Here is a 223634-nt window from a genome sequence, read left to right as displayed (position 1 = left end):
GAAACTAAGAGATTTTAGAATTTATTGGTGAGAAGAGTATAGACAGAGTCAATTCTTTACCCCAATACAAGGAGGGATGTAGGAAGATCCAGAGTTAAATTTAAGTAGAGAACTTGGAGCGGGTGGAAGGGTGAAGTGCAAAGTGTGTGGGTACTTGATCGCCCTACTGGCCCTTAGGGAAGGAACGGGCCAGGCAGGTGCATGGGACTCTGCCACTTGATGTAATAGTGCCACAAGCATTGACATAAACAGAATGCGTTGGCAGTTTTATCTAATATTCCTTTCTGGGGAGCTAATATCTTTAAGGTGGGAGTGGGAAAGAATTTTACACCAGCTGGGAATGGCAGTACAGGATATAACCAGCCAAAGTGATCATTAAAAGCACCTGGCCAAACTGATCATGTCTAGACCCAAATACAGAGAGTAAAGAAATGGACAACAAACACATCCACCACGGCGGCAAATTCAGGTGGCCCCAAAGAGTAAAGAGGAATAAGGGAAAGGGGCATGTTGATAGATGTGGTCGGTACCACTGTGAGTCTCACTGAAATGAGACAGCCACTCAGGGTCCATGTCGGTGAACAGGGATATTCAGAGTAGGACAGCTGGGAGCAAGGGGGAAGTTGAAGGCAAGTAGCAACAATACACAAGCTGGGAAACAAAACTAAGGAACAGGCGGCCAACCAAGTAGCAGAAGCAGGGCCTGGTGTGCATGCTGAGGTCTTAGGTGCTTTGCTGCTGGGTGCCAGAGACCTGTTCATCCAGTTCCTTAAAGCAAACCCTTACACAGGAGGTTCTTAGCCTTTCTGGTCACTGTCTCCTTTGAGATTATGTTCAAAGCTCATGTCCTTTTCCCTGGAAAATATGTACTAGTATAGGACAAACAAAATTTTGTATAGATTTCTTGGAGTTTGTAGACCCCGTGGAGCTTCAGATGGGGATAGAAGGGATTACTCTATTTGGTTCTCTTACCTTTTTTTGGCTTTCATTCTTTAAAATAAGGCAGTTAAAAAACTCGAAGAGGTTTTGAATGTTTTTAAAGAAACAAAGCATAGAATTTTGTTCTCCGGGTTCTTTTGTTCTGGGACTCCTTACTCTTTCTTTCTCTTTCTTCCTTCCTTCCTTCCTTCCTTCCTTCCTTCCTTCCTTCCTTCCTTCCTTCCTTCCTTCCTTTCTTTCTTTCTTTCTTTCTTTCTTTCTTTCTTCCCTCCCTCCCTCCCTCCCTCCCTCCCTTCCTTCCTTCCTTTCTTCCTATACTGATTGAGGAACATTTAGGATCGTTCATGCCTTAGAGCAGTGATGGCGAACCTATGACACGTGTGTCAGAGGTGACACACGAACTCATTTTTTTGGTTGATTTTTCTTTGTTAAATGGCATTTAAATATATAAAATAAATATCAAAAATATAAGTCTTTGTTTTACTATGGTTGCAAATATCAAAAAATTTCTGTATGTGACACGGCACCAGAGTTAAGTTAGGGTTTTTCAAAATGCTGACACGCCGAGCTCAAAAGGTTCGCCATCACTGCCTTAGAGCATAAATGAGGTTTTATTACGCTTAAACTAGGATGAAATGATTGAAGGTGCCATACCAAGAAGCAAATCCCTAGGGGAGATATTAACTTAGCATTTTCAGTTCAAATGAGAATATGAATTTCATTTACTGAAGAAAATATTTGTGATATAGTTAAGAAAATATTTCAAATTAGTAATGTTTTAAAGTAATAATCATTTTCCTTGAATCTTTTCCCTGGCTCTCCAAAGATGGTGTATGAGCCAGTTGATCTCCAGAGGCCATAGGTCAGGTTTGTACTGTTGACATAGAGAATATCAACAGATATTTATTTATTCTCCACATTTTGCAAATCACATTACCTGACTATAGCAAAAATGTTTGTATTCATAATAAGCATTAAGTAAATGTTAATTATAATATTTAATAAAAAGAGATTGTTTCAAGTGGTAGGGATCTGTATTAGTTGCTTGAGCTGTCATAACAAAACACAAAGACTGTGGCTTAAACAATAGAAATTTACTTTCTCATAGTTCTGAAAGTGAGAAGGTCCAGATCAAGCTCCAGCAGTTCCAGTTTCTGGTGAGGACGCCCTTCCTGGCTTTTAAATGGCCACTTCTCATAGTGTCTTCACATGGCAGAGAGAGTTCTGATCTCTCTCTTTTTATAAAGACACTAATCCCATGATCAGTGTCCCATCCTCATGACTTTATCTAAACCTAATTCCCTCCAAATGGTCCCATTTCTAAATACTATCATATTGGGAATTAGGGCTTCAAAGTGAATTTTGGTGGACAAAATTCAGTCCATATCAGTATTGTTTTTATAATTGAATATAGTTTTTGTGTTGGGAAGTCTTGTAAAAGATGTACTAAGGTCATTTCTCTGCTTCTATAGTTCAAAGCCCTCAAACGTTTTAGAACTGAAGGTTTGCATGTTGTTAAATATTCATGTCAATATATATGTAAAATATTCTGTGACTTCATGTAAGCCAAACCTTGTATCATATGACCATTCTAAAACTCAGCTGATTGAAGATAAAGTTTCAATGCAGGTTTTAATCTTGGACAACGACAGGTAATTTGGCTAGACAACATTAAGTAATGTTAACCCTCATTCTTTAAACTCTTTCTGAAAACTGTCTTGAAAGAAATAGCATTATGAAAATTTCCACCTTTATTTAGAGATCTGCTGTCCAATAGAAATATAATCCAAGCCATATATGGAATTCAAAGTTTTCTATTAGCCTCATTAAAAAAAAGAGTAATTATAATCAGGTTAAATTCATTTTAATAATATATCTTACTTAATCAGTATATTTAAAATATTATTTTGAAATGTCATCAATATAAAATATTAATGAGATATTTTACATTCTTTTTCTGTTATGAAGGTTTGAAAATGGTGTGTATTTTATACTTAGAGAATACATCAATTCAGATTAGTCATATTTTTTTTTTAACCCTTACCCAAGGATATTTTTTCCATTGATTTCAGAGAGAGTGGGACATAGAGAGGGAGGGAAGGAGGGAGGGAGGGAAAGAGGGAGAGGGAGAGAGAGAGAGAGAGAGAGAGAGAGAGAGAGAGAGAGAGAGACATCTATTAGTTGCCTCCCTTGTGCACCCTGACTGGGGCAGGGGTGCATGGGCACCCCATGTATGTGCCCTGACCAGGAATTGAACCTGAGATCTTCTGGTACACAAGATGATGCTCTAACCCACTGAGCCACACCGGCTGGGCCAGATTAGCCATATTTCAAGTGCCAAATAGCCACACATGACTAATGCTACCATATTAGACAGCTAAGATTTAGAAGAATTCTATGATTTGATCCATAGATATTTGAACCGGATTATTGTTTAATTGTTTTGTCAATAACTCTTGAAATGGAAGAGATAAGCTGTATGGTATTATTGGACATGAGGCTGTTTATAAATCTTTGGAGTCTGTGGAGATGAGAATCCTGTTACTGAGTAGATTCTAGTATCCTTCTGGGAGATTTAATAATTATAAATATTAACATTTCAATTTTATGACAGTAGTCCATCATAAGGGTCATGGAAAGATTAGATATCCCTACTTTAGTCCCAATTTATTAATTTGTTTTTGACCTAACTCAAGTTTCCACTTTCACTTGCTTTATGGGTTTTAGTGGTTGTAATTTTTTAAAAAGGGAGCAGCATTTATGAGATTACATAAGTAAAAATGAGATCTTGGAATGCTTCAAAATAATATTACCTTATATTTATGTGGGGCTATTCTTAAAGGAACATGAGAATATTTAAACATTACTGAATACATTTAATATGAGGTTGGTAGATACTAATATTCCAATTTTGCAAATAAGAAAATCAGTTTTCATAAGATGATTTTTAAACAAAACTTGAACGGCAAACTGGTTTTCTCACTATCTTAAATGTGATGCATTAATCTTAATACATTTCTGTTCTTTCTTTAACATAAATTTTTAATGTTCTTTTTTATTAAGATCTAACATATATTGTAAAGAACATAAATCTTAAGTGTACAGCACAATTTCTTTTGCTTATGTGCACATCCATGTACCCCCTTTACTCCCTAAGAAAGGGAACATTTCTAGGCCACCAGCAGCTCCCCTGTGGTTCCTCCCAGTAGATAATCCCAAGGAAACCACAGTTCTAATGCCTACCACCATAGTTTGATTTTGCCTGTTCTTGAACTTCATATAAATGGAATTATACAGTGTGTACTATTTTGTGTCAGCTTTCTTTTGTTCAACGTTATGTCTGTGAGAGTCATTCGTGTTGTTGGGTACAGTAGTAGTTCATTCTTTTTCATTGCTATACTTTTATTATAGAAATATACCACAAGCTTTCATCCATTTTGTTGATGGATATCTTTGTGCATTTTAGTTCATTTCTTTTGGTGGACATAAACATACTTAATCTTGTGTATATATTCATGAGTGGAATTTCTGAATTATAGCATATACATATGCTTAGCTTTAGTAGATACTGTCAAATAGTTTTCTTAAGTACTTACGGCAATGTACACTCCCACCAGCAGTGTATGAAAGTTCTAGCTATTCCATATTTTCACCTACACAGGGGTGTAGTGGTAGATCACTGTCTCATCTGGGATTTTAATGTGATGCCCCGATTCAAAAGTGATGGTGAGCACATTTAAATATGCTTATTGATTATTGGGCATCCTCATTGTAATGGGCCTGTTCAAGTCTTTTGCCCATTTAAAAATTTTTACATTGTTGGTCTTTTTTTTTTTTTTTATTAATTTGAAGGAGTTCTCTCTATATTCTGGGTTCTGGATATTAGTCCTTTGTAGGATATTTGTATTGCAGATATCTTCTTCCAATATGTAACTTGTATTTTCATTCTCAATGTTCTTAAACTTCTGAATTTTTATGAAGCTGGGCTTATAGATAATTTTTTGTTCAATAAATTATTTTCTATCTGCATATTTCTTTTTATTTTATTTTTGTTAGCTCTCACCCAAGGATATTTTTTCCATTGATTTTTAGAGAGAGTGGAAGGGATGGAGGGAGGAAGAGGGAGAAAGATAGACGGAAGAGAAGAGCGAGAAGAGAGAGAGAGAGAGAGAGAGAGAGAGAGAGAGAGAGAGAGAGAGGAGAGAGAGAGAGAGGCATCGATGTGAGAGAGACACATCAATTGGTTGCCTCCTGCACGCACCTCAACCAGGGCTGGGGATTGAATCTGAAACCCAGGTATGTACCCTTGACTGGGACTGAACCCGATACTTCAGTGTGTGGGCTGACACTCTAACCACTTAGCCACACCGGCCAGGGCTATCTGCATATTTTAATTTTTTTTTTTAATTTTTAGAGAGAGAAGGGAGGAATGGAGGGAGAGAGAAACAAACTATTGATCTTTGGTTCCACTTATTTATGCATTCCTTGGTTGATTCTTGTATGTGCCCTGACTGGGGATGAACCCGAAAACTTGATGTATCCGGATGACACTTGAACTAACTGAGCTACCTGACCAGGGCCTGCATACTTTTTTTTTTTTTATTAAATCTTTATTGTTCAGATTATTACAGTTATTCCTCTTTTTTCCCCCCATAGCTCCCCTCCACCCGGTTCCCACCCCACCCTCTGCCCTCATCCCGCCACTGTCCTCATCCAAAGGTGTACGATTTTTGTCCAGTCTCTTCCCGCACCCCCCATACCTCTTTCCCCCTGAAAATAGTCAGTCCATTCCCTTTCTATGCCCCTGGTTCTATTATATTCACCAGTTTATTCTGTTCATCAGATTATTTATTCACTTGATTTTTAGATTCACTTGTTGATAGATGTGTATTTGTTGTTTATAATTTTTATCTTTACCTTTTTCTTTTCTTCCTCTTCTAAAAGGATACCTTTCAGCATTTCATATAATACTGGTTTGGTGGTGATGAACTCCTTTAGCTTTTTCTTATCTGTGAAGCTCTTTATCTGACCTTCAATTCTGAATGATAGCTTTGCTGGATAAAGTAATCTTGGTTGTAGGTTCTTGGTATTCATCACTTTGAATATTTCTTGCCACTCCCTTCTGGCCTGCATAGTTTCTGTTGAGAAATCAGCTGACAGTTGTATGGGTACTCCCTTGTAGGTAACTAACTGTTTTTCTCTTTCTGCTTTTCAGATTCTCTCTTTGTCTTTTGCTCTTGGCATTTTAATTATGTGTCTTGGTGTGGTCCTCTTTGGATTCCTTTTGTTTGGGGTTCTCTGCGCTTCCTGGACTTGTAAGTCTATTTCTTTCACCAGGTAGGGGAAGTTTTCTGTCATTATTTCTTCAAATAGGTTTTCAATATCTTGCTCTCTCTCTTCTTCTGGCACCCCAATAATTCGGATGTTCAGAGCAGTCGGGAGCTTGAGACTCCCTCCCGATTGAAAAAGACAACCATGTCCTCAGTTGCCAGCCCCTTTCTGTGTGCGCTCGAGCCTCTGTACCTCTGCACCTCTGCTCTTTACTTCCGCACCTCCTCTGAGTCTCAGTGTGCTTTTCTCTTTCCTTCTAGTTGTAGAATTTCCACTCAGCCAGCCTTCCTGTGGTTCTGAATGATGTCAGTTTTGTCTTTTAGTTGTATTTTTGAAGTAGTTATGCGAGGCAGCAATTTCCGGTGTTTACCTATGCCACCATCTTCTGCATACTTTTTTTTTTTAACTTGAATTTGTCAGTGTAATAGTATCCTAAGGCTTCCATAACAAATTACCACAAACTTGGTGGTTCAAAACAATATAAATTTATTCTCTCACAGTTCTAGAAGTCAGAGGCCACTGTCACTGGGCTAAAGTCAAGGTGGTAGCAGAACTGTGCTATCTCCAGAGGCTCTAGAGAAGAATTTGTTCCTTGCCTCTTTCTGTGTGCCTTGCTTCATTTAGCTTCTGGAGGCTGCAATCATTCCTTGGCTTGTGGCCACATCACTCCAGTCTCTGCCTCTTTCTTCACAATACCCCTCCTCTATGCGTGTGAAGTCTCCCTCTGCCTCTCTTATAAGAACTCTTACAATGTCATTTAGGGCCCACTTGATTATCCAGAATAATCTCCCCATCTCAAGATCCTTAATTTAATCACATCTACAATGACCCTTTTCCATATAAGGTCATATCACAGGCTCTAAGGATTAGGATGTGGGTGTTTTGGAGATCCATGTTTAAGTCTCCTAGTCATATTGCCTCCAAAGTGACTAAATCTCAAGGCAAGATAGTTATATTATAGACAAATCCTGGCTGGGAGTTTAGAAAGAGTGAAACTACTCAGTCAAAATTTTAATATCTGTGGGTGTCAGCTTCTTTATCTGTAAAAATAATAGCATGCCTTATCAATTCTACAAAGCTCTTTTGGTGAAATCCTGCATGTAAAAGTGATTTGAAATACTAAAATTTAGTAGTATTACTCCATGCCATACTTGAGAAGATGAAATTGAGTATCTTACCTAACTATCAAAATTCACATTTTTGCCAATAAATGAAATTCCTAGGTAGGTGAGTACTTCCTGTGCCATTAGAGGCATCCAGGGCATAGGGGAAGTTAGCCTGGATTTTATCCCAAATATTTAAGACAGTGTAGCATCGTAGTTTGGAGTGTGTCCTCTAGTATCAGACTTCCCAGGTTTGAAGTCCAGCATGATTGCTTCCTACTGGCACAATCTTGGGCAATTCAGGGACAGCTATAAGTGTTACCCTCCCAGAACTATATCCAGGGACGATTAATATAAAGAATTGTTAACTAGTAGAAAGGGGTAAAAGTGCTAAAAGGGGTAAAGGTGTCTAAGGGGTACAGAGGCATAGTATAGCGCCTCTACCTCTTGGCTGAGGGAGAAGGGACAATAAAGGAGCTAAGGACGAGGGGAGGGTCCACCCCCTATCCCATGGCTGGGATTCAGTCCTTTTCAGAGGAGCTGTGGCTACTAGAAGGACATGTAGCCTGCTGGTAGCAAAAGACTTTCAAGAAATGGGGCCAGAGTTGGTCTGCAGAAGCAGTAATCAGTGTGGCCAAAGGTGTAGCTGGGACTCCCCCAAGCTGGCCTCTGGGCTCCCGCGTTGTATAAAGACCTTGGAGGGTCAGAACCTGTAACGGAGGGTCTTCCTGGGGATGCAGCCTTGCAGTGTCCCTCTGGTGCTCTCTGACATAGCCTAACATCCCGCCTGCTCCCGAATACAAAGGGCAAAGAGGGGTGGGTTTGGAGCTGAGAGACAATACATTGCTAACAGTTATTTATTCACTATGCCTTGTGTTTTTTATCTGAAAACGAGGGATCATAATGTACCTCTCACATGGAATGATTATAAAAAGTAAGTGAGTGAATGAATGCATGTAAGTGCCTAGGTGGGTGGCTAGCACAGTCGACTTTTCCAATTGTCTCTTACTTGTTGCCCCACACCAGGCCCATGTCACAAGCTGGTATCGATAAGAAATCGGGTCATTGCCTCTGCCCTGATAGAGCTTCATCTTTAGCACTTTTAATTAGATGGTCAGATTTGAGATGCTCCATGGGTTATATTTTAAGGGTTAATACTATCTCAAAACCTACCTTTAGTAATGCAAAGACTTCTAATAATATAACAATTTGGAGGGGGGAGGTCTAGCTCTTTTTAGCAGAGAAGTGTTTATGTTATCTTTCTGTTTGAGTCTTTAAATAGAGAAGTCAGTGCCAAGTAAGTTAATTCTTTCAGTGTGTATTAATTGCCTGCTATGAGTCAGTGTTCTAGGCCCCTGAGATACTGAAGTGGACAAGACAAAACATTTCTGTCCTCGTGGAACTTGGATTCTAGGCAGGGAGCTGGAGGAGATAGACAATCAGCAAAATGAATATGAAAATATGGTATAAATGATCCATTTATGGAGAAAAATAAAACTGAGAATGAGGATAAACTTGATCCTTTTTCTTGTCTCACTACTTTAAAAAAAGGATTGTGTGTGTGTGTGTGTGTGTGTGTATTTTGGTTCCAGTTCCGTGTGTATTCCTGTGGAAATCAGAAACCCAGGATCCCAGGAGAGCCTGTGATGGGAATGTTTCCCTTTCCACATAGAGATTTTGGTTAAATTTGAGTTAGGTTCTCCTGTTTTAAATCTCCCCTTTACAGTATAAACATGTTCGCTTCCTCAGTCAGTTCAGGTTTATTGTTCCACGCTGCACGTATTGCTTGAGGGGGGATAAAGTTCTTTCCCAGTGAGCAGTAGCCTAATACTCTTTTAAGTGCCAGATGGTTGTGATTATGTCTGAGGAGTTGTTAAAGCCAGTCTTCTTCACCTGTTTGTCTAGGTAACTGTCAGCATCTTAAGTCTGAGGCAGGCCTCCGTGTTAAATTCTCTTTTAAATGTGTTTCCTCTTTTAAATATTCATGGCACTGGCTGATCTCCAACCTATGAAATAAAAGTAGAAGTTTTCAACTAATCTCTTCCATTTAATTCCCCCATTCCACAAACTTTAGAAACAGGCCTGAAAATCACAGGAACCACAATTTTAAAAAGTGTTAGTTTGATATGACTGAAATTAATCCTTTAATTTATTCACCACAAAATGTCTTTGTACATCTCTGCTTTCTGTAATTTATACCGTATCCTGTCTACTCAAGTTAATGTGTGAAGCATGGTTAAATTATGCCTAAGAAGGAATATGAACACTATCTACAATATAGTGACAGGAAAAGAGATTAACCAGAAGTAATGGGACAAAATTTAAATAAGGCAAGTTGAAACAGAAGTTTCAGAAAAACTGTCAGGTATCTAAGATGTGTCTAGCTGGAAGAAGCTCTTCAGAAAAGACTATAAAACATTTAGAGGAAGTTTACTGGAAAAGGATTAGACAAAGTTATGGAAAATATTTCTATAGGGAACACATTCTAGTACATTTGGACTAAAATGTGGACTACATAATCTAAGTTTGTGTGGGTCTCATAGCTTCTGTTGTCAATCTTAGGTTTATCATGTCAAAGAAGGTTTGGGATAAAGATCAGATGATCTATAGAAAAGAGACAGATTTTTGTCAAAATGATTTCATTGGTGCTCTGGCCAAGTGGCTCGGTTGGAGCGTCTTCCCGTATACCAAAGGTTGCAGTGTGATTCCTAGGTTTTGGGGTAGATCCCTGGTTGAGGTGGGAAGCAACCAATCAATGTTTCTCACATAAATGTTTCTCTTTCTTCTTACTTCTGTCTCTAAAATCATTAAAAACATATTCTCGGGTGAGTATTTTTATAAAAAGTGATTTCATTTGTTCTTTTTGCTGTGTAACATGCTGACAGGACTTTCATTCATTTTATCATGGCTAATTTAATGCTGGTGAAAGGGGCCAAATCAATAACTTGAAGACTGCAGTCTGCTCTACACTGTCCTGACGTGTACTTCAGTCTCATTCTAAAGGATTCTGGGCGGGAACTGTAAAGGCAGGGTAGTCTCTATGTCATTCAGTTTTCTTTGATTTTTGAGTTTAATAGTGCAATATTAATTAGTGTTCTTAAATATTAGTATTTAATTTGAAAATTGAATTCATTAATTAACTGAAACTCCCACCTATGTGCAGAGGACTTGCTTCTGGGTTTAGGCCCTGTGGGAAATATAGATCTCTGAGATACTGCTCCTGCCTTCAGGGACTGTATAGTTTAGTTAGTTGCTAAAATGAGAAAGAGCTGTTGTCTTCATATGGGTCATCGCTTCTAAATAGTAAATGTAAAGTGAGAAATGGAATTCAGATGGGTATGTGGGTGTTGGGGAGAGGGTGTGTGCAGGAGGAGATTGCCAGGTTGGGTGAGTATAAGTTTATTTCCATCTATGATGTTCAGTGGATTTGATTTTAGTCTTGAATGAAGTTTCCAGAAAACAGAACCAATAGGAGAGATGTAAATATAGATATGGACATAGGAAAAGACATAGATATAGATAAAGAGATTCATTTGAGGAATTTTCTCACAGAGGCTGAGAAGTCCCACAACCTATATCTGCAAGCTGGAGTCCCAGGAGAGCTGCTAGTATAATCCAATCTGAGTCAAAAGGCCTGAGGACCAAGGAAGAGGATGGTGTTGGTCCTAGTCCAAGGGCAGAAGACTGATGTTCCAGCTCAAGCAGGCAGGTAAGAAGCAAAGGCAGTGAATTTCTCCTTCCCCTGCCCTTTTGTTCTATTCTGGCCCACAGCGGGTTGGATGATGCCAACCGACATTGGGGAGGGCCATCTACCAAGTCTACTAATCCAACTGCTAATTTCATCTGGAAACAGCATCTGAAATAACATTTAATCTGGGTGTCCCATGGCCAGTCAAGTAGATATATAACATTTTTAAAAATATATATGTTTTTATTGATTTTAGAGAGAGATAGAAACATCAATGAGAGAGAAACATGGATTGGCTGCCTCCTACATGCCCCCTATTGGGGATCAAGCCCACAACCCGGGCATGTGCCCTGACCTGTAATCGAACCAGCCACCTCTTGGTGCTTGGGTCAGCACTCAACCACTGAGCCACACCAGCCGGGCTAGACACATAACATTTAACCATCACAACCATGATGTCACATTTTAGCAAAATAGCATTCCTTTCAAACATAGAATTCAAAGTGGGAAACAATGTTTGGACTTGTTCACAGGAGGTATAAGCAGGACAGTCTTACCTGTGGCTGCCTGGGGCTTCACTCCAAAGCCTGTCCCATCCCATTCCTCTGATGTACTCTAAGTGCCTCTCTCTGTTTCCCTGCTCTGTTCTCAGAGCTCTGCTTTCATTCAGGTGGAATCTCATCATTGACCCAGCCTCCTGCCCCCCTACACCCTCGGAATTCCCAAACCCCTGGGGCAACAGGGAATAGCTGTGAGCACAGCTATTTGCAGATGACATTATACTGTACATAGAAAACCCTAAAGACTCCATCAAAAAATTATTAGACTTAATAAATGAATTCGGCAATGTAGCAGGATACAAAATTAACGCCAAGAAATCAATGGCTTTTTTATACACCAATAGTGAACTTACAGAAAGAGAGATTTAAAAAACAATCCCATTTACCATCGCACCAAAAAAATTAAGATACCTAGGAATAAACTTAACTAAGGAGGTAAAAGACCTGTACTCAGAAAACTACAGGACACTGAAAAAAAAGATAGAGGAAGACATAAGCAGATGGAAGAACATACTGTGTTCATGGTTTGGTAGAATCAACATCATTAAAATGTCCATGCTACCCAAAGCAATTTATAAGTTCAATGCAATTCCAATTAAAATACCAATGGCATATTTCACAGACCCAGAACAAACTCTCCAAAAATTCATCTGGAATAAAAAAAGACCCCAAATATCCACAGCAATCCTGAGAAAGAAGAACAAAGTTGGAGGGATCACAATACCAATATCAAGCTGTATTACAAAGCCACTGTTCTCAAAACTGCCTGGTAAGGGCACAAGAACAGACATATAGACCAGTGGGATAGAATAGAGAATCCAGAAATCGACCCAAACCATTTATGTACTTTTAACAGTTTTTACTAATATAACTGTTTTATAGTTATATAACAAATAGAATGTAAATATATTCCACATTGTCTTTTAGAATAATGATTTAATCTTATGAAGTTACACGATACTGCAGTTGTTTCCATTTCTGAAGAATTTGGGTGGAATTCCTATTTTTCTTTTTTTCTTTTTTATGAGAATGATCAGGATTGAAGTTTTCCAGGTAGTGTAGTTCCATTTTATTGTGGGATCTTTGATCTATGTTTTTCTTCAATTTGGCAATGCAGACATCTTTCTGAGTTTTAAATATTCCTATAAACACTTTGCTTTAAAATTCCCAACTCTCCGGGAACTGAGAACATATTTGAGCCCATCTATACAGGGTGTGCTGACAAGTAAATTTCCATGTGGCTACAGAACCATAGACTCTTCAAGGACAAGCTGACTTGGTCTCTGTCTATAGTAAACCAATAGAACACTTTAGCTACTTAAGCATCTTAATGCTCCAGACTGCTTCTGTCTCATCCTGCTGATTTAGAGACCGCTTTTTTGGTGTTTTCGTGTTTTAGGTAAATGGTTCGTGGGTAACTCAGTACATACCTAAGAATTCCCATTTTCAAGCCTACGGTTGATAGTCCTCTCACTGATGGTCATAAATTAGGGTTGCCAGATCTAGGGGAAAAATCAAACAGAAACACCCAGTTAAAGATAGGAAAGTTAATGAAATTTTTATATAGCTCATCAACTGAAGATAATTATAAAAATAAGTCATTCTAAGTGAGTTTTGAGCAGTCATGAGTAGAATGAAACTATAGTCTTTCAAAATATAACTATTTACTTATTCATTCAACATTAATTCAATAGGCTGGCCTTGAAGGCTCACCCAATCTTGGACATTGGCTCTGAGAATATCATATGAAAAGACTTAGTTCTCAAAGTATTCAAAGAACTTCTAATTCTGTTGAATAATTGATACATGGATGCACAAGTAGAGTAAACATATCTTATCTAAAACCTTTGATGGGTTTTTGCATTTTTTGCAAAGTTAACATGATGAAATTTTAGGTTTTTATGTCAGCAGAACCCAATACCTTTTGCCTTAAGACAACAAAACAATAATTTTTCTAATAAATGTGCATTTTGGGTAGAGCTTGCTTGCACCAGCTTATCTTTGCTCCATTCAGAAGCAATTGGGGCTCCTGAATGCTGAGCACAGGCATCACCTGAGGGCATCACTTACCTGCACATCGGGCAGTTGATGCTGGCTGGTGATTGATGCTGGCTGGTGATTGATGCTGGCTGATGTTTGAGACCTCAGCGGGGATGTGGGCCAGGACACCTGCACGTGGCCTCACCAGGTGGCCAAGCTTCCTCAGAACATGGGGACTGGGTTCCCAGGGCAAGCATTTTGAGAAAGAAAGGAAAACAGTCTTACCACCTTTTATGACTTTGCCTTGCAAGTCATAAAAAGTCATAAAAAAAAAAGCTGGCTTTGTTCATCTGGGCAGTTATAAAATCACTCCCAGTTTCAAGGAGATAGAGACCTCACTTGATGAGTAGTGAAAGTTCTAGAATTTGTGGAATGAGAAATATTGCAGTAGCCATTTTTGGAATGGGCCACAGGTGCATATGCTACATTTACCTGCATAATACCACATATGGGTCTGAGGCTTCACTCTGTAATGAAATCCATTAATATTTTTGCGACAAAATAAATGAACATTCATACAAAGTAGAATAATTCAAATTACAAATCTAAGTGGTTCAATTCCGTTTTTGCCATCAAATGAGTTACCAAAAATATTTTAGTTTTCATAGACGTTTCTGGAATTCAAACTCCAGTAAGTAATTTTTGATATGTAATGTAATTTGTGCTGATGGAGGCTTTAGGTACCTGATATGTATCTGGAGAGATAGTAGAAGGACTAGGGGAGTAAGAAATCTTTACCGAAGAGGTAGCTGAAAAGGGATTAGTGAGAATGGACATTCTAAACCAAAGAAACAGTGTGTGCCAAGGAGTGTGGTATATGGAGAAAAGCAAGAGTTTCTGAATATCTGGAATCTACACTGATAAAAGAGAAACATGGTAATTGGCGTACCACCGCTACCCTTCCCATTGGCTAATCAGGGCAATATGCAAATTAACTGTCAGCCAAGATTGCGGCCGGCAGCCAAGCAGCTTGAAACTAACATGAGGCTTGCTTGCTTCAGTGACGGAGGACTCCAATGTTCCCCCCCAGCCGCTGCAGGCCTCTGAGCCTGCAGTTTCAAACATTGTAACAAATGTAGAAGCTAAACAAAACCCCAGAAACCAGCTTTCAGCCAGCTGGGATCTCAGAGCTGGAGTTGATACAGAGTTTTGAGAACCGAAACAAACCAGATACCTGCTTTCAGGAGCAGAGGCCTCAGAGCTGGAGCCAGAGCTAAAGCTGGCCCAGAATAAAAAAAAAGAAAAGAAAAAAAGGAGCAGTTGGGAGCTTCAGTCCCAGCCTGAAAACATCCCTCAGCCCCTCACCCAGACTGGCCAGGCACCCCAGTGGGGACCCCCACCCTGATCCAGGACACCCTTCAGCGCAAACCAGCCGGCCCCCACCCGTGCACCAGGCCTCTATTCTATATAGTAAAAGGGTAATATGCCTCCCAGCACCGGGATCAGCGGAGCTGAGAGGCCTCCCGGCACCGGGATCAGTGTGACGGGGGCAGCGCCCAAACCCCCTGATCACCCTGCGGCTCTGTGTGTGACAGGGGGTGGGGCCACAACCTCCCTATCCGCCCTGCTCTGTTCGTGACAGGGGAAGGCGCCCCAACCCCCTGATGGGCCCTGCTCTGTGGGTGATAGAGGGCGGCGCCACCCCCCTCCCCCCACGGGCCCTGCTCTGTGTGTGATGGGGTAGAGCCATAACCTCCCCATCGGCCCTTCCCTGAGTGTGACAGTGGCGGCGCCCCAACCCCCTGATCTGCCCTGCTCTGTGGGTGATGGAGGGCGGCGTCCCAACCCCCTGATCCGCCCTGCTCTGTGTGTGACAGGGGGTGGTGTGCAACTCCCCTATCGGGCCTACTCTGTGAGTGACAGGGGGGAGCTCCCCAACCCCCTGATAGGCCCTGCTCTGTGCGTGACAGGGGGCAGTGCCCCAACCCCCTGATAGGCCCTGCTCTGTGTGTGACAGGGGGGAGCTCCCCAACCCCCTGATCAACCCTGCTCTGTGCGTGACAGGGGGTGGCGCCCCAACCTCCCCATCAACTCTGCCTTGAGTGTGACAGGGGGCGGTGCCCCAACCCCCCAATCTGCCCTACCCTGATTGTGACTGAGGGTGGCATCGCAACCTCCCAATCCGCCCTGCTCTGTGCATGACAGGGGGCGGCGCCCCAACTCCCCAATCGGCCCTGCTCTGAGCCCAACCAGGGGCTGCACCTAGGGATTGGACCTGCCCTCTGCCACCCGGGAGCAGGACTAAGCCAGCAGGTCGTTATCTCCCAAGGGGTCCCAGACTGCGAGAGGGCACAGGCCGGGCTGAGGGACCCCCCTCTCCCCCAAGTGCACAAATTTTTGTGCACCGGGCCGCTAGTATATACATAAGAGAGTGTCAGGGGCCAGATCACGAAGAGCCTTGGGTACCATATTATGGAATTTGGATTGGGTCTTGTAGAGACCATTGAGTCCAAGTACGTATTTTAAGCAGAAGAGGATGCAATCATATTTGCCCTTTTGGAGTGATTATTTTGATGACAGATAGTAGATCAAGGGGAAGAAGATGGGCTTCACTTAGGAACTCTTCAGGAGACAGCTAGAATTGTGATTGCCTGAAATAAGAGTGAAGAAGAACTGTTGCATTTAGCTGCCATTTCTTTCTGTACTGTAGGTCAGAGTAAATCAAGAAAAGCATGCTGTGGGGATGGGACTGAGTTGTCAGATTGTCTCTTTTCTAATTTAATTTTTTATTTGAGTAGTGCATATATCTTGACAATGTAAAATAGCAAAAGGCGAATAAACACCACATTTCATTATCCCCACTCTTACTTCTTAAAGGCTCCTACTTTCACTCCTTTAAATGGCTTCTTCTGAGCTTAACCTCCATGATCTAAATAATATGCTGTACTTGAAAAAAACTATTGAAAATGACTTAAGTAATAGCACTTATTCTCACATAATAAGTCCAGATTGGACAGGCTTCAGACTGTGTTTGCCTCCATCTCAGTGGGCTCCTCTCATGATCACAAGATTCATGATTTGGTTCCAAGAGTCACATGGAAGGAAAATCCAGTGGAAGAAGAAGAGAGACTGTTCCTGTGAGTCTTTGTTTTATTTAGTTTATCAGCAAATAAATCTTCAGAGGCTCTCCAGCTGCTTCCCCTCCTGTGCCCTTGGCTAATTTGGGTCACATGCCCTGTGCTAGATTATCAGTGTTGAGTTGGCATCACCACTACCCCTTCTAAGGTCTCCTTTGCTTTGAAGAGGAAAAGCTAGGAGCTTTTGCCAGAATTCCCTTTGTCGTGTGGTTTCAGGCTAGAGTGTGTTGATGAGAGACACCCTTGAGCCAGTCTGCTGGAGAGATCATTATTCTCTTGTTAATTGGAGCCAGAATCATGAGTGGATGTGACACTCCTAGGAACTTCAAGGTGAGTTTTGATAACAGCTTGCTTCAGCACTTCCAGTTGAGAAGGTCAGTGGTGATTTTTCTGACCATTGCTCCCTTAGGCCTTTTCTCTGGATAAGCCACCAATTTCTTATTTAAAAATCCTGTATATCCTGACTCTAAAGAGTAGTTTCTGGTTCCCTGACTGATGACCCTTCCTAAACATATCACTGATGCAAGGGAAATGAGTTACAGCACTGACATAGATTAATCAGGATTTATTCCCAGAGGTATGTGGGAGGAGGATGGACATTTGAACAAAATCCTTGTTCTACCACTACCAACACCACCAACAGCAAAAATGGATGGAGACAGGAGCGTGATTTCAGAATGGAGCAAAATAGTAACACTGGGAAATCTGGCTTCTGGTAATGGTGGTAGAACTTAGTAGGACTAACCTTCCCATAGAAAATAATGGTAAAGTATATATAAAAATATTGCAGATCGACTCTTTGAACACATTGAACAGAGATGGAAAGCAGGCAGAAATCGGAGAGGAGTCTACACTTAAAAGATTGGAAATACACTATGGTAATTTTTTAGTTTGCAGTGTTTGCTCGGAGATGCTCACCAACCCACTAGGTGGCTCAGGATGAAGTTTCAGCTTCACTGGATGGTGGGATCAAGAATACAGAGGTCAGAACTAGAAGAGCAAGTGGGAAGCAAGTAGGGACCCTAGAAGGAAGGGAGCTATGGAGGTGGTGAGTCTCCAAATATGCATAGAAACGCTGCGCAGATTCTGGTCTAACCATTGAAGATGCATCATGTGGGAGACCACAAAGTGCCCAGTGGAAAAGTGGCAACTAGAAACTGAAAGAATTGAGCAGGGATTTCAGTTATAGCTCATGGAGAGACAAGCTCTAGGTGGAGATGGGGGAAAAATACAAAAAGATATATAGATATCATTTAAACACAACCCATTTACTTTATATTTTTAAATATATAGCCCCAGTTAATATGCCTGTTTAATAATTTTCCTGTTTAATGCAAAGAATGTTTAAAAAGGAAGAATGTTTTTGCATGACTCTAAGTGGATTACTGTAAAATAATATTTGTTTTAGCGTTGCTTAAAAATCTATTCCTCCTCAACAAAATATTAGCAAATCAAATCCAATAATGTATAAAAAATATATAACACAACCAAATAAGATTTATTGAAGCTATGCAAGGCTGGTTCAACATTTGAAATCAATGAATGTAATCCATCACCTCAGTAGGCTAAAGAAGAAAAGTCATATGATCCTATGAATAGATGCAGAAAAAATATTTTTAGAAAATGTAGCACTCATTTATGATAAAATCTCTCAACAAAGTAGGAATAGAGGGGAATTACCTTAACTTGATAAAGAATAGAGTAATTCCCTCCACTTATTTGTGGTTTCTTTCCACAATTATCCTTTTCTTGGTTTCAGTTACCTGTGTTCAACCATGGCATGACAGTATTAAATGGAAAATTCCAGAAATAAATAATTGGTAAGTTTTCAATTGGGTGCTATTCTGAGTGTGTGATGAAATCTTCACTCTCCCGCTCCATCCCACCCAGGGCATGAATCATCACTTTGTCCAGCATCTCCATCTCTACCAGTGGTTCTCAACTTTCCTAATGTCACGACCCTTTAATACAGTTCCTCATGTTGTGGTGACCCCCCAACCATAAAATTATTTTTGTTGCTACTTCATAACTGCAATTTTGCTACTGTTATGAATTGTAATGTAAATATTTGATATGCAGAATGTATTTTCATTGTTACAAATTGAACATAATTAAAGCATAGTGATTAATCACAAAAACAATATGTAATTATATGTGTTTTCCGATGGTCTTAGACGACCCCTGTGAAAGGGTTATTCGACCCCCAAAGGGGTCGCGACCCACAGGTTGAGAACCGCTGACCTATACTAACAATAGACTAGGGCCGTCACAACCGGACAGACGACTAGACCCTGCCTTGATCAGGGGCATGGCCGGCCTTCAAACTGCGGTGGCCCCTACCCCTAGGAGGCCTCCTGGCCAAGGACGCCCGAGTCTGTTCTGGACCTAGGGCCGGGTTCTCCCTGCAAGCGACTCGGAAGCCGCCAGTGTCTAACTGCCAGTCTCTGGGAGGTGGGAGTGCATCCACTGTCCACCAAAAGTAGGACCATCGAACCGCTCACAGTCTCAGTGCAGGCACAGGTCCGTGGCTGACTGGGTGTCCCTTCAGTCCACAGACCAAAACAAAACAGCAGGAACACCCTGCCCACCTTGGTGGGTACAGTTGCAGTCCATGTGGGCCTGGGCAGTGTAGAAAGCTGTCTCCTGGGTCCTGTGCTGGCACCACTGCCTCGCTCACCCTCAAGCCCCCCTGAGTCCTGACAGTGAAGTGTGTAGGGCATCCTGCAGGAGTTGTGCCGTTCTGGGTGCTGTTGACCAAAGACACCCTTTGGGATGAATTCAGAGCCACATCTCACTTCCCCGAGACTGGAAGAACCATGTAAAAGGAATTTGACAAAAGCTTTCCACATCTGTTTATTCTTTTGAATCCATAACATGACCTTAAAAAAAGCAATCGGGCCACCTAAGAGAGAAAGCACTTTCTGGCCAGAGCATGCAGGATTCTTTTGCCCAACAGGTTAAAGGAAGCAGAGAGCTGGCACAGTGGAAATGGCCCTGGTGCCCTATCAGGATACCACGGGAATGGGGTCGCAGAAATTCCACAAGCCTCTTGCCACCTTCTCCTTTGCAAACCACACCATCCAGATCTGCCAGGACTGGAGGCAACTGGGAGTCGCAGCCGTGGTTTGGGACGCGGTAAGCAAATCCTGGGGGGGCTCTGAAAGCATCTGCAATTGATTATAAGACTGGTCTTTATTTAAAAAGAAATAAAAGAACAGCTTTGTTGAGATATAATTCATATACTGTACATGTCACCTAAAGTGTACAATGAACTGGCTTTTTAAAAGTAAATTCAGAGTGGTTACAACCATTACCATGCTCAATTTTTAAATATCTTAACGACCCCATCCTCTCCAAAAAAAAAACTTCTAACCACTAGAATCACTTTCCTGATCATCTTCCCCAAAATAAGTTGCATTTTAAGGGTGGGAAAGGAAAGTTGAGGGAAGTTAAAATACTGCACAAAGGATATTGTAAAATAACAAAGCCCAAAGTGAAGATCATGTGTTTTCTTTTTTTTTTTTTATTGATTTCAGAGAGGAAGGGAAAGGGAGAGAGAGATAGAAACATCAATGATAAGAATCACTGATCAGCTGCCTCCTGCAGGCCCCCTACTGGGGATCGAGCCGCAACCCAGGCATGTGTCCCCGACCAGAATCGAACCTGGGACCCTTCAGTCCACAGGCCGATGCTCTCTCCATTAAGCCAAACCGGCCAGGGCCATGTGTTTTAAGTTCTGTGTGGTTGTAATGGTCCCCAAATCTATACTAATAAAAGGGTAATATGCTAATTAGATTAGAGTGGATGTCTTCTGGACGTCCTTCCAGACAGCCGCAGCCACTGCGAAAGGCTGAGGCTCAGGCCGGCAGTGGCAGCAGCAGCGGGGTAATGGGGGCGGTGCCTTCCCCTGATCCGCCAGGTCACCTCCTGCAGAGGGAGGCCAGACTGGGGTTGAGGCACAACAGGGGAGGCTATCAGGCCAGCAGGAGAGGGCAGTTGGGGACGATCAGGCCTGCAGGGGAGGGCAAGGTAGGGGCAATCAGGCTGGCAGGGGGGCAAGGTAGGAGTGATTGGGCTGGCATGGGGCAATGTAGGGGCAATCAGGCTGGTAGGCAGAAGGGTTAGGGGTGATCAGGCAGGCAGGCAGAGGGGTTAGGGGCAATCAGGCAGGTAGGGAGGTGAGTGGTTAGGAGCCAGTGGTCCCAGATTGTGAGAGGGATGTCTGACTGCCGGCAGTTGAACATCCCCTGAGGGGTCCCAGATTGGAGAGGGTGCAGGCTGGGCTGAGGGACACCCCCACCCCCCCATGCATGAATTTTGTGCACCGGGCCTCTAGTCTATAATAATAAAAGCATAATATGCTAATTAGACCAGACATCCTTCCAGATGACCTTCTGGATGAAGCCAGGGTGCGAGGGCCTCTAGTCCTATATATACTATCCAACTGTCAGTCACTTAGTAGCTGTCTCAGTTACTAGATTGTCTGTTGCAGTATTGCAGTGCTTGTTTTTAAGTGACCTTTATTTTACCTAATAATGGCCCCAATAACTTTTATTACAGTGTACTAAATTTATTACAGTGTACAGTGACCCGGTGCATGAAATTCATGCACATTAAAAGGAAATTAATTAGAGGAAATATTTTAGTATTGCTATTTTCCCTTTCTCTATAATAGAAGTGTCAGAGATTAAAGAAAATTAGTAAAATGTATATAAAAATCTTCCTCCTGTCAGAGTCTGGGGCATGCTACAGGACCCAGAGTCAAGTCCCTGTCCACCCACGTGTGCCTGGAAATCACGCAAGACTCAGAGGCCCCACCTCCATTGGGCTAGATCCAGACCTGGCCGGCCCCACCCTTGTCAAGCCCCGCCAGGTGTGGGGGGGGCGCGGCCTCAGGTCGCCTGGCCTGGGGCGGGGGTGCGGCCTGAGGTTCCCCGGCTGGCACTAGGGTGGGGGGTGTGCCCTGAGGTCCCCTGTCAAGCCCCACCAGGCAGGGGGTGCGTCCTGAGGTCCCCTGTCAAGCCCCGTTGGGCAGGGGGCATGGCTTCAGGTCCCCCAGCCTGGCGCTGAGGCGGGGGGGGGGGGGGGAGTGCAGCCTGAGGTCCCTTGTCAAGCCCTGCCGGGCTGGGGACATGACCTGAGGGCCCCCATCAATCTCTGCTGGACAGGGGACACAGCTTGAGGTCCCCCGGCCCAGCGCTGGGGCGGGGGGCATGGCTTGAGGTCCTCTGGCCTGGCACTGGGGTGGGGGGCACGGCCTGAGATCCCCTGTCAAGCCCCACCAGGCAGGGACACAGCCTCAGGTCCCCTGCCCCGGCCCAGCACCACGCAGCTTCAGGTCCCTGCTGATTGCTCGTTAAGGCTCATTACCGAATCCCTGCCTCCATTGTGGGCGCAGCCATCTTGTTAAAGCTTGATGGTCAATTTGCATATTCTCTCTTTATTAGATAGGATGTTATAATTCTACTTTATTATTAGTCTCTCTTTATTAGATAGGATGTTATAATTCTACTTTATTATTAGTTATTGTTCATCTTTTACTATACCTAATTTATAAATTAAACTTTATCTTAGATATGTATGTATTGGAAAGAACATAGTATATAGAGGGTTTGGTACTATACATGGATTCAGGTATCCACTGAGAGTCTTGAACATATCCTCCATGGGTAAGGGGGGAATCTACAAAAAATCTACAGCTAACGTCATACTTAATGGTGAGAAACTAGATTTTTTCCCATTTGATTGAGAATAAGGCAAAGATGTCCACTCTCACCATTCCTATCCAAGATCATCTAAAAGTCCTAGCTAATGCAATAAGAAAAAGGAAAAATGGGAATGTAGGTCAAGGAAGAAGAAATAAAACTGTCTTTGCTTGCAGATGACATGATCACCTATGTGGAAAATCCCAAGGAATTAACAACAAAAAAACGAACTGATAAATGATTATAGCAAGGTTGCACAATACAGGTTAATATACAAAAATCAGTTGCTTTCTTATATAACAATAACAAACAGTGAAATTTGAAATTAAAAACACAGTACCATTTACATTCACACACAAAAAAATGAAATACTTAGATATAAGTGTAAGAAAATATGTATAAGATTTATACAAGGAAAATGACAAACTCTGATGAAAGAGATCAAAGATCTAAATCGGGGGTGGGGAATGTCTAGTCTAGCCCTTGAGCCATATAGGGACCGAAAAATCATTTGGTCTGGCCCTGCCAATGCATTAGGGGTAAATTAATTAAATGTTTGACAAAATATAGGAGGGTAATTTTTAAAAAATATGTTTTTATTGATTTTTAGAGAGAGGGGGAAGGGAGAGGTACAGAGAGAGATAGAAGCATCCATGGGAAAGAAACCATCGATCGGCTGCCTCCTGCACACCCCCTACTGGGGATTGAGCCCACAACCTGGGCATGTGCCCTGGTTGGTAATTGAACTGCTAACCTCTTGGGTCATGGGTTGATGCTCAACCACTGAGCCACACTGGTCAGGCCTAATTTTTAAGTTGATAATTTTGTATGGCCTGGCCCGTGAATGATGTTATAAATATCCAAATGGCCCTTGGCAGAAAAAGGTTTCCCACCCCTGATATAAATAAATGAACAGAGATTCCATGCATATGGGTAAGAAGACTCAATATTGTTAAGATGTTAGTTTTTCTCAACTTGATCTATAGACTCACTGCAATCCCAATCCTATATGATAAAAGCACAGCAACCGAATGGCAGAAGTACCAGAACGACTGGTTGAACAGTCACTATGATGCGCACTGACCACCAGGGGCCAGACACTCATCATAGGAGCTGCCCCCTGATGGTCAGTATGCTACCACAGTGGGAGTGCCGCTTGGCTCATGGGATGAGTGGCTGCTCCCACTGCGAACCCCAGGCCGATGGGCAGGAACCTGGGCTGCGGTCGTTGCCTCCTCACCAAGGGCTCCTCCTCCTTGCTCCTTTCTGCCTCCTCCAGATGCCCATAGGCCACGCAGCACCGCCACTGGGCTCGCAGAGCTGACCCGGAGGCTGGGAGGCAGGTTCATGGCTGCCACGAGACTGAGGCCTACTCTGCCACCTCTCAGTGCTACTGTCCCTGAGCCCAGCCCCAACCGGGTCCCCTGGAGAGGCAAGTGCTCTGGCTCCACAGAAGATGCCGGACCAGGGAATAGCCGCTCAGAGGGCGGGTCTACAGCCAGTTGGCTGACCAGGATGAGCGGCGCTTCCACTTCAGGCCAATCCCCCTGGCTGGCCAGCCAACCTACAGCAGCCCCTCCCCCAGGCCAACTGGCCAACCTCCCATGGTCCCTCCCTCCGCTGGTCAACCTCCCAGGTCTCTCCCCCCAGGCAGTCGGGCCTCCTAATCGGCCCAGATTGCCAGCCAAGCCAAGGGACCCTACCCATGCACAAATTCATGCACTGGGCCTCTAGTCCAAGAATAAAAAGCCAAGAAATAGATCCACACAAATATAGTTAAACTAGAGGCCCAGTGCATGAAATTTGTGCATGGGGGGTGTCCCTCAGCCCAGCCTGCACCCTCTCTACAATCTGGGTCCCCTTGGGGGATGTTTGACTGCCAGATATCTCTCTCACACTCTGGGACTTCTGGCTCCTAACTGCTCACCTGCCTGCCTGCCTGATTGCCCCTAATCACTCCCTTGCCTACCTGATTGATGCCTAACTGCTCCCCTGCTGGCCTGATCGTCCCCAGCTGCCCTCCCTGCAGGCCCGGTAACCCCCAAGTGCCCTCTCCTGCAGGCCTGGTCATCCACAACTGCCTTCCCCTGCCAGCCCGGTCGCACCCAACTGCCCTCCCCTGCTGGCTTGTTCGCCCCCAACTGCCCTGCCCTGCTGGGCTGGTTGCTCCCAACTGCTCTCCCCTGCAGGCCTGATCACCCACAACTGCCCTTCCCTGCTGGCCATCTTGTGGTGGCCATCTTGTGATAATGTCACACATGATGCCACCTAGGCTTTTATTATATGAGATGATCTTTGATAAAGAAACAAAGGCAACGAGTCTTTTCAACAAATGGTGCTGGAACTGTACATCCACATGCAAAAATATGAATCTATATAACTTTCATACCTTTTACAAAAAGTAACTCAAAATAATCATGAGCTTAAATGTACAAAATGACAAAACTCCTAGAAGATTAGGAGAAAACCAAAGTGACTTTGGTGTTTCTGATGACTTTTCAGATAAAACACCAAAAAAATGATCTGTGAAAGAAAAATCTGATAAGTAGGACTTCATTAAAATTAAAAGACTTCTTTTCTTCAAAGGACACCATTCAAAGAATGAATAAAGCTACAAATTGGGAGAAAATCTTTGCAAAATACATATTTGATAAAGGACTGGTATGCAAAATATCTAAAGAACTCTTAAAACTCAACATTAAGAAAACAAACAACTCTTTTGTATTTTAATGGGCAAAAGATCTGAACAGACCCCTCACCAGAGAAGATATAAAAATGGCAAATAATTATGAAAAAAGGTGCTCAAGCCATGGCTGGTTTGGCTTAGTTGGTTGGACTGTTGTCCCATGCACCAAAAGTGGCAGGTTGGATTCCTGGTCAGGGCACATACCCAGATTATGAGTTTCATTCCCAGTTGGGGCACATGCCAGAGGCAGCTGATCAATGTTTCTCATACCAATCTCTCCCTCTCCCTCTCACTCTCCCTCTCCCTCTCCCTCTCCCTCTCCCTCTCCTTCTCCCTCTCCCTCTCCCCCTCCCCTCACCCTCCCCTCTCCCTCCCCCTGCCCTTCCCCCTCCCCCTCCCCATCCCCCTCTCCCTCCCCCTGCCTTTCCCCCTCCCCCTCCCCCTCTCCCTCCCCCTCTCCCTCTCCCTCTCCCTTTCTCTTAAAAATTAAAAAAAAAAAAAAGAAAAGGTGCTTGGTATCATGTATCTAAGGAATTGCAAATTAAAACAAGATAGCAGTGCACACCTATTAGAATGGCTAAAATTCAAAACACTGACAATACCAGATGCTAGTGAGGATGCGGAGCAACAGGTACTCTTTCATTGTTGGTGGGAATACCAAAGAATACAAGTACTTTGGAAGACAGTTTGACAGTTCTCCACCCCCAACCTCAAAGTAAAAACTCTTACCTTAAGATCCAGCTGCCGGAAGCCGGTCCATCCTTGCTGCTTGACACAGTTGCTGCAGGAAAGAAACATCTGCACAGCATATGTTTCAAGGGACCTGGCGTATATAGCATACTGTTCTTAATATGTTTGCTCCCCTTAGCGCTGTGTGTTTTAACCAAGGTCACCTCTCCGAGAAAGGTTGTTTCCCCAGGTAGGAATTTTTCCCTGAAGTCAGGGAGGGGATGAAACTCCTTAACTAAGTGCCAGGCAGGTAGTTAATCACTACAAACAATCATGCTTAAGCTACATAATCTTTACTCCCTGGAATGGAGATAAGAAACGCCCTAACCTTTATAATAGAAATTGACAGGATTAAAATCAACTGGGATAAATACGGATGTAACAAGACAATAAACAGCAGAACCTCTCTGGAGATCCAGACCAGAACTTGGCTGGAGATTCTGGCTAGGCTGCTGATCAACTGAACGCTGTCTCCATGTCATTCCTTCTTCGCCGACTCCGTCCACACCTTTGGGGACCCCTGGACCTGATGGGGCTGGACCCCAGCATCTGGCGCCCGAACAGGGACCCCTAGGTAAGCGCCCCGCACTCGGGACGGATAGGACTCCACCATAGGAAGAGGGTGGATAGTCTTCGCCAACTCCGTCCACACCTTTGGGAACTCCTGAAACAGGATTCCCCTAGGTAAGCCCCCCCATCCCCCCATTGAGAACCCCCACATTCGGGATGGATAGGACTCCACCAGGGTACTTCAGACCCCCCTATAGAGGATAAGTAGGGTAAGAAGGTGGATAGTACAGAACTTAGATTGAGAAGATGTGCCATACTGAGTCCAAAGAAAGAAGACTTTGTATTGATTCTTAGATTGAGAAGATGTGCCATACTGAGTCCAAAGAAAGAAGACTCTGTATTGATCTTTAGATTAAGAAGATGTGCCTTACTGAGTCCAAAGAAAGAAGACTCTGTATTGATTCTTAGATTAAGAAGATGTGCCATACTGAGTCTAAAGAAATAAGACTCTGTATTGATCTTTTAACACATATGCTTGCTAGCAGAGGAATTAAGGTTACTCCTAGTCAGACAGAACGTTTTATACAAGAAGTATGTCCATGCTTTTCTGAGGAAGGAAAGGTAAATGTAAAGGCATGGGAGGAGGTAGGCCCAAGGAGCCTTATCCTTAACCCCACTGCAGCCTTTCCACCCCGGGAAAGTGCAGGATTGGCAAGCTCTCCCTGGGGTGATAGATCAGGCCTCAGGTAATAGCGGAAAGCGCCAATCCTACTCTTAAAATGGATACAAGAGAGCATTTGGGGTTTTTCTTTTTAATGCCTGTTTTTAAAAAATAAAAAAGGGAGAATTTGCCGGGACCCGGTCCATGCTTGCTGTTTCAAGGGACCTGGCATATATGGCATACTGTTCTTAATATGTTTGCTCACCTTCTTGGCACTATGTGTTTTAACCAAGGTCTCTGAGAAAGGTTGTTTCCCCAGGTAGGGATTTTCCCCTGATGTTAGGGAGGTAATAAAACCTCTTAACTAAGTGCCAGGTGGGTAACTACGAACAATCATGCTTAAGCTACATAATCTTTACTCCCTGGAATGGAGATAAGAAACGCCCTAACCTTTGTAATAGAAATTGACAGGATTAAAATCAACTGGGATAAATACGGATGTAACAAGACAATAAACAGCAGAACCTCTCTGGAGATCCAGACCAGAACTTGGCTGGAGATCCTGGCTAGGCTGCTGATCAACTGAACGCTGTCTCCATGTCATTCCTTCTTCGCCGACTCCGTCTACGCCTTTGGGAACCCCTGGACCTGCTGGGGTTGGACCCTGGCATCCAGCGATTAAACTCCTTGATATTTAGCCAAATGAGTTAAAAATGTTCACAGAAACCTGCACATGAATGTTTATAGATTTACTCATAATTACCAAAATTTGGAAGCAACCACGATGTTCTTCAGTAGCTGAACAGATAAACAGGCTGGGGTACATTCATACAATGAACATTGAGCAATGAAAAGAAATGAGCTATGAAGCTATGATAAGACATGGGAGAAGCTAAACTGCATATTGCTAAGTGAAAGAAGCCAACTAGGAAAAAGCTATATACTGTATGATTCCACCTATGACATTCTGGGAAAGGCAAAACTATGGGGACAATAACAAGATCAGTAATTTCCAGATGTCAGGGGGAGGGAGGGTGGGATGAAGAGGTAGAGTACAAGGGATCCCTAGGGCAGTAAAACTATACGGTAGGGTACTGTAATGGTACACACATGTTATTCATTTGTCAAATTGGCACATAGAATGTACTAGTACAACACAAAGAGTGAACCTGAAGGTAACTTTGGACTTTACTTCATCATAATGTGTCAGTAGTGGCTGATCAATTATAACAGATGTACCATACTCACGCAAGATGTTAATAATAGGGGAAACTCAGTGCAGGGAATGAAGAGAGGTGTATGGGAATTCTGTATTTTGCTCATTTTACTATATACCTAAAACTGCTCTAGAAATATTCTATTAATTGAAAAAATAAATAAATAATTATTTAAGAAAAAACACAGCTATTAATACATGTTTTTTATCTTGAGAGAAGCTGCAGCGTTCTTGAGTGTCATGAATGGTAGAGAATAGCTCTCCCAAATGTAGACCCTTGTGGAGGTGGACTCCTTCAGGTTAACTAATATGCAGAGGGAAAAACTTCGGTTCCAGGTTTCATTTCTCTAACTGTGGCACTTTTTTTTTTGATGATGGTTTATTATATCTTTTCTTTTTCATTTAGTCGGAAGGGAAATGCCACCTCTCATTTGAGCGCATGTATGAAAAAATCCTGGTTGAGAAGCAGTGCTCTGAGCGTAAACTTGAAAGAAGGGGAAGGTCTGGGCGAGCAGAGATTGGGACTCAGGAAGCAGGAGCGGCCACGGCGCACCGGGGGGCGGTGTTGGGCTGGAGAGCGGAGAGCTGGCTTGGCTCAGTGAGTGAAGGTTTGTATTCAGGACCATGAGAAATAAGTCCTTAAGTCCTTAGATATAACAATGAGAAATTTGGGGTTGGTCGCAATCTGGGAAGAATTGGTAGGAAACACATTTGTCTTTATCATTCTCCCAGGCTCAGTAGTTCAATGACCTTGATTTGTTTCACTGTGATGCTTAACACATTTCATACTGCTCAGGAGTTTTCTCGTGTTTCGCACGCCAGCTGTTAAGGACGGCTCATGAGTGTTCTCGTTTTTCACGCCCATGGAAAAAGGAGCGAATCTAGATACTTATGTAAATTTTGTTTGGCCCCTCTTCATAGAGGAAAATGTTTTACGCAGTACCATACGTTAAAAAAGTACTAGGAACTTTAATTGTTTGTTTTTGTAAATAAAAATGTTATAATTACTGAAAAACAACACCTAAAGTGCATTATGATGATTTAAATAATGTGCAGTTTGCCCAAAAACGTGCGGTCCCTGGCGTATGTCTTAGAGATTTCTATGCGGTACGCAATGTGTTAATTTTATGTGGCACATAAAATTATCTATATATATAAAAGGCTAATATGCTAAATGTCTGACCATCCAACTGGTCACTTTGATATGCACTGACCACCAGGGGGCAGATGCTCAATGCAGGAGCTGCCATGACGCGCACTGGCATTGTGGACCTGACAGCCACAAAGCAACACTCGGCTTCCCCCAAGTGGGACACAGGCCCCGCCACCACCCTGGAGTGACAGCCCACCAAATCACAGCCAACACTGCTGAGACCCTATGGTGCAAAATGCGGCTCACAGCCGAGTCCAGCCCAGAAGCGGTGGCTGTGGGCGCTGGGTAATGACGTCATATAGCAACACCCGGCTTCCTCTCCCTAGCGACTAGCCTCCTTGGAGTTTATTCAGCCCAGGAATACAACTTGCTTTATAGCCAAGTGCAAACATTTCACACTTTAACCAAATATCTGTGAAGCATTTTCCTGTGCCTCATCTCATTTGATCCTCACAGAAGTCCTGGAAAATGGAGATTTAGAAAGTTTAGAAACTTGACCTGACTGAAAACAAGTAAGAAATGGTGGACCTTGAAAATGACTTTAGGTTTTCTCACTGAAGAATGTAGTCAAACACTGCTGCAGTTAAATATTTTATCCTTTGTTCTCCCTGTGTGATCTACAATAATAATCTGCTTCATGTTGATATTTACTGCTGTGTTGCTGACAATTATCTGAAAGAGAAGTTGGGGTGCTTCACTGGGCTGGAAAAAGTTGAGCTACATCAGAAAGCAGGTCTAATTAAGCAAGTTTATTCTATATATATAAAAGGCTAAGTTGACTCATGTATGTGCGATACATATAAAGCTCTCACTGGCGCCAATCGCACACATGTGTTTCAATCTGTCATTGTTGATCGTGAATTTGGTTGACACTTCTATTATAGAGAAAGGGTGAATAGTGATATTAAAATATTTCTTCTAATTAATGTCCTTTCAATGTGCATGAATTCATACACTGGGTCACTGTAACTTTATAAAATTTAACAGATATATAATAACAATAATAATACTATAATATGTAATAAGCATAAATATAAATAACATAATTATTGTAAAATGTAACTTGTATGGTACCCAGTTGTTTGGTCAAAAACTCATCTTGATGTTACTTTTTTAATGTTACTAACATTTAGTTATTTATTTTAAATTTATCTTTATTGTTGAAAGTATTACAGAAGTCCTCTTTTGTTTCCCATTCACCGCCTCCACCATGTCCCAGCCCCCGCAGGCCTTATCACACTATTATCTGTGTCAATAGGTTATACATATATGCATGTAAATACTTTGGTTAATCCCTCCCCACCCAACACCCACCCCCACCATCCCTCTGATATTTGTCAGTCTGTTCCATGCTTCTGTGTCTTCTGGATCTATTTTGTTTGTCACTTTATTTTGTCCATTAGAATCCACATCTGAGTGAGATCATGTGATACTTGTCTTTCTCTGACTGGCTTATTTTACTGAGCATAATACTCTCCAGAGCCCTCCATGCTGTCTCAAAGGGTAAGAGATCCTTATTTTTTATAGCTGCATAATATCCATGGTATAAATGTACCACAACTTTTTTATCCACACATATACTGATGGGCACTTAGGCTGTTTCCATATCTTAGCTATTGTAAATTGTGCTGCTATGAACATAGGGGTGCATATATTCTTTCTGATCGGTGTTTTAGGATATATTCCTGGAAATGGGATCACTGGGTCAAATGGCAGTTCCATTTTTAATTTTTGAGGAAACTCCACACTGTTTTTCATAGTGGCTGCACCAGTCTGAATTCCCACCAGCAGTATATTAGGGTTCCTTTTTCTCCACATCCTAACCAGCCCTTGACATTTGTTGATATGTTGATGATAGCCATTGTGACAGGTGTGAGGTGATACCTCATTGTTGTTTTAATTTGCATCTCTCTGATGATTAGTGACTTTGAGCATTTTTTCATGTCTCCTGGCCATGAGGTATATCCACCTTGGAGAGTTCCTATTTAGGTTCTTTGTCTATTTTTAAATTGAATTGTTTGTCTTCCTTTTGTTAAGTTGTATGAGTTCCTTAATATAGTTTGGAAATTAACTCCTTATCATATGTATCATGGGCAAATATGTTCTCCCATAGGGTGGGCACGCTTTTCGTTTTGTTAATGGTTTCGTTTGCTGTGCAGGAGCTTTTTATTTTTATGTAGTCCCATTTGTTTGTTTTCTCCTTAGTTTCCCTTGCTCTAGGACAGTGGTTCTCAACCTTCCTAATGCCGCGACCCTTTAATACAGTTCCTCATGTTGTGGTGACCCTCAATTTCATTGTTACAAATTGAACATAATTAAAGCATAGTGATTAATCACAAAACAATATGTAATTATATATGTGATTTCCGATGGAGGCAACCCCTGTGAAAGGGTCATTCAACCCCGAAAGGGGTCGTGACCCACAGGTTGAGAACCGCTGCTCTAGGAGATGTATTGGCAAACATATTGTTTTGGGAAATGACTGAGATTTTGCCGTCTATGGTTTCTTCTAAGATTTTTTATGTTTTCACCACTTACATTTAAGTCTTTTATACATTTTGAGTTTATTCATGTGTATGCTGTAAGTTGGTGGTCTAGTTTCTTTTTTTTTTTTCATGTACCTGTCCAATTTTCCCAACACCACTGAAGAGACTATCTCTACTCCATTGTATGCTCTTGCCTCTTTTGTCAAATATTAATTGAGCACAATGGCTTGGGTCAATTTCTGAATTCTTTGTTCTGTTCCATTGATCTATATGCCTGTTCTTGTGCCAGTACCAGGCTGTTTTGATTACAGTGGCTTAGCAGTATAAATTAATATCTGCTTTGTGATCCCTCCAACTTTGTTCTTCTTTCACAAGATAGCTACTGCTATTTAGGGTCTTTTGGTTTCATATAAAATTATGGAGTATTTGTTCTGGATCTTTGAAATGATTTTGGTATTTTAATAGAGATTGCATTCAATCTGTAGATTGCATTGGGTAGTATGGACATTTTTATGATGTTAATTCTACCAATCCATGAACAGAGTATATTCTTCCAATTATTTATATCTTCCTCTATCTCTTTTTTCATTGTCCTGTAGTTTTCTGAGTACAGGTCTTTTACCTCCTTATTTAAGTTTATTCCTAAGTATCTAAATTTTCTTGTTGCAATGATAAATGGGATTGTTCGTTTAGTTTTTCTTTCTGAGAATTCATTATTGGTGTATAAAAATGTCCATGATTTCTGGCTGTTAATTTTGTATCCTACTACATTGCTGAATTCATTTATTAAATCTACTAGTTTTTTGTAGAATCTTAAGGTTTTCTGTGTACAATATCATGTCATCTGCAAATAATGACAGTTTTACTTCCTCCTTTCTAATTTGGATGCCTTTTATTTCTTCTTGTTTGATCACTGTGGCTAGGAATTCTAATACTATCCTATCTAATAAAAGAGAAACATGGTAATTGGCGTACGACTGCTACCCTTCCCATTGGCTAATCAGCGAGATAGACAAATTAACTGCCAGCCAAGATGGCGGCCGGCAGCCAAGCAGCTTGAAGCTAACATGAGGCTTGCTTGCTTCAGTGACGGAGGACTCCAACGTTCCCGTCTGCCTGGCTGGCCACTGAGCCTGCAGTTTCAAACATTGTAACAAATATAGATGCTAAACAAAACTCCAGAAACCAGCTTTCAGCCGGCTGGGATCTCAGAGCTGGAGTTGATACAGAGTTTCGATTATAGAACTGAAACAAACCAGATACCTGCTTTCAGGAGCAGAGGCCTCAGAGCTGGAGCCTCAGAGCTAAAGTTGGCCCAGAATAAAAAAAAAAAAAAGAAAAAAGAAGCAGTTGGGAGCTTCAGTCCCAGCCTGAAAACAGCCCTCAGCCCCTCACCCAGACTGGCCAGGCACCCCAGTGGGGACCCCAACCCTGATCCAGGACACCCTTCAGGGCAAACCAGCCAGCCCCCATCCATGCACCAGGCCTCTATTCTATATAGTTAAAGGGTAATATGCCTCCCAGCACTGGGATCAGTGGAGCTGAGAGGCCTCCTGGCACCGGGATCAGTGTGACAGGAGGCAGCGCCCAAACCCCCCGATCCCCCTGCGGCTCTGTGTGTGACAGGGTGCGGCACCCCAACCCCCTCACCCCACAGGCCCTGCTCTCTGTGAGACGGGGTAGAGCCATAACCTCCCCATCGGCCCTGCCCTGAGTGTGAGAGTGGCGGCGCCCCAACCCCCTGATCGGCCCTGCTGTGTGCATGACAGGGGGGAGCTCCCCAAACCCCTGATGGGCCCTGCTCTGTGCGTGACAGGGGGGAGCTCCCCAACCCCCTGATGGGCCCTGCTCTGTGTGTGACAGGGGACAGAGCCCCAACCCCCTGATTGGCCCTGCTCTGTGCATGACAGGGGGTGGCACCACAACCTCCCCATCGACCCTGCCTTGAGTGTGACAGGGGGCAGTGCCCCAACCCCCCAATCGGCCCTACCCTGAGCGTGACTGAGAGTGGCATCGCAACCTCCCAATCCACCCTGCTCTGTGCATGACAGGGGGCGGCACCCCAACTCCCCAATCGGCCCTGCTCTGAGCCCGACCAGGGGCTGCACCTAGGGATTGGGCCTGCCCTCTGCCACCCGGGAGCAGACCTAAGCCAGCAGGTCGTTATCTCCCAAGGGGTCTCAGACTGCGAGAGGGCACAGGCTGGGCTGAGGGGACCCCCCCCCCCCAGTGCACAAATTTTTGTTCACCGGGCCTCTAATGTCAAATAAGAGTGGTGAAAGTGGACATCACTATCTTGCTCCTGTTCATAGGGGAAATGCTTTCAGTTTTTGCCCATTCAGTATGATGTTGGCTGTAGGTTTGTCATATAGCACCTTTATTATGTTGAGATATGATCCCTCTATTCCCACTTTGCCTAGAGTGTTTATGAAAATAGTGTTGGATTTTGTCGAAAGCTTTTTCTGCATCTATTGATATGATCATGTGATTTTTGTCTTTCAGTTTGTTTATGTGATGTATCACATTTATTGATTTGTGAATATTGTACCAGCCTTGCATCCCTGGAAAAAATCCCACTTGGTCATGATGTATGATTTTTTTAATATATTGCGGGAACTGATTTGCTAAAATTTTGTTGAGGATTTTAGCATCTATATTCATCAGGGATATTAACCTGTAGTGTCTTTGTAGTGTCTTTATTTGGTTTTGGGATTAGGAGAATGCTGGCCTTGTAAAAAAGAGCTTGCAAGTGTTCCTTCCTCTTGGACTTTTTTGGGAATAGTTTGAGGGAGATAGGTATTAGTTCTTTGAATGTTTGTTAAAACTCCTCTGTGGAGCCATCCAGATCAGGGCTTTTGTTAGCTGGGAGTTTTTTGATTACTGCTTCAATTTCATCAGTTGTTATTGGCCTATTCGGGTTTTCTGATTCTTCCTGATTTAGTTTGGAAGATTGTATTTTTCTGAGAATTTGTTCATTTCATCCAGGTTGTCCAGCTTGTTGGCAGATAGTCATTCATAGTATTTTTTTAAGATCCTTTGTATTTCTGTGGTGTCAGTTGTTACTTTGCTTCTTTTGTTCCTGATTTTGTTCTTTCTTTGTTTCTTTTATTTTTAAATTCTTTATTGTATAAAGTATTACATATGTCTCCTTTTTCTCCCATTGACCTCTCCCTGGCCACACCCACCCCCCAGCACATGCCCTTACTCCCCTACTGTCTGTATGCATTAGTTAGGCTTATATGCATGCATACAAGTCCTTTGGTTGATCTCTTACCTCCCTGCCCCCTGCCTTCCCTTTGAGGTTTGATGGTCTGTTCAATGCTTCTCGTCTCTGGATCTATTTTTGTTCATCAGTTTATGTTATTGATTATATTCTATATATGAGTTAGATCATGTGATATTTATCTTTCTCTGACCGGCTTATTTTGCTTAGCATAATGCTCTCCATGTCCTTCTATGCTGTTGCGAATGGTAAGATTTCTTTTTTTTTTTACAGCAGCGTAGTATTCCATTGTGTAGATGTACCACAGTTTTCTAATCCACTCATCTGCTGATGGACACTTGGGCTGTTTCCAAATCTTAGCTATTGTAAATTGTGCTGCTATGAACATAAAGATGCATATATCCTTTCTGATTGGTGTTTCTGATTTCTTGGGATATATTCCTAGAAGTGGGATTACTGGGTCAAATGGGAGTTCTATTTTTTAAAACATGTGTTTCTTCTTCTTCTCCTTCTTCTTCTTCTTCTTCTTCTTATTTTTACAATATACAAAATAAATATATTACCAGATTGTAGATACAAAATAATTAGCCATTTACATGCAATAAACATTAATATTTCAAAAAAATGATTTTAAATATAATAACATTACATGCAATAAACATTAATATTTCAAGAAAAAAAGAATTAAATATAATATTACCAAAACTGTACTAACATAGTATAATATTACAAAAGTTGTAGGAAATATTAAAAATCTGCAAATAACAGGATTACTTCTATTATATTCTAATTTTTTCCCCTCTGGCTCTATTTTGTTCATCAGTTTATCATGTTCATTATACTCCACAAATGAGTGAGATCATGTGATATTTATCTTTCTCCATCTGGCTTATTTCGCTTAGCATAATGCTCTCCAGGTGCTGTTACAAATGGTAAAAGTTCCTTCTTTTTTACAGCAGCATAGTATTCCATTGTGTAAATGTACCACCATTTTTTAATCCACTCATCTGCTGATGGTCACTTGGGCTGTTTCCAAATCTTAGCTATTGTAAATTGTGCTGCTATGAACATAGGGGTGCATATATCCTTTCTGATTTGTGTTTCTGATTTCTTGGGATAAATTCCTGGAAGTGGGATTACTGGATCAAATGGGAGTTCCATTTTTAATTTTTTGAGGAAACTCCATACTGTTTTCCACAGTCTGCATTCCCACCAGCAGTGCCCGAGGGTTCCTTTTTCTCTGCATCTTTGCCAGCACTTGTCATTTGTTGATTTGTTGATGATAGCCATTCTGACAGGTGTGAGATGGTTCTTCATTGTTGTTTTGATTTGCATCTCTTGGATGATTAGTGACTTTGAACTTCTTTAGCTTTTTCTTGTTTGTTAAGCTCTTTATATGACCCTCAATTCTAAATTAGAGCTTTGCTGGGTAGAGTAATCTGAGTTGTAGGTCCTTGGTATTCATTACTTTGAATATTTCTTGCCGCTCCCTTCTGGTCTGCATAGTTTCTGTTGAGAAATCAGCTGACAGTCATATGGGCTCTCCCTTGGAATTAAGTAACTGCTCTTCTCTTGCTGCTTTTAAGATTCTCTCTTTGTCATTAGCCCCTGGCATTTTAATTATGATATGTCTTGGTGTAGTCCTCTTTGGGTTCCTCTTGTTTTGGAATGCTCTGTGCTTCCTGGACTTGTAAGTCTATTTCTTTTACCAGATAGGGAAAGTTTTCTGTCGTTATTTCTTCAAATAAGTTTTCAATATCTTGTTTTCTCTTTTCTTCTGGCCCCTCCATATGAATGTTGGTATGCTTGAAGTTGTCCCAGAGGCTCCTTACACTGTCGTCATATTTTTGCATTATTTTTTCTTTTTGCTGTTCTAATTGGGTGTTTTTTGCTTGCTCATATTTCAAATCATTGATTTGATTCTCAGAATCCTCTACTATACTGTTGAATTCCTGTATATTATTCTTTATTTCATACACAGTTAGTGTATGCTTAATTTCTGACTTGTGTTTTTTTTCTTTTCTTTTTTTGCATTCTCACTAAGATCCTTGAAAGTCTCAGTAAGTCCCTTGGAGGTCTCAAGAAGAGTCTTGAGTAACTTTATAACTGTGGTTTTGAACTCTATATCTAGTAGTTTGCTTTCTCCCATTTCTTTCATTTGTGACATGTTTCTGTCTCTGCATTTTGTCTCCTTCCCTGTGTTTGTTTCTATGTATTGGGTAGAGCGTCTTTGTATCCTTGAGTTGGTGGAGTGGCCTTGTGTAGTAGGTGTCCTATAGGGGCCCAGTAGTGTAGCCTCCCCAGTCACCTGTGCTGGGCACTCTGGGTGCACCTTTTTGTGGGCTGTGTGCAGAGTCTTGTTGTAGTTGAGCTTTGATTGCTGTTTGGTGTCATTTGGAGGAATTGACCTCCAGGCCAATTGGCTGTGAGGACCAGTGCTGTGCAGGAGACACCCTTATGGAGTAGGACTTGCTTCAGTAGGGCTTTGGTGCTCACTGAGTCTGCCCCTTGAGTGTGTCACTTATGGAGCGTAGAGTTGTAATCTGGTATGATCTGACACTGACCACTGGGTGCACTGGCTCTTAGGTCCCCAGGGAGATGCAAAGTCAACCACTGCCTGGGGCTACTTGGCAGGAGCTACAAAGAGATCTTCATATTCTTCCTATTTGTATTGGGTTTGGAAGTGCCCAGATGAGGCCCAGTTGTGAAGCAAGGTAGGCTGGTACTAGTGCTGGGTCTTGGGTCTTTTATTGATAGGTTTGTGGCACCCTGACCCAGCTGCTGCTTGTTTGAGATATTTTAGCAAAGTCTGAGGCCTGAGCAAGGACATGCCGTTCATATGCAAAAGCCACTGCACACAGGTTGGGCAAGGCTGCAAATTGGATGGTGTGGGGTCTCAGCGAATCACCAGGGCAGAGCAAACAGAAATGGCTGCAGGTCAGCCCTGAGACCAGGAGATCCCAGCACAAGAACACCTCCATCTGGGAGAAAGCCACCCCAAGTTCTTGCCCTGATGGCAGACAATCCAGGTCCTCCCCATATGTGTTTGGGTCCCCCAGAGCTGCAGCCTAGCACTGGGCCCTGGAGCTCAGAGGAAGTGAGTCTGAATAAGTTCACATGCAGGCTCCTTAAGAGGAACACCTGGGTCTCCAGCATCCTCTGTGTCACTGAGCTCCAATCTCCGCTGGTTTTTACAGCTTATAGTTATGGGGACTTCTCTTCTCAGCTCTGGGAGCCTGGCTTGGGTATCTGGTGTGGAGCTCGGATCCCTTGCTCCTCACAGGGGGCCTCTGCAGAGATAATCTCCCTCCCAATTAAAAAAAAAAAAACACCACACATGGGGGTCAGACCAGCCTGTTCCACACCTCTGCCCCTCTTACTGGTATCAATTTGCTTTTTTCTTTGCTTCTGTAGTAGTAGGACTTCCATTCAGCCAGCTTTCAGGTTGTTCTGGATGATGGTTGTTATGTATTTTAGTTGTAATTTTGATGTGGTTGTGGGAGGTGGCGAGTACAGGCATTTACCTACACCACCATCTTGGTCACTTCCACTCTTCTTACCAGACTCTATGGGGTCTGCACTTTACATCCTTGGTTATAAGGTTTCTCTCCAAGTAGTCCAATGTTTCTAACATATAAATCAGTAACTCTGTATAAAGCAGATTACCCTTCATAATGTGCCTTAAGAGAAAATGACAGAGGTTCCCTAAAAAGGAAGGAATTCTACGTCCAGGCTGCCTTGGGAGTCAGGACTGCAATATGAACTCTTTCCTGGGTCCAATGTGCTGGCCTATGCTGCAGATTTTTTCAGCTCCCACAATTGCTTGTACTAATTCCAATTCCCTAAAATCTCAATCAATCTCTCTCTCTCTCTCTCTCTCTCTCTCTCTCTCTCTCTCTCTCCCTCCCTCCCTCCCTCTCTCATATATATATATATATATATATATATATATATATATATATATATATATATCATATATTTCTAGGTATATATTTCTAGATACATATGTATATATTCTGTTGGTTTTGTTTCTCTGGAGAACCCTCATTCTTTGGCTAATACAATGGCCAATAATTCACTACTTATTCTGAATCCTTCTTGCTCCCTCTTTCCCGTTAACCTAAATCAGCTTTCAGCTAATTCTCAATTTGTGGAGAAACAGGTAATTTACATTAAGGTATTGTTTTTTTGAAATTGATAGAGCATTATATATGTTTTTTACAGTATAGTGCCTTCATACCAAAAGAAATGAGTGCTAAAAAGCTGGTGGACTATACCATACAAGCATTTGATTATACATACATACGTACATATATATGTGTGTGTTTTAATTATTTTGTCTTTGTTGAAGGATCTTCCTGGTTGTCTGTCTCTATTACCTACAGATAGTGGGTACCTACATCATCAGGCTGTCTTCACAGTCTTTGAGTAAAAGATTTTCTCAGTCTGTGGGTAATAGATTAAGAGGCCTTGTCCATGAATTCCAGATGTACTGCTCTCAACCGGACATCTACGGTGTTGATTCCCTCAAAATCTGATTGCTTACAAACCTGCCTGCTGCATATGGGCACAGCCTTCCCTATTGTTCCCCACGAAGGCCTAGTTTATACAACTGGGCTTCTGCCTTGGTTCCATCTAGCAATGTGATATTTCTGGAGCCATGCCACAAACCTAGACCTATTCATCTGGGCTTTGATTCCCTGTCTAGTTTTTGCTGTGCCCCAGGGTGTCTGACACTGCTCACTCTACTCTATGTCTAGGTCATCCTGGATAAATTTCTCTTGGACTCTAATTTTTGGTTCTACTTGGCTGTGTTTGTTACCGTTACTCAGGGACCATCAATGCTGTGCCCTCGACTTACCACATGAGACCTTCTCAGTGGATCCAACTTGAAATGGCCCAAGTTTTTCTTGTCCAGTGGACACTGTAGCATGTATCTTGGGGCCCAATATTTTTCAGTTGGTGTATCCTAAATCTAGTCTCACTAGTTCCAGTTTATTTTCTGATATCCACTGCTTAGCCTTTGGGGGCCTGATCTGTTTTACATTTTGGTCTATATGGTTATAAGAATACTCAAATCATACTACTTGGAAGATAGGCTGATAAGTATATTTTAAGTATGAAAGTGACATGATGAAAGTAGAATTTTAGGATGAGTAATGTCTTAGTGTTATACAGGATAAAAGCAGGGGAAACTGGCCAGGATGTTAATCCATTAATTGAGGTGTGTGGTGCTTAAGATCTGGCCTAGAGAGGTAGTGAACATAAAAGTAATGAATCTAACATATTTTATGCAAATAAAATCTTATTTGCATGAATATGTTCAAATTTATAATAGTAAAAAGTTTTAACAACCTAAATATCCAACAGCAAGGGAATGATTTAAATAAATGTTGGTTATAGCCCACTTAATGAAAGATTATGTAACTAACTGAACAAACTTATGAAGACTTAATTAAAAGGGGAAAGTGCATGTATAATATTAAGAAAAAAAGCAGGATATAAAATAATATGCACACACTTATTATAAAGTCTATAGATATGCACATAAAATATATACATAAATTGTATCAAATGGTAACAGTGACTGTGTGATGGAGTTGGAATTGTGTGATTTTATGTTTTCCAAATATCTATAATATGATTATATTGGTTTTAAAGATTATGTAATTCTTACTTCCTATTTAGACTAATTCCTTCTCTTATTTAAATGATTATTTTGATAAATTAATTGGTATTCTAATGTATCCTAGATCCTGGAATAAGCCTTGAGTGAATATAAATGTAGCCATTTCCAGCAAGTCATTATTTAACCACCAATAGCAGGTTTCATCCTGATGAAAAAATAAAAATAAACAATAATAGCAATCAAAACATCTATTTCTAAGCACCCCAAGGAAGACCTACTTACTGAAAGTCTTCACATTGGGCTTAGTATATTGATTTCTAGCGTAACTGGGCTTCAGTGCCCTTCTAGGCCACCAGGTGCCCATAATTTATACAAGTCACTTTCCCTTCCCTTTTGGCCATGATGGGAATTAATATAGAAATCAAAAGCCCTAACCATTGTCCTTCAGCTGTGCTTCTTTGTACCTACCTTGACACAGTACTAACATACTCGATGAGATCATAGACTTTGAAATAAGGCATACCCAGGTTCAAATTCTGTGTCTCCCACTCATAGTTGTGTGACTGTGGGCAAGTTACTTAATCATGCCATGTTTCTGTTCGCTCAGGGGTGATGTTATTTACCTTGTGGAATTGGAGAGTGGTCCTGACAAGGCCAAGGAAGAGCTATTGATAGAGTTGTCATTCAGCCCCATCAAGTTACTGCTAAGGGCGAAGGGCTCTGGCCCCTGAGTAGGTCCTGTGCCCCACATTTGAGGGAGGTTAGGGCAGGGTTGTGCCCAATGTCTTGTGACTCAGTGGGCTCTGAAATATTGTCTACAGGAATGATCCTCCTGGGATAGTTTGAAAGTCACCATCATCCAGTGCCCAGATATTCTTATGCAGCTACAGAAGTTATTATTTATTTATTTAATGTTTTTATTGGCTTTAGAGAGAGAGCAAAGGAGAGAGATAGAGATATTTTATCGATGAAAGAGGAACATCAACATCAATCAGCTGCCTCCTGCATGCCCCCTGCTTGGGATCAAGCCTACAACCTGGGAATTGAACCTGTTACCTCTTGGTGCATGGGTCAGTGCTCAACCACTGAGTCACACTGGCTGAGCTACAGAATTTATTGAGAACAACAATATTCAGAGGAGGCTAAGAATGTGGCACTCTTTGTCCACCTTAATGAGAGCAAAGATGAACAGATAAGTGAATAGTCTAGAAATAACCCCTGAGTTTGTTTATAATACCTCTCTGAACTCAACCCCCCCGAATACTCCCTTTTGTGGCATTTATGGCTTTACCACCACGTCTTCCTGGTATCGTCCAGAACCTCTGTGAACCCAGCAGCTGGTCAAATTTATGTAGGAATTCTGGCTGTTCAGAAACACCTACAGCACAACCTCTAGTACCACAAGGGACATGGCAGTACCAGGCCATCATCATTAAGTACCAAATCACAAGGGGAATGATTCAGATGGGAGATCTCCTGGTTCTCCTTTTACCATTTTTCCCGTCGGTCTTTGCCAGAGAATCTAGGGCCCTCAGTAATTACAAAGTTTATAGCTCTGATTGCCGTCCATATTTAGTTCCCTCTGTACATGTTGTACCTCAAATATCAGCACCTGCCCTCTTTTACTCACTCTACAGACTCTCCCAGCAATCTTATATGAGGTCCCAAAGAAATAGGTAGTGAGGTTGATGTAGCACAACCTCCAAGACAAGTTCCAACTCCGATCCAATGGGAGGGGCACACACTGAAAGATCCTCAAAGCGTATTCGCATGTACCTCAAAGAGCAATCTCCTTCCATGAAGAAAACCCAGATGGACGACTCTGGATCTATCCTGTCTGATAGGAGGGATCTATTTGAGGACACTAACTTGATCCTATGTCTTTAAACTGGCCAATTCCCCCAGCCATCAGTCCAATGCTCAAAGTAAATGGATGGCTGCTCTGATACATTGTGTATAGCCTGGAGTACCAAATGTTTATTTCATGATTGCACTCTGCTACGTGAAATAGTTTGGCTCTCTTCGGCTCTTGATTCCCTGCCCCTGCCTCCTACTGTACTCTTCTCTTGGGGCATGGACTTCCGATTTCTCTTCACAACATCTTGCATTTACCCCTAGTATTATCTCTGCTTCCACCTCTCTGAGTTGACACTTCTGCCTGGTTCATACCAGCCCCCACAACACCTGACATTACCTACTAATGGCAGGTATTTCTCCCCCAGCCCTGTTAATAGGAACCACATATAAGAAACTTACATATCAGAAAAAAAAGAAACTAACATACCAGCCTATTATCTACTGTAATGACTACAGCTTCATAGAAACTTTCACTTCTTTGTCCCACAAAGTCCCAATCTGGTAACACTCTGGAGAAAGGTCTCTAGGGAGCAGTCAGAATGCATTTAAGTATGAACACTTAAGACTGACAGGGTGCAGTAAAAAAAGAGGTGTGGCGTGCCATTAAAACTAGGCAGCTATAAATGCGTATTTATCTCATTGTCTTGCTGATGGACTTTGATCTCTGAGCTGTGCTACCTCTGTTTCTTCTCTACTTGTCCCTCACTGTAACCTGTCTGTATATTGGCTGGATCCTTGAACTTGCTGGCTATATTCTTGGCTTACCGCTTCCACTTGGCATTTTAACAATGGCTCATATTCTCTTCCCCCGCCTATCCCCCATCCTGCTTACTCAATGGGGAATGATCAGGTCCTTCTCCCCCAACTGCCACCATTTGCTCTGTTTCAAGGTCTAGCTTTCTTTGAACACTTCACCAAAACTGACCAGAAACAATGCTCCGGAATGCCCCTCCCATTTAACAGCTGATTCCTTTGAACAGGGCTAATACCCCAATGGGGAAGTTAGAAGAAGGTGGTTAATTCATAGGGGAAAGAAATGAGGCAAAGAGATAGTAGGATGAACCATGGAGGGAGAGGAAGGATTGTCAAGCTGCTCCAGTAATATTTGGGGATTAAACACTTGAAAGAATGAGGATGATTGGTAAATGGAAATCTATGAGAACAAAAATAAAGTGTGTGGAGGTGAGAATTGAATATAGGAAAAGATTATTGGTGTAATAGAGGGGAGGTGCATGATGGGAATGAAGGCTAGAAAGATGGATGCAGAGCCATTCCAAGGTGAAATTATAAGGTGGGCAACTAAAAAATCAGTTAACGAAGTACTGGCATTAAAGGGCACTTTCATATTTCTTGCCTCTAAGAAAGGTATATTCTGAAAGATGGCTTAAATATGTACAAAAATAGCTACACAATAAGACAGTCTATTGGTCACAACAACATTATAAATAAAGTGTTATGGGGACTTAAAAAAAAAAAAAGGATGCCATGATAGTCAACACTTAGTGCTATACCTTGTATGGACTATGTATGTACTTGACAAAGTCCTTTTGGGAGAGATGACATTGAAAAGTGTATTGTAATACATGTGTGATATTCACACTGTAGAACTGGTGTTTAATTTTCTACTAGTGATTCCCAATTGGTGGATGCACATTAGAATCATCTGGGAAGCTTTTAGAATGACTAATGTCCAGACTCCACATTGAGAGATTCTGGTACAGTTGGTCTGGAATAACCTGGGCATTAGTATTTTCCTAAAGCTCTCAGATAATTCTAGAGAGCAGCCAAGTTTGAGAAACCTCTGGTGTGTATGTAAGTTTTCACTTTCGAATGGTTAAGGGGCTTAGAATTCAAGGGGAGAAATGCAAACTTGGGAAGTAGGATGTACAGCTTCTAGGTGTAACATTGGGGCACTAACACATCTTGGATAATTTCCTCTAATCAAGACCATAAAAAATGGCATATACTCCTAGCCAGTTTGGCTCAGTGGATTGAGCGTTGGCCACGGACTGAAGGGTCCGGGGTTCCATTCTGGCCAAGGGCACATACCCGTGTTGTGGGCTCCATCCCCACTGTGGGGTGTGCAGAGGGCAGCCAATTAGTGATTCTCTCTCATCATTAATGTTTCAATCTCTCCCTCTCCCTTCCTCTCTGAAATAAAAAAAGGCATAAAAATCTCTACCAGTTGAGTATTATCTTTGTGTTCAATCATCATTAGAGCAATGCAAATTAAAACCACAATGAGATATCACCTCACATCTGTAAGAATGACTATCATTAATAAATCAATAAACAAATGATGTGGAAGATGTGAAGAAAGGGACCCCCTCATGCACTGTTGGTGGAATTGCAAATTGGTGAGGCTACTATGGAAAACAGTATGGAGGGTCCTCAAAAAAGTTAAAAATAGAGCTACCACATGACCCAGTAGTTCTACTTCTGGGTATATATCTGAAGAAATCCAAAACACTAATTTGAAAAGATACACACACCACTATGTTTGTTGCAGCATTATTTACAGAAGCCAAGATATGGAAGCAGCCCAAGTGCCCATCTATAGATGAATGGATTAAAAATGGTGGTACATATATACAATGGAATGTTACTTGGCTATAAAAAGAATGAAATCTCACCATTTGTGACAACATGGATGGACCTAGTGGGTATTATGCTAAGTGAAATTAGACAAAGACAAATACCATATGATTTCACTTATACAGTGGGGCCTTGACTTACGAGTGTCCCGACTAACAAGTTTTTCAAGATACGAGCCATCTCTCGGCCGATTTTTTGCTTTGAGTTGCGAGCTAAAATTCGGGTTATGAGCCAGCTTCAGATACCCCACCGCTAGTTGGCGCAGTGAACGTCACAGTGAACGCCACAACATCAGCCCAGCATCACGTGTCTCACTTGTTCACTTTAAGATTTGACATACGAGTAATTTGAGTTACGAGCTAAGTCACAGAACGAATTAAACTCGTAAGTCAAGGCCCCACTGTATGTAAAATCTATGCCCTTGACCGGAATCGAATCTGGGACCCTTCAGTTTGCAGGCCAACATTGTATCCACTGTGCCAGACCGGTTAGGGCTGAAGTCTAAAGAACAAAATAAATGAACAAACAAAACAGAAACAGACTCATAGGTAGTACGGATGGAGGGTGGGGTTAGGGAGATGAGTGAGAAAGGTGGCGTGATTAAGAAGTATAAATTGTTAGTTACAAAATAGTTGTGAGATGTAAAGTACAGCATAGGGAATATAATCAATAATATTATAACTATATATGGTGCCAAGTGGGTACTAGACTTATCTGGGGGATCACTTCCCAAATTTTATAAATGTTTAACCACTATGTTGTACACCTGAAACTATTTGTTGGTATGCTAACATCTGGTATCTTCTATGATGAATCTATAGTATTGGTTTTAATATAAAGAGTAAAAACTCTGGCCCTGTTGTCAACTAATTGTTTAACTGGAAGGATGGTGGAGCAGAAATAAAATATATTGAGGATGGTAAGACTTAAAGAACAGTGATGAAATACAATAAACCATTCAGCTCCTAGCATCGTAGCTGCTAAATAAATGTTTTTTTGAAAGAATGAATGGATGGATGGATGAATTTAAAAATATTTATGGAAATGACCATAATGATACATAAATTACTAAATACTTACCATATGTCAGGCACTATTACTTTTAGTTCTTTTTACATGTTATCTTTTAAAAAAATATTTTTATTCATTTCAGGTAGGATGAGAGAGGAAGAGAGAGAAACATCAATGTTGAGAGAGAATCATTGATTGGCTGCCTCCTGCATTCCCCACACTGGGGATGGAGCCCACAACCCGGGCATGTGCCCTTGATCAGAATTGAACCCAGGACCCTTCAGTCCTCAGGCCAATGCTCTATCCTTTGATCCAAACCAGCTAGGGCCATGTTATCTCTTTTTAATCAACACACTCATCTTATTAGGTAGGTGTTATGATCCCCCATTTCACAGATGAAGAACTAAAATCCAGAAATATTAAGTAATTATAGTATTGTGGCCCTGCTCTCTAGTTCAACAGGAGCACGTGGCAAGTTCCTTAGTTATCTAATTTCATAGTGTAACTTGTCAACCATACTCCTTGAGCAAACCAGGCCTAAGCTAGTCTGTCCATTTATGGTACCACCTGCTGGAGATGGGACTGCTTTGTTAATCTTTCCCTACTACTATCTTTTCCAGCATTTTTATGAATGACTCCTCATTCCAAAGTCTGTGGTACAAAGTCCAGAGTACTTCCTCAGCCTTAACTAAGGACAGGAATAGGTGTGGGCAAGGCTATTAGTTTATAATGTTAACTTGGACACTCTAGCCCAGGTATGGGTTCTGGTCCTCTTGGATTCTGCCTTGGCTCTCATCTCTGCTCCTTCATCCACAGCAAAATCTCATGGCTCCTGTGTCTAGTCATTCTGCAGTTTATTGCCTCTGTGGGAATTCAGAGTAAGAATTCTACCATTAATTCTAAGATGCAATGTTTTAAAAAATTTACTGCTAAGAAAAATAAATACACCCAATGATAATTGCATGGTGCCATCAACTGAAAGATGCATCCCTATTTCAGAGAAGTTTAAGTGAAAAGAAAGCATCTTAAAATGATGAAATATAGCATGTGAGTGTGTTTTGATAGATTTTTCTAACAGTTGGGGCTCTTCATAGCCAGCTTTTCTCATGATCATCGCTATTGCCCACTTGCAATGTCTTGTCCCTCCTTTCAGGTGCTATGAACTGTAGTAGCTGCTGTCACAAATGGTACCCTCCTCCAAAAGCGGGTGGAGTGTGTATTTTGGGTGTGGTGGTTAGCACAGGGAAGTGGGTGGTAGCGGGTGCTAAGGGTAGATGCGGTCAGAGGAGTATGGAACATACCATTTTTTTTTTTTTTACTACTCCATGATATAGAAATGTTTCCACCCCCCACCCCAAAAAGTTCGTTCCTGCTCCTTTGTAGTCATTTTCTAGCCCAAGCCCCAGCTTCTGGCAACAACTAATCTGCTCTCTGTTGCCCTAGTTTTAACTTAAAGAATCCGTATCAATGGAATTATGCAGTGTGTGGTATTTTGTGTCTAGAATAATTCACCTGCATACTGTTTTGAGACATTTTCATGCTGTTGCATGTCTTAGCTGTTGATTCCTTCTTATTGCAGAATAGCATTCCTTTGAATGTATCATACCACCGTTTGCTTATCCATTCATTAGCTCATATACATTTGCGTTATTTCCTTAACCCAGTGGGGCACCATTGAGTCTTTCACTACTAAATATGATTTTAACTATAGGGTCGTGTTGTTTTTTTTTGTTATTTAAATATATTTTATTGATTTTTTACAGAGAGGAAGGGAGAGGGATAGAAAGTTAGAAACATCGATGAGAGAGAAACATCGATCAGCTGCCTCCTGCACACCCACTACTGGGGATGTGCCTGCAACCAAGGTACATGTCTTTGACCGGAATCGAACCTGGGACCCTTCAGTCTGCAGGCCTACGCTCTATCCACTGAGCCAAACCGGTTAGGGTCGTTTTATTTTTTTGAAAATACTTTTTCTGAGTTTGTTGTCTTTTGCTGTGGGTGTTGGATTTTGTCAAATGCTTTTTAGTATGGTCCCATGCTTATCTTCTTTAGCCTATTAATATGGTGGATTATATTGATTGATTTGGAGGTATTGAACCACCCTTGCATACCACTTTATTATGACATGTAATTCTTTTTATACATTGTTGGTTGCAATTTGCTAGTACTTTGTAAGAAATGTTGTGTCTAGGTTCATGATAGATATTAGTGTGTAATTTTTCTTTGCAGCCTGACTGGTTTGGGGCAATGCTGGCCTCATAAAACAAGTTGGGAAGTATTCTCTCACCTTCCATTTTATGGAAGATACTGTCCAGAATTTGTTTCAATGCTTCTTTAAATATTTGGTAACTTCTCCAGTCAGTTTATCAGGGCCTGGAGATTTCGGTTTTTATTTCACCGAGTTTTATACCCTGTGTTTTCATTTCCACTCAGTTCAAAACACTTTCTAAATTCCCTTGTAATTTTTTCTTTGACTCTGTGAGTTATTTACAATTGTGTTTTTTAATTTCCAGCATTTGGGAATTTTTGTGATGATTTCTATTTCCATTTGTTTGTTATCAGAGAACATTCACTGTATGCTTCTAATACTTTTAGATTTATTCAGATTTGTTTGATGTCCCAGATCTGTTTTAGTGCATGTTCCAAATGGATTTTAAAAGAGCATGTATGCATTCTGAAGTTTAGGATGGAGTGATTCATAAATTTACATTAGGTCATATTAGTTGATTGTGTTCAAGCTTACTATTACTTTACTGATTTTCTGTCTATTTAATCCAACAATTACAGATGGTGATGTGTGGAAATCAGTACTTTAAAAATGTCACTCCTTTGTCTTCTGGATTGCATTATTTGTAATAGAAAGTCTGTAGTTACTTTTCTTGTTGGTCATTACATAATAACTTGGGGGGGGCAGTTTTTAATGTATTCCTTTATCATTGCTTCTCAGAAATTTGATTATGATGTGCCTTGGTGTAGTTTTCTGCTGGGTTCATGAGCTCCTTGGATCTGTGTGTTTTCTTGTTTCCATCAAATTTGGAAAAATTTTGGCCATTATTTCTTGAAATATCTGCCCCTCCCCTAAAGACCTTATCGATGCTCTAATTAAAGATATATTAGTTTTCTTGGTACTGCCTCACTGGTCACTGATGCTCTCTTCTTTTTTAAAAAAATGTTTTCTTTTTATTTCATCTTTAGATCATAAGGACTGTGATGTCTTCAAGGTCACTGACATTTTTTTCTATGTCTAATCTGCTCTGTTAATGTCATCAGTATATTTTAAATTTCAGATATTGTATTTTTTATCTCAAGAAATTCCACTTGGGCCCTGACTGGTTTGGCTCAGTGGATAGAGCGTTGGCCTGCAGACTGAGAGGTCCCAGGTTCAATTCCAGTCAAGGGCATGTACCTTGGTTGCAGGCACATCCCCAGTGGGGGTGTGTGCAGGAGGCAGCTGATCGATGTTTCTAACTCTCTACCCTCTCCCTTCCTCTCTGTAAAAAATCAATAAAATATATTTTTTTAAAAAATGAAGCATGTGGACCTCTACACGACTCAAGACTCATGTTTCATTCAGTCCACGTTCGTTTCTATCGGTAGTGATGGAAACTACAGGTGCGCTTCCGGAGGGCGCCGCCAGGGGGCGCTCATCTACGGCGGCTCCGTCAACAACTGGCGCCGGGGCGCTCTCTTCCCTCCTGTCGCTCACCTCAGCTTCCGCCGGAAGCGGCCTCTGCTGGGCTCGCAGTTTTTGGTGGATTTTCCGTGCCGGGCCTGGGGAAACTTGGCCAAGGAACTGGAGAGGGAAATTCGAGCTTAAACCCGGGCTACGATGTGGACCTTCTGAAGGCGGAGACCCTCCGGAAGCAGCAGGGGGAGGACCGGGACCTGTTGGTGGGGGCGCGGTGTGTGGGGGGCGGCGGAGCGGGACCCGAGTCAGGAGGTCGAGGGGGTTGCGGGCGGCGTGGGGTTTAGAGAGCCGCCCCCCCCCCCTTTTTCCTGGAGCGGCCCCTCGGTTCTCCCCAGACGCCTTACGCGGGAGGAGGCGGGAGGCGGGAGTCGCAGGGACACTCCAGGTGTTGGCAGCACCCCCGCTGCCCCTGTTCACGCGCAGGTTCCAGCCCCCTGCCGCTGTTCTGGGAGTTCTGCCCGTCCCTCTGGCCGTTCACTCGGGCTTTGTGCCCATCGGAAACGTAAAGGAAGGGCTTTTAAAAATCAATTAGTTTTTAAAAACCTCGATTCCTTCCTACTGATAAACCTGTTTTTTGTATTACGCTCCCCCCCCCCCCCCCCCACACACACACACGCAGCTGTTGGTCCGCTCTTAAAGGACGGCTGAAACCGCGGAGAAAGAGGAAAAAAGAATTACGTGATTCGGGAACTTTCTTAAGTTGATCTCCATTGCTTTATTCCGTAACAGTAACTTACAATCATTGAGGATTCCAAAGGGCTTTTGTGTTTAGCGATATTTTTACTGTATTAGAAGTTAAAACTGACCACCTTTAAAAGTATTTATGCATTCATTGGTTATTTGGAAGTATTGGTTCAACTGAGTTATGCAGATAGTGAAAATGTTGATGTGTTTCATTATGTTTAGTGAGGCAGGTGCCTGGCTTTTGCTCCGAAGTTCAGAAACCAGTGATACCCACAACCCCTTTACTTAACTCCAGGGCTTAGGTTTCACAATCACCCCCACGTTTACCTAAAGAAACAGAGCCTTTAAAGCAGCGGTTCTCAACCCGTGGGTCGCGACCCCTTTGGCGTCGAACGACCCTTTCACAGGGGTCGCCTAAGACCATCGGAAAACATATATAATTACATATTGTTTTTGTGATTAATCACTGCTTTAATTATGTTCAATTTGTAACAATGAAATGGGGGTCACCACAACATGAGGACCTGTATTAAAGGGTCGGGCATTAGGAAGGTTGAGAACCACTGCTTAAAGCATGTTTCCATTTCAAGATTGGGGAGGGGAGCAAATAATTTTGTTTTCAGTTCCTTGTTGTATTATGAAAAAAATCCTTGAAATCAACAGCAATACAACTTCCATTCCTCAAGAGTGCTCACTCTGGAATGGGATTTTATTCTGGGTTTGCCTAGAAACAGAAAAACTGCCTGCCTTCGTAATGCTAACACCTAGTCTCTAGTAAGCTTATCTGAGTCGTCTGCTGGATTGCAGACTCAGAGAGACAAATCTCATCTGAGCCTGAGCTAGCTAAGTCAGGCAGTCAAATCCAGTTCACCTGTGGTTTGCTGAATCAGTGATTTTTGCTCTATATCTGTCACCATGGAAGTATGTCTCTTAAAGTGTCAGTATGTTTGGTAGTAAAAAAAAAAAAAAGCCTTTGTTTCTAAAAGTTATGGAATGTGTTTGCCAATCTAGGGAATGCTAATTACTCACGTTTAGCTTTTCTCCCTACATGTCCTTCCAGAATTTGGCAGTGCTTAATGAGTAAGTCATGGTAATACATTTCTTTGCATAAATCCAGTAAGACCAGTTCCAAACTATGTGGTCTCACTGACCAAGACTTTGACTGGAATGACCTGTCTAAGAGAGACAAGCCTGGATTCTGGATGTCACCAGAATGCCTTACAGAACTGAGACTGACTCTCAAACTGATCGAAGCCAATCAAAAGCCACTGGCAGAAATGGCCTGACACCTTGCTTGGTCACATTGTTCATGGCAGTCTTTCCAGGGAAGGACTGAAGGTTGCTTTCCTGAAATACAACAATAAATGAACCTCAGAACGCCTTTGGGGACCTCAAGGATGTAATGACTTGATAGGTGTTCCGGACACAGCCTAACGGCAAATGGGCCTTGGCTTCTCTGCCGTGAGGGGCTGACTGCTGACTAAAAGTCAACCTAAAGATTCCTTATGAATAAGTAAGATTCTAGCTAAACAAATTTGATCAATTGCTACTCTTGTAGTGTTTATGCAAACAAGTCAAACTAAAACTGGACTTAATACAGTCTCCTTAAACATGAGGGAGAAAAGTTGTGTTTCAGTGAAAACTGCAATGCCCAGTTGTGGGTGTTGGACTCGGGTGCAGTTATCTGTCTTCAGAGTTTTGTGTTTAAGTCTGTGTCTGTGTGTGCCATACGGCATCTGATGATATCACCAGAGTTGTTCTAACTGCAGTCAGATTGTCGCTGCTTTCATTCCAGCAAAGCCTTGCATATGAAAATCCTCACAACTGGTTTATGATTTGCTGTGTACATTAACCTTTCTTGCTTCTGTTATCATAGAATATGTGCCTATGTCCATATTTACCTGATTGCTTGCTCACAAAATATAGACCTCACTTTAGAAACCATCTGCATCACCGTCCTCTGAAATGAGACTCAGCGATCTGGACTTACGGCTAAGTCAGTGAAAGATGAATGGTCTATTGGCTTCACTTGAAACTGCTTTCCCTTTTCTGTCCAAACAGGTCAGACAGAGAAGGCCCACAGTTTCTCATGGGGGAAACCTTCAAATATTTCCTTAGCTTAATTTAGATTAACTATGGAGGACAAAAAGACTTCAGACAGTTACAACACACCTAGCTCCAGGGAAGCCACTCCTCTAACCTAATCGGGGAAACTAATTAATCTTTCCCTTTATCCAATGGGTTTTGCCTCTCACTATACCTTTAGTTGTTATAAGTTTCCTCACTGTTCAATTGTGCTTTTTAACCTTGTCAAATTGGTCATTTCCAGACTACAACAAGGGCGCCAGCTTGTCCAAAGAGTCATCCTGGGCATCACCCATGTCACCTCCCAGGGGACACCAGACTCACCTGGACTTTGCAGAATTCCTCTTCTCTGCATTGCACTCCTTTCCTTTTTGCTTCCCCTTTCCTCTGGCAGACAGGGAGAGCCTCTGAACCTTGGGACAGGTAGGTTTATACTCCTTGGTGGCAGGAAGCAGTTACAAGAAGACAGACCCGTCTGTTTCTCCTTTATAAGATTACAGGAGGTGTTTTTCCCCCCTCGGGGGGAATGATACCATTGTAATAACCTGGTTATTAATTAACTGGAAAGGAACAAAGGGAAGGCCAAATATTATAGACCCAGTAAAGAAGCAATAAAAATAGTCTGAGAAAGACACCTGAAAGCCAGCCAGATTGGAAACACCTAGGCCTAGGTGCTCCCAGGTTTTCATCCACTCCTTCCCAGTTTTCCAGAGATGATCATGTCAGGACTTTTCCTTTAGATCAAAAGATGCACACATACCAACTAACCAAGATTCCTAAATCTAATCACAATCCCCAAGGCCAGAAGCACACTAGACAGGAAAAATGAAAGGGACAATTCTGATGCTGCTGTTACTTAAACTTGTATTGAACGCCCCTCTCATCCCATTTTAGGTCCCTAAGGGAATGAAGATGCATGTAAAGTCTGAGCCTGATGGTGTTCTTTCCAAATTGTGTCTTAAATTTCTGAAATTGTGACTTTTGAGACTTGGGAAGGTGAAGCTAGGACAAAGGAATACTGTGGCTCATTTTACATGCCTGCCTCCTTGTTTATTCATGAGCAGAGCTAGACTAAGAAACCTTTTCATGAAAATGGAAAGCTTGTCTGCAGTAGCATAATGCTTAATGTTGACCTTCTATCCTCTCCGGCCAGGAAGGTAAGGGACGGTTTAGGTAGGGTAAGAAAAGACCTTGGGAAACTTGGGATGAACAGGAGTTTCCTAAGTTCATAAGGTTATCTCTGACAGGCTGTTCACAGAGTCTGTGTGCTAGGTTAGTGCATCTATGTCACCAGCATTCGAGTCTGTCTGCTTCTGTCATCAGTTTCCTCTTTCAACTAATTCCCTTCTATAACCTGTAGAATTTGTAAGCCCAGTTTTCCTTGCTTATGCCTATGAAGAATTGGCCAAAATAACTGAGTTTTTGAATACTATCTTTCATCTGTCTCTAGTTGGAGGTGTGTGTGTGTGTGTGGTTTTTAATAGAGCAATAACAAATGCCTTAAAATTATTTAATGTCTTTATATCTACTTTTAGAGTAAATCCTTTATAAAAGAGCATGAATAGTTTCTCACATAGTCAAGCCACTAATTTTTAAAGTATTACATAAATTTGAAAATATTACCTAGAGGTACTTTACATTGAATAAATCTAGAGTATACTTAGTTCAAATATTTAGAAAGACCTTTATTTAACTATTATTCATAATTACTCTGCTGTGAATTTGAATATATAAATGTAAATTTGCTTAGTTAGTAAGTGGTTGATAGCTGTCCACTCTCTGCAAAAGTGTATCTGAATATCCAGGAGAATAATACCTGAAAAAGAAAATTTTTATTAGATACTGGTGAAAAGATTTAGCCCAGTAGGCACAAAAGATTCAAGAAAAGGTTGTTTTTATCTGAAATAATTCTATGAATCAAACCTCTGAATAATTATGCTCCAGTAATGCTTGTGCACAAGGTTAGAGCCTATCAAGAAAAGAGCATTGCCCTGGCCATGTGGCTCAGTTCGTTGGAGTGGCATCCCATACACCAAAAGGTTTCAGGCTCGATTCCCTGTCAGGGCACATACCTAGGTTGCAGACTTGATCCCCTGTGAGGTCCATATGGGAGCAACCGATTGATATTTCTCTCTCCCCCTTCTTTCCTCTGTTCCTTTTTCTAAACATATCCTCAGGTGAGGATTAAAAAGAAAGAACACCAACTCGACTGTGCTAAATAAAAACGACATTTAAGGGCTATCAGTGCAGTGGCAAAGAATGGATATTTTCAAAGTAAGTTACTTGGACCCAGTGATAGTATTTTATTAAAGCAACTTGTTTTATTATGTCAAGTGACTGATGTTGCTTTAATGATCATAACTAATAGATTTTTTTTCATAAGTTAGACAACATAATCTATCATTACTAATCAACTTCTGCATTCAGATTGTCTCAGGGATTATTCTCAATGCATGTTTTAATCAGGTCTGGTCACATAAAAAAATTTTGGGGAGTATAATTAATATTATAGAACTACTTCATAAGTGTTTTAGAACTATTCCATCCTACATACCTAGGAAGTTAATTGATTTCATTTGTTCTTGGGCATCTATAAATTTATAAATAGAACATTTTATAAAAGATTTAGTATAAAGGTATTTTTTTTAAAATATATTTTATTGATTTTTTACAGAGAGGAAGGGAGAGAGATAGAGAGTTAGAAATATTGATGAGAGAGAAACATCGATCAGCTGCCTCCTGCACATCTCCCACTGGGGATATGCCCGCAACCCAGGTACATGCCCTTGACCGGAATTGAACCTGGGACCTTTCAGTCCGCAGGCCGACGCTCTATCCACTGAGCCAAACCGGTTTTGGCAAGATTTAGTATAAAGGTATTAAATACATTTATTTATATATTATAGGATGATTCATATACCATGGAAAGAACTTACATGCATATAAAATATGTCAAATAAAATTTGGCAGACATTCTAGAATATAATAAATGAATAAAAAACTAAATTGTAATTTAAAACTTTCTAAAACACTTGAAATAAATACTCAGGTGTTTTCTCCAGATAAAACCTAAAGTTCGAGACTTGCTTTGTCTTTTGTTATCTTTATCCTTGGATGCTTGACTTAAAAATTCATAATTGAGAGTATATTAATTTCTTCCATAATTTGTCAAGTTATAGGACAAAACAGAGCTGTATTTTCTCAATAGTGTGTTCTTATAGGTAGCCATAGTTAAACAGATACATACAGACAAATGTAAAAAGCTACCTTAAAGAATGCTTTTTCTCTAAAGGCCTACTGTAGAAAAGTCCTTCAACAAGTGGATCTCTTCAAAGTATTCACAACTGCTTTCTCTGAGTTAGCCACAAATTTTAAAGTAGGCCTCACCTTCCTAGACCTTATAAATATGTCAGACACAAAGGTATTTAATTTTTTTAAAATTTTACTGATCTTTTTACAGAAAGGAAGGGAGAGGGATAGAGAGCTAGAAACATCGATGAAAGAGAAACATCAATAAGCTGCCTCCTGTACACCACCCACTGGGGATGTGCCTACAACCAAGGTACATGCCCTTGACTGGAATTGAACCTGGGACCCTTCAGTCCGCCGGCCGACCCTCTCTCCCAGGGGTCCTCAAACTTTTTAAATGGGGCCAGTTCACTGTCCCTCAGACCGTTGGAGGGCTGGACTATAGTTTAAAAAAAAACTATGAACAAATTCCTATGCACACTGCACATATCTTATTTTGAAGTGAAAAAACAAAATGGGAACAAATACAATATTTGTATTTGCATGTGTCCCACGGGCCGTAGTTTGAGGACCCCTGCTCTATCCACTGAGCCAAACCGGTCAGGGCAAGAAAGGTATTTTTTAATGTCAATAGCAAGAAGTAGATTACAAATAAAAACCCAAATTTTAAAAATTGTGCTACTATATGGTAGGTACTAACCATATATTCCTTATAAAAGAATTGAACCTCCAAAAACCAGGAAATTACTTTTTTTTTCTGCCCATCAACCACTGTTATTCCAATTTATCTCTCTGGCTTTTTAAAAAAAAATAGTTGTTCAAACTTAAAAAAAAAATAGATATCTTTATTGATTTCAGAGAGGAAGGGAGAGGGAGAGAGAGAAACATCAATGATGAGAGAATCACTGATTGGCTGCCTTCTGCACATCCCCAAGTGGAGTTTGAGCCCACCTCCTGGGCATGTGCCCTTGGCCAGAATCAAACCTGGGACCCTTCAGTCCACAGGCTGACGCTCTATCCACTGAGCAAAACCGGCTAGGGCTCTCTATGGCGTTAAGAATATAATTGAATTAACCTTACCATAGATCCATGTTGGATTTGGGTTATTATACAGTTCTCATATCAGAAATGTTTCAAGTGGAAGACATATGCATGCCTCTCTCCCCAAATTAGAAGATTCTAAAAGCATCTTCCCCTTCCTAGTTTAGGCAGAGGTTAAGAAGACAAAAGAGTTCCAAAAATATCTCTGGCTGTGGCGTGGACAAGGACTAGAACTTAAATCTTCTAACCTCTAGTCCTGGGTGCCTTCTCTCTCATCATACCAACTACCTTCATTAGAAATTTTTAAAGATTACTAAAATTGGAAGGCAATATGAAGTAGATATTTAGGCTAAAAAGAGCAGAGAGAATGTGATCATTGGTAATTTGTCTTATAAAGAATTAGTTCTAAAAGAGACATTAAGTGATTCTTAAAAATATGATTGTAAAAATAAAACCATTTAAAGGTTATATTGGTCTCTTCATAAACAATGTTTCAAAGATTTCAATAAAATGCCATTTTATAGATCCTAATGCTTTAAAATATCAGAAATTTGAACAAGTCAGCTAACCAAAATTCTTCATGATGATTAGCCAATCTAGATATATAAAAGCCTAATATGCAAATTGTCCCCACAGGAGTTTGACCGGGAGACTGATCACTCACTATGATGTGTGCTGACCACCAGGGGGCAGTGCGGAATGAAGGAAGGCCCCGGCCAGCAGCCGGCAGCCAGGGAAGGGAGGCCCCAGCTGGCAGCCGGAAGGCCCCGATTGGCCCTGAATGAGGGCCAGGCCTAGGGACCCTACCTGTGCACAAATTTCATGCACCAGGCCTCTAGTTTTAAAAATAAAATCCCAGATCATAGAATGTTAGAAGTGAAAAATTTACAATGGTATTTTGACAAAATACCAAATTAGGTTCTAACATGACAGAGTTTTTCTTTCCCTTCGTGCTCTGTAAAATAATCTTAGAAAAGTATAGAAAGACAAGAAAGTTCTTTACCATTGGTTAATTCTAATAGGCCATTCCATTAGGGGGCCCTTTAGTTTTCATTTTTTCTATAATTTTGTTTATGTTAGAAAATTGTATTGAAAGTTATTTTAAACTTACATAAAATAATATTCTTCCTAAAGGGATGTGCAAATGTGTAAAAATAAACTATTTTTTCCCTTGAAAAAAGATTTTTATATTTTCTCCATTTAGTAGTTTTACACATATTGTATATCCTATATAATAAAAGCCTAATATGCTAAGTGTCTGGTTGACTGGTTGGCTGTTCAACCAATCAAAGCATAATATGCTAATGGTTTGCTAAGGCTGCTCAACTGCTCACTATGATATGCACTGACCATCAGGGGGTAGACACTCCGACTGGTAGGTTTGCTGCTGGAGTCCAGTCGATAGGGACTGAATGAAATGGGCTGGACATGCCCTGGAGCCCTCCTGTGGTCTCTCCCTGCCTGGCCAACCTCCCATGTCCCTTCCCGGCCCCGATTGTGCACCGGTGGGGTCCCTCAGACTGGCCTGTGTCCTCTTGCAATCCGGGACCCCTTGGGGGATGTCGGAGAGCCAGTTTCAGCCCGATCCCATAGGCCAGGCCTTGGGACCCCACTGGTGCACGAATTCATGCACCGGGTCTCTAGTGTTATATAAACTTTTTTGGCATATCAGAAATTTTTGGTACATTATATGTAATAGCTATACATTTTATGATATTCCTTTGGTATATTTTATATGTACTAATATTTTCAAAGCTAACTTATTAGAACTCTTTTGGTCAAGGAGTTCTCATAAACCTCCAAAAGTGCATAAACTTATCTCTTGGGAAAGAATTTATCTGTAGAACATATGTGAACAGAAAACAGACTTTAATTTTAAAATTATTTTTGTGTTTTTAGAATCAATGTTACCATATATATTAAGAATCACCAATATTAAATAGGAAGAATCATTTATGTTACTAGAGGCCCGGTGCATCAATTCGTGCACAGGTGGAGGGCCGATCGGGGGTGGGTCTGGCTGGGGTGAGGGGCCGAGGGTGGTTGGCCAGCTTGCCCCGCCCTCTGGTTGAACTTCCAGTTGAACTTCTAGTCAAATTCCCAGTTGAGGGGACAATTTGCATATTAGCCTTTTTTATCTAGGATAACAAGTTTTAAAATTGGAATTTATATTCTCTAATATTAGAGAAAGTAAGAAATAAGTGTAGGATTAGAAAAATATGGCCTTTAATTCTGAATGTGTTGTGGGCATTTTTTCCACATAATTATTTTGGGGTTAGTGATATGGTTCTCTTTTAGGCTTACAAGGTCTGGGGCTTAGGTTTAATCATCTTCAAATCAACCTCATTAAAAAAATTAATTTTAAAAGTAGCTTCCTCCTATGTTACTATAAAGCACCTGCATATCATAGACAACATTATTTATTCAGGTTTTTTTTTTTAAATATGGATTGCAACTTTCTTTTTGACACTCAACATATCTCTTTTTCTATTTGTAATATTCCCATTAATAGAAGCGTGAGCTTAATAATATATGCAGGGAACTATGAAAATCAGAATCCATAGGCCCTTTTCTAAATCAGGTTCACATTAAAGTTTAATTTAATTTGAACTCTGTATTTGGGTATTCTTTAGTGAAGCATGTCTTAAATTAGTACATAAATGTCTTAAATGACATTCTAGTTTAATTTGGAAATGTGTGTCAATCAGAACATTACTTAATTTGTGGGGGAAAAGTGATCAAGAGCAGGGGTGAAGGTATACACTGGTCTCGTAGTATTTTGACAGAGTGGATATAAAATATAGGTTTGAAAACAAAAACCACATTCTAGTTTTGAACTTCTCAAAGTCAATTTCTTCCCACCTTACTATTTCCTCTGGGTAGCAGTTGTTAATGCTGTTGATGTATTCTTGTAGAAGAGACCCAGGTTCTGCTTTTATCTCTTGAACCTTTTTAAGTCCACCACTTGTTACAAACAGTCGGCGAGCTTTGCTGTCATGTGGCAGCACCTTGAAAAGTGAAGCACATTAAGATGTCAGATTTGCTTTTCCAAGTTGAAGTGTTACTGTTGAAAAGCAATAATATATACGAGAAAATGTAAGAGAGAATGTGTGTCTACCATACCTGTAATATAATGAGCCTAAATTTGCTGATGATTACAAGTAAAATTCAGTCTTTTTAGAAATCTATGAACTTCTTATGCTGTGCATATGGAATAAAGGCTGTGAATACGAGCAAAGGCAATGGAGATCCACTCGTGTAAATAAAACATAAAGTGTTGTTTCTCCTTTGCTGAGACCCATTTAACATTTTCCCACCGCCTACAAAATTAAAGGTACACTTAACAAGGTGCAGAAAGCCTTCTGTGACCCAGCGACTAAATACTTCTCCAACTTCCTTTCCCACCAATCTCTATCCCAAATTTTGTTTAATAACCTCAAGGGGTACATGACAGGCCATTTCTTGCCTTTGCTCATGCTGTTCCCTCACCTAGAATGCCCTTCCATCTTCCATGCACCTCCCCACACTTCTTGGCTAACTCTTGCTTATCGTTTAAGATTCAGCTCAGGTGTTACCTCCTTTAAGAAACTTCCTGTGAGACATCCCTACTCTCTTATCCCAGGATGTTAAGTACTTTTCTTCTCTCATGGCATTGTGTTAAGCCCCATGCACTTGCCACAAAATATTTTAATTATCAGTCTATATGTCTGCACACACAAATGTCATGAAGGCAGAAATTGTACATTTATTCATTTATTTCTCTAATGCCTGGTGCCTAATAGATGCTCAATTAATGTTCAACAAAGGAAGGAACATACTAAGGAGTAGGCAGGAAAAGGAAATTGAGATGTTAAAGAGGTAGAAGAATCAGGAAAGGTAAGGAATCAACCCAAGAGAAGATTTTAAGAAGCAACCAATAAGAACTAAAGAAAGTCACTGGATTTGAGAGCGGATGTTGGTGTGTTGAGAGGAAAGAGCCAGTGCAGGTGAAGGAATTGATCGTGCATGACAACAGCTGACCAGACAAGGAAGGTCCTGGAAAGGGGGCCCTCAATGTGGGGATTCTCGCTACTATTCCCTCTGACAGAAACACCGTTTCTATCCCCACCATTCGTACTCTTTCTTCAAAACCAGTTTTTTTTTTCACTTGCACTTCCTCCACTAAAGCCCCCCAGGAATACCCCAGACTACATTCACTTAGTCCTTCTTTTTAGAAGAGTGTATTATGAAGGTTCACATACTGAAGTACTTTCTAATTGTTTCTTCTGGTCTCCCCAGCTAGATTACAAAGTTCTTTGAAGACAAACATTGTCTTATTTTTTTTTTGTTTATCTCTCAAAGCTTTACAGGGTCAGTGTAGGCATTTAACAAATACTTAAAACTACAAAAGGATCAGGCTAATAGAATGTTAATACACATCACCTGGGCCAGGGTCCTCAAACTTTTTAAACGGGACCAGTTCACTGTCCCTCAGACCGTTGGAGGGCCGGACTATAGTTTAAAAAAAAAACTAGTCGGCTGCTAAGCAACAGGCAGTGGCAGCAAAAACACCCGGCGGGCCGGATAAATGTTTTCAGCGGGCCGCATGTGGCCCGCGGGCCGTATTTTAAGGACCCCTCACCTGGACAGTAAAAGATTACACTAGTATATATTTTTAAAAAGGGGAATGGCCCACAGATATATCAGTTTTAAATATTCTTTTGGTCTGGAGAGTTTTCATGCCGCCTCTGTCTGTCCCCAGCCACAGTAAGCTACTGTCTTTTTACCTTCTGCCTTTCCCATCTTTATCTAATGCTCTGGTGCCCTTAGATTAAGAAAACACAAAATTCTGCCTGAAGCAAATATTCCCGTAGGCATATTTATAGGAGTACATAATATGAGATATTGTCTTTATTTTATCTTGGCTGTCGAACCTTTTGCAAATTTCACTGATTTATTTTTACTTACTTTAGTGACTGACTTTTCTTAAATCAAGGCTCCTGAGCACAATTTAACCAGTTCTTGGTAGCTTAGGGCATTGGTTCTCAACCTTGGCTGCACATTAGAATCACCTGGGAATCTTTTTAAAATCCTGATTTCTGGGCCTCATCCTCCAGAAATTCTTTTTCTTTGTTACTAATGTTGTGGCCCCACCCCATAACAAAGAAACAGAGTTTCCAGAGGATGAGGCCCAGAAATCAGGATTTTAAAAAGATTCCCAGATGATTCTAATGTGCAGCCAAGGTTGAGAACCACTGGCTTAGGGTCACCATCCTGGCCATTAGTGGCTGTGGCAATGCGGTCATTCTCTCTCAGCCTTTGCTATCAGTCCTGCTGGCTGCTGCCCACTGCTAACAACTTGACCTTCCTACTTTACTACTTTTAATCTGTAATAATCTAAGAAATATAACAGCTGCATTTGTTAAAATTGTTCATAAAATAATTCAATTAACTTTAAATGACTGAGAGCGTCCCTGGTAATTGCATGACCTTTAGGAAGAATATTTCCGTGCCTCAGAGACCGTTCTTTTCTTTATAAGATCTTTGCAGTGTTCCCAGATGAGTGAGCCTAACAGACACCAGGGGAATTACTAAAAGCTACTTACCAATATAAATTATATTATGAGCGTTTTATGTGTTGACATACTATTTATTCCCAAGAACACTAAAAAAGATGGTTAAGAGACTGTGAGAAAGAAAGAAGTGTAGATTATGTATGTGTGAATTTTATTAATCTATGTTACCACCCCTGTCGATACAATCAGTGAAAGTAGGAGAACCCTGCCACCATCTTATAGAAAACATTGATCCACCAGAAAAAACAAGTTAATTCATCTTCATTTTCTTCCCCTACTTGCAGGCTAAGGGCACTTCTTACCTTACTGAACTGTCCAACCACATGCTTTAGAATATTGGGAGGAGCATCATAGAGAAATGGCTCCAGGGCTGGTAAATAGGTGCATTTTTGTAAGATACTCTTTATGGCCTTTTTACACTATTAAAACACAAAGCAAAATACATATCAAAGTAAGCAATCGATTAAAGCTTGACCAAATTTCATTTCTCATATTCTGGAATTTGAAAAAAATAAAATCAATTTCCTGGTCTAAGCTGCAGTTGTTTCATTTTAAAAAAATAGTTGTCAGAAAAGCTCCTACTATCTTTCATTGGTTTTATTATAGAACTAGAGGCCTGGTGCACGAATTCCAGCACAGGTGGGTCCCTCGGCCTGGCCGGTGATTGGGGCCGATTGGGTCGGTCTCGGTCTCACCCAATTTCAATCGGGCCAATCAGGGCCTGGAGGTTGGCCAGCCAGGGGGGAGGGACCAGGGGAGGTCGACTGCAGGAGGTTGGCTGTGGGAGCACAATGACCACCAGGGGGCAGCTCCTGTGTTGAGCATCTGCCCCCTGGTGATCAGTGTGCATCATAGTGACCGGTTGACTGGTCGTTCGGTCGACCGGTTGTAAGGGTTGCTTAGACTTTTATATATATATAGATAGATAGATACCCTGCCAGTTGTCTTTGTGCCAAATTTTAAAATGTATAGTGTGTTATTGAGCTCTTAAAATATCTTATGAGGAAACTGAATTAGATATCATAAAGCTAAGGACTAAAAATAAGTATTATATTTTATTAAGTATAAAAATTTGTATATGTGAAACTGAGATAACTAATGTCCTATTCCTTCTAATCAACAAATATGAGAAAATACTTAGTTTACTGTCGAGTGCCATTATCAGGCATTCTGTGTTCACCAAACGGCTTCATGGCTTATAGATGTGGAGTCAGAAATATCCTACTGTGTGCAATATTCAGTGAGCACTTGCAGATATGCTACTGCAGGTAACGGGTAGAAATTGCCCCACTCACAGAGGCACAACAGAATCTACTCAACTAGAGAGGAACACTCGACACTAGGGAGTGTCTCAGCCACAGTGAAAGAATAGGTACCTGCAGGCACCTTTCCCACCCTCCCCCAGCATCTGTATTTCATGGTGACACCACGTGGTGCTGCCCCCCTGCCAAAAGTGTAGCTGAAGAAGAGCTCTGATGGACTGTAGCACATCCCTGCAGCCAGCTCCAAGGCCATGGCTGGTTGTGATTCTGTTGCCTTGTATGAAAGCTGCCCCCTTCACTTTGGAAGGCTTCACAATTGGGTTTATCTACAGATATTTTCCACTGGAAATCCACATCTGCTTGTATGTTTGTGGTTTGTGCTTCAGTACCTCCTTCCTCTGATCAACCGATCACCTGTTCTCTCTCTGAGACCTTAGCTGACTTGGTCTTCTGGAATCTTGTTATTCAACAGTTAGCAATGCTCTTGAATGTCAAAGAGCATTATGATGTTCACATCATGAATTTTATAGTTGATACATGTAGTCTACAAAAACTTTAATCACATTTGTGCTCTCAAATAAAGAAACTCTTGAACTTATGGTTTCCCAGAGACCCAGGCTAAGCAGTCTTGTAATCTCTTATCTCTTGATATTTGTTCTCAAATATTGTTTTATAAGCTAGATTTAAAAACAACAACAAATTAAGTAATGCAGCACAATTTTTTTCCACATGTAGTATAACAAATTGGAATTAAACTCTCAATTCTTAACATACCTTTGTGAAGAACCATCTTAGGATCATGGTGATTTAGCAGGTCAGTATATTTACCTTAACTGGTGACAAGGGTACTAACAGTATAGCAGAGATCACATTTGCCACACCATGCAGACAGCCTCATTCTAATTCCAACAGGACCAGATTGGTGATACACTGTCGGGTTATTAATCAAGAACCCTGGAGGATTACAACTTCTAATGACACTAGAAATTCACCGAGCTTTACTATCCTTTGTCAAGAAATATACCAGATTTATGTTTATACATACTTCTAGATAGGAATGTATGTCATGATTAATAATCAGCTGCATTGTCCAGCATGAAAGGAATATTGGTATATTAAGATTTTGTTTATTTGTCAATTTCTGGATTTAAGATTTTTAACAGCTTTATTGGACAAAATGTGGTATATCTATACAATAGAATATCATTTTGCAATAAAAAGGAACAAATATCGATATATGCTATCCAGGAATGAGACTTGAAACTTATGCTAAGTTAAAGAAGCCAGGCACAAAAGGCCACATATATTGTATGATTCCATTTAAATTAAATGTCCAGAAGAGACAAATACACAAAGACAGGAAGTAAATTAATGGTTGCCTGAGACTAGGTAGGGAAGATATGGAATGATGGCTAATGGCGGAATAAAAATGTCCTAAAATTAGACTGAGGTGTTGCGTAATTCTGTGAATATACTAAAAGCCAATGAATTATACACTTTCAGTGGGTAAACTATATGTATATAAATTATATGTCAGTAAAGCTGCTAAAAATTAAAGGGAAGAACCATCATGATAAGAACATAAATCAAATAACTAAATTAGAAATAGTTTTATAACTAAGGTGATAGAATTAACTTATTCAAATGCCAAAACTTAACATTTCAATAGGATGCCTCTAAATCAAAACGAATGAAAATGCAATTGCCTGAATATTTAAAAAATACATATGGGTAGCTTATTAAAAAGATGTATTTTTTTTCAGTTTTTAATCAGGTATTTGAAGTAACATGTACAGGCAGATAGTAAGGCTATGTGAAAATATGCAAGAGATGCCAAGGGGTTGCTCATTAGTTCTCTTGGATCAGAACCAATTAGAGAATGCTTACAGAAGTTGACATGCCTTTGGGACAAAATAAACTTAAACATGGCCTTATATAATTTGAAAGCTGCCACAGAGTAACGAATGAGAAATACCATTGGACAGTTTCTGAAGCTCTTGGTTGCCTTTTCCCTACTGAGATAATGTCAAATCAAACAGACTTGATCTCTCACCCAACAACTTACAGAATCCAAGAGGCCTTGGGGAAGAAAAAGAAAAGGATGATCAAGTGTCTATATCACTGGTTCTCAACCTTCCTAATGCCGCGACCCTTTAATACAGTTCCTTATGTTGTGGTGACCCCCAACCATAAAATTATTTTCGTTGCTACTTCATAACTGTAATTTTGCTACTGTTATGAATCGTAATGTAAATATCTGATATGCAAGATGTATTTGCATTGTTACAAATTGGACATAATTAAAGCATAGTGATTAATCACAAAAACAATATGTAATTATATATGTGTTTTCCGATGGTCTTAGGCGACCCCTGTGAAAGGGTTGTTCGACCCCCCAAAGGGGGGTCGACCCACAGGTTGAGAACCGCTGCTCTACATTAAGATATTTGGATGGACTAAAACAAGCATGTCAAACTTGCAGCCCACAGGTCGCATGTGACCCACAACGAATATTTTTGCAGCCCAGCCAATATAACAGTATGTAGGAAATGTTTTAATAAAAATTTCATAACTTAATTTTTACAATATCCTGTTATACATAATTATTAATAACAAACTACAATGTTCACTAATGACTGATTACTATAATCGTGTTGCATTCATTTCCCTTATGCACCTTATGCGCAGGCGCACCATTTCTCTCCACTAATACTAGCAGAGAATATTTTAGCAGCCGATTGCCACGTCGTTAGTCTTGGACTGACTTGTTTGGTGTGCGCAACAGGAAATATTTCACTTTCAGAGAACAAGAAAAATAGGTTTATTTGCATTACTTATTAACTTGTCCAGTTATTCAGAGTCTGGTAAGTCAATGTTCAAGAAAAAATATTAATTTTTTTTAAAATGTTCATAAATATTATTTTATGTTAATGATTACTCACTTAGCCCTTTGTATGCAGCGTGTCTCTATCGAAATAAACCTACGTGTCTATGAAAATTGAAGCCTTTTTTTTTGCGGCCCACTTAACTTAAACCTTGTTTATTTTGCCCATGTTAGCCTTTGAGTGTGACATGCTTGACTTAAAGCCTTGGAAGATTGCTAATAGTACAGTGATTGATAGAATTTAATTTAATACCTAGTGTATTTTCTGAAAGTAAATATTGTATCAAATGTAGGCAGGAGGACCCTTAACTTCTGTTAGTATTAAACCTAAATATTTTACTAAAGCCACCTTTGTTAAAATAAAACACAATAAAAATTATATTTTACTCCAGTAATATTTATACATCATAGTATCATTATTATTTATTTAAAGCCAAGTTATATAAACTTGGTAGTATATAAAGAATGCAGGGTGGGCAAAAGTAGATTTACAGTTGTGAGTATGTGAAAGTTTATTCTTGTATTATTAATTATAATAATAAGCTACTATATTTATTTGTATTATAATTGTAAACCTACTTTTGTCCACTATTTGTTAATTTGTTGTTTTAATTAAAAATTAAATATAATTTAACAGTTCTTAGTTTTATTTTGAATTATTATCTTTTCTGTGCACTTCTTTAAATCCAGCTCAATTCTAAAAGTTGTTTTCAAAAACTAACTTTTTCCAAATGAGGTAGTATTTTCTTTCTTTGAAATTCTATAACTATTAACCCAACCTACTTTATAGTCATGTTTTGTGAATCATTTTAGTAGCTAGTAATATTTTTTCAGAAAGCTTGATTTTTTAAAATATATATTTTAAAATGTTTAATTTAGCGAATACTGTAAACATTTTTCTTTTAAGGAACAAATTTAAAACATATAATTAATAAAAACAGGCAGACTTGGAGTTAGGAGAAGTGGATCATGGCTTCAGGAACACCCCTTGCTCAGTTACATTTGAAACCTTAAATTCTTTTGGAATCAAATTTTAAAATAATACATATTTTTATATTGATTTATATTGATATTTTTATATTGATTTCAGAGAGGAAGGAAAAGGGAAAGAGAAACATCAATAATGAGAGAATCATTGATCAGCTGCCTCCTGCACGCCCCCTAATGGGGATTGAGCTGCAACTGAGGCATGTGCCCTGACGGAAATCAAACCATGACCTTCTGGTTCATAGATCGACCCTCAATCATTGAGCCAGACCAGCTGGCTGGACTCAACTTTTAATGTAAGATGGACTTACTCTGCAGCCAATTCTATCTCCAAGATTCTATTATTCTTCAATGCCTATTCTATAAGAAAAGAGCAAGAGGAATGTAGAAGACCACAACTTGACATTCACAACTTTGCACCTGCAGAGATCTTTCTTTAAAACATATCACTGATGTTTAGAGACAAGGGTTACCCATTTTCAGAGAAGACTCTCCTCACTTCTTCTGCTTGACTCACAAAAGCAATATTGTCCATAATGAAAATTAAGATATTTTAAATTACATATTGAGTCAAAATCTAGCAAATCTTCATGAAACAGTAAGAATTAAGCACTTGCTTTTACTTGAAGATCCTCAGAGCTTTCTGCCGACATGTACAAAGAAAGCAGCACTGGCAGAATGTTTGTGACTGCGACGGCCCGTGCATGCTCCGGAGTGTGTCTCCCGATCTGTGCCAAGGCCCAGGCAGTGGCAGCCTTAATGTGATCCTCCGGTTCTTCTGACAGGCAGGCTGACAACTGGGGCACGCCCTGCAGCATTGATCAAAAGAGCAAGTGTTATGAATCCAGAGCAGGATTAAATAGTCTCCCGTGACGCTCAAACATTAGAAGAAATCATTGGGCCTTGATCTTTCCCCCTAGATAGTTCAATAAATGAGCACAGCACAGGGGCTGTCATTTTTCAAGTCAATAAAATGACTAGAACAAATTTACCTTAATTATCTGTTCCAATCCAACTAAACTATCTCTGCTACATTTACTCACCAAATACAGAGGTATTTAACCAAACAATAGATGCCACAGATTAGTGTATAGGCAAAGTCAGATTCCACTGTGACAAATTTGAATGCTTAGATTTTAAAATCTTTTATTTTACTTTGCTAAAAAACTTATTTTAGAATCCTTTAAAATGGCCTTTTCACTAAGTATAGAGATCTGACAACAAAATAACTACTATAGATTTGAAATCCAATGAATAATATGAGCCAGAATTCTACTTAAGTAACTTTTAGATTAAATCTGCTTACTAAGACCTTTCCTGAACTAGTAAATAAATGTCCATTAAATTTGGTCAGCTTTTTTTTTTATATTTTATTGATTTTTTTACAGAGAGGAAGGGACAGGGATAGAGAGTTAGAAACATCGATGAGAGAGAAACATCGACCAGCTGCCTCCTGCACACTCCCCACTGGGGATGCGCCCGCAACCAAGGCACATGCCCTTGACCAGAATTGAACCTGGGACCCTTCAGTCCGCAGGCCGACGCTCCATCCACTGAGCCAAACCGGCCAGGGCAATTTGGTCAGCTTTTATTTTATTTTGAATATGTTTTTAAATTTATTTTAGAGAGGGAGGAAGGGAGAGGAGAGGAGAAGAGATAGGAGAGGAGATGGGAGGGGAGGGGAGAGGAGAGGAGAAGAGAGGGGGGAGAGAGAGAGAGAGAGAGAGAGAGAGAGAGAGAGAGAGAGAGAGAGAGAGAAACTTCCATGTGACAGAGGAATCATAGACTGGCTGCCTCCTGCATGCCGTGCTGGGGATTAAGCCCTCAGCCCAGGCATGTGCCCTGAGCAGGAATTGACTGGTGACCTTGTGGTGTACGGGATGATGCTCAACCAGGGCTTGGTCAACTTTTAAGTGATAGTTTTGCCCATTTTAACATGACTGAATGTCAAAGTAGAAATTATTACTCTTGTTACACAAATAGTGCGTGCTTGCATTTTGCATTTCAGGCTTCAGTTTTATCTAAATAATCAAAACAGAATTAACTAAAAGGCCTCAAATTCATCTGTTTCTATAGCTAAGGAAGAATCAAAATGCCAAATCAAATTACAATTCCAGATTCTGTATAGGAATAACTTTCTAACTAATTTGAGACTATACTGGCAATAATTATCACCTTAAATTTAGTACCACTAAAGTCAATGTCACAGTATCATGCTACCATAGCAAAATCCAGATGATCATGTACACTTTTCCCCTCTGTGCCTTTAAATTTGATTATTAAGACCAATTTCCTCAAGAGACCTGCCATATTTCTTCATTGGCTTCTCTTTTTCCAGCTAAAAATGCCTATCTGCCAGTACAATAGGTCAGACCTGTCTTCAGAATGAGGCAACCTTCTAGAACGCCCAGGCTCTGGGACATATCAAGACTGAAGCAGCAGGAGGAAAGGAGGTCAGCCTCCTCCGCCCCAGCCTCAGTTGTTATGGATGGCTAACGAGATAAGAAGCATGAATGTGCTTTGACAGTTATGAAGCATTATTTACATGTGAAGCGCTGCTATTAGTCCTTAGAGTCCTATGCAGGAAGAAGAACGACACATAGCTGTGCGGTTTCTCTCAATGGATACCTTCAACTAACTGAGCGACAGCGAGGTGGGAGAGGCCCGCAGCAGCCCTGGACCAAAGGGGCGGGGGAGTCAGGGCGCCTCCTGGTTGGTTTGGGGAGGAAATACAGGAAACAAAAGCAATTGCTGCTGCTTTCCTCATTCTGAGAATATTTAAGCTTTCTGTGATTCACAAAAGAACCAAGAATCAGAAATCCCAGCGATACCCCGCAGTGACCCTTCAGAAAGCAGCGCTCCTGTTCTCGTCACTGTCATAGTTTTTGGTAATAGAAGAACAAGAGGAAAAGCGTAGGGTAAAAAGTGAGTTAAGCAAAAAGTTATCAAGGAATAGGTTGAAAATAAAGATCTGAGGCTCCCTTTTATTCTGAGGATTTGCAAGGGATAAAAAAAATATCCACACTTCTGTTTAACATACAGCAGTAGGTTTTCTATGCTGATAAGAAACCCGCACCCTAGAGTGTTGCTGGAGACACTGTAAGCACACAGTCTCTGAAGCGTTTCTCAGGAGATCAATAATTATTAATTTAATCAATATTTCTGGACACTTATTATGTTCCAGGGCTACACTGTATGGTGTGTTAATACCAACTTGTAAATTGAAATGAGGCCAAATTCGTAGCGCAAAGACACAAAACATCACTATCTGATATGTGCTCTGAATTGCCTACATCTAAAAAGAGAAATTAGTTCATGAAAGCTGAAGGAAAATGGATAAAAAGGGATGTCCTAGCCATTGTCATCTGCCCAAATGGAAGATAAGGGGAGCATGACCACTGGGCATGTAATTTATAACAATAGCCTTTAGTCAAAGTATGCTTCACATGTTTGTAAATATATAGTCAATCCTTCAGGATACAAATACACTGAATATGTCAATAAAGGTAACACTAATACTCAAGGCATTGATATTTTGTAGATATTAAATACTGAATAAAACTTTAAACTGCCAAAAAGTAAACCTTACTTCAAGCACTGCTTTTGGAAACTTACTGATGAACCCTGAATAATTCTCCAGGTTTCTTTCTCTCTGGTCAGTTACATTTTATAATCGGTGGGAGAGTATTACTATGGTCTGTCTTAGAATATCTCACTGCAATAACTAGAAGAAAACCAAGCAAGAACAAACCTTGCTAATGATCACCGCCATCGCCAGGTTCTCAGAATGAGCCGCCACGTAACCAAGCATCATGATGCCAGGCAGCCGTATGTTTCCTTTGCAAGACCCAATGCAGTCAATCACGGCCGCGACTCCTCCCGCGTTCACTATCAGCTGCGAGAGCTGGGGGAAAGGAAGGTGACTGTAAAGCGTAAGATGATCTTTAAACATTACTATTGTCAAACATTTTTACTTAGGACCTGAAAACACCTGGTAAAATTTGAAATATGATTTAATGAAATTACTATACTTATTAAAAGCATACAAATAAAATAATCCATTTTTTTGGTCAATCCTCACCCAAGGATATTTTTCCATTGATTTTTTTTCTTTTAATCTTTATTGTTGAAAATATTACATAGGTCTTTTTCCCCCCATTAACCTCTTCCAGCCCACCTCTTACCTCCCCCCCCCTCCCCGCCCCCAAGCCCTCACCACCCGATTTTCTGTGTCTATGGGTTATGCATATATGCATACACGTTCATTGGCTGATCTCTTCCACTCACCCTCCCCTGACTTTCCTTTGAGGTTCAACAGTCTGTTCATGCTTCTATGACTCTGGGTCTATTTTTGATCATCAGTTTATTTGGTTCATTAGAGTCCACATATGAGTGAGATCATGTGATACTTATCTTTCTCTGTTTGGCTTATTTCGCTTAGCATAATACTCTCCAGGTCCATCCATGCTGTTGCAAATGGTGAGAATTCTTTCTTTTTTATTGCTGAGTAGTATTCCATTGTGTAAACGTACCATAGTGTTTTTATCCACTCATTTGCTGATGGGCACTTAGGCAGTTACCAAGTCTTAACTATTATAAATTGTGCTGCTATGAACATAGGGGTGCATATATTCTTTCTGATGAGTGTTTCAGGTTTCTTAGGATATATTCCTAGAAGTGAGATGACTGAGTCAAATGGGAGTTCCATTTCTAATTTCTTGAGGAAACTCCATACTGTCTTCCACAGTGGCGGCACCAGTCTGCATTCCCACCAGAAGTGCACGAGGGTTTCCTTTTCTCCACAACCTCTCCAACACTTGTCGTTGGTTGATTTGTTGATGATAGCCAGTCTGACAGGTGAGAGATGTTACCTCATTGTTGTTTTGATTTGCATCTCTCGGGATGATTAGTGACTTTGAGCATTTTTTCATGTGTTTCTTAGCTTTCTGTAAGTCCACTTATTTCATGTAGTCCCATTTATTTTCTCCTTAATTTCCATTATCCTAGGAGATGTATCGGTAAACATATTGCTATGAGAGATGTCTGAGATTTTGGTGCCTATAGTTTCTTTTAGGACTTTTATGGTTTCATGTCTTACATTTAAGTCTTTTATCCATTTTGAGTTTATTCTTGTGTATAGTGTAAGCTGGTGGTCTAGTTTCATTTTTTTTTTTTGCATGTGTCTGTCCAATTTTCCCAACACCATTTATTGAAGAGACTGTCTCTGCTTCAATGTATACTCTTATCTCCTTTGTTAAATATTAATTGAGCATAGTGGCTTGGGTCAATTTCTGGGTTCTCTGTTCTGTTCCATTGATCTATAATTAATCCAATTTTGAATGTACAAATATAGTCACTCTGTGGAGTTTATGCTGTGCTTCAATTTTCATGCACCGATGGCACAACTTTCATACCTATTCTAATGGATGTCAAAATTTCTCACCCAGACACTAATAAGTCTAGGGCTAGTTCCTAACTTGCTAACTACTGAAAGCCCCAATCGCAATTAGTGAGTATGAAGCAGATTACTCATTGAATGCTGATTGACAATTTCAGACTTGAAATATCTTAGCCTAATTATCCCCCTTTGCAAACAGTGGTTACTAGCTGATTATTACACTTCAATTATAAAAATTTTCAAGCAAGTGAAAATGTTAGGTGAAATAAAGAATGAGGACTTTCAATTTTAGTGAAAGGACAGGACAGCCACCCACAGCAAAGAATTATCTAGTGCAAACTGCACGTGCTCACAATGAGCAGCCCTGCCCTGACCAAACCACGTGGCGCAGCACCTGGGTTTTGTTTTGTTTTGTTTTTTTACCTCGGGTGTATGCTTTGCAATCTCTCGAATTAAAGTAGAAGCATTTTTCTTCACATACTCATCTTTGTCCTTCAGGCAGGTAAGTACAACTGGAAAAATCTCTGCTTCAACCACCATTTCAGCCAGATCCACAGAATGTTTTGCAATCTGACTGAGAGCTGAAAGGACCTGACGCTATTGAGCAAAAACCAAAATGAAACAAAGCATTACATAGAGTCCACTGCAGAGATCAGATATAATTTAAGCAGCTTAATACAAATTCCTTTATAAAAAGAAAAAACAACTACATATGTAACACAACATAAGATTTCTGAGTCTTGAGACATTCACATCCTAGTCTTAAATCTAAATATTCAATTTCTTGAATTCCCTAATTTCCACATTAAATGTCATAGTTTTCTGTGGTCTATTTAAATCTCTATCACAGATGATCAAGAATATGACCTCTGGATAAATACTATTTCTTAATTATGTAATACTTAAACTGTAATACAGTACAAAAAAAATCAGGCAGCCCTGACCGGTTTGGCTCAGTGGATAGAGTGCCGGCCTGCAGACTGAAAAGTCCCAGGTTCGATTCCGGTCAAGGGCATGCACCTTAGTTGCGGGCACATCCCCAGTGGGCGGTGTGCAGGAGGCAGCTGGTCGATGTTTCTCTCTCATCGATGTTTCACACTCTCTCCCTCTCTCTTCCTCCCTGTAAAAAAATCAATAAAATATGTTAAAAAAAATCAGGCAAAATGAACATCTTATGTTTGGCATGATGCCATCAATATTTCAAAGAACTTTCTATTTCTTAGTTTACATTAACAATTTTAAAATATTAAAGCTATAACTAACTATTAGCATATAAAAGTATAATTGGAGACTATTAACTGAAAATCAGATTTAGAAACCTATAAAAAAGATAAACATAAGTATATGACAATTTTCACAATAAACAAATACAGTGGTGAGCTAGAAAACCTTTAGGTGCCTTCCCACTCTGAGATTCAATGATTTTGTGATTCCTTATTTTAGTGATTAATGTTAATACTGATGCTACTTCTACTTTTTAGCACTGCACAGATTTTCCCCAGTCATGTCTTTATTATGTAATCCTTACAGCATATTTTTCACATGTGAAAAGACCAAACACATAACATAGTCATATCTGTTTTCAATGATAATTTACAAATTATTTTTGAAAATACATGAATCTGTACACATTTTCCATTTTCTTAGATTAACAGAAGCCTGTTTTTTAACTTATTTTTAACTACCTTCAATTTAGCATCCGGGTTCAGAATCATCTGAGCTAAGTGAGCAATAGCTCCTGCATCCACTACTGTCTGTGCCAGCTCTGGCGAATGCTTCGAAATATCACTGAGGTCCGAAGCAGCAATCCTTTTCAAAGCAATTTCTGGCTCCTGGATACAAAGCACTAACAGAGGAACTGCTCCCGCATCCACCACAGCTTGTGACAGTTCTGTGGGCCCAAGAAAAGGAAGTGAGTATGGGTGACTGACCCTTGTGCAAGCCATTCTTCTCCCTGACAGACACAGCAAAGAAAAAAAAGGGGAGGTAGTTCACTGTCTAGACATCTGTATTTGTTTCATAAACCATGTGGACCAATCTGGAGCTGAAAAGAATACAGGTCAATAGCTGGCCCTCCATTTACATGAACACATTTGAGGTAGATTAGGCTAAAATGGCTTGTTGTTTTTTTTGTTTGTTTGGTTTTTTTTGTTTGTTTGTTTTTAAGAGAGTAAGCAGATGCCAGCTGTTGAAGCTCTGAGAATTCTGCACTGCTAGTCGGCAAGCATCTTATGCATGGTTTACAATAACAGAGAAAAATAAAAGTACCAAAAATTTACCAACCACACTAATTAGGCAGTATTTTGTACTATTTACATGAGTAAAGATTAACATGAATCTTGTGCTAATAATGTCGATTTTTAAAATCTCCTCATCTTACAGTATTTTAAAAAGATTTTTTAAAGCCCTGGCCAGTGTGAGTATCTACCCATGCACTGGAAGGTCACCGGTTCAATTCCAGTCAGGGCACATGCCCAGGTTTCAGGTTGGGTCCTCAGTTGGATCATGTTTCTCTTTCTCCCTTTCCCTTCCGCTCTCTCTAAAAAAATCCCAAGATTAAAAAACAAACAAACTTTATACAAAATAAAAAGGTGCATTTTTATTGTACATATAAAAATACTTTCAAAACATAGTCTACAACTAAACAGCATACTCTAATATATATAAATGTTAATATTTAGATAAGGAATAAGTTTACCATAACCATTTTACCTCTCAGAAATAAACATTTTTTGAATATACACGTTGATTTATTTGTGTGTCCAAGAATAACAGCTATAAAAATAACACTTTTTTTTAATCCTCACTGGAGGATATGTTTCTATTGATTTTAGAGAGAGAAACATCGATCGGTTGCCTTCTGTAGGTGCCCTAACCGGGGATGGAATTCGAACCGTAGGTATGCTCTCTGACTAGGAATCGAACCCCAACCTTTTGGTGTAGGAGGTGACACTCCAACCAACTGAGCCACCCTATCTACAATTTTGCATTCTGCTTTAAAAACACTTAAGTGGAAAATGCATGTTTTATCATTCAAAGTTCACTGGCATTCACACTTCGCTCCAGCCGCGTTTTAGGTAAGCCCCTGCCTCAAGGAGCTCAGGCAGTGGAGGCGGCCAAATGGGAAAGGGCCACTGGTGCCCTGGTGGAACTCTCTACGAGGACACGCAAAGGAAAGAGGAACAGACAAGGGAGACAGAAACGAGACAGCGGATGGTTAGTAAGTTTACACGGTATTTTCATAGAAGTGGTCCCTGGCCAGCAGTTGCTGGTGTTACTCCTTTTGAGTAGTTCCTTGAAGCTGCACGTGGGCTTCCACTGTCCACTTTCATTCCTGAGGATGAAGCCAGTCCAACATTTTTAATAACTGAATATTATTCCACTGAGTAAATATGCCATAAATTTACTTAACAATTCCCCTCCTCTAGGACATTTGTGTTTGTTGTTGTTGTCGTTTTGGCCATTATAAAGTACAGTACAGTGAACCTCTTAGTGCCTTAAGATTATGTATTAGTTATTACTGCTACGTAACAGATGACCCAAACTCAGCAGCTTAAAATGACATCATTTATTATCTCATTTCCTGCGGGTCAGGATTCCAGGAGCAGCCTTGCTGGATGGCCTTAGCTTAGTTTCTCATTAAGTTGCCATCATACTATCAGTTGGGGTTGCAGTCATTTGAAGGCACAACTTGGGGAGGATCTGCTCCCAAGCTCACTACTGTAGTTGTTGGGAAGCTCAGTTTCTTGCTGGCCACATGGCTTTCCATAGGCTGCCTGAGTAACCTCATGTCATACTAGCTGACTTCCCCTAGAGCAGTGGTCGGCACACTCATTAGTCAACAGAGCCAAATATCAACAGTACAATAACTGAAATTTCTTTTGAGAGCCAAATTTTTTAAACTTAAACTATATAGGTAGGCACATTGTTATTAACTTAATTAGGGTACTCCTAAGTCTTAGGAAGAGCCATACTCAAGGGGCCAAAGAGCCGCATGTGGCTCGCGAGCTGCAGTTTGCTGACCACGGCCCTACAGCAAGTGATGAGGGAGAGAGAGATCCCATGACAGAAGACTTGATCTTCTATAGCTGGTCACTCATTCTCATAAGTGACATCCATCACTTGTGTTGTATTCTTGTGGACACACAGACCATCCTGGTACAATGTGGGAGGGGACTATACCAGGGTGTGAAATCCGGGACCTAGGATCTTTGAGGGGAATCTTGGAGGCTGGCTACTATGTGGCATACATACATACACATGTAGCTCTACATATATTCATATATAACTCCACATATATAACCACCATATTGTCCTTTAACAAATAACTATAAAGCATAGGCACAGTAATTCTTTTTTTTATTTATTTTTTTATTCTTTTTAATTTTTTTTTCTTTTAATTAAATCTTTATTGTTCAGATTATTACATTTGTTCCTCTTTTTTTCCCCCCATAACTCTCCTCCTCCCAGTTCCCGCCCCACCCTCCGCCCTCACTCCTCACCCACTGCCCTCATCCATAGGTGCACGATTTTTGTCCAGTCTCTTCCCGAATCTCCCACACCCCTTTCCCCCCCAAGAATAGTCAGTCCATCCCCTTTCTATGTCCCTGATTCTATTATAATCAACAGTTCATTCTGTTCATCAGATTATTTATTCACTTGATTCTTAGATTCACTTGTTGATAGATGCATATTTGTTGTTCATAATTTGTATCTTTACCTTTTTCTTCCTCTTCCTCTTCCTCTTCTTAAAGGATACCTTTCAGCATTTTATATAATCCTGGTTTGGTGGTGATGAACTCCTTTAGCTTTTCCTTATCTGTGAAGCACTTTATCTGACCTTCAATTCTGAATGATAGCTTTGCTGGATAAAGTAATCTTGGTTGTAGGTTCTTGGTATTCATCACTTTGAATATTTCTTGCCACTCCCTTCTGGCCTGCAAAGTTTCTGTTGAGAAATCAGCTGACAGTCGTATGGGTATTCCCTTGTAGGTAACTGAGTTTCTTTCTCTTGCTGTTTTTAAGATTCTCTCTTTATCTTTTGCTCTTGGCATTTTAATTATGATGTGTCTTGGTGTGGTCCTCTTTGGATTCCTTTTGTTTGGGGTTCTCCGCGCTTCTTGGACCTGTAAGTCCATTTCTTTCACCAGGTGGGGGAAGTTTTCTGTCATTATTTCTTCAAATAGGTTTTCAATATCTTGCTCTCTCTCATCTTCTGGCACCCCTATAATTCTGATGTTGGTACGCTTGAAGCTGTCCCAGAGGCTCCTTACGCTATCCTCGCATTTTTGGATTCTTTTTTCATTTTGCTTTTCCGGTTGGGTGTTTTTTGCTTTAGGCACAGTAATTCTAAGTCAGTACTCTCCAACAGGAAAGTGAGCTACATATATAATTGAAAAATTTCTAGTGTCCATATTTAAAAAGTAAAAAGGAAGGTGAAATTAATTTTAATAACATACATTATTTAACATAATATATGCAAAATATTGTAATTTTAACATGCAATTAATATTTAAAAATTTTAATGAGATTTCACATTCCTTTTTCACACCAGGTCTTGGAAATTCAGTGTGTATTGTGTACTTACAGCACATCTCAATTAATCTACATTTTCATTGGAATACTCTAATCTCTACTTAGATTTCAAAAAATTTACAGTTGAAAAAGTAGGTTCACATACCCAAGTTGTTCCAATCATGCTTAAAAGTTTTCCAATAATTGATAATCAATTTTAAATTTTTATAAAAATAAAATTAAGCCGAAACCGGTTTGGCTCAGTGGATAGAGCGTCGGCCTGTGGACTGAAAGGTCCGAGGTTCGATTCCGGTCAAGGGCATGTACCTTGGTTGTGGGCACATCCCCAGTAGGAGATGTGCAGGAGGCGGCTGATCGATGTTTCTAACTCTCTATCTCTCTCCCTTCCTCTCTGTAAAAAAATCAATAAAATATATTAAAAAAATAAATAAAAAAAATTAAATTAAAAATTTAGTTTCTCAGGTACACTAATCACAATTCAAGTAACATGTGACTAATGGCTACCATATTGTTAAATTGTGGTGGAGAATCAAAGGAGATATAGGGAAATATCCTATGACACAAATGTTTAAATAGCTAATGTTTATTCAAGGCCAGAGGTCCTATCCTCTTTTTAAAAAATTTTATTTTAGAGAGAGAGAGAGAAACATTGATTTGCTAGATAGGTAGATATTAATAAAGGAAAAGAGTAAAGGGAATCAGACATTAAGAAGCATAATAGCAGGCTGGTGTGGCTCAGTTGGTTGGGTACATTCCCGTGTACCAAAAGATTGCTGGTTCGGTTCCTGCACATGCCCAGGTTGCAGGCTGCATCCTGGGTAGGGGGCCTGCAGAAGGCAGAGGATCACTCTCACATCGACGTTTATCTTTCCACCTCTCTCTCCCTTCCCCTCTTTCTAAAAAATAAAATCAATAAAAATATATTTTTTATAAAAAGCCTGATAAACTGGGAAACTGCACTCAATATTGGACTTGCTTTACTAGGAAGCTACAGCTTCACACACTCCCCAGGGGGAGGGATAGAAGAATAAAGAGGACATTCCTCTGCTGTGCGATGCATAGTAGCAACCAAGATGACAACCATAGAGGCCTGTCAGTGTAGCCTGGGAGAAGGATGGATTGGATAAAGCCCCCCACCCCCGCCCCCCTCCACCCCCTGGAGATCTGGAAAATGGATTGGTTAGGGGGAGGAACCAGCAGAAGCCCATGGATGATAGGGAAATTGGTTAGTTTGAAAGGGCACCTAGTCCTTCCCAAGCACGAGATACTATAAATCAAGCTTGACAAAGAGGCTCTCTCTCTCTCAGTAATGTGTGCGTGCCCAGTTCATTTGCCCATTCTGTCTCCCAGCAGCCCTGTGGGTCTAGCAGCTGTAAGGCCAGCAGCCACATGGACTCCAAGTGTGGGCCTGGGCACAGCCAGCCAGATTGCAGCCAGGACAGACTAAACTACCCAGATGGGGACGGGCTGAACAGACTAAGTTTTAATATGGCACCAAAGTGTCTGGACCAGGGGTGGGCAAACTTTTTGACTCGAGGGCCACAATGGGTTCTTAAACTGGACCGGAGGGCCGGAACAAAAGCATGGATGGAGTGTTTGTGTGAACTAATATAAATTCAAAGTAAACATCATTACATAAAAGGGTACGGTCTTTTTTTTTTCAGTTTTATTCATTTCAAACGGGCCGGATCCGGCCCGCGGGCTGTAGTTTGCCCATGGCTGGTCTGGACACTGGCCCTGTTTCTGGGCCTAATGAAGACAAGTTGCACTTCTTTCACCACAGGATGGACAAAGAAGAGACATTGGAAACTGGGGCAGCCTTCTATTTCTACCCAAATAAATCTTACAACTAGAGCACATCTTCCTATATGTGGGTCTCTGGAATGCTGACCTTGCAGCTCCATGAAAGAAACTCAATTTCACCTGCAAAGGTTCCACTTATTTATACATTCGTTGGTTGATTCTTGTATGTGCCCTGATTGAGGGTGAACCCACTACCTTAGTGTATTGGGATGATGCTCTAACCAACTTGCGCTAGGGTGAGGGACTGCGACATGGAAGGGTTATGGAATGTGGGAGGGGGAGGGACTGCGGCCTGGAAAAGGTTACCGATTGTGTCAGGGTCAGGAACCGTGGCAGAGAAAAATTGCTAAATTGTCTTAGAAAAACAATGTGTTATGATTAAATCCAGCCAGGTGTGACTTTGTTTACCTCCCCTTCGTGCTTATGAACTTTCTGTGACCTTCTAAGGAACAGCTAATGAAATGCTTTGTATTTTTTAACACTGTTTTGCTATAAAGGATCATACTGCACCCTTAGTCTCTGCCCCATGCTACAAGGCTTCCCAGAGGGGGAAGGTACGGGCTGTGGTCAGCTGGCCAGCTTAATAAAGGCTCTTAAATTTAAATTCTGAGTCGGTGGTCTATCTCACTGAGCTAACCCATAACACAACTGAGTACCCATCCAGGGCCTTGAGCAAAATGCTTTGAAGCAACTAACTTATACAACATTTTTTTTTTTTTTATTGCAAGCTGGTTCATTCATCTAAGATCAGATAAGAGAAAAGTAAGCCCCCAAATTAACTGTGCAAATTAATCAGAAAACAGTAATTATACAGCAACTATGTTCCCATAGACCATTAGTTTTAAAAATTTTGGTAAGAGAACATGAACATGACTTATGTCAAAGTACAATTCTTATGCTAAATGTTATGCCCAGATTTCAAGATCCCCAATAGACCACACCAGGGAGCCAGCCGTGTCCTATGCAAAAGCAAAGACTCTTTATTCGAACTAGTTCAGCTCCCCAACCACACTCACTGACGCAATGGCAAGCCAAGTGGCAGAGAGAGAGAACTCTGTGTGGAGAGAGGTTTTATAGGGGGGTTGGAATAAGGGGAGGAGAAAGGACTGTGGGCCCTGCCGATTGGCCAGGCCCAAGTCGGTGTCTTGTTACACAGGATGTGGTCATATCTATGGCGACTTCCCTTGATTGTCATTGGTTAGTTTAAAGAAGTCCTGAGTGTGGCTAGCAGAGGCTTGGGCTTCTGGGAAGAAGCCTTGCCGAGCACATGGCCAAGGTAAGATGGAGGGCGTAGCCCTTACCCTGGAGCAGGATGGAGGGCGTAGTCCTCACCCTTTCACTAATGAAGTCCTAAGTTTTTTTTTCTCTTTTTTTTCCATTTTTAAAAAAATATATATTTTATTGATCTTTTACAGAGAGGAAGGGAGAGGGATAGTTAGAAACATCGATGAGAGAGAAACATAGATCAGCTGCCTCCTGTACACTCCCCACTGGGGATGTGCCTACAATCAAGGTACATGCCCTTGACCAGAATCAAACCTGGGACCCTTGAGTCTGCAGGCCCATGTTCTATCCACTGAGCCAAACCGGTCAGGGCAAGTCCTAAGTTTTTAATAGCTAAAGTCTCATGTAGATGTTTGTGAAATGCTTAATTGAAGTGTGGTAAGCAGTTAGACAGACATGAGCAGAGCAAGGATGATGAGCCAGGTACAGGTCACTAAGGTAGAAAGCCCCAGATGCTTAGTAATGGACAATTGTAGGGTGGGACCTTGTCCCAGGGTGACCTTTCCTCACCAGCATATCACTGGTCACATGGTTTGGACCTCCTGACCTGTCATATCGTTGGTCATTCAGTCTAGACCCCTTGACCTTTCCTCCCTAGAGATAACATCGAGGCCTCAGTTGTATTTTAGCTCCAGGCCCAGAAAAGCAGCAAAACCAGACAAGTAATGCTGACCTCAGGACCAGCTGCATTGATTAGTGACCCCCTGCCCTTGAGCTGACCAATCAGTAGAGACTAGATCAGTGGTTCCCAACGTGGGGTACATGCCCCACAGCAGGGCAATTTGATTTTTAAGGGGGGGGGGTGCAATTTGAGAATGAGTTATTCACAGTGATTTTTTTTTGCATTTTTAAAATATATTTTATTGATTTTTTACAGAGAGGAAGGGAGAGGGATAGAGAGTTAGAAACATTGATGAGAGAGAAACATCGATCAGCTGCCTCCTGCACACTCCCTACTGGGGATGTGCCCGCAACCAAGGTACATGCCCTTGACCGGAATTGAACCTGGGACTTCTGAGTCTGCAGGTCAATGCTCTATCCACTGAGCCAAACCGGTTAGGGCAATTTTTTGCATTTTTTATGGTCCTAGGGTCCTCATATACAGAATATAAATTTACATGTTGTGACATATCCATGCATTTCAGTTCTCTATTATTATGTCTTGAAACTTTGCTATTTTTTATATCACTTCATGTTATTATTATTTTTAAACAATTTCTTAGTGATTTCTTCCTCAGTACTTCAACTGTCCTTTCATTCTTTATTTTTCTCTTTCATGGATGCCATGTTCTTTGGAAGCTTGTTTAGACCAAGTTAATGGCCTTTTAGGCTTCCTCCACGTGAATAGGAGTTCACTTTTTGAATAATAAGAATTATATGTCACAGGGAGGGCATCAGGATTTTAGAGATGCTTAGGTGGGGCATGGCCAAAAAAGGTTGGGGACCACTGGCCTAGATTCTGAAAGAGCACACCTGGAAAGCTGATGAATATTCTATTGAGATCTTCCCCTGGAACTCTCCCTAAAATCTCCACCCTTAATATCCTTAGGACAGAGAACCCAGCAAGCTCTCCCAGGAGCACACCAGCGCTTTTCCCCTCCTCTTTCCCCTCCCACCCTAATCCAAGCACATCACATTTACCTTCCTCACTGCCAAGCTTAAAGGGCCCTTGTTTTCTTGGCCCATTTCTTCTACAAATTACTTCTTCCACCTCTGTGATTTTCTAAATCAGTGTTCCCTTATCATTGGAGTCTTGGCTCTGAATTCTTTCCTAGCCAGAACTCAAGTACCGAGGCTGCTGAGCCCAGGTCCAGTCTGACCCCACCAGTCCAAAACCTGGTGCCGGTCCTGCTGCTGCCGCTAAGAGAAGTGCTTTCAAGTTTCAGTAAGTACACTATGCCTAATGTACTTCTAGAAATTCAAATGTAAATAAATGCAAAATGTAAATAAAAGTGTGTTTTCCCTTAGTGTCTAAAAGAGGTTAGGAGGGTTTAAACACTAGAGGTTGAAAACTAAACCAAGTTTGAGAAACAATTTTGTTCAAGCTTAAAAAATATGTTATGATGTACTGTTCAAACCTGACTGATGAAGCCACTAGGATAGCAACATCCTTCTCTTTATTCGGCCAGCACACACATTTGATGGCATTTCTCTTACAGGTATTTGCACTGGACAGGAAACCAAGCCTCAGACTAAAAGAATAAGTGCCATCAGATAGAGGAAGTATTGTGTGGGGTAGAGGGCTAAGTGTCTCAAATATTTTTGGTGATTACAATCATGATGGTGATAGAGAAATTGTTTGCTAGCCTCATATATAGGTGTCAGTGACTTAGGGATCTGAGATTACAGAATTGAAACAATTCTATTGTTTCATATTCTGAATTCTTAAAAAAGAAGTAAAAAAAACCCCTCCCTTTGTAATACTTTAAGCAATTAAAAAAATAAATAAATAAATTAAAAAACAAAACAAAACCTTAAGGAGATTTTATTAAGCAAGAGTTCATAATTTTAAAAATCACAATAAATAAAAATGCAGGAGAATTTACAACATATATTTTACTAGCATACAAACTAACCCTAAAAATGACTAACAAATTAGGTAACAAGTGAGTGAAATTATAATTAAAATGTAATTTTGTTTAGTACATTTGGCTTCTATGTCCAAAGAACATAGAAGGGACTGTAGGTGAAAGGGGGCCACATACTAAACCGGACAAGCTCTGGGTAAGCCTGCATGGCAGCCTTACAAACTCAGAGACCTAAAGTAACCACACAGATGGTCTGAAATTAAAACTTTCTCACTAAAAGTAAGTCAGGGCTGCCCTAGCTGGTTTGGCTAATTGGATAGAGCATCAGCCTGTGGACTGAAGAGTCCCAGGTTTGATTCCAGTCAAGGGCACATGCCTGGGTTGCCCCGGTGGGGGGTGTGCAGGAGGCAGCCAACCAATGATTCTCTTTCATCATTGATGTTTCTTTTTTTTTTCATCATTGATGTTTCTATCTCTCCCCCTCTCCCTTCCTCTATGAAATCAATAAAAATACATATTTTTTTGAAAAGTAAGTCATGGCTGATAGTCATGTCCTAGGCTGGTACCTTCCCTGTCAAAGATTAATCTCTACCTTAATTGGGCTTGTTTGTTGTCTTTGTGCATCAAAATAACATACCTTTGGAATGTCAGGGTAATTTCATGTTTTTCTGGACCCCTCACTGCATCAAAGCAGACACCACAAAACCCCTCATTGTTATTAACTGTTAACTATCCTATACCGACAAATGCAAAAGAAGTATGTCTATTCGTTTTACTTTTTATACAATCCCAGATATTCCCACCCCTTTGCTTACTCCCACCTCCCCAATCTATCACCAATGGAATTCATTTAACCTCCTTATGTTTTCTCTTTTGATTGTATGTAAAAACAAGGTAGAAAACTACCATTCTCTGGATCATTGTCTCAATCCATTGAGATTTTGCTTCCCAGCAATTATTGTCAGTTTGGCTCAAATAAACTCATACAAATTCTCTGAAAGTTTAACCATTTGTTACATTGACAAGACTTTTATTCTCACTTTATCTTTTTACAACAACATCTAGTATTTGTGGAAATACTAGGGTCAAAATAGTATATATTACATAAACATCATTTGATTCTATGCTTATGTGTTTCTCAACCCCTCCAAGATATTAAAAGAATAAAATGGGCCCAGCCGATGTAGCTCAGTGGTTGAGCATCACCCCAGGAACCAAGGGGTCACAGTTCTATTCCCCAGAGGGCACATGCCCGCATTGCTGGCTCGATCCCCAGTAGGGGGCGTGCAGGAGGCAGCTGATGGATGATGTTTCTCTCTCATGGATGTTTCTATCCCTCCATTTCCCTCCCTTCCTCTCTCTCTAAAGATCAATAAAAACTTACTTTTTTAAAAAGAGAAACTTAAAAAAAAGAGAACAAAATGATACAGAAATAAACATTATATACAGGTATCAGTAAAGACAGTTGTCTGTGGGGCTTATTTATTTATTTATTTATTTATTTTAATCCTCACCCAAGAACATTTTTTCCATTGATTTTTAGAAAAAGTGGAAGGTGGCAAGGTGGTGGTGGTGGCGGGGGGGGTGGGGGGGGGTGGGCGTGGAGAGACAGAGAAACATTAATGTGAGAGAGACACATCAATTGGTTGCCTCCTGTACCCACCCTGTCTGGGGCTGGGGATCGAACCTGCAATCCAGGTATGTGTTCTTGACTGGGAATCACTGGTCAGGGCTTTTAAAATAATTTTTAATTACCAACCTCTTATTGCCTTTTTCCATCCATCCTTACTTATTCAGATATTTGTTAGTAACATGGATTTTTAAAAAGTTAATTACTGCCCTAGCCAGTTTTGTTCAGTGGGTAGAGCGTCCACCTATGGACTGAAGGGTCTCTGGTTCGATTCCAGTCATGGGCATGTATCTTGGTTGCAGGCTTGATCCCTGGCCCTGGGTGGGGCGTGTGTGGGAGGCAACCAATCGATATGTCTTCTCACATTGATGTTTCTCTCTCTTTGTCTCTCCCTCTTCCTTCTACTCTCTAAAAACCAATGGACAAATATCCTTGGGTGAGGATTCACAAAAACCCAGAATAAAAACTTAAGCCTGTTCCACACATTTTAGGATATTGGTATATATATATATATATATATATATATATATATATATATATATACACACACACACACACACACACATACACACACACACACACATATATATGTATATATATTGGCATTAGAAGAATATTTGCAAAAATTCTGAATTTTAAAATTGTTTTCTCCTCTAATCCTTTCATCATTCTATATAGGGGAGAAAAGAATCAGGCTGGCCAGCTCTGCCTGATTCTTTCCTTACATTGTTTCTTTAATGAATAGGATACACTCTACTAATGGTTCCATGGTGTCCACACCAGCCGTTTCCTGGAAGCACTGCTCATCGGTGGTCGCTGCAGTCTCCTCTCCTAACTGCTGCTGAGCTGAAATGGAACCTCCTCGCTTGACTTAGGTCCTAAGGACAAAGCTCAGGTCTATGGGAGAAAGAATAGTCACACATGTGGAAACCAGCCATCGGGGATTAAAACAGAGGTATCTGGCAAGACTTTCAAATAAAAGAAGGAGGTTAAAACGAAGAATGATGTGCTCTCATACACTTTCCTTTCTCACCATAAAAATGAAAAATATCTGAAAGGGTTTGTGTAACTGCCAAGCAGTTCCACCATAAATGCTGTCTGACCAGAATAAATCCTTTAACCTCTCTACTTCAGTTTCCTCATCTATAACATGACAATTACATTGATAACTGAAATGTTTTAGAATGCCTAATCTAATGTATTCCTGTTCACCAGGCTTGAGAACCGCCAAAATTTACAAGGGATTGAGTTTACAAGAAACAGCTAAAGCTCCCAAAACAAACACTTAAAACTTATTTTTGACCCCAAATGTGGAAGATCATTCATACCAGAAACACTACTATGGCTCCTCCTTCCTCACACTTCCAGCCAGGCTATTGCCCTCAGCTAGCCAAGTACACTACTTGCTGCCACACTCTTAACACAAGTCCACTGGAAGCACTCCTCCCTCCTCCACAGCGCTGCTGTGCTGCACACAATAACCAGACCGGCAGAGGCTGCCAGGTGGGCGCCAGGCAGGAGGCCAGGGGCCTTTCTGGCCCCTCCCAGTGGAAGCACTATGGCTCCCCAGACCCACGCTTTCTTCTGCCTCACCCCTCTCACTCCCAGCACAGCCAGGGTCGTCGCCTTACTACTTGTATCTCCAAAGCAAGACTAATCTTTAGAAATAGTGAGAGATTTGACATTGATTACAATAATTCTGCAGTGAGGAAAAGTGTGGCAAAAAGAGACAACCAATATGAGAAGAATTCCATCTCAGGAATTCTTAAACTGTCTAATCAAACATTTCACCACTAATACTAAGAAGAAAACACATAATGAATGTCCTCCCATTAATTTCAATATATTCCATTTTTAGGAAATTATCAAGAAAGAAATCAGGGAGGAGAACCAAGATGGCGGCATAAGGTATAAACTTGTACATGCTGCCCCCACAACAACATTAAAACTACAATTATAAGACAAAGCAGCTATCATCCATTACCACAGGAAAGCTGGCTGAGTGGAAGTTCTGCAACTAGAAGAAAAGAAAAAAGCGCATTGAGACTGGGTAGGAGGTGCAGAGGCACCAAGAACAGAGGTACCAAGGCGTGCGGGAGGCAGCTGCACCTGGGTGCGCAGTTTTTTTTTTTTTCCAATCAGAAGGGGATACAAGCTCTGGAATGCACTGAACTCATTTACAGTGAAACTCTGGAGTCCCAGACTCCTACGGGGAGAAACTGGACTGTCTTGTAGCGGGTCAGAAAGCGAGGGTGGCTTTCTTGCAGAGCTGCTCGCAGGGATCATTGTTGCTGTGGGGATGCGGGACTTGGGGATGCAGGGGACTCGGGACGCAGAGAAGTGGAGTTGCAGAGACACGCGGAATCGCGGAGAGGCTGACGACAGCCATTGCTGTTTGCTCCGCCCCAGTGATTCTCTGAGACCCCCCCCCCCTCAATTTACATCCCCACCCAAGCTGTGTGCAGCAGCACAAAGGAATCACTTGTGCTTTTGCAGCCTTACCTAACAAACTGCAGCTGGGTCAGAGAGCTCCAAAACTTCCAAACCCCAAACAAAGAGGAGAAATTTGCTGATTTCTCTGTAGCTCCTGCTGGGTGGACTCACACAGTGGTTGACTTGGAGATCCAGGAGCCAGGGTACCCCTGGTCAGATACCAGATTTCAACTCCTCACATCCATAAGGGACACACTCAAGAATCAGACTCAGTGCGCACCAAAGCCCCACTGAAGCAAGTCCTGCCCCATAAGGGTGTCTCCAGCACAGCAGTTCTTCTTATAGACACAGTGGGTCCTCGCAGTCAGCAAAAAATGCGAAGACAAAGAAACATGTCACAAATGAAAGAAATGGAGGAAAGCAAACTAATGGAGGACAGAGTTCAAAACCACAGTTATAAGGCTACTCAAGAATCTTCTATGAACCTCCGAGGAACTTAGTGAGACCTTCAAGGATCTTAATGAGAATGCCAAAAAAATGGAAAAGGACCAGTCAGAAATTAAACATACACTGACTGAAATTAAAAATAAAATACAGAGATCCAACAGCTGACTAGAGGATCCCAAGAATCAAGTCAAAGATTTGAAATATGAAGAAGCAAAAAACACCCAACCGGAAAAGCAAAACAAAAAAAGAATCCAAATATATGAAGATAGTGTAAAGAGCCTCTGGGACAGCTTCAGATGTACCAACATCCGAATTATCGGGGTGCCAGAAGAAGAGCGAGAGCAAGATACTGAAAGCCTATTAGAAGAAATCATGACAGAAAACTTCCCCTACCTGATGAAAGAAATAGACTTACAAGTCCAGGAAGTGAAGAGAACCCCAAATAAGAGGAATCCAAAGAGGACCACACCAAGACACATCATAATTAAAATGCCAATGGCTAAAGACAAAGAGAGAATCTTAAAAGCAGCAAGAGAAAAACAGTTAGTTACCTACAAGGGTGTACCCATACGACTGTCAGCTGATTTCTCAACAGAAACCATGCAGGCCAGAAGGGAATGGCAAGAAATATTCAAAGTGATGAATAGCAAGAACCTACAACCAAGATTACTCTACCCAACAAAGCTAACATGTAGAATTGAAGGTCAGATAAAGAGCTTCACAGACAAGAAAAAGCTAAAGGAGTTCATTACCACCAAACCAGGATTATATTAAATGCTGAAGGATATTCTTTAAGAAGAGGAAGAAGAAGAAAAAGGTAAAGATAAAAATTATGAACAACAAAGTGACAACAAATAAATATCTATCAACAAGTGAACCTAAAAATTAAGTCAGAATAAACTGGTGAATATAATAGAAGCAGGGGCATAGAAAGGGAGTGGACTGACAATTCTTGGGGGGCAGAAGGTGTGGGGGGTGCGGGAAGAGACTGGACAAAAATCTTACAGCTATGGATGAGGACAGTGGGGGGGTAAGGACAGAGGGTGGGGTGGGAACCAGGTGGAGGGGAGCTATGGGGGGAAAAAAAGAGGAACATCTGTAATAATCTGAACAATAAAGATTTATTAATTTAAAAAAAGAAAGAAATCAGGTTATTTGGAGGTAAATCCTTTGTTTTCACTGATATTCAGGATGTGAATGGTGACTCCTTTTATTGCTATCTAGATAACAATTTTCTTTCTTTTATTTCAGAAAAAATGATCTTAAATATAATAATGTAACATGCAATAAACATTACTATATCAAAAAAACAATTTTAAACATAATGTTATATGCAATAAACACCAATTATTCAAGAAAAGTGATCTTACATATAATAATATTACATGCAATAAACCTTAATATTTCAAGAAAAAAAGAATTTTAAGTATAATAATATTACAAAAACTATACTAACATAGTATGACATCCACAAAACTTGTAGGACATATTAAAAATCTGCAAATAACAGTATTACTTCTATTATATTTTAAAATTGTTTTCCCTCTGGACCTGTTTTTGTTCATTAGTTTATGTTGTTCATTAGTTTATGTTCGTTATATTCCACAAATGAGTGAAATGATGTGATATTTATGTTTCTCTAACTGGCTTGTTTCACTTAACATGATGCTCTCCAGGTCCATCCATGCTGTTGCAAATGGTAAGAGTTCCTTGTTTTTTACAGCTGCGTAGTATTCGAATGTGCAGATGTACCAGTTTTTTAATCCACTCATTTACTGATGGGCATTATGGCTATTTCCAAATCTTAAATATTGTAAATTGTGCTGCTATGAACATAGGGATGCATATATCCTTTCTGATTTCTTGGGATAAATTCCTAGAAGTGGGATCACTGGGTCAAATGGGAGTTCCATTTTTAGTTTATTGAGAAACTCCATACTGTTTTCCACAGTGGCTGCATCAGTCTGCAGTCCCACCAGCAGTGCAAGAGGATTCCTTTTTCTCTGCATCCTCTCCAGCACTTGTCATTTGTTGATTTGTTGATGATAGCCATTCTGACAGGTGTGAGATGGTACCTCATTGTCGTTTTGATTTGCATTTCTTGGATGATTAGTGACTGAACATGTTTTCATATATCTCTCAACCTTCTTTATGTCCTTTTTCAAAAAGTGTCTATTTAGATCCTTTTCCCATTTTTTGGTTGGATTGTTTATCTTCCTTTTGTTAAGTTGTATGAGTTCCCTGTAAATTTTGGAGATTAAACACTTATAGGAGATAACATTGGCAAATATGTTCTCCCATGCAGTGGGCTTTCTTGTTGTTTTGTTGATGGTTTCTTTTGCTGTGCAGAAGCTTTTTATTTTGATGTCCCATTTGTTTTATTTTCTCCTTAGTTCCCATTGCCCTAAGAGCTGTACTAGTGAAGATATTGCTATGACATATGTCTGCTATTTTGCTGCCTATGGATTCTTCTAAGATTTTTATGATTTCCCATCTTACGTTTAAGTCCTTTATCCATTTTGAGTTTATTTTTGTGTATGATGTACGTTGGTGATCTAGTTTGATTTTTCTGCATGTATCTGTCCAATTTTCCAGCACCATTTATTGAAAAGACCATCTTGACTTTATTGTATGCGCTTGCCTCCTTTGTCAAATATTAATTGAGCATAATGACTTGGGTCGATTTCTGGGTTCTCTGTTCTGTTCCATTGGTCTATATGTCTGTTCTTGTGCCAATACCAGGCAGTTTTGAGAACAGTGGCTTTGTAATATAGTGTTGACCCCAAATGTGATCCTCCAACTTTGCTCTTCTTTCTCAGAATTGCTGTCACTATTCGGGGTCTTTTGTTTTTCATTCCAGATGAATTTTTGGAGAGTTTGTTCTAGGTCTGTGAAATATTCTGTTGGTATCTTAATGGGGATTGCATTGAATCTATAGATTGCTTTAGGTAGTATTGACATTTTAATGATGTTGATTCTACCAATTCATGAACATGGTGTGCTCTACCATTTATTTATGTCTTCCTCTATCTCTTTTTTCAATGTCGTGCAGTTTTCCAAGTGTAGGTCTTTTACCTCCTTAGTTAACTTTATTCCTAGGTATCTTAATTTTTTTGGTGCAATGGTAAGTGGGATTGTTTTTTTCATTTCTCATTCTGTGAGTTCATTATTGGTGTATAGAAATGCCATAGATTTCTTGGCGTTAATTTTGTATCCTGCTACATTGCTGAATTCATTTATTAGGTCTAATAATTTTTTGGTGGAGTCTTTAGGGTTTCCTATGTACAATATCATGTCATCTGTGAATACTGACAATTTTACTTCTTCTTTTCCAATTTGGATGCCTTTTATTTCTTGTCTGATCGCCATGGCTAGCACTTCCAGTACTATGTTTAACAGGAGTGGTGAAAGTAAGCATCCTTGTTTTGTTCCTGTTCTTAGGGGAAATGGTTTTAGTTTTTGCTCATTGAGTATGATGTTGGCTATAGGTTTGTCATATATGGCCTTGATCATGTTGAGATATGCTCCCTCTATTCCAACTTTGCTGAGAGTTTTAGTAATCAGAAACAAGTGTTGGATTTTGTCAAATGCTTTTTCTGCATCTATTGATATGATCATACAATTTTTGCCTCTCAATTTGTTTATGTGATGAATCATGTTTATTGATTTGTGAACATTGTACCAGCCTTGCATCCCTGGAACAAATCCCACTTGATCATGGTGTATGATCTTTTTAATATATTGCTGGATGCTATTTGCTAATATTTTGTTGAAGATTTTAGCATCTATGTTCATCAGGGATATTGGCCTATAATTCTCTTTCTTTGTAGTTTCTTTATCTGGTTTTGGACTTAGGATAATGGTGGCCTCATAAAAAGAGTTTGGAAGCATTCCTTCCTCTTGAATTTTCTGAAATAATTTGAGGAGTATACGTGTTAGTTCTTTGAATGTTTGGTAAAAATCCCCTGTGAAGCTGTCCTGACCTGGGCTTTTGTTTGGTGGGAGTTCTTTGACCTATTCAGGTTTTTTTTATTCATCCTGATTCAGTTTTGGGAGATTTTCTAGTTTTCCTAGAAATTTGTCTATTTCATCCACATTGTCCAGCTTGTTGGCATATCGTTGTTCATAGTATTTTTTTTTTTTACAATCCTTTGTATTTCTGTGGTGTCCATGGTTACTTCTCCACTTTTGTTTCTGATTTTATTTATTTGTGTCCTCTCTTTGTTTCATGATGAATCTGGCTAATGGCTTATCAATTTTCATTATCCTTTCAAAGAACCAGCTCTTGGTTTTATTGATTTTTTGTATTTTTTTTTGTAGTTTCTATGTTATTTCTGCTCTAATCTTTATTATTTCCTTCCTTCTACTTACTCTGGGATTTTCTTGTTGTTCTTTTTCTAGTTCTTTAAGTTGTAGGGTTAAATAGTTTATTGTTTATTTCTCCTGTTTTTTGAGGTATGCCTGTAGTGCTATGAACTTCCCTCTCAGGACTGCTTTTGCTGTGTCCCAGAGATTTTGAGTTGTTGTGTGTTCATTTTCATTTGTTTCCAGGAAGTTTTTGATTTCTTTCTTGATTTTGTTGGTAACCCATTCATTGTCTAATAGCATGTTAGTACTATTTAGCCTCCATGTGTTTGAATGTTTTTGGGTGTTTTTACTGTAGTTGATTTCTAATTTCATTCCACTGTGATCTGAGAAGATGCTTGATATGATTTCATTCTTCTTGAACTTGTAGATACTTGTTTTGTGTCCTAACATGTGGTCTATCTTTGTGAATGAACCATGTGCACTTGAGAAGAATGTATATTCTGCTGCGTTGGGGTAAAATGTTCTATAAATGTCTATTAAATCCATATGATTCAGTGTGTCCTCTAGAGTCTCTGTTTCCTTGTTAAGTTTTTGTCTGGAAGATCTATCCAGTGAAGTCAGAGGGATGCTAAAGTCCTCTACTATGACTGTATTGTTGTCAATCTCTCCATTAAAGTCCTATAGAAGTTTTTTTTATATATTTAGGTGCACCTATATTGGCTGCATATGTGTTTACGAGGGTCATATCCTCTTGTTGGATCGATCCCTTTAGTAGTATGTAGTGACCTTTTGTGTCTCTTGTGATGGCTTTCATTTTAAAATGTATTTTGTCAGATATGAGTATTTTTGTTTTCCATTTGCATGGAAATTTTTTTCCATCCCTTCACTTTCATCCTGTGTGTGTCTTTTGTTTTGAGGTGAGTCTCTTGTAGATAGCATATAGTTGGGTCATGTTTTTGTATCCATTCAGCTACCCTATGCCTTTTGATTGGAGCATTTAATCCATTTACATTTAGGATTATTACTGAGAGGTACTTATTTATAGCCATTTTAATCCTATATGGCTAGGCTTCTCTCTCTGTTTCTTCTCAGCAGTCCTTTACAGCAATCCCTTTAGCATTTCTTGTAATGCTGGCTTGGTGGTGATGAATTCATTTAGTTTTTTTTTGTTTGTTTGTTTGTTTGTTTGTTTTTGTCTGGGAAGCTCTTTATTTGACTGTCTATTTTGAATGATAGCCTTGCTGGCAATAGTACCCTTGTTTTCAGATCCTTGGTTTCCATTATCTTGAATACGTCATGCCATTCTCTTCTGGTGTGTAGAATTTCTGATGAGAAATCAGGTGTCAGCCTTATGGGAACTCCTTTGTAGATAACAGTTTTCTTTTCTCTTGCTGCCTGTAAGATTCTCTCTTTGTTTTTAATTTTTGGCATTTTAATTATGATGTGTCTGGGTGGGGGTCTCTTTGGGTTCTTCTTGCTTGGGGTTCTCTGTACCTCCTGAACTTGTGTGACTTTTTCCTTTACCAGGTTAGGGACGTTTTCTACCCTTATTTCTTCAAACACCTTCTCTATGCCTTTCTCCCATTCTGCCTCTTCTGGCACACCTGGTATTCTAATATAGTTACATTTCACATTGTCCCATAGTTCCCTTAAGCTTTCCTCCTGTTTTTTAATTGTTTTTTCTTTTTGGTTCTCTGATTGAGTGATATTTTCAACTCTGTCTTCCAATTCACTGATTTGATCTTCAGCTTCCCCTAATCTGCTGTGTATTTCTTCTAATGTGTTCTTTATTTGTGTTATGTCATTCTTTATCTCTGACTGTTCTTTTTTCATAGTTACTATATCTTTTTTTCATATTGTTGAGCATTTTTACCATCAGTACTCTGAACTGTGTTTCAGATAAATTTCTTATCTCCACTTCATTTATCTCTTCTTCTGGAGAACTCTCTAGTTCTTTCATTTTGGGGTTGTTTCTTTGTTTCCTCATTTTGGTTGTCTATTTGTGTTTGTGACTATGTATTAGGTAGATCTTCTTCACCTCTCAATCTCTAGTGCAGGACAGTGTTAAAGGCTGTTTCTGACTTATTGCATCAGACAAAAACTCAAAGCCCCCAGAGACCACCTCTGCCTACAGACTACAGTGGGGCCTTGACTTACGAGTGTCCTGACTAACAAGTTTTTCGAGATATGAGCCGTCTCTCGGCTGATTTTTTGCTTTGAGTTGCAAGCTAAAATTCGGGTTATGAGCCAGCTTCAGATACCCCACTGCTAGTTGGCGCAGCAAACATCACAGTGAACGCCACAACATCAGCCCAGCATCACGTGTCTTACTTGTTCACTTTAATGATTTGACATGTGAGTAATTTGAGTTATGAACTCCATCATGGAATGAATTAAACTCGTAAGTTAAGGCCCCACTATAATAGGATTCTGACTTGAACTGCCCCTAGGCAATCATCCTCAGGTGTATGGAGAGTTTTTTCAAAAGGGTGGGCACAGTTGCTTCTGCCTGGAGGCTAATTGTTACTTTTATCCTCAGAGAAAGATGTTTTCTCATAGGGTGTGTTGATTGTCTTTTCCCCAGGCAAGGGGAAAGATGTCCTCTGCTGTGTGAGGGAATGACTCAGCCCAGGAAACTTGGGGTGTCTGCCTTCTGAGGTCTATTCCCTGAGTCCCCAGTCCTGGGTTCTGCTCTCATAGCTCCAGTCCACTTTACCCTCTCTCTGTCAGAGCACAAGGTGGGTGGCTCCACAAGGAGTTTTTGTGCGTTGGCCCTCAAGAGGGTGCCTGAACTTTCAACTGCCACTTCCTGGCAGACAGCACCCCACTGCTTTTCACTGCTAGATGTTATGTGGGTATCCTCCTCAGATTTGGTGCTGTCTGCTGAGGAGCCCAGTTTGGGGATTAGATCCCAGAGTTCTCAGTGGCACCCTCTCACAGCTGAGATATCTCTTCCAGGACTTCAGTTGCTGTCTGTGAGTGCCTGGCCAGCCATTTCTTGCCTCCGCCCCTCCTACCAGTCTCTATGTGGTCTCTGCCTTCAGTCCTTGGGTATCCGGGTTCTCTCCTGTGAGTTTTCCATTGATTATTCAGGAAGCCTTTCCATGTTTCAGTTGTAATTCCAGCTTGTTCCTGGGAGCATGTCCATGCAGCATCCTCCTACTCTGCCACCATTTTAAATCTTGATAACAATTCCCTTTCCTTAGTCCATGCAGCCATCTCCTCTGGGAGCTTCTGGGTCCCAGGCCTCTGAGCACCATTACAGGGGGATTCCATGTGGGAGCCGGTGATAGCAAAAACAATTGGAATGGAATCCCTAAACAGACCCTATATTATAAGTTATTTCTTTATTATCATTTAGCCTCAAACTCAACAAAAGGGAGGTCTGGAAAGGTTACCTATGGGCACCTGCCTGAGAATGTTTCTACAAGCTGTCCCTCCAAACTCTTTGGCACCACCCTTTGAAATACTCGTGTTACAATCTGTTTGCCGTTAAGTCCTCTGGCTTAAAAAAATTACTAAATATATTTGTGTAGTTTCCCCATGATAACCAGCTTCTGATTTAAAATACTCCCTTAGTTTCCCCAATCAACATGTGTTAAGCAATAGTCCTAAGGTGAACCTGTTTGGGAAACCAAAATCCACATATGAAGGAAATAATTTTAATATACTAATTCTGAACCATTCTAAGCAAGATAATAGTTTTCTTTCTCAATTTACTTTTATATCACTTTATTTCTTTTTGTCTCCAATAGTGTCACCACTTTAAGAACCACATTAAACATAGCCATGGGAGAACTTCCTACTGCTTCTGTTTTGAGTTTCTTCTTCAATACTCTTTCACGAAGTACTCAGGGAAGCTGTATGGCACAGTGGTTAAGATGGGCTTGGAGTCAGACAGATTTAAACTCAAATTCCAGTTGCGCCTTTAACATAATTTCAGGCATCCTCTCTAAGCTCCACTTTCTTCCTCTAACAAGGTGAGTAATACCTACCCTAAAGGTAGCACAGTAAAAATGAGATAATGTATTTGATGTATACTATACAGAGCCAGGCACATGGTAATTACTCAGTAAATGGTAGCTATTATTTGATACATGTATACATATTAAAATCTGGAAAATGAAGAAAAATATCCTTAATTCTATCATTTTAGTAATGCAAACATGTATCTCTTTGTAATTATGTCCACATAAAAACTTATTTTTATACTAGAGGCCTAGGGCACAAAATTCATGCACGGGTAGGGTTCCTAGCAGCTGCTGGCTGCCGGTTGCTGGCTGGGGCCTTCCTTTGTTCTGCGCCTCCCCCTGGTGGTCAGTGCACGTCATAGTGAGTGATCGAACTCCTGAGGGGACACTTTGCATATTAGGCTTTTATATATAGAGAAATTATTATAACTGTAATATACAATTTTGTCTTTTTTTTAAACATTATAATCACCTTTTCATGTTACCATGTAGGATTCACAATTGCCTTTTTAATTTGTTGAATGAGAGTCCATTATGTAAACTACCATAATTTAACCTCTAAATTCCTGCCAAATAATTTAGGTTTTTTGATATTATGAATAATGCTCCAATAACATTTGCACGAATATAGTTTTTCATTCTGTGAAATTCTTTCCTTAGGATGAATTCCCAAAGCAGGCTTTTTTGAGTAACCATAAACTCTTTTGTGACTTAGATTAGTTTCACCAAACAACTTTCCACATGTTGACACAATCTGTAGGGCATACACATTATCAAGTCCTCTCTAACCTTCAATATTAATACTAATATCTTTCATTTATGAAGCATTGACCATGTATTTTCATCCTCACAACAAATCTTGAAAAACTCTGAAGTAGTTACTCTCTTTTAGCACATGAGGAAATAAAGGTTCAGAAAGTTAAAAGCCATATCCAATGTCACATAGCAACTAAGTGAGAGACCTTGGACTCAAACTCAGGTCCTGTCTAATGCCACAGTGCCCTTAATCACTTGCCTATAGTTCTGCTTTCCTCTTTCCCCGCCAAGTAATAACAGGTGGGAAAAGACATTTGCACCAATGTTTTAATATGCAGTTCTTGATAACTAGCAAAGTGATCATTTTTACATGTTACTTAAACTGCATATTCTTGTGTTATTTGTTTATGTTATTTAGCAACTTCTATAAAGTGGTGGGAACAATTTGGTCCCTGTATATTTTTTACTGTTTAGGTGTGTCAGCACAGCCTTCACACGAGAAGTCTAGGCACTGAGCTGTCAGTTTATAAGAGAAGGCGATCCTTCTCTTTCTCCTCCTTCCTGCCCAGTGTGGGCTGAATACAATCATGTTCTAGAAAGTTAAGTCCATATCTTTTCAACATTACTCACTCATATGATATGGCCCTCACTGATTTGGAATACCCTGGGTTAGGAGGAAGAGTGAAGACTCAACGTACCCTGAGGGGTGACAACCTAAAATAATTCTTAACTGAACCAATTTATCAAGGTCTTTGAGATTGAATATCTCATTTGTCCCATTTCCCACCCCATCCCCTTTCTGTTTCTGCCTACAAATTTCTCTTCTGCTAACTAAGATAAGACTGGAATGTATTGATTTTTTGTGTGTGAATTTGTAATCCCAATAACTTGGGCATCATTCAAAGCTTATCTCCCATAATGTATAGAAGTATCATTAAAACCTCACTTGTGCTTTACTAAGCAAAACCAGACTTACCTAGTAAATATATACTTAAATAGCCCCACTTTAAAATATGCCCCATTACCTGCATTATGTCTTGCAATATATCCAAGAGCCCAGGCTGCAGATTCTTTGACTCCAGGGTCAAAATCTTCCAAGCATATCACCAGTGTATCCAGTGCTCCACAATCAACGATGGCCTGAGCTAGCTGAGGAGAGTGCTTAGCAACTGCTCGCAACACAAAGGCAGCTGCTTTCTTGTAGAAACGCTACAAGGATGAAATAGATAAAGCGCAAAGTGAATTGAGCACTTACATAATGAAAGTTTAAAAAGACCAAAACCAACGTAATAATAACATTAATATAATAAAGATCAAAAGCTCTTAAATACTGAAGAAAAACATCCTGCAGAATCATTTTAATTTTTTGATGTTCCCTGTTGCTTTCGTTCAGTATCTAAACAAAAACAATGTAAGTCATATTACATTTAAAATGTTTTATTCTAAAACATAATTTTATAAAATATTTTCTTTCCTGCAAATTTTATTTCCTACAAATTCATAAAATACTGAGATTTTAATGTATCTGCATTACACTGAAGGTATTTGTTTGACGTATGAGAACTCTTGGGTTGTTAGCATGTAAAAGTAAACTGTCAACTGGCAAATTCATTTCCTTTGCTTGCCCTGAGTCTCTAAGGCTGGTAGGCCTTTCATAACCTCAAATCATGTTTCTGGTATCCTAAATTTAAAGGCAAAACATTCATGATACATTTTAACACTTTTTCTGGCAGCCCTGGCCAGTATGGCTTAGTTGGTTGGGTGTTTGTTGTCAGGTGCACCGAAAGGTTGCTGTTTGATTCCCAGTCGGTTGTGAGCTTGGTCCCCAGTAAGGGGTGTACACGAGGCAGCCAATCAATGTTTCACTGTCACATTGATGTTTCTCTCACGCTCTCCGTTCCCCCTCTCTAAAATATTTCCTGGAAAATAATCTAGTCAAACCATGGGATATGTTATTTATCCCTTTTTTAGAAATGCTTTTTAAAAAAGATAAATACAAATGACAATATTATGTGAATGCTTCATATTTACAATATTTTCTACATATAAACTTTATAAGGTTAAGAAATAAAAGTGAAACTTGATTTTCTTTATATAGCTAAGAAAATTAAATGCTTAGGAAGTATTTAGCTGTAACACTCACTGTGGTTTTATGGTTCACATAATGACGCAGCAATGGTCTCCTAGCTCTTCCTTTGAACAAAACCAAGTTAACCCCATATTTTAGATTCTGTTTCTGTTTCTTTACAGTGACTACTAAAAAGTGACTGGGTGTCATAGCACCTGTTTTGAAAGCATTCCAGTTACTTAGTCTAAAATATTAAGATGCAAAAAATTTATAAGAGAGAAAATATACCAAGTATATTTTTAATATTATAGCTCAAAGCCTGGTATATATTGATGATATAAGCCATTTGCTAGCCCTGGCCAGTGTGCTAAGTGGTTAGAGCTCTGGAGCAGGGGAGAGTAGCAGGCTCAGCTCTGGTCAGGGGCACGTACCTGGGTTGTAGGTTCAATCTCCGGTCCTGATCTGAGTACGTGTGGGAGCAACCAATTGATGTCTCTTTCTCACATTGATGTCTCTCCCTCCTTCCTCTCTCTCTCTCCACTCCTCCCTCCCTTCCACTGAGAATCAATGGAAAAAATATTCTCGGGTGAGGATTAACAAAACAAAACAAAAAAAGAAATATGCTACTTAGTAATGATGCTTTAATTTCATGTTTTTCTTAAGTTTCTTAAATGTAACATAAGTATTTGTTGTAAAGTCTAATTTTATGTCAGTAACCAAATAGTTACTAATTTATTTTAAAAATTAGACTAGAGTTTTAAAGTAGCTTTCTACAGATTGTTTTATAATTGTGTAAAAATAATGGTGATACATTACCTTAAGCTATTTTAACTTTTTATGTTGTGGAATTTTCAAATTCATAGACAGTTCCTTGGGTTTTAATAGTCACTACTAACTACGGAGCCTTAAAAGGCCTGACGTGCTTCATACTTGGTAAAAAAGCTTTATCAAACCTTCCATTAAATACATTCTTCTTCTTTTTGGATGCTTATCTCCCATCGCTTTAAAGCAATTTCCGACAGTTGCCATTAACAAATTTCACCTGTATATAAAGATTTCTATAAACAACTTTTCGTTTGCCTAAGGCTTTATATACCTAAGACTGAACCTATAATTTTAACACTCCCACACACAGAAATACTGTTTGATGTACGATTCCATTAAGTTTTAAAAACTATTTCTCTTTATATTAACAATAATGGAAAAAAAACCTCAAGTAGAATGCTCTAACGATATTATGTTCAGTTCAAATAATTGAAGGTAATGTGCATTAACATCTTATTAATTCTAATGCCTACAAGCTTGCAAATGTACCCAAAATATCAAAATTTTAAAGTAAAAAACCTAACTTATTTTTTTTAAATTCTTACATTCTGTTCTGCCAATGAATAAACAAGCTGTGGGAGAATGTCGCCCTTGACAACTGCTTCCGCTAGGTCGTCATTATAATTAGCCAGTCTCCCGAGAGCCAGCGCAGCAGTCTGCTGAATTGTTGGGACCACGTCCAGAAGAAGAGGCCTCAGCAAAGACATTACACCTGCGTGAAATGATGAAAGAACACAAATCAGCAAAACTTAAATTAAAAAGCAAACATACAATTTGCAATTTCGTCTTTGCAAATATGAAAACTAAAAGGGGAAAATCAGCAAAAACAATTAGCCACTAAAAACTAATGGGATATTTAAAAGCATATAATTGGCCAAGACACAGAATATAACCTTTAATTATCAAAGAAGCAGCATAGTGTGGAAATAAGAATGACTGTGGGCTAGAGAGGATTTTAAATACCCGATTGGTAAATACCAGCTGTGACCTGACCTGACAGGCTGTCATGAGGAAGGAAAAGAAAGGTTGTGAAGCACATAGTACAGGCTGATTCGCCACCCGCCTTACACCCCTTCCCCTCATCTTTACAAATCCTATCTTTCAGGGCTCAGTTCAGATTATTTCCTCTCAATGAAGTCTTTCATTTGTGTGGTGTCTTTCCCCAACCCCCCACTCAGGTTCCAAATGAACTTAGAGTTTATTACAGAAATTTTATCAGGGTCTACCTCAGGGCCAGGGGAGCAGGAGGGCCATTAGGCTAGGACCTCACATTCATGAATCATATTTCTGACATTATCTCCAAAAAATAAAATCCTTAATATAAGAAAGTATATCGTATTATCAGGCCTCACAATATTCATTTTAGGATTGAATACAGAGAAGGCGTATCATCCTCACAACAATAATAAAAGTAGCTTATAGTTATGGAGCACTTGTATGCATGCATTGTTCTAAAGAGTTGTTTTCCATATTAATTCACTGACCTCTCATAACAAACCTAGGATGTAGGCCTTATTACTATGTCTACTTTACAGATGAGGACATCTAGCCTGAGAAAGGTTTAAAAAACTGTCACACAACTAATAAGTGGTGGAACAAGGTTAGAAATTCTGACATTTCTTTGTTTATAATTGCTAAACAAATAATATGTGTTAAAATTGACGAGGTAGGGGAAGGGAGACAAATAATAATTGCATTTTGGTCATTTCATTGGATATACAACTCTTTATATTAACTTTGCCTTACTAGAAAATATGTAAAATAGTCAACGGCTATTTGTGCTTTATGATGGTGTGTTAGCCTACAGTTATGAGAAAGGCAAAGATGGTGCTCAAACTGGAACAAAGCACCCCTTGACTTTCTAAACTTTATGTAATTTACAGCAGGTTATTCAACTGATGTTATTGCATCTTTTCCATAAAAACATATTCCAGTGATCTATAAAAGCATATGTTACCAGTATTCTTTAAAAATATTTTTATTGATTTCAGAGAGGAAGGCAGAGGGAGAGAGACAGAAATATCAATGATAAGAGAGGATCATAGATTAGTTGCCTCCTGCACGCCCCACTGGGGATTGAGCCTGCAACCCGGAATAGGACCATGACCTCCTGGTTCATAGGTCGATGCTCAAACACTGAGATACACCTGCTGGGGCACCAACATTCTTTTTTAATGTTACATCCAGAAACATTTGAAATAGAATTAAAGGAAAACATTTTACTGGTACAATAACATTTAGGATTAGATTAAAGTAAGATAAATAGTATTACCAAATAACATAAAGAGAGAGTAATGATGCTTATTTCAGAGACATTTGATGATGTGACCTGTGGCTTTTCATAGTCTCCCACTTCATTTAGTGATCATTTAATGCCTAAGTTGCTTGGTTAGACCATCTTATCCAAGGTCACAGTTGCAAGTTTAAAACCTGCACAGGCTGGTTAACTTTGCAGGCACAAAGCACTCCTGCTCATGCCTACGTCATAGCTCCTGTTAAACAATTCAACATGCCTATGCTCACAAGTGTTGCTTATATTATTATCTATACTTTTTTCTTAGAGATAATTTCTGAAATATCTCTCAACAAAAATCTTAAAGCACAGAATAAGGTATTAGAATTATTACCAAGTGTTAATATGGGTTCTTCCTAGAAAGTTGGGTTTAAAACAATTTGTCAATCTCTTCTTTGTATTTTGCTCTATTCCTTCATTTTTTCCTTAATTGTGGTAAAATACACATAACATAAAAATCACCACTTAAGCCAATTTTAGTGTACAATTCAGTGGTACTCAGTACATTTCCAATGACGTGTAATCATCACCACCATCTAGAAGCTGGTAAACTGTTTTCTACAGAAGCTGCACCGTTTTACATTCCCACCAGCAAAGTGCAAAGGTTCGGATTTCTCCACATCCTCACCACCACTTATGTTCCCTGTTGTTTTAACTTAATAGGCATCCAGTAGGTGTGAAGTGGTATGTCGCTGTGGTTTTGACTTACATTTCCCTAGCACTAATGATGGTGAATGTCTTTTCAGGTGCTTGTTTACATCACCTTTGTTGAAATGTCTCTTAAGTCGTTTGCCCACTTTGTTGAATATAACTTGACATTGTTGATAATAAATATGTACCATTTAAAAAACAAAAGCTAAATTTGTTAACATATATTTAAAGTTTCATACTAAATAGATTAATAAGGCAGAAAATACAAAGTATAAGTATTCTTAGACTTTGTTATAATTATAGGTTTGTCCTAAAAATACAGATACTGATGCAAGAGACAGGGGTAGAGGTGGAGGTGGGAGGGGAGGAAGTATGAGGGAAGGGGAGGAGAGGAGAGAGGAAAAGAAGTAAATATGACATACAAATAAATTTTTCCTTACCTGCTTGTCCATTAGGAATCCATAGTAATTGATCCTTGGTGAGCGAATGCATGAAAATTTAGAGTCCATCAATTACAGCAGTCTGAATAGTTGCTATAATATCTGATATACAAGGTCTCTAGGGAGCAGCTAATGACCTCATTGGGAGTCTACACTGAAGGAACCAGCATGATCTATCTAATACTAATATTAAAAATAATTCATATATTATACTCTAATATTTATAATAAAACAATTTAGTATACTCTATATTAAACTGATAAAACAGTGTGAAACTATTTTTGAAATTTAACTTATAGGATACATCTTTACAATCCTCCCCCTCCCCCAACTTTATAGCTTTGAGCTCCTTTTCTATTTTTCTTGTTCTAGTGTCATGCTGGAGACATTGCTGCTAATACCTACATTGCAATCCAGTTATGCCCCAAACAGAAACAACCTTGCTGATCCTGCCCACAATCATTCACTCAAAAAACAGATCAGGGTTTACCAAGTGGCAAGGAATAGAACTACACACGAGGTAAGGCAGCTTCTACTCTCAAGAGGCTAATAATCAAGTTGAGATTATAAAATAGCATCAAAATAATCACAGCTCTTTCCTTTAATTCCCTTCAGTGCAACACAGGCCTAATCACTTTGATTGTGCATGCCTACTACATATATAAATTAGGAAGGAAATGTCAAACATTTCCAAAGACAAAAAAATTACCCATTCATTCTCATATTACATGTAATTTATATACATATTACCTCAATCTTCTGTTTATAAAGATATTTAACATCTCTACTTTGTTTATTTAAAAACAAGTGTCTATAAACGGCCTTCAGGCCATTTAAGTTATAGTAAAGATTTCTAGTTGCTTCTTATCTTTTTGTTTTTCAGTTTTATTTATTTTTATTGTGGTAAAATATACATAACAAAATTTATTATTTTAACCATTTTTAGACGTACAATTCAGTGGCATTAAGTAGAGTCACTATGTTGCGTAACCATCACCCACTATCATTTCCAGAATTTTCTCATCAATGCTAACAGATACTCTATACAAATTAAACACCAACTCCCCATTTCTCCATACCCCCAGTCCCTGGTAATCTCTATTCTATTTTCCATCTCTTTGAATTTTTCTACTGTAGATATCTCATATAAATGGAATCATACACTATTTGTCCTTTTGTTTCCTGGCTTATATCATACTTAGCATGCTTTCAAGGTTCATCTATTGTAGCATGTATCAGAATCTCATTACCTTTGTAAGATGAATAATATTCTATTTTATGTATAAACAACATATTGTTTGTCCACTCATCTGTTGATGGACGTTTAAGATGTTTCCACCTTTAGGTTATTGTAAATAATGCTTCTATGAGCATTGGTGTACACGTATCCATCTGAGTCCCAGGTTTCAATTCCTTTAGTGTACCCGTACACCTTAAAGTGGAATTTTGGGCCCTGGCAGTGTGGCTCAGTTGGTTGGGCATCATCTCCTACATTGAAAGGTTGTCCGTTTGATTCCTTTTTTTTTTCAATTAAATCTTTATTGTTCAGATTATTACATTAGTTACTCTTTTTTCCCACCATAACTCCCCTCCACCCAGTTCCCACCCCACCCTCCGCCCTCACTCCCCACCCACTGTCCTCATCCATAGGTGCATGATTATTGTCCAATCTCTTCCCGCATCTCCCACACCCCTTTCCCCCACCCAAGAATAGTCAGTCCATTCCCTTTCTATGTCCCTGATTCTATTACAATCACCAGTTCATACTGTTCATCAGATTATTTATTCACTTGATTTTTAGATTCACTTGTTGATAGATGTGTATTTGTTGTTCATAATTTGTATCTTTACCTTTTTCTTCTTCTTCCTCTTCTTAAAGGATACCTTTCAGCATTTCATATAATCCTGGTTTGGTGGTGATGAACTCCTTTAGCTTTTTGTTATCTGTGAAGCTCTTTATCTGGCCTTCACTTCTGAATGATAGCTTTGCTGGATAAAGTAGTCTTGGTTGTAGGTTCTTGGCATTCATCACTTTGAATATTTCTTGCCACTCCCTTCTGGCCTGCAAAGTTTCTGTTGAGAAATTAGCTGACAGTCGTATGGGTACTCCCTTGTAGGTAACTGAGTTTCTTTCTCTTGCTGGGAGAAATCAGCTGACAGTCGTATGGGTACTCCCTTGTAGGTAACTGAGTTTCTTTCTCTTGCTGCTTTTAGGATTCTCTCTTTGCATTTTGCTCTTGGCATTTTAATTATGATGTTTCTTGGTGTGGTCCTCTTTGGATTCCTTTTGTTTGGGATTATCTGCGCTTCCTGGACTTGTAAGTCTATTTCTTTCACCAGGTAGGGGAAGTTTTCTGTCATTATTTCTTCAAATAGGTTTTCAATATCTTGCTCTCTCTCATCTTCTGGCACCCCTATAATTCGGATGTTGGTATGCTTGAAGCTGTCCCAGATGCTCCTTACACTATCTTCGTATTTTTGGATTCTTTTTTCATTTTGCTTTTCTGGTTGGGTGTTTTTTGCTTCTTCGTATTTCAAATCTTTGACTTGATTCTTGCGACCCTCTGGTCTGCTGTTGGGAGTCTGTATAATATTCTTTATTTCAGTCAGTGTATGCTTAATTTCTAGTTGGTTCTTTATCACAACATTGAGGGTCTCATTAGATTTCTTGAGGATCTCACTACATTTATCGGCGGTCTCACCAGTCTTCTTGAAGATCTCACTACATTTATCGGTGGTCTCACCAGTCTTTTCGAGGGCCTTATTAAATTTATCGGCGGCTTCTAGATAGTTCTTTAAAGACCTTAAAAGTGTGGTTTTGAACTCTATATCCAACAGTTTGCTTTCCTCCAATTCTGTTGTTTGTATTCTGTTTCTTTGTCTCAGCATTTTTTATGCTTCGCTGTGTTGATAGAGTGCCTTTCTGTGCTAAGTGTCCCAGTTACCTGAGGTAGACACTCTTGGTGCACCCCCTTGTGGGCTTTGTGCACAGTCTTGTTGTAGTTAAGCCTTGATTGTTGTAGTTATCACTGTGAGGAATTGACCTCCAGGCCAATTGGCTGTGAGAATCAGCTGTGTCTGCAGTGGGAGAACTTCTGTGCTGGAGACACCCCTCTGGGGCTAGACTTGCTTTGATGGGGCTTTGGTGCTCACTGAGTCTGCCCCCTGAGTATGTCTTTTATGGTTCCACGGAGCTGAAAACTGGATGGTCCCACTCTGACCTCTGGGCTTCCTGGCTCCTGGATCTCTAGGGAGGTGCTAATCTAGTCTTTGTCTGAGGCTATCCAGCAGGCGGGTCCCACGGGATCAACAGGGCGGGATTAGCAATTATGGCTGCTCTCAGTCTTGCCCTCAGAGGCTCTGCTTCTCAGTGTCCCAGTAATCGCTGCAAGCCCCATGGAGAGAAGGCTGCCCTAGGGTTTGAGTGATGCCAGACAGTCCTGCTTCTCCCATATGAGTCTGGGTCCCTAGAGACTCGCCCGGAACTGGAGCTCAGAGCCTGAGACTCCCTCCTGATTGAAAACGACAACCGCGCCCTCAGCCGCCAGCCTGCTCCGCATGCACTCCGCACCTTAGTATTTTACTTCTGTACTGCGCCGCCTCTGAGTCTTGGTATGTTTTTCTCTTTCCTCCTAGTTGTAGAACTTCCACTCAGCCAGGCTTTCTGTGGTTCTGGATGATGTCCGTTCCGTCTTTTAGTTGTATTTTTGAAGTGGTTGTTCGAGGCAGCAAACTCCGGTGTTTACCTATGCCACCGTCTTGGTTTCTCCTCGTTTGATTCTTGATCAGGGCACATGCCTGGCTTGTGGGCTCCATCCCTTGTCAGGGCATGTACAGAAGGCAACAGATCAATGTTTCTCTCACATCAATGTTTCTCTCTCTCTCTTTCTCTCTCTCTCCCTCTTTTTCTCTCCCTTCCTTTCTCTAAGCATGCCCTTGGGTGAGGATTAAAAAAAAAAAAGCTGTGGTACATAATACACAATGGAATACTACTCAGCCATAAAAAAGAATGACATCTGACCTTTTGTGACAGCATTAATAGACCTAGAAGGTATTGTGCTAAGTGAAATAAATCAGCTAGAGAAAGACAAATACCATATGATTTCTCTTATATATGGAATCTAAAGAACAAAATAAACAAACAAAATAGAAATAGAGAAGAGAGTGTCAGTTGACAGAAGAAAGGGAGGTTGGGGTGGATGGGTGAAAAAGGTGAAGGAATTAAGAAATACAAATTGGTAGTTATAGAATAGTCACAGAGATGTAAATTAGGGAAGATAGTCAATAATATTGTAATAACTATTTACAGAGTTGGGTAGGTACTTGAAATATCGGGGGAACCAATCTGTAAAGTACATGATTTTCTAATCACTATGCTGTACATCTGAAACTAATCTATAAAAATAAAAGCATAATATGCTAATTAGATTGGACAGCCGAACGACCTTCTGGATGTCCTTCTGAATGATCTTCTAGACAATCTTCTGGACGAAGCTGGGGCTGCAAGGGCCAAGACAAGCCGCTGCGGCTGGGAGGACTTAGCCCCTTGCACGAATTTCGTGCATCAGGCCTCTAGTATAGAATAATGTTGAATGTAAATTGTAATTAAAATAAAAGAAATACCTATTCAGAATAGACAAGGTATTGAAACACAATTGTCTTTAACCTCAAAGAACTTGTAAAGGGGCTTTGAGAGATAAACAAATGCAACACATTATGATATATGCAACGAAATAAGTAGAGTGTGCTCTGCAAACATGGTAGAGCATCTAGCCCAGGCTTTGAAGAACACAGGAAAGGCAATCGAGGAGCAGTGCCATCTAAGTTGAGATCTGAAGGCTTTTTGGGGCAGATTGCCTACTAAAGAATTGGAAGAATTAGTGAGGTAAATGGATTGGAGAGTATTCCAACCAGAAGGAACTATATAAATGAAGCTCAAAACCAAAAACAGTTTGATATACTGACAAAACTGAGAGTGCAGTATGACCACATTACAAGAGAGGAGAGAGAATGTTGGAGAAAGAAGGCTAATTAACAGAAACCAAAATCCTGAAGGGTCCAATAAACTATTTTAAGTATTTTGAATTGTATCTGAACATTAGTGTGTCAGTGCAGTGATAGGATCAAACTTGTACTTTGTCAAGAAGGATTGCTCTGATTAGACTGGGAAGAAAGGGGGAAAATAGACAAGATTGGGGGCAGGAGACCACTGAGGAAGCTGTAGGGACCTATACCGAATGTGCAGATAGCCTGGAGAACAGCAATGGCAAAGGGGAAAGAGAAAAGTGAATGGCTTAAGGAGGTATTTAGGATAGAAACTGATTAGTGTGAAGAAGATGGAGGAATTGGTGATACTGCCAGGTTTCTGGCTTGGACAGGATGCAGGATTGTGGTAGACTGTTGAAGACGCCATGAGAAATTCAGACCAGTCTGAAATGTCAAGTGGGAGGGTGATGGGGTAAGAGATAAAGCTGGAGAGCTTGGTTGGGCCAGATCAAATTTGGCTATAGGTCAAATTAAGATTTTGTTACATTAGCCTTTTTAAAAAATATGTTTTTATTGATTTTTAGAGAGAGAGGAAGGGAGAAGTATAGAAAGATAAAACTTTGACTGCCTCCTGCATGCCCCATACTGGGGATTGAGCCAGCAGCATGGGCATGTGCCCTGACTGGGAATCAAACTGGTGACCTCTTGGTTCCTGGGTCAATGCTCAACCATAGAGCCACACCAGCTGGGCTTGTGATGTTACTCTAAGTGAAATGGGAAGCCATGGAGAGCTTTATTGTTTACACTACTTACTTTCAGTGAAATAAATAAAAATGAAGACTGAATAATTCCCAGGTCCACCATGAATGGCTGTGTACTGCACAAATCCAGACGATGCCACTCACATTGATCATGATATAAATGGTATACCCAAAGTCATGCAAAGCACAGCAGCCATCCTGATGTAGCATCTTATGTGGTTCTCTAGTTTTATGTGAGTAAATGTCTCATACCCATAGTAAAATAATAAGCATCTCTAGAGCCAAGCTTGTTTTATACTTTTCTGTTTCTCAAACTACCTAGCATAGTTCTGAATATACAACTAGCTCCTATTGAAAAACTTGTAGTCTTGGCTCTAAAAACCACCACTCACTTTGATTTTACTACTGTAAGCACTACCTGTTCTATCACAGAGTAACTCCAACTACACTTGTCAACTTTAACAGATTTAAAATCTTTATTTCTATAACGAGATATTGCATTTATATGATTATAATTTTACTGAAGCAAGTGTCATGACACTAATGAATTTTACAATGCATTTTCCTTCACTGGTCATTTTTTACTTGAAAAGACTTAAGTGTCCTCCCTTGTATTTTTTAGAGTAAGAATTTTTAGGACCTGGTTTGGTTTCTCCCAGCCTCTATGATTATATACCTCTGGCCACTATTCCTGTATTTGATTAAAAATCATAAATTTTGGTATCACATGTCTGTTTTGTTTTCTGTGAAATACTTTTACACTGTCATAGCTATCAAGTCAATTATGATTTTAGATGTTATATCCCTTATAACAGAAAGTCTTATAATTTATTTAAAGGGTCAGAATGAATCACAGAACACATGTATAGTTTGTAAAATTATGACAAAAATAATCTATTTTCTCCTTTTACAATTATTCTCCTTGTAGTTGATACTATAGTTAGCATCTTCTCAATTTTGTTTGGTGATTCACTGTAACTCAGTTGTTTGTGAGAGAAGGGCTACCACACCTGATACATCATTTTCGAGTGGCGAGAGGTGACAGGAAGATGAAACTGAGACCACTGACTCTCTGAACAAGCTAGCAACTCTCCTAAGAGGCAAGGAAGCACAGCATGCATTCACTTACTTATTTAACATATACTTATGTAGCATTTACCCTTTAGTAATGAAACTGGCCTATAGCCAGGTTTAGAATGCATACCAAAGAGTATAATCTGCTGAAGTGATATTATTCTACCATTGACATCACTGTGGCTGTCTTCCACGCTTACTGTATTAAACTGATGCAACTGTCTGACTCTAGACTAGGTCACAGCCATCACCATCTGTATATGTGGAATTTGAACTGAGTGGGCATGTAGAGTATACAAGTATGGCAGGTTCAATTTACATGTACTTTAGATTAAATGATTGGAACTTGCATGTTTATACTTACATAAAGAAATCTAAAAATGAACTTTGACTTTATTTTCAAATGAGCATGTAAGTTCTACACATCTAAACCTTTAATGAGCATGTAAGTTCTATACATCTAAGCTAACATCACTTTCCTGGGCTCCAGAGCCCTATATACCCAAATTGCTCACCATGGTCACTGGCACATAGATATCCCAGACTCACCACAACCTCAATGCTGTTATAGTGAAATCACCATTTCCTCCGCCTTCTGTATCCTCTTTCTCCTCAACGAATGGCGCTAACCTAAGCAGCCAGAAGCCTTGGAGTCATCTTCAACTCCTCTCTCTTCTTACCTGCCCCTGCTCCCTTCTGCTAAGTCACAAGTCCTGCATATCTCTTATCCAGCCAGACTGGTACAGCAAAAATGGATACCTGGTCTCCCTGATCCCGTTTCAATCCCCTCCATCTGTTCTCCACACGACTGTGAAAATCATCTTTCTAAAACACAAAATAGATCCCAATGTTCCTCTAATTAAAACTCTTCAATGGCTTCCTATCAATTTCAGGATTAAATCCAAACTTCAGATGAGGTCCTTCATAATTAGGCCTGCTTTCCTCTCTAGCCACTGACTTTTCTCTCCCTTGCCCTATTACCCCAAGATGCTCCAGTCATACCTGAGCATTTGCCTTTTCCATCAAGTACACACTACGTTTTCTCTTGCCTCTACCTTACACATAATTTCCCTCTACCTGAATGCAGTTTCCCCTCCCCTTCTTTGTCTAGTTAACTCCTGGGAATCCCTCCTAGAAGTTTCCTATAGAGAGCCCCTTCACTCCCAATGCTTGGTTAGAGTGCCCTCCATAAGTGCTTTGTCTGTCTGTCGCTAGACACTTATGAGATGGTTGTTTTATTTCTCTTTATGTATCTCTCCACTAACAAATAAGATCCTTAATGGCTTTCTGTTTCTACATGATCAGCACCCAAGCATTCATCTAGCACCTAGATGCTCAATAAATGTTTATTGAATGATGAATGACCAAACTGTGAAAATTAATATGTAGAGAATAAATAGCGTATGTTCTAAAAGGTCTGTCTGCTCCAAGAGGTTTCATGAGTAACAATTGAAGAGGACAATTTTGGAAGGCAGTCAGTTCAAAAATGTGTCTTCAGATGAAATAATTTTTATTGTATTCATACTGCGCCTATTCTAAATTCTTTTTAGATAGTTTACTCTAAAATACATGTATACAAAGATAATTATTAAGAGCCATGTGGTGCAGACAGGGACCAATTCTATTAGAAACATAGGTTAGAGGTAATTACTGCAATTGAGTTCTGAACATAGCACTGAGTTTAATGCTAGCAAAAGTAAAAGGGAACTACTTTGTGAAATAAAAGAAAGTAGGAACAATTTTTCCCCCAGAAATTTCATACCAATACGACAAAGTTTCAGGTTCAATCTCGGGTCATGACACATACAAGAATCAACCATGAATAGTGGAACAGCAAAATCAATGTTTCTTTCACTCTCTCTCTCTCAAATCAATTAAAGATTTTAAAAAGAAAAAGACTTGTTGAATAAAAAGTATGTATCTTTTAAAAATATATATTGTTATTGATTTCAGAGAGGAAGGGAGAGGGAGAGAGAGAGAGAAAAACATCAGTGATGAGAGAGAATCACTGATAGGCTACCTCCTGCGCGTCCCACACTGGGGATCGAGCCTGTAACCCAGGTATGTGATCTACCCAGGAATCAAACCGTGACACCCTGGTTCATAGGTCATTGCTCAACCACTGAGCCATCAATCAACCAATAAATATAAAGTGCCTCCTCCTTCACTGTGTTCCACTTCATTTGTCCTCAGAAAGCCCTGGAGAGAAGGCAGTCAGGGTTCACACATGCATAAAGAGACTTCATAAACAAACATTAAAATTTTGAATGTTTTCATATATGCTCCTTTAATTTAGAAGGAATAAAATCTCAATGAGAAAAAAACTCTAGGTTATAGACACATTGTACATAGTTCGTCCTAGAAACAAGTTTGAAATAAAATTATTTTTGTCCAAATACTGTGAAGAATGTATCTTGCAAAACTTTATTTGCTTTGGTAATTACTTTTGACATATTTAATAAGGCAAATTCTCTCATGAGCACATCCAAAACACAATGAAAAAGAGCAGAGATTTAAAATAAAACTCAACCAATGAATGCATAAATAAGTGGAACAACAAATCAATGTTTCTCTCTCTCCCTCTTTTTCTAAATTTAAAATATAACTAAAAATTAAATGTCATATCTAAGTCACTTATACTTTGGTGATCATTTAGCCTGTTTGGATTGATTACATCCCCTAATATATTCTACATTGTACATTTTTGGGAAGAGAAAGCCTGCCACTATTATACTAAACCATGATATTGTGTATTTTCACCTTAAAATTCCTTTCACAGTGAATGAATTAAAAAATTCTTCACAAGGGAACTACTGACTTATCATGATATGCATATGGAAATGGTTTTCACATAATTTTGAATACATGATACGTATTTATTTAAATAGATTATTATAAAAGTGAGAAAACAAAACCCTCCGAAGTACGCAAAAATTATGTCCAAGTCAGGAATAAAATGCAGTCATGTCTTAGGCTACCAATATGAATTCACATGACTGAAAAAAAAACTTGATCAGAATATATAATTGATGCACACATATACTGGCTCATTAAAGAGCATTTTTATTTTATTATTATTTTTAAAAAATATATTTTTATTTATTTCAGAGAGGAAGGGAGAGGGAGAGAGATAGAAACACTAATAATGAGAGAGAATCATTGATTGGCTGCCTCCTGTCTGCTCCCTACTGGGGATTGAGCCTGCAACCTAGGCATGTATGCTGACTGGGAATTAAACTGTGAACTCCTGGTTCATAGGTTGATGCTCAACCACTGAGCCACCGTGGCTGGGCTCAGAAGCATTTTTAAATCCAGGTGATTTTTTAAAAAATAATAAACTGTTTGGCCCTGGCTGATGTTGCTCAGTAAATAGAGTGTTGGCCCACCCACCAAAGGGTTGCAGGTTGGATCCCCCATCCCGGTCTGGGTGCCTGTGGAATGTGTCTCTTTCACATCAATGTTTCTCTCTCTCTCTTTGTCTATCTTTCTTCCTTCCACTGTCTCTAAAAATCAATGGAAAAATATCCTTGGATGAGGACTAACAAAGCAAACAATAAAAGAATAAACAATTTGAATGTTTAACTTAATTGACTATTAAGAAAAATTTTCTTAACAAAGCTTACAGGTTATTTTTTAAATTAAAAGAATACATATACCGGAATAATCATTTTGTGTCTCAATTAAAAATAACTAAAAAAGAGCTTACATTGAATCTAGATAACATGAAATATGTTAAAATAAATTTCTCAGGAAAAGAAAAATCTTAGGATTCCATCAAGATATTATTAAAGTGCAGATAACTTTAAGACATTATGTTCCTTTTGTATTCCATTCCTTCATAAGTGAAAATAGGTGGCTGTTTAAAATATCAAATAGCCCTGGCTGGGTAGCTCAGTTGGTTAGTGTTGTTTCCATAGGCAAGGTTGCAGGTTCCATCCTTGGTCAGGGCACATACAGGAATCAACCAATGAATGCATAAATAAGTGGAACAACAAATCAATGTTTCTCTCTCTCCCTCTTTTTCTAAATTTAAAATATAACTAAAAATTAAGTGTCATATCTAAGTCACTTATACTTTGGTGATCATTTAGCCTGTTTGGATTGATTACATCCCCTAATATATTCTACATTGTACATTTTTGGGAAGAGAAAGCCTGCCACTATTATACTAAACCATGATATTGTGTATTTTAACTATTACATATACTTCCATATTTTTGTGTCAAATTTTAATGTAATGTCAATCATCTTCCCTGTTTTAAAAACATTTTAGTTTAGCGGTATATTGTCCAAAAATTAAATATTTGTAAATAGTAAGTGTCCATTTACAAAGGGCATTGAGTAGGACTGAGAAAGGAAAAAAACACCTAAAATATAAGTGCATTTTAAAAATGTATTATGCTCTAATAAACTTTACTTAGTCAGTATATATGAAACATTGTATGTCTAGCATTGTTCTGAGTACTTTGAGGAGTATACATGCATGCATAAAAGCGCACACACACACATGCAGAAGAAAGTAAATTAATCCACATGAAACAACTGTAGAACAAAAGATTATCAATGTTGAAATAATGAAATTTAAAAAGTGGAAAAAAGTTTAGTGCAAGTTGCCCAGGGGTTAGGGACAAGAGGGAGGTGGGTGTGGTTATAAAAGGGCAGCACAGGGAGGCATCCTTGGGTGATGAAAGAGGTTTGTATCTTGACTATTGTGATGGATACACATAGGATAAAACTGCATAGCACACACACAAACTCACTCAAATCAGTCCAAGTCAAACTGGGAGAACCTGAATTAAATCAATGAATTACCCATGTCAACTCCTGGTTGTGATATCATCCCACAGTTTTCAGGTATACAGGATCTTGTACTATTTCTTACAACTACATGTGAATCTACAATTATCTACACTAATAAAAGACAAAGATGCTAATTGACCATACTTTAGCTATGCCCAAGCCATGCCCACCAGCCAATCAGAGTGACTATATGCAAATTAACCCAACCAAGATAGTGGCTGGCGGCCACAGAGCTGGAGCAAGCAGGAGGCTTGGTTGCCCCAGCGATGGAGGAAGCCAAGCTTCCCGCCTGCTCTGGCCGGCTGTGGCCTCCGCCAAAGGCAATAAAGTTTCATTTATAGAAGCTAAATAAATCCCAGATACCAGCTTCCAGCCAGCCTCCACACACTCATGGGGTGACGGTCCCTGCTGGGGGCTTGGCCAGCCTGCAAACAGCCATCAGCCACTCACCCGGGCTGGCCCGGCACCCCAGCGGGGACCCCTACCCTGAAGGGGTTGTGGCCAGTCTGAAAACGGCCCTCAGCCCCTCACCCAAGCTGGCCACACCCTCATGGGGTAAGGGTCCCTGCTGGGGGGCTTGGACAGTCTGCAAGCAGCCATCAGCCTCTCACCCAGGCTGGCCAGGCACCCCAGCGGGGACCCCCACCCTGAAGGGGTTGTAGCCAGTCTGAAAACGGCCCTCAGCCCCTCACCCAGGCTGGCCAGGCACCCCAGTGGGACCCCTACCCTGTTCCGGGACACCCTTCAGGGCAAACCAGCTGGCCCCCACCCATGCACCAGGCCTGTATCTTATATAAAATAAAAGGGTAATATAATAAAAGGGTTATTTGCAAATTGACCCTAACAGCAGAGCAACTGGAAATCACTGGTCACTATGACACACACTGACCACCAGGGGGCAGATGCTCAATGCAGGAGCTTCCCCCTGGTGGTCAGTGTGCTCCCACAGGGGGAGCTCTGCTCAGTCACAAGCCAGGCTGATGGCTGCCAGTACAGCGGTGGTGGTGGGAGCCTCTCCTGCCTCCTCAGCAGCACTAAGGATGTCCAACTGCAGCTTAGGCCTGCTCCCCGCTGGCAAGTGGACATCTCCTGAGGACTCCCAAGCTGCCAGAGGGATGTCTGACTGCCAGCTTAGGCCCAATCCCCCGGGGAGCAGGCCTAAGCCAGCAGGTGGTCATCCCCTGAGGGGTCCCAGACTGCGAGAGGGCACAGGCAGGCTGAGGGACCCTCCAGAGTGCACAAATTTTTGTGCACCAGCCCTCTAGTCTATACTAATAAAAGGGTAATGTGCTAATTAGACCAGGAGACTTTCTGGGAGACCGTCTGGACGTCCTTCAGGACAAAGCCATGGTGGCGGGGCCAAGGCAGAGGCAGTTTGGGAGATCAAGCCAGGAGGGGGGGGGCAGTTGGGGGTGATCAGGCTGGTTGGGGGGACCAGGTGGGGGTGAGCTGGCCGGTGCGGGGTGAAGTTGGGGGCAATAAGCCTGGCGGGGGGGTGCAGTTGGGGGTGATCAGGCTGGCAGGGGTGCAGTTGGGGGTGAGCAGGCCAGAAGGGGGGAGCAGTTAGGGACTAGGGACGATCAGGCAGGCAAGCAGGTGAGTCCCAGATTGTGAGAGGGATCCTAGATTGGAGAGGGTGCAGGACAGGCTGAGGGGCACCCCTCCCCCCTGCAATGCACGAATTTCATGTACTGGGGCACTAGTCCCTAAATAAAAAGTTTTAAAGACTGTTATAAAATGCACTTTCTCCATTTTTAATACACCTCCTGACCCTAAATAAAAACATAGAGGGAATAAACACCAAAATCCCTCCCAAGGACACTACAGGGTACCATCTAGGTGCTGTAGTAATTCTCCTAAAAAATAACCCAGAGTAAATATTATGTCTAAACATTCTTATCCTTAATTTCAATGTTCTTAATTTTCTTTTAATTCCATGTTAATTTAAGTGAGTTTTAAAGATCATATCCTATAAATTGAAGGCTTCTCATGACACAGTAGTGATAAGATGCTATCTTACTTTGAGTTCAGATGGTGGTGGCATCATGCTTAATGAGAGAAGGGAAGGGAAGGGAGAGGAAAGCCACCATTATCTCCTTGTTACTAGATAAGAAGCAAATCACACACACACACTCTTCCCCTCGATAGTCTGCATGAGTTGGGCTGAGGGGTGGAATGAGAATATTATAAGGGTTTCTCAAAACTAGATCTTTACTGACTTTGAATCTCCTGGAAAATACTCAAGCATATCAAGCTCTCTCACTAATGCAAAATGAGAACTAATGGAATTCCTTTGATGTGGCATTCACACCCTGATAGTAAAACGGGCCTGACTAGGGCAGATGCCCATTCACATAAAATGACTTCCAGGCAGGTAGTTCCTTTGGCTTTGACTTTCCAGCTGACACTTGCCTGGTGGCAGTACAGATGGAACTAGGACCCCTCTCACACCAAACTGTAAGATTCCCCAGCTCAGCCTCACCCCCAAAGGCCCCCAAAGAGACTGAATGCTTCTACCACCTTCGCAGTGAACTGGAGGAATTTCTGCAGCCCCCATCCTTTTGCCCAAAACTCAGCGCAGGGGGTAGGGGTGGGATAGGAGGCAGGGGGAAGGAGAGGGTGGGGGCGGGGAACACGGCTAGGAGAGCGCAGTGACACAGGCAGTGACTGGCCTGGGATACGCGTGATGGGCGAAGCAGGGCTGAGGACCAGGGCAGACTAATGACTGAAGGCCCAGGGCACCAGGTGACACAGCCCCAGGGGTGCGGGCAAAGCGGGTTCAGGTGAGGGCTCACCCGCGTTCTGCAGGGTCTCGATGTTCTGGGGTCTGGTCGCCAGCTCTGCCACCATCTGCACGAACTGGGTCCGGGCTTTCTGGTACTGCTCGAACACTGCGGGGAGAGACATGGTGGAGCGAGCTGCTCAGTCATGCCCTGGCTCCCGCCAACTGCTGTGGAGACAGCCGCCCCAGCCCCTACCTTGCAGCACCTGCCTCTGACTCATGGTGCCTGAAGCTCTCCGCTGGCCACAGCTCGGGGCGACCTGGCTCCTCTGCCCGGGGCCTGCGAGTCCCAGGAGCGGACAGCGGACGGGGGACTGGGATAGCGCCTCTTCGGCCTGGGGATGGAGGCCAGTCCTCTCTGTGTACCCCGGTCTCCCGAGCAACCGATCAGAACAGCTTCAACTGTCAGGCCCTGGATTGACGTCACGGGGGCGGGGCCCCGCGCCCCCAAGAATGGCCAGTCCCGGGAGAGCTTCACCTGCAGGGGCTCCCAGACGCACCAAATGCGCGCACCCGCTGCAGGAGTCTGCACCATGGAGTGTCACTATGCTGCTGGTAGGGCGTCCGGGCCTGGAGTGTGCCCTCCCCCTGCGGCTGTTCTCCTTGCCCGCCCTGGAGGCCAGGAGCGGCGCTGCACCCCAGCCTTCTCTCTGCGCAGCAGCGGGTGGGAGGCGTGCCCGCGTCTCTCAGTCGCATCAGGTGCAGCTCCCGCAGGTGGATGTGGCCCTGGCACTTCGCCAGCGAAGCCACCCAGGGCCAGCGCGGGCGACACAGGGGCGGGTGCACTGGTGCCGCCCACCCCGCTTGCTGCTGCCGCGCTCCGCTGCCCCGCGCCCCGCCTCTGCGAAGCCCCCCGCCGGCGCTTGCTGTCGGAAAGGCCGAGTGGAGTGGTGTCTGGAGCTGGCCTTCGACCGCCCGCTCCATGTGCAGCTGCGTGTGCCCATCTGCGTCCTCTCCACAGGCTCAGGCCAGTGGTGCCGAAGCTGAGCGCCGCCTGGCCCCGCACCGCGTCCGGGCGCGCTGGTGCCTGCGCCTGCCCAGGGCTCCCCAGCGAAGGCGCGGGGCGGCCAGGGGGCGAGCGTCAGTACGAGAGCCCACGGCAGCGCAGGGCGGGGCGCTTGGAGCGCGTGGACAAGCTCCGGCCGAGGTGCCTGCGCCATCTGCGGGGGTCGCGGGGCAGGCGGGTGGAGCGTGGACGTGCTGGGGGCTTAAGTGCTAGCGCCAAAGGCTAGGGGCGGAGGCCCGGGGAGCGCCCGGCGGACGGGAGCGCGCTCCTGCAGTCCCCAGCGGGATAACTGGGGGGATGGCAGCCGCAGGAGGGGCGTGGACAAGCTCCCCGAGGAGGTGCAGGCGCCAACAGTGCGAGGAGGGCTCGGAATGGGCGGGGTTCCATTGACAGGCTGGGGCCACAGGTGCTAGTCTTGGCGCCAAGACTAGGGTGATTGGGGTGGCCAGGGAGCGCACAGCATGCAGTGGGCGCGCGGGTTTCCTCCAGAGGGCGCCAAAGGGGGGACTAGGGTGGTGGTGGTGGTGGTGGTGGGGGGGGCTGTGGGAAGGGAGCCAGCAGAATGGCACTGGCTGAGCTGGAGTTGGGTCCCCAGGCTGACTAGGGCGGTTGATTTCCCTTTGGGGAGAAGACAGTCACTCTGTGTGCTTGATTGGTTGAGAACCTCTGACACACCAAAAATTCATTGGAATTGATTAGAATTTAAATGACTGGGGTTAGAAATGAGGCTTTAAACATGCACTAGAGGCCAGGTGCACAAATTTGTGCACTAGTGGGGTCCCTCAGCGTGGCCTGCGGGATTGGCTGAAACCAGCTCTCTGACATTCCACAGGGGTCCCGGATTGCGATGAAGGCACAGGCCAGTCTGAGGGACCCCACCTGTGCATGATGGGGACAAGGGAGGGAGGAGGGAGGTTGGTCAGCTGGGGAGGGACCTGCCCATCTTGCTCAGTTCCGATCTGCCATACCCAAGCAGCAAGCTAACCTACCAATTGGAGTGTCTGCCCCCTAGTGGTCAGTGCACATAATAGCCAGGGGTTGAGCAGCCTTAGCATATCATTAGCATATTATGCTTTGATTGGTTGAATGTGGACTGGACACTTAGCATATTAGGCTTTATTATATAGTATTTTATTTTGGGTGCTCTATACAGTTCATAAGAATAGGCTTCATCTTCAAGGCATGTCCATGTCTTCCAAGACCCTCCAGGAGCTTAAGCAGGGAGATAGTGGACGTCCCTCTCATATGAGCAGCCATTAGTACAGCATCCCTCTCATATGAATAGTCATTAATACAACACATCTGGAAACTACAGCTGGTTTTTCCTTGTTACTGAAATTGACTTCTATAGCTTTCTATTGTCCTCTTCCCCTGGAGGTTTCCTTTTTATTTTCTTCTGTTGTTCATGAAGGCTAGCCAAGGTTTTGTGCAACTCAAAGTCTCAGATTCTAAAGTTGGGGACATCCTAGGACATTGTGCTCAAAAAATGGGAGGGATAAGCAGACACATTTTCTTGTTGGCATTAAAATTCCCTGACAGGACACATGATGCAGTGTTCAGATAATGTTTTATTGAGTTGTACGCTTGAAATGTGTATGGTTAGGCAAAGCAATGTCACCCCAGTAAATTAAAAAACTCTCTGGAAGGACACCAAGGGAAATAGAAACACAGCCTGACTGTGAAATCAAAGCTTCATTTAAAAAACAAATAAGCTCAGTTGGCTGGGATTATTACTCCCTTATTCAAAGCAGCTTTGGGCCCTGCTGGTGTGGTTCAGTGGTTGAGTGTGAACTTGAGTTGCACATGGTTGAGTGTTGAATTCACCAGCAGGACACATGTCCAGGTTGTGGGCTCCATCCCCAGTAGGGGGCATGCAGGAGGCAGCCAATCAATAATTCTCTCTCATTATTGATGTTTCTATCTCTCTCTGTCCTTCTCCCTTCCTCTCTGAAATCAATATAAACATATATAAATATATATATAAATATGCATATATATTTATATTTTAAAGCAATTTGGGACTATACTAAACAAACACAAAATTGGAGGAGGGTTATTAACTGTGAACGTGTCTGTGCTGTGCAGGAAATTTTCCACTTGGTCACTTCATAAAGAAAAACATAGAGAAAGATGAAAGGATATATATATATATTTCTCAGTGTTGATATAATGCGTAAGAATTAATGGAGGAACTTATTAAAATTGCAAATTCCTGCATTCCTTCAAGCCTAGAGATTCTGCTTCAGCAGTTCCTGTATGAAATATTCCAGGTGCTTCTAACATGGGTGGTCCCAGGAGGAAATTCTGACAATCACCAATGATTGTGTCTGAGCTACCCAAGTGAAGACAAGATGTAGTCCGGGGACTTCAGTCCTCTCTTGCCAACTAATTAACAAAAAGGACCCTCACACACATTTCTTGTTATTGCCTGCAGTGCCTCCCCTCTATTAAAAGCAGCTTTGGGCCGGCTGGTGTGGCTCAGTGGTTGAGTGTGAACTAGGAGGTCACTGTGTTACCAGGGGCCTGCATAGTCGCAGGCTCTAAGAAAAACGAAAGTAACTATTGTCGTTAGTGCTGTGTAGCGTTATATAGGGTTAGCTCTAAACTATAACTGAACCGTTAGATTATTCTTTTTGAAATTAATCAGCTTTCTGTTCTCTCTGCCCATTTAAAATCATTTGGAGAATAAAAAGTTTACACATTCCCTCTAATACCAGAATGTATGAGGTTTGGAAAGTTCAGGAAGACAACTGAATTTATTCACTAGTCTTTTGAATATTGGGGCCTCCTCTTTCACTGGTTCATTCACATTCTTCCCCTGCCCCCCGCCCCCCAGCCCCCGTCCCCTAGCCCTCCACCTTAGTCAGACCTCAACCCACCAGGGCAATCCTACCATCCCCCAGGGCAGCCAGGTGAGACTCTCAGCCACTCCAGGCACCCACATGGCTTAGGCCACTGTGGAGTTTGCCTGTCTTGTCCTGTAAATAAACCTAGGTCACCCAAGGGAAAGCAGAGAAGCTCACCCTTCTGCCTGCATCTCCTGTCCTCTCCATCTGGTGTCTCTTTCCCTCTGCTCCTCCTCCCTGTAAGTCAGGAAGACAGTCTTCACCAGGACGACCATGCCGCACCTTCATCTTGGTCCTCCAGGCTCCAGAACTGAGAAATAAATGTCTGTCTGAAAGCACCAGTCCATGGTATTTTGTTATGGCAGCTGGAATAAAAAGTGAGGGAGCAGTCTTTTCAGCGCACTATGAGGTCAGCTGACTCTCATTTAAAGAAAAAACACACAGGAAACAACTATATTTACGAACTACTTGCTCTCCACTGCCTAAGATGAACGAACTAACTAATGTTAGTATGTAACCTGCTAAGTAAGTTACTTTTTTTTCGGGACCGAAAAGCAAAGGCGATTTTCCAGTCACAGCAACCTAGCTGCAAGTTAGGCAGCCGAGATTTCTAGCTTCACCTAAGCTGCCGTCGCCCTCTGCTGGAGAAGTTTACGACTGCTGCTTTAAGTGTTGAGAACAAGAAATAATTGACCCTGGTCATTTTAACTTAACAAATGTTTGGGCCACTAACTTTTCTTTGAACTTGCGATTGCCTAAAAAGCCTGAGTTTATATTGATTGATAGAACCAATTTATTTCTCATATAGTACCCTAAAATTTTAGACATTATTTGATAATGTAAATATTCCTCATCCTTCTCTATAAGCACAGAATTAATTTATGAAGCAGTATCAAAGCTTAATGATAGAAACAACAGCAGCAGATCCTAGAGTGCTCTTTTGAAAATTTTGATTACTTAAAAATCATAGAAAATTTGGGAAAAAAATATAGAAATGTGGAAGTAGAAAGAAAAATTATGTGCAGTCCCATTTCAGGAAAAAAAAACTTTTTACATTTTGGAATGTTTTCTTCCCAGTGCTTTTTCTAGGAACATAAAGGGTTTTTTAAAAAAATTTTTATTGTTTGTGTTGCCAAGTTGTTACATGCCATAGGTAGAAATTTGTGTCCTGTATTTTTTCTCTCTCCAAACATAGTAATCATCTTCCTATGTCCTTATGAATGAACACCTTTTGTCACTGTGAGGAACATGTGGGTGTGTCACCCAGACCCCCTTTTCTGGGGGGGACTCGGTGCCCCAGCTGCTGCCGCCCCTCAGGGATCGCCTCAGCGGCAGGGAGCCCCTTGGACCAGGCTATGGCCCTCCCAGCACAGCCCACATCCAGGGCCTGGCGGGGCAGGTAGCTGGCCCAGCCACTTCGTCGCCCAATAGGAAGAACTCTGTGGGCCCTGTCGGCTCTGGAGCTCCGCAGCGGGTCATCAGAGGCTGGCCTTCTGCCTCTGGCCAGTCCTGCTTCCCCTCTTATCTTCCATGGCGTTCATTGGAGGCTGTTTCCTGAATACATCCCGAGTTCACAAAATTCCCTCTCACCATCTGCCTCCTATAGAGCACAGCCTGTGTGCCTGTGACTTCTAATTTTTTGAATATAGTATATGTACACGCGTTTAAAAAAGAAATTTGAACCGTACAAAAGGGTTTTCAGTGCAAAAGTAAGTCTCCCTCTAACCTTGACCCCATCGCCCATTGTTCTCCCCAGAGGCAAACACTGTTATCCATTCTGAGGGTATCTTAACAGGACCGGGTTGTACACATACAAACATGGATGCTGTGGTGGTTAATTTTATGTGTCCACTTGCCTGGATCACAGGATGCTCGCATAGCTAGTTAAACATTATTTCCTGAGTGTGTTTCCAGAAGAGATTAGCATTGAATCAGTGAAATGGTAAAGTGGGTGGCCCGCTCCAATGTGAGTGGACCTCACCCAATCTGTTAAGGGCCCGTCTAGAACAAAACGCTGGAGGGAGGAAGGATCCGCTCATTCTCTGCCTGACTGTATGAACTGGAACCTTGATCTTCTGCCCTCAGTGCTCCTGGTTCCCAGGCCTCCACTCCTGGACTGGAGTCAACACCATCAGGTCTCCAGCTCTCAGCCTGGGAACTGCACCACTGGCTCTCCTGGGTGTCCAGCCTGCAAGTGACTCAGTCTCCATAACTGCGTGAGCGATTCCTTATAACAAAGCTCTTTCTATATCCATCCATCCATCCATCCATGCATCCATCCACCCAACTACCCTATTAGTTCTGGTTTTCTGGAGAATCCTAATGTACTTAAAATTTATTTTGAAATAATTCTATATTTACAGAAGAGTTGCAAAAGTAATACAGAGCTCCCTTATCTTCTCCACGCAGCTTCCTTTGTTAACATCGTGCACCATCATGTTCACCACAACTAAGGAATGAACAGTGGTACAATACTGGGAATCAAACTACAAATGTAATTCAGATCTCGCCAGTTTTCCATTGCTGTCGTCTTTCTGACAGTGTGGGGCCCACTTTGCACAGAGCATATCACTTTTAGTGGCTTCATAATACTCTTTCCAGGAAATGTTCTAGAATTACCACAGTTTGTTGGACTCAAAGTAATTCTGCTTTTTAAAAATGCTAATACAAATAATATACTGGTTCACAGTTTTGTTGTTTTTATAACATTTGTTCTCAATTTCTGGTTCTTTTTTGAGGGCATGAGGCATGGCCATTTTTAAGGGTATTGATTCATGTACCACATTTGCCTCCTACAGAGCTGTCTGTTCACCCCAGGAACACATCCCTGCACTTTCCTACCTCTTGTCAGCAGTGACGACCTTTGATGCAACCTAAATAGGTACGTGCTGTCCAGTTCCCTTCTTCTAGCTTCTTAGGACAATTTTCCACAAGTTCAGTCACATCCGATGCAAGTCTGTTGCGTTCCAACCTATCTATGAGACACATCCCTCATGAGGCCTCCATTCTTCTGTCTGGACTGGATACTCTCCTGCCTCCTGCCCAGCTGTCACCCTGGGACTGCCTTCTGCTGTCATTTTTAGGGCTCCCTCTGCCCCTCTCTTGAGCTGGTATCTTGGCCCAAGTTCCTCCAGAAAGCAGAACCTGAGCCCCAGGCTTGCGTGCAAGTAGTTTATTTCTGAAAGTGATCCCAGGGAGCAGGAGTAGGAATAGGAAACATGAGGGAAACACATGTGTGTTGCTGGGAGATAAGAGAAAGTGTATGTATTGGCCTCTGCCCAGGCTCCTGGCGCAGGGCTCCCGAGACCCTTGTCATGTCCTCAGTGATGAGCGCATCAGGAGAATCTGTTCTAATATTTCTGGGTGAAAATACCAAGGGGTTTAAATTCTAATAAGGTCACTCTGGGATTCACTTCAAAATAGTCTGGGGTAGGAAGGGGGCAGATAACACAAGATTAGCCAGTATGATTGGTAAGTCATTCATTGCCAATTATTAAAGCTGAGTAATGTGAACATGGTAGTTTATCACACACTCTCCATGTTTGAAATTGTTCACAATAAAAACCCTTTAAAAGGTGCTCCTCCAGGCTAGAGTCCTGTATCTGGCGGTAGGAAGGATGAGGGCACGTGCAGGCCGGCATTGATGCTAATGAATGACAGGGGCTCCAGATGTGTCCAGGGACATGACTGTGCTAGGGCAGTGCATTTGACGGGCAAAGAAAACAGTCCATTAAGAAAAATGGACGCCTTCTTCCAACACCTGCTGGTTCCAGACTTTCCAAGGCACACGTGTCATTCATGATGCGAACGTGTTGTGTTTAAGAAATGTCCTAGTGATGATTTCACCCAGTTCTCCACAATTTATTTAAAAAAGAAACAGAGAGAATCAAGCCTGAACTGTGTCCTAAAGGAGTGGAGAGGCACAAGGCCAGAAGATGAGCCATCCATTAAAGGCTGTCCATTGTCTAAATTCCCTTGCATGCCCGAGCCGCTGCCAGTGCAGGAGGCGTATTTAAGTAGGATTATCTGAGCTGTTTGCTGCTGCAAAGATGGATGGTTTCTGAGTGGAACCTCTTCTCCTCACAGTGACCAGGCATGGTATTGAGTAAAATAATGGTCACGAGAACATCACCAAACCTGTAATAAGAAGCTGTTGACAGAAAAATTGCTCTAATATTCATCAAAAAGCCAATAAATGTCAGAGAAGGAACTAGAGCTGCAGCAGCTCATAAATTCCTTCTCAAGGGGCCTCTGGAGGGGCGTCTTAGGACACCGCACCTGCTCTTTTTCCTGAATGTTGCTAAATGCACATCCAGGAAGCTTAGAACACGTAGGCGTGGCTTACTGTTGGGAGCCATTAAAGATATTGGCTTAAACAAAGCCATCTTAAGAATTATAAGTTTCTGGTTCCTCCAGAAACTCCTAATTACCAGAAACCACCTGTGTCTTGCAAATTGGCCAGCAGTTACAGATAAACTACCCTCACACAGCCGCTAAATCACACATCTCCACTGATAAACACACAGCCATCCCGGAGCCTGCTAAACCACACATCTCCGCTGATAAGCACAGCCATCAGAAGCCTAATAAATCTCTAGCAAAAGGTTACTGCCCATAGACCCCTTTACCCACCCCCCTTCCCTAAAACAGTATATATTCTGCCGCTGTGAGAATAAAGTTGAGGCTTGATCAGAACTTGTCTTGCCTCCATTCTTTCGTGTCCCTTGTTTGTCTCATTCTCCTAGGGTGTCTCTTCGTTCCCCCGTTGTTGTCCCGGGTCGGGACAGCTTACCCTGAGGGTTTTGAAGGGATTTCAATAGGGAGGGTGCTCCAGCTTTTGGTCAGAGGATCCTGTCTTTGGTACCAACACTGGGTAGGTCTATCTTTTGTACCTTGTCTGTGTGATGTCACAGTTTGTAGTTAACTGAGAGCCAAGACCCTGTCCGGCTGGAAAAGCCAAAGCTCTACGTAGGTGATCCCATTTGCTCACCAAAGAGTCAAAGTTGACCGCTCCCCTTGAGTCCCGTGTTACTTACTGTCCATGGTGTCCACTTAGAAACCGAGCCTATTGCTTCATGGTAGCAGGTCTTCTGTTGGTAAATCTTGTTTTCACTTTTTATTAGGGAGGAGATGCTCACTGAGTGGCTCATGTGAACCCGCTCTTGACTGAGTGTGGGTTCTTGCCGGGGCAGACCCCGAATCAAGGGCTGTGTGAAGCTTGTCTATCTGGAAAGTGATCCCGGGAAGCACAGGTGAGGGCATGGGCCGAGGTCAGGCGGGGAAGGAGAAAAGCCGATGAGGTTTCACTAAAAAGCAGGTCAGTGCGGTGTGCAATGGGGCTCCACCGTGCTGGGCCTTCTGAGGAAACACATCTGAGAATTGTTCCTTCAGACACTGGGGGTGGAGCATTTATCCATGGACTCACACCTGCTGTTGCTTGAGGGGTGTCTCTGGAGACCCTAACGTCTTCTGTTTTTAAGCTGCCCTGCTGAAGGCTGAGCAAGCTCCTGGATGCCAAAAATCACCTTCAGAGAGAAAGGGAGCGACTTAGGCTGCTCAAGCTGCTATAACAAAATACCAGAGACTGGGAGGCTGAAACAGACATTTACTTTCTCACAGTTTTGGGGGCTGAAAATATAAAGGTGTGGCAGGGTTGGTTTCTCCTGAGGTCTCTTTCCTTGGCTTGTAGACAGCCACCTTCTGCATATGTCCCCACATGGCCTTTCATCTGTGCAATACATTCCTGGTGTCCCTCCCTCTTCTTCTAAGGACACTGGTCTGGTTGGATTTACAGTTCCATCCTCATTTACCCTCATTACCTCTTTAGAGGCCCTTTCTCCAAATACAGTCACAGTAGGGGGAGCTAGGTCTCCAACATATGAGTTTTGAGGGAACACAATTCAGTCCATAACATGGGGAAGCTCTTACCTGTGGGAACCGCTCACCACAACTGCAGGAGAAAGGGAGGTGGGTCATAGCAACATTGCTCCGCATGTGTAGGTCAGTTTCATCCTCCCAACCACGTAGGAGGTAGGTGTGATCATTATCCCTATTATAGCCACGAAGAAACGGCAACTAGCCCCACGTCACAGAGCTAGTCATAAAGGTGGGCTCAGAGGCAGCCCACCGTCCGACTCTTGTCCCATGATAGCTATTTTGTATTTGAATTTTAATGTGGTTCATGCCTTATCTCAGTGATGGCGAACCTTTTGAGCTCGGCCTGTCAGCATTTTCAAAAACCCTAACTTAACTCTGGTGCCGTGTCACATATAGAAATTTTTTGATATTTGCAACCATAGTAAAACAAAGACTTATGTTTTTGATATTTATTTTATATATTTAAATGCCATTTAACAAAGAAAAATCAACCAAAAAAATTAGTTCGCATGTCACCTCTGACACGCGTGTCATAGGTTCGCCATCACTGATTATCTCGTCTCCTGGACTAAGTTCCTGGAGGGTCAGAATTGTCTTATACAAAAACCCATTCCATAGGGCCTAGCACAGTAACAAATCAGACAATTTCAGTTTAAAGTTCAAATAAGTGTTTTAACCACTTCAATAGATGCGATGAAGAGTAAATCTATTAGATATCTTCACCCCACGCCAACCAACCATACATCGCACGTCTCTCTACATGAAGAATGTTTATCACCAGAAGTGTAATCATTTGGACACCAAAACATGCGCCCGCTATGCTTTGAAGAAAGCAAACGGGCTTTACAGAACCCCTGGGTCTGATCTCATCCAAGTGAGCAGGGTCACTTCCCAATATGGAACTATATTTACAAAGAGATGGTTACCAGTTCGGTGGACCTACAGAGAAAATGCTGATTTAATTCATGCTCTGCTCAGCCATGTAACTTCTCAAAATGGATTTAGAAAATGTGGTCTGAGAATAAAAACAAACAAACACCTGTCTGTATTACGTGGCCTGCCTGGGGGGATGTACCCTGGCCGCAATGAACGGGACCTAACAAGTCTGCCCGGTGCTGGGCAGTTTCTAGGCTCTGAGAATGTAAGAGAGGAATAAGGGTCGATGTGGCCCTGCAGGGATGCACACTTTTGCTGGGGGGCAGGGAGGATGATACGTGGGACTGTGAATTAAACACAGTAATGTAATGTGCTCCATGCGGAACAGATGTATGTGCAAAGTGGTGCGACGTAGCAGTCACCTACAAGCAGGTAAGAGGGTGACGGGATGGCCTGGTTCAGGAATCACAAGCCCATGCCCAGAGCTAGACTGCTCCCTGCACAGGCTACAGGCCAATAGGTCTTTAAATTCTCAGACCGCATTTCCTAATTAGTTTTAGAGAGTTAAAAGCCTGAGCAGAACACAGCTCCTCATTAGCTGTGTGAAGACATTTAATATCTTGTGTTTTTGTTTCTCATCTGTATAAAGGGGTTCATAAAGCATACCTCATAGAGCTTTTGTGAGGATTAAAGTATTACTCACTGCAAAATGCTAACACAGTGCTTGGCACAGAGCAATCACACACAAACCTGAGCGTCGGGAGCTCCAAGTCACACTCCGCTTCGACAAATATCTTTTCCTAATTTTTAGAAATTTTTTAAACTGGGATTGCCTTCTCCATACCGAATTTGGTAAGATCAATATTGAAAACATACAACATAAAATGGGGATATTTCTTAAATATGTAAAAAAACACTTGCAAATTGTTTTGTAGGTTTGTGCTTAAACATTCCTGGGCAGGACAGGGAGGTTTGAAGGAAATATCAATATCAAATCAATGAGGACATCTGAAGGCTGCGTGCTGGGAGCATAAACCTCAGGCACCACTCCCCCTCCCCCATTTCCCTGTGGGACAGCCGCTCCCTAACAGGGACCCGGTGGGCTGGTGTTCCATTCGAGGGACACTGCAGGCACAGCTTTTCAGGGGACTCTGGTTGGGACCTGAAAAAGTTTTGAGCTCCAAAATACTAAAGAAAAACCCTGTGAGACTGATTGAAATTTAACATTTTACTAATTGTCATGTGTCAACTTCAATAATGTTGAATTTAACTCTTACCTATTTCATGATTTCCCAGAAATAATCATCATTAATTACTCAAATATTTTAAAAAATCTTTAAAAGCTAATAATTCTATTTCCTTTTGTAACTACAAGAATTATATTGACTGTGGGATATGGTGTGTTTTTGGTGTTTAATGTGACAAAGGGTGGGGCTTCCAAAGGCTTGAGCGCCGAGGGCTGAGGAAGGCCCTGACACCTGAGCAAGGGGAGGAGAAAGGGCTCCTGCAGGTGTCAAGTCTCCTCAGGCCACACAACTGCCCACAATTCATCACAAAGGCCCGGGGCTCCAATGTAGACACTGCCAGAGAGATACGTCCCAGCCGCCCCGGTGCAGGAGTTCACGCATTTTAGTGTGCGGCAGGCTCACTTGGAAATCTCTTTTAAAAATGCATATTTTGGGGTCCCCCAAACCAGAATTTATGATTCAGCAGCACTTGGACAGTCCAGACCTTCCACCGGCCACGCTTTGGAAAAGCTCTAGCGCAGCGGGTGCTCAGAGGAAGGAGCGAGGAGGGGACTGGCTGGGTGATGCACCCGGACAAGGGAAGTAACTGCCCATTTTGGTAGAGAGCTGCCTGGTGAGGGCCTTCCCAGCCACGACATCAGAAGGTTCAGGTGTGGCCTGAAGACCTCTGAGTGTCTGTCATGGATTTCTCGTTCTCAAATGAAATCAGGTGTTTTCAATGTAAAAATAACACGCTCATCTTCTCATTCATAAAAGAGCCCTTTCTTCTAACAAAAGCTTCCTGATTCAAGCTTCACAGCAGGTTTCCAAGCCCAGTATTGCAGAACCCAGGATGTCAGGACCAAGAGGAAAGGTGTCCAGTGGTGCCATTTTTGTGACCGGGAAACTGAGCGCTGGAAAGGGTTACATCACCTGCACACAGTGACACAGCTAGTTGACGGCAAACCTGGGACTCCGCGCTCTTTGTGTTCCACTTGGCGCTTTTCCGAATCATCCGTGGTAAGCAAAACTGTTGCCTTGCCATTTCGGACTGGCTTCCCTTGAGCACTGCAGTCTTTCTCTCCAGGTCGTCGGGAGGAATGCGGTGTGGTAGTCACATTGTGGTGGTCACGCTGGGAGGAATGCGGTGTGGCAGTCACATTGTGGAGGTCACGCTGGGAGGAATCCGGAGTGGTAGTCACATTGTGGAGGTCACGCTGGGAGGAATGCGGTGTGGTAGTCACATTGTGGTGGTCACGCTGGGAGGAATGCGGTGTGGTAGTCACATTGTGGTGGTCACGCTGGGAGGAATGCGGTGTGGTAGTCACATTGTGGAGGTCACACTGGGAGGAATGCGGTGTGGTAGTCACATTGTGGTGGTCACGCTGGGAGGAATGCGGTGTGGTAGTCACATTGTGGAGGTCACACTGGGAGGAATGCGGTGTGGTAGTCACATTGTGGAGGTCACACTGGGAGGAATGCGGTGTGGTAGTCACATTGTGGTAGTCACACTGGGAGGAATGCGGTGTGGTAGTCACATTGTGGTAGTCACACTGGGAGGAATCCGGTGTGGTAGTCACATTGTGGTGGTCACGCTGGGAGGAATGCGGTGTGGTAGTCACATTGTGGTGGTCACGCTGGGAGGAATGCGGTGTGGTAGTCACATTGTGGAGGTCACACTGGGAGGAATGCGGTGTGGTAGTCACATTGTGGTAGTCACACTGGGAGGAATGCGGTGTGGTAGTCACATTGTGGTGGTCACGCTGGGAGGAATCCGGTGTGGTAGTCACATTGTGGTGGTCACGCTGGGAGGAATCCAGTGTGGTAGTCACATCATGGTAGTCACGCTGGGAGGAATCCGGTGTGGTAGTCACATTGTGGTGGTCACACTGGGAGGAATCCAGTGTGGCAGTCACATTGTGGTAGTCACGCTGGGAGGAATCCGGTGTGGCAGTCACATCGTGGTAGTCACGCTGGGAGGAATGCGGTGTGGTAGTCACATTGTGGTAGTCACACTGGGAGGAATGCGGTGTGGTAGTCACATTGTGGTAGTCACACACTGGGAGGAATGTGGTGTGGTACCACATTGTGGTAGTCACACACTGGGAGGAATCCAGTGTGGCAGTCACATTGTGGTAGTCACGCTGGGAGGAATGCGGTGTGGTAGTCACATTGTGGTAGTCACACTGGGAGGAATGCGGTGTGGTAGTCACATTGTGGTAGTCACACACTGGGAGGAGTCCGGTGTGGCAGTCACATTGTGGTAGTCACACACTGGGAGGAATGCGGTGTGGTAGTCACATTGTGGTAGTCACACACTGGGAGGAGTCCGGTGTGGCAGTCACATTGTGGTAGTCACGCTGGGAGGAATGCGGTGTGGTAGTCACATTGTGGTAGTCACACTGGGAGGAATGCGGTGTGGTAGTCACATTGTGGTAGTCACACACTGGGAGGAATCCGGTGTGGTAGTCACATTGTGGTAGTCACACTGGGAGGAATGCGGTATGGTAGTCACATTGTGGTAGTCACACACTGGGAGGAATCCGGTGTGGCAGTCACATTGTGGTAGTCACGCTGGGAGGAATGCGGTGTGGTAGTCACATTGTGGTAGTCACACTGGGAGGAATGCGGTGTGGTAGTCACATTGTGGTAGTCACACACTGGGAGGAATCCGGTGTGGTAGTCACATTGTGGTAGTCACACACTGGGAGGAGTCTGGTGTGGTAATCACATTGTGGTAGTCACACTGGGAGGAATGCGGTGTGGTAGTCAGGAGCATGGGCTTCAGAACCATACAGGGCCAAGCCCACATGCTGGCTCCACCACGGCAAATGCCTTCACTTCTCTGAACTCCCGGATAGCAGGGGGACAGGAAGAGCTACTGCACTGGACTGCCTGCAGGAGCTCCAGCTCGTAGATCACCAAGTTCTCTCCTGTAAAGTTAATCAGTCATTTGCTCCATATGTTTATATTCTCCAGGGCTCAGGCCAGCCTTCAGAATGGTGTCTTCCCCAGGTGAGCAGGAGGGAACACCTGTTTTCACTGACCTAGTTTCTGCACTGCTGGGGTGATGTCTGCTGGGCTGAGCTCAGCAAAGCTCCCTGAGAAATAAAATGGCCCAGGGAAAGACGAATATACTAGACTTTCCAGAGGCAATCATCACACGTGGTTAGCAGAAAATTTTCATTCAATGTCCCATGAAAGGAAGCAGATACATATTAACCCAAAATTTATATTAGCCTTAGGGTGAATTATATGACATCAGAGGGTGGGTAGCAGACTTTTGTTCTGGATTATTTTATGCACAGAGACTATTAGGATTTATATTAGTCCCCGAGGGACATCAGCTCACAGGCTGGGAAGGCAGCCCAGAGGCCCAGGATTTCAGGATCTGAGGGAATCGTGTCGCTCACACAGACACTGGAGAGTGAACTTTTTATTTTACTTGCCAAATATGTGAGAGGCTTTGTTACTTTCTCCAAAGCCCAGAGAGTTTATAACAGCTTCTCTACACTGTGGGATCTGGCACTGCCAAACAGTGACTGCCACAGCCCGCCCCTGGAGAGAGGGTGCAGTAGGGACCCTACTGAGCACTGTTCTGAGCAGCCCCTGGCAGCTCCATCCTTCACCACCTAGTTTAGAACTGCAGCAGCTCTTTATTAGCTTTGCAGAAAAACTCCATAGTGGTCTGCCAATAATTCAAATCCGATGTCCCCTGCACACTGGCAGAGTTCTGTAGCAAGGAGCACCTGGCCTGTTACTTTGGCTGGAGAGCTGCCATGGAGCAGGAAAGTCACTTCTTTGGACTGGCCTCCCCATGAGGCAGTGTGTCCAGGAGAAAGCATCCATGGCTTTACCAAACAGATGGAGTTTGGACCCTCACTGTCCTCAGTGTCAGCTGTTTGACTTGGGGCCATGTGGGCCTCAGCTACTCAAGTGTGAGCTGGAGATCTCTGTAAGCGCTGCTCCCCGGGTGTGGTGAGGACTGAAGGAGAATGTAGCACATGTCAGATGGCCCGCACATGATAGGTCTAATGATCTTTCCGCTTAGGAGGGGCACTCTTAAAACAGGCTCCTTTCCAAGAAAACACTCTTTTTTAGCTTTCTAAACCGGAAAAACAGCCTCCCTCCCCTCTACCCCCCAAACATGCCAATCTCAACAGAAACCTGTGAACACACGAGGGGACATCATACCAAGAAATGCTGGCCCCGAGTGAGAACCACTGGTTAGAGCCACATGCTTCTGTCTCTGGCTGTGGACTACACACTTTTAGGGCCACATTCTACTCTTAGGTAAAATAAGTTGGGCAATCTTGAGGACAGGAGATTTAGAACATTTCTTGAGCCATACTGAACCAGAAGCCAGGAAATAAGATGTTTAATTCCTAAGCCAAGCCCTTGCTCAGCCTGGGACTCAACTGCCTGATGCTCCTGTGGATTCTCACCAGAAGCTGCGCAGAGTTTGGAAGCGTGTCCGGAGCAGGGGCGTTTTAGTGGGTGGGACCTGTGTTCTGCATCCTCCCTCCTCTCCTCATGTTTTTATCCTCAGGTGTAGCCCAGGGTCCTGGTTTCACAGTAGCTCCCATGGCCAGGACATTCACTGCAGAAACATCAGGCACCTATTCTATGTCTGCAGTATGGGCATACAACGAAAGAATTAGTTGATTTTTTTCCCTCAGACAGCTTACAGTCTGGTTAGAAGATAAAATTACCAGTCTGTCTAAATACTTCATCTTTTAAAGTCGTATAAGATTATTCCAAAGCCATAGGCATGATTACTTCTCAATAGAACCAAGAGCATGTTCAGTGTGGAGACTGTCTCATGGAGATTGGAAACAGTTCATGCGTCTGGAACAACCAGATCTACCTCCACCGTAGGGGACATTTCTGCCAGCAGAGCAGTTTGGCACCTTCTTTCATGCCTCATTTTATCATCACCTCCTCCCACGTCAGGTGATCCCACACTTCAGGTCCTGGAAGAAGTGTATCAAATTCCAGGCTCACTACCGCAGCTGACCCAGCATAGGTGCTCACTTCCCCTAAATTAGTGTTCCCTTTGACTTTCCATTTCATCCTTTCCCCACGGAACCATGGCTTTGAATATGGCCCCTGAAGGGGATCTGACTAATGGTACAGAAGCAGTCTGCCTGCTGTGCCGGTCATGAGGCAGCAGTGGTGGCTGGGATCAAATGGGAGGCGGGGGCTGGGGGCATCCTGAACGCGGCTCACTGAGCCCACGCACCCTCCATACTCCTATATGGCCGGCTCAGTTGAAGGCCTTGATTCCCTCCTGCCCATCTTGCAGGGCCACGTTGTTCACCATGGTCTGGGGGGCGAGGTGGTTGGCTGTTCTAAGGTCTGGCGCACTTGCTTGTAGAAGGTGGCCTTGGCCAAAGACCCCACAGGATGGCTCAAGGAGCCGATCTTTCTCCTCCTTGAGTCTCATGGTCTCTTCCTCCAGCTGTTCTTCCGGGACTACTCTGCTGAGCAGCCCATGGAGCAAGGCCTCCCGAGCGGAAATGGGCTCCTCAGTGAAAAGCATTTCTGGGGGAGGGAACGTGGGCGGGTATGAAGGCGCTCTCCTGACCCCTGCCACCGACTCCCACCGCTCCACTTCACTCTGCTGAGGTGGTCGGTGTCTTGACTTCCTGACAACCTGGGCCCAGTTCTCAGGAACAGATCGATCTTTCCAGGAGTAAGGACAGGGAGGAACCCTGCTATCAGCCTCTCCCTCTGTCCAGAAGACCAAGGTCTTAATGGGATTAAAGCTGCTCAGGAAAAGAAATTTTGACTGGAGTAGGGTCAGGGCCAGAGCCCAGGACAGAATTCCTGGCCTACCTTCGACTTCCTAATCACCCCCCCAGTTTATGCCTCTTTCTGGGCCTCAGTTTCCTCACCTGCCTAGTGGGGTAATACTGTCTAGCACCATGTTGATTTATGGGGACTTTGCCCAGGCAGATTAGGTAATGGAGTGGCATTCCCTAAGGAAAAGAAAACCTGTTTATTTTATAGCATGCCAGCAACAACCTTTACTTACTGTTTCAGTTTCTATTTAGTGGGCCCCTGAAACTTCAGGTGAGAGAGAAGAAAATACCTCCTTTTCCCTAGTCAACTCTTGTTTATTTTAGGGGGCACTTCTTGGGTCTCCCTAAAAAATTGGTGTTTTAATACTTCCTCCTCCTGGGCTATTTGCATTAAAAAAAACCCAGAAAGGTCTGGAGGCCAAGGCTCACCCCCTAGGAAGTGGAGCTGTGTCTGGATGTCCCTTATTAACCACAAGACCTTAAGGCAGGGGTTGGGGAACGTGTGGCCCATGGGCCATATACCGGTAAGGCCTGTGAAATCATTTGGTCTGGCCCTGCCAAGGCATTAGGGGTGAGTTAATTAAATGTTTGACCAAATATAGCAGCTAATTTTTAAGCTGATAAATTTGTATGGCCCATGAATGATATTTATAAATATCCAAATGGCTGTTTGTAGAAGAAAAGGTTCCGCACCCCTGCCTTTAGGAACAATTTAACCCATTTAAATCTGTTTCCTTATCTGAAAGACAGGAATGAGACCACCATCCTCCTACAGAATTGTCAGGATTAGAGAAATTCTGTGTACAGTTTATACTACAGTGCGGGGTACTCAGTAGGCACCCAATAAGTGCAGTGGCTGTTATTCACTTGCTTATTCCAGCTATAAACATGTATGAATCTCTAATTCTGTGATCATGGCCCCTGAAAGCAGAACTGTCTTCCAATCCCCTCCAGTCACTGATGACAAGAACCAGCTGGTGGCAGAGGAGGGGCTGGGATGCTGGAGGACTCAGAGAGGAATGAAGATGACAGGGTCACGGGGCTTATTTAATTGGCTGGGCAACCTGAGTAGTGAATTAGGATGCTGAGCATGTTCTCAAAGGCACTAAGGCACCTCTGATGGCCACACGAATTACTGTTAGAGTGCAGGTTTTGATGTAGTCAATCTGGGCGGGCCCGAGACCTGCATTTCTCCAGGCTCCGATGGACTGCACACCAGCTGAGTGGCAATGCCTTAACACTCCTTCCAGCATGGAAGTTCTACTCTGTTCTAATTAGACAACCGAGAAATCAGATTCTACACATACACAAGTAACCATGGGTAAACAGTGGCAGCAAGTATTCCTACCGCAGAGAAATGACTGGTTAAGGATGAGGGTGTTCGAATCTTCATGTGCTCTATGGCGGGCGGAGGGGGTGCCACTCAATGAGGCACTGGCTCCACATTTCTGATAGGCGAAGGGAGCAGCTGCACCAGGCAGGTTGTTTATATGGTGCAATGAAGACACATTATTTAACTCATGCCAGAGGAGAGAAACACTTTTCAAATGTGGAAAATTATTAATGCCCAGGCTCAGTCTGGCTTGAACACCAGGGCCTCATGCCATCACTTCTGCTCCCAGTAGACCTTTGTCCCTGGCACAGCTGAGCAGTTTCCCATGGAGACCACCAGAGAGTACTGGTGACCCACATGTGTGGCCTTAGCCTGCATGAAAAAGGCCAAGCTTTCCAGTTAGGCCAGTTTGCAAAAGCACCTGCTTGCTTTCCTGTGGATGTGCATGGGGACACGTGCCCAACATGCACACACAGTCAATGGGCCTGTGTATGAATGTGTTCCTGTGGGTGCAATCAAGTAATGACAACAGGTAAGTGTGTTTCATTCAGGTTTAGATTTTTGTGAATCTCCAGTTTTCCTCCTAAAGGGGGTCACCCAGGTAAGATCTGCAGTCCAGAAACCTGGCAAAGGCCTTGAGTGCCAAAAGGCTCTTTACTACATTAAATTCCCATGATCAGTACTACAATTTCAGCTCATTAATACTGACCTGAAATCATATCTCTGTCTCATGCCTACAAGTAGCTCCAAGTAGCCCCATGTGCAGGGACAAGTGTTACAACTGGAAAAAACTCTCAAGACTTCAAAACAAGAACACTACCCCTTACTAGTGATTCAGAGGCCTCCTGGGATCAGGACAGGAGGAACACAGCAGGGATCTGAGTGGGACACTGGAGATCCACTCCCGACTTCTGAGTGGGCCTGGCACTGCCAGAACTTTCTGTGGGAGGAAACAGTTACTTTGATTTTACAATGTCCTGCCCCTTAATTTCTCATGCTGGACAATTATGCAACATGGTTCTGAGTATTGGGTTTCTTGGGAACTGAAGTTCTGTTTTTGCCACATTTTCTTTTGTTCTTCTCAAAAATGAATTTAAAATTTGACAAATATGACATAATGTTTAAGTTTTTAGGACTCAATTATAAGCCTTGATTTTAAAAGTTTGTTTATGTTAAGAGAGAATAGGTTCTTAACATGGAACCTTCCAGAATGTCAGGTGTTGATGATGAACAGCTGCAGTTATGCTTCATGCAGAATGTACTGATTCAAGTGAATTCTGGAACCAATCCTCCAGTGCATGTGAGAGTTACAACCAGAGAGGAGGCTGCAGGGGGTCAGATTACCATTCTCAGCACTGCTCTCTCCAAGGCCACCCCTGGGGTGGAGCAGAAGAGCCCAATGTTCACACCTGGAGTGGCAAATGAGGATTTCTCACTGGCCATGCCAATGTCACAGCTGGCAACCAGCTGACAGCCAGCAGCGGTGGCCAAGCAGTTCACCATGGCAATCCCGGGGATGGGGTGATTCTGGTCAGCATCATGACCTGACGGAGCAAACATACTAGTACAGTTCACATCCACCCGAGAGCGAGGTGCAATATGAATGTTTATTTCATATATTTACCTGCTTTCAGAGCACTTTTCATCCCCGTTAGTGTCTCAGAGTCTATGGAAAAGGGACAGCAGGCACAAAGAGAACTTGCATTGAATATTGACTGTGGACCAGACTGTGCCATTTGATTCCTGAGAAGCCCAGGAGGAAGGAACACTACACTACAATCGGGACACAAGGCCCAGGGAGATGGAACCGGCCTAAGGCCACAAGTGGTGGCTGTGGGGTCTGAACGCACATCTGTCTGACTCCTAGCCCCTGGCCTCGAGCCTGCAGTCCCCTCCTCTCCAACTGCTTTCCCAGTGGCTCCACAGAAGAACAAAGCTGATTCTGTTTGCAGAAGAAGAGTTCTGTTCTCTGTGCCTGTGTGGTGTTCTAGTGATAAAGGTCTGAAACTGGTATTTGGAACTTCTTTGAAAAATTAAGATAGAAAGAGTCTGGAAAGTAATTTTTCTAGTAATTCTCAAATTACCACCAGGAATACTCTCTCAATTATATTAAAACGAGAGGCTTGGTGCATGAAATTCATGCACAGGTAGGGTCCATAGGCCTGGCCCATGATCAGGGCCAATCAGGGCCTTCTGGCTGCCAGCCGGGGCCTTCCTTCATTCTGTGCTGACCCCTGGTGGTCAGTGCATGTCATAGCAAGTGATCGAACTCCTCGTCTCCCAGTTGAACTCCCAAGGGGACACTTTGCATATTAGCCTTTTATATACAGTGGGGCCTTGACTTACGAGTGTCCTGACTAACGAGATTTTTGAGATATGAGCCGTCTCTCAGCCGATTTTTTGCTTTGAGTTGTGAGCTAAAATTCAGGTTACGAGCCAGCTTCAGATACCCCACTGCTAGTTGGCGCAGCAAACGTCACAGTGAATGCCACAACATCAGCCAGCATCACATGTCTCACTCGTTCACTTTTTGACTTGATATACGAGTGATTTGAGTTATGAGCTCCGTCCCGGAACAAATTAAACTCGTAAGTCAAGGCCCCACTGTATATAGATGGTGGGGAACAACCTGCTGTCATCTCAATAAACTAAATTCCTTAAACAGCATGAGTAATTGTTAACATAAAATATAGAACATTTTAATAAAAATTAATATTTTTTCTTGAACATTAACTTACCAGACACTGAATAACTACACAAATTAATAAGTATAATGCAAATAAATCTATTTTTCTTGTTCTCCAAAAGTGAAATATTTCCTGTTGCACACACCAAACAAGTCAGTACATGACTAATGACAGTCAGCATCTAAAATATTTGCTGCTAGTATTAGTGGAGAGAAATGGTGCGCCTGTGCTTAAGGCATGTAAGGAAAATGAATGCAACATGATTATAGTAATCAGTCATTAGTGAACATTGTAGTTCATCATTAATAATTATGTATAACAGGATATTGTAAAAATTAAGTTATGAAATTTTTATTAAAATGTTTCTTACATACCATTGTATTGGCTGGGCTGCAAAAATATTCATTGTGGCTGCATGCGGCCCATAGGCCTTGAGTTTGACATGCTTGCTCTACACATATTGCATTATGGTAATTTCTAATGGTTGCTCTTTGAACCTTGGCAGGGAAGGAGGGGAGGCAGAGAGGAGTTTCATCCAAAAGCCTTACTATGTATGGGCTTTTCTACCATGATGGCAACTCAAAGAAAGAAGACCTTCATTGATTTTGCCCAAGGAACTTACCTTTGTCTTTATAAGCATTTGATATTTGTCAGCTTTATTATAACACTAGAGGCCCGGTGCACGAATTCATGCATTGGTGGGGTCCAGCCAGCCTGCCTCGATGGGGGCCATTGGGGGCGGGCTGGTTGGGGTAAGGGGCTGTGGGCAGGGCTGGCCTGGGTGAGGGGCTGCGGGCAGTTTGCCGGCTGGCCCTGCCCCCGATTGGGGTGGGTACGCCCTCTCAGGGGTGGGGCCAGCCGGGGCAAGGGGCCACAGGCATTCCAGTCATTCTGCCATTCAACCAATTTGCATGTTACCCTTTTATTATATAGGATAACTAATTATATATTTAAGGCTATGCTGTCATATTCTATAGTAGTGGCTCTTGACTTTTTTGGGGGTCACCTTTGAAAAATCTAAGTGCTAGTGACCCTCTTTATAAATGCACTTTTGTGTTCCTGTACCCTAAGCAACTCATGGGTTATGGGGTTCATGTACTATAGGTGAGAATGGGGATGGTCAGTGACAGCTTATTCACAGTGAGCTACAGCAACAAGGAGAAGAACGCACAAGAACTTCAGAAATCTTACTGCAAAAAAAGACAAAATTTTGTTAACCTCTGTGTGTCACCTAATGAACTTCAGTTATTTATGTAAAGTCAACTGGCTGTGATTAGACTTGTTTGTCTCCTGTCTGCCACCTAAGAAAGGATAGGATTTCATACTATCTGGTGGGAAAATAGTTAGGTAACCCAATATATATCAACAACATTAATACTACTCATACCTTTGATCTAGGAATTGTACTAACAAGAAACCATCTGAAAGGGTAAAAAGCTGTCTGGTCAAAGATGTTAACTAAATCATCACTCTATAATAATAAAATCTACAACTAATAAGTGTATAAAAATAAGGAAATGGCTATGTTAAATAGACTATATTCATTTTATCTCATTAAAATGAAATTTTCCAAGAGAAACATCAGCATGGTAATTTGGACCTTATGTAGTAGAGCCAGCTGCTGGGGTTTGATGACGAGTATAGATTCACTGACTGCCTAACACTCAATCTTCACATCTGTAAAATGGGCATAATAATAATACCAAATTTACAGAACATGAGACTTACATAAATTAATATATCTAAAGTACTCAAAATATTACCTGTAACACCATAAGCATTCAATGTTATCTGATAAAATTACAATGTAATCATATCTATGTATGATTATTCAGACAAATATATATGTAGAAAAATGATTAAAAAGAAATGTAGTGAATATTTTTATTAATTAGATAGTTCACTCTGGGTGGTATGATCATGGTATGGTATCAGTAATTTATTTTTCCTTTTTTTTCTAGATTACCAAAATTTTCTGTAATAAGCATTTATAACTTATAATTAGAAAACAATTAAAATAAAGTTAGAGAGCAATTGCGAGAATAAAGCAGCCAGATAATTGGGACTTTAATAGCCAAGAATTGATTATTCCTCCTATTTTACCCCCTGAATGAAGCACTTTTGAGGGTCCAGCCTAATCCAAAATGTGACATACATTTGCCTCTGCCCTACCCTCATTGAACAGCATTGCTGAGGGTCCACATCATATGCAAAGGCCAGAGGGCCTATCCCACTGTCATTTCTGGGTGGGGGTGTGAGGAGAAAGAGAAGAATTCCCTGGACTGGGGTTTCCACTGTCAAACTTCACAGGATATTGAAGAAGACAGTCAAGAATAGGTGTCCCGGGAAAGCTCTGCATCAGCTCACAGAGGTTACTATCCCTCTTCCATAACCAAGCACTTCTTCTTATTCTCAATTTGCCCTATTTCTGATTTCTTAAATAATTAACTATCATGCCGTACTCGTCGTCTAAACAAGTTTGTGATAGATTTTAGAGACGGAGCTAATTCAGATATCTCTATCTTCCTTTCCAAAATCAAATTTCCTCGTGCATGAACCCAACGTGAAATATCTAGCTCGTTCTGTTCCAATCTGCCTGTTGATTACACTTGAAAATTGAAATCTTGCATAAGTTTATGGCACTCATATATATTTAGACAATTTGATTTTCTTAGGGGAAAAAATGTTAAAGAAATCAATGCATTTTCACTGGGCCAGTGTTTAGGCACTGGGCCCTTTTCAGTGAGCTGGAGGCAGCTGTGAAATCAGTCTTGATCCTCTGAAGAAGCCTGGCTCCTGGTGGCCCTTCGGTAACTTGTTTAGATCCCAGTTCAGGCAGATCCCCCCACAGAGTGATAAAAGCAGGTCCTTTTGGGTAGATGGAAGGGCTCTACTGGTTCTCTTTGATGATTTTCTGTTTTGGTCAAACTTACTGGGTATCGATAGGAAAATAACTTTTAAAGCACCAAGCCTTGGCAAACACAGGAGCAGAGTGTTACAATCATTACTGTGAAACAGAAGACCTAAGTCCTGGCTCTGGCTTGTTCTCCTCTCTCATCAAGCCAATCACTTTCCCCCTTTGTCCCTCCAAGAAGTGAGAAAACTATAATTTGATCTTCAGAGGGTTTCTGGAAAGGCAACAAAAGCAAAGGATGGTAAAGAAGGAATCCTATTCACTGTCTGTTTCCCAACCCCCCATTGCTCACCTCTGTCTTTTCTACATAGCAGGTATTATTATCTATTTGTTGAATCACAAATGATCAAATTAATAAATGAAGAAGTGTATAAATAGTGAAAACTTAGGCTAAGTTACCTTAGGATGAAGTTATGAAACTGTTTCATGTGTCTTGTTTCTCAATTAGATTTCCATTTTTAGTTTGGCAAGAAACTCTTTTTTCCTTCTATTTCCCTCAATATCTTGGAAGTATCATACATACATACAGCAGGTACTCAATAAATACTCCTGAAATGAACATGTGTTATGTAAATTGGTCGATCAGTGATTCTCTCATCATTGATGTTTCTATCTCCTTCTCCTCCCTTCCTCTCTGAAATCAATAAAAAACAAAACAAAAAACACATAATATGTTATGTAAATTGGATTCTATATTTAATTTTTTTATAATTCAGGGGTCGATTTGATACATGTATAAATCATCTCAAACTTTTTGTTCTTCCTCTGTATGTGTTGGCAATTTCCCTTCTTAATATGGTTAAAAAGACAGAAGTGAAAATGAAGAGGTTAATTTTCCTACTTGGAGGTGGTGATTATAAAAGTTGGTTGAAAGAAAGGTTTGAAAATAATTTTAAAAATCGTTATTGTTATTCCATTTATGAATGCTCTCTCCTATTAACAGAATTGTTTTACCTAAAAAAATTTTAAATTATAATCTTAGGTTCTTTCTCTCTAAAGATGTCCATTTCCACCCTTTACCTCTTAAGACTTGTATAACAAGACATACCCATGATGCTGGAGATGGCAGCTATCAATCTGATCCCTAGAAGGGTTTATCATATACTTCACTTTCTTTGGCATATCGCAATATCAATAGCAAACTATGGTCGCTTCCTAAAAGTCTAAACCAAATTGTTGCTTGGATGAAGGATTCACCAATGACTACAGAGGTTTCAGTAGTTCTGCAGTGGTTAGGGCTCATAGATAAAACCGTACCTGTAACTAGAAGCCCAATTCACATTTAATGTGCATAATTATCATTTTCAGGTTTGCAATGCCAACCACCCTCCCGGCTTACTTCAGAACAGGTTTGAAATACTTCAGCATGATATTCTAGAGACCTTGCTCATCCATCAGTTCCTTTAAATCATGCCCGGAAGAAAATGCAGGCCCCCTCAGCCACAGATGTTTCCAGTTGAGAAAATAAAATAAACAGGTGTAAACAGCAGACCTGGGAAGGTTACTTATTTGTCAACTGAATAACTTTAATGAACAATTGTATCAATGATGTGGACACAGAAAGTTAATGGCCCAATTTGGTAAAAATAATTCCAGTTAACTTGGAAAGTTACAGCCAGTATTTTGTGAAGACCATTCAGGTAAGGCATCTGCACTCTAAGAGGTCCGTGTGTAAACCAACGAACACGTGCAGTCACACGAAGGAGAGGAACCAAAGCAAACGGACTTCTTTCAGAGGTGTCGCTCCAGTCTCACAGGTTTTTTTTTTTTTTTTTTTTAATATATTTTATTGATTTTTTACAGAGAGGAAGGGAGAGAGATAGAGAGTTAGAAACATCGATGGGAGAGAAACATCGATCAGCCGCCTCCTGCACATCTCCCACTGGGGATGTGCCTGCAGCCCAGGTACATGCCCTTGACCGGAATCGAACCTGGGACCCCTCAGTCCGCAGGCCGACGCTCTATCCACTGAGCCAAACCGGTCTCGGCCACAGGTTTTGTTATTTTTAGACTTGGTTTGGCCTGACAGGATTGACTCATATGGGTCCATCAAAATCCATGTGGTCTCTGCTGAGTGTGATGAAGAAAATAAGACTTTTTGGGGGCGGCGGGGGGGAGGGGAGGAGAGAGGAGGGCTAGCAGCCTGACTCTGTACCTAGTTAATCAGTATCCCTAATGCACATTCTTGTTAACCTATAATCAAGTCACTGCCCCTTCCTTAATTATCTGGTCTTGCAAGACCTAGTTACCCAAATACTCACATTTTACAGAGGCCATAACCCATGAACAGTACACAACCCCCAGAGGGGGTTATCAGTGCTGGCTCCAGGCCAGGCCTTTAGGTGTGGTCTCACCTCCTCCATCCCAACACACTGGACTTTTTGCAAAGCCCAAGAAAGGTCTGGAAGTCTGATCTATATTTGGGGACAAAGAAACCAAAGGGTATAAAGAGAAAGCTTCCTCCATATTGGTTGGCTCAGGATTTGGAAACAGGCTTCCCTGAGTCATGGTATTAGTACATCTGGAAATAAATGGCTTTTTCCTGTATCTCCAAGTACTCCTGTGTATTTTTCGGTTGCCTGGTAAATTCTGTAAGAAGTGGTGCCAATGCTTTGATGGGTTCAGAAAAAGAAAAATTATTTTGACATTCCAATGCTATGTTATTGTAGCTACAAAAAGACAATAGACTCAGTTAAGGTAAAGATTGATCTTTGTCAGGGAAATACTGTCCTAGGACATGACTACCCACCATAAACTGCTTTTTAATTAAAAAGTTTTAATTTCAGACCATCCTTTGTGGTTACTTTAGGTTTCTGAGTTTGCAAGGCCGCCACAGAGGCCTTCCCTGAGCTAGTCAGGTTAGCACGTGGCCCCCTTTTTTCCACAACAGGAAGAAAATACCTTAGTGGGCTTGCTTTGAGGCCTGAAACCAGGGATGCTTCCTCAAGATGAGGGAAGAAAGAGGTTCTGGTGGAGGGTGGTTCTTAGGGAATTCCCAGAAATATCCTAGGGCATTTCTGGCCACCTTCAGTACTATCCCCTCACCACTACCCTCCCCAGCCACGCCCTCCTGCCTGACGCCAGTTGGAACCCTCTAGAATCTAGATTGTGCCTCTGTACCTGGACAATCAATGGATCCATGCTGCCTGTCACTACTTGAGCCAATTAAGCAGAGACAGGGTTGAATCATATATGAGAGTTTATTCCAATAATGCTGGCAATATGGGAGAGCAGCAGGCCATCCACAAAAATCTTCTTTGTACCTCTTCATAAGCCAGCTGCTTATATTGGGTAGAAGGACAAAGATTACATGGGGAAGCAGCCAAAGGGTATACCAAAAGGGCAGTTAACAGGTAAGCAGAGGTCTGGGGGTCTTCAAGGGCTGGCGGCTCTGGTTTCTGCAACAGGTTGTTAATCTTTCCATGATAATAGGCAGCTCCCTGATGAGGAGGATGGGCTACATTTCCAAGTGAGCTCCCAGGTCCTGCCAGCCAGGTTAGAATGTGCCTTCTTCAATCAGAACAAAACAACCATGGTTAACAGAGCATGATTAATATTTCTTACAATTCTAGCTGCTTCCACAACATTCTATTTCTGCCCCTATCACTCCCACATCAACCCCCCAGATGCCTGCTGTATGCTCTCCACCACCCCATGCCTTTGGTGCCAGCACTTGGGACCCCAGAGCATCCTGGTCCCCTTCCACCCCTCCTCCTCTTCCTCCTCCTCCCCTCTCCCTGGAACCCTGCCACTGGGCCCTACTTCGGTTGACACAGAAACCTGGGCCTGAGCATGTCCTCTTGGCCCCCAGCTGCTGTGCACTGCCCCTCTCGTGGTGGTGTTAGGGGCAGAAATAGAATATAGGGGACTAGCTAGAATTATAAGAAATATTAATCATGCTCTGTGAATTGTGATGGTTCTGTTCTTGAAACAGGAATTTTCAGGAGTGAAAAAGACAGATTTAGGAAATTTTAGAAATTTTGGAAATTAAGAGGATCATGGAAGAAGTACGGGCTGCAGAGCAGCAGAAGGTATATTTCCATAGAATAGGGAAGCGGAAAAGCTGCAACAGGTACATTTCCATAGAATGGGGAGCTGGAAACAGCAAAAGGTCTATATTTACCAAATAAAGTGAAGGAAGCCCTTCATCCAAAAAGAGAAAAAGAAACTCCAAAGGGAATAGGAAAACAATAAGGAAGGGGGGAGGAAAACCTCACATGTCCCATGTGAGGTTGACCTTTGAGCCCAGGAGTTACTATAGTAACTAGCCTAAGGGAATAGTGACCAATCAGAGAGGTTATCAAGGCACCAAGATCTACAGCCTTTATAAACCACTAGAGGCCTGGTGCAAAAAATTCATGCACGGGGGTGGGGTGGAGTGGGGGGCTGGTCCCCTCAGCCCAGCCTGTACTCCAGCTCACAATCCTGGACCACAGGCTCCTAATTGCTCACCTGCCTGCCTTCCTGGTTGCACTGAACTGCCCCCCCCCTGCTGGCCTGGTCACCTCCAACTGCCTCCCTCTGTTGGCCTGGTCACCCCTAATGGCCCCCCTCTGCTGTCCTGGTTGCCCTCAACTGCCCCCCCCACTGGCTTAGTTGCCCCTCACTGCCCCCCCTGCCAGCCTGGTTGCCCCTAACTGCCCCTCCCACCAGCCTGGTTGCCTCTTACTGCCCCCTCTGCTGGCCTGGTTGCACCCAACTGCTCCCCTCTGCTGGCCTGGTCACCCCCAACTGCCCCCCTCTGTTGGCCTGGTTACCCCCAACTTCCCTTCTCCTGCAGGCCTGATCACCCCTCACCACGCCCTCCCCCCCTTCATCCCCCCCCCCCCCCCCCCCACTGGCCTGGTTGCTCCACGCAGCCTGCTTGTTCAGTCGTTTGGTTGTCCCTCACTAACTCTCCTGCTGGCCTGGTCGTAGGCAGCCATTTTGTGAGGGTGTGAGAGTTAATTTGCATATTCCCTCTTTATTATATAGGATGGAAACAGATTCAGTGGGACTCTTCCCCCTCCCCACATGGGAGTCCGTGCTGTGAGATTCTTTCCCCCTCCCCACGTGGGAATCTGTACTTGCTATACCACCTATGTCCGTGGATTCATTATTCGATTCCCACAGACAAATAATCCGGGGAACAATCCTACCCAGGGGACCACACATGTTCCAGTCCAAAAATTCTGCTTCATTCTGACTAGAGAAAACACATTCTCACCTGACCGAGAGTTGTATAGGAGCTAACATTGAAATGCTATCCATCCTCCTTTCCTGAGAACTGCCTGTCATTATGGAACGATTTACAACCTTGTGGCTGAAACAATCTAGTTCTTGTTAGGTTTGATCAAGCAATTGAATAGATACCCCTCCCCCGGGAGCTGGCATTTCAGGCCATTTCACTATGGACATTCCCTTTGCTGAGACTACATTTCACTTGCTGCGACCACATTCCATTATCTCCCCTCAGGGTATGCATAAAGAAGTCTCTGCCCAGAAAAATCCCGCCAAAAGTCCTTTAAAAGCCGCTGACTCTGGTCACTGGGTGCTGGAGCCATCCAGGCTCAGCCACCTGGTGCGCAGATGATCGAATAAATTCATAATCCCCCACCATTCTGGCCTCGTGCATTCCTCCTTTAGCGACCTAACAGTCCTGGAGGCACCTACCCTTTGCAACCCCTAGCCTTAACCATTATACCTTGCCTACTTTCTCATGCCTGTAATTCTTACTCTCCACCTAATCTTTGCCCTTCTACCCAATATAAGCAGCTGGCTTATAGGGAGAGGTAGAGCAGGTTTTTGTGGATAACCTGCTGCTCTCCCATACTGCTGGCATTATTGGAATAAACACCGGTATATGAGTCAACCCTGTCTCTGCTTAATTGCCTCAAGTGGTGACAGGCAGCCTGGACCCCTTGGTTCTCAGGTTATAGTGGGGCCTACTGAAGTGCATCTGCCAGCCCCCTTCCCCTTTTGCTCCCCCTGTCTCCCCATCCACTTGCCCTGCACGCCCTATGGCACCTCAGCCAGAGAATGTCCCCCACACCCCCCTTTTCCCTCCCATTCTCCTGCTCCCCTGATCCCGTCCTGTGCAGTCATAGGCCAGGCTTGTGGGGCTCTGGGCAGGGGAGCTGCTCAGGTGGGCGGCCTGCAGGCTCAGAACACTGATGTGGGGTGAAAGTTGCTGAGTTTCAGAAGCACTGACCTGAGCTTCGTGCAGATAACTGAAGGCAAGTGCACTCAGCCCCACAGGGAGGCTGAAGCAGAAGGCCAGCTCCTGACAGGCCTCAACTAGGCCTCCAGCACTGGGCGTGGGGTGGGGAACTTCGCAGCACCCAGGGTGGGGGCGGGAGCTGAGCCTGAGGTGCAAGCAGCGGGGTGGTGGTGGGGCTGCCGAGGCGCCTGAGTGGGGCTACGAGGCTGGCTCAGGGCGTCTTCGGGGCCACCCTGAAGGGCGTGCTTGGGCCACGTGGACTGGCAGGAGCTGACGAGGATGCTGCTAATGGAGGCCAGCTTGTCCCTGCCTCCGCAGGGTACAGCGTGGCCTGAGGTGCCAGAAGTTGGGCCAGGAGAACTGGGCCCTGAGGCAGGCGCCCCCCAGGCACGGACCAATTTGGCCTTGCGTGGTTGCCTGGAGGACCTGCTTCAGCATATTCCATTGTGTATATATGTACCACGTTTTCTTTACCTACTGGTCCACACTTAGGTTGTTTGCATGTCTTGGCTATTGCAAACAAGGCTGCAGTAAATGTGGGGGTACAGATACATTTTCCAGATAGTGCTTTCATTTCAGGTTTTTTCATTTTTTTTAATGCTATTCTATTTTTTATTTTTTGAGGAACCTTCGTATCATTTTCCATAGTGACTATACCAATTTACATTCCCATCAACAGTGCATGAATGTTCCTTTTCTCCACATCCTCTCTCCGTCACTTATTTCTTGTCTTTTTGAAAAAATGTGAGGTGATAAACTCACTTTGGTTTTGATTTGCAAGTGCCTGATGATTAGTGATGCTAAGCACTGATCTATGGCCACCTGTATGTTTTCCTTGGAAAAGTGTCTGTTCAGATCTTCTGCCCATGTTTTAGTTGGATTATTTTTCCCACTGAGCTGTATGAGTTCTTTATATATTTTCGCCCATTATCAGATATAAGGTTTGCACATATTTTCTCACATTAGATAGATTGCCTTTTTGTTTTGATGATTGTGTTCTTTGCTGTACAGAAGCATTTTAGTTTGAAATAATTCCACTTGTTTATGTTTGCTTTTCTTGACTTTTCTTTTGATGTCATTGTTTCTTGAATATAGTTACGAGTGGACAATAGATGTTATGTTTGATTAAAAGCAGTTTCTTTTGTCCCCTTGTTCCCGTTTAAGAAGTAGGAAATTTTGCCTTTTTAAGACTGGGCATAATTAAATGTAGTAAAACGTAGAAGTGGGAATACAGATAGAATTAGCTCAATGCTTTGTAAATAACCTGATAAAGTATTATCATTATTGTTTTTGATATCCCAGAGAAAAAGCTGATAAGCAAGACTCTTTTTTTCTCTGTACAAACGGGTATGCTTGGCAACATGATATAAGACAAACTAGTGGGCCTCACTTCACTGTTTAGACTTCTACCTCACCATGTATAGAATGAGGGTTTAGTTAAAGTTCTTTCCTGTCCAAAATTCAAACAAATTTTAATTCAATTAGTTTTTATTTTTGAAGTACTTTTAGAAAACAATACTTTGGTAAGCAGTAAAAAATACGCAATGTATGGCAAATAACACGTGTTAAGAAGATACTCGATTTTGTCCCTATTGAGTGCAGTGCAAGTTAAAGCCACTTGGTATCAGTTTTTGTCCATTAACTTGGTAAACATTTAAAAGCTCCTCAATTTTGACAGAGGAAAGTGGAAAACTATATTTTATATACTATCAAAAGGAATATAAATTGATACAGCCTTTGTGCCGGTGGTAGAATTTATCGAAATTTAAGATATGCATTATTTTTGACTCAGTAATTCTGTTTAGAAATCTATTCTACAGATATCTCTCGCATGTACAAAGAATTATAGGTACAAGAATACTCATTGAAGCAATGTTTGTAGTAACAAAAACTGGAGATGACTTAAGTGCTAACTGGTATTTGTAACTCTGTTGTATAGGGTGGTCATACGTTCCAGTTAGCTTGGGATGGGTCTCATTTACCTGTGCTACCAGAATAATTATCAAGAGCACTCTCCTTCACTCTCAGTAGGGTTCTGGTTTGTATACTAATTTACATGTTTATTATATGTGCACACTAATTGCAAGGATTACTGTGCATATGTTAAAAAGAATGAACTATATGCATTGACTTGCAACTATATTGGAGACTGTTAAATGAGAGAAAAGGGGTACAGAACAATGTATGCGTTCTTTCTTATTTATCTTTACTGTTGAAAGTATTACAGATGGCCCCCTTTTTTGCCCCCCATGGACTCCCTACTGCCTACTCCCCTCCTCTCCCCAGACTTTCACCCTCTATTGCCTGTGTCCATGGGTTATTCATATATGCATATAAGTTCTTTGGTTAATCTCTCCCCCCTCACCCCCCCCCCCCACATACACACTTCATTCCCTCTGAGGATCCTCAGTCTGTTCCATGCTTCCATGTCTCTGGATCTATTTATTTTGTTCATTAGATTCCACATATAAATGAGATCATGTGATACTTGTCTTTTCTGACTGACTTATTTCACTTAGCATAGTACTCTCCAGGTCCCTCCATGATATAAACCCCCCTAATCTATGTGTGTGTGAATGAAAGACAATAAGAGACACAGAGAGGATCTAGTAGAAGGATTTACACTATTTTGCTAATATGATAATCTCTTGAAAGAAGTGGCAACCCCATGGATGGGCGCATATTTATTTATTTTAATTTTTTTATTGACTTTAGAGAGAGAGAGAGAGGAAGGGAGGGAGATAGATATTTATATATCTATATATCTATATATCTATGTATCTATATATCTATATATATCTATATGTCTATATGTCTATATATCTATATACTAGATTTGTTATTCCACTCATCCATTTATTCAGTGGTTGATTCTTGTATGCTCCCTGACTGGGAATCGAACCTGAAACCTGGGTGTATTGAGATAACACTCCAACTGAGCTACCTGGCCAGGACTTTATTTATTTATTTATTTATTTATTTATTTATTTATTTTTATATTTTATTGATTTTTTACAGAGAGGAAGGGAGAGAGATAGAGAGTTAGAAACATCGATGAGAGAGGAACATCGATCAGCTGCCTCCTGCACATCTCCTACTGGGGATGTGTCCGCAACCCAGGTACATGCCCTTGACCGGAATCGAACCCGGGACCCTTCAGTCCGCAGGCCGACGCTCTATCCATTGAGCCAAACCGGTTTCGGCTATTTATTTATTTTTAATAAAAGCAGTGACAAATGGAGAGAACTGTTGATTGTTATCAGGTGCTACAATTTTTTACTAGAAAAGATTAATAAATTATGTGACTATTTTTAATATAAAATTACTTTATTGTTCTATGTCCTGTATAAATTTTAAAAGTTGTCATTCCACCATTACAAATCAGCAAGGTTATCATATTACCTCCTGCTTCTTGTACATGTATATGCCATTATTATTAAATAGTTATAATCAGATCACACATGTAATTTCATATATTTTTTAAAAATCATACTCTAGAGCAGGGGTGGGCCAACTTTTTGACTCAAGGGCCACAATGGGTTCTTAAACTGGACCAGAGGGCCGGAACAAAAGCATGGATGGAGTGTTTGTGTGAACTAATATAAATTCAAAGTAAACATCATTACATAAAAGGGTACAGCTTTTTTTTTTTTTTAGTTTTATTCATTTCAAATGGGCCGGATCTGGCCCGTGGGTCATAGTTTGCCCACGGCTGCTCTAGAGTCAACCTTGAAGAAACCAAAATGGCGGCATAGGTAAACACCGGAGATTGCTGCCTCGCACAACCACCTCAAAAATACAACTAAAAGACAGAATGGACATCATCCAGAACCACAGGAAGGCTGGCTGAGTGGAAATTCTACAACTAGAAGGAAAGAGTAAAGCATACTGAGACTCAGAGGAGGTGCGGTGAGGAAGTAAAAGTACAGAGGTACGGAGGCGCATGTGGAGAGGGCTGGCGGCTGAGGACACGGTTGTCTTTTTTGATCGGGAGGGAGTCTCAAGCTCTGAGCTCCAGTTCCTGGCGAGTCTCTGGGGACCCAGACTCATACGGGAGAAACTGGACTGTCTGGCATTGGTCAGAACTCGAGGGCGGCTTTCTCTCAGAGGTACTTGCAGTGATTACCAGGACACTGAGAAGCGGGGCCTCTGAGGGCAGCCATAGTTGCTTGCTCCACCCTGTTGATCCTCTGGGACCCCGCCCTGCCCAGGCCATGCACGGAGGCTTTTGCATATGAAAGGCCTGGCCATTTGCAATCTGAAAATTACTTAACAAACTGCAGCTGGCCCAAGGCCCCATGGCAACTCACATTGCTTCACAGCTGGCTCCTGCTGGGTAGCCTCAGGCATAGGCTAGATTGCACCTCCTTAGGGATCCAGGAACCAGTGTGCCCGGTGGTCAGAGTGGGACCATCCAGATTGCAGCTCCTTGGATTCATAAAGGACATACTCAGGGGGCAGACTCAGTGAGCACCAAAGCCCCACTGAAGCACCAAAGGGGTGTCTCCAGCACAGAAGTTCTCCCACTGCAGACACAGATGATTCTCACAGCCAATTGGCCTGGAGGTTAATTTCTCCCAGTGATACCTACAACAATCAACGCTTAACTACAACAAGACTGTGCACAAAGACCACAAGGGGGTTTACCAAGAGTGTCTACCTCAGGTAATTGGGGAGGCTGAACCACTGGGCCCTATAGGACACCTAGCACAGAAAGCCACTCTATCAACACAGGGAAGCATAAAAAATGTGGAGACAAAGAAACAGGGCACAAATGACCGAAATGGAGGAAAGCAAACTACTGGATATAGAGTTCAAAACCACACTTTTAAGGTTTTTCAAGAAATTTCTAGAAACCGCTGATAAATTTAGTAAGACATTCAAAAAGTCTGGTGAGACCGCCAATAAATGTAGTGAGACTCTCAAGAAATCTAATGAGACCCTCGAGGTTATGAAAAAGGACCAACTAGAAATTAAGCATACACTGACTGAAATAAAGAATATTATACAGAGTTCCAACAGCACACTAGAGGATCGCAAGAATCAAGTCAAAGATTTGAAATATGAAGAAGCAAAAAACACCCAACCGGAAAAGCAAAAAGAAAAAAGAATCCAAAAATACGAAGATAGTGTAAGGAGCCTCTGGGACAGCTTCAAGTGTACCAACATCCGAATTATAGGGGTGCCAGAAGAAGAGAGAGAGCAAGATCTTGAAAACCTATTTGAAGAAATAATGACAGAAAACTTCCCCTACCTGGTGAAAGAAATAGACTTACAAGTCCAGGAAGCACAGAGAACCCCAAACCAAAGGAATCCAAAGAGGACCACACCAAGACACATCATAATTAAAATGCCAAGAGCAAAAGACAAAGAGAGAATCTTAAAAACAGCAAAAGAAAGAAACTCAGTTACCTACAAGGGAGTACCCATATGATTGTCAGCTGATTTCTCAACAGAAACTTTGCAGGCCAGAAGGGAGTGGCAAGAAATATTCAAAATGATGAATGCCAAAAACCTACAACCAAGATTACTTTATCCAGCAAAACTATCATTCAGAATTGAAGGTCAGATAAAGAGCTTCACAAATAAGGAAAAGCTAATGGAGTTCACCACCACCAAACCAGTATTATATGAAATGCTGAAAGGTATCCTTTAAGAAGAGGAAGAAGAAGAAAAAGGTAAAGATACAAATTATGAACAACAAATACACATCTATCAACAAGTGAATCTAAAAATCAAGTGAATAAATAATCTGATGAACAGAATAAACTGGTGATTATAATAGAATCAGGGGCATAGAAAGGGATTGGACTGACTATTCTTGGGGGAGGGGAAAGGGGTCTGGGGAATGTGGGAAGAGACTGGACAAAAAACAAAATCATACTCTATAGGAGTGATTTTCAACATGTGTGCTACAAGAATTTTTAAAACATGCAATACCTGACTATTTAGTCAGGGGCACTGATCTCTTTTTTCTTAGATTGTCAAAATAAAAAATGACAACAGGCAACATGATAGATGTCTGGTGTGAATGAATAAAAATTATACTTAGCACTGTGTTTGGTGCCTTCAAAGATTCTGCTTTTGTGCATAGTGAGCTATATTCTTTCATATGGAATCTACAAGAAAAGTTATTTAAATAAACACTTAATATGATTTGTGATAACTCAATAAAAGTGTATAAAGTTAGAACCATCTGCTCAAATAGAGAAACTATATGGATAATTGCAAAATATAGAAGTGTGTTATCAAGAGAACAAAAAATCAGTGAATGAAATGTAAATTTGTCTGCAACTAATTAATGCAGGTTTGAGTTAAAAAGCTTTCAAATTTAGTTTATTTCCATCATTAACTGTGCCGTTGAACAGAAGAATTCTAGAACATGGTCTACAGATCATGTAAGACTATGACATGATTTTTCTGAAACATGTTTATTTTGCAATGAGAGCTTGTGCATGTACAACATTCTTTATAGAACACTAGTGGCCGGGTGCACAGATTCATGCACATTGAAAGGAAATTAATTAGAAGAAATATTTTAATATCGCTATACTCTGTTTCTCTATAATAGAAGTGTCAACCAAATTGATGATCAACAATGATAGATTAAAACACACGTGTGCAATTAGTGCCAGCAAGAGATTTATATGTATCATGCATGCGTAAGTCAACTTAGCCATATATATATATAAACTTGCTTAATTAGACCTGCTTTCTGATTTAGCTAAACTTTTTCCAGCCCAGTGAAGCACCTCAAGTTCTCTTTCAGGTAATTGTCCGCAACACAGCAGTAAATATCAACACAAAGCAGATTATTATTGTAGATCACGCAGGGAGAACAAACAGTAAAATATTTAACTGCAGCAGCGTTTGACTATATTCTGTGCAGTGAGCCATGACTGGTTTCGCTCAGTGGATAGAGCGTAGGCCCGCAGACTGAAGGGTCCCGGGTTCAATTCCAGTCAAGAGCATGTACGTACCTTGGTTGCAGGCACATCCCCAGTAGGGGGTGTGTAGGAGGCAGCTGATCGATGTTTCTCTCTCATTGATATTTTTAACTCTCTATCCCTCTCCCTTCCTCCCTGTAAAAAATCAATAAAATATATGGAAAAAATTTATATATATTCTGCACAGTGAGAAAACCTGCAGTCATTTTCAAGGTCCACCATTTTTACTTCTTTTCAGTCGGGTCAAGTTTCTAAGCTTTCTAAATCTTTGTTTTCTAGCTAATTAAAAGAAAACAGGATTCCACTGAGTCGCCTATGTACCTACTCCAGGACTTCTGCAAGGATCAAATGAGATGAGGCATGGCAAAATGCTTCACAGACATGTGGTTAAAGTATGAAATTTTTGCACCTGACTATAAAGCAAGTCGTGTTTCTAGGCCAGGGGTGGGCAAACTTTTTGACTCAGGGCCACAATGGGTTCTTAAACTGGACCGGAGGGCCGGAACAAAAGCATGGATGGAGTGTTTGTGTGAACTAATATAAATTCAAAGTAAACATCATTACATAAAAGGGTACGGTCTTTTTTTTTTTAGTTTTATTCATTTCGAACGGGCCGGATCTGGCCTGCGGGCCGTAGTTTGCCCACGGCTGTCCTAGGCTGAAGAAACTGCAAGGAGGCTAGTCGCTAGGGAGAGGAAGCTGGGCTATGCTATGTGATGTCATTACCTGGTGCCCACAGTGACTGATTCCGGGCTGGGCTGGGCCACGGGCTGCATTTTGCATAATGTGGTCTTGGCTGCAATTTGGTGAGCTGTCACTTCAGGGTGGTGGTGGAGCCTGTGCCTCACTTGCGGGAAGCCAAGTGTTGCTTTGTTGGCACCAGGTCTGTGGTGCCATTTCTCTGTGTGTGTCATGGCAGCTCCTGTGTTGAGTGTCTGCCCGCTCGTGGTCAGTGCACGTCATAGCGACTAGTCGGATGGGTGGAGGGACACTTAGCATATTAGCCTTTTATATATGTACTAGAGGCCTGATGCACAAAATTCTGCAAGAGTAGGCCTTCCTTCCCCTGGCTGCTGGCACTGGATTCCTTCTGGCACCTGGGACCCATGCTTCCCTCTAGCCACCAGCAGATACCCAGTACCAGGCTACCCTTGCAGTCCTGGCTTCGTCCAGCAGGTCATCCGGAAGGACGTTGGTCTAATTAACATATTACGCTTTTATTATAGATATAGATAGCTTTGATATTATAAGATTCATTAAGAATTCTTAGTCTTGTGTTCTTCTCCTTTGCATATAATTTATATTGTTAGATTGTCCTGTGGGATTTCATAAATATTACTTCTGTTAGTAAAGCTGCTGACAGCAAAAGCTTTTAATAAATTATTCATTGCTATTTGTTTCTATGTTCAAGAATTAATGCATCTTTACACAGAATTTTTTTCTAGCTGGACCTGATAACAATTTATAATCATGTGGTGGTATACTTGACTGAAATTGTAATTCTTGTTTTCCATGTGAGAAAAGTACTCCCTTCCTAATTAATTAATTAATCAATTAATTAATTTTTAAATATTTATTGTTGAAAGTGTTATATAGATCCTCTCCCCTGCCCCCCATTAACATCCTCCAGACTGTTCCTGTCCTCTCCCTCCCCTCCCAGCCATCCTCTGTGTCAATGGGTTATGCATATATGCATAAAGTTCATTGGTTGATCTCTTCCCACCTACCCTCACCTGCCTTCCTCTGAGGTTCAATAGTCTGATCATGCTTCTATGACTCTGGGTCTATTTTTGATCATCAGTTTACTTGGTTTATTAGATTCTACATAGGAGTGAGATCATGTGATACTTATTTTTTTCTGACTGGCTTATTTCGCTCAGCATAATATTCTCCAGGTCCATCCATGCTGTTGCAAATGGTAAGAGTTCTTTCTTTTTTACTGCCGCATAGTATTCCATTGTGTTAATGGACCACAGTTTTTTTTATTCACTCATCTGCTGATGGGCACATAAGCTGTTTCCAAGTCTTAGCTATTGCAAATTGAGCTGCTATGAACATAGGGGTGCATATATTCTTTATGATGAGTGTTTCAGGTTTCTTAGAATATATTCTTAGAAGTAGGATGACTGGGTCAAATGGGAGTTCCATTTTTAATTTCTTGAGGAAACGCCATATTATTTTCCACAATGGCTGCTCTAGTCTGCATTCCCACCAGCAATGTACTGGGGTTCCCTTTTCACCACAACCCCGCCAACACTTGTCATTGGTTGATTTGTTGGTGATAGCCATTCTGAGAGGTGTGAGTTGATATCTCACTGTCATTTTGATTGGCACCTCTCTGATGATTAGTGACCTTGAGCGATTTTTATATGTCTCTTGGCTTTCTGTAGGTATACTTTAGAGAAGGGTCTATTTAGGTTCTCTGCCCATTTTTAAATTGGATTGTTTCTCTTCCTTTTGTCAAGTTGTATGAGTTCCCTATATATTTTGGAGATTAATTTCTTATCACAATATGGTCTCTCATGTAGTGGGGGTGGGCTGCTCAGGGCTGCCGCTACTCCGACATGGGTGGGCTGCTCATGGGACTGCTGCTCCTCGGATGGTGGCAGGCCACGTGAGGCTGCCGCTCTTCAGACTTGGGCAGGCTACTCGCGGGGCTGCTGCTCCTCAGACGGGTGTGGGCTGCATGCGGCTGCTGCTGCTTGGATGGGGGAAGGCTGCTGGTGTGGCTGCTGCTTCTCAGGTGGGGGTGGGCTGCACAGGGCTGCCGCTCCTCAGACGTGGGTGGGCTGCTCGTGGGGCTGCTGGTCCTCAGACGAGGGAAGGCCACGTGAGGCTGCTGCTACTTGGACGGGGGCAGGATGCTCACATGGCTGCTGCGCATATGGTCATGGTGCCCTGAGCTAAAGCATTGGGCCAGTCAGAGGGGAGCATGCTTCGGAACTCACGGATCCTGCGCCCGGAGTGGCTGGGGTCTCGGTGATGGTGGGATTACAGCGGAGGCAGCAGGTCCCTGGCGGGGGTGGCTGTAGAGTTCCGGGTGTTATCTGAGGCGCCCTGGGTGGAAGTGAGGCTGGGCTCCCAGTCACAGCAGCTCTCCCCTTCAAAAGGCATGGCCTCTGTGGAAGAACCGGATGTTCCGGGACCATTTCCAATGGTAGCAGAGGCTTTCTGTTTAGGTGAGCCCAGTCAGCCTGCCCCCGAAGTCCTGTGGGGTCTAACTGTGCGTCACTCACACACACCCCACACGTCCACACACTCCTCTTCTACTCCCTCACTCTCTTATGCTCTCTCTGTCACTGCTGCCTTCTTCCTGCCCCTGTAGTTGGGTCTGGAGTGTTATTGACCTGTTCGTGGATCGGGTCTCTTCTCTGGGTGTCTGGTTATGTGGCTCGCTCTCTACCACATTGGCCAAACAAGATAAGATTCACCTCGACAAGACACGAAACAAAGGGAACAAAACACGAATGTACTCACAACACCGATAACGCCAATATAAGTGACCACCAGAGAAAAGAGAATTAGGGGAGAGGAAAGAGAGCACAAATGATATCAAAGAGAGAAAAAATGGTATGAGGGAAAAGAAAAAGAAGAAAAAAGAAGAAAAGGGAAAAAATATATATGAGGAGAAAACACTAGGGAATAAACACATAAACCAAAACATACAAACACCAAATACCCAGTAAAGAGGGTGGGGTCAGAATCTTATATACAGAAAGTAAGTTTAAGGAATTGGTGAATATGGGGAGGACTTCAGTTCAGTATAGAGGAAGTAGAAAGAGGATGAGTTGATAAGAAGAAAGAGAAAAAGAAGAAATAATAATAATAATAGCAATAATAATAAGTTTAAAAGAAATTAAGAAATAGAATAAAGAAATAAAAAATTAGAATGATGAAAAAATAATTTGAAAAGAAAAAGAAAATAAAAGAAACAAATGAAAAAGGAAAATAAAGAGAAAAGAAAAAAGAGATAACAAAATAATAATAAAATAAAATAAAAATGAAAATGAAAATGAAAAAGTGAAGTGTCGCTCCTTTCCGCCAACTAAGATCCCACTCTTCTGTATTGTTTTCCACTTCTCAGTTTCCTGTTGCTGGTACTGAAGGCCTCTCTTTAGGCAGATTTTTTTGTATCCTTTGTACCACTCCAGGTGTAGTCTGGGTGTGGGTGTATTGGTTGCCTGAAGACTGCAGGGAGGGGCTATCTCTTCAGGAGAAAATGACTGCGTAAGTCCGACAAGTAAGGTATGGCTCAGTGCCAGACTCATGGCCACCTCTCTTCGACACTCTCCTCTCCCCAGACTGCACAAGTCTGTACCTCCACTTGCATCTCAGCCATGGGTGAGTGTCTGTGTTTGAAAGGTCCTATGAACTAGGTTCAACGAACAAAAACAAAGACCAAAAAGAAGGGAAAGAGCTGCATCGCTGCGAGCCCCTTGACCCCGGCATGGTGTGGCCTGGGCAGTCATGCAGGCTGCCCACTCTGGGCTCAGTCTCTCTTGGCTGTGGACCCAGGTCTAGAATCCCCTGCCACCAGCAGTCCTGTGAACCTCCTTTCCACCGTCAGGTGCTACGCCTGTTCCTAGGGACGCAGCATGGGTGCCATGTGGTTTCCCTCTGACCCGCTGGGCTCAGAGGTCTTGCAGTTCTCTCCAATCCAGATTCCTAATTTAACCGTTCTCCAGGCATCCTCTGCCCTTCCTGGCTGCGAATTCTCACCAGCTGTGTCTACTTTGCCAACTCGGGGTGGATTATTTGATTTAGTTGCTCATTCTATCTGCTCTGGGATAAGGCTCATGACATGTCCGTCTTTTCTGCTGCCATTTTGTCTCCTGTCATTCCAGTTTTCTAGAAAATGTCATGTAATAGGAAAGCGTTACGGTACTCTAAAAGGCTTTGTGGTTTTTACAATTATATGAAGATTAATTAAGTCTTTCAGAAGTCTAGGCTAGGACCCCTTAACTTACATTCTTAAAATACATTTTACTTCTCCCTTGTAATTTGTATTTGAGTTATAATAATTAATTATCCTATATAATAAAAGGCTAATATGCAAATCAACCAAAAGGCAGAACGATCGGTCTCTATGATGCACATTGACCACCAGGGGGAAGACGCTCAATGTGCGCTTCCACAATGAGTGGTCAGTGCGCTCCCACAGGGGGAGCACCGCTCAGCCAGAAGCCAGGCTCACAGCTGGTAAGTGCAGTGGCTGTGGCGGGAGCCTCTCCAGCCTCCGCAGCAGCACTAAGGATATCTGAATGCCGGTTTAGGCTTGTTCCCCACAGAGGGTGGCCCTAAGCTGTCAGTTGGACATCCCCCCAGGGTTCCCAGACTGTGAGAAGTTGCAGGCCAGGCTGAGGGACCCTCCTCCCAAGTGCACAAATTTCGTGCACTGGACTTCAAGTAAATTATAAGTTTGTTTCACTTGCCCCTTAATGGCAAGTTTCATGTTTTGTTATTTGCTGTATTCCTATGCCTAGCACAGTATTATCAGTCCTTTTGTTACCTCCATTATCCTATATAAAAAAAGGTTATAAGCAAATTGACTGAACAGTGGAGTGACTGGAATGCCTGCAGCATCTCCCCCTGGGCGGCCCTGCCCCCTAGCAGGAACCCCCACCCTGATTGGAGGCATGGCTATTTGGCAAACTGCCTGCAGCCTCTCACCCTGGCTGGCCCCAGTCCTGAGCGGGCACCCAGACCCTGATTGGGGTGGGGCTGGCTGGCAAACTGTCCATGGCCCCTTGCCCTGGCTGGCCCCACCCACGGCCCCTTGCCCCAGCTGGCCCACCCCCAATGGCCCCATCGGGTGGCCTGCTGGACCCCACCAGTGCACGAATTTGTGTCCAGGGCCTCTAGTACAGATAATAAAACTGGGACTTAGATTACTTGTGGCCAAGAAAACATAGTAAATGGAGGTGTTGGGATTTGAATCCAGATGTTCTGACTCTAGAGTCAGTCTTGTGTTAAAATGTCTGTTTACTCAAGAATACTGAAATTAGTATTAATAATAACTTTAATAATTGAGATAAATGGAATAATCTATAATTTCCTTATTTTCTGAAGATTACTTCCATTGAAAAAAAATGTCTAAGATTTTTGGATAAACAACAAATTAAAATAATAATTGTAGAGGAGAAAAAGATTTTGTATGGTACTAAATTTCAAAGATGTGACTGACCATGTTCTTCTAATATGAAATCATAATTTATGACTGGTTCTCTCAATGATGTCTTACCACATACAGTGCTATTTTCCATTATTACTGTGACTTTTTTTAATGATGAAAAGGCATAGTTGATAGATGAGTAAAATATTGGGTAGTTTGTGTCATAGAATAGTCTATAGTTTTAAAAAGTTTGAGAGTCATTGTTTAAAGTATCAATATATAGGTTTTCACAGGTTTTAATTTTTCATTTTTTGAAACTTCAAACCTCTGATGATGTTTCAGACCAAGTGCTTAGTAAATTTCATACTAACCTGGTCATAATTGTTGCACACATAATTTTAATACAGTGAGTTTTAGACTCAACAATTTATTTGTTATTATTAATGTTTTAATGTATGATTTGAAGAGAAGATACATTTACTGTTTATTTGTAACATATAGTGGCCTACATATTTCAAAATTTCATTTTTTAAAAAGTTACATTTTAATAAAATTAATTTCACCACAGCATATTAAATAAAATTGATTTTAGATGGCATAATGTATTTATTCAACTTAATATTGATTAAATCTATTTTTGATGAATAATGTTATTTCTTCTTTGCTTTTGCTTTTAAGGCATGTTTTCTGCTTTCAAAGATCAACCCTTTACAGACTCACAATAATATGTATGCCTGGGGACAGGTAAGTATAAATAGCAGATCTTGGAAGTTATTTCTTTATGTATATTCCCTATGTATTTGATAATGATTTCTGCTGGAAAAGTAATGAGAAAATCAGAGTAGAAAGTAGAATTAGTATTTGGTGATATCATAGAAAATAAAAAATTAATCATATTGCCCTGGCCCATGTGGCTCAGTTGATTGGGTGTTGCTCTATGCACTGAAAGGTTTCAATTCAATTCCTGGTCAGGGCACATGCCAGGGTTGTGGGCTTGGTGCTTAGTGGGTGGTGTGCAAGGGATAGCTAGTTGATGTCATGCTCTCATGCATTGATGTTTCTCTCTCCCTTGCCCTTTCTCTCTCTCTAAAAATCAATAAAAATATATTTTAAAAAGGGATCATATCAAATAGATAGAACTCTTTCATATTCCAAATTTAGCACCACATCCTTGAGAAAAAAAGCAATAAAGTGTACTATGCAAGATAGAAATGATGATTTTAACTTAATGCTAGGCCATGACTCACAAAAGACCAGGAGAGGCAAGGAATTAATGTTGAACAGGAGAGGCTGGAGGCCTGGAAATTATTATTAATATATTTTAATTTGGTAAAAGTTTTAGCTCCTGGTACAGTTTATCAACATTTATCAAGTGTCCAATAGGCAGGTCTCCATATTTGTACTTGAGGGTACACGACAATAATTGCTGCCTTTGAAGAACTTATAATCTATTATTAGAGATAAGATACATACCTAAAGAATTAAAATAAATGGGACATTTGCTTTTAGAAAGATGTAAATTATTACAAAGGTTAGATGAGGCAGATGGAAGGAGGTCGCATGGGGGCAGCGGGAGAAGAGTGTGTAATCAGAAAAAGGAACTTTTCTTTTTAGAATGGTCATTATTTCAATTTGTGGAAATTACCTGAGGAAGGAATTCTAGGTAAAGGATAGTATGGGCTAAGGTACAGAGTACATGTAGGGACTAATAGCAGAACATAAAACTAGAAATACATTACACAGCCAAATTGTGGAGGATCTTGAATGCCAGGCTGAGGACTGAATAGCTGTCTTTATTTGGTAAGCAATGGAATGTTATGGAGGTTTTTGGACATAGGAGTGAATTTGAGTCTTAAATAATATAGTTGGTTGGTATGATTGATTGGGAGCAGTCTGTAAATTGTATCTATTGAAGTAATCCAAGTGAGAGGGAATGAAGGCAAGATGATGAAAAGGAATAGATTTGGGAGATAGTTTCAAAGTAGATACATTGGGACTTGATTAGAAGTTGAGGAAAGTAAACATTATTCCAAGGCAAGATAGCTATACACAAAATCTGAATTCTGATTAGATCCTGGATTAGAGGGAGAGATAACTATAAAGAACATAATTGGGATGATTTGTGAAATTTGAATATGAAGTATATGTCACATACTAGTACAATGTTATCAAATTTCTTGAGTGTGTTAATGTGGTTGTGGTTATGTAGGAGATTGTCCTTGATCTTAGGAGATACATCTTAAGGGCTTGGGGATAAAATGTCATGATGTCTTTAACTTGCAGAAATGATTCAAGAAGAAGAGAGTTTATTGATAAGGGTGGGCAGGTACAGAGTGAGGGTGAGTGTGTGTGTGTGAGGGAGAGTGTGCGTGGGTGTGAGTGTGGGAGGGCATCCGCTTGTGGGAGTGGGAGCTGGGGGGACTGTTTGGACACTCCAAGCAGAGGAACTGCCACTGTTGCATGCTGCTTGGCCAGGTGCTTCTCTCCACTTGACTGGAAAGTGTGCCATTTTGAGGGAGCTATAGGCTCCTCCGCAGGAGGAGGCTGTGGGGAATGGCTCTGCCCCAGCGCCCCTAAGCCAAGGACTGATGCTCACAGCCCAAATGCTGACACCTGAAAACAGGGAATCCAGCCCAACTCCTCCCCAGCAGTGGAGTCCAGCCTGCCCCAACACCTCAGTGAGCAGAGCAACAGGCCAGCCGCACTTCCTCAACAGGGGAGAGACAGGCCACCCCGCTTTATCATCAGCAGAGCACTCAGCCTGCCTTGACCCCTCTATGAGCAGAGCCACTGGCAAGCCCTGCCTCCGCCACAGCAAGGGACAGGCTGACCTGCCTCATCAGCAGCAGGGCACTCACCCTGCCCCAGCACCTCAGTGAGCTGAGCAGTGACCAGCCACCAGGCCTCCTCCACAGCGGACCTACAGACCACCCTGACTCATCAGGAGCAAAGTGCTCAGCCTGGCCCAACACCTTTGTGAGCAGAGCAATCAGCCCACCCCACCATAGAAGCAAACGGGGCAGAGCCCGGCCTGGACCCCCACAACAGCAGAGTGCTTGGCCGCCCCACCACCCTGGCACAGGCCCACCTGGACACAGGGACATGCCACCTGGACCCAGCACACCAACCTGGTGCCCCTAGATGGCTGGCCCCACCACCTTGACATGGTGCACCCAGCCTTGGCACAGTGACCCAATGCTCCCAGAAGCATGGACCTGCCATTGTGATACTTCGTGTCTGACCTAGCACCCCTGGTCAAACAGCCTCATCAGCTGACAACATCCAGTAGATGTGACCTGGCGTCCCCTGGCACATGGACCTGCCAAAGAGAACAGACACACCCAACCTGGTGCCACCAAAAGATCGGATGCAAAAAAAAAAAATGATCGGATGCACAGCTGTGACCCAGTGCAACCAGTCATGTCATATCTGAATGCACAGACCCACCCCTGCCAACGTGCCTGCCACACTGGGCTCCCCAGACTTCCAAACTACTAAAATGGGAAGTCAAAGTAACAACCCCTAAATGAAAGAAAAGGAGTAATCGTCATAAAAGGAAGTAAATGAAATGGAGGCAAGTAATTTGTCAGATAAAGAATTTAAAATTATTGATTACACAATTGGAAGAAATAATGACAGAAAACTTCCCTTACCTGGTAAAGAAAAAAGTTGCACAAGTCCAAGAAACACAGAGTCCCAATCAAGATGAACTGAAAAAGACCCACACCAAGACACAGCATAATTATGAGGCCAGCACTATACTAATTCTGAAACCAGATAAAGACACCACAAAGAAAAAGAATTACAGGCCAATATCCCTGATGAGCATAGATGCTAAAGTCCTTAACAAATATTAGCAGATTGGTCCAGCAACATATTAAAAAGATCATATACCATGACCAAGTGGGATTTATTCCAGGGATGCAAGGCTGGTACAATATTCTCAAATCAATAAATATGATACATCACATAAACAGATTGAAAGACAAAAATCACATGATCATATCAATAGATGCAGAAAAAGCATTTGACAAAATCCAACATCCTTTTTTGATAAGACTCTCAGCAAAGGGAGACTAGAGAGATCATACATCATCATAGTAAAGGCCATATATGACAAACCTATAGCCAATATCATACTCAAAGGGCAAAAACTAAAACCTTTTCCCCTAAAAATAGGAATAAGACAGGGTTGTCCACTTTTATCACTTTTATTCAACATAGTACTGGAGGTCCTAGCCATAGTGATTAGACAAGAAGAAAAAATAAAAGGATCTAAATTGGAAAGGAGGTTGTAAAACTGTTATTATTCACAGATGACATGATATTGTACATAGAAAACCCTAAAGCTCCACCAAGAAACCACTTGATTTAATAAATGAATCCAGCAGTGTAGCAGGATACAAAATTAACACCCAGAATTCGTTGGCGTTTTTATACACCAATAAGGAACCCTCAGAAAGAGAAACTTAAAAAAAAAAATCCCATTTACCATTGCAATAAAAAATTAAGATACTTAGGAATAAATTTAGCCAAGGAGGTAGCTGTACTTGGAAAACTATAGAATGTTGAAAACAGAGGTAGAAGAAGATATAAATAAGCGGAAGAATATACTGTGTTCATGGATTGGTAGAATAACAGCATTAAAAATGTCCATATTTCCCAAAGCAATCTATATACTCAAAGCAGTTCCTATTAAAATACCAAAAACATATTTCACAGACCTAGAACAAACTCTAAAAATTTATATGGAACAAAAAAAGACCCCACAAAGCTGCAGGAATCCCGAGAAAGAAGGATAAAGTGGAGGGATCACAAGACCAGATATAAAGCTATATTACAAAGCCACTGTAATCAAAACAGCCTTAGTATACTGGCACAAGAACAGGCATGTAGATCAGAGGAATAGAATAGACAACTAAGACATTGACCCAAGCCAATATGCTCAATTAATCTTTGATAAAGGAGGCAAGAGCATACAGTGGAGTAAAACCAGTCTCTTCAATTAATTATGTTGGGAAATTGGACAGTTACACCTAAAAAAATGAAACTAGACCACCAACTTATGCCATACACAAGAATAAAATGGATAAAAGACTTAAATGTAAGTCATGAAACCATAAAAATCCTTGAAGAAAACATAGGCAGCAAATTATTAGACATCTCACATAGCAAAATTTTCACTGATACAATGCCTCAGACAAGAGAAACAAAGGAAAAAATAAACAAATGGGACTATATAACGAAGGAGGTCATTTGTGGCCTTTGGTAAGCAGTTTTAATATAGTGGTTGAATAGAAGATCGGTTGTAAGGAATTAATGGGTGGTAAAAAAAAAATGAAGGTTGTAAGTATAAATGATTCTTTTCCAAAAATACCTCGAGTTTACATTGTCGTATAAAAGGATGATTATTAGGATTAGGGCACAGAACTTATTTGTGGAGCAAGTGTAAGGAGCTAATATGGGGGACACACAAAAGAACAGCTTAAAGATGTTTAAGATCCTTAAAAGGAGACAGTGTGATCACCAGCACTACATATATGGGAGTTAAGTGTTGGTAAGGAGGCGGGACATTTATTTCTGCATAAGCCAAGGGCGAGAAGAAGGCTGAACATCAATTTTGAGGTGGAGAGAAAGTTCACCTTGGATAATTGCTTGTTTCTTTCAGTAACAGAAAATTACTTGCTAAGAGTGAGAAATGCTGGAGTTAAAGATAGAAAATAAAAAAGATTAAAAGCAGCTATAAGAAATATTAAGAAATCAACAGAGGATGAATAAGAGGCTTTTACAGCAGTGGTGAGGGCCCCTTTTACTTCCTAACAATACTAGAGCATGCATCCATATGCTTGCTAATCATGCTTTGAAGTTCAGGCATTGCATCAAAGATGAAAGACTTTAGGGGTAATTTGGAACTGGGGAGAAGAAAGATGGATACATGAAAGGGAGTAGAATAATTTAGAGCAAAAGTAAACAACTGACGGGGATGCTGGCTGGGTAGAAGACAGAGGAAGCAATGATTGGGATTAAGGCCTCTTCCCTTTGGAGATAGAAACATCTGAAGCTTTTGCCTTGGTTTCTCTGCATAGGAGTGGGAGCTGGCATCCACTCCTGTGGCTTCAGCTTTTATCCAAAGCTGACTTGCAAATTTCCACTTTTGTTTTGGCCTCTCACTGAGCTATAGACCTGAATTTCTGTAACTGCGTGCTGCACATCACCTGAGTTTCTTGTGTACGTTTCGTAAGCAGCATGTCCCAACTTGAGCACATTGCTTTTACACTGCCTTCCCATATATAGAGGCCTCCACCATTCTCTCAATTTCCCAGCTTTGGAACTTTAGTCACTTACATTACATGCCTTCTGCCCCTAATTATTCACAAATGGTTTGTTCTGTTACCTTTATCCATTTCTTCCTCCCCCTGTCACTAACAAAGCCCTTGTGACTATTCACATGGATAGTTGGAATTACCTGCTCACTGGTCTCAGCACTTCAGCCTTTCCCTCCATTTTGGCACTGGCTGGCATGGTCTTCCTAAAGTAGTCAGAGCACTGTCTAGCAATCTTTAATAACCCCTAATGAATTAGAGATACTTTTTATATTGCTACTAGAGGCCTGGTGCACAAAAATTTGTGCACTCAAGTTGGGGGGTGGGTGTTCTTCAGCCCAGCCTGTGCCCTCTCGCAGTCTGCGACCCCTTGGGGGATGTCCACCTGCTGGCTTAGGCCCGCTCCCCAGGAGATTGGGCCCAAGCTGGCAGCCAGACATCCCTCTGGCAGCCCGGGAGTCCTTGGAGGATGTCCACTTGCCAGCAGGGAGCAGGGCTATGTGCAGTAGGACATCCTTAGTGCTGCTGAGGAGGCGGGAGAGGCTCCCGCTACCACCACTGTGCTGGCAGCCATCAGCCTGGCTTGTGGCTGAGCAGAGCTCCCCCTGTGGGAGCGCACTGAGCACCAGGGGGAAGCTCCTGCATTGAGCATCTGCCCCCTGGTGGTCAGTGTATGTCATAGTGACCATTCACTCCCAGTCGTTCTGCTGTTAGGGTAAATTTGCATATTACCCTTTTATTATATAGGATAAAGGCCTGATGCACGGTGGGGGCCAGCTGGTTTGCCCTGAAGGGTGTCCCGGATCAAGGTGCCGGTCCCACTGGGGTGCCTGGCCAGTCTGGGTGAGGGGCTGAGGGCCGTTTTAAGGCTGGCCACACTCCCTTCAGGGTAGGGGTCCCCACTGGGGTGCCTGGCCAGCCTGGGTTAGGGGCTGAGGGCTATTTTCAGGCTGGCCATACCTCCTTCAGTGTGGAGGTCCCTGCTGGGGTGCCTGGCCAGCCTGGGTGAGGGGCTGAGGGCTGTTTTCAGGCTGCCCACAGCCCCTTCAGGGTGGGAGAGTCCCGCTGGGGTGCCTGGCCAGCCTGGGTGAGTGTTGAGGGCGATTTTCAGGCTGGCCACGCCCCCTTCAGGGTGGGGGTCCCCACTGGGGTGCCTGGCCAGCCTGGAGAGGGGCTGATGGCTGTGTGCAGGCTGACCAAGCCCCCCAGCAGGGACCCTCATCCCATGGGGGTGTGGTCAGCCTGGGTGAGGGGCTGAGGACTGTTTGCAGGCTGGCCACAGTCCCTTCAGGGTGGGAGAGTCCCGCTGGGGTGCCTGGCCAGCCTGGGTGAAGTGCTGATGGCCGTTTTCAGGCTGGCCATGCCCCCTGGCAACCCAAGCTCTCAGCCTCTCTTTTATTTCTTCTTCTTCTTTTTTTTCCCCCTGGGATTTATTTATCTTCTATAATTGAAGCTTTGTAGCCTTGAGCGGAGCCCAGGACCAGCCTGGGCAGGCAGGAAGCTTGGCTTCCTCCATCGCCAGGGGCAACCCAAGCCTCCTGCTCACTCCAGCTCTGTGGCCACCACCATCTTAGTTGGGTTAATTTGCATACTAGCTCCTGATTGGCTTGTGGGCATGGCTTGAGTGTAGTGAAGGGATGGTTAATTTGCATGTTTCTCTTTTATTATGTAGGATTGAGGATGCTTTATGGTCTGTTCTAAATACCTTTTTCTACCTTTACTTCTTGTTCCACTTTGAATACACTGAGCATGTTCCCATCTCTGTGACCTTTTCTCTGTCATCACTTGGACAGTTTATGGCCATCCCTCAAGGCTCAGTTCAGAGTTCACTGACTCTGTGAAACATTCCCTGATTGCATGACTGGATTTGTATAACATTCCTGCTCCTTTATTCCCCCCCCCCACCCCCATTTCTGATGGCACTATTTTTTTCTGTTAGATTATAAATTATTGAATTATTGAGGGCAAGAATTGTGGCATTTTCATTTTAGACTTTCCACAGTACCCTAAAATAGCATATATTGAATATAATGTGATATGGACAAGAGGACAGAGATTAGAGTACGGGAGGTCTTAGGAGGTGATTGAGCACTAAGCATATGGACGCATGCTCTAGAAATTGTTAGTAAATAAAAGAAGCCCTCACCACTGCTGTGAAAGCTTCTGACTCATTCTGTTAATTTCTTATATTTCTTATAGCTGCTTTTAATCTTTTTTATTTTCTATCTTGAACTCCAGCATTTCTCACTCTTAGCAAGTAATCTTCTATTACTGAAAAGAAACAACGAAGATTAGAGTACGGGAGGTCTCGTGGAGGTGGTTAGGAGTTAAAGAGGTTTGTGATATAGATAAATAATTTGAATCCAAGGTCTAAAAGCTCCGAAAAGTAAGGAGATTTTTATAGCAGGAAAAGGAACTTAATCTTGGAAGATATGGAAGGAGTATGTAGCACGTGTGAGAGAAAATATTTATGCTCACATAACGCATATACATTTTATATCCTCAGTATTATCCCTGACCGTGTTCCACTACCCAGGGGGACAAGCGCCAAATATAATGCCAGGATGTGGACGCTTGGAGTACAGAATGTAACACGAATCAGCCTTTCCATTATACTTAACTCTAGTCAACCCAAGATTGATTTTAGTTCTGGATCCCACAATTTAAGAGAAAGTTAGACTTTAAGAAAATAGAATAAAATTCATGGAAATGGTGATTAAGCACTATGGAGAAGTTGAGGTTTAAAGATGCTTTAAATAGTGTTTGTCAGGGGTCACATATTAAATACCCTTGGGGGCCATTTGATTAACAATGAGTGAAGCTGGCTGAGTATAGAAAACCCGACATTCTCAATGTTAGGGAGCAACACCTGGGGCTGGAGGCTATGCTGGACTAGGGTGTGTGGGGAGACTCTTCAGAATCTTTTTCTAAAAGGGACAGCTGTCCTTTCCTCCAGCTGATGGCTGCTCTTTACATAATTTTAACAAAATTTTGTGAGCCCACATTATGCAGACCAAATAAAACATGTCTCTTTGATACTGAATTTCTGCTTTAAAAACTGGTTTAGCTCACGGAAACAATGACTTGTTCCCTGTTTTTCTGGGTTTAAATTACAACATGGAGATATAGGTGGTAGATAAGTAAAGAACTTGTTTAGTTGGGGAGGCATCATTTTGGGCTGGTGGTTGGAAATGCAGACTTTGCAAATTACTTAACTTCTTTTTACCTTCATTTCCTTGTGTGCTACAGAGTTTAACATGCAAGTAATACTCAGAAATATAAGCTATTAGTCTTCCTTATCAATGGTGAAAAAAGTCTCTACTTGAAGACATTTCAAATGGGAAAAAACACACACCTTTTTTAAATTTGAAGTGTAATGATTGCTGTCTACAAGTAGGGGCATTTGAGGCATAGACAAGAGCCTTAAGGTCTTTCTTGACTTATGACTTTTGTAAAGTTTGTAACATTTGTAAAATGTTAATATTTCCACAGATAATAATCATCATAATAACTAATAAGCTGAATTTCTATTATGTTTTGGTCACTGTGCTGAGCTTTTTATTCACTACTATTTAATTATTAAAACACCCCCATGAGGTGGATAATATTAACCCTATTTTTCAGAAAAGAAAATTGAAGCTTTGGAAGGTTAAGTAACTTACCTAAGATCACATTGTTAAATCGTGGCAGGGTCCAGTGATGAACCTAGGCCAGTCTGATTGCAGAATCTGAATGTTTAATCAGTAAGCTAAACTGATGACTGCAATTTATGGAATTAATTTAGTAGCGAAGCATTTTACTAAAAATTATGGAATCTAATACCTTAGTTTTCTTTTTGTTGGAAATCAAGTATCCAGTGATAAGTATTATCCATGGGTGGCCTGAAGAGGGCACCAGTGCAACACTGCAGCTGTGATAGGATGCTGAAGCCTCTTGCAGTGCTTCTCACACTAAATCACATAAAGCTAGGATCTTCCTGCCTAATCTTGGTTGTATTTTAAAGAGAAAAAGGATGCATTTGAAAGATTGAGATTGGCCAACTGCAAATTTTTTATAAGATTGAGTTGAGCATTAGCATTTATAATTTCAAATGAGATCTTCTATAATATAAATTAGAAGAAAAAAATATATATATACATGATCCTGACTAGGTAAAATAGACCTGGATTTGGGTGAATTGAGGTGGAAAATGTGTATAAAATGAAAATAAATTAGGTATAAGAAGAAAAAATCCAAGAGTTACCAGGTTATTATTAGTTTGTCACATCCTTGGGACTTTTGCTTCTCTGTTAACTATGAATGGAGACTAAGAAGAAATATCTCAGTATTAGAAAATAATAGATTTTTCAAAAGAGGTAATAATAGTAGCTAAAACATGTTGTATGGCTACTCTGTGTGCCAAGTATTGTTCTGTTTCTTTATACAATTTAATCCATTCAGTCATTACAACAGCTACGTGAAATAGGTCCTGTTATTATCCCTATTTTACAGATGAGGAAACTAAGGCAGAGAGTTAGGTAACTTCCTCAAAGTCACACAGTCAGTAAGTGGCAGAGCCAGGATTTGTGCCCAGGCAGTCTGGCTCTGAACTTTAAGCTCTTAATGCCGCCCTTTATTATCAAGGCTTTCTGGGCCTTACGAATTAATGTATGAAGACATGTAATATAATTGAATTTCCTTTATTCAGGAGAGGTATGGCATGTCTGATGGCAGGACCAGAACCACAGGAGCTATAAATTCTCATTTTCTCACATTTGCCACTAACTTGCTGATCTCTGAAAATTACTTAATTTCCTTTTTAGACTTTATATATTTCTGATAAATAATAACTTGAGTATCAGGTGAAAATTCTAAAAATTCAGATATAAAATCTTTTTGTTGCTGTAATGAAAGTTCATTATTAATGGGTTGGATTACCAGGGTCATTCTGTCAACATCATTTTCATTAAAATAGAAGGTAGGAATTTTCCCTAACTCTTGTGAATTACTTAGAACCTGTAGAAATGAATTAAAATGACTTGAACACTAATAAGCATAGTTTATTTAAAAAGTGATGTTTGCTTCCTTCCAGCTGGCATTTCTGTTAAAATATGTACAATGGAATTTTATTTTCATAAAAAGGCAGCAATAAGGAGACTTATTCTTTAGAAGTGATAAAAGCACTGACTCATTCAAGAAAATTAACACTACTTTGAAGATTAACTCAGACATGGAGCTATTTTTAACACCAGATATGATGGGACCACTTGGAATTAATTCAGACCCCACAAGTTAAAGGACATGGCCCATAACCACACTGCCTGTACTTTAGATGCCAGCTGTGAGTAGGATCCCAGGTTACCCACACTTTCACCCAACTAGCTACAAATCCATGTATGTGTTTAAGGGGTTTTCATGACTCCCCTCAGGTTCAATAGTTCTATAGAACAACTCTTAGAATCTAGGGAAGCACTGTATATATGACTAGTCTTATATCATAAAAGCGTAATATGCAAATCGACCAAACAGTGGAGTGACTGGTGGGCAGGGGGTGGGGCCAGCGAGCAGGTGGTGCCAGGCCAGTCAAGGCGCATGCCAGTGGACAGAGGGAGGGGACAGTGGCGGAGGGGTGATGCGGCGGAGGGGGGGGGGGGGTGAGCTGCTGCTCACCAGCCAGAGCCATCCCCTGATCAGCCTGCCTGGTCACCACCCGCAGAGGGAGGCCAGACTGCGAGAGAGCAGCAGGCCAGGCTGAGGGACCGCACACCCTCCCCCAAGTGCATGAATTTTCATGCCCTGGGCCTCTAGTTTTATTATAAAGGTTACAAACTAGGACTGGCTAAATGAAGAGACAGAGTGAGGCCTGGAAGGGTCCTAGGTACAGAGCGCTGGATTCTATGGATTCTCCATAGAATCCGTGGGACTTCCTCCCAGTACATTGTTGGGTTTGTCAAACAGGAAACTCCGATGAGCTTTGGTATCCAGAGGTTCTTGGGGTGCCTTCTTTCCATTGGTGTGATTGATTGAATCACTGGTGCCTGATTGAACTCAATCTCCAACTCCTCCCCTCCCCCTACCTTCCCCTCCCTCTTTCTCCCTGGAGGTCCGCTTGTCTTAAAGTCCCAATACGCCAGGCATGTGGTTGATCTTCCTGGTGACTGGCCTCCATCCTGAGTCATCTCAACTCATAGCATAAACTCAGGTGTGATCTGAGGGGCTCAGGAAGAACAAAGACACTACTGTTAGGAAATTCCAAGGGTACAGAATCCCCTCTCAGGAACCCAGGGACAAAGGCCAGTAACATTCTTTATTATATAGCAGGAAAAGAGACATTATTCTGCTTAAAATGATTTCTTTGTTTGTTTTAAACATTTGCTTATACATCACTTATAGATTTGAAGGTGTCACACTGTTTAAATCATAGCAAATATCTTTTTTCCTAGGAGTCTGGAGCCCCTATTCTCACAGATGATGTTAGTTTACAAGTGTTCATGGATCATTTAAATTTGCTGTGTCAAGTGCTGCTTGAAGGGGTAAACATGTTCATGACATTTAAGAAGATGAAATAATATTTTAACTTTGTTTTTTTTTTCTTTTTCAATTAATCTGTGGAAATCAACAGAGAGACCTCTCTAGACTCTTTTTGTATTAGTAAGGCTTGAGACAACATATATTAAAATGTTCACATTTGTAGATTAAACTGGAATATAAGAACAATACCAACAAACTTACTTTGCTTGCCACCATATTATAACTGGTTTTGAAAATTTGAGGTCTTTATAACCTAATTATGCCAAAGAGTAAAAATAGAGTTTGTCTTGTACTGAAAAGATATAACTCATTTATATATTGAAAATAAATCTAAGTGGCACTGAATGTCTATACCGACTTTTGAAAATGTGTTTTTTAATTTTAGCTAGAAGGTAAACAAAACCAACAACAATAATAAATGTGAATATTTTTGCCTGTTCACTGAATAGTTTTAATCACTTATGTAAATACTTTTCAGTGCTTAGATATTATTTGACTTTACATATGGTAATTTTCATGAAGATAATTTAATGTTTTTGGTCATTTGGAAAAAATATTTTAGAGATTAATTTTTTTTTTTTGGTAACAATCCCCATACTGACAATAAATGAGAAATCCCCACATATACACAACTTATGTGATTAAACATGATTTTTTTAAAAAAGGGAGAGAGGAAATAAACCATTTTGTGAGAGTGCATTTTAGAAAGCCTTTGCTGCAAAAATGACTGTTGTAGTTAGGAAACCAAATTTGGTTTTCACTGCATGACTTTGTTTTTTCCTCTTGTTTTTCTAAGGTAAAGCTGACACTAAATCCTTCAGTATTTTAACACTATTTTGGGAGTTTACACATTACCTTTTGTTTCTGCTTTCATTTTGTGAAATTTATTAAGTTATGGTTCTTATTGAAACAGTATTATATGATATTTTGCTGAATTATCGTGTGATGTTCAGTTCTATTTTGATTTTTTCATTAGTATCATTCATCTTTACCTTTTAAAGTTTACTTGTAGCAAATATTTACATTGCTAAAACAAGATATATTTAACATTTGATTGATTTTAGAAAGAGAGAGGGAGAGAGAAACATGAACTTGTTGTTCCACTTATTTATGCATTTATTGGTTGATTCTTGTACGTTCCTGACAGGATCAAACCCACACCCTTGGCATATCAGGAAGATACTCTAACCAACTGAGCTACTTAGCCAGGGCAGGTGTAAAAACCACTGATAGACAAGGCCTACAGACTTATTTCTTCTGAGACACACCCTCAGTGTGGTCGCGGTGGCTGGCTGTCTTGGTGTGCTTGCCTCGAACACAGTGTCCTCAGAAGTGGCCCAGCCCTCCGTGGGCCCAAATTTTCTTCAGTTGCTTCAGGTATTCACAGAGCTGGTTGTCCAGACCATTGGCCAGGACCTGGCTGTATTTTCTTTCTTCCTCCCCCCACCCCCCAATTCTCACCCAAGGATACATACTCTTATTGATTGATTGGTTGAGAGAGAGAGAGAGAGAGAGAGAGAGAGAGAGAGAGAGAGAGAGAAACATTGATGTGAGAGAAACATAAATCAGCTGCCTCTTGCATGCTCCCCAACAGGGGACTGAACCCACAACCTGTATATGTGCCCTGACCTGAACACCTTTAAGTGTTCAGGACAATGCTCCAATCAAATGAGCCACACTGGCTGAGGCTTGGCTGTAGTTTCCATCCTTCATGTCCTGTCTGTTCAAGAACCAGTGTGGGATCTTGTACTGGTGTGGATTCTCCATAATGACGATCACACATTCCTCCTCATCCTCACTGAGCTCTCCTGCCCTCTTGGTGAGGGCGATGTCTGCTTTCCTCACCACTGCACGGGCATATCTTAGCCGCATGCCTTAATTACAGTGAGGGCAGATGCTCTTTCTCCCGTCTCATCCATATTGGTGTTGAGTATTTGCAAAATGTACTGAACTTCTCAGGGATCACTGCAGACATGTCTGTCCCAGTGGCGGCATGTAGGCCTCCAGTGGAAGAGAGCAGTATCATTAGTTTTTAAAATCAGTAATTTTCAATGAAAACAACTTGATCAAAACCCTGTCACAGAATTTTGAGATCCATGAAATCAAAGTTTAGTGAGAAAAAAATTGAATTCCAGCTCTCCCCTACAAGAACAGTACAAAAGACACATTTGAAAGGTAGCATTGGAGATGAGTCTCTAGTTCTATGTACACATTAATCTTAGGGGTGGTCTTTAGGATACATACCGTGACAAAAGCAAATGCATTCTTTAATGTTACAAATTAAATGTTGTGGCTTTATTGCACTTGGTTTTATTTTTAATGAACACGATTTATTTTTTCAGTCTTTTTGGAAATAACACCGACAGATTAGGATTATTTGCTTTCTAATGCCCATGTTTACATTTTTATTTTCATTTTCCATGTCTCCAATATATATACATGCATACTTTGTGTACTCTTACCTGCTTGATTTGTATTCATCTTGAGCATTTTATCAAGTAATTCTACAGATGTTTCTGTTTCTCTTGTTTGCTTTTTAATAGTTTACTTTATGAAATTAAAACATTCCCCTTTATTATGTTTAGTCTTCCTCCTTTGTTTGATCTATTGAAACAAAAGCTGGTCTAGGTTTAATGCATTATTATATGGTGAATATGATAATAGCATGCGATACCAGGTATGGAATAATGAAATTACATTACTAAATCAGATCTTTTTTACTCATTTATGTATTACTAGAGGCCCGGTGCACAAAAATTTGTGCACTCGGGCGGGAGGGGGGTCCCTCAGCCCGGCCTGTGCCCTCTCGCAGTCTGGGACCCCTTGGGAGATAACGACCTGCTGGCTTAGGCCCGCTCCCGGGTGGCAAAGGGCAGGCCCAATCCCTAGGTGCAGCCCCTGGTCAGGCTCAGAGCAGGGCCGATTGGGGAGTTGGGGCGCCACCCCCTGTCACGCACAGAGCAGGGTCGATCGTGGGGGGGGGGTTGGAGAGCTCCCCCCTGTCACGCACAGAGCAGGGCTAATCAGGGGGTTGAGGAGCTCCCCCCTGTCACTCACAGAGTAGGGCCGATAGGGGAGTTGGGGCACCGCCCCCTGGCACACACAGAGCAGGGCGGATCAGGGGGTTGGGGCGCCGCCACTGCCACACTCAGGGCAGGGCCGATGGGGAGGTTATGGCTCTACCCCATCACACACAGAGCAGGGCCCGTGGGGGGCGGGGGGGGGGATTGGGGTGCCGCACCTTGTCACACACAGAGCAGGGCCGATCAGGGGGGTTTGGTCGCTGCCCCCTGTCACACTGATCCTGGTGCCAGGAGGCCTCGCTGCACCGCTGATCCCAGTGCTGGGAGGCATATTACCCTTTTACTATATAGGATAGAAGCCTGGTGCATGGGTGGGGGCCGGCTGGTTTGCCCTGAAGGGTGTCCTGGATCAGGGTGGGGGTCCCCACTGGGATGCCTGGCCAGCCTGGGTGAGGGGCTGAGGGCCGTTTTCAGGCTGACGGGTGACTGAAGCTCCCAAGCTGTCCTTTTTTCCTTTTTTTTTTCATTCTGGGTCAGCTTTAGCTCTGAGGCTCAGCTCCAGCTATGAGACTTCCACTGCTGAAAGTAGGTTTCTGGCCTTTATTTACCCTTCTGTATTTGAAACAATGTTGCGGTCCTGCTGGCTGAAGCCTGGGATTTTGTTTAGCTTCTATTTTTGTAACATAGTTGCTTAGAGTGCAGCTGAGAGGCCGGCAAGGCAGGCAGGGAAGCTTTGGCTTCCTCTGTCACTGAAGCAAGCAAGCCTCATGTTAGTTTCCAGCTGCCTGGCTGCTGGCTGCCATCTTGGCTGTCAGTTAATTTGCATATCTTGCTGATTAGCCAATGGGAAGGGTAGCGGTCGTACGCCAATTACCATGTTTCTGTTTTATTAGATAGGATACTGACATAAAGCCCAATTATTTGGGTTGAGGATGGGATACTGGGAAATTGGGATATTCCCCACTAAGAAAAAAGAAAAAAATAGTAAATGGTAATACTTCTAAAGCACTTGGAAGATGGATAGAAACATTAACTTTAGGCTTTGTTAGATAAAAAATAAAGCTATGTATTTTTAAAAGTTAAGGCTAAAGACCAGACTAGGATATAACTTTCAAACCAGAATATGTAACTTCCAATCAATAGAGAAAAAGAAGCAATAAAAGTAATTTGATTAATCAAAGGGAAGACAAAAAGATTAAAAAGGCAACAAAGGGAAAGTATGGTAAATAAGAAACAAAAAGATAAAAATAATGGATTAATATATTTTTTGTATTTTATGAACATGGAAAAAATAGTTATTGGCCTTTTACTGTAATAAACAACATTCAATGTACTAATTTTCAACATTTTGTAAATTTGTCTTAAGGCTTAATAAAATTTGATCTTTTCACATATCCATGTTCTACACCAAATAGCCAGATTTCAATTTTTGTCCATAGTTCATTGAAGAACATTCTTATTAATTTTAGATTTTTCTTTAGTAAAATTTTAAAAGTGATTTTTCAATTTTCAGTTACAGTTGATATACAATATTAGTTGTAGTTTCAGATGTACAACATAGTGATTAGGCATTTATATAACTTACAGAGTGAACGACCCCAATAAGTCCAGTAACCAACTGATACCATACAGAGTTATTACAATATTATTGACTACATTCCCTATGCTGTATTTTACAACTCTGTGACTGTTTTCATAACTGTCAATTTTCCCATCTTAATTCCTTTCCCTTTTTTACCCATCCCTGAAACCCCTTCCCATCTGGCAACCACGAGTTTGTTCTCTGTATCTAGGAGTTTGTTTCTGTTCTGTCTGTTCATTTATTTTGTTCTTTGGATTCTATATATAAATGAAATAATTTGTATTTCTCTGACTTATTTCACTTAGTATATCCTCTATGTACCTCCATATTGTTGCAAATGACAAGATTTTACTCGTTTTTATTGATTAATATTCCATTTTATATATGTACCACATCTTTATCCACTTGTCTATCAATGAGACACTTCCATGTCTTAGCCATCTACACTAATAAAAGACAAACATGCAAATTGACCATACCTTTGCTATGCCTTAGGCCACAACCACCAGCCAATCAGAGTGACTATATGAAACTTAACCCAACCAAGATGGCGGCCAGCAGCCATGGAGCTGGAGCAAGCAGGAGGTTTGGTTGCCCCAATGATGGAGGAAGCCAAGCTTCCCGCTTGCCACGTCAGACTCTGAGCTCCACTCAAAGCAATAAAGTTTCAATTATGGAAGGTAAACAAACCCCAGATACATACTTTCAGCTGGCCGTGGTCACGGAGCTGGAGCAAGCAGGAGGCTTCCCTCCCGCCCACCCTGGCTGGCTCTGAGCTCCTCTCAAGGCTACAAAGTTTCAATTATAGAAGGTAAATAAATCCCAGAATAAAAAAAGAAAAGAAAAAAAGGAGAGGCTGGGCGCGTCTGTCAATGTGGGGTTTTGCCAGCCTGAAAACGGCCTTCAGCCCCTCATCGGGACTGGCCAGGCAACCCAGTGGGGACCCCCCCACCCTAAAGGGGGTGTGGCCAGCCTGAAACAGCCATCAGTCCCTCAACCAGGCTGGCCAGGCACTCCAGTGGGGACCCCCACCCTGAAGGGGTGTGACCAGCCTGCAACCACCCATCAACTCCTCACCCAGGTGGGCCAGGCACCCCAGTGGGACCTGCACTCTGATCTGGGACACCCTTCAGGGCAAACCAGCCGGCCCCCACCCATGCACCAGGACTCTATCCTATATAATAAAAGGGTAATATGCAAACTGACCCTAACAGCAGAACGACTGGGAGTGACTGTTCACTATGACATACACTGACCACCAGGGGGCAGATGCTCAGTGCAGGAGCTTCCCCCTGGTGTTCAGTGATCTTCCACAGGGGGAGCTCTGCTCAGCCACAAGCCAGGCTGACTGCTGCCAGTACAGCAGTGGTGGTGGGAGCCTCTCCTGCCTCCTCAGCAGCGTTAAGGATGTCCGACTGCAGCTTAGGCCTACTTGCTGCTGGCAAGTGGACATCCCCCAAGGGCTGCTGGGCTGCCAGAGGGATGTCTGACTGCCAGCTTGGGCCCTATATCCCAGGGAGTGGGCTTAAGCCAGCAGATGGTCATCCTCCGAGGGGTCCCAGACTGCAAGAGGGACCCCCGCGAGTACACAAATTTTTGTGCACCGGGCCTCTAATCTATATATATAAAGGCCTAAGCAACTGAACGACCCAACGACCGGTTGACTGGTTGCTATGATGTGCACTGACCCTCAGGGGCAGATGCTCAACACAGGAGCTGCCCCCTGGTGGTCAGTGTGTTCCCACAGTGGGAGCGCCACTCAGCTGACTGACGGGCACCAGATGCTGGGCTCACGGCTGGTGAGCACAGCTACGGCAGTGAGAACCTCTCCTGTCTCCGTGGCAGCACTACTGAGCTGTGGCAGTGGCAGGCACAGTGGGGCGGGATGAGCAGGAGCAGCGCAGCACCTGGCCCAGGCTCGGGCTCCTTTCCAGCTGCCTGCTGCTTAGTGCACTATTATATCCCTTGGGGGTTGTTGGATTGTTGGTTTCAGGGACATCCCCTGAGAGGTCCTGGATTGTGAGAGGGTGCAGGCCAGGCTGAGGGACCCCACTGGTGCACTAATCTGTGCACTGGGACTCTAGTTGTAAATAATGCTGCAATTGATGTAGGGATGCATATGTCTTTTCAAATTCATGTTTTGTGTTTCTTTGCATAAATACCCAGAAGTGGAATTGCTGGGTCCTTCTTTGTCTCTTGTTATAACCTTTTTTCGTTTGCTTTTTAAAATCTTTACCTGCAGATACATTTATTGATTTTAGAGAGAGGAAAGGAGAGAGAGAGATGAGAGAGGGAAAGAGAGAGAGAGAGTGAGAGAGAGAGAGAGAGAGAGAGAGAGAGAGAGAGAGATTGTTGGTTGCCTCTCAAATGCTCCCCAACCAGGGATGAATCAGCAACCTAGGTATGTGCCCTGACTGAGAATTGAACCCGAGACCTTTAGGTGTAGGGGACAAGGACGCTCCAACTAAGTGAGCTACCAGCCTTTGTTTTGAGGTCTATTTTGTCTGCTATAAGTATTGCTACCTCAGTTTTTTTTTCATTGCTATTTGATGAAATATATTTTCCCATCCCTTTACTTTCGGTCTGTGTGTGTTTTTCTATCTGAAGGGGGTCTCTTTTATGCAGCATATCTATAATAATAATTAAACTGGACAGCTGAACGACCTTCTGGACATCATTCTGGATGTCCTTCTGGATGAAGCTGCTGCGGCGGGGGCTGAGGCAGAGGTGGTTAGGGGTGATCAGGCAGGCAGGCGAGCAGTTAGGGGCAATCAGGCAGGTAGGCAGAGTGATTAGGGGTGATCAGGCAGGCAGGCAGTCAGGAGAGAGGTTAGGAGCCAGTGGTCCCAGATTGAGAAAGGGATGTCCAACTGCCGGGATTCCCGTGGGATCAGGCCTAAACTGCAAGGATTCCTGCCGGATCGGACCTAAACCAGCAGTGAGATATCCCCCGAGGGGTCCTGCATTGTTAGAGGGTGCAGGCCTGGCTGAGGAATTCCCCCTACCCCCGTACATATAGATATCTTGTTTTCTTATCCATTCAATCACCCTTTATATTTTGATTGGAGCATGTAATCTATTTACATTTAAAGTAATTATGGTTAGGTATGTAGTTATTGCTATTATTCATTATTTCTCCTCCTCCTCCTCCTCCTCCTCCTCCTCCTCCTCCTCCTCCTCCTCCTCCCCCTCCTCCTTCTCCTTCTCCTTCTCCTTCTCCTTCTCCTTCTCCTTCTCCTTCTCCTTCTCCTTCTCCTTCTCCTTCTCCTTCTCCTTCTCCTTCTCCTTCTCCTTCTCCTTCTCCTTCTCCTTCTCCTTCTCCTTCTTCTTCTTCTTCTTCTTCTTCTTCTTCTTCTTCTTCTTCTTCTTCTTCTTATTTCTCTCTCTAACCAATAAACATATCCTTGGGTAAGGCTACCAAAAAGAGATTACATGACTCAATACTAGTATTGGTGAACATTGACATTGTTTGATCCAATGATTTAGAACAAGTGTCCAATTACAGTGAAAACAATCAAGTATTTGAACATTGCTATTTTAATTTCTTCTGGCCATCTGAGATCAACATCTTTTGCTGCTTTTCTGAGTTTCTTTGAAATTTTAATCTTTCTTCAATGTAAACATTTATTTACTTACACTTTGTTATTGCATAGTTAATAAAACTGTCTACAATTTTTGTGTGCCAATCTTCAAGGCAAAAATTCAAATCTTAGTGTTACACTGTACCTTGTTCAAGCCTGATTTAGACTGCAACTATTCAATTTCTCTTGTCCAGTCCAATTAAGAAGCATCATTGTATAGTTGTTTAATTACCAACCAATTTAAAATTTTTCTTCAATGAATTTCAGGGAAGACTTGATGTTACAATCATACATATCCCACAAATGAATAGAGAAATAGTTAAAAGTTGAAATTATAGAATTATGGAGTTAAAGGGTCCATTGAGGTCATTAAGCCCTATCTTCTTATCAAATTCAAGAAGTTCCTCATAATATCCCTGATGGTTGGGCATCTGACCTCTGTAGAACACTTTCAGTGACGAGTAAAAGAAGACAATCATAAATTGCTGAATGCTATGAGTGACACTTTTAAAGATGATGTTAGCACATGGAGAAGGATGAATATGTAACATACAAAACCAAGCCTTGACCAGAGTTTGATGGAGAACATTTGAATCTGTTTTACACAACACATTCTGAGGGGCTATAACTATTGACCTACAGAGCCATCTGACATTTGATACTGTAATTAAAGGATAGCAGGCCAGCCTGTAATGCAGGAGGTATTTGCCAATTTAGACATATGCTTCAAGGTAGGATATTGTTCATCCAGTTTCCAACAGAGAGCCATTGATTTCCCAGCTGCAGTAACTGGAGTATGTCAGCAGAGGAAGTGCGTGGCAGAGCCTGGTGGGACATGCGGTCTGCTCTGGTGGGGAGATGCTGTTTTCTGATCTGTGCCAAGATTTTGTTCAACTGCCTTGACAGGTTTGAGCAGCACAGAATGATCCTACATATATATTTAACCTGTTCTGAGGATTGCACTGTTTGTTTTAGCAAAATAGGGAAATCCGTAAAGTCAGCAATTTTTGAAGGTGTTAGGAATTTTTCAAATAACACATCTGGAGATTACTTTTGAGTTATAGTAAAGATGTCATTTTGGAGTGATAAGTATACTGATTAAAGAACCTCCAATAAAAAGGGTCAAATAATGTAATAATTAATAAATAATAATACAAAAACAAACTGTTTCACGTACTCTGTTCACAACTGTGAACCTACGGCAAAAGTAGGTTCACAGTTGTGAACAGAGTACGTGAAACAGTTTGTTTTTGTATTATTATTTATTAATTATTACATTATTTATTTGTATCACAACTGCAAACCTACTTTTTCTCACCCCTGTATAGTGGTTTTCAGCAGATAGTTTTTGTCTTCAAGGCAACTGAAAAATAACCTAATATTGAAAAAAGAAAAAAAAATCCTAATGTGCAGAGGTTTAAAAATTAACCATAAAATTCTTGTGAGATGCTCACATTTCAAGTATTTTGCATGTTTGAAAACATTTGTGAAGAAATAAAATTCAAAGGAGATGAAAGAATCAGGGAGCAGTGCTTCTTAACCTCGCTCATGCATACGAATCACCTGGCTATAATGATAAAATGCAGATTTTGAAGGTTTGAAACTGAGTCTGAGATTTTGCATTTCTAACAAGTTCCTGGTGATACCAGGGCTCTTTTATGGACCACAATTTACAGAGCAAATTTAATTAAAAGCAAGATTTTCACCATGTTTGGGGACTTCTCTAAGGAGAAGTTCCAGCAGCCAGTTGGAAATGTGCATTCCAGAACCAGAAGACTTTTGGGAACCATAAGCATAGGATTCATAGTGGGAGTTAATTACAATACCTAAGATCTGGAAACAGCCCAAGTGCCCATGAGTAGATGACTGAATAAGAAAGCTGTGGTACATTTACACCATGGAAGACTATGCAGCCGTAATAAAGAACAAGCTCTTACCCTTTGGGACAGCATGGATGGCCATGGAGAGTATTATGCTAAGCGGAATAAGTCAGATAGAGAAAGACAAGTACCACAGGATTTCATTTTTGTGTGGAATCTAATGTACAAAATAAACTGACAAATAAAATAGGTCCAGAGGTATGGATGCATGGAATAGAATGACAGATCTCAGAAGGGAGGTGGGTGGAGGGGACCGGAAGGGATTAGCTTATATGCATATATGCCTATAAGAACCTATATGCATATATTCATAACCCATGGACACAGAAAATAGTGTGGGGAAGGTCTGGGTGGGGCAGGAGCTGAGTGGAAAAGGGTGTGTGTAGATGGGGGATATCTGTAATACTGTCAAAAATAACCAAACCAAACCAAAGAAAAAATGGCTATCCAGTTACTCAAATATTAATGGCAGTATAATATGTAACTAAAGAGGATGATTTTATTGAATCCTCAGTTTTGATAATACCCAGCATCTGTATTTTAATAGGGGTGTTGAGAAAATAAGATCCTGAATAATAAACTGTGCAATGGCTTAGTTAACAATTGTCTGTAATTATTTGAAGGAAGATGTACTCCCTTTTTGGGGCCACAAAATGGATTGCCAAGGTATGTTTTAAAATGTTATTAATTGGGTATATTTATTAATTGCTTAATCATTATGGGCTAATACATATGGATCTTCCTGGGATTAGAGAACTAAATGTGACAATTTGAGCAGTCTTTAGATCAGTGATGGTGAACCTTTTGAGCTCGGCATGTCAGCATTTTGAAAAACTCTAACTTAACTCTGGTGCCGTGTCACATATAGAAATTTTTTGATATTTGTAACCATAGTAAAACAAAGACATATTTTTTATATTTATTTTATATATTTAAATGCCATTTAATAAAGAAAAATCAACCAAAACAATGAGTTCGCATGTTGCCATCACTGCTTTAGATCAACTAGTGTGTGTGTGTGTGTGTATGTGTGTGTGTGTGTGTGTGTGTGTGTTGAGTCTTCTCATCTTCTTATATGTTTACAGTGGACCTTTCAATTATGTTTACTTACTGAGTGGCATAGACACTTCTGACATGGCTGGCTGTAAATGACTCTAATGATTAGTTTCCATGTGGAGTTTAAAGTCCAGCATGGCTTCAGGGAGCTAATGTTTTTTTTATTGCAGGTTCCCTGGCAAGAGCATTCAGGGTGCCTGCTGTGCTTACTCAGCCTGCACAGGTGATAGCTCTATCTGCTTCTCCATCTGCACCTTTTGGCTTTAAGTTGGTATCATTAGTTGTCTGCAATATTTAAGAATCTGACTGTATCTAATGAAGGAAAAATAAACTGGCTTGAAAAAATCACTGTTGTATAAGACCCTCCACAAAATAATAGTTCTATGGAATAATGTGGGAGTTTCTTATGATTGAATACATTATGAAGCTATGATTATCAAATGGGCTTATATTTAAACACTAGAGGCTCGGTGCATGAAATTCATGCACTTGGGGGGGGGGGCGAATGTCCCTCAGTCCAGCCTGTGCCCTCTCGCAGTCTAGGAGCCCTCAGGGGATGTCCAACTGACAGGGGATGTCCTAAGCCGTCAGTCAGACATCCTTAGCACTGTTGCGAAGGTGGGAGAGGCTCCCGCCACTGCCGCTGCATGCGCCAGCCATGACCCGGCTTCTGGCTGTGTGGCGCTCCCTCTGTGGGAGTGCACTGACTACCAGGGGGCAGCTCCTGCATTGCGCACGCCATAGTGGTCAGTGCGTGTCATAGCAACCGGTCATTCCGCCATTCAGTTGATTTGCATATTACCCTTTTATTATATAGGATGTCCAGAGCTTACTTTTATTTATTAAAAAAAAGTGTGATTAAAAAATGTGTTTAATAATGATGTAACTATGCTATCTATTTCTATGCATCTCTTCTTGTCTGTCATAGATAAAACTCACTTGTAAATAAAATCTAAAGTTACTTCTGCAGAGTAAGACAAATCAGTCCTTAACATACTATACTAGACATGTCAATCATAATGCCTGCTACATTGGGCATGTTCCCCTGCTCATAGCCTCTGCTGAGTTAAGCAGCCAGCCCCAGCCTCCTCCTTAAGCAAATGGATGGGATTAAATTTCCTAAAGGCCCCTAATAGGCTGGCTGCCTATGAAATGATTTAGTATGAAAAAGTTTCTCTAGTAAATATAAAGTAATTAACTAGACTAATTATACTCTTTTTCTCTAAAAGTTGAATATAGAAAAATTCAGAGAGCAGCAGCTATTCTGTAAGAGGAAAAGTAGAGAAGAAACAAGGATTGGAAGAGACACGTTGATGGTGGAAGATGAGGGGGAAGGTTCCCAAACTCCAGTTGGGGGAAGATTCCTTGATCTCCTTGGAAATGGTGACATGATGCAGCTGCTTTCTGCAGAGTGTTGCATGGTTATGTCCTCTGTCTGCTGGGTCTGCTCTGCAGGGTGGGATTCTTTACAGGTTATAGCTATGGGAAGGGGTTTTGGTAATGAAGGTTCCTTCCTGCTTAGAATCTGGGTTAACAATGGGTGCTCCTTTGCACAACTCTATGACACCTTCTGTAATCTCAGTACGTGTTTCTTGGCAGTTGCAGCTGAAAAATAACTCAGAGATAGTATCATTCAATACTTTTTATGCAATAGCATGTAGGTTACATATGTGCTGATAGACTAGAGATGAAAAAGATTTATAGAACAGTGCCTTGTGCTAAAAATATCAGTTGCTGATGATTCTAGAAATTTAGAAAAATAACTAACCTACCAGTCAGATATTTGCAGGGAGGAAGTCAAGGATATTTAATTATGTATCTTACTTAAAAAAATTATAATTTGAATCCAAATAATTAATAAAAAGATTTTCTATGTGTTAGATGACTCATACATTAGAGTATATTTGTCTTTTATTTCTGAGTTCTGTGATTTAACAAAATTAATATTACAATTTTATTTCTAGCTATATTTTTTCTATTAAATGTTAGAAGGACCATAAAACAAAACTTATCAAGATACATTTGTTCTGTTCTCTTTGTTTTTGTTGATATACATGTCATTACATTTTTCTGTATTATTTTCACTATTTACTTGTAGAATTGCTGAACTAGCTCTTGAATTGAGTGAAAATTTTAATTTATTATTATTTTTATGTTATTGAGCCATCAGTGAACAAAGTAGATATTTACTAGAGTAAGAAAATAAAGAATTAATAATAAAAATAACAAGAAAGGCATTTCACAGAAACATGTTAGAAAATGATAAGTATTAAAGAAAAGAAAAGAAAATGCTGAGTATAAATTTCAATCAAGAGGTGAATATAGTGCCCTTGCTTGTTTGGCTCAGTGGATAGAGCATTGGCCTGAGGACCAAAGAGTCCTAGGTTCAATTCTGGTCAAGGGCACATGCCTGGGTTGTGGGCTTGATCCCCAGTAGGGGCGTGCAGGAGGTAGCCAATCAATTATTTTCTCTCATCATTGATGTTTCTATCTCTCCCTCTCCCTTTCTTTCTGAAATCAATAAAAACGTATTTTAAAAAAATTTAAAAAAGGGGTGACTATAGTTTGAAGTCAATAACACCTTTTCACCACAGCGGGGCAGTAGCTACCACATAACTGGAAACTAAAGTGCTGTTTCACTATCCCCTCCACTTATGAACTTTTCTAAATCTTTGTGATTTTAAAAAAAATCAACACCGATGCCTTAGTGTTTGATTTTTGAAAGGTAATCCCTACTCCTGTTTGAAATAATTGAACCCCAAAAGTAAAGACTAGTTTGTTGATAGGATATAAAATTGCAAGTATGACTTTAACTCCACCTTGTGCATGAAAAGCTTTCAAAATATGAGTTCTTGGAAGTAAATTATAGTACATTAAATTTTTTATTTGCTGTAAATATTTTCTTTTAAAAGCAGTGATTGTGGACTCTATAGCACAATAAGAGAGGCTGGGATGGGATTTGGAAGTCACACATCATCCTAGATGCTCCAGATGAGGCACATTTTCTAGCCTCTCTGGGCCTCTTCCTCAGCTGTAAGAGGGGAACAATCATAGTATCTACTTCTAAGGGTTGGGTGAAGATTAAATGATTGAGTGCCTGTACTATGTTAGAACACTGCCTGGCACTTACTGAATGCCCTCCAAGTGCTGGCTGTCATCAATGTCATGGGAGGACTTATTTCTCTCCGACTCTTCATTGTCTATTAGGTACCCCACATTATCACCTGCCTTTTATGGATGAAGAAACTAAGGCTTAAAGACTTTATAAGTGCTTGCACAGATGGTAAGTAGTAGAGTCCACAGATTATACTGTACAGATCATACACAGATGCATAATGAAGTACAAATGAATATGCTTGATAGTAATTGTAACATGAATTGAGTACTCACCCTGTGCCAGGCACTGTTCTACATGCTAAGGATAACCTCTAAGATAGGCACAATTATTACTCCCATTTGCCAATGAGGACACCAATGAACAGAGTGGTTAAATAACTTACTCAAGATCACACACCTACTAACTGGTAGACTTGAGATATGTTAACCGGTGATTGTTGGCATTGAATTGGTAGCTTTTTTCTCAGAGTCCACAGATGTAAGTCCAAGTAGCTCGCTCCAGAATTCATGTTCTTTTTCTGCTCTTTTCCCTGAGGGTGATCAAAATTCCTATGGAGCTTGTAAGAAGTCCTGAGATCAGGGAAGGGTTGGATGAGGTCATCCGGAAGAGTGACCTCCGGCTGGACCCAGATAATTGGAGGATCCTCACCCCCTCCCTTGTTCATGGGATGTACTGTTCTTCCCACTGTTCCCACCATCGGGACTGAATACATGACCTAACCAGATTAAGGCCTCTACATAAACTGTTGACATTCTGGCGGGCAGGTGGGGAGATCTACTTGTCTTATTGCCACAGAAGGCAAGCCTAGTAAGCCAGTTCTCTTGCTTACTAAACTTGCCACCTACCAATCTGGAGAGGTTTGTCTCTTTCTTCCGTCTCTGCTTGCCCTCCATGTACAGGACCAGTTTATGGACCAACAAAGAGCATTTTGTTACTCCTGTTTCAAGACTAGAAGGCTATTCCATTTAGACCTTGGCCGCCAGCCTTTCCCTCACTGTCGCTCCTGAGACGCGTGGGCTGCTTCTCTTGGTGGTGCTCCAGGAGAGCCCGGCCACGACGCCCTGCTGGCCAGGCTCCCAAAGCCCTTGCTCATCCTGGTTCTGCTGATCTTCCATACTCAGCCGGTCCACACTCCCGCCGCGGGCTGAGGGGCTGTCCATCACGGCCTTGCTCAGTTTGCTGATTTGAAAATACCTTCTTCACCCTTTATTGAGGGCTTTGAAACTTCTGTGGTTCTTTTCAGATCCCTGATCACACCCAGGTACACCTAAGTAGGGGTGAGGTGCTGTTCACTTAGGCCATCGCCACACCGCTAACTACTTTACTATCATTGCCTGTTAGTATAGAGCTCCAGGCAAGAAGAAAGACTCAGTTCCTTTTGTTTGAGGGTCTACACTTACCTGGAGGCTGTGCCAGTTGTCTTCTCCCTAAAACATTTTGATTTGGGGTTGAGGCACAAGGCCTTACACTCATGTCCAAAATTTTCATCTTTTACTATCACCAACCTCCTACTTTCCTCACCTTTATTGAGGGTCCTGATTTCTTGATTTTTAATGGAAATAGAGTCTATTTCCCTCACTATCACTGTCCCAGGCCCTGTACTGCTAGTGTATTAGGTACCTGTTACAAAGAGAATGTTGGTACCTGCAGAACATTTAACAAGTAATTCACTTGTAAGATTCTAGGGCCGTGGCCGGCAAACTGCGGCTCGCGAGCCACATGCGGCTCTTTGGCCCCTTGAGTGTGGCTCTTCCTAAGCCTTAGGAGTACCCTAATTAAGTTAACAACAATGTACCTACCGATATAGTTTAAGTTTAAAAAATTTGGCTCTCAAAAGAAATTTCAATCGTTGTACTGTTGATATTTGGCTCTGTTGACTAATGAGTTTGCCGACCACTGTCTAGGGCAGTGGTGGTGAACCTTTTGAGCTTGGCGTGTCAGCATTTTGAAAAACCCTAACTTAACTCTGGTGCCGTGTCACATATAGAAATTTTTTGATATTTGCAACCATAGTAAAACAAAGACTTATATTTTTGATATTTATTTTATATATTTAAATGCCATTTAACAAAGAAAAATCAACCAAAAAAATGAGTTTGCGTGTCACCTCTGACACATGTGTCATAGGTTCACCATCACTGGTCTAGGGGGTTATTTCAATTGGCTAATTTCTGCTTCTCCCAATAAATACACTCAGAAAATATAGTGCATGAAACTGGTGAGATAAATATGGATCAGATCTTGAAGGGACATGTAGGCTGGGTGAAGAAGCTTAGATTTTATCTTAAAGGCAGTGAGGATCCTGTGGCAGATTTAAGCAGGACAAAATATGGTCAGAATGGGAAGGTGAGGCTGGAGGCAGTAAGTAAGCAGGGCAGAGGGAAGTCCCTGTGGTCATCGACTTAAGAGGCTGATGCTTGCAGGCGGGGAATAGAAGTCCTAGGACCTGGAGATTGGTTGTGGGAGGGAGAGGAGACAGGCAGCCTCTTTAAATAGAAATTCCATACTTTCTCTTTAATTTTTAACAACTTCTTTCACATAAAAGTTGTTTATGTTTAAGGTGTGAAACTTGATGTTTTGATCTGTGTATGCCAGCTAAATAACTTATTCATCACCTGTACACAGTTACCATTTTGTGTCTGTATGTGTATATGGTGAGAAGATTTAAATTGAGATCTATTCTCTTAGCTAATTTCAAGTACAGTAGTGCTGCAAATGTGTTTACATATTTATATACTATATGTATAATATAATACATGTTTTATATAAATTTTACTTATGCAATGGGATAGTCATCCTTAAAAAAGGAAATCCTGCCACTTGTGCTAAATGTAATAAATCAGACACAGAAGACACACACTGCATACCTATTCTTTAAAAAAGTATTTTTATTGATTTCAGAGAGGGAGAGAGAGATAGAAACATCAATGATGAGAGAGTCATTGATTGGCTGCCTCCCTCATGCCCCACACTGGGGACCAAACCCCCAACCTGGGCATGTGCCCTGACTTGAACCTAAATGTGGCCTCCTGGCTCATAGGTCAAGGCGAAAACAATGAGCTACGCTGGTGGGCCTAAATACCTATCCTTTTTTTTTTCTTTCTTTTTTCCTGCCACAGGTTTATTTGTATAAATAGCACAGGAGGACACCAGTGCCATGCAGACAGCAGCCCGGGGTCCCACCAGTCCTTCTGTCTTCACATCGGCAGACAGAGGCCTCTACTGTGGAGCCTTCGTGGGGACCTGGGCCCCTTTGGGAGCCTGAGCTGCAGCCGCCCCCGCAGCCTGGGGCTTGGTTTCCGCCTTGGCCTTGGCCTTTGACCAGCAGAGCCTGAGCCCCTTGCAATGCGGGCACGAGCACATTTCCCAAGCTTGGGGTGAGCGATGTAGGCAAGTTGATTGAGTTTGCGGCTGCTGCCCTTTGGGATATTGGGCCTGGGCTCCTTGGGCTTGACCAGGGAGGGCCTCGATGGCCTCAGTGCGTGTGCTCATGGCCTTGGCGTTGTTGGCTTGCATTTTCTTCAGGCCCTTCTTATTGTGCTTCTTGGCAAAGCGCATGTTCCTTAGGAACTTGGGGTCTACCCCCTTAAGAGATTTGTATCTTTGTGACCAGGGTTTCTTGATGTCGTTTCTGTGCCATTTTTGGGTCTGGTTGTGCGTGGTGTGGTTCTTGGATTTGGTCATCTCTGCACAGAAGCCCGCGGCTCCCGAAGCGCCAGGGACCGGAAGAGAAAGAGGAGGAGCATACCTATTCTTAAAGATACCTTCCCTTCCCTTCCCTGTGAAACCTTCCCTGACTTTCCATGACTTGCTCTCATAGCTACCTGTACACAGTTATGATATTTTTTTTATTGTGTTTTTCTTTCATACTAGAATGTGCTGTCTGTACTGAGGGCACTTATTTTTGCCCAAAGTTTTTGTATTCCCAAGGCTGATTATATATATATATATATATATATATATATATATATATATATATAAAGGCTGGCAAATCTTTGTCGAACAAATGAACAGATGAATAGATGTTTCAGAGTAGTGGGTGCCACTCTATAAGAGGTTATGGCCAAGCCGTGGCACTGATGTTCCCTGAGTGGAGATCAGTGGGAAACACCTGGATCCTGTGGTGCAGACAGGGTACTGCCCAGAGCTGGCACAGCAAGGTCATGGTGTAGAATCCAAACCTTAGGCAGAGGCAACTTGGCTTCTCAAGTTGCAAAAGCTGTTTTTGGATTTTTAATGAGTCTGGGAGCATCAAAAAAGAGGGAGCCCTGGCTAAGTAGCTCAGTTGGTTAGAGCATCATCTCAATCCACCAAGGCTGAGGTTTTAATCCCTGGGCAGGGCACATAAAAAATCAAAAGTCAATCATGAATGCATGAATAGGTGAAACGACAAATCAGTGTCTCTCTCCTCTCCTCTTCTCTCTCTCTCTCTCTCTCTCTCTCTCTCTCTCTCTCTCTCTCTCTCTCTCCTCTTTCAAATCAATCAATCAATAAAAAAAAGCAGGGAGCTCTCCATTCTATTCATTTTTTGTTATCAGTTGACTTGGAGAAAAGAATTTCCTGAGGCCCCGCAGAAGGATGGGGCTTCTTGGAAAGCTTTATCGATGATGTAAAATTATGGGGGTTTCCCTCTAAGGCCCCATCTCCAGCCATCCTGCCATGGAAGAAGAAGCCCAATCTTGTCTTCAGCAGGGCCAGGATTAAGGCCACGGCCCATAGTTTCTCTTCCATACTAAAGCCCAGTACAGTCCAGCATCTGGCTGGCTTAGCCTGTGTTCCCAGCAACAGTCCATTGCGTGTGGGATCTTCAGGGACATGGGCCATGCAGCTGCTTAAGGCTACATGGCTACAGAGGCTTTTGCCAAGTGAGGGTCATGGAGCAAGAGAGCAAGAGGGAACAAGGAAGCAAGAGAGAGGAAACTGTCTGGAGATTTTGTCCTTCCAAGATTTCAAGTGCTTGCAGTGGCTCCACCATCCAGCCAATGATCTTTTTACCAGGCTAGACTGACAGCCAAGCACCTTCTCTACATCACCTCAACTTCACTGTGCATGGACCCAACTCCCCTCCCCCTCTTAGTTTGATCCCTTCCCCCAGTGACCTTCAGAGAATGGACTGGTGGTTTTCTGGGAGTGTGAAGCTGTAACTTCCTGGTGAAGCTGCCCAGATGACTATGTTTATAATGTCTGGTGTCTCCTTTGCTCTCTTCCCTACATTAATATTAGTAAAATAGCTAGCTACCACAATAACATTCTGACCTGGTGGACTAAAATTTCTGTGTGCCACCATGAGAAGCAAGGGGAAGTATGGTTAGCACCTATTCACCTGCATTTTATTATTATTTGTTGTTGTTGTTAATCCTCACCTGATGATATTTTTCCATTGATTTTTAGGGCGAGTGGAAGAGAGAGGAAAAGACAGAGAGAAACATCGATATGAGGGAAACACATGGATTGGTTGCCTCCTGCATGAGCCCTGACCAGGGCCTGACCCGGGGAGGAGCCTGCAACCAAGGTGCTTGCCCTTGACCAGAATCAAACTCAGGACTCTTTGGTCCCCAGGCTGACACTCTATTCACTGAGCCAAACTGGCTAGGGCATATTCACCTGCATTTTATATAGATACTAGAGGCCCTGCACTGGTGGGGTCCCTCAGCATGGCCTGTGGGCATCTCGCTGAAACCGGCAGTCCAACATCCCCTGAGGGATGTAGTAGTGCGCAAAATGGCAGGCGGCTGGGGAGGAGCCCAACCCCGGGCTGGGCCTGGGCTACCCCTGCTCATTCCTGCCCTGCTGCTCCTGCTGCTGCAGCTGCTCCATAGGAAGGTTCGCTGCTGCTCCGCCTTGTCCTAGGGCAATACCGGTGCGCCCATGATGACAGAGAAGCGGCCCTGGGCTCATACCCAGTCAGTCTGGATGTCTGGATGCCGGTCCCGATCCTGGCCCCAGTCTGGATCGGGGAGGGGTGTGGAGGGGGAGTGTCCGAGGGAGAGGCCTGCACCTCCACAGCTTCGCTTGCCAATTGTGAGCCGGGTGTCTGGTGCCTGATGGACAGCTGAGCGGAGCTCCCTCTGTGGGAGCGCACTGACCACCAGGGGACAGCTCCTGCATTGAGCGTTTGCCCCCTGGTGGTCAGTGCACATCATAGCAACCAGTCAAACGGTTGAACGGTCACTTAGGCTTTTATATATTAGATGTCTCACACTGACTATTTGTTGGACTGGACTGGACTTTAATATGGGACAGAAATTCTGGGCAGTGGCCTTAATTCTAGCTCTGCTAACAACAAGATTGGGCTTCTTCTATGGCAACATGGGATAAAAGAGATGGGACCTTGGAGGGAAATCCTCTTAATTTTATATCATCAATAAAACTTCCCATGAAACCCCATCCTCTGGTGGAGGCTTCAGGAAATTCCTTTCCTCACGGCACTCCAAGAACCCCCCTTCCACTGTTAGCAGTAGTGTTTGGCTTGTGGGATGCATAATTTGATAAGCATGTCCATTTAATTGATCTTATTATGTATTTCTTGAAATATTGTCCTTGTTTATTTTTTTTTGTTTACATGATTTGTCAAAGATGGCTGGAGGCTGTGGCAAAGCCCCTTCTGAGTTGCTGAAAATGTATCCTTGTATTTTTAAGAACATATTTGCGGTATGTATTTCAATACAATTCTGGTGAGCAGTATTGATAGCAGTATTTTCACTGGTGCTTCTTGTTTGCCTTTGTCTTTCATACATTTTTATTTCCTTTTGCTTTTATCCTATTTTATCCCGTGTATGTCATATCATTTTGGATGGGGCTTTTAAACAGAGTAGAGTTGGACTCAATCTGCAACGCTTTGACTTTTAATACATTTGTTTTTACTTGTTATCTTGTTTCATGTTTTGTTTCCTGATTTCTATGTATTTCCATTGTTTTCAAATATGGGTCACATTTTCTCTGCTCTTGCTTTCCTTTGGAGATAGTTACACATATTTAAATCCTGCTAGTGATACTGAGATTTCAAAGGTTTTCAAGCGCATCCTATAACTTACATTTCTCTAATTACTAAGTGGCAAACCTGTATGTTTGATGATCCTGGCAGAGCAGTTTAATCTACTTTCCACCTCCTCAGGGTTTATTGCTCCTCACCCACCCAGGTTTTGCTAACGGAACCTGGATTTTAAAAATTATCTTATTGTAAAACTTAAAAAATATTTATATGAAGAATGTTTTAACTATTTCTATAATATTTGAATCTATCTTTGTTTCAGTCAGTTTTGGACCTGTGGGCCAACCCCTTAGTTATTACTCCCTAATTTCTATCTCCTAGGCTTCTCATTTAGGTCAATTAATATTTGTCTTCAAATATATGCCTAAATATTTATACATATCTGTTTATTTTATTGCTTTTACAAGTGTGAGACAACTTTGCTGTGTACGGAATTCTTGGATCAAAATTATTTTTAATAATTTAAAATATTAAAATTGTTCAAAGATTTTTGCACTCTCCTTTGGCCTTGAATATTGCAGTACATTATTTTTTAATCCAGAACAGGAAAAAGAGGGGTTAGTGTGCTGCAGTGGTCCAGAGGGTCTCATAGACAAGGTTGACTACTTTTACCTGCCACTTTCCTGCTCACCACGGACTGTGATAGACCAGTGGAAAGCTGGCTTTGGTTTTCCATTACTGTAAGGGATGAAACTAATGATGGTATTTAACCTCCAAGGCTTATTGCAAGGATTCAGTGAGTTAATGTATATAAAGTCCTTAGCCAATTATCTGTTATGTAACTCAATTATGATTTACTTGATTTCCCTTTCTGTTTCATTTTGGACGTTTTTCTGGGGATATCTAAATTTAGTTGTCTAAATTTCAATCTCTCCCTTTTTTTGCCCCCGCCATGGTTTTTATATTAACTCTGTATATCTTATGAGTATACAAGTTTCTCTTCATTTTTTTATTTTATCAAACCTGTCTTTTTCCTCAACTTAGATCTTAATTCTGCTAATATATTTCTAAAACTTTTTTAAGCTTGTGAAATATAATCACATACAGAAAAGTGTGTAAATCCTAGGTGCACAGCTTGAGAAATAAGATACTAAACTGTGTGTAAGAACAGGGCACTGCAGCATCCCAGGGCTCCCTGCAGCCTCATTCAAGCACACGCCCTTTGCTCTGCTCAAAGGTAATATTCTTCTGACTTTGATGATAATCACTGTCTTTCTTTTCTAAAAGTTTGACTACCTAAGTATGCATCCCTAAATAGCATGGTTTAGCTTTTAAGCTTTATACAGGGTGAGGAAAAAGTAGATTTACAGTTGGTCATATGGAAAACAATACAATAATTAATCTATCTGTATAAAAGGCTAATGTGCTAAGTGTCCAACTGTCTGATTGGTCACTATGATGCACACTGACCACCAGGGGGCAGACACTTAATGCAGGAGCTGCCATAACATGCACTGGCCATTTACAGAGAAACGGCACCATGGATCTGGTGCCCATAAAGCAATACTCAGCTTCCCACAAGTGGGACACAGGCCTTACCACCACCCCAGAGTGACAGCCCACCAAATCGCAGCCAACACTGCTGTGACCCCATGGCGCAAAATGTGGCCCACAGCCCAGCCCAGTCTGAAAATGGTCGCCAGGTAATGATATGACATAGCAACACTCTGCTTTCTCTCCCTAGAGACTAGTCTCCTTGGAGTTTCTTCAGCCTAGGAACACTACTTGCTGTATAGCCAGGTACAAACATTTTACACTTTGACCAAATGTTTGTGAAGTGTATTCCTGTGCCTCATCTCATTTGATCCTCACAGAAGTCCTGGAGTAGGTAGATAGGAGACTCTTTAGAATCCTATTTTCTTTTCATTTGCCAGAAAAGAAAGATTTAGAAAGCTTAGAAACTTGACCTTACTGAAAAGAAGTAAGATATGGTGGACCTTGAAAATGACTTCAGGTTTTCTCACTGTGCAGACCAGGGGTCCTCAAACTATGGCCTGCGGGCCACATGCAAATACAAATATTGTATTTGTTCCCGTTTTGTTTTTTTACTTCAAAATAAGATATGTGCAGTGTGCATAGGAATTTGTTCATAGTTTTTTTTAAAACTATAGTCCAGCCCTCCAACGGTCTGAGGGACAGTGAACTGGCCCCCTGTTTAAAAAGTTTGAGTACCCCTGGTGCAGACTATAGTCAAACACTGCTGCAGTTCAATATTTTACCCTTTGTTCTCTCTGCGTGATCTACAATAATAATCTGCTTCATGTTGATATTTACTGCTGTGTTGCTGACAATTACCTGAAAGAGAAGTTGGGGTTCTTCACTGGGCTGGAAAAAGTTTAGCTACATCAGAAAGCAGGTCTAATTAAGGAATTTTAATATATATATATATATATATATGCTAAGTTGGCTTGCACATGAACGCTACATATAAAGCTCTTGCTGGCACCAGTCGCATGTGTGTGTTTCCATCTGTCATTGTCGATCATGAATTTGGTTGACACTTCTATTACAGAGAAAGGGTGAATAGTGATATTAAAATATTTCTTCTAATTAATTTTCTTTCAATGTGTACGAATTCATGCACTAGGCAACCAGTAAATAATAATACAAGAATAAACTTTGTTTTGTGTATTCACAACTGCAAACCTATTTTTGCCACACCCTGTATACATGAAATCAACCAATATGAAGTTTTTTCTGGCTTCATCCATGAGCCATTGTATTTGTAGCATTCATCTGCATTGTGGTGAGTAGCTGTAATTGCTCATTTTCAATTTTGTATACTATTCCATCGTTTGTATATCCCACCATATTATCACGTCTGTAGTTGGACAGTTTGGCTACTATAAACAATACTGTTATAAACATTCTTAACATTAAAAAATTGCATGTATTTAATTTTTTAAGATATAATATATGATGACTTGATATGCATAGTGAAATGATTACTGCAATCAAGCTATATCTTATAACATATCTCCTAGCAGTTGTCAGGTTTTGAGTTATTCTTTATTATAGCACCTGAAATCTACTCTTAGCAAATTTATAGTATTCAATGCAATATAATTAACTTGAAATTTGTTTCCTGCTATCCCTATGACATTTGTACGGGTAAATACTATGCTTATGAGAGGGTTTGTTGGGTCATAGAGCATATATATAATTAACCAATTAGGTATTGTCAAACCATTCACCCAAACAGTGCTGCGTGCGATAGTGTTTTTAATTTCCTTAAAATCATTCATCATTTTGCCATCTCTTTTTAGCCTGCTCTCTCCTTGTTCTTTTTCTCTTTGTTAGAGCCTGTGTCTTTTTATACTGTACTTACAAGGCTAATCAGAGTTTGGAAATTTTCTTCTGGAATATAAAAAGAGTTTATTTTAAATATAAAAAGAGCTCCTTTTCCCCCAGGTCTCTCAAAAATTGTTCTATTTTTATTTAAACTGCATTTTCCCCCATAGACGTGTGTTAGTTTCCCTTCTTTCTTTTCTGTGCACAGAAATGAATCCAGACTGTATTTGTCATCAGACAGGGTGAGTAGGCTTTTTCTTATTCCACCCTCACTGTATCTTCCACAGAGATGTATCGTTACGGTCCAAGGATGTATTAAAGTGGTCTCTTTTTCAGAGATGTGAAGGGCAGGTTAATGTACTAAGCCTTCAATCCAATTTTCCATTTCTAAGTAGACATTTATTCAACTGGCATGTCATCTATCTCTAATGTTTGATTCTGTGATATGCAAACCACCATAATTTGCAAAACACTATACTCCCCCGTATTCAGGGTTTCTGTGGCTGACTCCACCAGCTGTCACAGTCACTCTGCATCTCCTCCCATCTCTATGCACATACTTATCTCCCCTCTACTTGCTGCTTTTGCCTTCTCTGCCTGGGTGCAGAGCTTTGGAGGAGTGGGGGAGGGAGGGGAACCTTGTGTGATATTGTGTTTGACACACAGAGAAGCACCAAAGGGAGCACAAAATGTAACTGCCTTAGTCTCCATTTGCACATTCCTTTGGACTCTGAGTCAGGGGACTGAGGTGGGGAAATAAACAAAATTATTTTTAAAGAGTAGTTTATTGATTTTTAGAGAGAGAAGAAGGGCTATGGAGAGAGAGAGACATCGATGTGAGGGAGTAACATCGATTGGCTGCCTTATGCATGATCCCACCAGGGATCCAGCTGGCAACCCAGGCATGTGCCCTTGATGGAGAATCAAAGTGGCAATCTCTTCATGCATGGGACCATGCTAACCACTTAGCCACAGCCAGGGGTCAAAACATCTTCTTAAAATTTCAAATGAAGCTTTGAACCCTGGGTGGGGTGTGGGGGGTTGGGTGGGGGCAGGTAGAGGTTGGGATGGAGCCTGAAGGCACCCTCTGTTGATCTGAGTGCTGGTTATACAGATGAGTTTGGTTTGTGAATGTTCAATGAGCTTTTCTGTATCTATATTAGACTTTAATAAAAAAGTTTTTTAAAAATGTTAAGACAACTATGTTTGATTGTGTGTTTCTCCCCAAGTGGCTTCTTTTTCAGGATGCAAATCAGAGTATGTGGTGTGATGCACAACAAATAGGCTTTTCTCAGTACATTTTCAAATGCCTTGGGCTTTGATTCCACTCAGATCCTGGTGTGTGTGGTGGGTTTTGTCTTATAGTTTCATGGATACTTTAGTGCAAACATAGGAGCAGCTTTGTGAAGGATGCTAATCAGATTCCACTCTCTGGAAGTCATAACACATTACATGTAATGAGCAAAGTGGAGAAACATGAAGGCAAGTCACTGAACTGTATCAGATGGAAATAGTTTATTAAAGGTGCATTCATACATGTTCAAACAACTTAAATCTACCTTGTCATTTTATGGGGTAATGATACCAGTTTTAGGATAGCTACTGAGATTTTGAAAACCCACTTTTAAAGTTATGAAACTAGTTTTATATAAGTCAGCATTAAAGAAGATGGTTGAGGACATGTAGTGAATTAAAGATGACAAAATAGACAATCCACATAATTAAAAATGTATCATCTTTTAAATACCATTAGTGTGACATGCTCTGAGAAGTAAAAACTAACAGATTTTCTGAATTAGTTATATTTTTAAATGGACCAAACCTGTGTGTGCCTCAGAATCATTTGGGAAGCTTGTGAATAATGTATATTATTCAGTGTCACACCCGAATTTTCTGAGCCAGCATACCCACGAATGTGCCAGGATATTGGCCTGTATTAATGCATTGAACTGGGTCACACCGCGTCTCCTCTTGCTTTTCTAAGCTTCTGGGATACTGCCCTTACAGACAGTAATCCGGCCCAGAGGGACTATTGAGTCTAGTCTCAGGTCTGGTCTCCTGATCTCAAGGGCCTCTTGCACCCAGACTGTCCTGAGGTGATAAGCAACTGTCTTTCCAGAAGTTGCTAGAATTTTATAACTATTCCAGGAATTGGGATGCATTTTAGGAAAGAGGGGGCAGTGTCAGCTTCGTGGTATCATGCATAGGAGCTGGAACGTGAGTATATGGGTCATGAAAGAAGCTCAAAACCCCATGGAAAGCCAATAGTGAAGCTGGACTGATGGTTGTACCCGACCACTATCGGCAAGTATCACTGAGAGTGTGTGATGGAGTGGAAATGGCACTCCAGTGCAAGCACAGATATTTGTATTTAGATCCAAGTTTTTATATTTTATAACTGTTTCATCTTGACCAAGTTAATTTACTTACTAGAGTTTCAGTTTTCTCATCAGTAAAAGAGCAGGTAGGGTGGTTGTTAAGAAAAGAAATATGAATGTAAAAAATGCCTTAGGATAGTGCATGGGATACAGAATGCTCTCAATAAATATTATTTTCTCTTTTCTCATGTATTTTCCTTTTTTTCAATCCACTCTTAATGAATTTTTAATGTTACATTTGTTGCTATGGTAGTTTTGTAACAAAAGCAATAAAAGCATCAAGAATCGCCCTAACCGGTTTGGCTCAGTGTATAGAGCGTCGGCCTGTGGATTGAAGGGTCCCAGGTTCGATTCTGGTCAGGGGCATGTATCTTGGTTGCGGGCACATCCCCAGTGGGGGGCGTGCAGGAGGCAGCTGATTGATGTTTCTCTTTCATCAATGTTTCTGACTCGCTATCCCTCTCCCTTACTCTCTGTAAAAAATCAATAAAATATATTAAAAAAACACATCAAGAATTGCATTCATTCATTTATTCAATCAATGAATAATTTCTAAATACCTGTTTCGGTTATTTATTATTGCATAATAAACTCCCATATGGCTTAAAACAATAAAACTTAATTTTCTTACATTTCTGCAACATGGGCTTGGCTGGAGAGTTCTGCTCATCTTACTGGTGATCATTCATGTGGCTCATTTAATTGCACATTAGCTGGGGCTGGGCTCAGTTGGGACACTGAGATGACAGGGCTTCTCTGTCTATTGCAGAGTAGCCCAACTTCTTATATAGTAGCTCAAAACTCCCAAAGGCTCAAAAACAGAAGTTCTGAGTCTTTTCAAGGCTTAGGCTAGGAACTGGCAGTGTCATTTCCACTGCATCCTGTGATTACAGGTAGTTACACAATGTGCCCTAATTCAGCACATAGTGTGTGTGAATAGTGAGAGTTGTGGTTCATTGGGGGCCACTGTTGTAATAGACTGTCACTCTGGTAGATATTGACAAAGGGGCACGGACACAGGGAAATTAAACTGATGACCAAAGATTACATTCTATTTGGATGTGGTGAATACACAGGCACTGTTAAATAACAGCAGGCCTTAGACAAGTGCCGAATCCATGCCAAGAGAAGAGTTCTGTCTGAGGATGGAGTGCTGAGGCAAGGCCATGAGGAATAGTGAATGAGGCAGGTTCTTGGGAGATGGCTAGGAATTTCTTGAGGAGGAGGGATTTGTGCTTTGTGTTTCAACAGTCATTGAGTTCTGTAATAGCTCATACTCTACACCAGGGATATTTGGTGTCCTTTTGAATAATTGTTTTGTTTTGGAATTTTTCTAGGTCACCGCCATTCATCAGATGCCTCTGGTTTCTTAGCACAGGAGGTAAAGAAATGTGGGCATGTGTGTGGCAAGAGCAAAGCAGGAGTAGGAATAAGATCCTCTGTTACTTCAGGAATGGTCCACCTTGCAGTAAAATGAGTTTCATAATAATATACCTTTCCCAGATAACACACCAAGTTGTGAGAGAATTAAATGACATGATGACACAAAGTGACACCATTACCCTTAAAACGATTAAAAATTTTAGGACACCATGTAAATGTTATTTGGCTACTTCAATTCCTTTGTGGGATAAGTAAAATATTTATTGCTATTATTATCCAATGTCTGGAACATAGTAAACACTCAAACATTGACTGAAATAACATGAATTTTTAAAAAAGGATTAACTAGATATTTGGGAAGAATAAATGGTAACAAAACTGTTAGGTAAATTAACCTATGTTCACTGGCAACCTGGTGCTCAGTATCCTGGAAATATGGCTTTCAAATCTGCAGACGTTTCCCTGGTACTGAGTCTCTATGGCCACAATTCTAGAAAACCCCATTGATCATGTTTAAATGGTTTTTGTAAGCCCTCAGACTGACAACAGATTGGAAAGACTTCATTTATTCAATCAATAAGCACCGTCACATAGAAACCACAACTGCTTATCACCTTTCAAAACATTAAACTTCAAGCAAAAGCGTTAAACTTGCCAAATTTGCTTTTTGCTTTTATCTTATTCCACTAAAGTCATAAGAAGTCCTTCTAAAAAACAATTGCAATACTGTAGCACAAGGGTTGGCAAACTATGGCCCACAAGCAGATTCTATCTCCCCTACTCGTATTTGTATGGCCTGCAAGCGAATAATGTATTTCTTGGTTTTAAATTGTTGAAAGAAAATAGAGAGAAGGCAATATTTTACGGCACGTGAAAATTATGTAAAACTCAAATTTTGGTGCCCATAAATAGTTTTATTGGAACCCAGTCAAGCACATTCATTTTTGCATTGCCTACAGCTGCTTTCGCGCTATAACAGCAGCACTGAATAGTTGCAATAGAGATCTTATGGCCCACACAGCCTCAGGTGTGCACTATCTGGCTCATTACAGAAGAAGTGTATTCATTCTGGCTCCAGACTCTTGAAAAGGCAGCAGAGCATCTGGAATTCCCCCCACAGTATAAGGAGTGACTTACGTTTGGGATGTTCAGAGAGGGAATCAGGAGCAGGTGGGGGCTCTCACCCTTCAACACCGTCTATTGGCCACAATGATGGGGATTTCCTCTAATGTTGGTGAAGGTCCAGTTCTGCAGAGAATATGAGGTTTATAATGGGCTTTTCGTTTTTTTAGCAAGAGGAATTTTCTTATTTAATGAATATATATATATATATATAGAATATTTACTAATGGTGTATTCCATACTAGGCCAGATGCTGAAGAATCGTGAAAGTCTCTGATCTTCAGCAACTTACTGCCTAGCCAGGCAAAGCAAGATGTAAACACATAAATATGGGGCAGTAATGGTGTTAAGTTAGGGCACTTTTTTTAGGGGGGGGTCGGGGGAGGGTCTGTGCAGTATTGTTCCTTTTGGAGTCAGAATCCCTCTTTTCTTTTTGGAATCCTCCCATCTCTCTTCTCAGCGCATGGGTTTTAGGTGGCGCTGATCTTGACCCCTGTTTCAGAGATGAGCATGTTACACAGGACTAGGCAGGACTTCTGCTAGAAGTTTGGGAAAGCCGGTCTTCTTTTCCTGGGGCCTCCAACTGCTAGGATTATAAAAGCCACCTTGTGGGGAGAGCTTGCCTAAGAAAGAAACTGCACAGGAGGAAGCAGAGACAGAGTGATGGAGAAGGAAGCAGAGATTCAGATGATTCTGATTGAACCTCTGGGCACAGATGGACCTTAATTCTCTTTCCTTCCTGTTTAGGGAAACAATGCAGTCTGTTTATTAGATTTCTTGTCAATGAAAGAGAAGACAATATGGGCTTGAATGCCAGGGTGAGTGACATAAACAGAAAAGTTGCAGAAAATTAGAGAGGCTCAAGGTTAGAGTGAGCTGATGCAACCGTGGAATTTGATGTTGAAGAGGTAGACTCAGCTTGGCATAAGCTAAGTGCATAGACGGGGAGTAGAGGGAGATGGAAGGGCAAAGGGAAATGTGTGAGAAGAAAATCTCTTCCATTATTGAAATGTAAACAATAAAATGTAAGAAAGAGAAGAGTATATTAAAGGAATCTCAAAGTCAAGTTTTGCAAAAGTGGAGTTAACTAGACTTCCTCTTATCTCAGATCTTCATGCCTTCAAACAGTGTTTTTTCTTAGTAAAGAAAAACTAAATTTCTCTTAGAATACTGTTTGGAAAGAAAAATAAAATGAAAAGGAAGGAAGACAGTTGTTATTAACTAATTCTTCCAAACAGTGGGTGATAACAAAAAGGGGAAAATACTTTACATTCATCTGGGCTAAATAAGGCACCTCTTCTGATTCCAGTCCAGCCAGTTTCACAGACACAATAATGTCAGATCTGGCTCTTAGCACTCAAAAAGGGAATTTGACTTTTAAGTTTTGAAGGAAATGAGAAATAAAGGGATTATATAACTAAAAATCTGGTTCTGTCTCTTAAAAGCCGTTCAGTTTAGGTCAGGAGGCGAGTCTTCTTTTCCCTCCAACTGTTTTGCCTTGGCTCCGGGTACCCTGTGCTTGTTTCCCCTGTGAATAGCTCATTAGTGTTGGGCAGATGTTCCCATTGGGTGCACCGTGTTAATGGGGAAACAATAGAGGCAACGTTATGATCCAAGAGGAGTTATTATTGGATCCAAAATAGAACAATGAAAGAGAACATGTGTCTTCTACACACCCATTAGCAGCAATCCCTCCGCTGTGCTTTATTTTTTTTATTTGACCTTCTTGGTAAACCTGCCATTAAGAAGCATAGGGTGAAAATATTTAGTCCCATTCAGCTGCTAAGGTGGTGATACTGTCCCCTTCTATTCAGATCATCCTACCTTAAACCTTTAAATGGAGACCAAGTAGAAATAAAAAAGAAAAAGAAATCATGCAGATGGGTATTTGAATATAATTAATCAAGAATAAACAACTAAGCCAATCACTTAAGTACAATTCTGGGGAAATATGGTAAAAATATAGTCATTGAGAAGTACAAAAGAGTAAAACTTTTGTTTTGAACTAGGTAATATATTCACATTTCATAGGCATTTGGTGATTGTGACACCAGGGATCTGAGCACATGTGGTTTGGATCCACACACTGGGCAGCAGAAGGCAATGGTGAACCACTACTGCATTTTCTTTTTCTCTCAATCTCTCTCTCTCTCTCTCTCTCTCTCTCTCTCTCTCTCTCTCTCTCTCTCTCTCATTGAAAATTGTATGTGAGACACTCCAAAAAGAAATCTGAGCTATTGCTGAAAGATGACACTCCCAGGTCAGAAAGTACTGCTACAGTTGCTGGGAAGAGCAGAGAGTGGGTATGATAGCAATGCTGCTGATGGCACAACTAGACCAACGCGGGAAGGATGTCTGGCAGCTGATGTGCACGAAGGCAAAAGGAAAGTACAATGCTGCAAACACATACAACTGGAACTGGGAAGGTAAGAAACATGACCAAGGTAACTGGAAATTGTACACCAAGAAAAGATGTTCAACCTCATTAATCATCAAAGAGATGCAAATTAAAAGCACAATGAGATGTCACCTCACACATGTCAGAATGGGTACAGGAATAAATCAACCAATAACAAGTGCCGGCAAGAATGTGTTAAAAAAAAAAAGAACCCTTGTGACCTGTTGGTAAGAATGCAGACTGGTGCAGTCACTGTGGAAAGCAATATGGAATTACCTCAAAAAATTAAAAATGGAGCTGCCTTTTTATCCCAGTGATATCTAAAGAAACCTAAAATAAAATTTGAGAGAATATATACACCTTTATGTTCACTGCAGCATTATTTACAATAGTTAAGATCTGGAACAGACCAGATCAGTAGATGAGTGGATAAAAAAGCAGTGCTACTTCTATATAATGGAATACTACTCAGCTGTAAAAAAGAAAGAAATCTTACTTTTGTGACAGCATGAATGTGCCTGGAAAATATGCGAAGTGAAATAAGCCAGTCAGAAAAAGACAAGTACCACATGATCTCACTTATATGTGGAATCTGATGAACAAAATAAGCTGACAAATAAAATAGAAACAGAAGAATAGATACATAGAACAGATTGACAGCTGTCAAGGGGAAGGGCATTGGGGGGCTGGTGAAAAAAAGGTGAAGGAATTATGCAAAAATAATAGCCATAGGGAAAGGGGATGGAGGGAGGTGGAAAGGGGAAAGGGGGATAAATGAGGCTGGAAAGAGACTTTACTTTGTGTGATGGGCACACGATGATGTTTTGTTGAGGTGTGCACTTGAAACCTGTATGGTTTTGTTAACCCATGTCACCCCAACAAATTCAATAAAAGTAAGAAATGGAATATGTAAACATTGTAGTGCTTGGTGTCAGCAAACTAAAATGACTGGAATGGTACATCTGCAGTGTTCTCCTCTGGAAATGACAAGCTCAGAAGACATGGAGTGGCTTTAATACTGAGGCAAGATGTAGCACAGGCAGAAGCTACAATGTAAGGTTGGACCAAATGATTGCAGACTTCTAGATAAACCTCTAACATAACCATGATTCAAGTCTATGCTCCAACTACAGAGGAAAAAGACAAAATTGAATTTTTTTATACAAGTATCTATGAAGAAATTGATTACATATCAAAACAGGACATTATAGGTGATTGGAATGCAAAATTAGGAAATAAAGCAGAATCAAATGTTGGAAAATTTGGACTAGAAGTCAGAAATGAAGCAGGAGATTGGCTTGTGAGTTTTAATGAAGTTAACAATTTGCCTATTGCAAACACATGCCCCAAACAAACAAACAGTTGACTGTATACCTGAACATCACCAGATGGCCAATACAGAAATCAAGTAAACTATTTAATTGACATCAGGAGATGGAAAAACTGTATTCTCTCTGACAAAACAAGGCCAGGGGCAAATTGGTATTGACTACAAACTATTAATATCAAACATTAGAGTAAAGCTGGAAAAGAGCGCTGAAAGAATCACAGTGCCAACACATGAAGTAAGTAACATTTCCCATGGGTTTAAGTCCATCTGCTAAACTGTTAAATTTAATTGACCGAGAACCAGAAGAACTGTGGGCTGAAACTAGGAATAACAGCACTATTAGGGAAGAATGTGGAAAGACAATCCAGAAGTAGGAATTGAAAAAAGAAAAGAAAAATCGAGATGAATGAAAGAGAAACACTAAAACTTGTTAGAGATAAGTGAGAAGCAAAAGTAAAAAGTGATAAAAGCAGGGTTAAAGTCATAAGTGCATTTTTTCTACAACTATCATGTAGAGATAAAAAGAACTATTACAATAGTCAGTGTAAGAAGATAAAGGGAAACAACAAAAAAGGAAAAACAGATCTCTACCGAAGATTCAAGAAATAGAAGGGAAATTCAAGCCCAGGCTAGGAATGCTGAACAGCTAACAAGGAAGCACATTATCTAATCAGGAGAGAATAAAAGGTGAAATAGTATAATATAAATCTATACAGAGGAGACAAAAGGATGACAGTAACTTTGAGGAAGATTTGTATGAGAAAGAACCTGAATTCTAGAAACTGAAGTGAAAGCTGCCCTCAAAGTATTGGGAAGAAATCAATCACCAGGGGTAGATGGGATACACATAGAATTATTTCAAGCCATGAGACTCTTTCAAAATCCTAGCAAGAATATGTCAACAAATATGGAAAACAAAACAATGGCCTACAGGTTGGAAACATACAATATATATACCAATTTTTAAGAAAGGAGATACAAAGGAGTGTAGTAACTATAGGACCATCACTCTCATTTCCCATGCAAGTAAAGTGATAATCAAGGTAATGCAACAAAGATTTTACCTTATTTGGAGCAAGACTGCCAGATATTTAAGCTGGATTCAGAAAAGGAAGGGGCACTTAAGAGATAATTGCAAACATGGACTGGGGACTGAGACTCCAGAATTTTAGAAGATTAGTCTATGTTTTAAAGATGACTGGAAGGCCTTTGTGTGGACTATGAGAGGCTCTCGGAGTAATGGGCGTGCCTCAGCACTGGTTTGTGGTGATGCATAACCTGTGTTGTGCATAGGAAGCCACTGTCAGGACAGAATACGGAGAGACAGATGGTTTTCCATTGGCAAAGGTGTCCAATAAGGATGCATTTTATCTCTGCATTTGTTTAATTTGTGCAAAGAACATATACAAAAGATTGGGCTAGGCTCAGAGGAAGGAGGAGTGAAAATTTGTGGAATAAATATCAACAAGCTAAGATGACAGTATCTTACTAGCAAACAGTAGCAATGATTTGAAATGACTTCTGGTGAAAGTGGGGGATGAAAGTGCAAAAGCAGGACTGTATGGAACATCAAGACAAAAATCCTAACTATAGAAGATAGCCTGTGAAGATATCGAATTGTTAAAGATTTTGTTTACTCTGGCTCTGATCAATTCAAATAGACATTATAGGCAAGAAATCAAGAAAAGGCTGGGACTCAGAAGGGCAGCAGTGAAAGAATTAAAGATCATTAAGAGCAAAGATGTGTCATTAAAGATCAAAGTTAAAATCATCCACACTCCCACGTTCCCAATCACAATGTCTGGATGTGAAAATTGGACAGTGAAGAAGGCTGATAGGGAAAAATTGATTTATATGAAATATGGTATTGAAAGAGAGTGCCACTGATACTCTGGACCACCAGAAAGACAAACGAGTGGGTCGCAGAGCAAATTAAGTCTGAAATAGCACTGGAGGCGAAAATGACAAAACTGAAAGCCACCCTACTTTGGTCACATTATGAGAAGACAGGGTTCTTTGGAAAAGGCAATAATGCTGGGAAAAATAGAAGGCAGCAGGAAAAGGGGAAGACCAGATATAAGGTGGATTGATTCCATAAAAACAGCCATAGGCATGAGTCTACAGGGGCCGAGCAGGACTGCTGAGGGCAGGACATTGTGGCCATCACTCATTCATACGGTTGCCAGGAGTCAGAGGGCATATAACACACTCAATCTATATATACAAGTTTCAAACATCAAAAAATATAAAGAGGTTTATTTCTGTCTCCCATCAGCTCAGTTGCTATTCCCCATATGTAACCACTGTTATAAATTTTTTATTTACCCTTTCAGATAATTTTTATGCATATGTAAGCTAATCAGATATATCTTCTTTATTTTCCTTTCTTTTGTTAACTTGATTGCATATTCTTACATTTTCTGTGTCTTCATTTTTCACTTAATACATGTTGGAGATGCAAGGACTGATGATTTTAAAGGAACAGTAGATGTAGACTCTGGAGATCTGTATACAAATCTTAGCACTATATCTATGGCATAACATTTCCAGCTTTTAAAAAAAGACATAGTGGAAAATAAGTAAATTGCATGATAATCTTCAGCCACAGCTACTAAGTTTTCCCTATGACAACCTTCTTTACTTTTTACACGTCGAAAGTCATATTTTTTTTGTAGAAAACTTAGAAAATAGAAATAAGTAAAAAGATATAATTTTGCCTTTCAAAAATATTCATTTACATCTTGGTGTCTAATGAGAATCTTTCCTTTTTTTCCTCCTTGCCTCTTTCTCTCTGTACACATACACATATTTACAGATACCTACAAACATACATATTTAAAAAATGAGACCACATTATACATTTAGATTTAACCTGCTTTTCTCATCTAACAACTTTCCATGTCAATGGAAATAGGACTATACAATAACTTTAAATTATTCCATTTTATGGATGGTCCATAAATTATTTAATTAATCTCCTGTGGTTGAACACTTTAGCAACTTCAAGTATTTACTATCATAACTTCACACTTTGCTTAATGTCTTACTGACAGAAGATTTTTCACATACTTTGTGAAAAGTCATTTCTCTTTTATCATTTCCCCTCCCCTCCCCTCTTCTCCTCCTCTTCCCCCCCTCCTCTTCTTCTGCTCCCCACCTTTCTTTTCCTTTTTTTGCAAATACTTCCATTAGTGATGTATTTCATTCTGTCCTGGTAAGATAATGGGCCTGACTCAGGCTGGGCAGTTGCAGAAGGGCGTAGAGGAGGCTTTAGCAGCTGGTGTGAAGAGGTGTCTACCTCTGCAAACTCTCCATGGTTATCAGGGCAGCGACAGCCCTACCTTTGTACCTTCCCACGTGGAGGTCGTCCTCCTTTGACGGTGCATTTTTTCTCTGTGAGAGTCTGTCTTGATATAGTATTTTAATGAGAGTTCACTGGTGTAGAAATGCAACCATGTGACTAAATAGTTAGCCTCCCAAGGTAATTATTTAGAAAGACAAGACTTATTTGGTTAAAAAGTTCTGAATTTTTTTTTTTTTGCAACAAGAAGCCCCACTATCTTATGGTAATAGGCTTTCTCCAGAGTTGACTCCCTAAGCTGCAAGAGGTTGGAGACAGAGTAGGATGCTGGAAAATAAACAAAATAAAGGCCATTTTCCTGAGCCTGGTGGAGAAGAAAAATACATTTGAACAGGGTGAGAGCAGCCATAATTGTATTATGTCTCAATTTGCATCTGATCTTCCAGGCAGGTCATGCAAGATAGCAAAAACAATTAGCATTTCATAATGTAGTAATCCTGTATTTTAGAAAACAACCCATATTAATTGACAGAATGATGGAGCTGAACTCACAGCTGCCATCTTTGGTTCAGTGGGTGAGTGTCTGGAACATACTAAAGCAGAGGAAGCACAGGAAACTGTGGCTAAGAGTATTCCTCCTTGTGGAAGGTACACATTGTCCTAGTCTTCCTCCTGCTTTCTCGGTGTGGTGCTGTGCATGTGTGTGTGCTCACATGTGAGCTTTGGGGCTCAATTCCCCAGTCTTTCTCAATGAACTCGCACTTGCTGTGAGCACAGTGTCACAGAGACATGAGACTTCTGATACCAGCAATGAACAGCCATGGATGGTTTAGTTCTGTTGTGATAACTGACGCTTCTTCATCTCTCAAGTCACCTGGTCTTAAGGTTCAAAAGTTAGGATGTTATTTTCAAGCTGCAAGTTGTTAAAGTATAAACATGCTTTTTTACTTTCAAATAAATTAATAGATGTCTTTCTTATTAAGTAGTTCAAATTTCTTTATATTTCTTAAAAACAAAAGAAAAAAGTACTACTATGTGAGTAGGACTCACTGATGTTCACAACCTTGTCTTTCTAACCATTTTAATGTGGAAAACATTTCCTAAACTGCATCTGAGCACAAGAATTTTCTGGGGTCTGATTTTAAAGGTTTTCAGGGTCTTCTGGCTAGACACCTTGCTTGCTCCTCTGGACCCACTTTTGATTCTTCATCCTGCTCCACATCTCAAGAGGATGACTTCTGGAAACACTCAGTGGGCTCCTCTGCGTTCTGGCTTCTGGTTGGCTTTAGCCCTAGCAGGAGGTTGGAGGGGGTGGGGAAGTTGGGATATTGATGCCCCCAGCTTTGTCCCTCTAGGCCACAATGAGTGGTGATGGGAAATCACTGCTGCCAGCCTGGGGACTGCATGGTCCCTTGTGTTTTCCCTGCCCACATCTCTGCAAATAGCCCTGGTTATGGGTTGAATGGTGCCTCCCAAAGTTGTTGGAATTTTAACCTCAGAGCCCGTGACTATGACTTGCAGAAATGTGGAAGGTCTTTGGAAACAAGGTCTTTACCGATGGTCAAGTTAAGATGAATTTACTAGGGTGGGCCTTCTTCTAACATTGCTGGTGTCCTTATGAAAAAGGGGAGATTTGGGAACACACACACACACACACACACACATGCACACACGCACACACACATGCACACACACACACACATCTCCACACACTTACACACACATACACACATACACACGCATACAGACACACACATACACACACATACACACACACACTCTCTGCCATATAAAGATGAAAGTGGAGAGTTGAGTGATTCATCTATAAGCCAAGGAATGTCAAGACTTGCCAGCAAACCCCAAAAGCTCAGAGAGAGGCATGGAACAGATTCTCCCTCTTAGTGATTACAGTGGTTCTCAACCTTCTGGCCCTTTAAATACAGTTCCTCATGTTGTGACCCAACCATAAAATTATTTTCTTTGTGAAAAAACCAAGATGGTGGCATAGGTAAACACTGGAGTTTGCTGCCTCGCACAACCACTTCAAAAATACAACTAAAAGACGGAACGGACATCATCCAGAACCACAGGAAGGCTGGATGAGTGGAAATTCTACAACTAGAAGGAAAGAGAAAAGCATACTGAGACTCAGAGGAGGTGCAGTGCGGAAGTAAAATACTAAGGTACAGAGGCGCACACGGAGCTGACTGGCGGCTGAGGGCACGGTTGTTGTTTTCAATCGGGAGGGAGTCTCAGGCTCTGAGCTCCAGTTCCGGGCAAGTCTCTAGGGACCCAGACTCATACGGGAGAAGCGGGACTGTCTGGCATCGGTCAGAACTCGAGGGCAGCTTTCTCTCGGAAGTGCTTGCAACAAATACCAGGACACTGAGAAGCAAAGCCTCTGAGGGCAGGACTGAGAGCAGCCATAACTGATCACTCCGCCCTGTTGATCCCGTGGGACCCACCCCGCCCAAGCCCTGCACGGAGGTTTTTTCTGGGTAGCCTCAGGCAAAAGCTAGATTAGCACCTCCCTAGAGATCCAGGAGCAAGTGTCCCCAGTGGTCAGAGTGGGACCATCCAGTTTGTACCTTCTTGGACCCTTAAAGGACACATTCAGGGAGCAGACCCAGTGAGCACCAAAGCCCCATTGAAGCAAGTCTTACCCCGGAGGGGTGTCTCCAGCACAGAAGTTCTCCCACTGCAGACATAGCTGATTCTCACAGCCAATTGGCCTGGAGGTCATTCCCTCCCAGTGTTAACTACAACAATCAAGGCTTAACTACAACAAGACTGTGCACAAAGCCCACAAAGGGGTGCACCAAGAGTGTTCACCTCAGGTAATTGGGGAGGCTGAGCCACTGGGCCCTAGAGGACAATTGGCATAGAAAACCACTTTATCAACACAGGGAAGCATAAAAAGTGCGGAGACAAAGAAACAGGACAGAAATGACAGAAATGGAGGAAAGCAAACTACTGGATGTAGAGTTCAAAACCACATTTTTAAGGTTTTTCAAGAAATTTCTAGAAGCTGCCGATAAATTTAGTAAGACCCTCGAAAAGACTGGTGAGACCGCCGATAAATGTAGTGAGATCCTCAAGAAATCTAGTCAGACCCTTGATGTTATGATAAAGGACCAACTGGAAATTAAGCATACGCTGACTGAAATAAAGAATATTATACAGACTCCCAACAGCAGACTAGAGGATCGCAAGAATCAAGTCAACAATTTTAAATATGAAGAAGCAAAAAAACCCAACCGGAAAAGCAAAATGAAAAAAAGAATCCAAAAATATGAAGATAGTGTAAGGAGCCTCTGGGACAGCTTCAAGTGTACCAACATCTGAATTATAGGGGTGCCAGAAGAAGAGAGAGAGCAAGATATTGAAAAGCTATTTGAAGAAATAATGACAGAAAACTTCTCCTACCTGGTGAAAGAAATAGACTTACAAGTCCAGGAAGCGCAGAGAACCCCAAACCAAAGGAATCCAAAGAGGACCACACCAAGACACATCATAATTAAAATGCTAAGAGCAAAAGACAAAGAGAGAATCTTAAAAGCAGCAAGAGAAAGAAAGTCAGTTACCTACAAGGGAGTACCCATATGATTGTCAGCTGATTTCTCAACAGAAACTTTGCAGGCCAGAAGGGAGTGGCAAGAAATATTCAAAATGATGAATGCCAAGAACCTACAACCAAGATTACTTTATCCAGCAAAGCTATCATTCAGAATTGAAGGTCAGATAAGAGCTTCACAGATAAGAAAAAGCTAAAGGAGTCATCACCACCAAACCAGCATTATATGAAATGCTGAAAGGTATCCTTTAAGAAGAGGAGGAAGAAGAAAAAGGTAAAGATACAAATTATGAACAATAAATACACATCTATCATCAAGTCAATCTGAAAATCAAGTGAATAATCTGATGAACAGAATGAACTGGTGATTATCATAGAATCAGGGGCATAGAAAGGGAGTGGACTGGCTTTTCTTGGGGGGGAAGGGGTAAGGGGGATGCGGGAAGAGACTGAACAAAAATCGTGCACCTATGGATGAGGACAGTGGGTGGGGAGTGAGCGCGGTGGGTGGGGTTGGAACTGGGTGGAGGGGAGTTATGAGGGGAAAAAAGAGGAACAAATGTAATAATCTGAACAATAAAGATTTAATTAAAAAAACCAAAAAAATTATTTTCGTTGTTACTCCATAACTGCATTGCTGCTACTGTTATGAATCATAATGTAAATATCTGATATGCAGGATGGTCTTAGGCGACCCCTGTGAAAGGGTCGTTCGACCGCCAAAAGGGTCGCGACCCACAGGTTGAGAACCACTGCCTTAGAAGGACCCTATCCCTTCTAGCCTCCAGAACTGTGAGTCAATAACTTTCTGTTGATTATGCTACCCAGTATAATTATGGTACTTTGTTATGGTAGTCCCAGGAAACTAATACAGTTTCTTCACTAAACTCTCCTTAAATTACCCAATTTTAATGTATCTTTTCTAAGTGACCCTCCTTCTTATGGGATTCTGAAGTTTTGGGCTAAAGCCTAGGATTCTGATTGTTAATAAGCACCTCAGGTGACTCGAGAGATCGAAGGTCTGGGGAGTCTGTTGGACTCCCATTTGATGGTTCTGAACTGGCCACATACCTCTTATCCTTCTCAGCTTCAAGGCTTTTGCACATGCCATTCTCTCTGTCTGCAAATCTTTTTTCTGGTCTCATTCAAACCCATTCTTCAGTTTCTTGCTCAAACATCACGTATCCAGAAGGCCGTCCTCACTTTTCAGCTTTAGCTCTAAATTTTTAATTTTTCCTAATTAATTCCCTGATATCTGGTAATGCTTATTTCCCTATTTTAGAGGGCTTTTGTATTGCTGTCATTAAAAACAAAAACAATTGTATCACGTTACTTTGAATTTAATGAAGTGAATTTACTAATTTTAAGAAAGGAGGCAGAGTTTAAGTTCCAAATAAATTGCAAACTATTGATTCAATATTTTCGTTTATATCTTTAGTGTCAAGTCAAGCTCAACATGTTTAAAAACAAACATCATTGACTCGCTTCCTGATTTCCTTGAGGTTCCCTTTTATTATTAAGCATTACAATTCTTTCAGAACAAATGAATGGGAACCTTGGAGGAGATATGCATCTAGAATTTCTTTTAACACCTTTTTATTTTCTACAGAGATCCAGTTGTCAGACCTGGTTTTTCCAGGCCTTCCTCAGGCTGCCCCAACCCAGGCACAATTCTAATCTCATCTCTCCTTTCTCATGTGCATTTTTTTTATCAGACAGATTTATCTATTCACTGTTTCAAGTTGCCAAATTTACTTTTAGGCAAAATAACTCACTGAAACCTTTAATCTCTTCTCTCAAAGGCACCTAGAAGGGCCCCCTTTGTGGACAGGCCTGTCCTAGACCTAATGAAGATTTACAGAATGAAGCAGACATGCTCCCTGACCTTGAGGAGCTGTTGGCAATATGAGGAAAAATGGATAGAGTTGATTTCTTTGCTTTAGGAGATTTTATGATCAATAGCTGTCTCCACTGAATTGATTTTATGGAGCCTGGAACTGGTGGTTAAAAACCAGATTGAATATGGCAACCATATTACATACATCCATTTATATTTTTCATGTTGGCTGAGCCAAGGGCCATACATTCTGTGTGAAACCACCGCTAGGGTTAAATATATATGGAAGCCATCTTTGAAATGGATTATTATTTTTCACAATATTTTTTCAATGTGAAGTAAACACTATGGCTTCAATATGACTTAAGAAAAAAGAAGTCAGGAACTATATAGCCCAGAGACAATGATTATGAGACCTAGGTAAGTTTTATTAAACTTTTATAATGTCATTTATTTTTGTTACCATTCATATTAATTAACAATAAAAACATTAAAACCAACAACAAAAAGGCTGTGTATTTGCTTTTGGGAACTGGTGGTGTGTAGGTCCTAATGTAAAGTAGGCACTTGGTTGTTTCACCATGATTTGTAAAATTGTATAGTCTCAATTCTTGCCTGTCTCATTCATGTAAATTCCATAGGGGCAGGAAACATGTCTGTTTTGTTCCCTACTGAATGCCCAGAGCTCACCATAGCGCCTGCATAGGGTGGTTCCTCTGGAAGTGTCCTTCTTCCCTTCAAATATTCAATTGTTTTAAAAAACTGTAGTAGATGAGAAACTCTGCACATATTTTTATTTCTATCTGAAATAATGCAGCAGTCTTTATTTTCACCAGTATAATCAAAATTTTACTTGATGTCACCTTCATCTGGTTATATTTTTCTCTTTTGCTTATCCTTAAGGGAATGTGTTTGAGGTAGTTTTGCATTTAATTTTGTTTTTAGTTTTTAATGTGAAATATTGTACTCAGCGCCATTTTGTGGCACAATATAAAGACTTGTTTTAAAAAAGGGAATACATTAATTAACTTGGTTTAAAACTTCAGACATTACATTTTTGTATTAATCATTATGAGTACTTATATGTGTTAATGTCTTGAGACAGACTCCTAGAGGATTATTTTTGAAGTAAAATTCCCAGGGACATATTGTGTATCAAAAATACAATTATAGTGCTAAACTACAAGAAATGTGTTCTTTTCCAAACTAATCAAGTATGACTCTTATTTTATATTTTTCATTTTTTTTCAAAAAAACTCAAGGAGTTATGATACATAAAAAACAGATTTTGGTTAACAGAGCATCATAGGGCCAAAAATTACATAAATCTTAGTGGTAATTTATCTATTCATGCATTTTGGTCAGGGGAGCTAGTTTCTAAAGAAAAAGTTCAAAGTGATATAAAGCATAATTTATCTTAAAAACCATATTGATACCACCATTATTTACATTCTTAAATGTAAATAAAGTCATTTATACTTTATTTATAAATCATTTACAAGGCTAACCCCACTGAGTCATGTATGTAAATATGCATTTTCTTTTCTTTTTTTAACTATGGTTTGGACCCCCTGACCTTTCCTTCCTAGAGATAACATGTAGGCCTCAGTTGTATTTTAGCTCCAGGACACGAAAAACCAAAAAAAAAGACAAGGAACCCCATGGCCGACTTCAGGACCAGCTGCATTGGATAATGACCCCCCTTCCCTGGAACCCTGAAAGGACACACCTGGAAAGCTGCTGAATATTCTATTGAGATCTTCCCCTGGGACCTCCCCTAAAATTTCCACACTTAAAACCCTTAGGGCAGAGGACCCAGTGCATTCTCAGTCCTGGGAGCATGCCCCCATCTTTCCCTTCCCCCCTCTCTTCCCCCTTGCTGTAGGCACATTATGATTACCTTCCTCACTCCCAAGCTCCAAGGGCCCTTCCTTTACCTCTATAACTAATTTCCTCAGCCTATTTCTTTTATGAATTACTTCTACCTATGTGATTTTCTAAATAAATTATTTCATATCCAGAACTCAAGTACCAAGGTTGCTGAACCCAGGTCCAGTCTGACCCCACCAGTCTAACAGTTGGTGCCGTTCCTGCCACCTGCAACAGTTGGGTGGTGCTTCTATGTGTCCTCTAGGTGTGCTGCCTCTGGGGCCTCCTGGGAGGTGCAGACCAAGGTCAGCTGCCACCTGTGTTCTGTACAGGACCACCTGCATGAACTACAAAGTGATCTTCAGATGGCTGTTACTTGTGCTGGGTTTGGAGGTGTCCAGGAGAGGTTTAGCTGTGAACCAAGGTTGGCTGCTGCTAGTGCCAGGCCTGGGGCCACTTAATGAGAGGTGTGTGGCATGCTGAGCACAGATGCTGCTTGTTTGAGAGATTTTACAAAGGTCTGAAACATGAGTCAAGACAGGCCATTTGTATGGAAAAGTCACTGGAAACAGCTTAGGTGGGTCTGAAAGTTGGGTGGGCTGGGGCCTCAAGGAATCACCAGGGCAGGGCAAACAATTGGAGCCAGGTTGATGGCGACTCAGATATGGTGCTCCCCTGCCATCTCTGTGAAGAGGGAATGTCTCAGAAAAGGAATAATGGCCTCTGCCAGCAATTCTGTCTGGCAGAAAACTGCCCCCGACTCAGGTCTCCCCTGATGCCAGACAGTTTAGTTCTTCCCTGTATGTCCTTGGTTCCTTTCAAACTGCTGCCCCAAGTGCTGGAGCTCAGATGGAGTGAGTCTGAGTAAGTCTGTGCATGGGCTCTTTAAGAGGAACTGCCTGGGACTCCAGCAGCCCTCTGTCATCCTCAGCCACAATTCCAGCTAGATTTTACAGCCAGAAGTTATGGGAACTTCTCTTCCCAGTACTGAACTCTGGGCTGGGTGGCCTGGCTCCTCAGAGGGGACCTCTGAAGCTGAGATAGCCTTCTTATATACCCGATTATAAACTGCCACACCTGGGTGTGGGACCAGCCTGTTTTGTATCTCTGTCCCCTTACCAGTCTTGATGTAGTTCAGTGATGGCAAACCTTTTGAGCTTGGCGTGTCAGCATTTTGAAAAACCCTAATTAACTCTGGTGCCATGTCACATATAGAAATTTTTTGATATTTGCAACCATAGTAAAACAAAGACTTATATTTTTTATATTTATTTTATATATTTAAATACCATTTAACAAAGAAAAATCAACCAAAAAAATGAGTTCACGTGTCACCTCTGACACGCGTGTCATAGGTTCACCACCACTGATGTAGCTTCTTCTTTAATTCCATAGTTGTAGGACTTCCATTCAGATAGATTTCAGGTGGTTCTAAATGATGGTTGTTCTGTAGTTCAGCTGTAATTTTGATGTGGTTGTGGGAGGACTCGAGTTGCATTTACCTATGCTGTCACATTGACTGTTTAAGTCCCAAATGCTAGACATTAAATTATCTTTGGGATATACAATTACAGCTTTAAAGTAACATGGTGAATATTTGTAGATTTTACATTAATTTATATTTTTTAAGTGAAGGCAATAAGAAGTCCCATTACTTATGCTTATTCTCCCTAAAAGTTAGATTACTCTTTGGTACATAGGACATTTTGGGGTTATTTGTTTAGTTACTATTTGGGCTCTTGTTGATTGGTCAGAGGGCAGAAGGATACGGTGCATCATTAAAAAAATCCCACAACAACTCTTTTTTTTTTTTTAAGTATTGATTTGTTCCGTTTATTGATGCATTCATTGGTTGCTTCTTTTTTTTTATATTTTTTTTATTGATTAAGATATTACATATGTGTACCCTCTACCCCCCCCCCCCCCCCCCCCGCTCATCCCCTCACCCCCCTGTTGTCCGTGTCCATTGGTTAGGCCTATATGCTTGCATATAAGTCCTTTGGTTGATCCTTCCCCCTTGCCCCCACCCTCCCCTACCTTCCCTCCAAGGCCCGACAGTCCAATCAAAGCCTCTCCGTCTCTGGATCAGTCCTTGTTCATCAGTTTATGTTGTTTATTATATTCCACAAATAAGTGAGATCTTGTGGTATTTATCCGCTCTCCAGTTCCATCCATGCTGTGGCAAACGGTAAGAGTTCCTTTTTCTTCTTCCTCTTCTTAAAGAATACCTTTCAGCATTTCATATAATGCTGGTTTGGTGGTGATGAACTCCTTTAGCTTTTTCTTATCCGTGAAGCTCTTTATCTGACCTTCCATTCTGAATGATAGCTTTGCTGGATAAAGTAATCTTGGTTGCAGGTTCTTGCTATTCATCTCTTTGAATATTTCTTGCCACTCTCTTCTGGCCTGCATGGTTTCTGTTGAGAAATCAGCTGACAGTCGGATGGGTACTCCCTTGTAGGTAACTGACTGTCTTTCTCTTGCTGCTTTTAAGATTCTCTCTTTATCTTTTGCTCTTGGCATTTTAATGATGATGTGTCTTGGTGTGGTCCTCTTTGGATTCCTTTTGTTTGGGGTTCTCTGTGCTTCCTGGACTTGTAAGTCCATTTCTTTTACCAGGTGGGGGAAGTTTTCTGTCATTATTTCTTCAAAAAGGTTTTCAATATCTTGCCCTCTCTCTCCTTCTGGTACCCCTATAATTCTGATGTTGGTACGCTTGAAGTTGTCCCAGAGGTTCCTTACACTATCTTCATATTTTTTGAATCTCTTTTCTTTTTTCTTTTTCGGTTGGGTATTTTTTGTTTCTTTGTATTTCAAATCTTTGACTTGATTCTTGGGATCCTCTTGTCTGCTGTTGGATCTCTGTAAATTATTCTTTATTTCAGTCAGTGTATGCTTAATTTCTAGTTGGTCCTTTTTCATGTCCTCCATGGTCTCACTATACTCCTTGAGGGATTCATTAAATTTATCAGCAGTTTCCATAAAATTCTTGACAAACCTTATAAACGTGGCCTTGAACTCTATATCCAGTCGTCTGCCCTCCTCCGTTTCTGCCAATTGTGACCTGTTTCTTTGTCTCCGCATTTTGGCTGCTTCCCTGTGTTGATAGAGTGGCCCTGTGCTCCAGGTGTCCTGTAGGGCCCAGTGGCTCAGCCTCCCCAGTTACCTGGGGTGGACACTCTTGGTGCACTCTTGGTGCCTTGGTTGTTGTAGGATCACTGAAAGGAATTGACCTCCAGGCCAATTGGCTGTGGGAAGCAGCTGTGTCTGAAGTGGGAGAATGGTCCCCCTCTGACCACTGGGTACAGTGGTTCCTGGATCTAAGGAGGTGCTAATTCAGCCCCTGCCTGAGGCCACACAGCCGGAGCCACGGAGAGGCTCAGCTGTGAAGCAATGCAAGCCGCTGCGGGGCCTTGGGCCTTCTCTTGGAAGTTCCGGGTCTGCTTGGCTGGGCTGTAGTTAGGTACATTCACATGCAAAAGCCTCTGCTGCAGCCTGGGTGGGGCGGGGCCTCAGGGAGTCAAAAGGGCGGAGAAAGAAGCTATGGCTGATTCTCCGCACCTGGAGTCGCGCGTCTCAGTGTCCAGGGAATGGCTGCAAGCACCTCTGAGGGAAATCCGCCCTCAAGTTCGCCTGCTGCCGCCTGACAGAGCAGCCTCTCCCCGTATGAGTCCTGGGTCCCCAGAGACTTTCCAGAACCGGAGTTCAGAGCAGTCGGGAGCTTGTGATTCAAAAAGACAGCCGTGTCCTCAGGTGCCACCCCCTTTCCGCGCGCGCGAGCCGCCACCGTACCTCTGCACTCAGCCTCCGCAGCTCCTCTGGCTCTCAGCGTGCTTTTCTTTTCTTCTAGTTGTAGAAATTACACTCAGCCAGCCTTCCTGTTGTTCTGGACGATGTTTGCTCCATCCTTTGGGATATTTATCAATTGTTGTGGGAGGCGACTATTTCCCGGTGTTTATCTATGCCGCCATCTTAGTTTTTCCATTCCCCACAACAACTCTTAATCTTAGGTTGTGAACAATAGCTTACTCTCCCTTCATTTGGCCACTGCTGTCTTTAGAAGCATATACTACTTTTTGAGTATAAAGACAATTATACTCATCTTGATGTGTTTTGATTTGTCCAGAAGATGTTAACCCAGATATTGAGAGGAGAGAACAAACCTGTGGACATAAAAGCATTATTTAAAACTAGAGGCCCAGGGCACGAATTTGTGTATCAGTGGGATCCCTCAGCCTGGCCTGTGGGATTGGGCCAAAACTGACACTCCAACATCCCCCAAGGGGTCCAAGATTGCGAGAGGGTGCAGGCCAGACTGAGGGACCCCACTGGTGCATGATTGGGGCTGGGGAGGGATGTGGGAGGTTGGCCAGCTGGGGAGGGACTCTGGGAGAACTCCAGGGCACATCCGGCCCATCTCCCTCAGTCCGGACCCCAGCAGCAAGCTAACCTAACAGTTGGAGCATCTGCCCCCTGGTGGTCAGTATATGTCATAGTGACTGGTCAATTGTTCACTGTCTGCCTCCTGGTGGTCAGTGCACATCATAGTGAGCAGTTGAGTGGCCTTAGCATATCATTAGCATATTATGCTTTGATTGGTTTAATGGATGACTGGACAGTTAACATATTAGGCTTTATTATATAGGATGGTGCATAAATTTGTGCACAGGTGGGGTCCGGCCAGCCTGCCCTGATCAGGGCTGGTCGGACCGGGCCAGTGGGGGAGAGGAGCTGTGGGCAGTTGGTGGGCCGGCTCTGCCCCCGATCAAGTGTGTGGGGGGGTGCCGATTGGGGGCGGGGCTAGCTGGGGGGAGGGGACACAGGTGGTTGGCTGGCTTGCCCTCCCTCTG

At 41.6% G+C, this 223634-nt stretch overlaps 1 protein-coding gene, 1 long non-coding RNA gene and 2 pseudogenes across 7 annotated transcripts; 1 reads left to right on the top strand and 3 right to left on the bottom strand.

Annotated features, from left to right (window-relative positions):
• Nucleotides 1–10986: 10986 nt before the first annotated feature.
• LOC308519586 lies at nucleotides 10987–20093 on the top strand. The gene is made up of 3 exons (XR_013996004.1): nucleotides 10987–11082; nucleotides 18498–18558; nucleotides 19695–20093. It is a non-coding gene; the product is annotated as an uncharacterized lncRNA (long non-coding RNA).
• A 34063-nt stretch (nucleotides 20094–54156) lies between these two features.
• Nucleotides 54157–119468, bottom strand: LOC308519567 (sperm-associated antigen 6; the record flags this gene model as incomplete). Of its 4 annotated transcripts, XM_081091593.1 has the most annotated exons (12): nucleotides 54162–54475; nucleotides 59812–59957; nucleotides 62807–62923; nucleotides 68255–68446; nucleotides 71389–71541; nucleotides 73459–73632; nucleotides 74721–74926; nucleotides 98756–98939; nucleotides 101169–101335; nucleotides 104008–104041; nucleotides 118424–118519; nucleotides 118607–119375. In XM_081091593.1, the coding sequence occupies 9 exons, from the start codon at nucleotides 101328–101330 to the stop codon at nucleotides 54406–54408; spliced, it is 1404 nt and encodes a 467-aa protein (XP_080947719.1). In that variant the 3' UTR covers nucleotides 54162–54405. The 4 variants fall into 4 exon arrangements, with proteins under 4 accessions (XP_080947721.1, XP_080947720.1, XP_080947719.1 ...); XM_081091595.1 differs by lacking the exon at nucleotides 62807–62923 and having other exon boundaries at nucleotides 54157–54475; XM_081091592.1 differs by lacking the exon at nucleotides 104008–104041 and having other exon boundaries at nucleotides 118607–119468.
• A 16039-nt stretch (nucleotides 119469–135507) lies between these two features.
• Nucleotides 135508–190470, bottom strand: LOC308524581 (enoyl-CoA hydratase domain-containing protein 3, mitochondrial-like; annotated as a pseudogene). The gene is made up of 5 exons: nucleotides 190306–190470; nucleotides 189323–189420; nucleotides 144319–144471; nucleotides 138735–138922; nucleotides 135508–135807 (listed from the first exon to the last, which is right to left on the bottom strand). The product of its transcript is annotated as an enoyl-CoA hydratase domain-containing protein 3, mitochondrial-like (transcript).
• Nucleotides 190471–192529: 2059 nt separating this feature from the next.
• LOC308527931 (large ribosomal subunit protein eL29-like) lies at nucleotides 192530–192994 on the bottom strand (annotated as a pseudogene). Its single transcript has one exon. The product of its transcript is annotated as a large ribosomal subunit protein eL29-like (transcript).
• Nucleotides 192995–223634: the final 30640 nt, after the last annotated feature.

The sequence above is a fragment of the Myotis nattereri genome (assembly GCF_964212035.1).
Source record: "Myotis nattereri genome assembly, chromosome: 1".
Lineage (NCBI taxonomy): Eukaryota > Metazoa > Chordata > Mammalia > Chiroptera > Vespertilionidae > Myotis > Myotis nattereri.
The sequence above is the reverse complement of the archived record's forward strand: the minus strand, read 5'-3'. Positions and strand labels throughout refer to the sequence as shown.